At 53.6% G+C, this 279131-nt stretch overlaps 2 protein-coding genes across 4 annotated transcripts; both read left to right on the top strand.

Moving 5' to 3' along the window:
- Positions 1–26082: 26082 nt before the first annotated feature.
- Positions 26083–50887, top strand: LOC137309931 (E3 ubiquitin/ISG15 ligase TRIM25-like). Of its 3 annotated transcripts, none has more exons than XM_067977931.1 (8): positions 26083–26150; positions 32391–32900; positions 33718–33813; positions 34503–34733; positions 35420–35442; positions 38473–38606; positions 46762–46896; positions 47886–50887. In XM_067977931.1, the coding sequence occupies exons 1-8, from the start codon at positions 26139–26141 to the stop codon at positions 48404–48406; spliced, it is 1662 nt and encodes a 553-aa protein (XP_067834032.1). In that variant the 5' UTR covers positions 26083–26138; the 3' UTR covers positions 48407–50887. The 3 variants fall into 3 exon arrangements, with proteins under 3 accessions (XP_067834032.1, XP_067834031.1, XP_067834033.1); XM_067977930.1 differs by having other exon boundaries at positions 26085–26150; positions 32198–32900; XM_067977932.1 differs by lacking the exon at positions 46762–46896 and having other exon boundaries at positions 26085–26150; positions 32198–32900.
- A 73503-nt stretch (positions 50888–124390) lies between these two features.
- Positions 124391–255060, top strand: LOC137309934 (E3 ubiquitin-protein ligase TRIM39-like). Its single transcript, XM_067977936.1, has 6 exons — positions 124391–124714; positions 127213–127308; positions 128384–128614; positions 130153–130175; positions 132994–133127; positions 251706–255060. Exons 1-6 carry the CDS (start codon positions 124391–124393, stop codon positions 252218–252220), a joined length of 1323 nt encoding a protein of 440 aa, XP_067834037.1. The 3' UTR covers positions 252221–255060.
- The last annotated feature ends 24071 nt before the right edge of the window (positions 255061–279131 follow it).

Below are 279131 nucleotides of genomic sequence, written 5' to 3'. Positions count from 1 at the left end.
GCCCTTGCTGTCTTTCTCTTGCCCATCGCTCTCTCTCGGCCGTGCTCTCTCTCTCTCTCCCTCTCCTGTGCTCTCTACCTCACCCGTGCTCTCTTTCTCTCTCTCCTGTGCTCTCTACCTCACCCGTGCTCTCTTTCTCTCTCCTGTGCTCTCTACCTCACCCGTGCTCTCTTTCTCTCTCCTGTGCTCTCTACCTCACCAGTGCTCTCTCTCTCTATCCCGCCCGTGCTCTCTCTCTCACCAATGCTCTCTCTCTCGCCCGCGCTCTGTCTCGCTCACGCTCTCCCTATCTCGCCTGCGCTCTCTCTCTCGCCTGCGCTCTCTCTCACCAATGCTCTCTCTCGCCCGCGCTCTCTCTGTCTCTCACCCGCGCTCTGTCTCGCGCACGCTCTATCTCACCCATTCTCTCTCTCGCCTGCGCTCTCTCTCTCTCGTCTGTGCTCTCTCTCACCCGTTCTCCCTCTTTCGCCTGTGCTTTCTCTCTCCTGCGTGCTCTCTCTCTCACCCGTGCTCTCTCCCTCTCGCCCATGCTCTCTCTCTGCCCCGTGCTCTCTCTCTCTCTCTCACCCATGCTCTCTCCCTCTCGCCTATGCTCTCTCACTCACCGTGTTCCCTCTCTCACCCGTGCTCTCTCCCTCTCGCCCATGCTCTCTCACTCACCGTGATCTCTCTCTCTCGCCCGCCCGATTTCATTTGGCGGGGAGATGGAGTTTGCGCACTGAGTATTTTTAAACTACATCTTCTCATAATGAAGTCCATGTGTTTATTATAATCTTTCCTCTCTCCCACCACCCCCCCACAATTTTTAATGGCTAATTTCCACCCTCTTCCTCCTCAGAAGGCAATAACCCAAAGTCTAGTTCCAGCCCAACAGGCAGTGTTTGCCTCCAGTACCTCACCCTCACGTGGCCAGCATTCATATGTAAACTTGGACATCGAGTACTGACAGGATATTTGACCGTGGAGAGCATCACAGCTCAGCCCGAGCCTGTTTTTTATTTCTCTCTCTCGCTCGTGCTCTCTCTCTCAAAGGAACGGGAGGAGGCCATTCAGCCCCTCGAGCCTGTTCCGCCATTCAATCAGATCATGGCTGATCTGTATCCTAACTCCATTTACCCACCTTGGCAACATATCCCTTAATTATTAATTGAGTGAGTATCTCCTGCTTTTAGTGGGAGAGAGTTCCACACTTCCACCACCCTTTGTGTGAAGAAGTGTTTCCTAACTTCTCTCCTGAATGGCCTGGCTCTGATTTTAAGGTTATGTCCCCTTGTCCTCGACTCCCCCACCAGCGGAAAAAGTTTCTCTCCATCTACCCTATCAATTCCTTTCAAAATCCTAAATCAAATCACCCCTTAACCTTCAATATTCCAGGGAATTCAAGCCTAGTTTATGTAATCTCTCCTCATAATCTAACCCGTGGTCTGTTTTGAAGTGCAGTCAATGTTTTGAGCTGGAAACACAGCAGCCAATTTGTGCACAGCAAGATCCCACAAACAGCAATGTGATAATGAGCAGATAATGTGTTTTGCTGGTGTTGATTGAGGGATAAATAGTATTCAGTCCTGCACTGGAGTGTCAGCCTAGATTTAGTGCTCCAGTCCCTGGAGTGGGACTTGAACCATCACATTGTGACTCCCGAGGCGAGAGTGCTCACACTGAGCCCCGGCTCACACCCACATTCATTACTGAGGGAAACACTTCAACAGATTCAGTTTGTGCTGTTTTATTTATGATCCTTTGTACAAAATGTGGTTCTAAATCCTGTGAGACGGTTGTTTAATAAAAGGTGGTGTTGGTGAAAGTGCCTTTGATTTGCTGCATGAGTCCTGTGTGTAATGACAGTCCCTGGACTATAATACTGGGCCAGGATTGGGGTTTGTTATGTGAGGAAAGAGAATGGGATTTCTCTCCTAATCCTTTCTCCCTGAAGACAAGGTGGACAGAGGCTGGGGTTTGGTTCCCGAGGCCCCGGCAGTCCGACCCCACCTCATCCAAATGAGCGCTGATGGATGAGCCTCGACGGGGAGTGGAGACAGGAGACTTGAGCAGGATGTCTGGGGGAGGGGGGCGAGGCATCATTGCCGGCCTCGGGGAACATCCAGACAGGCCTGGTTTCCGGCAGGAGTCCCTGGATAATAAGAACATAAGAACATAAGAAATTGGAGCAGGAGGAGGCCAATCGGCCCCTCGAGCCTGCTCCGCCATTCAATAAGATCATGGCTGATCTGATCCCAACCACAAATCTAAAGAACACAAGAAGTCGGAGCAGGACCCGGCCACATAGCCCCTGGGCCCTCTCCGCCACCCACAGGGCATTGACCGATCCGAACTCAGCTTCATGTCCAATTTCCTGCCCGCTCCCCATAACCCCTAATTCCCTTTACTTCTAGGAAACTGTCTATTTCTGTTTTAAATTTATCTAATGATGTAGCTTCCACAGCTTCCTGGGGCAGCAAATTCCACAGACCTCCCACCCTCTGAGTGAAGAAGTTTCTCCTCATCTCAGTTTTGAAAGAGCAGCCCCTTATTCTAAGATTATGCCCCCCAGTTCTAGTTTCACCCATCTTTGGGAACATCCTTACTGCATCCACCCGATCAAGACCCTTCACAATCTTATATGTTTCAATAAGATCGCCTCTCATTCTTCTGAACTCCAATGAGTAGAGTCCCAATCTACTCAACCTCTCCTCATATGTCCGCCCCCTCATCCCCGGGATTAACCGAGTGAACCTTCTTTGTGCTGCCTCGAGAGCAAGTATGTCTTTTCTTAAGTATGGAGACCAAAACTGTATGCAGTATTCCAGGTGCGGTCTCACCAATACCTTATATAACTGCAGCAATACCTCCTTGTTTTTATATTCTATCCCCCGAGCAATAAAAGCCAACATTCCGTTGGCCTTCTTGATCACCTGCTGCACCTGCATACCAACTTTTTGATTTTCTTGCACTAGGACCCCCAGATCCCTTTGTACTGCACTACTTTCCAGTCTCTCGCCATTAAGAAAATAACTTGCTCTCTGATTTTTCCTGCCAAAGTGCATAACCTCACATTTTCCAATATTATATTGCATCTGCCAAATCTCCGCCCACTCACCCAGCCTGTCTATATCCCCTTGCAGGTTTTTTATGTCCTCCTCACTCTCTACTTTCCCTCCCATCTTTGTATCATCTGCAAATTTTGATATGTTGCACTCGGTCCCCTCCTCCAAATCGTTAATATAGATTGTAAAGAGTTGGGGACCCAGCACCGACCCCTGTGGAACACCACTGGTTACTGGTTGCCAGTCCGAAAATGAACCATTTATCCCAACTCTCTGCTTCCTGTTCGATAACCAATCCTCCACCCATGCCAGAATATTACCCCCAATCCCGTGATTTTTTTATCTTAAGTAATAATCTTTTATGTGGCACCTTGTCGAATGCCTTCTGGAAGTCTAAATACACTATGTCCACTGGTTCCCCTTTATCCACCCTATACGTTATATCCTCGAAGAACTCAAGCAAATTTGTCAGACATGACTTCCCCTTCATAAAGCCATGCTGACTTTGTCCTATTAAATTATGCTTATCTAAATGTTCCGTTACTGTCTCCTTAATAATAGACTCCAAAATTTTACCCACCACAGATGTTAAGCTAACTGGCCTATAATTTCCAGCCTTCTGCCTACTACCCTTTTTAAATAACGGTGTTACATTAGCAGTTTTCCAATCTGCCGGGACCTCTCCTGAGTCCAGGGAATTTTGGAAAACTATCACCAAAGCATCCACAATCCCTACTGCCACTTCCCTCAAGACCCTAGGATGGAAGCCATCAGGTCCAGGGGATTTATCCGCCTTGAGTCCCATTATTTTACTGAGTACCATCTCCTGAGTGATTTTAATCGTATTTAGCTCCTCCCCCCCGAGAGTCCCCTGTTTGTCCAGTGTTGGGATATTCTTAGTGTCCTCTACTGTAAAGACTGAAACAAAATATTTGTTCAGCATTTTTGCCATCTCCATGTTTCCCACCATTAATTTCCCGGTCTCATCCTCTAAGGGACCTATGTTTGCCTTAGCCACCCTTTTTCTTTTTATATAACTATAGAAACTCTTGCTATCTGTTTTTATATTTTTTGCTAATTTCTTTTCATAATCTAACTTCCCTTTCTTAATCAATCCTTTAGTTACTTTTTGCTGTCTTTTGAAGAATTCCCAATCTTCTATCCTCCCACTAACTTTGGCTACCTTATATGTCCTTGTTTTTAGTCGGATACTATCCTTGATTTCTTTACTTAGCCACGGATGGCTGTCATTTCTTTTACACCCTTTTTTCCTCAGTGGAATATATTTATTTTGAAAGTTGTAAAATAACTCCCTAAATGAACACCACTGCTCATGTACCGTCTTACCCTTTAATCTATTTTCCCAGTCCACTTTAATCAATTCCGCTCTCATACCATCATAGTCTCCTTTATTCAAGCTCAGTACGCTTGTTTGAGAATCAACCTTCTCACCCTCTAATTGGATATGGAATTCAACCATGTTGTGGTCGCTCGTTCCAAGGGGATCCTTAACTAGGACATTATTAATTAATCCTGACTCATTACACAGGACCAGGTCCAAGGTTGCCTGCCCCCTTGTAGGATCAGTTACATACTGCTCAAGAAATCCATCCCTGATGCACTCAATGAACTCGTCCTCAAGGCTGCTCTGCCCAATTTGATTTGTCCAGTTAATATGATAATTAAAATCCCCCATAATTATGGCTGTTCCCTTATTACATGCCCCGACTATCTCCTGATTAATACTTCTTCCAGCAGAGTTGCAACTATTAGGAGGCCTATATACTACGCCCACTAATGTTTTTTTTCCCTTATTATTCCTTATCTCCACCCAAACTGTTTCATTATCTTGATGCTTTGTCCCAATATCATTTCTCTGTATTACAGTGATTCCTTCCTTTATTAACATAGCCACCCCACCTCCCCTTCCTTCCTGCCTGTCCTTCCTGATTGTTAAATACCCTGGCATATTTAATTCCCAGTCGTTGTCACCCTGCAGCCATGTTTCTGTAATGGCCACAAGATCATACCCATACGTAGTTATTTGTGCCGTTAACTCGTCCATTTTATTACGAATGCTACGTGCATTCAGATAAAGAACTTTCAAATCTGTTTTGTGACGCTTAGTTCCTGCTTTTTCCTTTTTTAACACTTTACCTATTACTCCATACCTTCTGTCCCTTCCTGTTACGCTTTCCTCTCTCTCCCTGCTCAGGTTCCCAACCCCCTGCCACTTTAGTTTAAACCCTCCCCAACAGCACTAGCAAACACTCCTCCTAGGACAGCGGTCCCGGCCCTGCCCAGGTGCAGACCGTCCGGTTTGTACTGGTCCCACCTCCCCCAGAACCGTTTCCAGTGTCCCAGGAATTTGAATCCCTCCCCCTTGCACCATTCCTCTAGCCACGTATTCATTTGAAATATCCTCCTATTTCTACTCTGACTAGCACGTGGCACTGGCAGCAATCCTGAGATTACTACCTTTGAGGTCCTATTTTTTAATTTACCTCCTAACTCCCTATATTCTGCTTTTAGGACCTCATCCCCTTTTTTACCTATATCGTTGGTGCCTATGTGCACCACGACAGCTGGCTGTTCGCCCTCCCCCTCCAAAATGTTCTGTAGCCGCTCCGAGACATCCTTGATCCTTGCACAGGTACAGGAGGGAATCTCTGAGACAGTGTCGCAGGTAAGTGTGGGAATGTCTGCGATGGACAGAAGGCGAGCCTCTGTTGAGCTTCAAGCACGGCTCACAAATGAGTCCATTCAGGCCCTGACAACGGGATTGGATATAAACTTGTAAAGGAGAGATTTGCAGGACTCTGAGGAAAGAGCATTGCAGTGGGACTAATTGGGGAGCTCTTTCAAAGAGCCAGCACAGACATGAGGGGCCGAATGGCCTCATTCTGTGCTGTACCATTCTATGATTCTAGGTACGGCAGTCTCAACCGATGATCCTGAGCGAAAAAACTCAAAATTAATTTTCCTCATTGTGATTAGAATAGACCGAACCAGCAGAGTGGGAGAGGATAGAAGTCTTGGAGAGGGAGAGAAGACATTGACAGAGGAAGAGTTGGAGACAGGGAGTGGATACAGAGAAAGAGAAAAGAGAGAAAGACACAGAGAATATGACGAGAGCTCAGAGAGTGAGGTGGGAAAACTTTCACAAGAGACTCTCAGAGGCAACTCTTGCAGCAAATAGGCACTGTACCAATTCCTTCCATTCTTTTGAGCTGCAGGCAATATCTGAAACACCGAAAATACTGCATTCTGGGGGTGAGGGGGAGATAGTGGCTGTTTTAAACAGAAAATGGAAATACTGCTCCTGAAATGTTTTCGATGTGGAACAGTTTATTATTTAATTGAACCCAGTGCATTGACAGGCGGCAGAATGTTGTTCACCCTGAGTCCGAATGACCGTTGTCAGGGCCTGAATGGACTCATTTGTGAGCCGTGCTTGAAGCTCAACAGAGGCTCGCCTTCTGTCCATCGCAGACATTCCCACACTTACCTGCGACACTGTCTCAGAGATTCCCTCCTGTACCTGTGCCACCATTCCACTCATGCAGGAGTTGGACTCCTCCATCCTCTGCACTATTGTGGAGAGTGCTCATGACACCTGTTCTAGTTTCTCGGAAATGTGCTGCCATCCCTCGATCATTTTCCTTTTAAAAGATGGCCCCCAGGGCTCAGCATCTGCGTCCAGCTGAGCAGAGCCTGGAGAGGAGTGCTCCCACCGACACGGACTCTCCACAGCTGCCTCTGCCACCAGTGTCTGCTCGTGCTCACTTGTGTTTGGTGACTCACCAGGTGCCAACCCAACTAACTGAAGACTGGGACCATCGAGGTGTGAGTATCTGTGCTGGTGGATGGCTCACTAAGATGTGACGGTGCACCCTCAGAGGCCGGGAGCTCCTCTGAGGAATCGCCCTCTGCCATCACTGCGGTCTCTGAAGGGCCTGTGAGAGAACAGAAGGCAATATTAAGCATCATCACAGATGTGTCATGTTGCGATGAGCATACTGAGGTGTTCAACATGCCAATCATTGTTAACATCAATTCATGTTGTGTGTGATGAATGTTAAAGTTGTGTCACCAGATGTTTGTGGGGGGCCAGTCTCACCGTCCCCGATGGACAGGCACTCGAGGGTGCGTCTGATCTGCAGGGCCTCCTCCTCCACCTCTGTGAGGACCACTATTAGTTGTGGCCCCCCCTCCAGTCCTCACCCTCTCCCGTGTATTTTGAGCTCTTCTCCGACGAGGGGAGAAAGTACAGACGTGTGAGTGAGTGAGGGTGAAGTGGTCAGCCAATGAATGCATTGCTTTGGGTGAGGCTGACCGTGAAAGAGGTGCATCAGAGGGTGAGTATCAGACAGAGACATCACATTGGATGAGGATTGGGGTGAGTGGTAGTGGTGGGGGGACTAATGGGGAGGTGAGGAAGTGCTGAGGAAGTGAAGGTAAGTTGAGGATGAGCTTTAAGTGGGAGTGAGGAGTGATGTGATGAAGTAGTGTTGACAGTGCAGAATGAGTTGGGGGTGGGGTCGGTGATGTGGAAGACGGAGTGTAGGAGAATCAGTGAGTGTACTCACTTTCGCTGACCCAGTTAGGTCATTGAAGCGCTTCCTCGAGCCAGGCCTTCTTGGTGGCAGAGACAGGGCACTTCCTCCCCTCTGGGGGGTAAAAGACTTCCCTCCTCCTCCTCACCCCGTCCAGTAGCTGCTGCAGTGAGACATCGCTGAATCTCGGAGCAGCCTCGCCCCTGTGCTGCTCCATATTGTGTGTTTTCTGGTCTTTCCTGCAGCAAAACCCATTGGAGGAATGTCCCTTTAAATAGAGCTCCTCCAGCTGACAGCCTGTGATGTGGGTGTGCAGTCCGCCCGCTGCGCAGCTCTCGGACGGCAAACCCGGGCGCCTCGTTAAGTGGCACCGATTCACTTGTGATCGGTGGGAAACGGAGATATTTTATTAGTCGGGTTACCCACACACCCATTCACCCCCGGCTGCCATCCCCCCTCCATTATAAAATCAGGGCCCTGCACTCTAAACCTATCTTAGACCCCCCCCCCCCGCAGAATGTTCTGCACCCTCTCTGTGATGTCCTTTACCCTGACACCAGGGAGGTGACACACCATGCAGAACTCAGGTCGGTGGTCACAGAAACACCTGTCTGTCCCCCTGACTATCGAATTCTCTATGACCACTGCATTTCTACACTTCACTGTGCCCCCCTGTGCAGTCCTTTGCCCCATGGTGCCATGCTCAGGACTGCACTCCTCGAGGTGTCGTCACCCTCTCTGGTATTCAATGCTGAATACCGGTTTGAGAGTGGCACACACCCAGAAGATTCCTGCACTGCCTGCCTCTACTCACCCTCTCGGATGGCCACCCACTTGCTATCCTGAATTGCAGGCACAGAAATGTCTTCACTGCTTTCCTCCCTCAGCCTCTGTACTCTGTGATTTCAACCTCCATCTCAACTCATCGTGCCCTCTCCCCTCTGAGTTCACTGCCCTCCTATCCTCCCTTGATCTCTCCCTCCATATAAACTCCCTGACCCATATTCACGGCCACCCCATCGACCTTACCATCTCACGTGGCCTCCCTACTCCCACCATCTCAATCATGGATCATGCCATTTCTGATCACTTCCTTGTATCCCTCTCCTGCCACATCCCCTTTTCCCCTCCCAATCCTACTTCCTTCCGTGCCCACCCATGGAAAAAACTCTCCCCCAAGTCACAACGGCACTTTCTAATTCCCAACTGTCTATCCTTTGGCCCTCCATTCACCACCACATTTCTGCAGCTATTGATCTGCTGAATCACATCTTCACCTCCCCTTTGATGCCATTGTCCCCATTAAAACCATTACTCTCTCTCACCCTGCCTGGTTGTTCCTCTTGGGACGTCCCTCATCTCTACTCCCTTAAGTCCAAGGGACGTTTATGGTGGACAACTGGTTTAGCCATTCATCGCCAGATCTGGCTGGACCACATAAAGCACTATTGGGTCCTGCTCTCCTCTGCCAAAACTGCTCAATTTCCAGGATCATCCTGGAGTGCAAAGATAACTCCCGGCTTCTCTTCTCCACGACAAACCGTCTTCTTAAACCCCTCTCTCCGCCTCCTCTACCCTCAACTCCAACAACAAGTGCGAGGAGCTCATGGACTTCTTCATCACTAAGACTGAGACCATCCGTTCAGCTGCCTCTGCTGCTTCCCTCCCTCCCCCCAGCCCACCAAGCCAAACTTCCCCTTTGGTTCCCCGTGCCCTCGCCCTGAACTTGCATCAAAAATTTCCTCCAACGAAATATTGGGAAGACTGAAGCCATTGTCTTCGGTCCCTGCCACAAACTCCATTCCCCAGTCACCGACTCCATCCCTCTCCCTGGCCACTGTCTGAGGCTGAACCAGACTGTTCACAACCTTGGCCTCCTATTGACCCTGAGATGAGCTTCTGACCACATATCCTGTAAGGGGTTTTGTTTCTGGGGCTTTTGTCGGTCAGCCAGTTATGTTTTCCTGAGCTGCCCTGCCCGCTGTGCGGTTTCGAATTGCTTTCCCCTTCCTGATTCTGAGCTCAGGACTTATCGAGTGGTAATAAGGACAGACGAACAGCCCAGTGGATTGGTGCAAGGAAAACCAATGTTTATTAATAAGAAAACTAAAACTACAAGGTAAACAGTATTATACAGAAGATAAAAGGAATCGCTCTGGATGCAATACAGTCTTACACTTAACGGGGTGGAAGAAACGGACACATCGAGGGAAAATTCTAAAATCACAATTTTAGCAATACCCCTTTAACTCCCACCCTTACACCTAGCTAGGTTGTCTTGTGACAGCCAGAAAAAAATAATGCTCACCGTGAAACAGAAGAAAAGGCCTGGGCCCTGTGTCCTGCTGCTGCCGCCGACATGTGGTTGCGATGTTTACTGGATGGCCTTCCTTCTTGGTTGCTAGCAGGCAAGCAGGACGTCGGGCCGAGGCGAAGAGAGAGGTTCTGGGATGCCCCCAGTTATACCCAGTTATAATGGGTTAATTTCGCGCCTCATCAGTTTGCTCCATTGTCCGATTTGGGCTGAAAACGTAAGACAAAAGGGGTCCCGATCTTGGCCCATTTACATTAATGACTGGTACCTGTACTGATCTGTTCCATAACTGCTTTCCATTGTTCCGAATGTTCCTTAATGGGTCACCTTAGTCCTGGGATCACTCCTGCTTGAATTTTGATGTGCCGGCCGGCAACGTTGATGGCTTGCCTCAGGGCGTGAATGCAACTGCATCGTTCAAAGAGCCCTGTCTGAAACACGGAGCCTGCCAAGCTGTCAGAGAATCCAATTTCAAATCTGCCGGCCTTTGGCCATGTGTCTGACCGCAGCCATTTTGAAAGACCCTGGATTTTTTAAAACACAGTCACACCAGGGTTTCTTAAATAACTCCAATAAATCTTCGGGGGGGGCGGGGGGACATATGAAATTTTGCGAATCCCTTCAATCCGGTCCATCACTGAGACCGCCTACTTCCACCTCCGTAACATCTCCCGTCTCCGCCCCTGCCTCAGCTCATCTGCTGCTCCTGAAACCCTCATCCATGCCTTTGTTACCTCGAGACTTGACTATTCCAATGCTCTCCTGGCTGGCCTCCCATCTTCAACCCTCAATATACTTGAGCTCACCCAAAACTCTGCTGCCCGTATCCTAACTCGCAGCAAGTCTTGTTCACCCATCGCCCCTGTGCTCACTGACCTACATTGGCTCCCAGTCCAGCAACACCTTGAATTTAAAATTCTCATCCTCATGTTGAAATCCCTCCACGGCCTCACCCCTTCCAATCGGAACTCGGGAGTGTCAGCGTTGTGTGTTCTCTGAACTCGGGAGTGTCAGCGCTGTGCGTTCTCTGAACTCGGGAGTGTCAGCGCTGTGCGTTCTCTGAACTCGGGAGTGTCAGCGCTGTGCGTTCTCTGAACTCGGGAGTGTCAGCGCTGTGCGTTCTCTGAACTCGGGAGTGTCAGCGCTGTGCGTTCTCTGAACTCGGGAGTGTCAGCGCTGTGCGTTCTCTGAACTCGGGAGTGTCAGCGCTGTGCGTTCTCTGAGCTCGGGAGTGTCAGCGCTGTGCGTGCTCTGAACTCGGGAGTGTCAGCGCTGTGTGTTCTCTGAACTCGAGCGTGTCAGCGCTGTGCGTTCTCTGAGCTTGGGAGTGTCAGCGCTGTGCATGCTCTGAACTCGGGAGTGTCAGCGCTGTGCGTTCTCTGAACTCGAGCGTGTCAGCGCTGTGCGTTCTCTGAACTCGGGAGTGTCAGCGCTGTGCGTTCTCTGAGCTCGGGAGTGTCAGCACTGTGCGTGCTCTGAACTCGGGAGTGTCAGCGCTGTGCGTTCTCTGAGCTCGGGAGTGTCAGCGCTGTGCGTTCTCTGAACTCGGGAGTGTCAGCGCTGTGCGTTCTCTGAGCTCGGGAGTGTCAGCGCTGTGCGTTCTCTGAGCTCGGGAGTGTCAGCGCTGTGCGATCCCTGAACTCGGGAGTGTCAGCGCTGTGCGATCCCTGAACTCGGGAGTGTCAGCGCTGTGCGATCCCTGAACTCGGGAGTGTCAGCGCTGTGCGATCCCTGAACTCGGGAGTGTCAGCGCTGTGCGATCCCTGAACTCGGGAGTGTCAGCGCTGTGCGATCCCTGAACTCGGTTGTGTTAACACGGTCTGTTCTCTGAAATCAGTTGTGTTCGCACTGTACCTTGTCTGAACTCTGTCGCCTGCCTGACAATGACTGGATCAAATTACACATTCCAGAGAACTTGGTTGAGAGTCTCCTCCACATCCTCTCGGTGCCATTACAGGAATGTCCCACTGCCATTACCAGTGCCACTCGGTGGAAACACTATGGTCACTAACGGTGCCCCTAAACACAGCCAACATTTATCCCTCATCACTCTTGTGGGATCTTGCTGTGCGCAAATTGGCTGCCGCGTTTCCCCACATTATCAACAGTGACCACACTTCAAAAGCACCTCATGGGCTGTGAAAAGCTTTGGGACATCCTGAGGTGGTAAAAGGAGCTCCATAAATACAAACTCTTTCTTTCCCTCTTTCTCTGGAAAACTGGCCTGATTTCCAATCGACCAGTTTCCAGACCTGTGATCAGCTGCTTTACAGAGAATGGCATTTAAACCCACCCCACAAGGGATTCAGAAATACTGGATGTCAGGGACAAAGGTGGAAATGAAATCCATCTTATGATGGGTGTCCCCATTTACACGGTCCAGTAATCCATTGCCCAGATGTCAGCGGGCATCTTCTGTGCCCACACCCACTTGAACCAGAATGTTTGACTGGTGTAAAAGGGTTGGGACTCGGTATAATGGACTCCTGCTCCAATTCTACACCCTCCTCCCCTGCTCCGTTACATCGGTTTCCTGGTATAAGTCGGCCTTTATACTGTCAGGTAACGGCGAGGGTATTGGACATCTGTCACCAATAAATCAGCAGGGTCAAACCTGCAGCAACTGATGATCCAGACTGCGGGACAAGACCTGCTTTTCCATTATAGCAATGTCGTCAACTCCCAACTCGTGGCTTGTGCTCAGTCAACAGCAACTCCCAAGAGTAAACCGAACTGGTGCGGGCAAATCTCGACACCGGTACAGACTGAGTTTTGACCGGGTCTCCTGATTTGCTGCTGGTTCTCGAAGCTGCCTGATTGTCCCAGTAGACGTGCTGAGCTCTGTCAGTGTCCTCACCTCCCGATACAGAGATACTGAGACACCGTATCAGCTCAGCACATGTCAGCGTGTTAACCAATGGTGCGAGCACCATGCTTCAGATCTTGCAGACCAGTGGTGAACGTGGGCCACAGTGGGTTTGTGTTTGGGAGGAGGCCGACATGGAAACCAGCTCCACTCGAGTAGGGAAACTCAGCAGAGGGGCACACCGAGGGCACCCTCCCGAAATCTGGAACCAAACTGAAGGTAAAAGAGCCTTAAAATGGGAGGAAATCTCACCAGTACTTTTAATACAACCAGCTTGCTTAAATAGTGAGTCTGGAAGCAGGTTGTTGGAGACAGAACTGCCTTTGAGGAGTTACTGAACCGGAAAGCACAAGAGAACTGGATTAATACTCATACAGATTCACACTAACACATTTTTGCCTCACTGAATGTTATCCGTGTTTATTTGGCTCCATCACAGATTGCGTCAGGTTCAGTAACCCCACCAAGACAGTTCCTCTAATCAGGTCATTGACACTCATTGTTCAAACCAAATTAAATCAACACCGGCAGAAATTGATTTGATGTTAAACACTGATTTCTGCATTTAAAAAGCTCCTGTGCAAAGTCCTGCCATTAATAGTTAACAGAGTTTAATTACAAGATTCTCTTTTCCAATTGAGCAGGCGTCTCTAAACTGCAGCCCCGAGCCCTGTATAATCCAATCCACAAAGCCCAAGCCGATTCCTTATTTGCTGCTTTGTCCAATTTGCCTGTTGTGGACCTGGAGGTTTGCAGAGGGCTGTTCTCAGTGCAGTTATAGAGTCATAGAGTCATAGAGTCATACAGCACGGATAGAGGCCCTTCGGCCCATCGTGTCCGCGCCGGCCATCAGCCCTGTCTACTCTAATCCCATATTCCAGCATTTGGTCCGTAGCCTTGTATGCTATGGCATTTCAAGTGCTCATCCAAATGCTTCTTGAATGTTGTGAGGGTTCCTGCCTCCACAACCCTTTCAGGCAGTGAGTTCCAGACTCCAACCACCCTCTGGGTGAAAAAGTTCTTTCTCAAATCCCCTCTAAACCTCCCGCCTTTTACCTTGAATCTATGTCCCCTTGTTATAGAACCCTCAACGAAGGGAAAAAGCTCCTTAGTATCCATCCTATCTGTGCCCCTCATAATTTTGTACACCTCAATCATGTCCCCCCTCAGCCTCCTCTGCTCCAAGGAAAACAAACCCAATCTTCCCAGTCTCTCTTCATAGCTGAAGCGCTCCAGCCCTGGTAACATCCTGGTGAATCTCCTCTACACCCTCTCCAAAGCGATCACATCCTTCCTGTAGTGTGGCGACCAGAACTGCACACAGTACTCCAGCTGTGGCCTAACCAGTGTTTTATACAGCTCCATCATAACCTCCTTGCTCTTATATTCTATGCCTCGGCTAATAAAGGCAAGTATCCCATATGCCTTCTTTACCACCTTATCTACCTGTTCCGCCGCCTTCAGGGATCTGTGAACTTGCACACCAAGATCCCTCTGACCCTCTGTCTTGCCGAGGGTCCTCCCATTCATTGTGTATTCCCTTGCCTTGTTAGTCCCTCCAAAGTGCATCACCTCGCACTTTTCCGGGTTAAATTCCATTTGCCACTGTTCCGCCCATCTGACCAACCCATCTATATCGTCCTGCAGACTGAGGCTATCCTCCTCGCTATTTACCACCATACCAATTTTTGTATCATCAGCGAACTTACTGATCATACCTTTTACATTCATATCCAAGTCATTAATGTCGACCACAAACAGCAAGGGACCCAGCACCGATCCCTGTGGTACCCCACTGGCCACAGGCTTCCAGTCACTGGAGGATAATTCTTCATCAGAACAGCAACTTGAGATGGCTGGGTTAGGTTTCTGGGCTCTTTTATTGGAGACCCTTTTCCTTGTTTGTTTCAGACTGTTCCCGTGGGTGAGCCCGTGGGCCCCACATCCTCAACAATGTTTTCACTTGTCCCGACATTTAGGGCAAGTTCCTGAGCATGCTCGTGATTAATAAACGGAAACTCTTCACATTACTTCAGTCACTGCTTCAATCCTGTGTTTAACATGATCCTCCTCGTCTCTGAAAGGTGCCAATATATAATGCTGCACTAAATCTTAACTGCCCAACAAATTTATTAAACAAATAGCCACACAAGTGAACAATACCATTAACATAACTCTTACAGTAATAACCCTTAGTTCATTCCTTCTAGTAACAGACAATAAACCAATGGTTCACAGCTTTCATGCCAAGCTAAATTTTAACAGGTCCTTGTTATCATCTGATCAATGATGGAACGATCTGACTGGTCAACATTCTTTGGAAGTTTCAGACGGAGTCACTTGAAAGTTTCCAGAAGCTTCTTTGAAAGTTCCAGATCGACGTCTTGATTTGAAAAGTGCAAGTTGATAAATTCCTTTGAAACGATTTCCGGAATCAAGCAGAGTTTAAATAACTGTCTCCCTGAATTGATAGACCTGCCGAACACATATCTGAACAAATCAAACAGCAGATTTGTTTTTAAAATTCAGGGGGCAGGTTCCTCCCACAAGTAACTATCTGGTGAACCAATCAAAAGATTGTCGCAACAATACATCGAGTTAAACTGGGCCATGACTTGTCCTGAGTGAAGCTGGTTTTTAAACTCTTGTCTTCCTCGACAGAAGCCAAAACAAAGGAAGCTTTCAGACCAAAATGCATCTTTTTTGTCATCGTATGTAAATTACTGGGAACAGTGATTTGAGCGGCCCCTGACGTTCCATGGTACGTAGCGATGGAGACCATGGAATACAAAGAGATTGGACACTCCTCATCACCATCCCCGGATATGTCACAGAATCACAGAATCGTTACAGCACAGGAGGCGGCCATTCGGCCCATCGAGCCTGTGCCAGCTCTTTGTAAGAGCAATCCAGTTAGTCCCATTCCCCCGCTCTTTCCCTGTAGCCCTGCAAATTTTTTCCCTTCAAATATTGATCCAATTCCTTTTTGAAAGCCACACTTGAATCTGCTTCCACCGCCCTTTCAGGTGATGCATTCCAGATCATGGCCACTCGCTGAGTAAAAATGTTTTTCCTCACGTCGCCATTGGTTCCATTGGGAACAGTCTCTCATTAATTACTTTATCCAAACCCATCATGATTTTGTCCTATCCCTCCAGCAGGACAGACCCACCAGAGATGGGGATACAGTGGGATAGAGTTGGGTGGGGGAGTCTCTGGGGGTCCTCGACATCGACTCCGGACCCCAAGTAGTCTCACAGTTTCAGGTCAAACAATGTGAAGTGAACCTCCTGCTGATCGCAACCTATTAACCCCGTCCCCCTCAACCGATCAATCAATATTCCTCCATGTTGAACATCACTTGAAGGAAACACTGAGGGAAACGAGGGCACAGAATGGACTCTGGGTGGAGAACTTCAGTGTCCCCAAAGTGTGTCTCGGTAATCCCAACACTAACTGAGCTGGCCCACCTCCAAAAGACACAGCTGCCAGATTGGGCCTGCGTCAGGTGGTGAGGGAACCAACGAGCAAGTAACCGACTTAATCTCATCCTCACCAACCTGTCCATTGGCAAAAAAATGACCACTCCCAGTCCTTGTGAAGAGACATCCATGAGGACATCCTCGATTGTGTAGTTTGGACCACCACTGTGCTAAATGGGACAGACTAAGGACAGAGCGAACACCCCAAAACTGGGCATCCATGAGGACATCCTCGATTGTGTAGTTTGGACCACCACTGTGCTAAATGGGACAGACTAAGGACAGAGCGAACACCCCAAAACTGGGCATCCATGAGGACATCCTTGTTGACCTCCTTCCTTCTCAGGTTCACCACAACACACTTCGAGTAAGTACGAGACCCTCGATAGTGGAGAACACGGAACAGACTTTATTGATATATATTTGCTAACAGCGATCACATTCCAGGACAACCACGATGTCTTGAACTAAATTAGTCTCAGATAACAAAACATCGTTCTCTGATCACAATTAAACAGCAAATACCAAGTAAATTACGGTAAATCTTTCAAATGACTGTAAAAACACCGAATATAACTGAAGGAAAAGTCAGCCTTCACAGTTAAACAAAATCTTTGTAACATTCTTAGTCTTAAAAAAGGGGGCGGAGCCACAGCATCAAAACATTCACACTGGCTTTTTAAAGCGACAGTAACATTGACGTGGGCTTTTTAAAGAGACAGTAACATTCACACTGGCTTTTTAAAGAGACAATAACATTCACGCATGCTTTTTAATGAGATAGTAAACATAAACATAGAAACATAGAAAATAGGAGCAAGAGTAGGCCATTCGGCCCTTCGGGCCTGTTCCGCCATTCAAAATGATCATGGCTGATCGTCTAACTCAGTACCCTGTTCCCGCTTTTTCCCCATATCCCTTGATCCCTTTAGCAGGACTTTGCAGTCCACCATGCAAAGCCCTCCTCACTAACATCTGGGGTCTTGTGCCAAAATTGGGAGAGCTGTCCCACAGACTAGTCCAGCAACAGCCTGACATAGACATACTCTCAGAATCATACCTTTCAGTCAATGTCCCAGACTCTTCCATCACCATTCCCTGGGTATGTCCTGTCCCATCGACAGGACAGACCCCCGAGAGGTGGCGGTACCTTGATATACAGTCAGGAGGGAGTGGCCCTTGGAGTCTTCAACATGGACTCCGGACCTCATGAAATCTAATGGCATCAGGTCAAACATGGGCAAGGAAACCTCCTGCTGATTACCACCTACCGCCCTCCCTCAGCTGATGAATCAGTCCTCCTCCATGTTGAGCACCACTTGGAGGAAGCACTGAGGGTAGCAAGGGCACAGAATGTACTCTGGGTGGGGGACTTCAATGTCCATCACCAAGAGTGGCTCGGTAGCACCACAACTGACCGAGCTGGCCAAGTCCTGAAGGACATAGCTGCAAGACTGGGCCTGCGGCAGGTGGTGAGCGAACCAACACAAGGGAAAAACTGACTTGACCTCGTCCTCACCGATCTACCTGTCGCAAATGCATCTGTCCATGACAGTATTGGTGGGAGTGACCACCGCACAATCCTCGTGGAGACGACGTCCCATCTTCGCACTGAGGACAACATCCAACGTATTGTGTGGCACTACCACCGTGCCAAATGGGATAGATTCAGAACAGATCTAGCAGCTCAAAACTGGGCATTCATGAGGCGCTGTGGGCCATCAGCAGCAGCAGATTTGTATTCCAGCACAATCTATAACCTCATGGCCCGGCATATTCCTCACTCTACCATTACCAACAAGCCAGGGGATCAACCCTGGTTCAATGAGTGTACCAGGCGTACCGAAAAATGAGGTGCCAACCTGGTGAAGCTATAACACAGGACTACGTGCATGCTAAACAGCGGAAGCAACATGCTATAGACAGAGCTAAGCGATTCCACAACCAACAGATCAGATCAAAGCTCTGCAGTCCTGCCACATCCAGTTGTGAATGGTGGTGGACAATTAACAACGGGAGGAGGAGGCTCTATAAACATTCCCATCCTCAATGATGGCAGAGTCCAGCACGAGTGCAAAAGACAAGGCTGAAGCGTTTGCAACCATCTTCAGCCAGAAGTGCCGAGTGGATGATCCATCTCGGCCTCCTCCCAATATCCCCACCATTACAGAAGCCAGTCTTCAGCCAATTCGATTCACTCCACGTGATATCAAGAAATGGCTGAGTGCACTGGATACAGCAAAGGCTATGGGCCCCGACAACATCCCGGCTGTCGTGTGTCTCGAAGGCCGCCTTGGAGAACGCTTACCCGTCGTCCAGTACTTCCCCGGAGCGGAGAAACTACGCCATGTTCTTCGCAGCCTTCAACATGTCATCGATGACGACGAACACCTCGCTAAAGCCATCCCCATGCCTCCACTACTCTCCTTCAAACAGCCACCTAACCTCAAACAGACCATCGTTCGCAGCAAATTACCCAGCTTTCAGGAGAATAGCGTCCACGACACCACACAACCCTGCCACGACAAACTCTGCAAGACATGCCAGATCATCGACACAGATACCACCATCTCACGACAGGACACCACCCACCAGGTATATGGTTCATACTCCTGTGACTCGGCCAACGTTGTCTACCTCATACGTTGCAGGAAAGGATGCCCCGGAGCATGGTACATTGGCGAGACCATGCAGACACTGCGACAACGGATGAACGGACATCGCACAACAAATCGCCAGACAGGAGGGTTCCCTCCCAGTTGGCGAACACTTCAGCAGTCAAGGACATTCAGCCACCGATCTTCGGGAAGCATTTTCCAAGGCGGCCTTCGAGACACACGACAATGCAAAATCGTCGAGCAGAAATTGATAGCCAAGTTCCGCACCCATGAGGACGGCCTCAACCGGGATCTTGGGTTCATGTCACGCTACATGTAACCCCACCATCGAAAAAAAGTTATCTGTTTTTAATACAACTGGACATTCTCTCTCTCTCTCTGCCTTTCGGGTCTCTTTCTCTCTCTGTCTTTGTAATCTGACCCATTGTGTATTCAGTATACTGGGATGTAATGTTTTCCGTGGCGAACCTGTCTTAACACCAACGACACGTTTGATTGCTGTGATCGTCTCCCAGCCGAGATGTGATAGGGGGCAGTTGGAAAGATTATCTGTAATCACCAGGCATTGTTCTCTGACGATATATGCTATGCGTTTTTAGAACCCTTCAATCACCTAACGAAGGAAGAAAGCTCCGAAAGCTTGTGATTTAAAATAAAACTGTTGGACTATAACATGGTGTTGTGCAAGTCCTTACATTTGTCCACCGCAGTCCATCACCGGCATCTCCACATCATGGCTTTTTAAAGAGACAGTAATATTCACACAGGCTTTTTAAAGAGACAGTGATATTCACATGGGCTTTTTAAAGAGACTGTAATATTGACACGGGCTTTTTTAAGAGACTGTAATATTCACACGGGCTTTTTAAAGAGACTGTAATATTGACACGGGCTTTTTAAAGAGACATTAACATTTAAACTGTTTTTTTAAAGAGACAGTAATATTCACATGGTCTTTTTAAAGAGACAGTAAGATTCACACGGGCCTTTTAAACAGACAGTAATATTCGCACAGGCTTTTTAAGGAGACAGTAAGATTAACACAGGCTTTTTAAAGATAGAGAGTCATAGAGTCATAGAGAGAGTCATACAGCACGGATAGAGGCCCTTCGGCCCATCGTGTCCGCGCCGGCCATCAGCCCTGTCTACTCTAATCCCATATTCCAGCATTTGGTCCGTAGCCTTGTATGCTATGGCATTTCAAGTGCTCATCCAAATGCTTCTTGAATGTTGTGAGGGTTCCTGCCTCCACAACCCTTTCAGGCAGTGAGTTCCAGACTCCAACCACCCTCTGGGTGAAAAAGTTCTTTCTCAAATCCCCTCTAAACCTCCCGCCTTTTACCTTGAATCTATGTCCCCTTGTTATAGAACCCTCAACGAAGGGAAAAAGCTCCTTAGTATCCATCCTATCTGTGCCCCTCATAATTTTGTACACCTCAATCATGTCCCCCCTCAGCCTAACCAGTGTTTTATACAGCTCCATCATAACCTCCTTGCTCTTATATTCTATGCCTCGGCTAATAAAGGCAAGTATCCCATATGCCTTTTTTACCACCTTATCTACCTGTTCCGCCGCCTTCAGGGATCTGTGAACTTGCACACCAAGATCCCTCTGACCCTCTGTCTTGCCTAGGGTCCTCCCATTCATTGTGTATTCCCTTGCCTTGTTAGTCCCTCCAAAGTGCATCACCTCGCACTTTTCTGGGTTAAATTCCATTTGCCACTGTTCCGCCCATCTGACCAACCCATCTATATCATCCTGCAGACTGAGGCTATCCTCCTCACTATTTACCACCCTACCAATCTTTGTATCATCAGCGAACTTACTGATCATACCTTTTACATTCATATCCAAGTCATTAATGTAGACCACGAACAGCAAGGGACCCAGCACCGATCCCTGTGGTACCCCACTGGCCACAGGCTTCCAGTCACAAAAACAACCTTCGACCATCACCCTCTGCCTTCTGCCACTAATGTGGAGATGCCGGTGATGGACTGGGGTGGACAAATGTAAGGAATCTTACAACACCAGGTTATAGTCCAACAAACATATAAATTTTTTCCCCCTTTTTTTTGATATGTTTTTTAAAATTCTCTCTCTCTCTCTTTCTGCCATTTTGAGTTTCTTTCTGCCTGCCTGTGTAAAAGACACAATGTATATCGAGTGTACTGGGACGTGCTGTTCTCCGTGACTGGCCTGTTTGAATAACAACGACACCTTTTGATTGGTGTGATGCTGTCCCAACATCGTATAAGATATGCGATTTGAGAACCTTTTCATTCAATCATCTGACGAAGGAGATAATCTCCGAAAGCTTGTGATTTTAAAATAAATTTGTTGGACTATAACCTGGTGTTGTAAGATTCCTTACATTCTGCCACTAAGCCAGTTTTGTATCCAAAGTGCCAAGGCACCCTGGATTCCATGGGCTCGTACCTTCTTGACCAGTCTCCTGTGGGGGACTTTATCGAAGGCCTTACTGAAATCCATGTATACCACATCCACTGCGTTACCCTCATCCACACGCCGAGTCACCCCCTCAAAAAATTCAATCAAATTAGTCAGACATGATCTTCCCTTGACAAAGCCATGTTGACTATCCCTGATTAATCCTTGCTTCTCCAAGTGGAGACTAATTTTGTCCTTCAGAATTTTTTCCAATAATTTTCCTACCACTGATGTTAGGCTCACTGGCCTGTCGTTCCCCGGTTTTTCCCTACTCCCCTTCTTGAATAATGGTATTACATTAGCGGTTCTCCAGTCCTCTGGCACATCCCCTGTGGCCAGAGAGGTTCTGAATATATGTGTCAGAGCCCCCGCAATCTCCTCCTTTGCCTCACACAGTAGCCTGGGATACATTTCGTCCGGGCCTGGGGATTTATCCATTTTTAGGCCTGCTAAAACCGCCAATACCTCCTCCCGCTCGATGTTAATATGTTTGAGTATATCACAGTCCCCCTGCCGTATTTCTATGTCTACATCGTCCTTCTCCATAGTGAAAACAGATGCAAAAAATTCATTTAGAACCCCTCCTACATCTGCCGGCTCCACACACACAGATGATGTGGAGATGCCGGTGATGGACTGGGGTGGACAAATGTAAGGAATCTTACAACACCAGGTTATAGTCCAACAATTTTATTTTAAAATCACAAGCTTTCGGAGCTTTCGTCCTTCGTCAGGTGAGTAGTGAATGAGAGGTTCTCAAATCGCATATCTTATATTAGGCTGGGACACCATCACACCAATCAAAGGTGTCGTTGGTGTTCAGACAGGTTAGCCACGGAAAACAGTGGGTCCCAGTATGCTGAATACACATTGTGTCAAATTCGTAAGAACGGGATATGACGCTCGACTTGTTGATCGACAGTTCCGACGGGCCACACTGAAGAATCGCATAGACCTCCTCAGAAGACAAACACGGGACGCAACCAACAGAGTACCCTTCGTCGTCCAGTACTTCCCCGGAGCGGAGAAACTACGCCATGTTCTCCGCAGCCTTCAACATGTCATCGATGACGACGAACACCTCGCTAAGGCCATCCCCATGCCTCCACTACTCGCCTTCAAACAGCCACCCAACCTCAAACAGACCATCGTTCGCAGCAAATTACCCAGCTTTCAGGAGAACAGCGTCCACGACACCACAGATACCACCATCACACGACAGGACACCACCCACCAGGTACATGGTTCATACTCCTGTGACTCGGCCAACGTTGTCTACCTCATACATTGCAGGAAAGGATGCCCCAGAGCATGGTACATTGGCGAGACCATGCAGACACTGCGACAACGGATGAACGGACACCGCGCAACAATCGCCAGACAGGAGGGTTTCCTCCCAGTCGGGGAACACTTCAGCAGTCAAGGACATTCAGCCACCGATTTTCGGGTAAGCGTTCTCCAAGGCTGCCTTCGAGACACACGACAACGCAAAATCGTCGAGCAGAAATTGATAGCCAAGTTCCGCACCCATGAGGACGGCCTCAACCGGGATCTTGGGTTCATGTCACGCTACACGTGACCCGACCAGCAAGGGGAAAACAAAGTTATCTGTTTTTAATAGAACTGGAAATTTTCTCTCTCTCTCTGCCTTTCGGGTCTCTTTCTGTCTGTTAATTTGACACAATGTGTATTCAGCATACTGGGACCCACTGTTTTCCGTGGCTAACCTGTCTGAACACCAACGACACCTTTGATTGGTGTGATGGTGTCCCAGCCTAATATAAGATATGCGATTTGAGAACCTCTCATTCACTACTCACCTGACGAAGGACGAAAGCTCCGAAAGCTTGTGATTTTAAAATAAAATTGTTGGACTATAACCTGGTGTTGTAAGATTCCTTGCTTTTTAAAGAGACAGTAATATTCACACGGACTTTTTAAAGAGACAGTAACATTCACACAGGCTTTTTAAAGAGACAGTGACATTTAAATGGGCTTTTTAAAGTGACAGTAATAGTCACATATGCTTTTTAAACAGACAGTGACATTCACACGGGCTTTTTAAACAGACAGTAACATTCACACAGGCTTTTTAAAGAGACAGTAACATTCACACAGGCTTTTTAAAGAGACAGTAACATTCACATGGGCTTTTTAAAGAGACAGTAACAGTCACATGGGCTTTTTAAAGAGACAGTAACAGTCACACGGGCTTTTTAAAGAGACAGTAACATTCACACAGGCTTTTGAAAGAGACAGTAACATTCACACAGGCTTTTTAAAGAGACAGTAACAGTCACACGGGCTTTTTAAAGATACAGTAACAGTCACACGAGCTTTTTAAAGATTCATTAACATTTAAACAGGTTTTTTAAAGAGACAGTAATATTCACACAGGCTTTTTAAAGAGACAGTAATATTCACATAGGCTTTTTAAAGAGACAGTAATATTCACAGGGGCTTCTTAAAGAGACAGTAATATTCACAGGGGCTTTTTAAAGAGACAGTAATATTCACAGGGGCTTCTTAAAGAGACAGTAATATTCACAGGGGCTTTTTAAAGAGACAGTAATATTCACACAGGCTTTTGAAAGAGACAGTAATATTCACACGGGCTTTTTAAGGAGACAGTAATATTCACACGGGCTTTTTAAAGAGACAGTAATATTCACACAGGCTTTTGAAAGAGACAGTAATATTCACACAGGCTTTTGAAAGAGACAGTGACATTTAAATGGGCTTTTCAAAGAGACAGTGACATTCACACAGGCTTTTTAAAGAGACAATAATATTCACACGGGCTTTTTAAAGAGACATTAACATTTAAACAGGCTTTTTAAAGAGACAGTAACTTTAACACGGGCTTTTTAAAGAGACTGTAATAGTCACACGGGCTTTTTAAAGAGACATTGACATTTAAACAGGCTTTTTGAAGAGACAGTAACATTCGCACAGGCTTTTTGAAGAGACAGTGACATTCACACAGGCTTTTTAAGGCGACAGTAATAGTCACATGGGCTTTTTAAAGAGACAGTAATATTCAAACGGGCTTTTTAAAGAGACAGTGACATTTAAATGGGCTTTTGAAAGTGACAGTAATATTCACATGGGCTTTTTAAGGAGACAGTAATATTCACACGGGCTTTTTAAGGAGACAGTCATATTCACACGGGCTTTTTAAAGAGACATTAACATTTTAACAGGTTTTTTAAAGAGACAGTAATATTCACACAGGCTTTTTAAAGAGACAGTAATATTCACAGGGGCTTTTTAAAGAGACAGTAATATTCACACGGGCTTCTTAAAGAGACAGTAATATTCACACAGGCTTTTTAAAGAGACAGTAATATTCACAGGGGCTTTTTAAAGAGACAGTAATATTCACACAGGCTTTTTGAAGAGACAGTAATATTCACACGGGCTTTTTAAAGAGACAGTAATATTCACACAGGCTTTTTAAAGCGACAGTAATATTCACACAGACACTGTGCTCATGTTTTCCCAGCCCCAATGGAGGGGATTCACCGGCACACAACACATCCCACCGACTCACAGTTCCAGCCCCACAATCTCAGCACCGGCTGTACTGGGAACACACAGCTCACAGGAGGGAGGATTCAGTGGGGAATTGAGGGGAATCTGATCTCCCTTCTGTACATTCAACTGTTGCTCCCTGTTCACTCTGAATTCACCAACACTCCCTCCGGACCCGGGTCTGAGACTCGGACCAATTCCGAGCTGTGAGGAGGGAAGAGGAGCAGGAACTCGACCCTCGAATCCCTCACACTGAACCCGGACTGAGGAAACAGCACCGGGAAATAAAGGGTCAAATCATCAAATAAAGGCTTAAATCACCAAATAAAGGGTCAAATCAACAAATAAAGGGTTAAATCAACAAATAAAGGGTCAAATCAACAAATAAAGGGTCAAATCATCAAATAAAGGGTCAAATCAACAAATAAAGGGTCAAATCATCAAATAAAGTGTCAAATCATCAAATAAAGGGTCAAATCATCAAATAAAGGCTCAAATCAACAAATAAAGGGTCAAATCATCAAATAAAGGGTCAAATCAACAAATAAAGGGTCAAATCATCAAATAAAGTGTCAAATCATCAAATAAAGGGTCAAATCATCAAATAAAGTGTCAAATCATCAAATAAAGGGTCAAATCATCAAATAAAGGGTCAAATCATCAAATAAAGGGTCAAATCAACAAATAAAGGGTCAAATCATCAAATAAAGGGTCAAATCAACAAATAAAGGGTCAAATCAACAAATAAAGGGTCAAATCAACAAATAAAGGATCAAATCAACAAATAAAGTGTCAAATCAACAAATAAAGTGTCAAATCAACAAATAAAGTGTCAAATCAACAAATAAAGGGTCAAATCAACAAATAAAGGGTCAAATCATCAAATAAAGGGTCAAATCATCAAATAAAGGGTCAAATCAACAAATAAAGGGTCAAATCATCAAATAAAGGGTCAAATCATCAAATAAAGGGTCAAATAGAAATTCCTGATCCCGGTTTAAGATTATGAACAAACCTGGGAATATTCCCGCTCTCCCCCTGATCACAGTCCGCTGCTCGATGGCGGCGCGGGGGGAGCGGGAGCGCGCGGGGGGCGGGGAGCGGGAGCGCGCGGGGGGCGGGGAGCGGGAGCGCGCGGGGGGCGGAGCGGGAGCGCGCGGGGGGGCGGGGCGAGCGGGAGCGCGCGGGGGCGGGCGAGCGGGAGCGCGCGGGGGCGGGGAGCGGGAGCGCGCGGGTGGCGGGCCCGCGCTGAAAGTTGTGCGCTGACGGTTCATGTCGTTAATTGTGAGTAAATAGTTTAATTTGTGATAAAGTGTGAAACTAAACGCTGTTTTTTGAACCTTTCCACTCGCTGAGTTCAGTTCCTCCATTTCTGGAACATCGCCGCTTTCACTCACTTTTGATTCTCACTTTGATTTGAATCTTTATAAATTTCGATCAAAACAAGCGGTGGATTTGCCGGAGGATCAAATGCTGAAATTATCCTCGATCTTCCCAGTCAGTGATGGGGAAACCTGGAGCCCGGCGGCTCTTCAGTCGCTCCGGGCCCAGTGTCGCCCTCGGTTACAGACTCAGACCCAGGATCACCTCACCTGAGCCAAGCTGGCCCCGCAGGACCGGCCCAGGGGAAAGGCTTCTTCTTCACTTCAGTCACAAGGGCCTTGATTTCTTTTAGTGTTTTCGGCCCTCCTTTTATAAGAAGGGGGCTTTAGGGGGTGTTTACGTGCAGAAAAAACAAAAAACCCTAAATAAGTATTAAATTATAATTTTATTATTCTGGTCCAGGATGCCCTCCGGTCCCTGCGGTGCCCACCGGTCGCGGAAAGCCTGGAGCGGACCGGCAGACACCGCGTGCTCCCTCTCCAGGGCCACCCGGGCACAGGGAATTCCGCGGGAGAGAGGCAGACAGTCGGAGCGACCGCCCCCACGGGCCGCGTCTAACCTGGACCCGTGGATAGCCACCTTGGACAGGCCCACGAGGACGTCCACCGACCTCCCCGCCCCCCTCACCGGGCGGCCAGAGATCAGGAGCGTGGGACTGAAGTGCAGCCAGAACTTGAGGAGCAGCCCCCTTAAATAGTGGAACAGGGGCTGCAGCCTCCCACACCCTGTGAACAAATGAAACACGGACTCGTCCAGGCCGCAGAAATTGCAGGCGGCCTGGGAGTCCGTGAAATGGCTTAACCGCCTGTTGGTCGCGACTGCTCCGTGCAAGACTCTCCACCCCAGATCCCCAATGGTACACGGGAGGATCCCCGAGTAGAGAGCCCTCCACTGGGGGCCTCCGCCGGACGGCAGGATGGTACGCCAGGGCGTGTCCGGGCGAGGGACGAGGGCGAGGATGTGGAGAGTGTGCAGGAGCAGCCTGTTCAGGAAATCCCTCCGCACAGAGTGAAATGGCACGGAGGCAATTTCCGAGAGACGGCTCAAGTTGCGAGGCACAGCCCCCCGAGGGAGGTTTCTGGGCCTGACGCCGATGAGGAATTCCGTCCGAACGGGGGTCAGATCGGACAGGATGGCTCCACACGCTTGAGCCTCCTCCACAACCCGAGTGGAGTCAGGGCCGAGTGCCGCTTTCAACGCCCGGATGGTGGCGGCCGCGTGCCGGACACACCGCAAGGACATCCGTGCGGCCAGTGTCCCCGGCGCCATCCAGCCCGCCCCTCCGCCATCCAGGACGTCCCTGACTCTGGTGACCTTACCGGCCAGGGCCCTTCACTCCGTCAGCCGCGAGCCGCCGAAGCCAACACCGCGGAGGAACGGATTCCTGAGCAGTGGCTCCTGCAGGACGGCCGCCACCCTAGGCGAGCAGTGACTTTGGCCTCCAGCTCTTGCCAGTTTACCGGCCAGGCTTCCTCGGCAGGGCTAAGGTAGACTCACAGGTACCGGAGGTACGTGGTGCTCCAGGCAAAAGGCCGTAGCTCCTCCGGCAGGGAGTCCACCTGCCACTGACCCACCAGGAGTCCGGAACATTTCTCCCAGTTGATCCTTGCGGAGGACGCGGCAGAGAACACCTTTTGGCACTCACGCATCCTCCGCAAGTCAACGGGATCCGTGACCACGAGGAGCACGTCGTCGGCGTAAGCTGAAAGGACGACCTCCACGCCCGGCTCGCGCAGAGCCAGTCCCGACAGCCTCTTCCGCAGGAGGCGCAGGAAAGGCTCCACGCAGACGGTGTATAATTGGCCGGACATGGGGCACCCCTGACACACTCCTCTCCCGAAACGAAGGGGCGCCGTCAAGGATCCGTTAACCTTAATCAGACACTCTGCGGCGGCGTACAGAAGTCGGATCCGGGCGACGAAATGCGACCCGAACCCGAAAGCGCGCAGAGTCCCGAATAAGTACTCGTGATCAACCCTGTCGAACGCCTTCTCCTGATCCAGGGAAAGGAAGGTGACCGACAGACCAGCCCTCTGGGAATGGTGGATCAGGTCCTGGACCAGGTGGATGTTATCGTGGATTCTCCGGCCCAGGACCGTGTAGGACTGGTCGGGGTGGATCATGTGGGCCAGCACGGTGCCAAGGCGAGCAGACATCGCCTTGGCGAAGACCTTATAATCCGTGCTGAGGAGGGAGACTGGGCGCCAGTTTTTAAGGTGACAGAGATCCCCCTTCGGCAGCAGGACAACGACTGCCCTGCGCCACGATAGGGGCATCTCCCCGGTCGCCAGACTTTCCCCCAGGACCCGCGTGTAGTCGCCCCCCAGGATGTCCCAGAAGGCCCAGAGGAACTCCACGGTCAGCCCGTCCAGCCCTGGGGATTTCCCCCTCGAGAGCTGGTGGAGGGCGCCGGTCAGCTCCGCCAGACTTAGCGGAGCGTCCAGCCGGTCGGCGCCCTCCAGGCTGACCTTCGGCAGGTCCTCCCACATAACTCTGCGCGCCTCCTCACTGGACAGATCCGGAGAGAACAGAGCCTCGTAGTAGGACCGTGCCCGGGCACTGACCCCCTCCGGGTCCGAGATGAGGGACCCGTCGTCGGCCAGCAGCGTATGGAGCTGCTTACGGGCCCCCCGCCGTGAGTAGAAGAAGGGGGAGCCAAGGTCCAGGTCCCGAAGGAGCTGGAGCCGCGACCTCACGTACGCTCCTCAGGATCCGACCAGTTGCAGGTCCTTCAGAGCGTCCTTCTTCTCTTCCTACGCCCGCCGCAGAGCCGGATCCTCGGCGGCCTGACCGAGACGGGACTCCAGGCCAAGCACCTCCTGCTCCAACCGCCTGACCTTGGACTCCCGCCTCTTGGTCGACCCCCTCGCATACTCTTGACAGAGGAGACAGACGTGAGCCTTGCCCACGTCCCACCATGGCCTCAAGGAGGAGAAGCCTCCCTGCTTCCTTCTCCAGTCGGTCCAGAATCGACAGAATGAGTCCCGGAACCGCGCGTCCTCCAGCAGCCGGTTGTTAAAGTGCCAGTACGCGGACCCCGCCCGAGCACGGAACAGAGCGAGCTCCATCCACACCAGGTGTGGTCTGAGCATGGCACCGGCCGTATGGAGGCTGACGGACGCAGGAGGCGTACGCCCGCGAAACGTACAGGCGGTCAATTCTGGAGCTCTGCCCTCCGGCCCTCACAAAGGTGAATTGGCTGGAGTCGGGATGGAGATTCCACCAGACGTCCACCAAGTCGAAGGACCCGACCAGGTCCCTCAACTTCTCCGCCGCTAACCGGCAGTGCAGGGGACCGTGGCGGTCCCTCGCCTCGAGGGTACGGTTGAAACCCCCCCCCCCCACAAGGACAATGCACTCGCCGGCATCGACGGAGTGCAGGTAAGTGGACACTTCTTCAAAGCAGCTCGCTTGCTCGGCTCCGGAATGGGGGGCGTACACGTCCACCAGGTGAAGCGGCACGTCCCCGCGGCGAAGGGCAACGTGGAGCAAGCGGCCTGGCACCGGCTCCTTGACCCCCAACATCTCCGGCTGAAAAGTCGGGGCCAACAAGATGGCCACCCCGCTCGAAGTGCTGGCGAGGTGACTCAAGTAGAACCCCCCCCCCCATTCCAGGATCCACGTGGCCTCGTCTCCCGGAACGGTGTGGGTTTCTTGCAGAAAGCACACTGCATACTTCCCGTCCCGGAGGACAGAGAACTTGTCAAATCTACGGCGGGCGTTTCTGCCACCGTTAATGTTGAGGCTGGCTATGGCTAACTCCATGACAAGAGCCTAGCGCAACCTACTACCGACCCCTAGCGTGCGAGGGAGCGGGGCCGCTAGTCGACCGCCACTCCCTCAACAACCCAGCGAGGAGATACCTGAGCCAGCGCAGCCCGACCACGCCGCCATCTTTTCCCGCGGCCACGGTTGTGATGGCGGCCCGAACCGAACAGATCAGCAGCGCCGGCTCCGACCAACGGTCGAGGGCCAGCCGGACACCATCGTGACGACGGTGGCAACCGGCCACAAACTCCTGGAGTTCCTCGACGGGGAAGAGGGGAGACTCGGTAGAGGGCACGAGGGCGTCCACCATCTCGCTGGCGATGGACTCCAAATCGTCCCCAGTGCCCACCATCGAGTCCCCGTCCTCCTCTGGGTTGTCGTCGCCCGCGGCCGACCCTCCCCCCGCACACGGTGCGGAGAACGGAACGGCCGCACCGGCCGGCCCCACCTCTGTCCCGATCCTACCCCCAGGATCGACGGCAGAGGAGTCCTCCCCGGGCTCCTCCGGGGGGTCCGGGTCAGAGGGTGGCAGCGGGCGGGGATCCCCCCAGTCTCCGAGCGGTGTAACTCTGGTAAGGGGAAACCGGGGAGTAAGTAAACTCCAGCTCCCCCAACTCACCCGGCACCGTGCCTTTAGACTGGGAGAAGGGGCTCCCCCCACCCACACCGCCACCAACCGACCCGGCAGGTGGGGCGTTTTTATTAAAATCACCCACCAGGTCGAGCAGGTCCTGGGAGATGTCGAGCCGCGGGCGGGCGAACTCAGCCTCATCGGCCTCGCCCACCCCGGCACCCAGGACGCCCGACCCGGTGAACGGTATACCTTCCTCCATGCCCGGATCCGCGACCCCTCCTATAGGCAGGGTCCCCCCATCCCCCCCGGGAGGCACGGGCTCAGTCTTCTCCCCCCGAGAGGTGGACGACTCTCCCCGATGGTGTGAAATGGTTGGGGGGGCCGCAGGATCCGCGACAGGCGCCGACTCCCCTTCCACGGGGGGCCGTCCCTTTGCAGGGTTCCCCTCCGCTTCCAAGGAGTGGTGACTTTTTGTCCCGGAGGGTGGGGGAGCTCCATGTCTGCCGGGCCCCTTCCTCCACTCCCTCCTGATCAGTGATCTGCCCGGGCTCTGACACGGCTGTGGCCACGATCGCAGCCTCGGGCTCACTACATTGTCCAGTGTCCCGGGGAACGGCCTCCAGATGTTTGTGTTTCCTCCGTGCCTTTTTTTCGGGTGAGGGTGTCCCCCTTTCCCCCAGGTGGAGGCCTTGACAGCAACCTCCGCCCGCGCAGTTTCTTCTCCCGAGGCGGGGGCGGGGTTGTGGGGGAAGTGGTGGCAGCACCAGCCTCGGCCGCCTTAGCTGTTTTGACGGCCTGGGAGACGAGGCAGTTCTTTCTTCGGTGCCCCACCTCCTTACAGGCATGGCACTGCCCACCCTCTGCCATCCAAAAGACGTAGTAGGCGGTCGCCTCATACAGGGCATGAAAGCCCCCCTCCGTGACCTCCCACGCTGGCTTCGCGAAGGCCTGGCGCCAGAAGGAGTAAACGTGCCGGAGGCTGTTCTCCCTGAGGCCGAGCGGGAGCGGCGTTACCCCCGACCTCACCTCCCCCAGTTGACGTAGGTGGGGGAGGAGCGGCTCGTCCAACAGGAAGGGCAGTACATGGGACAAAATGAGTCGCTGCGCGGTGGCCTCCAGCGGGTCCACCGGCAGGAAGGTCCCGCCCACTGTGAGCCCCTTACTAAGGGCCAGGGACACTGCCCGCTCGGACCTCAGGAAGAACACTGCCTTCCGGTACATTTTTGAGGCCGCGACGATGGCCGAGGGGCCGCCAACCTCGGCCATGGCCTTAACGCAGGCCTCAATGGTCATGTTGGGGTGAGTGTAACTCTTCACCCCATGCCTCCTCGTGATGAGGCGGAAAGGTGCCGGCCCAGCAGGAGCAGAAGGAACAGCGGGAGCAGCTGCCGAGGCAACGCCTGCATACGTCCTGCTGGGTCCCAGCACCGGCGAAGATGGTATCGCCATTCTCTCGAGAGCTACACCCACCCCAAGTCTCAGGCCCGCCAATAGCAAAGGCCTCACAATAATAAGGAAAACCGTCTCTCCCAAAGATCTCACTGAAAAAAAATTGTAATCTTGTGTTTCTGATTTTGTTTCTGAACTGCTGCTGCATGCCTGAAAGAGTTAATCTTCAGACAGAGTCAATCAGGAAATGAAACGAACATCGTCACTCCCGGCACCGAGTGTTTATAAGAATTTCACTTCCTGCTCTGGTTCCTCGCTCTCTCTTGTGCTGTGTGAAAGCTGCTTCAGGTGCTGTAGGAATGGAGCCCGGAGCTTTCGAGGATGAATTAACCTGTGCTGTGTGTCTCCAGGTGCACCAGGACCCGGTGGTGTTGTCCTGTCAGCACAGTTTCTGTTTGAAATGTATTGAGGGAGTTTGGGCCCAGACACCAGGCCCAGAAGGGTTTGAGTGTCCTCAGTGTCGCCAGAAATTCAATCCCAGGCCCAACCTGAAGAGAAACTTCACGCTGTGTAATATTGTGGAAAAATACAACCAGTCACAGCCTCCTGCTGATTCAGCCCGTGTCTTGTGTGAGTACTGCATCGAGAATCCATCCCCAGCTGTCAAGACATGTCTGAAATGTAAAACATCTCTTTGCTCCCTTCACTTAAAACTACATCTTCTGAACAAGACCTTCAGTGGACACACCCTAATCGAACCTCTGGCTGATCTTACAGAGAGGCAGTGCCTTGATCATAAGAAGGTCCTTGAATTCTACTGTAAAGATGATGCAGAGTGTGTGTGTGTTTCCTGTACAATAACAGGGAAACATAATTCCCACACACTGCTGAGCCTGGATCAGGCACAAGCTGCAATTAAGGTGAGTGACACAATTCCCGATATTAAATACAGTGAGGGAGAGTTTTCCTGTTAATGACCAACATTAATTAGAACTGATTGCAGACAGTGCTGATTTAGCCCAGGGTCTGGGTTTACAGCTGTTTGTTTTTGGTCAGTCAGATTTGCTCCCTCCCCTTTCTCTTACAGTCTGTCTGAGAGAACAGGGTGGGCACTGGGCGGGTGTGAGAGTGGCCCAGGGTGACTGCCCCTCACCCACACTCAGCCCCTCCTGGTGAGGGCACTGTAGAGCTCAGTAATTCACTGTGTGGGCACCTGTGAGAACTGGCACTCCATGGCATAGGGCTGTAGAGCAGAGCATGTTGTAGCCCTGTGTAAAGCTGGGGTATTCTGCCATCTGACCAGCAGGGAGAGGACCATCACCGGTGGGGGGAGTGAGGGACACCCACGGGGGGAGACTCAGGGGCTGGGGGGAGAAACTGTTTCTCACAACAAGAGGGAATTGGTGTTTGAGAAATGCTGGTGTGACTGAGTCTGTCTCCCTTTCCCCTCGGCTGATTCCTGGAAATGGAGGAGCTGAGTCCGTGTGAAAATGCAGCACACGGTGAGTCAGTGTGAAAAGAAGCCGGTGTGTGTGTGGTTCCTCAGTTTATACAGGGCAGGGAGCGCCTCTTTACTGAGAGTCACAGAAGGGAATATTTCTGCTCAGGGCCCAGACACTGAGAATCCCCCAAACCACTTTCTATCCACACCCAGTGGGGTCACTCCTGGAACGGAATCATTTCCCTTTTACATTCCAGTTTGAGTCCCTTTTGAACACTTTCCAATTGCCTTTACAGGAAGAATTGGAGAGAGAAATCGAGAGGCTTCGGAGAGTCCAGCAGAAATGTTCCAGCAAACAGCGAGACTTGGAGAGATCAGAAGCTGAAATAAAGGTGGGTAAAGTGGGACTGGAGCTGGATTTACTCTGGAACCTGCAGACAATTCAGGAAAATCTCTGGGAAATTCCTTCCAAGCTCACTTTCAAGACTCCATACCCCCGACATGTTCAGGGAGTCTGTTCCAGAGATCGAGGACTCTGGGGTCTAACCTAACTCTGTGCCTATGGATTTTATACACAGGCCCTCTAGTCCTACCATCCCAATCCATCTCAAGTACCTCACCCAACGAGTGAGTCCAATAATCCCTCGATCATTTTAAAAACCTCAATCATGTCCCTCTCGGACTGCCTTTCTCTAAATCGCCCTCCCTCTTGGAGCCGATCTTCAGAACTAAAATCCATCAGACTACGTGTCATTCTGGCCACCGTCCCCTCCAGAGTCTCAATCTCCTTCACCAGGTGTGGGCACCAAAAATGGACCCATCACTCCAGTTGTGGATGGACCAGGTGGCAGTGCCATACACAGTCTAAATACAGTGCTCTTTCTATTAAATTCAAGGCTCAAGGCAACACTCGTTAAACTCTGTTTTCTCTCCCAGTAGACCCTCTCCCACTGCTTGTCTATCTTTAATGGTGATCGAGTAGTGATCGAAACAAACTGTCCCGTCCCTGGAAAGTGCCGTGTGCTCAGGGTAAGAGCTGTGTGGAAGGGCCGTTTGTAATGAGAGCTGGTTTGGGTTTCAGACACGAATCAATGAGCTGAAAGGAAAGCTATCGAAGAGCTTCTCTGAATGGAGGAGACAGCTGGAAGAAGATGAAGAATACGCACTGAAACTGATCGATGAGGAGGGGCTCCGAGCTCTCTCTCAGATTAGAAGCTGTTCTGAAGCATTAAACAAGAGGATGGAACAGATTACATTAATAGATGGAGAAATCCAGAATCTGGTACAGAGGGACCATCTCTCCTTTATTCAGGTACATCTTCAATATAAACAGGGCCATGTCTGGGGAATGGGGCGTTTCTGTGAGGCTGGTGAGAGGGCTGAATTGTTTGAAGATTGTTGGTGGGTCCCAGCATTGGCGCTGCCCCCTCGGCCCTGCCCTCGGAGTGTTGGCGCTGCCCCCTCGGCCCTGCCCTCGGAGTGTTGGCGCTGCCCCCTCGGCCCTGCCCTCGGAGTGTTGGCGCTGCCCCCTCGGCCCTGCCCTCGGAGTGTTGGCGCTGCCCCCTCGGCCCTGCCCTCGGAGTGTTGGCGCTGCCCCCTCGGCCCTGCCCTCGGAGTGTTGGCGCTGCCCCCTCGGCCCTGCCCTGGGAGTGTTGGCGCTGCCCCCTCGGCCCTGCCCTGGGAGTGTTGGCGCTGCCCCCTCGGCCCTGCCCTGGGAGTGTTGGCGCTGCCCCCTCGGCCCTGCCCTGGGAGTGTTGGCGCTGCCCCCTCGGCCCTGCCCTGGGAGTGTTGGCGCTGCCCCCTCGGCCCTGCCCTCGGAGTGTTGGCGCTGCCCCAGGATGGAGTGCAGTGAAATGTGGGATTATTGCCCATTCCTGTGACTGGCCCCACCTACTGTTGTACACTGAACTCTTTACTCTCAATCCCAAATTCACCCTTTGGTTCCATTGGGTGTTGATTTGTTCGTTGACTGATTTGATCTCCTCTCTTTATTCACAGAACTCGAAGCAGCTCCTTTCCAGGTAAGTTCCTCTCAGTCATACAGTACCTGCTGCTGATTGGGAACCTTCCCCTGTATCTGGGAGAAGAGTGAAAGTAGAATCACCGCTTGGAAACCTTCCCAGATAAGGTGTTTTCAAATGGTGGGAATATTGAGTGATGTTTAACTGTGGTTTGAGGGGTTATTGGCTCAGGCAGCCTGTGGGAAATGGGAGATTCCACATGTACACTGACGACCCCCAGCTCTACCTCACCACCACCTCTCTCGACCCCTCCACAGCATCTGATTTGTTACGCTGCTTGTCCGACATCCAGTATTGAATGAGCTGAAATTTCCTCCAATTAAATATTGGGAAGTTCGAAGCCATTGTCTTCGGTCCCCACCACAAACTCCGTTCCCTAGTCACCGACTCCATCCCCCTCCCTGGCCACTGTCTGAGTCTGAACCAGACTGTTCCCAACCTCGGCGTTCTATTTGACCCTGAGCTGAGCCTCCGACCCCATTTCCTCTCCATCACCAAGACCTCCTACTTCCACCCCATAATATCACCTGTCTCAGCATCTGCTGCTGAAACCCTCATCCATGCTATTGTTACCTCTGGACTCGACTTTTCCAATCCTCTCCTGGCCGGTCTCCCATCTTCCACCCGCCATGAACTTCAGCTGATCCAAAACTCTGCTACCCGTATCCTAACTCGCACCAAGTCCCGTTCACCCATCACCCTCTGCTCACTGACCGACATTGACTCTTGGTCCAGCAACGCCTCGAATTTAAAATTATTATCCTTGTGTTCAAATTCTCCATGGCCTCGTCCCTCCCAATCCCTGTAACCTCCTCCAGCCCGACAACCCTGCAAGATCTCTGCATCCCCGATTTCCTGTGCCCCACCATTGGCAGCCATGCCTTCAGCTGACGAGGCCCTGAGCTCTTGAATTCCCTCCCCAAACCTTTCCGCCTCTCTCCCTCTCTCTCCTTTAAGACGCTCTTTAAAACCTACCTCTTTGACCAAACTTTTGGTCACCTCTCCTAAAATATGCTTATGTGGCTCGGTGTCAGATTTTGTCTGAAAATGCTCCTGTGAAGCACTTTGGAATATTTTACTACTTTAAAGGCACTGTATAAAATGCAAGTTGTTGTTATTGAGTGACATGGGCTGTTCTTTTTCTTATTCGTTCATGGGATGTGGGCGTCGCTGGGAAGGCCGGCATTTATTGCCCATCCCTAATTGCCCCTTGAGAAGGTGGTGGTGAGCCGCCTTCTTGAACCGCTACAGTCCATGTGGTGAAGGTTCTCCCACAGTGCTGTTTGGAAGGGAGTTCCAGGATTTTGACCCAGCGACGATGAAGGAACGGTGATATATTTCCAAGTCGGAACGGTGTGTGACTTGGAGGGGAACGTGCAGGTGGTGTTGTTCCCATGTGCCTGCTGCCCTTGTCCTTCTAGGTGGTAGAGGTCGCGTGTTTGGGAGGTGCTTGGCGAGTTGCTGCAGTGCATCCTGTAGATGGTACACTCTGCAGCCATGGTGCGCTGGTGGTGAAGGGAGTGAACTTTTAGGGTGGTGGATGGGGTGCCAATCAAGCGGGCTGCTTTGTCCTGGATGGTGTCGAGATTCTTGAGTGTTGTTGGAGCTGCAGTCATCCAGGCAAGTGGAGAGTATTCCATCACACTCCTGACTTGTGTTTTGTCGATGGTGGAAAGGCCTTGGGGAGTTAGGAGGTGAGTCACTCGCCGCAGAATACCCAGCCCCTGACCTGCTCTCGTAGCCACAGTATTTATGTGACTGGTCCAGTTAAGTTTCTGGTCAGTGGTGACCCCCAGGATGTTGATGGTGGGGGATTCGGCGATGGTAGTTCCGTTGAATGTCAAGGGGAGGTGGTTAGACTCTCTCTTGTTGGAGATGATCATTCTCTGGCAATTGTTTAGCGCGAACGTTACTTGCCAGTTATCAGCCTAAGCCTGAATGTTGTCCAGGTCTTGCTGCATGCGGGCACGGACTGCTTCATTATCGGAGGGGTTGCGAGTGGAACTGAACACAGTACAATCATCAGCGAACATCCCCATTTCTGACCTTATGATGGAGGAACGGTCATTGATGAAGCAGCTGAAGATTGTTGGGCCTAGGACACTGCCCTGAGGAACTCCTGCAGCAATGTCCTGGGGCTGAGATGATTGGCCTCCAACAACCACTGCCATCTTCCTTTGTGCTAAGTATGACTCCAACCACTGGAGATTTTTCCCCCTGATTCCCATTGACTTCAATTTTACAAGGGCTCCTTGGTGCCACACTCGGTCAGGTGCTGCCTTGATGTCAAGTGTGTCATGTTTCTGAGGAACCTGTTAGACAGGAAGTGAGAGAGAGAGAAACCTGCAGTGACCTGTATCTAACCGAGGCTTCCTAAAGGCTCCATGTGTGTCAGTGACAGCTTCATTCCATTGGGTCAGTGAGTGCTGTGTGATTGGCTTGTTCTATCAACCAGACCATGGAGAAACGAGGAGAGGGGCAGGTCCCAGTGTCAGATTGACAGTAAAATGTGTTGTGATTGGCTCATTCTATCCACTAACAGAAAAATGAGTGAGTGCTGAAATGTCCCAGTAATGTCAGTGTGACTGGACCCTCTGTGAGGGAATCCCACCGATCCCAGGTCCCTGGGAGGCTGTTCCTTCTCCTCTCCTCACTTCATATGATTGTAGAGAGTGTATTCCTGCAGAGAGGGGGGAGCACAGACTGGAGACCCTCGGGATAATAATTATTAATAATGGAAAGATGAGGGCTCCAGTACAGAGAAACTGGACTGAACACAGACGGCTTTGAAAATCACAAACTGAGCTGAAGTGGCAGCAAACCAGGATCCCACTGCACGTGTGGAGATCAGTGTGAATGCAGGGAGACTGCAAATCCCGGGATTCTGCCATTTTCAGGATGGGTTGCTGCGGGGTCTCAGTACGAGCATTAGAAGGGGTGCAGGTTGTTGCACTGATCACTCGTTCCCCTTTGGGTTTCTGATCTGAAATGTCCCCACTGATAAAAACATTCTCTCCTCTTTTATTCCAGAGTGACTGAGACTCAGAGAGTCACAGACCCAGATGTTCCAGCGCTCACCCTGAACCTGTCCAATATATCTCAACTTATCCAGAAGAGGCTGAATGGATCGGGAAAGTATCACTCAGACATATTGGGAATCATTGGTGAGAACGTGCAGCTTTTCTCCAATATAAGGGACTGAGAGCAGGTCGGGTGAGTTGTGTTCAGACAGCTGGGAATATCCAAAATAATTCAGTAACTTACAAAGACACAGACACACACGCCCCGTCACAGAGACTCACACAGACACACACGCCCTGTCACAGAGACTCACACAGACACACACGCCCTGTCACAGAGACTCACACAGACACACACGCCCTGTCACAGAGACTCACACAGACACACACGCCCTGTCACAGAGACTCACACAGACACACACGCCCTGTCACAGAGACTCACAGACACACACGCCCTGTCACAGAGACTCACACAGACACACACGCCCTGTCACAGAGACTCACACAGACACACACGCCCTGTCACAGAGACTCACACAGACACACACGCCCTGTCACAGAGACTCACACAGACACACACGCCCTGTCACAGAGACTCACACAGACACACACGCCCTGTCACATGGACACAATCAATAAATACACAATCATAAACATAAACAGATCGAGAGAGAGATTGAAATCAATGGAGCTTCTGATACTGACTGATTTAAGGAACATTGACTGTTCCCACAGTTGGCATCAAAAGGATTTATTTATTGAATTGTTCCCATCCCTGCCCTGTCTGTTTCACTCTCTGTATTACTGTGACTCTCTATTCCATTCCCTTTAATACCCGCCCTATCTGTTCCACTCTCTAATACTTGACTGATCTGTTTTTTCCTGTAGGTTTCACCGACTGTAATACCTGCCCCTTCACTTTCACTGTGTTAGGGTCTGTCACACCTGTGCTGTCTGGTCACAGAATCGTTACAGCACAGAAGGAGGCCATTCGGCCCATCGAGCCTGTGCCGGCTCTTTGTCAGAACAATCCTGTTCATCCCATCCCCCGCTCTTTCCCTGTTGCCCTGCAAATTTTTTCCCTTCAAATACTGATCCAATTCTTTTTTGAAAGCCATGATTGAATCTGCCTCCACCACCCCCTCGGGCAGCGCATTCCAGATCATAACTACTCGCTGCATAAAAAAGTTTTTCCTCATATCGCCTTTGGTTCTTTTGCCAATCACCTTAAATCTGTGTCCTCTGGTTTTCGACCCTTCCACCAATGGGGACAGTTTCTCTTTATTTACTTTATCTGAACCCGTCATGATTTTGAACGCTCCTATCAAATCCCCTCTCAACCTTCTCTGCTCTAAGGAGAACAGCCCCAGCTTTTCCAGTCTATCCATGTAACTGAAGTCCCTCATCCCTGGAACCATTCTAGTAAATCTTTTCCGCACCCTTTCCAAGGCCTTCCTAAGGTGCAGTGCCCAGAATTGGACACAATACTCCAATTGTGGCCGAACCAGTGTTTTATAAAAGTTCAACATAACTTTCATGCTTTTGTACTATATGCCTCTATTTATAGAGCCCAGAATCCCAAATGCTTTTTTAACTGCTTTCTCAGCCTGTCCTGCCACCTTCAAAGATTTATGCACATATACCCCCAGGTCTCTCTGTTCCTGCACCCCTTTTAGAGTTGTACCATTTAGTTTATATTACCTCTCCTCGTTCTCCCTCCCAAAATGTATCACTTCACACTTCTCTGCATTAAATTTCATCTAACATGTGTCCGCCCATTCCACCAGCCTGTCTATGTCCTCTTGAATCTATCACTATCCTCCTCACTGTTTACTATACTACCAAGTTCTGTATCATCTGCAAATTTTGAAATTGTGCCCTGTTCATCCAAGTCTAAGTCATTATTATCTATCAAAAAAAGCAGTGGTCCTAGTATCGACTCCTGGAGAACACCACCGAGCATCTCCCTCCAGTCCGAAAAACAACCGTTCACCACTATTCTGCTTCAAATCACTTAGCCAATTTCCTATCCATGCTGCCACTGCCCCTTTTATTCCATGGGCTTCAATTTTGCTGATAAGCCTATTATGTGGCACTCCACACAATACGCATTTGGTCTGTTTTGTTCTCTGTGCAGTGAAAAGCAATAATTAGTATTTATCAAGAAGCAAAACTATACAGAAGCAAGAGCAAATCAGTGGATGAGATGACAAAACAGGACTTAGCTTGCTTCCACACAGTGACTGGCTTCCTGGGTCCAACAGAATAAGTGTTTTAGAATAGAAACTTCGAACCTAGGAACAAGAGTAGGTCATTCGGCCCTTCGGGCCTGCTCCGCCATTCAAAATAATCATGGCTGATCGTCTAACTCAGTACCCTGTTCCAGCTTTTTTCCCGTATCCCTTGATCCCTTTAGCATTAAGGAATGTATCTCCTTCTTGAATACATCTAATGACTTGGCCTCCACTGCCTCCTGTGGTAGAGAATTCCACAGGTTCACCACCCTCTGAGTGAAGAAATTTCTCCTCATCTCGGTTCTAAATGGCATACCCCGTATTCTGAAACTATGACCCCTGGCTCTGGACTCCCCAGCCATCGGGAACATCCTCCCTGCATCTAGTCTGTCCAGTCCTGTTAGAATTTTATATGTTTCGATGAGATCACCTCTCATTCTTCTAACTCGAGTGAATATAGGCCTAGACGACCCAATCTCTCCTCATACGTCAGTCCTGCCATCCCAGGAATCAGTCTGGTAAACCTTCGTTGCACTCCCTCCATGGCAAGGACATCCTTCCTCAGACAAGGAGACCAAAACTGCACACAATACTCCAGATGTGGTCTCAACAAGGCCCTGTATAACGGCAATAAGACATCCCTGCTCCTGTACTCAAATCCTCTTGCAATAAAGGCCAACATACCATTCGCCTTCCTAACTGCTTGCTGCACCTGAATATTTGCTGCCCTTTTCTCCGAGTCCTTATAACTGGTGCTTCAGTCTCCACAGAGCTCAGTGCTGTAACGTGGGGTTAAACAGTACACAGGTGAATTAAAGCAAACAGCAGCAGCTGTCACACTTCCCCCCCAGCTGGGTCGTTACTAGAACTGTCAATCAGAATCAGCACAAACCACACAGTGGCAGCAACCATGTCAATCTGCAATGACACCCAGCACCTGCAATACCAGGAGATGATAATACTGACACATGGGGCATGATTTTAACGGCGGCGGGGGGGGGCGGAATTCCTGATAGGAAACCCGGGGTTCATCGGGGGGGGGGCTCAATCAATATAGGGGGTGAGGGGTTGGTCATCGGCGGGGGTCGGGGTCAGGCGTCACCACGGGGGTTGGAGATCATAGGGGGTTCGGAGATTGTTTGGGGGTGGGGGGCCACAGCAGGTAAGCTTGCTAGGGGAAGCACTCCTGCTCCTCCAGGCCCACAAGCTGTGCTATAAAGGCACTTACCTGTTGATCTGGACCTTCTCGCCTCCTCTCACATGGTGTGAAGTAGAAGACCCGGGAATCCTGGCCCCCAGGGGTTAAATACAAAAAATCTGTCAAAATGGAGGCCCGCAGCCTCCTTGAAAGCTTTTACTGACCGACCCGCCTCCTGAGAGGGGGTGGCTCACCCGCCCCTCGTCCCACCTCCATGAAAACCAGAAGTGGGCAGGTTTTAGATTTTTAAAATTGTTACTGCTGCCCTGCCCCAACCCACCCGTTTTTCCCATTTAAAATCATGCCCAGGGACACTGACCACTCTCTCAAACTCACTATCCTCTGATCTGATTAATTACATAGAAATTACAGCACAGAAACAGGCCATTCAGACCAACAGGTCCAGGCCGGTGTTTATGCTCCACACGAGCCTCCTCCCTCCCCTCTTCATCTCACCTTATCAACATATCCTTCTATCCCTTTCTCCCTCATGTACTTATCTAGCTTCCCATAAATGCATCCATGCTATTTGCCTCAACTACTCCAAATGGTAGCAAGTTCCACATTTTCAAAAGGCCTTCGATAAGGTGCTGCATTGTAGACTCAGGTCTAAGGTCAGAGCATGTGGAGTCAGGGGATAGGTAGCAGAATGGATAGCAAGCTGACTACAGAAGAGAAAACAGAGAATCGGGGTTAAGGGTCGCGACTCAGACTGGGTAAAGTTGGGAAGTGGTGTACCCCGGAGATCGGTGCTGGGACCACCGTTGTTGACTGTTTACTTTAACGATTTGGATTCAGAATCAGAAGTACAATTTCAAAATTTGTGGATGACACCAAATTGGAGGGTATGGATAATACTGAGGAAGAATGTGACAAAATGCAAGAGGGCATTAATAAAGTTGCAGAATGGGCATGTAATTGGCAAATGAATTTCAATGTAGATAAGTGTGAGGTGGTGCATTGAAGAATAAGGAGGCCACATACTGCTTGGATAATAAGAGTCTAAATGGGATAGAGGAGCAGAGGGATCTGGGGATACAGATACACAAATCACTAAAAGTAGCGACACAGGTTAATAAGATCATGAAAAAGGCAAGCCAAGCACTGGGGTTCATTTCTGGAGGGATAGAATTGAAAAGCAAAGAAGTTATGTTAAACTTGTACAGAACCCTGGTTAGGCTGTACTTTCCACTTTTTCCACTTTCCACAAGTGGAAACATTTTCCCGATGTCGACCCTTTCAAACCCTATCATTATTTTAAAGACCTCTATCAGGTCACCCCTCAGCCTTCTCTTTTCGAGAGAAAAGAGCTCCAGCCTGTTCAGCCTTTCCTGATAAGTATATCCTCTCAGTTCTGGTATCATCCTTCTGAATCTTTTTTATCACCACCTCCAGTGCCTCAATATACTTTTTGTAATATGGAGACCAGAACTATTCACAGTATTCCAAGTGTTGTCTAACCAAGGTTCGAGACAAGCTTAACTGCTTTTCAATTTTATTCCTCTAGAAATGAACCCCGGTGCTTGATTTGCATTTTTTACGGCCATACTAACTATACCCCCCAATTTGGTGTCATCCGCAAATTTAGAAATTGTACTTCCAATTCCCGAGTCCAGATCATGTAAATGGTGAACAACAGTGGTCCCAGAACCGATCCTTGTGGAACACCGCTTCCCACCTTTTGCCAGTCTGAGTAACTACCTTTAGCACTACTTTCTGTTTTGTAGATAGCTTGAACATACGAACATATGAATTAAGAGCAGGAGTAGGCCATTTGGCCCCTCGAGCCTGCTGTGCCATTTGATAAGATCATGGCTGATCTGATTGTGACCTCAACTCTACTTTCCCGTCTACCTACTATAACCTTTGACTCTCTTGTTAATCAGGAATCTATCGAACTCAGCCTTAAAAATATTCACTGACCCTGCCTCCACCGCTCTCTGGGGAAGGGAGTTCCACAGACTCACGACCCTCTGAGAGAAAAAGTTTCTCCTCATCTTTGCCTTAAATGGGAGACCCCTTATTTTTAAACTGAAGCCCCTAGTTCTTGTCTCTCCCACAAACATCCTCTTTGCATCTACCCCTTCTAGTCCCCTTAGGATCTTATATGTTTCAATAAGATCACCTCTCATTCTTCTAAACTCCAGTGTATACAGGCCCAACTTGTCCAACCTTTCCTCATAAGATAACCCCCTCATCCCAGGAATCAGTCGAGTGAACCTTCTCTGAACTGCCTCCGAAGCAATTATATCCTTTCTTAAATAAGGAGACCAAAACTGCACACAGTATTCTAGATGTGGTCTCACCAATGCCCTTTACAACTTTAGCAAAACATCTCTACTTTTATATTCCATTCCCCTTGCAATAAATGACAACATTCCATTTGCCTTCCTAATCACTTGCTGTACCTGCATACTAACTTTTTGTGATTCATGTACTAGGACACCCAGATCCCTCTGTACCTCAGAGTTCTGCAATCTCTCTCCATTTAAATAATATACTGCTTTTCTATTCCTCCTGCCAAAGTGGACAAGTTTACATTTTCCCACATTATTCTCCATCTGCCAAATTTTTGCCCACTCACTTAACCTATCTATATTCCTTTGCAGACTCCTTATATCCTCTTCACAACTTACTTTCCTACCTACCTTTGTGTCATCAGCAAATTTAGCAACCATACATTCAGTCCCTTCATCCAAGTCATTGATATAGATTGTAAATAGTTGTGGCCCCAGCACTGATCCCTGTGGCACTCCACTCGTTACATCTTGCCAACCTGAAAATGACCCATTTATGCCTACTCTCTGTTTCCTGTTAGCTAACCAATCCTTTATCCATGCTAATATGTTACCCCCTACACCATGAGCTCTTATTTTGTGTAGTAGCATTTGATGTGGCACCTTGTCAAAAGCCTTCTGGAAATCCAAGTACACCACATCCACAGGATCCCCTTTATCCACGTTGCTTGTAACTTCCTCAAAGAACTCTAATAAATTAGTCAAACACGATTTCCCTTTCACAAAGCCTTGTTGACTCTGCCTGATTGCATTGAGATTTTCTAAGTGCCCTGCTATAACCTCTTTAATAATAGATTCTAGCATTTTCCCGATGACAGATGTTAAGCTAACTGGCCTGTCGTTTCCTGCTTTCTGTCTCCCTCCTTTCTTGAATAGAGGAGTTACATTTGCTATTTTCCAATCTGATGGGACCCTTCCAGAATCTAGGGAATTTTGGAAAATTAATACCAATGCTTCTACTATCTCTGCAGCCATTTCTTTTAAGACCCTGGGATGAAGTCCATCAGGACCTGGGGACTTGTCAGCTTTTAGTTCTAATAATTTTTTCAGAACCCTTTCCCTGGTGATTGTAAATGTTTTAAGTTCCTTCCTCCCTTTCACCTCTTGATTCACAGTTATTTCTGGCATGTTATTTGTATCCTCTACAGTGAAGACGGACGCAAAATATCTGTTCAATTCATCCGTTATTTCCTTATTCTCCATTATTAATTCCCCAGACTCTCTCTCCAGAGGACCAACGCTTACTTTAGTTACTCTTTTCCTTTTTATATTTCTAGGTAGCTTTCTCTCGTACTCTAATTTCTCCCCCCTTATTATTCTTTGTCATTCTTTGCTGTTTTTTATATTCTGTCCAGTCTTCTGACCTGCCACTAATCTTCACGGAATTGTATGCTTTTCTATCAATTTGATACCATCTTACTCTTCTCTCCCTCAAACTGAATGCGAAATTCAACCATATTGTGAGGCTCCTTTACAATGAGGTCAGTAATTAATCCTGTCTCATTACACATTACCAGATCTAGAGTAGCCTGCTCTCTGATTGTGCTGCTCGAAGAAACTGTCCCGAAAGCACTCTGAACTCATCTTCCAGGCTGCCTTTGCCAATCAGATTCTTCCAATCTATATGTAGATAAAAATCACCCAGGATTATCACTGTTCCTTTCTCACAAGCCCCCATTATTTCTTCCTGTATACCCTGTCCTACAGTGTGGTTATTGTTAGGGGGCCTATAACCTACTCCCACAAGTGACTTCTTGCCTTTACTATTTCTTATCTCGACCCAAACTGATTCCTTGCGATCCATTCTGCTGCTTGTCCCCAGACTCCACAAGCTCTGACCTTAATTACGGGCTCAAACAATCCGGTCTGCTTCGAACAGGCAGCAGGTGTCTAGAGAAACAACAGCTTCCAGTGTAACACCAGGCACTTCAGAAACCCACCCACCCATTCCAGAAATACCCAGATATGGGAATCAGTGGGTGGAGATCCCGGCCCTCCTGCTCCTGCTGGAGTTTGCGAGGTCAGCGAGGCTCCGAATTTACACGGGGCCAGTGGGTGCCCAGACCACTCCTGCCTTGCCCGCCCGCCCCTGGGCTGGGGTTGCTCAGGCCGTGGGCCTTTTCTTCAGGGGTACACGTTTGCCCCTCGGGAGACCGGTACACCTTGACTCACTCACTGAACCGGCCTCCGCTGATTGTCTGGGTCCTGGCAGGGCCAAACACAGTGGGATATCCTGGGGTACTGAGTCCCTGTCTCAGGCTCTGCACCCTCGCCATCAGTGGCCTTGTAAGGGGTGGGCAGAGGGAACCCCTGGAAATGGCAGTGACCCTGCGGAACCCCCGAGGAACTTTGACCCCGACGTATGAAAGGGTCAACGCCCGAAGCATGGACTTGTTTGTTCTCTCCACAGATGCTGCCTGGCCCGCTGAGTGTGAGCAATGCCACGGGGGATCTGCTAATATTTAATGACAGAGAAATGTAAAGACTATATAACCCCACCATCCAGTAATATGAAGGAGGCTGGACCTCGCTGGGTCACAATTCCCAATTACCGTGTGCTTTGTTTACAGTGCCAGCTTCCACCGAATACAGTGGCCCATCGAATGTAACTCCTCCCCCACACAGCTCCTCTGGGGCAGCCCCTGTCCCAGGGAATGTCCTCCAGCTGTCGACTGGGATCATGGGAAGAGCGGGAATATCCCAAGGTCTGTTTATAATCTTACACAAGGATCACGGGGGCAGTGATTCATTTCTGTTCAACTCTTTGTTTTTCTCTGGTGTTTCTTCAGTCAGGGTTTAGCTCAGAGGATTCGAGGGTCGAGTTCCTGCACCTCTTTCCTCTCCACAACTCGGAATTGGTCCGAGTCTCAGACACAGGGCTGGAGGGGGGTCCTGGGGAACTCACAGTGAACAGGGACTAACCGAAGGGACATAAGATTCATCCGAATTCTCAGGTGAATCCGCGGTACTGTTTGTAAACTGATGGAGGCTCCAATCAAGCTGTGGGCAGGATGGGACAGTAACAGGAGGGAGAGAGCCCAGGGCACACTCCTGTATTCAGGATGGAACAGTAACAGGAGGGAGAGAGCCCAGGGCACACTCCTGTATTCAGGATGGAACAGTAACAGGAGGGAGAGAGCCCAGGGCACACTCCTGTATTCAGGATGCAACAGTAACAGGAGGGAGAGAGCCCAGGGCACACTCCTGTATTCAGGATGGAACAGTAACAGGAGGGAGAGAGCCCAGGGCACACTCCTGTATTCAGGATGGGACAGTAACAGGAGGGAGAGAGCCCAGGGCACACTCCTGTGAGCTGTGTGTTCCCAGTACAGCCGGTGCTGAGATTGTGGGGCTGTAACTGTGAGTCTGTGGGATGTGTTGTGTGCCGGTGAATCCCCTCCATTGTGTCTGGGAGAACGTGAGCACAGTGCCAGGGGCTTGTGTGATTAAACTGACTGCTACTGTGTGTCTCCACTGCAGTGTTTGCACTGAGTGTACAGCACTGGGACCCACACACTGCTATTTAACAGGGATTCTGATTGAAGGCCATTGATTTAACATGGGATGAATCCAGTCTAAGAGGTAATATGGGGCTGACACTGTCTGGGAAATACTGACTCTCCCACCCTGCAGCTGTCAATCATTGATCTGAGTGGAATAACCCTGTCTGACCAATCTCTTCTCCCCTCTCTAGGGCAAAGGTCACCGATAAGCCTGGCTCCAAGGACAGCAAACTGGAACTTGGTTCTGTCTGATGATCTGAGATCAGTAACATGGACTGAACGGAAACAGCCCTACCCACCTCACCCAGAAAGGTTTAAAGACTATCCCCAAGTCCTCTGCTCCCAGAGTTTCTCCTCAGGATCCCATTCCTGGGATGTGGAGACTAATGGGAATCTCTGGGGAATAGGGATTGTGTGTGGGAGTGTAGAGAGGAAGGGGGGAATCTCTTATCTTGGGAACAGCAGTAAATCCTGGTGTTTATATGTTCATTATGGTTCTCTCACAGCCGGTCACAATTCCCGGGACATTTGCCTCCCACCGATCCCGTCTAACATCAGGATCCGAGTTCAGTTAGACTACGAGGCCGGGACTCTGTCATTTCACGGGGTCACTGACTCACTGAGACATTTACACACATTTCAAACCACATTCACTGAACCCGTGTTTCCAGCATTTTATTGTAGGAACAAATCCCTAAAACTGTTAAATTAATCCTGATATCTGAGACTTGATGACATCACTTTCAGTTTCTGGATCCTGAGGTGATATCATTTCCTGGGTAGCAGGCTGTGATGGTGTCACTACCGGGCCTGCCCCCTCTGATGATGTCACTACCGGGCCTGCCCCCTCTGATGATGTCACTCCCAGGCTTGCCCCCTCTGATTTTGTCACTCCTGGGTCTGCCCCTCTGATGATGTCACTCCTGGGTCTGCCCCTCTGACGATGTCAGGAGCTCAGAGCTTTGCTGCTTTTAAGGATCCGTGGGGCCTTTGTGCTTTTCTTTGTGCGGGTCTGTCACTAACACTAAAAATAGTAACTTTACGTGAGTTTGCTTGTAATTCGTGGTGTTACAATTGATTGTCTACTTCAGTTGTAGAATTTTACTACTTTAGTTCCATATTTGTCGTGAATGATAGTAACGGCAGGTGTGACTGTATTAATCTCAGTAGTGAATTGTAGTAATGGCCAGTGTGACTGTATTAATCTCAGTAGTGAATGATAATAGTGACAGGTGTGACTGCATTAATCTCAGTAGTGAATGATAGTAGTGACAGGTGTGACTGTATTAATCTCAGTAGTGAATGATAGTAGTGACAGATCACCGTCCCTTTAAAGAGCTGCTCTGAAAATCTGAGGCTGGGGTTGAAATTGTTCTTTGGCCGTAGCTCAAAACAGCGATGGTGAATCGACAGCCCGAGTTACACTGACTTCAGTGGAAAGGAAAATCGTGCGGGGTGTAAAATGGGCTGTCCATTCACTATCGCCCGTGTTGCACTAACACCAGAGACTAATTCCACCCCCGGGGTCTCCTGGGCATTGCTGAGAGCTTCTGGGACTGCCCAGGGGGGTAACACATCTGTCCTAAACTAAGTAAATGTATTGCTAGATTGGACCAGACTGGGAACTTTTAATCTATGGTTTATGGGGTAATGATTTTTAGTTTATTGGACAGTAAGGTTCCTCCAGGGCTCACGACCAACATGAAATGGTAATATTATGGGATGTTTAACTTCATTAGACACGAGGAAGTGACTGAGTGTGTGAGGTATAAACAGGAAAATTGCCCCACCAATTGGGGTCTACAATCAGTGTCCCAGGTGACCATGGGTGATAATGGGACATTTTGTGATGACCAAAACCAGCGGGTCGGGAAAAAGATGTGTGAGTGACCGGTGAGAAACAAAGATCACCTGGGAACAACCCCCAAAGGACATCAATCAGGGATCAATGCACAATCCAGTGAAAGTCAGGGAAGGGGAGTTAAGAATAGTTCATTGACAGCTTTCTCTTGGAGATGGTTGTGTCCTTGCTTAAACTGAACAGTGAGAGGAATATTTTATAACCTGGCCACTACCCGAGACATCGGGACCGTGCAGGGGGAGATAAGCAAAGACCTCCAGACACCCCCCGATCTGTTGATAAGACAGACTGAAAGTGCAGGAATGGTTTGTATTTGATGTCACGTTTGGGATGATTTTGGGAAACCGCTGTGTGTAAATGTGATATGTTGCGTGTGAGGCAACTCGTATGTGGAATGCATGATGAAGATGCCCTGAAGAACGGGTCTCAGACACGCTCAGTCACGTTGACAACATCACTACATGAAATGGTTAATATGCTCAGGAGAGTGAGGACATATACTGGGTCACTACTGATCTGAACTTTTTTTAATCAAAGCACTGACACAAACTCCATAAACCGACCAGTTAATGAAACAATCAGGATCGAGTTAAACACACTGGTACCTGTCAGAGGGATTGAAATTAAAGTAAAGAGGGACAGAGAATTTGGATTTCCAGAATTCAGGGTTGGGTTTCTTTGAGTTAACAATGAAATTGGGACAACTGAGGGCCGGGCAGAAATAATACTTAGCCTGAATTATCCACAAGATGGATAATGGGAAAAAGGGGAGCTGGAGGATCTTTGAAGTCCAAGATTTCTTGATAATATGGTAGTATTTGGGGGAGCTGAGTTTCTGTAGTTTTCTGTACAATGTATTATGATTTTCTTTGTCTCTATCATGATGTGTAATATTAACCAAATGAAACTTCGATGAGAAGAGCAAATGGCTGGAGATCGGTCTGTGATGCTAACAAGATGAGGACCTTGGATAAGGCCCCCAGGATCCCACAAAGGAGGGGGAGGGAGGGGCTGTTGAAGATTGAGACTGAGAAGTAAGAAGGGAAACCACTTTCTTAGATTACTTCTGCAGTTTAAAACCCCTAATATTGATAGACTGACAGTGCACATGAAACAACGTAATGCTGAGATTGAAAAGGGGACCTCTCCCCTTGGGAATCATGAATGGTGGGAGGTCGTCTATAATGTGGGACAGCACCCTTGGTTGAAAATCATGTCTATACTTTTTGTTATTATTCAGCTTGTTATGATTGGAACACTTTTCTTTCATTTGTCGTATTTGAATGAACTTTTGTGTCGATGTCACGGTGATTAAACTTCTTGTAACAACAATTCTTAACCTTATGTGTGGTGAGTGCAATTCAGATTCATTGAATGATTTAAAGTCAGTTGTTCGATCGCTCACACTCAGTTGAAGGGAGACTGAAGGATTTTGGGCTTTTCAATCCCAGTTATTAATTACCTGCTAAAGGAGCTGAGTTTGGTTCAAAGTATTAATTCAACAAAGGAACTGTTAAACTGACTGTTCAAGGCAGCATGCTGGGAAGGTTGGTCACATTGGAAAAGTCTTATTCAGCAGACTGTCTAGACGGTTAAAGATAAGACAGCTGTGAGGCCTTGAAAGTCTGTGAGAAGCTGTTGTAAACATCAGATGCTGTCGTATCAACTTGTTTTAAACCACGGGAAAGAGAGAGAGTGGGAAAAGGAACAACAGTGTGTTTTGAGCTGATGTACTGAATAAGCCTAATGCCCTCCATGCTGACCGTGTTACACTGGGTCCTGGTGCTCTGCCTTGCTGATGGTTTCAGATACCAAGTGGGAGGACATTAATCCAATGTCTTATCACCCTCTTAACCAGCTGGGTTTAGGTGAATGGAGAACATACGGTGAAGGGATGGTATCCCAAAATAAAAATGGCTTTTGTTCTGGTCGGATAATCATCTTGATCAAATGGGAAGTGGAAATTCCTACCCAAAACTTTCTTTAAAATCTTTGGAAAATGTGTACAAACTTTTACTCGAATGGTTCCAGGGATGAGGGACTTCAGTTCCGTGGATAGAATGGAGAAGCTGGGGTTGTTCTCCTTCGAGCAGAGAAGGTTAAGAGGAGATTTGATAGAAATGTTCAAAATCATGAAGGGTTTAAATAATGTAAATAAAGAGAAACTGTTTTTGTTGGTGGAAGGGTTGAGAATTGAAGGCACAGATTTAAGGTGATTGGCAAAAGAATCAAAGGCGACATGAGGATAAACTTTTTTACGCAGCGAGTGGTTATGATCTGGAATGCGCTGCCTGAAAGGGTGGTGGGAGCAGATTCAATCATGGCTTTCAAAAAGGAATTGGATAAATGCTTGAAGGGAAAAGATTTGCAGGGTTACAGGGAAAGAGCGGGGGAATGGGACGAACTGGATAGCTCTAACAAAGAGCCGGCACAGGCTCGATGGGCCGAATGGCCTCCTTCTGTGTTGCAAGATTCTATGAATTTGCAGAACTGCATGTGTTTGGCCTCTCTTCAGAACTCCTACTGTACTGTTTGAGCAGTGTTCACCAAATTGTTCCAGTGTGACAATGTCCGTTCTCCCACACCAGCTCGTTGAGGGCAGAGGTGCCCAGGCAGTTGATGCTTGATGTCTTTCACACTCGAGGATTAATGACTGTAATCGAACCACTGCAAATTTATCACGTGATCATCTACGGTGATTACATGAAAATAAGTCTGTGTGTGTTTTTAACATCACATCCTGGGACTGTGAAAACTGAGACTCGAACCATCTCATTGGTTTCAGAAGTGGTTTTCAAAACCCGAGATAAGCCTCCCATCTTCAGGCAGCCTTGCTGATGTCCTTTGTTCTCCCTCTCCCGACCTCGCCCAGCTTTGTTACTCATAATCAGAGCCACTGCTTTACTGTGACTCAAAGTCAGATTCTGTTGTTATTTTGAGATTGTTGGGTTTTCACCTGGTGTTTTGGGGATGGCATTCAGCAGTTCTGTCTGTTTATAATTGGGGTCACTGGTTTACCTTGACTGGAAAAGTCAGTTCCCTGATTATTCCAAGGGGACCTGATGATTTGGGGATTGCACGATTCCATCCACATTTCAATGAATCCCTCAAACTCTTGCCCCTGGTCACAGGAGAAATTGATTTTAAGGCCCCGTTTTTCCAAAGGAAAAAATTAATGTTTGATTTCCCCGAACACATAAAAAAGACAAATTCTTGTCCAGTAAGTCCGTGTGAATTATTGTGACATTCAGGCTTTCAGTGTGCGGGAGTACAGCCAGTAGATATACCGAGATATCTTTATTCAAAGGAAAGTAATGAAATGAGTTTGGGAGTTTGCAGTGCAATTCCTGTTGGGTTCATTGCACAGAAGTCGACCGTTATTCAGCATCCAATTGGCAGCCTCACTGTGCACAAGTACAGTTGGTGTGGGAAATGTAAACTGTCACACAGGGCAGGGGATGGGGGGAGATTTCAGGCCCATTGTTGAAGCAGTGTAGCAGGAGCATTAGAACAGATTGAACCTGAGCTGTAGCCCTCATAGTGCAGGGTCTGTAGAAAAGTGCTGCACATGTTAACTCGGACCTTCACTTAACAGAAGGAAAATCTTGGTGGCCAAACGATGTATTAACCCAGTCCCACCACCAACACAGATTAACTGGCCCTCCATCTCATTACTGTTTGTGGGATCTTGCTGTGTGTAAAATGCCTGCTGGTCATGTAAAATGGTCTTTTCTGGTCCTGTCCATTGCTGTGTTACTAAGGACATTAAAGAGGGTGGGTGAGGAGGGCAGGTTATGTACATGTAGTGATGGGTCATTGGTGACTCCAGTCTCCTGCAGCTTGTCTCATGGAGCGGGGGAGACATTTCTCAGACTTTTTCCCCAAATTGGCCGCAGTTGGTTATTTTTCTAATCCTTTTATCCATGAATGGGATACATAATTATTCAGACACAAACAATTCCAGCAATGATCCTGATTTTTCATCACCAGTTTCCTGCTGCAAATATTCTTATTTTTGAACCAAATTATTGTTTTGTAAAGTATTTTTATTCCCTGTCTGTATGAACAGAGAGAGTGGGCACGGGACCACCTTCCTGCCCATGGTCACTCTCCTGATCAGTTTACGACCCCCCCGACTTCTTCCAGATCAGAGTCTTGGAATAGAATTCCATCAACAGCAGTTAATGTGAACTCCTTTAAAAAGGACTGGACAAATATCTGGTTAAGAAGGTGACTAATATCCCCCCAGTGGTCTTGTGGGTAAAGCCAGCGGATAAGTATATAAGAACATAAGAAATAGGAGCAGGAGTAGGCCATACAGCCCCTCGAGCCTGCTCTGCCATTCAATAAGATCATGGCTGATCTTCAACCTCAACTCCTCTTTCCCACCCGATCCCCATATCCCTTGATCCCCAGAGTCCAAAAATCTAACGATCTCAGCCTTGAATATATTCAACGACTCAGCATCCACAGCCCTCTGGGGTAGAGAATTCCAAAGAATGAAGAAATTCCTCCTCATCTCAGTCCTAAATGGCTGACCCGTTATCCTGAGATTGTGCCCCCTAGTTCTAGACTCTCCAGCCAGGGGAAACAACCTCTCAGCATTTACCTTGTCAAGTGCCCACAGAAACTTACATGTTTCAATGAGATCACCTCTCATTTTTCTAATCTCCAGAGAGTCCAAGACTATTCCACTCAACCTCTCCTCATAGGACAACCCTCTCATCCCAGGAATTATCTAGTGAACCTTTGTTGCACCGCCTCTAAGGCAAGTATATCCTTCCTTAGATAAGGAGACCAAAACTGTACACAGTACTCCAGGTGAGGTCTCACTAAAGCCCTGTACAATTGTAGTAACACTTCCTTACTCTTGTACTTCAACCCACTTGCAATAAAGGCCAACATGCCATTTGCTTTCCTAATTGCCTGCTGTACCTGCATGTTAACTTTTTGTGTTTCTTGTACCAGGACACCCAAGTCTCTCTGAACACCAACATTTAATAGTTTCTCACCGTTTAAAAAATATTCTGGTTTTCTATTCTTCCTACCCCAAAGTGAATAACCTCACATTTCCCCACATTATACTCCATCTGCCACCTTCTTGCCCACTCACTTAACCCGTCCATATCCCTTTGCAGACTCTCTGTGTCCTCCTCACAGCTTACTTTCCCACCCAGCTTTGTTTCATCAGCAAACTTGGATACATTACATTCGGTCCCTTCGTAAATAGCTGAGGCCCAAGCACTGATCCTTGCAGCACCCCACTAGTTACAACCTGCCGACTCGAAAATGACCCGTTTATCCCTACTCTCTGTTTTCTGTCCATTAACCAATCCTCTATCCACGTTAATATATTACCCCCAATCCCATGAGCCCTTATCTCGCGTAACAACCTTTACGTTGCACCTCATCGAATGCCTTTTGAAAATCTAAATACACCACATCCACTGGTTCCCCTTTATCTATCCTGCGAGTTGCATCCTCAAAAAATTCTAATAGATTTATCAAACGCGGTTTCCCTCTCATTAAGCCATGTTGACTCTGCCTTATCACGTTATGATGTTTGAAGTGCCCTGTTACGATCTGAGCTGAGATCCTTTCTCACCACTGTCCTTATGTCACACTTTATTATTAGGGCTACACCCCCTCCTTTTCCATTCTGTCTGTCTTTTCTAAGAGTCTCGTACCCTCGAATATTTACTTCCCAACCGTGGTCACTTTGCAACCACATCTCTGTAATGGCTGTTAGACCAAACCCACCTATCTCTATTTGTGCAACTAATTCATCGATCTTGATCCGAATGCTCCATGTGTTCAGATAAAGAGTCTTTAATCTTGACTTTTTACCATTTTTTCCTGCTTTGACCTTACTTGTTGATGTTCTATTATTGGTAAACTCTCTGTCCCTTCCTGCCACACTCTGCTTATCTTTACCCAAATCACTACACTGCTCTGTTCCCTTGACTTTTCTCATTAGATTTCTAAATTTCCCCTCCCCTGACCCCTCCGCCCCACTTTTAGTTTAAAGCCCTATCTACAGCCCTAGTTATTAAATTCACCAGGACGCTGGTCCCAGCCCGGTTTAAGTGGTAATGGTGGGACAATAAGCCATTTAGTCCAAGGAGGCCCTCGTTTGATCCGTGGGCCCGAGTTTCCCCATTCTCTGGTCACCAACCTGTGGTTTTCTGTCCATTAAAGTCAAGGGGCAGGAAGTCACACGCTGGCGACTGCTTATTTTAACCAGGTCAGAGGTCAGGATGCTGCAATTCACAGTAAAATCAGGCAAGGTCCCCACTTCTGATCACCATCCAGTGTCCCCTCCTGGAATGTGGGATGTGAAGAGAATCCCAGCTCGCCTCTGGTTCTCTTCACAATGGGACAGCCTGTCAGCCCACACTGCTGGAGCTCACACGTGAATGGTGGTGGGACACTCGCACCTGTTGAACTAACCCCAGCAAAGAGTCAGTGCCTTCAGAAGAAAAGAACAAAGCTCAGGGGGAAAGGATGGAAGGTTATAAGCAAGGTCAAACACAACCTGGGCCACTCTCCAGTCCACTGGAGTTTCTGTTTGGTTACTTCAGAGGTTGGAGAAATTTCACAGGGTTTCCTCTGGGGAATTTCCCTTGTGGCTGTTCAACCTCCCTCACAACAGTTTGGGAGATTCCACTGTAGTTCAAACAGCACATGGGTCTTTCAGAAGAAGCAGCTTTGATGGACCAAATGGTCTTTCCCTCCTGTACTCTGGAATCCAAATCTATTAGATTTGGCTCAGATAATGTTGTAACGTTAAAGTTGTTTTTAAAAGAATATTTGGGGATGAGGAGAAATCGAGATGATCGGACGCCATTTGTTTCGAGTTGTGGTTTCAAAGAGTAACTGAGTTCTTTGTTGCAGTTACTGTGCCCGTGCCAGGAACACCGTGTTCGTGTAATTATTGAGCTCGAAATTAGGAGTGCAATGCCTCCTCGCAATACCTCCTGTCTGTTCAGCCCCCCCCATCTCACCCACCCTGTCCGTTACCTCACTCTCTCTACGGGTTTCTACTTTGATTGGAAATGGTCGTCAAAAAGTTTTGCAGAAACAAACCTTATCAACACAGTTTAGTTGCACTAAGTCTCACTGTTTCCCTGCCAGTCATTCCATAGATTTGTGTCAGTTCTCATCGTGAAGTTCAGACATTTTGTTGAGCAGCCAACTTGGCTTCAACTTTGAAATACAGTTTGAGGGAAAATTTTCTGGCAGCTTCCAAGCAAATCAATTCACTGCCCAACACAAAACGTGACGATGGATACGGGAATAGTAAACTTTCATTTCCATCACTTTGCATCATTGACGCGTTTCAGAGCAAAACAAAGGCAAATCCGTGTCTCAGGTAAACTGATTGATCCATGGTGGAACTGAGACTGGAGCACAAATCTACACTGACACTCAGTGCAGTGCTGAGGGAGTGCTGCACTGTCGGAGGGTCAGTACTGAGGGAGCGCTGCACTGTCGGAGGGTCAGTACTGAGGGAGCGCTGCACTGTCGGAGGGTCAGTACTGAGGGAGCGCTGCACTGTCAGAGGGTCAGTACTGAGAGAGCGCTGCACTGTCGGAGGGTCAGTACTGAGGGAGCGCTGCACTGTCGGAGGGTCAGTACTGAGGGAGCGCTGCACTGTCGGAGGGTCAGCGCTGGGGGAGTGCTGCACTGTCGGAGGGTCAGCGCTGAGGGAGCGCTGCACTGTCGGAGGTACCATCTTTTGGATCAGACAGTAAATCGAATCCTTGTCTGCCCTCTCAGCTCGATGTAAAAGATCCCATGCTACTATTCGAAGAAGCAAAAGGGAGTTCTCCCCGGAGTCCTGGACAATATTTAGCCCTCCACCAACATCACTAAAACAGATGACCCGGTCATTTATCTCACTGCTGTTTGTGGGATCTTGCTGTGCATAATTTGGCTGCCGTGTTTCCTACATTACAACAGGGACCACATTTCAAAAGTATTTCATCGACTGTAAAGCGCTTTGGGACGTCCCGAGGATGTGAAAGGCGCTATAGAAATGCAAGTTCTTTCTTTCTTCTTTGCTGGTTGCAGATTCCAAACATGTGAGAGCACAAATAGTGGGAGTGTGTTTCCTGCCTCGGTTTCTCCCAATCCAGCATTTCGCAGCAACACACGTTTCTCTTAAGCCTGTTCGAAAGCCTTTACTGAATTGGCTTGACTCCTGGGACATGCCTGACTGAGCCTGTGGATGACATTCTCCCTCCCGGTACTCAGAGAACCACGGGAGAGGCTGAGGAGAAGATTTAAAGAGCGGCAGCAGCACAACCGTCAGAATCGGCAGAGCGCGGAGAACCAGGGGAGAGAGCGGAGACCCACGGGAGAGAGGGGAGACCCACGGGAGAGAGGGGAGACCCACCGGAGAGAGGGGAGAACCACGGGAGAACGGGGAGAACCACGGGAGAGAGGGGAGAACCACGGGAGAGAGGGGAGAACCACGGGAGAGAGCGGAGACCCACGGGAGAGAGGGGAGAACCACGGGAGAGAGCGGAGAACCACGGGAGAGAGGGGAGAACCACGGGAGAGAGGGGAGACCCACGGGAGAGAGGGGAGAACCAGGGGAGAGAGCGGAGAACCAGGGGAGAGAGCGGAGACCCACGGGAGAGAGGGGAGAACCAGGGGAGAGAGCGGAGAACCAGGGGAGAGAGCGGAGACCCACGGGAGAGAGGGGAGAACCACGGCAGAGCGCGGAGAACCAGGGGAGAGAGCGGAGACCCACGGGAGAGAGGGGAGAACCAGGGGAGAGAGCGGAGACCCACGGGAGAGAGGGGAGAACCAGGGGAGAGAGCGGAGACCCACGGGAGAGAGGGGAGAACCAGGGGAGAGAGCGGAGAACCACAGGAGAGAGGGGAGAACCACGGGAGAGAGGGGAGAATCACGGGAGAGGGCGGAGAACCACGGGAGAGAGGGGAGACCCACGGGAGAGAGGGGAGAACCACGGGAGAGAGGGGAGAATCACGGGAGAGAGGGGAGAACCAGGGGAGAGGGCGGAGAACCACGGGAGAGAGGGGAGAACCACGGGAGAGGGCGGAGAACCACGGGAGAGAGGGGAGAACCACGGGAGAGGGCGGAGAACCACGGGAGAGAGGGGAGAACCACGGGAGAGAGGGGAGAACCACGGGAGAGAGGGGAGAACCACGGGAGAGAGGGGAGACCCACCGGAGAGGGCGGAGAACCACGGGAGAGAGGGGAGAACCACGGGAGAGAGGGGAGAATCACGGGAGAGAGGGGAGAACAACGGGAGAGAGGGGAGAACCACGGGAGAGGGCGGAGAACCACGGGAGAGAGGGGAGACCCACGGGAGAGAGGGGAGAACCACGGGAGAGGGCGGAGAACCACGGGAGAGGGGAGAACCACGGGAGAGAGGAGAACCACGGGAGAGGGGAGAACCACGGGAGAGAGGGGAGAACAACGGGAGAGAGGGGAGAACCACGGGAGAGGGCGGAGAACCACGGGAGAGAGGGGAGACCCACGGGAGAGAGGGGAGAACCACGGGAGAGGGCGGAGAACCACGGGAGAGAGGGGAGAACCACGGGAGAGAGGGGAGAACCACGGGAGAGAGGGGAGAACCACGGGAGAGAGCGGAGAATCACGGGAGAGGGCGGAGAATCACGGGAGAGGGGAGAACCACGGGGGAGAGCGGAGACCCACGAGGGAGAGGGCGGAGACCGACGGGAGATTGTAGTGAACCCCAGGAGAGCGCGGTGAACCACGGGATTATTCGGTGAACCCCGGGATTATTTAGTGAACCACGGGATTATTCGGTGAACCCCGGGATTATTTAGTGAACCACGGGATTATTCGGTGAACCCCGGGATTTTTCGGTGAACCGCGGGATTATTCAGTGAACCATGGGATTATTTGGTGAACCGCGGGATTATTCGGTGAACCCCGGGATTATTCGGTGAACCCCGGGATTATTCGGTGAACCCTGGGATTATTCGGTGAACCGCGGGATTATTTGGTGAATCCCGGGATTATTCGGTGAACCCCGGGATTATTCGGTGACTCGCGGGATTATTCGGTGACCCGCGGGATTATTCGGTGAACCCCGGGATTATTCGGTGACCCGCGGGATTATTCGGTGAACCCCGGGATTATTCGGTGAACCCCGGGATTATTCGGTGAACCCCGGGATTATTCGGTGAACCCCGGGATTATTCGGTGAACCCCGGGATTATTCGGTGAACCCCGGGATTATTCGGTGAACCCCGGGATTATTCGGTGAAATCAAAAACAAAAAACAAACAAAATTAATCAAGGAGTGACGTCACAGAGCAGCAGGCAGGTCATTGGTTGGTGAGTTTTACTGTTTTTTGCTCTCTAAACTCGGTCATTGGTTTAAACTAAGAGTTGGGAAACTCTAACTATTACTTTATTAAACTAATAACTTAAACTAGATCAACTAATTCATTATTAAAGCTAAGAATACTGAGCGAATTAAAAGTTTAACTAATAGAATATATAAAACAAGGTTTGATGGGGTGTCCGGGCAGGTGGTGTGTCGTAGCTGCAGCATGTGGGAGTTGGTGGAGACCAGTGAGATCCCGAGCAATCACATCCGCAGGAAGTGTCTGCAACTCGAGGAACTTCGGCTCAGAGTTGTTGAGCTGGAGTCCGAGTGCAGACATTTTGATGAGACTCTTCAAAAAACAGACAAAATGGAAAAGGAGGGTGTGGGGGAGACACTGATGATAAAGGATGAGATAGGGACAGTGGTGAGAAAGGATCTTGGCTCAGAAGATCAGGAAGTAGAATCGGTCTGGGTGGAGATAAGAAACAACAAGGGGCAGAAAACACTGGTGGGAGTAGTTTATAGGCCCCCTAATAGTAGTTATACTGTTGGACAGAGTATAAATCAAGAAATAAGAAGAGCTTGTAATAAAGGTAATGCAATAATCATGGGGGACTTTAAGTTTCATATAGACTAGGCAAATCAAATTGGCTAAAGTAGTTTGGAGAACGAGTTCAGGGAATGCATTTGAGACAGTTTCTTCGAACAATACATCATGGAACCAACCAGCGAACAGGCCATTTTAGATCTTGCCTTGTGTAATGAGACAGGGTTAATTAGTAATCTCATAGTCAGGGATCCTGTGGGGAAGAGTGATCATAATATGATAGAATTTCACATTGCATTCGAGAGTGATGTACTTAAGTCCAAAACTAGAGTCATAAACTTAAACAAAGCCAATTGCATAGGTATGAGGGGTGAGTTGGCTAAGGTTGATTGGGAAATTAGATTAAAAGGTATGATGGCAGATAAGCAATGGCGAACATTTAAAGAAATATTTCATAACTCTCAATGACTATACATTCCATTGAGGAATAAAAGCCCCACAGGAAAAGTGATCCATCTGTGACTAACTAAAGAAGTTAAGGATTGTATTAGAATAAAAGTAGAGGCTTGCAATATTGCCAAGAAGAGTAGTAAGCCTGAGGATTGGGAGAGGTTTAAGAAACCAGCAAAGGATGACCAAAAAAATGATACAGAGGGAGAAAGTAGAATATGAGAGTAAATTAACAAGAAATATGAAAACAGATTGTAAGACAAGTATGTAAAAAGGAAGAGAGTACCAAAAGTAATGTGGGTCCCTTAGAGGCTGAACTTAACTGGACCAGCCACATAAATACTGTGGCTACAAGAGCAGGTCAGAGGCTGGGTATTCTGCGGCGAGTGACTCACCTCCTGACTCCCCAAAGCCTTTCCACCATCTACACGGCACAAGTCAGGAGTGTGATGGAATACTCTCCACTTGCCTGGATCAGTGCAGCTCCAACAACACTCAAGAAGCTTGACACCATCCAGGACAAAGCAGCCCGCTTGATTGGCACCCCATCCACCACCCTAAACATTCACTCCCTTCACCACTGGCGCACGGTGGCTGCATTGTGTACCATCCACAGGATGCACTGCAACAACTCGCCAAGGCTTCTTCGACAGCACCTCCCAAACCTACGACCTCGACCATCGAGAAGGACAAGAGCAGCAGGCACATGGGAACAACACCACCTGCACGTTCCCCTCCAAGTCACACACCATCCCGATTTGGAAATATATTGCCGTTCCTTCATCGTCGCTGGGTCAAAATCCTGGAACTCCCTACCTAACTGTTGGAGAACCTTCACCATACGGACTGCAGCGGTTCAAGAAGACGGCTCACCACCACCTTCTTAAGGGCAATTAAGGATGGGCAATAAATGCTGGTCCACGTCCCATGAACGAATAAAAAAAAAGGCTGAGACAGGAGAAATGATAATGGGGAATAAGGAAATGGCAGAGACGTTAAACAAGAATTTTGTATCTGTCTTCACAGTAGAAGACACAAAAAGCATCCCAGAAATAGTGGGGGACCAAGGGTCTAATGAGAGTGAGGAACTTAAAGTAATTAGTACTGGTTAAAAAAAAGTACTGGAGAAATTAACGGGAGTAAAAACCAACAAATCCCTTGGACCTGCTGGCCTACATCCTAGGGATCTAAAAGAGGTGGCTGCAGAGATAGTGGATGCATTGGTTGTGATCTTCCAAAATTCCATCGATTCTGAAATGGTCCCTGTGGATTGGAAGGTTGCAAATGTAACCCCGCTATTCAAGAAAGGAGGGAGAGAGAAGACAGGGAACTACAGGCCAGTTAGCCTGACATCAGCAGTTGGGAAAATGCTGGAATCTATTATTAAGGACGTGGTAATGGGGCACTTAGAAAATCATAATATGGTTCGGCAGAGTCAACATGGTTTTACGAAAGGGAAATCGTGTTTGACAAATCTACTGGAGTTTTTTGAGGATGTAACTATCAAGGTAGATAAAGGGGAACCAGTGGATGTAATTATTTGGATTTTCAAAAGGCATTCAATAAGGTGCCACATAAAAGGTTGTTACACAAGATAAGGGCTCGTGGGGTTGGGGATAATATATTAGCATGGAGAGAGGATTGGTGAATGGACAGAAAACAGAGAGTAGGGATAAACGGGTCATTTTCAGGTTGGCAGGTTGTAACTAATGGGGTGCCGCAAGGATCAGTGCTTGGGCCTCAGCTATTTACAATCTATATTAATGACTTAGAAGAAGGGACTGAGTGTAATGTACCCAAGTTTGCTGACAATACAAAGCTAGATGGGAAAGTGAGCTTTGAGGAGGACACAGAGAGTCTGCAAAGGGATATCAACAGGTTAAGTGAGTGGGCAAGAAGGTGGCAGATGGAATATAATGTGGGGAAATGTGAGGTTATTCAATTTGGAAGGAAGAATAGAAAAAGGGAATATTTTTTAAATGGTGAGAAACTATTAAATGTTGGTGTTCAGAGGGATTTGGGTGTCCTCGTCCACGAAACACAGAAAGTTAACCTGCAGGTACAGCAAGCAATTCAGAAGGCAAATGGTATGTTGGCTTTTATTGCAAGGGGGTTGGAGGACAATAGTAAGGAAGTCTTCCTTCAATTGTGCCGGGCTTTGGTGAGACCTCACCTGGAGTACTTTGTACAGTTTTAGTCTCCTTACCCTCCTTAGAGGTGGTGCAACAAAGGTTCACTCGATTGATTCCTGGGATGAGAGTGTTGTTCTAAGAGGAAAGATTGAGTAGAATGGGCCTATACTCTCTGGAGTTTAGAAGAATGAGAGGTGATCTCATTGAAAGACACAAGATTTTGAGGGGGCTTGACAGGGTGGATGCTGAGAGGCTGTTTCCCTGGCTGGAGAGTGTAGAACTAGGGAGCATCGTCTTAGGATAAGGGGTCGGCCATTTAGGACCGAGATGAGGAGGAATTTCTTCACTCAGAGGGTTGTGAATCTTTGGAATTCTCTGCCCCAGAGGGCTGTTGATGCTCAGTCGTTGAGAATATTCAAGGCTGAGATCGACAGATTTTTGGACTCTCGGGGAATCAAGGGATATGGGGATCGGGCAGGAAGGGGGGGGTTGAGGTAGAAGATCAGCCGTGACCTGATTGAATGGCGGAGCAGGCTCGAGGGGCCATGTGGCCTACTCCTGCTCCTATTTCTTATGTTCTGATCTTCTTATGTTGTCACATTTCTTGCCTTTCTCCCCCTCTTTTCCCTTTACACTGTTACTGTCCCAGTCTATATTGTGATAATTGAAAACCCCCATTATCACTACTTTATAGTTTTTGCATCTTTCTGTAATTTGCCAGGGGGCACAGATTTAAGGTGAGAGGGGAGAGATACAAAAGGATCCAGAGGGTCAATTTTTTCACTCAAAGGGTGGTGAGTGTCTGGAACGAGCTGCCAGAGGCAGTAGTAGAGGCGGGTACAATTTTGTCTTTTAAAAAGCATTTGGACAGTTACATGGGGAAGATGGGTATCGAGGGATATGGGCCAAGTGCAGGCAATTGGGACTAGCTTAGTGGTATAAACTGGGCGACATGGACATGTTGGGCCGAAGGGCCTGTTTCCATGTTGTAACTTCTATGATTCTATGATTCTATGAAAATTTGCCCCTCTATCTCCTTCCCACTATTTGGTGCCCTATAGTGTACACCCATTGGTGTAATAGATCCTCTATTGTTCCTTAATTCGAACCAAATAGATTCTCTCTTTGACCCTCAGATACATCATCCATTTCCAGCGCTAGAACGGTTTCCTCGATCAATACTGCCATCACCCACCCGCCTCCCGCCAACTCCTTTCATTCCTTCCCTATCTTTCCTGAATACCTTGTAGCCAGGATATTAAGTCCCCAATCCTCCCCTTCTTTGAGCCTGGTCTCTGTTATTGCCACTGTATCATAGTCCCATGTGGTGACTCGAGCCTGCAGCTCACCAACCTTATTGATCACGATACCTGCATTTACTCACACGCACTCTAAACTCATCTTCGACTGTCTCACATTTACCCCTCTATCTGCTCCCTCCTATTTCTGAACTATTCTTTAGTCTCCCTCCCAGTCCTCTGTGCATCTTGTTTCTCCTCTCTAATGTTTCCTCCTGGTGCCCATCCCCCTGCCAAATTTGTTTAAACCCTCCCCCCAAAGCACTATTTAACCTCCCCGGGGGGACATTGGTCCCAGTTCTGTTGAGGTGCAACCCGTCCATTTTGAACAGATCCCTCCTGCCCCAGAACTGGTCCCAATGCCCCAGGAATCTGATGCTCTGACTCCTGCACCATTTCTCCAGCAACGCATTAACCTGTCTTATCCGACTATTCCAATACTCACTCGTGCCTGGCACTGGGAGTAATCCAGAGATTACTATATTTGAGTTCCTGCTTTTTAACCAGATAGAGAGAAACTATTTCCTCTGGTGCGGTAATCCAGAAGAAGGGGCATAACCTTCAAATTAGTTAATTAGTCAAAGGACAGAACCTTAAAATTAGAGCTCGGTCATTCAGGGGTGATGTCAGGAAGCAGTTCGTCACACAATGGGGAGTGGAAATCTGGAACTCACTCCCCCAAAAAGCTGTTGAGGCTGGGGGTCAATTGAAAATTTCAAACCTGAAATTGGTAGAATTTGTTAGACAAGGTTATTAAGGGTTACGGAACCAAGATGGGTAAATGAAGTTAAGATACAGATTAGCCACGACCAAATTTCATTGTGGAACAGTCTCGAGGGGCTGCGTAGGCTATTCCGTCCCTATGTTCCTGTGACCAGATCTGGACACAGTGGGTCTGACCAGAACTGGACACAGTACTCGAGGTGGGTCTGACCAGAACTGGACACAGTACTCGAGGTGGGTCTGACCAGAACTGGACACAGTACTCGAGGTGGGTCTGACCAGAACTGGACACAGTACTCGAGGTGGGTCTGACCAGAACTGGACACAGTACTCGAGGTGGGTCTGACCAGAACTGGACACAGTACTCGAGGTGGGTCTGACCAGAACTGGACACAGTACTCGAGGTGGGTCTGACCAGAACTGGACACAGTACTCGAGGTGGGTCTGACCAGAGCTGAACACAGTACTCGAGGTGAGTCTGACCAGACCCTGTACAGTCTGATCATGACTTCCTCTGACTGTATTCTCCTGTTTTGGATATGTTCTCCAACATTGTTTTATCTTTGTTGGTCACAGCTCTGTGTTGTTTGGATATGTTTCGTGTTGAGTTTACTGAGACTTGTAGCCTCTGCTGGTTTGCTTTGTTTGAACTCTCTTTGCCCCTCTGATGAACCTTTTAACTTTTTCTGCATATTTTTCTATTCCTCCCAGAGATCTCCTTCACCTTCCTCTCTGCAGGATTTGTAACGTTTATTTTTCCCTCTTTATATCAGTTTTAATTTGTTTCTTAAACCATTTTGGGTCTGGTCTGAGCTGATTAGTTTTCGGCTTGTGTTTACTGAGCCCAGTTTGCTGTATTCTGGCTCCAGATTGTAAAATTGTAATCTTGTGTTTCTGATTTTGGTTCTGACCTGCTACTGCAAGCCTGAAAGGGTTAATCTTCAGACAGAGTGAATCATGAAAGTGAAACTAACATCGTCACTCCCTACACCGGGTGTTTATAAGAATTTCACTTCCTGCTATGGTTCCTCAGTCTCTCTTGTGCTGTGTGAAAGCTGCTTCAGGTGCTGGAGGGATGGAGCCTGGAGCTGATCCAGCCCATGTCGTGTGTGATTACTGTGTCGAGAATCCATCCCCAGCTGTGAAGACATGTCTGAAATGTGAAACATCATTTTGCTCCAGTCATTTAAAACCACATCTGCTGAACAAGGCCTTCAGTGGACACACCCTAATCGAACCTGTGGCTGATCTTACAGACAGGCAGTGCGTTGACCATCAGAAGATCATTGAATACTACTGTGAAGATGATGCAGAGTATGTGTGTGTTTCCTGTACAATAATAGGGAAACATAAATCCCACACACTGCTGAGCCTGGATGAGGCACAAGCTGCAATTAAGGTGAGTGACACAATTCCTGATATTAAATACAGTGAGGGAGAGTTTTTCTGTTAATGACCAACATTAATTAGAACTGATTGCAGACAGTGCTGATTTAGCCCAGTGGTTTCTTGCTGCCCCGGGTCTGGGTTTACAGCTGTTTGTTTTTTGTCAGTCAGATTTGCTCCCTCCCCTTTCTCTTACAGTCTGTCTGAGAGAACAGGGTGGGCACTGGGAGGGTGTGAGAGTGGCCCAGGGTGACTGCCCCTCACCCACACTCAGCCCCTCCTGGTGAGGGCACTGCAGAGCTCAGTAATTCACTGTGTGGGCACCAGTGAGAACTGGCACTCCATGGCATAGGGCTGTAGAGCAGAGCATGTTGTCGCCCTGTGTAACACTGGGGTATTCTGCCATCTGACCAGCAGGGAGAGGACCATCACCGGTGGGGGGAGTGAGGGACACCCACGGGGGGAGACTCAGGGGCTGGGGGGAGAAACTGTTTCTCACAACAAGAGGGAATTGGTGTTTGAGAAATGCTGGTGTGACTGAGTCTGTCTCCCTTTCCCCTCGGCTGATTCCTGGAAATGGAGGAGCTGAGTCCGTGTGAAAATGCAGCACACGGTGAGTCAGTGTGAAAAGAAGCCGGTGTGTGTGTGGTTCCTCAGTTTATACAGGGCAGGGAGCGCCTCTTTACTGAGAGCCACAGAAGGGAATATTTCTGCTCAGGGCCCAGACACTGAGAATCCCCAAAACTACTTTCTATCCACTCCCAGTGGGGTCACTCCTGGAACGGAATCATTTCCCTTTTACATTCCAGTTTGAATCCCTTTTAAACACTTTCCAATTGCCTTTACAGGAAGAATTGGAGAGAGAAATCGAGAGTCTTCGGGGAGTCCAGCAGAATTGTTCCAGCAAACAGCGAGACTTGGAGAGATCAGAAGCTGAAATAAAGGTGGGTAAAGTGGGACTGGATTTAGAAAGGGTTTATCATAGAATCATAGAATCATAGAAGTTACAACATGGAAACAGGCCCTTCGGCCCAACATGTCCATGTCGCCCAGTTTATACCACTAAGCTAGTCCCAATTGCCTGCACTTGGCCCATATCCCTCTATACCCATCTTACCCATGTAACTGTCCAAATGCTTTTTAAAAGACAAAATTGTACCCGCCTCTACTACTGCCTCTGGCAGCTCGTTCCAGACACTCACCACCCTTTGAGTGAAAAAATTGCCCCACTGGACCCTTTTGTATCTCTCCCCTCTCACCTTAAATCTATGCCCCCTCGTTATAGACTCCCCTACCTTTGGGAAAAGATTTTGACTATCTACCTTATCTATGCCCCTCATTATTTTATAGACTTCTATAAGATCACCCCTTAACCTCCTACTCTCCAGGGAAAAAAGTCCCAGTCTGTCTAACCTCTCCCTGTAAGTCAAACCATCAAGTCCCAGTAGCATCCTAGTAAATCTTTTCGACACTCTTTCTAGTTTAATAATATCCTTTCTATAATAGGGTGACCAGAACTGTACACAGTATTCCAAGTGTGGCCTTACTAATGTCTTGTACAACTTCAACAAGACATCCCAACTCCTGTATTCAATGTTCTGACCAATGAAACCAAGCATGCCGAATGCCTTCTTCACCACCCTATCCACCTGTGACTCCACTTTCAAGGAGCTATGAATCTGTACTCCTGGATCTCTTTGTTCTATAACTCTCCCCAATGCCCTACCATTAACGGAGTAGGTCCTGGCCCGATTCGATCTACCAAAATGCATCACCTCACATTTATCTAAATTAAACTCCATCTGCCATTCATCGGCCCACTGGCCCAATTGATCAAGATCCCGTTGCAATCCCAGATAACCTTCTTCACTGTCCACAATGCCACCAATCTTGGTGTCATCTGCAAACTTACTAACCATGCCTCCTAAATTCTCATCCAAATCATTAATATAAATAACAAATAACAGCGGACCCAGCACCGATCCCTGAGGCACACCGCTGGTTACAGGACTCCAGTTTGAAAAACAACCCTCTACAACCACCCTCTGTCTTCTGTCGTCAAGCCAATTTTGTATCCAATTGGCGACCTCACCTTGGATCCCATGAGATTTAACCTTATGTAACAACCTACCATGCGGTACCTTGTCAAATGCTTTGCTGAAGTCCATGTAGACCACGTCTACTGCACAGCCCTCATCTATCTTCTTGGTTACCCCTTCAAAAAACTCAATCAAATTCGTGAGACATGATTTTCCTCTCACAAAACCATGCTGACTGTTCCTAATTAGTCCCTGCCTCTCCACTGAGTCAATGAGCACATCAGAAACAGGCCTTCCAAACCAGGCTGGTTGTGTTGGGACCGAGTCACTGATTACACTGAGTTCCCCGTGTGTTTGATGTGAGGGGGAGCTGCTTAACTCTCCCTGCACCTCCCAGGGAATATTATTACATCACTTGGGCACTGGATTGACTGAAACAGACACAGTCAGAGGCTGGGAGTTGGAGACTTGCCCTGAAGCCTGTATCAGATGAACATCGAAAGGAAGAGGTCGAAAAGAACATTAGCCCCAGCGAGCCTGCCCCATGCAGACAGGGTTCAATCACACACACCACTGATCCACCCCGAACCATGTACTCACCTGGGAAAGGCAAACAAAAGAGAGAAAAAACACCTGCAGACAATTCAGGACAAACTCTGGGAAATTCCTCCCCAGCTCCCTTTTAAAGGGTGGGAGTGACTCCATACCCCCCGACATGTTCAGGGAGACTGTTCCAGAGATCGAGGACTCTGGGGTCTAACCTAACTCTGTGCCGATGGATTTTATACACAGGCCCTCTAGTCCTACCATCCTGATCCATCTCAAGTACCTCACCCAACGAGTGAGTCCAATAATCCCTCGATCATTTTAAAAACCTCAATCATGTCCCTCTCGGCCTGCCTTTCTCTAAATCGCCTTCCCTCTTGGAGCCGATCCTCAGAACTAAAATCCATCAGACTACGTGTCATTCTGGCCACCGTCCTCTCCAGAGTCTCAATCTCCTTCACCAGGTGTGGGCACCAAAACTGGACCCATCACTCCAGGTGTGGATGGACCAGGTGGCAGTGCCATACACAGTCTAAATACAGTGCTCTTTCTATTAAACTCAAGGCTCAAGGCCACACTCGTTAAACTCTGTTTTCTCTCCCAGTAGACCCTCCCCCACTGCTTGTCTATCTTTAACGGGTGATCGAGTAGTGATTGAAACAAACTGTCCCGTCCCTGGAAAGTGCCGTGTGCTCAGGGTAAGAGCTGTGTGGAAGGGCCGTTTGTAATGAGAGTTGGTTTGGGTTTCAGACACGAATCAATGAGCTGAAAGGAAAGCTATCGAAGAGCTTCTCTGAATGGAGGAGACAGCTGGAAGAAGATGAAGAATACGCACTGAAACTGATCGATGAGGAGGGGCTCCGAGCTCTCTCTCAGATTAGAAGCTGTTCTGAAGCATTAAACAAGAGGATGGAACAGATTACATTAATAGATGGAGAAACCCAGAGTCTGGTACAGAGGGACCATCTCTCCTTTATTCAGGTACATCTTCAATATAAACAGGGCCATGTCTGGGGAATGGGGCGTTTCTGTGAGGCTGGTGAGAGGGCTGAATTGTTTGAAGATTGTTGGTTGGGCCCAGCATTGGCGCTGCCCCCTCAGCCCGGCCCTCGGAGTGTTGGCGCTGCCCCCTCAGCACTGCCCTGGGAGTGTTGGCGCTGCCCACTCAGCCCTGCCCTCGGAGTGTTGGTGCTGCCCCCTCAGCCCTGCCCTCGGAGTGTTGGTGCTGCCCCCTCAGCCCTGCCCTGGGAGTGTTGGCACTGCCCACTCTGCCCTGCCCTCGGAGTGTTGGCGCTGCCCCCTCAGCCCTGCCCTCGGAGTGTTGGCGCTGCCCCCTCAGCCCTGCCCTCGGAGTGTTGGCGCTGCCCCCTCAGGCCTGCCCTAGGAGTGTTGGCGCTGCCCCCTCAGCCCTGCCCTCGGAGTGTTGGCACTGCCCCCTCAGCCCTGCCCTCGGAGTGTTGGTGCTGCCCCCTCAGCCCTGCCCTCGGAGTGTTGGCGCTGCCCCCTCGGCCCTGCCCTCGGAGTGTTGGCGCTGCCCCCTCAGCCCTGCCCTCGGAGTGTTGGTGCTGCCCCAGGATGGAGTGCAGTGAAATGTGGGATCATTGCCCATTCCTGTGACTGGCCCCACCTACTGTTATACACTGAACTCTTTACTCTCAATCCCAAATTCACTCTTTGGTTCCATTGGGTGTTGATTTGTTCGTTGACTGATTTGATCTCCTCTCTTTATTCACAGAACTCGAAGCAGCTCCTTTCCAGGTAAGTTCCTCTCAGTCACACAGTACCTGCTGCTGATAGGGAACCTTCCCCTGTATCTGGGAGAAGAGTGAAAGTAGAATCACCGCTTGGAAACCTTCCCAGATAAGGTGCTTTCAAATGGTGGGAATATTGAGTGATGTTTAACTGTGGTTTGAGGGGTTATTGGCTCAGGCAGCCTGTGGGAAATGGGAGATTCCACATGTACACTGACGACCCCCAGCTCTACCTCACCACCACCTCTCTCGACCCCTCCACAGCATCTGATTTGTTACGCTGCTTGTCCGACATCCAGTATTGGATGAGCTGAAATTTCCTCCAATTAAATATTGGGAAGTTCGAAGCCATTGTCTTCGGTCCCCACCACAAACTCCGTTCCCTGGTCACCGACTCCATCCCCCCTCCCTGGCCACTGTCTGAGTCTGAACCAGACTGTTCACAACCTCGGCGTTCTATTTGACCCTGAGCTGAGCCTCCGACCCCAATTCCTCTCCATCACCAAGACCTCCTACTTCCACCCCATAATATCACCTGTTCATCTGCTGCTGAAACCCTCATCCGTGCTATTGTTACCTCTGGACTCGACTTTTCCAATTCTCTCCTGTCCGGCCTCCCATCTTCCACCCGCCATGACCTTCAGCTGATCCAAAACTCTGCTGCCCGTATCCTAACTCGCACCAAGTCCCGTTCACCCATCACCCTCTGCTCACTGACCGACATTGACTCCCGGTCCAGCAACGCCTCGAGTTTAAAATTCTCATCCTTGTTTTAATTCCCTCCATGGCCTCGTCACTCCCTATCTCTGTAACCTCCTCCAGCCCTACAACTCTCCGAGAACTCTGCGTTCCTCTAATTCTGGCCTTTTGTGCATCCCCGATTTGCTTCACCCCACCATCGGCAGCCGTGTTTTCAGCTTTCTCGGCCCTAAGCTCTGGAATTCTCCCCCTAAACATTTCCTTCTCTCTAACTCTACCTCTCCACCTCTCTACGTCTACCTCTCCACCTCTCTACCTCTACCTCTCCACCTCTCTACGTCTACCTCTCCACCTCTCTACCTCTACCTCTCCACCTCTCTACCTCTACCTCTCCACCTCTCCATGTCTACCTCTCCACCTCTCTACGTCTACCTCTCCACCTCTCTACGTCTACCTCTCCACCTCTCTACCTCTACCTCTCCACCTCTCTACGTCTACCTCTCCACCTCTCTACCTCTACCTCTCCACCTCTCTACGTCTACCTCTCCACCTCTCTACCTCTACCTCTCCACCTCTCTACGTCTACCTCTCCACCTCTCTACCTCTACCTCTCCACCTCTCTATGTCTACCTCTCCACCTCTCTACGTCTACCTCTCCTCCTCTCCATGTCTACCTCTCCACCTCTCTACGTCTACCTCTCCACCTCTCTACGTCTACCTCTCCACCTCTCTACGTCTACCTCTCCTCCTCTCTATGTCTACCTCTCCACCTCTCTATGTCTACCTCTCCACCTCTCTACGTCGACCTCTCCACCTCTCTCCGTCTACCTCTCCTCCTCTCTACGTCTACCTCTACCTGGGAGGCTGTTCCTTCTCCTCTTCTCACTTCACATGATTGTCGAGAGTGTGATCCTGCAGAGAGGGGGGAGCACAGCCTGGAGACCCTCGGGATAATAATAATTATTAATAATGGAAAGATGAGGGCTCCAGTACAGAGAAACTGGACTGAACACAGACGGCTTTGAAAATCACAAACTGAGCTGAAGTGGCAGCAAACCAGGATCCCACTGCACGTGTGGAGATCAGTGTGAATGCAGGGAGACTGCAAATCCCGGGATTCTGCCATTTTCAGGATGGGTTGCTGCGGGGTCTCAGTACGAGCATTAGAAGGGGTGCAGGTTGTTGCACTGATCACTCGTTCCCCTTTGGGTTTCTGATCTGAAATGTCCCCACTGATAAAAACATTCTCTCCTCTTTCATTCCAGAGTGACTGAGACTCAGAGAGTCACAGACCCAGATGTTCCAGCGCTCACCCTGAACCTGTCCAATATATCTCAACTTATCCAGAAGAGGCTGAATGGATCGGAAAAGTATCACTCAGACATACTGGGAATCATTGGTAAGAACGTGCAGCTTTTCTCCAATATAAGGGACTGAGAGCAGGTCGGGTTAGTTGTGTTCAGACAGCTGGGAATATCCAAAATAATTCAGGAACTTACAAAGAAACAGACACACACGCCCTGTCACAGAGACTCGCACAGACACACACGCCCTGTCACAGAGACTCACACAGACACACACGCCCTGTCACAGAGACTCGCACAGACACACATGCCCTGTCACAGAGACTCACACAGACACACACGCCCTGTCACAGAGACTCACACAGACACACACGCCCTGTCACAGAGACTCACACAGACACACACGCCCCGTCACAGAGACTCACACAGACACACACGCCCCGTCACAGAGACTCACACAGACACACACGCCCCGTCACAGAGACTCACACAGACACACACGCCCTGTCACAGAGACTCACACAGACACACACGCCCCGTCACAGAGACTCACACAGACACACACGCCCTGTCACAGAGACTGGCACAGACACACACGCCCTGTCACAGAGACTCACACAGACACACACGCCCCGTCACAGAGACTCACACAGACACACACGCCCCGTCACAGAGACTCACACAGACACACACGCCCCGTCACAGAGACTCTCACAGACATACACGCCCTGTCACACAGACACACAGACACACACGCCCCGTCACAGAGACTCACACAGACACACACGCCCTGTCACAGAGACTCTCACAGACACACACGCCCTGTCACACAGACACACAGACACACACGCCCCGTCACAGAGACTCACACAGACACACACGCCCTGTCACAGAGACTCACACAGACACACACGCCCCGTCACAGAGACTCACACAGACACACACGCCCTGTCACAGAGACTCTCACAGACACACACGCCCTGTCACACAGACACACAGACACACACGCCCCGTCACAGAGACTCACGCAGACACACACACCCTGTCACAGAGACTCACACAGACACACACGCCCTGTCACAGAGACTCGCACAGACACACACGCCCTGTCACAGAGACTCGCACAGACACACACGCTCTGTCACAGAGACACACACAGACACACACACCCTGTCACAGAGACTCATACAGACACACACGCCCTGTCACAGAGACTCGCACAGACACACACGCCCCATCACAGAGACTCACACAGACACACACGCCCTGTCACAGAGACTCACACAGACACACACGCCCTGTCACAGAGACACACACAGACACACACGCCCTGTCACAGAGACTCGCACAGACACACACGCCCTGTCACAGAGACTCACACAGACACACACGCCCTGTCACAGAGACTCACACAGACACACACGCCCTGTCACACAGACACACAGACACACACGCCCCGTCACAGAGACTCACACAGACACACGCGCCCTGTCACAGAGACTCTCACAGACACACACGCCCTGTCACACAGACACACAGACACACACGCCCCGTCACAGAGACTCACACAGACACACACGCCCTGTCACAGAGACTCACACAGACACACACGCCCCGTCACAGAGACTCACACAGACACACACGCCCTGTCACAGAGACTCTCACAGACACACACGCCCTGTCACACAGACACACAGACACACACGCCCCGTCACAGAGACTCACACAGACACACACACCCTGTCACAGAGACTCACACAGACACACACGCCCTGTCACAGAGACTCGCACAGACACACACGCCCTGTCACAGAGACTCGCACAGACACACACGCTCTGTCACAGAGACACACACAGACACACACACCCTGTCACAGAGACTCACACAGACACACACGCCCTGTCACAGAGACTCGCACAGACACACACGCTCTGTCACAGAGACACACACAGACACACACGCCCTGTCACAGAGACTCACACAGACACACACGCCCTGTCACAGAGACTCACACAGACACACACGCTCTGTCACAGAGACACACACAGACACACACGCCCTGTCACAGAGACTCACACAGACACACACGCCCTGTCACAGAGACTCACACAGACACACACGCCCTGTCACAGAGACTCACACAGACACACACGCCCTGTCACAGAGACTCGCACAGACACACACGCTCTGTCACAGAGACACACACAGACACACACGCCCTGTCACAGAGACTCACACAGACACACACGCCCTGTCACAGAGACACACACAGACACACACGCCCTGTCACAGAGACTCACACAGACACACACGCCCTGTCACAGAGACTCACACAGACACACACGCCCTGTCACAGAGACTCGCACAGACACACACGCTCTGTCACAGAGACACACACAGACACACACGCCCTGTCACAGAGACTCACACAGACACACACGCCCTGTCACAGAGACTCACACAGACACACACGCCCTGTCACAGAGACACACATAGACTCGGATAGATATAGACACAATCAATAAATACACAAATATAAACAGATAGAGAGAGAGAGAGAGAGATTGAAATCAATGGAAGTCCTGATACTGACTGATTTAAGGAACATTGACTGTTCCCACAGTTGGCATCAAAAGGATTTATTTATTGAATTGTTCCCATCCCTGCCCTGTCTGTTTCACTCTCTGTATTACTGTGACTCTCTATTCCATTCCCTTTAATACCCGCCCTATCTGTTCCACTCTCTAATACTTGACTGATCTGTTTCACTCTGTAATTCACACCCCGTTTTCCTGTCGGTTTCACCGACTGTAATACCTGCCCCGTCAGTTTCACTGTGTTAGGGTCTGTCACACCCGTGCTGTCTGGTTCACTCGACACAATACACAGTCGGTCTGTTTTGTTCTCTGTACGGGTGAAAAATAGTAATTAGTATTTATCATGAAGCAAAACTATACAGAAGCAAGAGCCAATCAGTGGATGAGTTCACAAAACAGGACTTAACTTGTTCCCACACATCGATTGGCTTCCTGGGTCCAACAGAACAAGTGTTTTCGAGTATTTGCTGCCCTTTTCTCCGAGTCCTTATAACTCTGGTGCTTCAGTCTCCACAGAGCTCAGTGCTGTAACGTGGGGTTAAACAGTACACAGGTGAATTAAAGCAAACAGCAGCAGCTGTCACACTTCCCCCCCAGCTGGGTCGTTACTAGAACTGTCAATCAGAATCAGCACAAACCACACAGTGGCAGCAACCATGTCAATCTGCAATGACACCCAGCACCTGCAATACCAGGAGATGATAATACTGACACATGGACACTGGCCACTCACACAGACTCACTGTCGTCTTATCTCATTAATTACAGTGAGGAGTGGGCCATTCAGCCCCTCGAGCCTGTTCCACCATTCAATGTGATCATGGCTGATCTGTATCCTATCTCCATCCACCCACATTGGCTCCTTATCCCTTAATACCCTTGGCGAGCAAAAATCTATCGATCTCAGATTTAAAATGATGAGTTGCTAACTTCTCTCCTGATTGGCCTGGCTCTGATTTTACGGTCATGTCCCCTTTTCCTAGACTCCCCCACCAGTGGAAAAAATTTCCCTCTAACGACCCGATCAATTCCTTTCAAAATCCTAAAATCCTCAATCAAATCACCCCTTAACCTCCAGGGAATACAAGCCTCGTTTATATAATCTCTCCTCATAATCTAACCCTTGGAGCCCTGGTAATATTCTGGTGAATCTACACTGCACTCCTTCCAAGGCCAATATATCCTTTCTCAGTGCGGTGCCCAGAACTGTACCCAGTACTCCAGATGTGGTCTAACCAGGGATTTGTCCAGCTGTAGGAAAACTCCCTCCCCTCGATATTCCAGTCCTCCACTTATAAAGGCTCACATTCCATTCGCCTTTTTGATTATGTTTTGGACCTGACGACTACATTTCAGTGATCTGTTTACACGGACCCCGTCATCTCTTTGGACCTCCACTGCTCCAGCTTTTCACCGTTTAAATATACTCACATCGATCCTGTTTTGGACCAAAATGGATGACCTTATACTCATGAGCATTGAAATCCATCTGCCACAGTTTTGCCCACTCACTTAATCTATCAATGTCTCTTTATAATTTTATGATCCTGTCTCCACTATTTAATATGCCTCCAATCTTTGTGTCATTGGAAAATTTGGATATAAGGCCCTTTATTGTGTTATCAAAGTCATTAATAAAAATAGGGAACATTTATTTTTTATTCGTTCATGGGATGTGGGCGTTGCTGGCGAGGCCGGCATTTATTGCCCATCCCTAATTGCCCTTGAGAAGGTGGTGGTGAGCCGCCTTCTTGAACCGCTGCAGTCCGTGTGGTGAAGGTTCTCCCACAGTGCTGTTAGGGAGGGAGTTCCAGGATTTTGACCCAGCGACGATGAAGGAACGGCGATATATTTCCAAGTCGGGATGGTGTGTGACTTGGAGGGGAACGTGCAGGTGGTGTTGTTCCCATGTGCCTGCTGCTCTTGTCCTTCTAGGTGGTAGAGGTCGTGGGTTTGGGAGGTGCTGTCGAAGAAGCCTTGGCGAGTTGCTGCAGTGCATCCTGTGGATGGTACACACTGCAGCCACTGTGCGCCGGTGGTGGAGGGAGTGAATATTTAGGGTGGTGAAGACTGACACAAAGTAATTATTCAACAAGTCTGCCATTTCCTTATTTTCATTTGCAATATTACCTGCATCTATTTTTAAAGGGCCCACATTCCCCTTGTCTACCCTTTCTCTAATATAATTGTAAAATCTTTTTGTGTTAATCTTGATATCCTTCGTATGTTTGTTTTCATTCTCTCTTTTTGCAGCTCTCACTATCTTTTTTGTCTTCCTTTGCTGTTCTTCAAATCTCTCCCAGTCCCCTGGATCTACACTTTACTCTTCCCTTTAGTTTTATCTTATCTCTCACCTCTTTTGTTGACTGTGACTGTTTTATTTGGTAAGTTGAGCTCTTGCTCCTTAGGGGTTTATACAGATCCTGTATTAAGCTCAAATCTTTTTCTGAACACCTCCCACTGATCATCTGTCGTTTTACCAGATAACAGTTTTGACCAGTGTGCTGTCGTCAGTCTCTCTCATCCCATTAAAGTCAGCCTGATCAAAATCTAGAATCTTAGTAACTGGGTTAAGTTTCTCCTTTTCAAACCTAACATTTATATTATGTAATGTCAACTATCATATTATGATCACTGTTTGATTAATGTTCCCTTACTGTTAGATCATAAACTAGGTCTGGCTCATTACTCATTACTGAATCTAGCATGGCCTGTCCTCTTGATGGTTCTAGAATATATTGTTCCAGAAAACTATCTTGAATGCGCTCAAGAAATTCACCACCTTTCTGAGTTGAGCCACTCTGCTCTTCCCAAGCTGCATTTGAGCCTCTAATTCACTCAATTTAATTCTTGAACTCCGTGCATTAGTAAATAAAACCCTTACTTGGGCAAAAGACCCGAACCTGACCTTCTGCCCTGTTGCTGCCTTTCTCACTTTGTGTAATTTAACATGTTTCTTATTTCTCACTCCTGCTGTAACGACTTTAGTTATTTCAGTGTTCCCTTCACCTGGAGTGTCTCTATCACTATTTATAACCTGAACTCTGCTCTTATCCCTTTTATCAATCATTAACCTATCATTTTACTATTGTTTCTGACTGAGACCTCCCCCCAGTATATTAATTTAAAGCCCTTTTTAAATAAATAAAGGCAGCAGATGCTGTGGTTGAACATTACTTGGCTGTGGCAGGTTTAAGGTCAGCTCTCAAGTCTTCACAATCACTCTTCTTCCGGAGACCTGTAAAAATCATGTTTGTTCCTGGGATATATTTCTTCAGATTCTCCAGGTGCTCTCTGAGTATGTCCTCACCCCAGGTAATACCTTTGTTTTTATTTGCTTCTGTGTAAGAAAATCCTTCAGCCTGGCCAGTCTTGTGTCCAAATAAGTCCGACAGGATTGGCCCAGTCTTGTGTTTGCCTCCAGTTTCAACAGTGTGACATTGTGCACACTTCTGAACAAAGACATCTTCGCACCCTGTTTATCCTTTCCACTCGGACCTTGGTCCCAGCCCGGTTCAGGTGGAGTCCGTCCCAGTGGTACAGCTCCCTCCTGTCCCAGTGGTCCAGCTCCCTCCTGTCCCAGTGGTCCAGCTCCCTCCTGTCCCAGTGGTCCAGCTCCCTCCTGTCCCAGTGGTCCAGCTCCCTCCTGTCCCAGTGGTCCAGCTCCCTCCTGTCCCAGTGGTACAGCTCCCTCCTGTCCCAGTGGTCCAGCTCCCTCCTGTCCCAATGGTCCAGCTCCCTCCTGTCCCAGTGGTCCAGCTCCCTCCTGTCCCAGTGGTCCAGCTCCCTCCTGTCCCAGTGGTACAGCTCCCTCCTGTCCCAGTACTGGTCCCAGTGTCCCATGAAATGGAACCCCTCCTTCCCACACCACTCCTTCAGCCACATGTTCACCTTCCTGATCCGTTTGTCCCGATGCCAATTAGCACGTGGCTCGGCTAATAATCCTGAGGTTACCATTCGAATTACATAGAATTACATAAAACTTACAAATACATAAAACTTACAGCACAGAAACAGGCCATTCGGCCCAACTAGTCTGTGCTGGTGTTTATGCTCCACACGAGCCTCCTCTCACCCTGCTTCGTCTCACCCTATCAGCATATCCTCTATTCCGTTCTCCCTCATGGACTTATTTAGCTTCCCTTTAAAGGCCTCTGTCCTTTTGACCTCAACTACTCCAAGTGGTAGCAAGTTCCACATTCTAATTTTAAGGTGATCGGCAAAAGAATCAAAGGCAACGTGAGGAAAAGCTTTTTTACGCAGCGAGTAGTTCTGATCTGGAATGTGCTGCCTGAAAGGGCGGTGGAAGCAGATTCAATAGTGACTTTCAAAAAGGAATTGGATCAATATTTGAAGGGAAAAAATTTGCAGAGCTACCAGGAAAGAGCGGGGGGATGGGACTAACTAGATTGCTCTTACAAAGAGCTGGCACAGGCTCGATGGGCTGAATGGCCTCTTTCTGTGCTGTAATGATTCTATGATTCTAATTACTCTCTGGGTAAAAACGTTTGTCCTGAATTCTGTGTTGGATTCATTAGTGACTATATTATATTTAGTGGCCCTCGTTTTGGACGACCCCACAAGTGGAAACATCTTCTCCACATCCACCCTATCAACTCACTTCATAATTTTAAAGACCTCAAAAAGGTCACCCTTCAGCCTTCTCTCTTCCAGAGAAAAGAGCCCCAGCCTGTTCAGCCTTTCCTGATAGTGAAAACATCTCGGTTCTGGTGTCATCCTGGTAAATCTTTGTTGCACCTTCTCCAGTGCCTCTCTATCCATTTTGTAATATGGAGGCCCGAACTGTACTGAGTGGTCTAAGCAAGGTTCGATACAAGTTTAACATAACTTCCCTGCTTTTCAATTCTATTCCTCTAGAAATGAACCATGGTGCTTTGTTTGCGATTTTTATGGCCTTGTTAACTTGCATCGTCACTTTGAATGATTTGTGAATTTGTGCACCTGAGTCCCTCTGCTCCTCGACCCCATTCAGACTCTTATTTTCCAAGGAGAATGTGGCCTCCTCATTCCTCCCACCAAAACGCACCACCTCACACTTATCGATATTGAAATTCATTGGCCATTTACACACCCATTCTGCAAGTTTATTAACATCTTCCTGTCCTTAGTCGCAGTCCTCCTCAGTATTAACGATACCCCTGAATTTATTGTCATCCACAAGTTTAGAGATTGTATTTCCAATGAACATCAGTGGTCCCAGCACCGATCCCTGTGGAACACCACTGTCCACTTCCTCCAGTCTGAGTAACGACCTTTATCACTGCTCTCTGTTTTCTGTTCTGTATCCAGCTTGCGATCCATTCTGCTGCTTGTCCCCAGACTCCACAAGCTCTGACCTTAATTACTGGCTCAAACAATCCGGTCTGCTTCGAACAGGCAGCAGGTGTCTAGAGAAACAACAGCTTCCAGTGTAACACCAGGCACTTCAGAAACCCACCCACCCATTCCAGAAATACCCAGATATGGGAATCAGTGGGTGGAGATCCCGGCCCTCCTGCTCCTGCTGGAGTTTGTGAGGTCAGCCAGGCTCCGAATTTACACGGGGCCAGTGGGTGCCCAGACCACTCCTGCCGTGCCCGCCCGCCCCTGGGCTGGGGTTGCTCAGGCCGTGGGCCTTTTCTTCAGGGGTACACGTTTGCCCCTCGGGAGACCGGTACACCTTGACTCACTCACTGAACCGGCCTCCGCTGATTGTCTGGGTCCTGGCAGGGCCAAACACAGTGGGATATCCTGGGGTACTGAGTCCCTGTCTCAGGCTCTGCACCCTCGCCATCAGTGGCCTTGTAAGGGGTGGGCAGAGGGAACCCCTGGAAATGGCAGTGACCCTGCGGAACCCCCGAGGAACTTTGACCCCGACGTATTAAAGGGTCAACGCCCGAAGCATGGACTTGTTTGTTCTCTCCACAGATGCTGCCTGGCCCGCTGAGTGTGAGCAATGCCACGGGGGATCTGCTAATATTTAATGACAGAGAAATGTAAAGACTATATAACCCCACCATCCAGTAATATGAAGGAGGCTGGACCTCGCTGGGTCACAATTCCCAATTACCGTGTGCTTTGTTTACAGTGCCAGCTTCCACCGAATACAGTGGCCCATCGAATGTAACTCCTCCCCCACACAGCTCCTCTGGGGCAGCCCCTGTCCCAGGGAATGTCCTCCAGCTGTCGACTGGGATCACGGGAAGAGCGGGAATATCCCAAGGTCTGTTTATAATCTTACACAAGGATCACGGGGGCAGTGATTCATTTCTGTTTAACTCTTTGTTTTTCTCTGGTGTTTCTTCAGTCAGGGTTTAGCTCAGAGGATTCGAGGGTCGAGTTCCTGCACTTCTTTCCTCTCCACAACTCGGAATTGGTCCGAGTCTCAGACTCAGGGCTGGAGGGGGGTCCTGGGGAACTCACAGTGAACAGGGACTAACGGAAGGGGCATAAGATTCATCCGAATTCTCAGGTGAATCCGCGGTACTGTTTGTAAACTGATGGAGGCTTTAATCAAGCTGTGGGCAGGATGGGACAGTAACAGGAGGGAGAGAGCCCAGGGCACACTCCTGTATTCAGGATGGGACAGTAACAGGAGGGAGAGAGCCCAGGGCACACTCCTGTATTCAGGATGGGACAGTAACAGGAGGGAGAGAGCCCAGGGCACACTCCTGTATTCAGGATGGGACAGTAACAGGAGGGAGAGAGCCCAGGGCACACTCCTGTATTCAGGATGGAACAGTAACAGGAGGGAGAGAGCCCAGGGCACACTCCTGTATTCAGGATGGGACAGTAACAGGAGGGAGAGAGCCCAGGGCACACTCCTGTATTCAGGATGGGACAGTAACAGGAGGGAGAGAGCCCAGGGCACACTCCTGTATTCAGGATGGGACAGTAACAGGAGGGAGAGAGCCCAGGGCACACTCCTGTATTCAGGATGGAACAGTAACAGGAGGGAGAGAGCCCAGGGCACACTCCTGTATTCAGGATGGGACAGTAACAGGAGGGAGAGAGCCCAGGGCACACTCCTGTATTCAGGATGGGACAGTAACAGGAGGGAGAGAGCCCAGGGCACACTCCTGTATTCAGGATGAAACGGTAACAGGAGGGAGAGAGCGCAGGGCACACTCTTGTGAGCTGTGTGTTCCCAGTACAGCCGGTGCTGAGATTGTGGGGCTGGAACTGTGAGTCTGTGGGATGTGTTGTGTGCCGGTGAATCCCCTCCATTGTGTCTGGGAGAAGTGAGCACAGTGCCAGGGGCTTGTGTGATTAAACTGACTGCGACTGTGTGTCTCCACTGCAGTGTTTGCACTGAGTGTCCAGCACTGGGACCCACACACTGCTATTTAACAGGGATTCTGATTGAAGGCCATTGATTTAACATGGGATGAATCCAGTCTAAGAGGTAATATGGGGCTGACACTGTCTGGGAAATACTGACACTCCCACCCTGCAGCTGTCAATCATTGATCTGAGTGGAATAACCCAGTCTGACCAATCTCTTGCGGTGGGGCAGGTTAGGACCCATGAAGGAGATCTTCTGATGGAGGCAGAGGGGATGGCCGAGGGACTCAATGAATACTTTGCATCGGTCTTTACCAAGCAAGAAGATGTTGCCAGAGTCTCAGTCAAGGAAGATATAGTTGAGATGGGCTAAAAATTGATAAGGAAGAGGTACTTGAAAGGCTGTCTGTGTTTAAAGTAGATACGTGACCCTGTCCGGATGGGATGCATCCTAGGATGCTGAGGGAAGTAAGGGTGGAAATTATGGAGGTACTGGCCCTAATCTTCCAAACATCCATAGATACAGGGGTGGTGCCAGAGGGCTGGAGAATTGCAAATGTTACACCCTTGTTCAAAAAAGGGTGTAAGGATAAACCCAGCAACTAAAGGCCAGCCAGTTTAATCTCAGCAGTGGGGAAACTTTTAGAAATGATAATCCGGGACAGAATTAACAGTCACTTGGACGAGGGTGGATTGATTAGGGAAAGCCAGCACGGATTTATTAAAGGCAAATCGTGTTTAATTAACCCGATGGAGTTTTTTGATGAGGTAACAGAGAGGGCAGATGAGGGCAATGCAGTTGATGTGGTTTATATGGACTTTCAAAAGGTGTTTGATAAAGTGCCACATGGTAGGCTTATCATCAAGATTGCGGCCCGTGGAATAAAGGGGGCAGTAGCAACATGGATACAGAATTGGCTAAGTGACAGGAAACAGAGAGCAGTGGTGAACAGTTGTTTTTTGGACTGGAGGGAGGTGTACAGTGGTGTTCCCTAGGGGTTGGTGCTGGGACCACTGCTTTTCTTGATATATATTAATGGCTTGGACCTGGGAGTACAGGGCAAAATTACAAAAGTTTCAGATGACACAAAATTTGGAAGGGTAGTAAACAGTGAGGAGGATAGTGATAGACTTCAAGATGATATAGACAGGCTGGTGGCAAGGGCAGACACGTGGCAGATGAAAATTAACACAGAAAAATGTGAAGTGATACATTTTGTTAGGAAGAACGAGGAGAGGCAATATAATCTAGAGGACACAACTCTAAAATGGGTACAGGAACAGAGAGATCTGGTGGTATGTGTGCACAAATCGTTGAAGGTGGCAGAGCAGGTTGAGAAAGCGGTTAAATAAGCATACGGGATCCTGGGCTTTATAAATAGAGGCATAGAGTACAAAAGTATGGAAGTCATGATGAACCTTTATAAAACACTGGTTCGTCCACAACTGGAGTATTGAGTCCAGTTCTGGGCACTGCACTTCAGGGAAGACGTGAAGGCCTTTGAGAGGGTGCAGAAGAGATTTGCTAGAATGATTCCAGGGATGAGGGACTTTAGTTACTTGGATAAACTGGAGAAGCTGGGCTTGTTCTCCTTGGAACAGAGATGGTTGCGAGGAGATTTGATAGAGGTATTCAAAATCATGAAGGGTCTCGACAGAGTGGATAGAGAGAAACTGTTCCCATTGGCAGGTCGGTCAGGGACCAGAGGACCTAGATTTAAGGTGATTGGCAAAAGAACCAAAGGTGACATGAGGAAAACTTTTTTACACAGCGAGTGGTTAGGATCTGGAATGCACTGCCTGAGGGGGTGGTGGAGGCAGATTCAATCATGGCCTTCAAAAGGGAACTGGATAAGTACTTGAAAGGAAAAAAATTGCAGGGTGGGGGAGTGGGACTCGCTGGATTACCCTTGCATTGAGCCAGCTCGGACTCGATGGGCTGAATGGCCTCCTTTCATACTGTAACCTTTCTATGATTCATGATTCTTTGATTCTTCTCTCCTCTCTAGGGCAAAGGTCACCAATGAGCCTGGATCCAAAGACAGTAAACTGGAACTTGGTTCTGTCTGATGATCTGAGATCAGTAACATGGACTGAATGGGAACAGCCCTACCCACCTCACCCAGAGAGGTTTAAAGACTGGGCCCAAGTCCTCTGCTCCCAGAGTTTCTCCTCAGGATCCCATTCCTGGGATGTGGAGACTGATGGGCAAGGCTGGGAAATAGGGATTGTGTGTGGGAGTGTCGAGAGGGAGGGGGAAGACTCTGTTCTTGGATACAGCAGTAAATCCTGGTGTTTGGGCTTTTTTCTTGGTTCTCTCACAGCCTGGCAAAATAATCGTTTCACTGACCTCCCACCGATCCCGTCCAACATCAGGATCCGAGTTCAGTTAGACTACGAGGCCGGGACTCTGTCATTTCACCAGGTCACTGACTCACTGAGACATTTACACACATTTCAAACCACATTCACTGAACCCGTGCTTCCAGCATTTTATTGTGGGCACAAATCCCTAAAACTGTTAAATTAATCCTGATGTCTGAGACTCGGATGACGTTAATTCCAGTTTCTCAGCCCACTGTGGCTTCACTTACGGGTTGGCTGGATCTGATTGGATCACTCCCGGATCTCCCCCTCTGATGATGTCACTCCCGGATCTCCCCCTCTGATGATGTCACTCGCGGGTGTGCCCCTCTGATGATGTCACTCCCGGGTCTCCCCCTCTGATGATGTCACTCCTGGGTCTGCCCCTCTGATGATGTCACTCCCGGGTCTGACCCTCTGATGATGTCACTCCTGGGTCTGGCCCTCTGATGATGTCACTCGCGGGTCTGCCCCTCTGATGATGTCACTAGTGGGTCTGCCCCCTCTGATGATGTCACTCCCGGTTCTGCCCCCTCTGATGATGTCACTCCCGGGTCTGGCCCTCTGATGATGTCACTCCTGGGTCTGGCCCTCTGATGATGTCACTCCCGGATCTCCCCCTCTGATGATGTCACTCGCGGGTCTGCCCCTCTGATGATGTCACTAGCGGGTCTGCCCCCTCTGATGATGTCACTCCCGGTTCTGCCCCCTCTGATGATGTCACTCCCGGGTCAGCCCTCGGATGATGTCACTCCCGGGTCTGCCCCTCTGATGATGTCAGGAGCGCAGAGCTTTGCTGTTTTTAAGGATCCGTGGGGTCTTTGTGCTTTTCTTTGTCAGGGTCTGTCACTAACGCTAAAAATAGTAACTTTAGGTGAGTTTGCTTGTAATTCGTGGTGTTACAATTGATTGTCCACTTCAGTTGTAGAATTTTACGACTTCAGCTCCAAAACGGTCGTGGTATAAATCTCAGTAGTGAATGATAGTAGTGGCAGGTGTGACTGTATTAATCTCAGTGGTGAATGACAGTAGTGACAGGTGTGACTGAATTAATCTCAGCAGTGAATGATAGTAGTGACAGGTGTGACTGTATTAATCTCAGGAGTGAATGATAGTAGTGACAGGTGTGACTGTATTAATCTCAGTAGTGAATGATAGTAGTGACAGGTGTGACTGTATTAATCTCAGGAGTGAATGATAGCAGTGACAGGTGTGACTGTATTAATCTCAGCAGTGAATGATAGTAGTGACAGGTGTGACTGTATTAATCTCAGCAGTGAATGATAGTAGTGACAGGTGTGACTGTATTAATCTCAGCAGTGAATGATAGTAGTGACAGGTGTGACTGTATTAATCTCAGTAGTGAATGATAGTAGTGACAGGTGTGACTGTATTAATCTCAGTAGTGAATGATAGTAGTGACAGGTGTGACTGTATTAATCTCAGGAGTGAATGATAGTAGTGACAGGTGTGACTGTATTAATCTCAGTAGTGAATGATAGTAGTGACAGGTGTGACTGTATTAATCTCAGCAGTGAATGATAGTAGTGACAGGTGTGACTGTATTAATCTCAGTAGTGAATGATAGTAGTGACAGGTGTGACTGTATTAATCTCAGTCGTGAATGATAGTCGTGACAGGTCACAGTCCCTTTAAAGAGCTTCTCTGAAAATCTGAGGCTGGGGTTGAAATTGTTCTTTGGCCGTTGCTCAAAACAGCGATGGTGAATCGACAGCCCGAGTTACACTGACTTCAGTGGAAAGGGAAATCGTGCGGGGTGTAAAATGGGCTGTCCATTCACTATCGCCCGTGTTGCACTAACACCAGAGACTAATTCCACCCCCGGGGTCTCCTGGGCATCGCTGAGAGCTTCTGGGACTGCCCAGGGGGGTAACACATCTGTCCTAAACTAAGTCAATGTATTGATAGATTGGACCAGACTGGGAACTTTTAATCTATGGTTTATGGGGTAATGATTTTTAGTTTATTGGACAGTAAGGTTCCTCCAGGGCTCCCGACCAACATGAAATGGTAATATTATGGGATGTTGAACTGAATTGGACACGAGGAAGTGACTGAGTGTGTGAGGTATAAACAGGAAAATTGCCCCACCAATTGGGGTCTACAATCAGTGTCCCAGGTGACCATGGGTGATAATGGGACATTTTGTGATGACCAAAACCAGCGGGTCGGGAAAAAGATGTGTGAGTGACCGGTGAGAAACAAAGATCACCTGGGAACAACCCCCAAAGGACATCAATCAGGGATCAATGCACAATCCAGTGAAAGTCAGGGAAGGGCAGTTAAGAATAGTTCATTGACAGCTTTCTCTTGGAGATGGTTGTGTCCTTGCTTATACTGAACAGTGAGAAGAATATTTTATAACCTGGCCACTACCCGAGACACCCCCCGATCTGTTGATAAGACAGACTGAAAGTGCAGGAATGGTTTGTATTTGATGTCACGTTTGGGATGATTTTGGGAAACCGCTGTGTGTAAATGTGATATGTTGCGTGTGAGGCAACTCGTATGTGGAATGCATGATGAAGATGCACTGAAGAACGGGTCTCAGACACGCTCAGTCACGTTGACAACATCACTACATGAAATGGTTAATGTGCTCAGGAGAGTGAGGACATCTCCTGGGTCACTACTGATCTGAACTTTTTTGAATCAAGGCACTGACACAAACTCCATAAACCGAGCAGTTAATGAAACAATCAGGATCGAGTTAAACACACTGGTACCTGTCAGAGGGATTGACATTAAAGTAAAGAGGGACAGAGAATTTGGATTTCCAGAATTCAGGGTTGGGTTTCTTTGAGTTAACAATGAAACTGGGACAACTGAGGGCCGGGGAGAAATAATACTTAGCCTGAATTATCCACAAGATGGATAATGGGAAAAGGGGGAGCTGGAGGATCTTTGAAGTCCAAGATTTCTTGATAACATGGTATTATTTGGGGGAGCCGAGTTTCTGTAGTTTTCTGTACAATGTATTATGATTTTCTTTGTCTCTATCATGATGTGTAATATTAACCAAATGAAACTTCGATTAGAAGAGCAAATGGCTGGAGATCGGTCTGTGATGCGAACAAGATGAGGACCTTGGATAAGGCCCCCAGGATCCCACAAAGGAGGGGGAGGGAGGGGCTGTTGAAGATTGAGACTGAGAAGTAAGAAGGGAAACCACTTTCTTCGATTAATTCTGTAGTTTAAAACCCCTAATATTGATAGACTGACAGTGCACATGAAACAACGTAATGCTGAGATTGAAAAGGGGACCTCTCCCCTTGGGAATCATGAATGGTGGGAGCTCGTCTATAATGTGGGACAGCATCCTTGGGTGAAAATCATGTCTATACTTTTTGTTATTATACAGCTTGTTATGATTGGAACACTTTTCTTTTATTTGTCGTATTTGAATGAACTTTTGTGTCGATGTCACGGTGATTAAACTTCTTGTAACAACAATTCTTAACCTTATCTGTGGTGAGTGCAATTCAGATTCATTGAATGATTTAAAGTCAGTTGTTCAATCGCTCACACTCAGTTGAGGGGAGACTGAAGGATTTTGGACTTTTCAATCCCTGTTATTAATTACCTGCTGAAGGAGCTGAGTTTGGTTAAAAGTATTAATTCAACAAAGGAACTGTTAAACTGACTGTTCAAGGCAGCATGCTGGGAAGGTTGGTCACATTGGAAAAGTCTTATTCAGCAGACTGTCTGGACGGTTAAAGATAAGACAGCGGTGAGGCCTTGAAAGTCTGTGAGAAGCTGTTGTGGACATCAGATGCTGTCGTATCAACTTGTTTTAAACCATGGGAAAGAGAGAGAGTGGGAAAAGGAACAACAGTGTGTTTTGAGCTGATGTACTGAATAAGCCTAATGCCCTCCATGCTGACCGTGTTCCACTGGGTCCTGGTGCTCTGCCTTGCTGATGGTTTCAGATACCAAGTGGGAGGACATTAATCCAATGTCTTATCACCCTCTTAACCAGCTGGGTTTCGGTGAATGGAGAACATACGGTGAAGGGATTGTATCCCAAAATAACAATGGCTTTTGTTCTGGTCGGATAATCATCTTGATCAAATGGGAAGTGGAAATTCCTACCTAAAACTTTCTTTAAAATCTTTGGAAAATGTGTACAAACTTTTACTGGAATGGTTCCAGGGATGAGGGACTTCAGTTCCGTGGATAGAATGGAGAAGCTGGGGTTGTTCTCCTTCGATCAGAGAAGGTTAAGCGGAGATTTGATAGAAATGTTCAAAATCATGAAGGGTTTAAATAATGTAAATAAAGAGAAATTATTTTTGTTGGTGGAATGGTTGAGAATTGAAGGCACAGATTTTAAGGTGATTGGCAAAAGAATCAAAGGCGACGTGAGGATAAACTTTTTTACGCAGCGAGTGGTTATGATCTGGAATGCGCTGCCTGAAAGGGTGGTGGGAGCAGATTCAATCATGGCTTTCAAAAAGGAATTGGATAAATGCTTGAAGGGAAAAGATTTGCAGGGTTACAGGGAAAGAGCGGGGGAATGGGACGAACTGGATAGCTCTAACAAAGAGCCGGCACAGGCTCGATGGGCCGAATGGCCTCCTTCTGTGTTGCAAGATTCTATGAATTTGCAGAACTGCATGTGTTTGGTCTCTCTTCAGAACTCCTACTGTACTGTTTGAGCAGTGTTCACCAAATTGTACCAGTGTGATAATGTCCGTTCTCCCACACCAGCTCGTTGAGGGCAGAGGTGCCCAGGCAGTTGATGCTTGATGTCTTTCACACTCGAGGATTAATGACTGTAATCGAACCACTGCAAATTTATCACGTGATCATCTACGGTGATTACATGAAAATAAGTCTGTGTGTGTTTTTAACATCACATCCTGGGACTGTGAAAACTGAGACTCGAACCATCTCATTGGTTTCAGAAGTGTTTTTCAAAACCCGAGATAAGACTCCCATCTTCAGGCAGCCTTGCTGACGTCCTTTGTTCTCCCTCTCCCGACCTCGCCCAGCTTTGTTACTCATAATCAGAGCCACTGCTTTACTGTGACTCAAAGTCAGATTCTGTTGTTATTTTGAGGTTGTTGGGTTTTCACCTGGTGTTTTGGGGATGGCATTCAGCAGTTCTGTCTGTTTATAATTGGGGTCACTGGTTTACCTTGACTGGAAAAGTCTGTTCCCTGATTATTCCAAGGGGACCTGATGATTTGGGGATTGCACGATTCCATCCACATTTCAATGAATCCCTCAAACTCTTGCCCCTGGTCACAGGAGAAATTGATTTTAAGGCCCCGTTTTTCCAAAGGAAAAAATTAATGTTTGATTTCCCTGAACACATAAAAAAGACATTCTTATCCAGTAAGTCCGTGTGAATTATTGTGACATTCAGGCTTTCAGTGTGCGGGAGTACAGCCAGTAGATATACCGAGATATCTTTATTCAAAGGAAAGTAATGAAATGAGTTTGGGAGTTTGCAGTGCAATTCCTGTTGGGTTCATTGCACAGAAGCCGACCGTTATTCAGCATCCAATTGGCAGCCTCACTGTGCACAAGTCCAGTTGGTGTGGGAAATGTAAACTGTCACACGGGGCAGGGGATGGGGGGAGATTTCAGGCCCATTGTTGAAGCAGTGTAGCAGGAGCATTAGAACAGATTGAACCTGAGCTGTAGCCCTCATAGTGCAGGGTGTGTAGAAAAGTGCTGCACATGTTAACTCGGACCTTCACTTAACAGAAGGAAAATCTTGGTGGCCAAACGATGTTTCACCCAGTCCCACCACCAACACAGATTAACTGGCCCTCCATCTCATTACTGTTTGTGGGATCTTGCTGTGTGTAAAATGCCTGCTAGTCATGTAAAATGGTCTTTTCTGGTCCTGTCCATTGCTGTGTTACTAAGGACATTAAAGAGGGTGGGTGAGGAGGGCAGGTTAAGTCCATGTAGTGATGGGTCATTGGTGACTCCAGTCTCCTGCAGCTTGTCTTGTGGAGCGGGGGAGACATTTCTCAGACTTTTTCCCCAAATTGGCCGCAGTTGGTTATTTTTCTAATCCTTTTATCCATGAATGGGATACATAATTATTCAGACACAAACAATTCCAGCAAAGATCCTCATTTTTCATCACCAGTTTCCTGCTCCAAATATTCTTATTTTTTAACCAAATTATTGTTTTGTAAAGTATTTTCCTTCCCTGTCTGTATGAACAGAGAGAGTGGGCACGGGACCACCTTACTGCCCATGGTCACTCTCCTGATCAGTTTATGACCCCCCCACTTCTTCCAGATCAGTGTCGCGGAATAGAATTCCATCAACAGCAGTTAATGTGAACTCCTTTAAAAAGGACTGGACAAATATCTGGTTAAGAAGGTGACTAATATCTCCCCCAATGGTCTTGTGGGTAAAGCCAGCACATAAGTATATAAGAACATAAGAAATAGGAGCAGGAGTAGGCCATACAGCCCCTCGAGCCTGCTCCGCCATTCACTAAGATCATGGCTGATATTCAACCTCAACTCCACTTTCCCACCCGATCCCCATATCCCTTGATCCCCAGAGTCCAAAAATCTAACGATCTCAGCCTTGAATATATTCAACGACTCAGCATCCACAGCCCTCTGGGGTAGAGAATCCCAAAGATTCACAACCCTCTGAGTGAAGAAATTCCTCCTCATCTCAGTCCTAAATGTGATGTGGAGATGCCGGTGATGGACTGGGGTTAACAATTGTAAACAATTTTACAACACCAAGTTATAGTCCAACGATTTTATTTTTAATCCCACAAGCTTTCGGGGGCTTTCCCCTTCCTCAGGCAGTGTGGAAAAACAGTCCTAATTGGCTGACCCGTTAACCTGAGACTGTGCCCCTCGTTCTAGACTCTCCAGCCAGGGGAAATAACCTCTCAGCATTTACCCTGTCAAGTGCCCACAGAAACTTATATGTTTCAATGAGATCACCTCTCATTTTTCTAATCTCCAGAGAGTCTAAGACCATTCTACTCAACCTCTCCTCAAAGGACAACCCTCTCATCCCAGGAATTAATCTACTCCACCTTTGTTGCACTGCCTCTAAGGCAAGTATATCCTTCCTCAGACAAGGAGACCAAAACTGTACACAGTACTCCAGGTGAGGCCGCACCAAAGCCCTGTACAATTGTAGTAACACTTCCTTACTCTTGTACTCCAACCCCCTTGCAATAAAGGCCAACATGTCATTTGCTTTCCTAATTGCCTGCTGTACCTGCATGTTAACTTTTTGTGTTTCTTGTACCACGACACCCAAGTCTCTCTGAACACCAACATTTAATAGTTTCTCACCATTTAAAAAATATTCTGGTTTTCCATTCTTCCTACCTCAAAGTGAATAACCTCACATTTCCCCACATTACAATCCATCTGCCACCTTCTTGCCCACTCACTTAACCCATCTATATCCCTTTGCAGACTCTTTGTGTCCTCCTCACAGCTTACTTTCCCACCCAGCTTTGTTTCATCAGCAAACTTGGATACATTACATTCGGTCCCTTCGTAAATAGCTGAGGCCCAAGCACTGATCCTTGCAGCACCCCACTAGTTACAACCTGCCAACCCGAAAATGACCCGTTTATCCCTACTCTCTGTTTTCTGTCCATTAACCAATCCTCTATCCACGTTAATATATTACCCCCAATCCCATGAGCCCTTATCTTGTGTAACAACCTTTACGTTGCACCTCATCGAATGCCTTTTGAAAATCTAAATACACCACATCCACTGGTTCCCCTTTATCTATCCTGCGAGTTGCATCCTCAAAAAACTCCAATAGATTTGTCAAACGCGGTTTCCCTCTCATTAAGCCATGTTGACTCTGCCTTATCACGTTATGATGTTCGAAGTGCCCTGTTACGACTTCCTTACGAATCGATTCCAGCATTTTCCTGACGACTGATGTCAGGCTAACTGGCCTGTAGTTCCCTGTTTTCTCTCACCCTCCTTTCTTGAATAGTGGGGTCACATTTGCGACCTTCCAATCCGCTGGGACTATTCTGGAATCTCTGGAATTTTGGAAGATCACAATCAATGCACTCACTATCTCTGCAGCCACCTCCATTAGTACCCTCGGAAGTCGGCCATCAGGTCCAGGGGATTTATTGGCTTTCAGTCCCATTAGTTTCTCATGTACTTTTTCTCCACTGATAAAAATTACTCTCATTAGCCCCTTCATTTCCCACTATTTCTGGTCTGCTTTTTATGTCTTCTACTGTGAAGACAGTTACAAAATATTTGTTTAACGCACCTGCCATTTCCTGATTCCCCATTATAATTTCTCCTGTCTCAGCCCCGAGGGGACCAATGTTTACTTTTGCTACTCTCTCCCTTTTTACATATTTGTAGAAGCTCTTACAATCCATTTTTATATTTCTTCCTAGTTTACTTCCATATTCTATTTTCTCCCTTTTTATCAATTTTTTGGTCGTCCTTTGCTGGTTTCTAAAACTCTCCCAATCCTCAGGCTAACTACTCTTCTTGGCAACATTATAGGCCTCTTCTTTTAATCTAATTCTATCCTTAACTTCTTTAGTTAGCCACAGGTGTGTCACTTTTCCCATGGAGATTTTATTTCTTAATGGAATGTATATTTGTTGAGAAGATTGAAACATTTCTATAAATGTTTGCCATTGCTTTTCAACCGTCACACACTTTAAATTAATTTCCAAATCTACATTAGCCAACTCACCCCTCATACCAATGTAATTGGCTTTGTTTAAGTTTAAGACTCTAGTTTCTAAGTGCATCATTCCCAAACTCAATGTGAAATTCCATCATATTATGATCACTCTTCCCCAGAGGATCCTTTACAATGAGATTACTAATTAACCCTGTCTCATTACACAATACAAGATCTAAAATAGCCTGTTGCCTGGTTGGTTCCATGACGTATTGATCTAGGAAACCATCTCGAGTGCATTCCATAAACTCATCCTCCAAACTACCTTTGCCAATTAGATTTGCCCAGTCTATATGAAGATTAAAGTCCCCCATGACTGCCTTTGTTACAAGCACCTATTATTACATGGTTAATACTCTGTCTAACGGTATAGCTACTATCAGGGGACCTATAAACTACTCCCACCAGTGTTTTCTGCCCCTTGTTATTTCTTATTTCCACCCACACTGATTCTACTTCCTGATCTGAGCTAAGATCCTTTCTCACCACTGTCCTTATGTCACACTTTATTATTAGGGCTACACCCCCTCCTTTTCCATTCTGTCTGTCTTTTCTAAGAGTCTTGTACCCTCGAATATTTACTTCCCAACCTTGGTCACTTTGCAACCACATCTCTGTAATGGCTGTTAGACCAAACCCATCTATCTCTATTTGTGCAACTAATTCATCGATCTTGATCCGAATGCTCCATGTGTTCAGATAAAGAGTCTTTAATCTTGACTTTTTACCATTTTTTCCTGCTTTGACCTTACTTGTTGATGTTCTATTATTGGTAAACTCTCTGTCCCTTCCTGCCACACTCTGCTTATCTTTACCCAAATCACTACACTGCTCTGTTCCCTTGACTTTTCTCATTAGATTTCTAAATTTCCCCTCCCCTGACCCCTCCGCCCCACTTTTAGTTTAAAGCCCTATCTACAGCCCGAGTTATTAAATTCACCAGGACGCTGGTCCCAGCCCGGTTTAAGTGGTAATGGTGGGACAATAAGCCATTTAGTCCAAGGAGGCCCTCGTTTGATCCGTGGGCCCGAGTGTCCCCATTCTCTGGTCACCAACCTGTGGTTTTCTGTCCATTAAAGTCAAGGGGCAGGAAGTCACACGCTGGCGACTGCTTATTTTAACCAGGTCAGAGGTCAGGATGCTGCAATTCACAGTAAAATCAGGCAAGGTCCCCACTTCTGATCACCATCCAGTGTCCCCTCCTGGAATGTGGGATGTGAAGAGAATCCCAGCTCGCCTCTGGTTCTCTTCACAATGGGACAGCCTGTCAGCCCACACTGCTGGAGCTCACACGTGAATGGTGGTGGGACACTCGCACCTGTTGAACTAACCCCAGCAAAGAGTCAGTGCCTGCAGAAGAAAAGAACAAAGCTCAGGGGGAAAGGATGGAAGGTTATAAGCAAGGTCAAACACAACCTGGGCCACTCTCCAGTCCACTGGAGTTTCTGTTTGGTTACTTCAGAGGTTGGAGAAATTTCACAGGGTTTCCTCTGGGGAATTTCCCTTGTGGCTGTTCAACCTCCCTCACAACAGTTTGGGAGATTCCACTGTAGTTCAAACAGCACATGGGTCTTTCAGAAGAAGCAGCTTTGATGGACCAAATGGTCTTTCCCTCCTGTACTCTGGAATCCAAATCTATTAGATTTGGCTCAGATAATGTTGTAACGTTAAAGTTGTTTTTAAAAGAATATTTGGGGATGAGGAGAAATCGAGATGATTGGACGCCATTTGTTTCGAGTTGTGGTTTCAAAGAGTAACTGAGTTCTTTGTTGCAGTTACTGTGCCCGTGCCAGGAACACCGTGTTCGTGTAATTATTGAGCTCAAAATTAGGAGTGCAATGCCTCCTCGCAATACCTCCTGTCTGTTCAGCACCCCCATCTCACCCACCCTGTCCGTTACCTCACTCTCTCTACGGGTTTCTACTTTGATTGGAAATGGTCGTCAAAAAGTTTTGCAGAAACAAACCTTATCAACACAGTTTAGTTGCACTAAGTCTCACTGTTTCCCTGCCAGTCATTCCATAGATTTGTGTCAGTTCTCATCGTGAAGTTCAGACATTTTGTTGAGCAGCCAACTTGGCTTCAACTTTGAAATACAGTTTGAGGGAAAATTTTCTGGCAGCTTCGAAGCAAATCAATTCACTGCCCAACACAAAACGTGACAATGGATACGGGAAGAGTAAACTTTCATTTCCATCACTTTGCATCATTGACGCATCTCAGAGCAAAACAAAGGCAAATCTGTGCCTCAGGTAACCTGACTGATCCATGGTGGAACTGAGACTGGAGCACAAATCTACACTGACACTCAGTGCAGTGCTGAGGGAGCGCTGTACTGTCGGAGGGTCAGTACTGAGGGAGCGCTGCACTGTCGGAGGGTCAGTACTGAGGGAGCGCTGCACTGTCAGAGGGTCAGTACTGAGGGAGTGCTGCACTGTCAGAGGGTCAGTACTGAGGGAGCGCTGCACTGTCAGAGGGTCAGTGCTGAGGGAGTGCTGCACTGTCGGAGGATCAGTGCTGAGGGAGCGCTGCACTGTCGGAGGGTCAGCACTGAGGGAGTGCTGCACTGTCAGAGGGTCAGTGCTGAGGGAGCGCTGCACTGTCGGAGGGTCAGTACTGAGGGAGCGCTGCACTGTCGGAGGGTCAGTACTGAGGGAGCGCTGCACTGTCGGAGGTACCATCTTTTGGATCAGACAGTAAATCGAATCCTTGTCTGCCCTCTCAGCTCGATGTAAAAGATCCCATGCTGCTATTCGAAGAAGCAAAAGGCAGTTCTCCCCGGAGTCCTGGACAATATTTAGCCCTCCACCAACATCACTAAAACAGATGACCCGGTCATTTATCTCACTGCTGTTTGTGGGATCTTGCTGTGCATTATTTGGCTGCCGTGTTTCCTACATTACAACAGGGACTACATTTCAAAAGTATGTCATCGACTGTAAAGCGCTTTGGGACGTCCCGAGGATGTGAAAGGCGCTATAGAAATGCAAGTTCTTTCTTTCTTCCTTGCTGGTTGCAGATTCCAAACATGTGAGAGCACAAATAGTGGGAGTGTGTTTCCTGCCTCGGTTTCTCCCAATCCAGCATTTCGCAGCAACACACGTTTCTCTTAAGCCTGTTCGAAAGCCTTTACTGAATTGGCTTGACTCCTGGGACATGCCTGACTGAGCCTGTGGATGACATTCTCCCTCCCGGTACTCGGAGAACCACGGGAGAGGCTGAGGAGAAGATTTAAAGAGCGGCAGCAGCACAACCGTCAGAATCGGCAGAGCGCGGAGAACCAGGGGAGAGAGCGGAGACCCACGGGAGAGAGGGGAGACCCACGGGAGAGAGGGGGAGAACCAGGGGAGAGAGGGGAGAACCACGGGAGAGGGGAGAACCACGGGAGAGAGGGGAGAACCAGGGGAGAGAGGGGAGAACCACGGGAGAGAGGGGAGAACCACGGGAGAGAGGGGAGAACCACGGGAGAGAGGGGAGACCCACCGGAGAACGGGGAGAACCACGGGAGAACGGGGAGAACCACGGGAGAGGGGAGAACCACGGGAGAGAGCGGAGAACCACGGGAGAGAGGGGAGAACCACGGGAGAGGGGAGAACCAGGGGAGAGAGGGGAGAACCACGGGAGAGGGGGGAGAACCACGGGAGAGGGCGGAGAACCAGGGGAGAGAGGGGAGAACCACGGGAGAGAAAGGAGAACCAGGGGAGAGAGGGGAGAACCACGGGAGAGAGGGGAGAACCACGGGAGAGGGGAGAACCAGGGGAGAGAGGGGAGAACCACGGGAGAGGGGGGAGAACCACGGGAGAGGGCGGAGAACCAGGGGAGGGGGGAGAACCACGGGAGAGAGGGGAGAATCACGGGAGAGAGGGGAGAACCAGGGGAGAGAGGGGAGAACCACGGGAGAGGGGAGAACCAGGGGAGAGAGGGGAGAACCACGGGAGAGGGCGGAGAACCAGGGGAGAGAGGGGAGAACCAGGGGAGAGAGGGGAGAACCACGGGAGAGGGGAGAACCACGGGAGAGGGGAGAACCACGGGAGAGGGCGGAGAACCAGGGGAGAGAGGGGAGAACCACGGGAGAGGGCGGAGAACCAGGGGAGAGAGGGGAGAACCAGGGGAGAGAGCGGAGAATCACGGGAGAGAGGGGAGAACCAGGGGAGAGAGCGGAGAATCACGGGAGAGAGGGGAGAACCAGGGGAGAGAGGGGAGACCCACGGGAGAGAGGGGAGAACCACGGGAGAGAGGGGAGAACCACGGGAGAGGGCGGAGAACCACGGGAGAGAGGGGAGAACCACGGGAGAGGGCGGAGAACCAGGGGAGAGAGCGGAGACCCACGGGAGAGAGGGGAGAACCACGGGAGAGGGCGGAGAACCAGGGGAGAGAGCGGAGACCCACGGGAGAGAGGGGAGAACCACGGGAGAGAGGGGAGAACCAGGGGAGAGAGCGGAGAACCACGGGAGAGAGGGGAGAACCAGGGGAGAGAGCGGAGACCCACGGGAGAGAGGGGAGAACCACGGGAGAGAGGGGAGACCCACGGGAGAGAGGGTAGAACCACGGGAGAGAGGGGAGAACCACGGGAGAGAGCGGAGAACCACGGGAGAGAGTGGAGAACCACGGGAGAGAGGGGAGACCCACGGGAGAGGGCGGAGACCCACGGGAGAGAGTGGAGAACCACGGGAGAGAGGGGAGAACCACGGGAGAGAGGGGAGACCCACGGGAGAGAGGGGAGAACCACGGGAGAGAGGGGAGAACCACGGGAGAGAGGGGAGAACCACGAGAGAGAGGGGAGAACCACGGGAGAGGGCGGAGAACCACGGGAGAGGGCGGAGAACCACGGGAGAGGGCGGAGAACCACGGGAGAGAGGGGAGAACCACGGGAGAACGGGGAGAACCACGGGAGAGAGGGGAGAACCACGGGAGAGAGGGGAGAACCACGGGAGAGAGGGGAGAACCACGGGAGAGAGGGGAGAACCACGGGAGAGGGCGGAGAACCACGGGAGAGAGGGGAGAACCACGGGAGAGAGGGGAGAACCACGGGAGAGAGGGGAGACCCACGGGAGAGGGCGGAGAACCACGGGAGAGAGCGGAGAACCACGGGAGAGAGGGGAGACCCACGGGAGAGGGCGGAGAACCACGGGAGGGAGGGGAGAACCACGGGAGAGAGCGGAGAACCAGGGGAGAGAGGGGAGAACCACGGGAGAGGGCGGAGAACCACGGGAGAGAGGGGAGAACCACGGGAGAGAGCGGAGAACCGCGGGAGAGAGTGGAGAACCACGGGAGAGAGGGGAGACCCACGGGAGAGGGGAGAACCACGGGAGAGAGGGGAGACCCACGGGAGAGAGGGGAGAACCACGGGAGAGAGGGGAGAACCACGGGAGAGAGGGGAGAACCACGGGAGAGGGCGGAGAACCACGGGAGAGAGGGGAGAACCACGGGAGAGAGGGGAGAACCACGGGAGAGAGGGGAGAACCACGGGAGAGGGCGGAGAACCACGGGAGAGAGCGGAGAACCACGGGAGAGAGGGGAGAACCACGGGAGAGAGCGGAGAACCATGGGAGAGAGCGGAGACCCACGGGAGAGAGGGGAGACCCACCGGAGAGAGGGGAGAACCACGGGAGAGAGGGGAGACCCACGGGAGAACGGGGAGAACCACGGGAGAGGGGAGTACCACGGGAGAGAGGGGAGACCCACGGGAGAGAGGGGAGACCCACGGGAGAGAGGGGAGAACCACGGGAGAGAGCGGAGAACCACGGGAGAGGGCGGAGAACCACCGGAGAGGGCGGAGAACCACGGGAGAGGGGAGAACCACGGGAGAGGGGAGAACCACGGGAGAACGGGGAGAACCAGGGGAGAGGGCGGAGACCCACGGGAGAGAGCGGAGAACCGCGGGAGAGAGGGGAGAACCAGGGGAGAGGGCGGAGAACCACGGGAGAGAGGGGAGAACCACGGGAGAGAGGGGAGAACCACGGGAGAGAGGGGAGAACCGCGGGAGAGAGGGGAGAACCAGGGGAGAGAGCGGAGAACCAGGGGAGAGGGCGGAGAACCACGGGAGAGAGCGGAGACCCACGGGAGAGGGCGGAGAACCACGGGAGAGAGGGGAGAACCACGGGAGAGGGCGGAGAACCACGGGAGAGAGGGGAGAACCAGGGGAGAGAGGGGAGAACCAGGGGAGAGAGGGGAGAACCGCGGGAGAGAGGGGAGAACCACGGGAGAGAGCGGAGACCCACGGGAGAGAGGGGAGAACCACGGGAGAGGGGAAAACCACGGGAGAGAGGGGAGACCCACGGGAGAGAGGGGAGAACCAGGGGAGAGAGGGGAGACCCACGGGAGAACGGGGAGAACCACGGGAGAGGGGAGTACCACGGGAGAGAGGGGAGACCCACGGGAGAGAGGGGAGACCCACGGGAGAGAGGGGAGAACCACGGGAGAGAGCGGAGAACCACGGGAGAGGGCGGAGACCCACGGGAGAGAGGGGAGACCCACGGGAGAGAGCGGAGAACCACGGGAGAGGGGAGAACCAGGGGAGAGAGGGGAGAACCACGGGAGAGGGCGGAGACCCACGGGAGAGAGGGGAGAACCACGGGAGAGGGGAGAACCACGGGAGAGGGGAGAACCACGGGAGAGGGCGGAGAACCACGGGAGAGGACGGAGAACCACGGGAGAGGGGGGAGACCCTCGGGAGAGAGGCGAGAACCACGGGAGAGAGGGGAGAACCACGGGAGAGGGGAGACCCACGGGAGAGAGGGGAGAACCACGGGAGAGAGGGGAGACCCACGGGAGAGGGCGGAGACCCACGGGAGAGAGGGGAGAACCACGGGAGAGAGGGGAGAACCACGGGAGAGAGGGGAGAACCACGGGAGAGAGGAGAACCACGGGAGAGAGGAGAACCACGGGAGAGAGGGGAGAACTAGGGGAGAGGGCGGAGACCCACGGGAGAGGGAGGAGAACCACGGGAGAGGGAGGAGAACCACGGGAGAGAGGGGAGAACCACGGGAGAGGGCGGAGAACCACGGGAGAGGGCGGAGAACCACGGGAGAGAGGAGAACCACGGGAGAGGGGAGACCCACGGGAGAGAGGGGAGACCCACGGGAGAGGGCGGAGACCCACGGGAGAGAGGGGAGAACCACGGGAGAGAGGGGAGAACCAGGGGAGAGAGGAGAACCACGGGAGAGAGGGGAGAACCAGGGGAGAGAGGGCGGAGAACCACGGGAGAGAGGGGAGAACCACGGGAGAGGGGAGAACCACGGGAGAGGGGAGAACCACGGGAGAGAGGGGAGAACCACGGGAGAGAGGGGAGAACCACGGGAGAGGGCGGAGAACCACGGGAGAGGGCGGAGAACCAGCGGAGAGAGGGGAGAACCACGGGAGAGAGGGGAGAACCACGGGAGAGAGGGGAGAACCACGGGAGAGAGGGGAGAACCAGGGGAGAGAGCGGAGACCCACGGGAGAGAGGGGAGAACCAGGGGAGAGAGGGGAGAACCAGGGGAGAGAGGGGAGAACCAGGGGAGAGAGGGGAGAACCACGGGAGAGAGGGGAGAACCACGGGAGAGAGTGGAGAACCACTGGAGAGAGGCGAGAACCACGGGAGAACGGGGAGAACCACGGGAGAACGGGGAGAACCACGGGAGAGAGGGGAGAACCACGGGAGAGAGGGGAGAACCAGGGGAGAGAGCGGAGACCCACGGGAGAGAGCGGAGACCCACGGGAGAGAGGGGAGAACCAGGGGAGAGAGGGGAGAACCAGGGGAGAGAGGGGAGAACCACGGGAGAGAGGGGAGAACCACTGGAGAGAGGCGAGAACCACGGGAGAACGGGGAGAACCACGGGAGAACGGGGAGAACCACGGGAGAGAGGGGAGAACCACTGGAGAGAGGGGAGAACCGCGGGAGAGAGGGGAGAACCACGGGAGAGAGGGGAGAACCAGGGGAGAGAGGGGAGAACCAGGGGAGAGAGGGGAGAACCACGGGAGAGAGGGGAGAACCAGGGGAGAGAGGGAGAACCACGGGAGAAAGGGGCGAACCACGAGAGAGAGGGGAGAACCACGGGAGAGAGAGAAGAACCACGGGAGAGGGGAGAACCACGGGAGAGAGGGGAGAACCAGGGGAGAGAGGGGAGAACCAGGGGAGAGAGGGGAGAACCAGGGGAGAGAGGGGAGAACCAGGGGAGAGAGGGGAGAACCACGGGAGAGAGGGGAGAACCACGGGAGAGAGGGGAGAACCACTGGAGAGAGGCGAGAACCACGGGAGAACGGGGAGAACCACGGGAGAACGGGGAGAACCACGGGAGAGAGGGGAGAACCAGGGGAGAGAGCGGAGACCCACGGGAGAGAGGGCAGAAGCAGGGGAGAGAGGGGAGAACCAGGGGAGAGAGGGGAGAATCACGGGAGAGAGGGGAGAACCACTGGAGAGAGACGAGAACCACGGGAGAACGGGGAGAACCACGGGAGAACGGGGAGAACCACGGGAGAGAGGGGAGAACCACTGGAGAGAGGGGAGAACCGCGGGAGAGAGGGGAGAACCACGGGAGAGAGGGGAGAACCAGGGGAGAGAGGGGAGAACCAGGGGAGAGAGGGGAGAACCACGGGAGAGAGGGGAGAACCAGGGGAGAGAGGGAGAACCACGGGAGAGAGGGGCGAACCACGAGAGAGAGGGGAGAACCACGGGAGAGAGGGGAGAACCACGGGAGAGGGGAGAACCACGGGAGAGAGGGGAGAACCAGGGGAGAGAGGGGAGAACCACGGGAGAGAGCGGAGAACCACGGGAGAGGAGAGAACCACGGGAGAGAGGAGAGAGGGGAGAACCACGGGAGAACGGGGAGAACCACGGGAGAGGGCGGAGAACCACGGGAGAGGGGAGAACCACGCGAGAGAGGGGAGAACCAGGGGAGAGAGGGGAGAACCACGGGAGAGAGGGGAGATCCACGGGAGAGAGGGGAGAACCACGGGAGAGAGGGGAGAACCACGGGAGAGGGCGGAGAACCACGGGAGAACGGGGAGAACCACGAGAGAGAGGGGAGAACCAGGGGAGTGTGGGGAGAACCACGGGAGAGAGGGGAGAACCACGGGAGAGAGGGGAGAACCACGGGAGAGAGGGGAGAACCAGGGGAGAGAGGGGAGAACCAGGGGAGAGAGGGGAGAACCACGGGAGAGAGGGGAGAACCAGGGGAGAGAGGGGAGAACCACGGGAGAGAGGGGAGAACCACGGGAGAGAGGGGAGAACCACGGGAGAGGGCGGAGAACCACGGGAGAGCGGAGAACCGCGGGAGAGAGGGGAGAACCAGGGGAGAGAGCGGAGAACCACGGGAGAGGGGAGAACCACGGGAGAGAGGGGAGAACCACGGGAGAGAGGGGAGTACCAGGGGAGAGAGGGGAGAACCACGGGAGAGAGGGGAGAACCACGGGAGAACGGGGAGAACCAGGGGAGAGGGCGGAGAACCAGGGGAGAGAGGGGAGAACCACGGGAGAGAGGGGAGAACCACGGGAGAGAGGGGAGTACCAGGGGAGAGAGGGGAGAACCACGGGAGAGAGGGGAGAACCACGGGAGAACGGGGAGAACCAGGGGAGAGGGCGGAGAACCAGGGGAGAGAGGGGAGAACCACGGGAGAGGGGAGAACCATGGGAGAACGGGGAGAACCACGGGAGAGAGGGGAGAACCACGGGAGAGAGGGGAGAACCACGGGAGAGGGCGGAGAACCAGGGGAGAGAGGGGAGAACGACGGGAGAGAGGGGAGGACCACGGGAGAGGGCGGAGAACCACGGGAGAGAGGGGAGAACCAGGGGAGAGAGCGGAGACCCACGGGAGAGAGGGGAGAACCAGGGGAGAGAGCGGAGACCCACGGGAGAGAGCGGAGAACCACGGGAGAGAGTGGAGAACCAGGGGAGAGAGCGGAGACCCACGGGAGAACGGAGAACCACGGGAGAGAGGGGAGAACCAGGGGAGAGAGCGGAGACCCACGGGAGAGAGCGGAGAACCACGGGAGAGAGGGGAGAACCACGGGAGAGAGCGGAGAACCAGGGGAGAGTGCGGAGACCCACGGGAGAGAGGGGAGAACCACGGGAGAGGGCGGAGAACCAGGGGACAGAGCGGAGAACCACGGGAGAGGGCGGAGAACCACGGGAGAGGGCGGAGAACCAGGGGACAAAGCGGAGAACCACGGGAGAGGGCGGAGAACCAGGGGAGAGTGCGGAGAACCACGGGAGAGGGAGGAGAACCACGGGAGAGAGGGGAGAACCACGGGAGAGGGCGGAGAACCACGGGAGAGGGCGGAGAACCACGGGAGAGAGGAGAACCACGGGAGAGGGGAGACCCACGGGAGAGAGGGGAGACCCACGGGAGAGGGCGGAGACCCACGGGAGAGAGGGGAGAACCACGGGAGAGAGGGGAGAACCAGGGGAGAGAGGAGAACCACGGGAGAGAGGGGAGAACCAGGGGAGAGAGGGCGGAGAACCACGGGAGAGAGGGGAGAACCACGGGAGAGGGGAGAACCACGGGAGAGGGGGAGAACCACGGGAGAGAGGGGAGAACCACGGGAGAGAGGGGAGAACCACGGGAGAGGGCGGAGAACCACGGGAGAGAGGGGAGGACCACGGGAGAGAGGGGAGAACCACGGGAGAGAGGGGAGAACCACGGGAGAGAGGGGAGAACCACGGGAGAGAGGGGAGAACCACGGGAGAGAGGGGAGAACCAGGGGAGAGAGCGGAGACCCACGGGAGAGAGGGGAGAACCAGGGGAGAGAGGGGAGAACCAGGGGAGAGAGGGGAGAACCAGGGGAGAGAGGGGAGAACCACGGGAGAGAGGGGAGAACCACGGGAGAGAGGGGAGAACCACTGGAGAGAGGCGAGAACCACGGGAGAACGGGGAGAACCACGGGAGAACGGGGAGAACCACGGGAGAGAGGGGAGAACCAGGGGAGAGAGCGGAGACCCACGGGAGAGAGGGGAGAACCAGGGGAGAGAGGGGAGAACCAGGGGAGAGAGGGGAGAACCACGGGAGAGAGGGGAGAACCACTGGAGAGAGGCGAGAACCACGGGAGAACGGGGAGAACCACGGGAGAACGGGGAGAACCACGGGAGAGAGGGGAGAACCACTGGAGAGAGGGGAGAACCGCGGGAGAGAGGGGAGAACCACGGGAGAGAGGGGAGAACCAGGGGAGAGAGGGGAGAACCAGGGGAGAGAGGGGAGAACCACGGGAGAGAGGGGAGAACCAGGGGAGAGAGGGAGAACCACGGAGAAAGGGGCGAACCACGAGAGAGAGGGGAGAACCACGGGAGAGAGAGAAGAACCACGGGAGAGGGGAGAACCACGGGAGAGAGGGGAGAACCAGGGGAGAGAGGGGAGAACCAGGGGAGAGAGGGGAGAACCAGGGGAGAGAGGGGAGAACCAGGGGAGAGAGGGGAGAACCACGGGAGAGAGGGGAGAACCACGGGAGAGAGGGGAGAACCACTGGAGAGAGGCGAGAACCACGGGAGAACGGGGGAGAACCACGGGAGAACGGGGAGAACCACGGGAGAGAGGGGAGAACCACTGGAGAGAGACGAGAACCACGGGAGAACGGGGAGAACCACGGGAGAACGGGGAGAACCACGGGAGAGAGGGGAGAACCACTGGAGAGAGGGGAGAACCGCGGGAGAGAGGGGAGAACCACGGGAGAGAGGGGAGAACCAGGGGAGAGAGGGGAGAACCAGGGGAGAGAGGGGAGAAACACGGGAGAGAGGGGAGAACCAGGGGAGAGAGGGAGAACCACGGGAGAGAGGGGCGAACCACGAGAGAGAGGGGAGAACCACGGGAGAGAGGGGAGAACCACGGGAGAGGGGAGAACCACGGGAGAGAGGGGAGAACCAGGGGAGAGAGGGGAGAACCACGGGAGAGAGCGGAGAACCACGGGAGAGGAGAGAACCACGGGAGAGAGGAGAGAGGGGAGAACCACGGGAGAACGGGGAGAACCACGGGAGAGGGCGGAGAACCACGGGAGAGGGGAGAACCACGCGAGAGAGGGGAGAACCAGGGGAGAGAGGGGAGAACCACGGGAGAGAGGGGAGATCCACGGGAGAGAGGGGAGAACCACGGGAGAGAGGGGAGAACCACGGGAGAGGGCGGAGAACCACGGGAGAACGGGGAGAACCACGAGAGAGAGGGGAGAACCAGGGGAGTGTGGGGAGAACCACGGGAGAGAGGGGAGAACCACGGGAGAGAGGGGAGAACCACGGGAGAGAGGGGAGAACCAGGGGAGAGAGGGGAGAACCAGGGGAGAGAGGGGAGAACCACGGGAGAGAGGGGAGAACCAGGGGAGAGAGGGGAGAACCACGGGAGAGAGGGGAGAACCACGGGAGAGAGGGGAGAACCACGGGAGAGGGCGGAGAACCACGGGAGAGCGGAGAACCGCGGGAGAGAGGGGAGAACCAGGGGAGAGAGCGGAGAACCACGGGAGAGGGGAGAACCACGGGAGAGAGGGGAGAACCACGGGAGAGAGGGGAGTACCAGGGGAGAGAGGGGAGAACCACGGGAGAGAGGGGAGAACCACGGGAGAACGGGGAGAACCAGGGGAGAGGGCGGAGAACCAGGGGAGAGAGGGGAGAACTACGGGAGAGAGGGGAGAACCACGGGAGAGAGGGGAGTACCAGGGGAGAGAGGGGAGAACCACGGGAGAGAGGGGAGAACCACGGGAGAACGGGGAGAACCAGGGGAGAGGGCGGAGAACCAGGGGAGAGAGGGGAGAACCACGGGAGAGGGGAGAACCATGGGAGAACGGGGAGAACCACGGGAGAGAGGGGAGAACCACGGGAGAGAGGGGAGAACCACGGGAGAGGGCGGAGAACCAGGGGAGAGAGGGGAGAACGACGGGAGAGAGGGGAGGACCACGGGAGAGGGCGGAGAACCACGGGAGAGAGGGGAGAACCAGGGGAGAGAGCGGAGACCCACGGGAGAGAGGGGAGAACCAGGGGAGAGAGCGGAGACCCACGGGAGAGAGCGGAGAACCACGGGAGAGAGTGGAGAACCAGGGGAGAGAGCGGAGACCCACGGGAGAACGGAGAACCACGGGAGAGAGGGGAGAACCAGGGGAGAGAGCGGAGACCCACGGGAGAGAGCGGAGAACCACGGGAGAGAGGGGAGAACCACGGGAGAGAGCGGAGAACCAGGGGAGAGTGCGGAGACCCACGGGAGAGAGGGGAGAACCACGGGAGAGGGCGGAGAACCAGGGGACAGAGCGGAGAACCACGGGAGAGGGCGGAGAACCACGGGAGAGGGCGGAGAACCAGGGGACAAAGCGGAGAACCACGGGAGAGGGCGGAGAACCAGGGGAGAGTGCGGAGAACCACGGGAGAGGGCGGAGAACCAGGGGAGAGAGGGGAGAACCACGGGAGAGAGGGGAGAACCAGGGGAGAGGGCGGAGAACCAGGGGAGAGAGGGGAGAACCACGGGAGAGGGGAGAACCACGGGAGAGAGGGGAGAACCACGGGAGAGGGCGGAGAACCACGGGAGAGAGCGCAGAACCACGGGAGAACGGGGAGAACCAGGGGAGAGGGCGGAGAACCAGGGGAGAGGGCGGAGAACCGCGGGAGAGAGGGGAGAACCAAGGGAGAGGGCGGAGAACCAGGGGAGAGAGGGGAGAACCAGGGGAGAGAGGGGAGAACCACGGGTGAGGGGGGAGAACCAGGGGAGAGGGGAGACCCACGGGAGAGGGCGGAGAACCACGGGAGAACGGGGAGAACCACGGGAGAGAGGGGAGAACCAGGGGAGAGAGGGGAGAACCACGGGAGAGAGGGGACAACCACGGGAGAGAGGGGAGAACCACGGGAGAACGGGGAGAACCAGGGGAGAGGGCGGAGAACCAGGGGAGAGAGGGGAGAACCACGGGAGAGGGCGGTGAACCACGGGAGAACGGGGAGAAACACGAGAGAGAGGGGAGAACCAGAGGAGAGAGGGGAGAACCACGGGAGAGAGGGGACAACCACGGGAGAGAGGGGAGAACCACGGGAGAGAGGGGAGTACCAGGGGAGAGAGGGGAGAACCACGGGAGAGAGGGGAGAACCACGGGAGAACGGGGAGAACCAGGGGAGAGGGCGGAGAACCAGGGGAGAGAGGGGAGAACCACGGGAGAGGGGAGAACCACGGGAGAACGGGGAGAACCACGGGAGAGAGGGGAGAACCACGGGAGAGAGGGGAGAACCACGGGAGAGGGCGGAGAACCAGGGGAGAGAGGGGAGAACGACGGGAGAGAGGGGAGGACCACGGGAGAGGGCGGAGAACCACGGGAGAGAGGGGAGAACCAGGGGAGAGAGCGGAGACCCACGGGAGAGAGGGGAGAACCAGGGGAGAGAGCGGAGACCCACGGGAGAGAGCGGAGAACCACGGGAGAGAGTGGAGAACCAGGGGAGAGAGCGGAGACCCACGGGAGAACGGAGAACCACGGGAGAGAGGGGAGAACCAGGGGAGAGAGCGGAGACCCACGGGAGAGAGCGGAGAACCACGGGAGAGAGGGGAGAACCACGGGAGAGAGCGGAGAACCAGGGGAGAGTGCGGAGACCCACGGGAGAGAGGGGAGAACCACGGGAGAGAGCGGAGAACCAGGGGAGAGTGCGGAGAACCACGGGAGAGGGCGGAGAACCAGGGGAGAGAGGGGAGAACCAGGGGAGAGAGGGGAGAACCAGGGGAGAGGGCGGAGAACCACGGGAGAGGGCGGAGAACCAGGGGACAGAGCGGAGAACCACGGGAGAGGGCGGAGAACCAGGGGAGTGTGCGGAGAACCACGGGAGAGGGCGGAGAACCAGGAGAGAGAGGGGAGAACCACGGGAGAGAGGGGAGAACCAGGGGAGAGGGCGGAGAACCAGGGGAGAGAGGGGAGAACCACGGGAGAGGGGAGAACCACGGGAGAGGGGAGAACCACGGGAGAACGGGGAGAACCACGGGAGAGAGCGGAGAACCAGGGGAGAGTGCGGAGAACCACGGGAGAGGGCGGAGAACCAGGGGAGAGAGGGGAGAACAAGGGGAGAGAGGGGAGAACCAGGGGAGAGGGCGGAGAACCACGGGAGAGGGCGGAGAACCAGGGGACAGAGCGGAGAACCACGGGAGAGGGCGGAGAACCAGGGGAGAGTGCGGAGAACCACGGGAGAGGGCGGAGAACCAGGGGAGAGAGGGGAGAACCACGGGAGAGAGGGGAGAACCAGGGGAGAGGGCGGAGAACCAGGGGAGAGAGGGGAGAACCACGGGAGAGGGGAGAACCACGGGAGAGGGGAGAACCACGGGAGAACGGGGAGAACCACGGGAGAGAGCGGAGACCCACGGGAGAGAGGGGAGAACCAGGCGAGAGAGCGGAGACCCACGGGAGAGAGGGGAGAACCAGGGAAGAGAGCGGAGACCCACGGGAGAACGGAGAACCACGGGAGAGAGGGGAGAATCAGGGGAAAGAGCGGAGACCCACGGGAGAGAGCGGAGAACCACGGGAGAGAGGGGAGAACCAGGGGAGAGAGCGGAGACCCACGGGAGAGAGGGGAGAACCACGGGAGAGAGCGGAGAACCAGGGGAGAGTGCGGAGAACCACGGGAGAGGGCGGAGAACCAGGGGAGAGAGGGGAGAACCAGGGGAGAGAGGGGAGAACCAGGGGAGAGAGGGGAGAACCACGGGAGAGGGCGGAGAACCACGGGAGAGGGCGGAGAACCAGGGGAGAGTGCGGAGAACCACGGGAGAGGGCGGAGAACCAGGGGAGAGAGGGGAGAACCACGGGAGAGAGGGGAGAACCACGGGAGAGAGGGGAGAACCAGGGGAGAGAGGGGAGAACCACGGGAGAGAGGGCGAACAACGAGAGAGAGGGGAGAACCACGGGAGAGAGGGGAGAACCAGGGGAGAGAGGGGAGAACCACGGGAGAGAGCGGAGAACCACGGGAGAGGGGGAGAACCACGGGAGAGAGGGGAGAACCAGGGGAGAGAGGGGAGAACCACGGGAGAACGGGGAGAACCACGGGAGAGGGCGGAGAACCACGGAGAGGGGAGAACCACGGGAGAGAGCGGAGAACCACGGGAGAGGGGAGAACCACAGGAGAGAGCGGAGAACCACGGGAGAGAGGGGAGAACCAGGGGAGAGAGCGGAGAACCGCGGGAGAGAGGGGAGAACCACGGAAGAGGGCGGAGAACCACGGGAGAGGGCGGAGAACCACGGGAGAGAGGGGAGAACCAAGGGAGAGGGCGGAGAACCACGGTAGAGAGGGGAGAAACACGGGAGAGGGGGGAGAACCACGGGAGAGAGGTTAGAACCAGGGGAGAGAGCGGAGACCACGGGAGAGAGGGGAGGACCAGGGGAGAGAGGGGAGAACCACGGGAGAGAGGGAGAACCACGGGAGAGAGGGGAGAACCACGGAGAGGGCGGAGAACCACGGGAGAGAGGGGAGAACCAGGGGAGAGAGGGGAGAACCACGGAGAGAGGGCAGAACCAGGGGAGAGAGGGGGAGAACCACGGGAGAGAGGGGGCGAACCACGAGAGAGAGGGGAGAACCACGGGAGAGGAGGGAGAACCAGGGGAGAGAGGGGAGAACCACGGGATGAGAGCGGAGAACCACGGAGAGGGGAGAACCACGGGAGAGAGGGGAGAACCCACGGGGAGAGGGCGGAGAACCACGGGAGAGAGCGGAGAACCAGGGGAGAGAGCGGAGAACCACGGGAGAGAGGGGAGAACCACGGGAGAGAGGGGAGAACCACGGGAGGAGGGCGGAGAACCAGGGGAGAGGGCGGAGAACCAGGGGAGAGAGGGGAGAACCAGGGGAGAGAGGGGAGAACCAGGGGAAGAGGGCGGAGAACACGGGAGAGGGCGGAGAACCAGGGGACAGAGCGGAGAACCACGGGAGAGGGCGGAGAACCAGGGGAGTGTGCGGAGAACCACGGGAGAGGGCGGAGAACCAGGAGAGAGAGGGGGAGAACCACGGAAGAGAGGGGAGAACCAGGGGGAGGGCGGAGAACCAGGGGAGAGAGGGAGAACCACGGGAGAGGGGAGAACCACGGGAGAGGGGAGAACCACGGGAGAACGGGGAGAACCACGGGAGAGAGCGGAGAACCAGGGGAGAGTGCGGAGAACCACGGGAGAGGGCGGAGAACCAGGGGAGAGAGGGGAGAACAAGGGGAGAGAGGGGAGAACCAGGGGAGAGGGCGGAGAACCACGGGAGAGGGCGGAGAACCAGGGGACAGAGCGGAGAACCACGGGAAGAGGGCGGAGAACCAGGGGAGAGTGCGGAGAACCACGGAGAGGGCGGAGAACCAGGGGAGAGAGGGGAGAACCACGGGAGAGAGGGGAGAACCAGGGGAGAGGGCGGAGAACCAGGGGAGAGAGGGGAGAACCACGGGAGAGGGGAGACCACGGGAGAGGGGAGAACCACGGGAGAACGGGGAGAACCACGGGAGAGAGCGGAGACCCACGGGAGAGAGGGGAGAACCAGGCGAGAGAGCGGAGACCCACGGGAGAGAGGGGAGAACCAGGGGAGAGAGCGGAGACCCACGGGAGAACGGAGAACCACGGGAGAGAGGGGAGAATCAGGGGAAAGAGCGGAGACCCACGGGAGAGAGCGGAGAACCACGGGAGAGAGGGAGAGAACCAGGGGAGAGAGCGGAGACCCACGGGAGAGAGGGGAGAACCACGGGAGAGAGCGGAGAACCAGGGGAGAGTGCGGAGAACCACGGGAGAGGGCGGAGAACCAGGGGAGAGAGGGGAGAACCAGGGGAGAGAGGGGAGAACCCAGGGGAGAGAGGGGAGAACCACGGGAGAGGGCGGAGAACCACGGGAGAGGGCGGAGAACCAGGGGAGAGTGCGGAGAACCACGGGAGAGGGCGGAGAACAGGGGAGAGAGGGGAGAACCACGGGAGAGAGGGGAGAAACACGGAGAGAGGGGAGAACCAGGGGAGAGAGGGGAGAACCACGGGAGGAGAGGGGCGAACAACGAGAGAGAGGGGAGAACCACGGAGAGAGGGGAGAACCAGGGGAGAGAGGGGAGAACCACGGAGAGAGCGGAGAACCACGGGAGAGGGGAGAACCACGGGAGAGAGGGGAGAACCAGGGGAGAGAGGGGGAGAACCACGGGAGAACGGGGAGAACCACGGGAGAGGGCGGAGAACACGGGAGAGGGGAGAACCACGGGAGAGAGCGGAGAACCACGGGAGAGGGGAGAACCACAGGAGAGAGCGGAGAACCACGGTGAGAGAGGGGAGAACCAGGGGAGAGAGCGGAGAACCGCGGGAGAGAGGGGAGAACCACGGAAGAGGGCGGAGAACCACGGGAGAGGGCGGAGAAGCACGGGAGAGAGGGGAGAACCAAGGGAGAGGGCGGAGAACCACGGTAGAGAGGGGAGAAACACGGGAGAGGGGGAGAACCACGGAGAGAGGTTAGAACCAGGGGAGAGAGCGGAGACCCACGGGAGAGAGGGGAGGACCAGGGGAGAGAGGGGAGAACCACGGGAGAGAGGGGAGAACCACGGGAGAGAGGGGAGAACCACGGGAGAGGGCGGAGAACCACGGGAGAGAGGGAGAACCAGGGGAGAGAGGGGAGAACCACGGGAGAGAGGGCAGAACCAGGGGAGAGAGGGGAGAACCACGGGAGAGAGGGGCGAACCACGAGAGAGAGGGGAGAACCACGGGAGAGAGGGGAGAACCAGGGGAGAGAGGGAGAACCACGGGAGAGAGCGGAGAACCACGGGAGAGGGGGAGAACCACGGGAGAGAGGGGAGAACCACGGGAGAGGGCGGAGAACCACGGGAGAGCGGAGAACCAGGGGAGAGAGCGGAGAACCACGGGAGAGAGGGGAGAACCACGGGAGAGAGGGGAGAACCACGGGAGAGAGGGGAGAACCACGGGAGAGGGCGGAGAACCAGGGGAGAGAGGGGAGAACCACGGGAGAGGGCGGAGAACCAGGGGACAGAGCGGAGAACCACGGGAGAGGGCGGAGAACCAGGGGAGTGTGCGGAGAACCACGGGAGAGGGCGGAGAACCAGGAGAGAGAGGGGAGAACCACGGGAGAGAGGGGAGAACCAGGGGAGAGGGCGGAGAACCAGGGGAGAGAGGGGAGAACCACGGGAGAGGGGAGAACCACGGGAGAGGGGAGAACCACGGGAGAACGGGGAGAACCACGGGAGAGAGCGGAGAACCAGGGGAGAGTGCGGAGAACCACGGGAGAGGGCGGAGAACCAGGGGAGAGAGGGGAGAACAAGGGGAGAGAGGGGAGAACCAGGGGAGAGGGCGGAGAACCACGGGAGAGGGCGGAGAACCAGGGGACAGAGCGGAGAACCACGGGAGAGGGCGGAGAACCAGGGGAGAGTGCGGAGAACCACGGGAGAGGGCGGAGAACCAGGGGAGAGAGGGGAGAACCACGGGAGAGAGGGGAGAACCAGGGGAGAGGGCGGAGAACCAGGGGAGAGAGGGGAGAACCACGGGAGAGGGGAGAACCACGGGAGAGGGGAGAACCACGGGAGAACGGGGAGAACCACGGGAGAGAGCGGAGACCCACGGGAGAGAGGGGAGAACCAGGCGAGAGAGCGGAGACCCACGGGAGAGAGGGGAGAACCAGGGGAGAGAGCGGAGACCCACGGGAGAACGGAGAACCACGGGAGAGAGGGGAGAATCAGGGGAAAGAGCGGAGACCCACGGGAGAGAGCGGAGAACCACGGGAGAGAGGGGAGAACCAGGGGAGAGAGCGGAGACCCACGGGAGAGAGGGGAGAACCACGGGAGAGAGCGGAGAACCAGGGGAGAGTGCGGAGAACCACGGGAGAGGGCGGAGAACCAGGGGAGAGAGGGGAGAACCAGGGGAGAGAGGGGAGAACCAGGGGAGAGAGGGGAGAACCACGGGAGAGGGCGGAGAACCACGGGAGAGGGCGGAGAACCAGGGGAGAGTGCGGAGAACCACGGGAGAGGGCGGAGAACAAGGGGAGAGAGGGGAGAACCACGGGAGAGAGGGGAGAACCACGGGAGAGAGGGGAGAACCAGGGGAGAGAGGGGAGAACCACGGGAGAGAGGGGCGAACAACGAGAGAGAGGGGAGAACCACGGGAGAGAGGGGAGAACCAGGGGAGAGAGGGGAGAACCACGGGAGAGAGCGGAGAACCACGGGAGAGGGGAGAACCACGGGAGAGAGGGGAGAACCAGGGGAGAGAGGGGAGAACCACGGGAGAACGGGGAGAACCACGGGAGAGGGCGGAGAACCACGGGAGAGGGGAGAACCACGGGAGAGAGCGGAGAACCACGGGAGAGGGGAGAACCACAGGAGAGAGCGGAGAACCACGGGAGAGAGGGGAGAACCAGGGGAGAGAGCGGAGAACCGCGGGAGAGAGGGGAGAACCACGGAAGAGGGCGGAGAACCACGGGAGAGGGCGGAGAACCACGGGAGAGAGGGGAGAACCAAGGGAGAGGGCGGAGAACCACGGTAGAGAGGGGAGAAACACGGGAGAGGGGGGAGAACCACGGGAGAGAGGTTAGAACCAGGGGAGAGAGCGGAGACCCACGGGAGAGAGGGGAGGACCAGGGGAGAGAGGGGAGAACCACGGGAGAGAGGGGAGAACCACGGGAGAGAGGGGAGAACCACGGGAGAGGGCGGAGAACCACGGGAGAGAGGGGAGAACCAGGGGAGAGAGGGGAGAACCACGGGAGAGAGGGCAGAACCAGGGGAGAGAGGGGAGAACCACGGGAGAGAGGGGCGAACCACGAGAGAGAGGGGAGAACCACGGGAGAGAGGGGAGAACCAGGGGAGAGAGGGGGAGAACCACGGGAGAGAGCGGAGAACCACGGGAGAGGGGAGAACCACGGGAGAGAGGGGAGAACCACGGGAGAGGGCGGAGAACCACGGAGAGCGGAGAACCAGGGGAGAGAGCGGAGAACCACGGGAGAGAGGGGAGAACCACGGGAGAGAGGGGAGAACCACGGGAGAGAGGGGAGAACCACGGGAGAGAGGGGAGAACCACGGGAGAGGGCGGAGAACCACGGGAGAGGGCGGAGAACCACAGGAGAGAGCGGAGATCCACGGGAGAGCGGAGAACCGCGGGAGAGAGGGGAGAACCACGGGAGAGAGGGGAGAACCACGGGAGAGAGGGGAGAACCACGGGAGAGGGCGGAGAACCACGGGAGAGAGTGGAGATCCACGGGAGAGGGGAGAACCAGGGGAGAGAGGGGAGAACCAGGGGAGAGAGGGGAGAACCAGGGGAGAACGGGGAGAACCACGGGAGAGGGCGGAGAACCACGGGAGAGGGGAGAACCACGGGAGAGAGGGGAGAAGCAGGGGAGAACGGGGAGAACCACGGGAGAGGGCGGAGAACCACGGGAGAGGGGAGAACCACGGGAGAGAGCGGAGAACCACTGGAGAGGGGAGAACCACGGGAGAGAGGGGAGAACCAGGGGAGAGAGGGGAGAACCAGGGGAGAACGGGGAGAACCACGGGAGAGGGCGGAGAACCACGGGAGAGGGGAGAACCACGGGAGAGAGGGGAGAACCACGGGAGAGGGCGGAGAACCACGGGAGAGGGGAGAACCACGGGAGAGAGCGGAGAACCACGGGAGAGGGGAGAACCACGGGAGAGAGCGGAGAACCACGGGAGAGAGGGGAGAACCAGGGGAGAGAGCGGAGAACCGCGGGAGAGAGGGGAGAACCACGGGAGAGGGCGGAGAACCACGGGAGAGAGCGGAGAACCACGGGAGAGGGCGGAGAACCACGGGAGAGAGGGGAGAACCAAGGGAGAGGGCGGAGAACCACGGTAGAGAGGGGAGAACCAGGGGAGAGAGGGGAGAAACACGGGAGAGGGGGGAGAACCACGGGAGAGAGGGTAGAACCACGGGAGAGAGGGGAGAACCAGGGGAGAGAGCGGAGACCCACGGGAGAGAGGGGAGGACCAGGGGAGAGAGGGGAGAACCACGGGAGAGAGGGGAGAACCACGGGAGAGAGGGGAGAACCACGGGAGAGGGCGGAGAACCACGGGAGAACGGGGAGAACCACGAGAGAGAGGGGAGAATCAGGGGTGAGTGGAGAGAACCACGGGAGAGAGGGGAGAACCACGGGAGAGAGGGGAGAACCAGGGGAGAGAGGGGAGAACCAGGGGAGAGAGGGGAGAACCACGGGAGAGAGGGGCGAACCACGAGAGAGAGGGGAGAACCAGGGGAGAGAGGGGAGAACCAGGGGAGAGAGGGGAGAACCACGGGAAAGAGCGGAGAACCACGGGAGAGGGGAGAACCACGGGAGAGAGGGGAGAACCACGGGAGAGGGCGGAGAACCACGGGAGAGCGGAGAACCGCGGGAGAGAGGGGAGAACCAGGGGAGAGAGCGGAGAACCACGGGAGAGCGGAGAACCGCGGGAGAGGGCGGAGAACCACGGGAGAGGGCGGAGAACCACGGGAGAGGGCGGAGAACCACGGGAGAGAGCGGAGAACCACGGGAGAACGGGGAGAACCAGGGGAGAGGGCGGAGAACCAGGGGAGAGGGCGGAGAACCGCGGGAGAGAGGGGAGAACCAAGGGAGAGGGCGGAGAACCACGGGAGAGAGGGGAGAACCAGGGGAGAGAGGGGAGAACCACGGGTGAGGGGGGAGAACCAGGGGAGAGGGGAGACCCACGGGAGAGGCCGGAGAACCACGGGAGAACGGGGAGAACCACGGGAGAGGGCGGAGAACCACGGGAGAGGGGAGAACCACGGGAGAGAGGGGAGAACCACGAGAGAGGGCGGAGAACCAGGGGAGAGAGGGGAGAACCAGGGGAGAGAGGGGAGAACCAGGGGAGAGAGGGGAGAACCACGGGAGAACGGGGAGAACCAGGGGAGAGGGCGGAGAACCAGGGGAGAGAGGGGAGAACCACGGGAGAGGGGAGAACCACGGGAGAACGGGGAGAACCACGGGAGAGAGGGGAGAACCACGGGAGAGGGCGGAGAACCAGGGGAGAGAGGGGAGGACCACGGGAGAGGGCGGAGACCGACGGGAGAGAGGGGAGAACCACGGGAGAACGGGGAGAACCACGGGAGAGAGCGGAGAACCACGGGAGAGAGGGGAGAACCAGGGGAGAGAGCGGAGACCCACGGGAGAGAGGGGAGAACCAGGGGAGAGAGCGGAGACCCACGGGAGAGAGCGGAGAACCACGGGAGAGAGTGGAGAACCAGGGGAGAGAGCGGAGACCCACGGGAGAACGGAGAACCACGGGAGAGAGGGGAGAACCAGGGGAGAGAGCGGAGACCCACGGGAGAGAGCGGAGAACCACGGGAGAGAGGGGAGAACCAGGGGAGGGAGCGGAGACCCACGGGAGAGAGGGGAGAACCACGGGAGAGAGCGGAGAACCAGGGAGAGTGCGGAGAACCACGGGAGAGGGCGGAGAACCAGGGGAGAGAGGGGAGAACCACGGGAGAGAGGGGAGAAGCACGGGAGAGAGGGGAGAATCAGGGGAGAGAGCGGAGACCCACGGGAGAGAGGGGAGAACCAGGGGAGAGGGCGGAGAACCACGGGAGAGGGCGGAGAACCAGGGGACAGAGCGGAGAACCACGGGAGAGGGCGGAGAACCAGGGGAGAGTGCGGAGAACCACGGGAGAGGGCGGAGAACCAGGGGAGAGAGGGGAGAACCACGGGAGAGAGGGGAGAAGCACGGGAGAGAGGGGAGAACCAGGGGAGAGAGGGGAGAACCACGGGAGAGAGGGGCGAACAACGAGAGAGAGGGGAGAACCACGGGAGAGAGGGGAGAACCACGGGAGAGAGCGGAGAACCACGGGAGAGAGGGGAGAACCACGGGAGAGAGGGGAGAACCAGGGGAGAGAGCGGAGAACCGCGGGAGAGAGGGGAGAACCACGGAAGAGGGCGGAGAACCACGGGAGAGAGCGGAGAACCACGGGAGAGGGCGGAGAACCACGGGAGAGAGGGGAGAACCAAGGGAGAGGGCGGAGAACCACGGTAGAGAGGGTAGAACCACGGGAGAGGGTGGAGAACCACGGGAGAGAGGGTAGAACCACGGGAGAGGGTGGAGAACCACGGGACAACGGGGAGAACCACGGGAGAGAGGGGAGAACCACGGGAGAGAGGGGAGAACCACGGGAGAGAGGGGAGAACCACGGGAGAGAGGGGAGAACCACGGGAGAGAGGGGAGAACCAGGGGAGAGAGGGGAGAACCAGGGGAGAGAGGGGAGAACCACGGGAGAGGGCGGAGAACCAGCGGAGAGAGGGGAGAACCACGGGAGAGGGCGGAGAACCACGGGAGAACGGCGAGAACCACGGGAGAGAGGGGAGAACCTGGGGAGAGAGGGGAGAACCACGGGAGAGAGGGGAGAACCAGGGGAGAGAGGGGAGAACCACGGGAGAGGGCGGAGAACCAGGGGACAGAGCGGAGAACCACGGGAGAGAGGGGAGAACCACGGGAGAGGGCGGAGAACCAGGGGAGAGAGGGGAGAACCACGGGAGAGGGCGGAGAACCAGGGGAGAGAGGGGAGAACCACGGGAGAGAGGGGAGAACCACGGGAGAGGGGGGAGACCCACGGGAGAGAGGGGAGACGCACGGGAGAGGGCGGAGACCCACGGGAGAGAGGGGAGAACCACGGGAGAGAGGGGAGAACCACGGGAGAGAGCGGAGAACCACGGGAGAGAGGGGAGAACCACGGGAGAACGGGGAGAACCACGGGAGAGAGCGGAGAACCACGGGAGAGAGGGGAGAACCACGGGAGAGGGCGGAGAACCAGGGGAGAGAGCGGAGACCCACGGGAGAGAGGGGAGAACCAGGGGAGAGACCGGAGACCCACGGGAGAGAGTGGAGAACCCGGGGAGAGAGGGGAGACCCACGGGAGAGAGGGGAGACCCACGGGAGAGAGGGGAGAACCACGGGAGAGAGGGGAGCACCAGGGGAGAGAGCAGAGACCCACGGGAGAGAGGGGAGAACCAGGGGAGAGAGCGGAGACCCACGGGAGAGAGGGGAGAACCACGGGAGAGAGGGGAGAACCAGGGGAGAGAGCGGAGACCCACGGGAGAGAGGGGAGAACCAGGGGAGAGAGCGGAGACCCACGGGAGAGAGGGGAGAACCAGGGGAGAGAGCGGAGACCCACGGGAGAGAGCGGAGAACCACGGGAGAGTGTGGAGACCCACCGGAGAGAGCGGAGAACCACGGGAGAGGGCGGAGACCCACCGGAGAGAGCGGAGAACCACGGGAGAGAGCGGAGAACCACGGGAGAGAGGGGAGAACCACGGGAGAGGGCGGAGACCCACGGGAGAGAGGGGAGAACCACGGGAGAGGGCGGAGAACCACGGGAGAGGGGAGAACCACGGGAGAGGGCGGAGACCCACGGGAGAGAGGGGAGAACCACGGGAGAGAGGGGAGAACCACGGGAGAGAGGGGAGAACCACGGGAGAGGGCGGAGACCCACGGGAGAGAGGGGAGAACCACGGGAGAGAGGGGAGAACCACGGGAGAGAGGGGAGAACCACGGGAGAGGGCGGAGAACCACGGGAGAGGGGAGAACCACGGGAGAGGGCGGAGAACCAGGGGAGAGAGGGGAGAACCACGGGAGAGGGGAGACCCACGGGAGAGGCTGAGGAGAAGAGTTAAAGAGCAGCGGCAGCACAACCGTCAGAATTGGCAGAGCGCGGAGACCCACGGGAGAGGGCGGTGAAACACAGGAGAGAGGGGAGACCCAGGGGAGAGGGTGGTGAACGACGAGAGAGAGGGCGGTGAACCACGAGATTATTCGGTGAACCGCGGGATTATTCGGTGAACCGCGGGATTATTCGGTGAACCGCGGGATTATTCATTGAGGAATAAAAGCCCCACAGGAAAAGTGATCCATCTGTGACTAACTAAAGAAGTTAAGGATTGTATTAGAATAAAAGAAGAGGCTTGCAATATTGCCACGAAGAGTAGTAAGCCTGAGGATTGGGAGAGGTTAAAGAAACCAGCAAAGGATGACCAAAAAAATGATGAAGAGGGAGAAAGTAGAATATGAGAGTAAATTAACAAGAAATATGAAAGCAGATTGTAAGACAAGTATGTAAAAAGGAAGAGAGTACCAAAAGTAAATGTGGGTCCCTCAGAGGCTGAACTTAACTGGACCAGCCACATAAATACTGTGGCAACAAGAGCAGGTCAGAGGCTGGGTATTCTGCGGTGAGTGACTCACCTCCTGACTCCCCAAAGCCTTTCCACCATCTACAAGGCACAAGTCAGGAGTGTGATGGAATACTCTCCACTTGCCTGGAGCCTGCAGCTCCAACAACACTCAAGAAGCTCGACACCATCCAGGACAAAGCAGCCCGCTTGATTGGCACCCCATCCACCACACTAAACATTCACTCCCTTCACCACCGGCGCACAGTGGCTGCAGTGTGTACCATCCATAGGATGCACTGCAGCAACTCGCCAAGGCTTCTTCGACAGCACCTCCTAAACCCGCGACCTCTACCACCTAGAAGGACAAGAGCAGCAGGCACATGGGAACAACACCACCTGCACGTTCCCCTCCAAGTCACACACCATCCCGATTTGGAAATATATCGCCGTTCCTTCATCGTCGCTGGGTCAAAATCCTGGAACTCCCTACCTAACTGTTGGAGAACCTTCACCATACGGACTGCAGCGGTTCAAGAAGACGGCTCACCACCACCTTCTTAAGGGCAATTAAGGATGGGCAATAAATGCTGGCCCACATCCCATGAACGAAAAAAAAAGGCTGAGACAGGAGAAATGATAATGGGGAATAAGGAAATGGCAGAGACGTTAAACAAGAATTTTGTATCTGTCTTCACAGTAGAAGACGAAAAAATCATACCAGAAATAGTGGGGAACCAAGGGTCGAATGAGAGTGAGGAACTTAAAGTAATTAGTACTGGTTAAAAAAAAGTACTGGAGAAATTAATGGGAGTAAAAACCAACAAATCCCCTGGACCTGCTGGCCAACATCCTAGGGATCTAAAAGAGGTGGCTGCAGAGATAGTGGATGCATTGGTTGTGATCTTCCAAAATTCCCTAGATTCTAGAATGGTCCCTGTGGATTGGAAGGTTGCAAATGTAACCCCGCTATTCAAGAAAGGAGGGAGAGAGAAGACAGGGAACTACAGGCCAGTTAGCCTGACATCAGTCGTTGGGAAAATGCTGGAATCTATTGTTAAGGACGTGGTAATGGGGCACTTAGAAAATCATAATATGATTCGGCAGAGTCAACATGGTTTTACGAAAGGGAAATCGTGTTTGACAAATCGACTAGAGTTTTTTGAGGATCTAACTGGCAAGTTAGATAAAGGGGAACCAGTGGATGTAGTTTATTTGGATTTTCAAAAGGCATTCAATAAGGTGCCACATAAAAGGTTGTTACACAAGATAAGGGCTCATGGGGTTGGGGATAATATATTAGCATGGAGAGAGGATTGGTGAATGGACAGAAAACAGAGAGTAGGGATAAACGGGTCATTTTCAGGTTGGCAGGTTGTAACTCGTGGGGTGCCGCAAGGATCAGTGCTTGGGCCTCAGCTATTTACAATCTATATTAATGACTTAGAAGAAGGGACCGAGTGTAATGTACCCAAGTTTGCTGACGATACAAAGCTAGATGGGAAAGTGAGCTTTGAGGAGGACACAGAGAGTCTGCAAAGGGATATCAACAGGTTAAGTGAGTGGGCAAGAAGGTGGCAGATGGAATATAATGTGGGGAAATGTGAGGTTATTCACTTTGGAAGGATGGATAGAAAAAGGGAATATTTTTTAAATGATGAGAAACTATTAAATGTTGGTGTTCAGAGGGATTTGGGTGTCCTCGTCCACGAAACACAGAAAGTTAACCTGCAGGTACAGCAAGCAATTCGGAAGGCAAATGGTATGTTCGCTTTTATTGCAAGGGGGTTGGAGGACAAGAGTAAGGAAGTCTTCCTTCAATTGTGCCAGGCTTTGGTGAGACCTCACCTGGAGTACTTTGTACAATTTTAGTCTCCTTACCCTCCTTAGAGGCGGTGCAACAAAGGTTCACTAGATTGATTCCTGGGATGAGAGTGTTGTCCTATGAGGAGAGATTGAGTAGAATGGGCCTATACTCTCTGGAGTTTAGAAGAATGAGAGGTGATCTCATTGAAACATACAAGATTTTGAGGGGGCTTGACAGGGTGGATGCTGAGAGGCTGTTTCCCTGGCTGGAGAGTGTAGAACTAGGGAGCATCGTCTTAGGATAAGGGGTCAGCCATTTAGGACCGAGATGAGGAGGAATTTCTTCACTCAGAGGGATGTGAATCTTTGGAATTCTCTGCCCCAGAGGGCTGTTGATGCTCAGTCGTTGAATATATTCAAGGCTGAGATCGACAGATTTTTGGACTCTCGGGGAATCAAGGGATATGGGGATCGGGCAGGAAGGTGGAGTTGAGGTCAAAGATCAGCCATGATCTGATTGAATGGCGGAGCAGGCTCGAGGGGCCATGTGGCCTACTCCTGCTCCTATTTCTTATGTTCTTATCTTCTTATGTTGTCACATTTCTTGCCTTTCTCCCCCTCTTTTCCCTTTACACTGTTACTATCCCAGTCTATATTGTGATAATTGAAAACCCCCATTATCACTACTCGATAGTTTTTGCATCTTTCTGTAATTTGCCAGAAAATTTGCCCCTCTATCTCCTTCCCACTATTTGGTGCCCTATAGTGTACACCCATTGGTGTAATAGATCCTCTATTGTTCCTTAATTCGAACCAAATAGATTCTCTCTTTGACCCTCAGATACATCATCCATTTCCAGTGCTAGAACGGTTTCCTCGATCAATACTGCCACCACCCACCCGCCTCCCGCCAACTCCTTTCATTCCTTCCCTATCTTTCCTGAATACCTTGTAGCCAGGATATTAAGTCCCCAATCCTCCCCTTCTTTGAGCCTGGTCTCTGTTATTGCCTCTATATCATAGTCCCATGTGGTGACTCGAGCCTGCAGCTCACCAACCTTATTGATCACGATACCTGCATTTATTCACACGCATTCTAAACTCATCTTCAACTGCCTCGCATTTACCCCTCTATCTGCTCCCTCCTATTTCTGAACTATTCTTTAGTCTCCCTCCCAGTCCTCTGTGCACCTTGTTTCTCCTCTCTAATGTTTCCTCCTGGTGCCCATCCCCCTGCCAAATTTGTTTAAACCCTCCCCCCACAGCACTCTTTAACCTGCCCGGGGGGACATTGGTCCCAGCTCTGTTGAGGTGCAACCCGTCCATTTTGAACAGATCCCTCCTGCCCCAGAACTGGTCCCAATGCCCCAGGAATCTGACGCTCTGACTCCTGCACCATTTCTCCAGCAACGCATTAACCTGTCTTATCCGACTATTCCAATACTCACTCGTGCGTGGCACTGGGAGTAATCCAGAGATTACTATATTTGAGTTCCTGCTTTTTAACCAGATCGAGAGAAACTATTTCCTCTGGTGCAGTAATCCATAAGAAGGGGCATAACCTTCAAATTAGTTCATTAGTCTAGGGACAGAACCTTAAAATGAGAGCTCGGTCATTCAGGGGTGATGTCAGGAAGCAGTTCGTCACACAATGGGGAGTGGAAATCTGGAACTCACTCCCCCAAAAAGCTGTTGAGGCTGGGGGTCAATTGAAAATTTCAAAACTGAAATTTGTAGAATTTGTTAGACAAGGTTATTAAGGGTTACAGAACCAAGATGGGTAAATGGAGTTAAGATACAGATTAGCCAGGACCAAATTTCATTGTGGAACAGTCTCGAGGGGCTGCAGAGGCTATTCCGTCCCTATGTTCCTGTGACCAGAACTGGATACAGTGGGTCTGACCAGAACTGGACACAGTACTTGAGGTGGGTCTGACCAGAACTGGACACAGTACTCGAGGTGGGACTGACCACAACTGGACACAGTACTCGAGGTGAGTCTGACCAGAACTGAACACAGGACTCGAGGTGGGTCTGACCAGAACTGGACACAGTACTCGAGGTGGGTCTGACCAGAACTGGACACAGTACTCGAGGTGGGTCTGACCAGAACTGGACACAGTACTCGAGGTGGGTCTGACCAGAACTGGACACAGTACTCGAGGTGGGTCTGACCAGAACTGGACACAGTACTCGAGGTGGGGCTGACCAGAACTGGACACAGTGCTTGAGGTGGGTCTGACCAGAACTGGACACAGTACTCGTGGTGGGTCTGACCAGACCCTGTACAGTCTGATCGTGACTTCCTCTGACTGTATTCTCCTGTTTTGGATTTGTTGTCCAACATTATTTTATCTTTGTTGGTCACAGCTCTGTGTTGTTTGGATATGTTTCGTGTTGAGTTTCCTGAGACTTGTAGCCTCTGCTGGTTTGCATTGTTTGAACTCTCTTTGCCCCTCTGATGAACCTTTTAACTTTTTCTGTATATTTTTCTATTCCTCCCAGAGATCTCCTTCACCTTCCTCTCTGCAGGATTTGTAAAGGTTATTTTTTCCTCTTTATATCAGTTTTAATTTGTTTCTTAAACCATTTTGGGTCTGGTCTGAGCTGATTAGTTTTCGGTTTGTGTTTACTGAGCCCAGTTTGCTGTATTCTGGCTCCAGATTGTAAAATTGTAATCATGTTTTACTGATTTTGGTTCTGACCTGCTACTGCAGGACTGAAAGGGTTAATCTTCAGACAGAGTGAATCATGAAAGTGAAACTAACATCGTCACTCCCTGCACCGGGTGTTTATAAGAATTTCACTTCCTGCTCTGGTTCCTCAGTCTCTCTTGTGCTGTGTGAAAGCTGCTTCAGGTGCTGGAGGGATGGAGCCTGGAGCTGATCCAGCCGATGTCGTGTGTGATTACTGTGTCGAGAATCCATCCCCAGCTGTGAAGACGTGTCTGAAATGTGAAACATCTTTTTGCTCCAGTCATTTAAAACCACATCTGCTGAACAAGGCCTTCAGTGGACACACCCTAATCGAACCTGTGGCTGATGTTGCAGACAGGCAGTGCGTTGACCATAAGAAGGTCCTTGAATTCTATTGTGAAGATGATGCAGAGTGTGTGTGTGTTTCCTGTGCAACAACAGGGAAACATAAATCCCACACACTGCTGAGCCTGGATCAGGCACAAGCTGCAATTAAGGTGAGTGACACAATTCCTGATATTAAATACAGTGAGGGAGAGTTTTCCTGTTAATGACCAACATTAATCGAACTGATTGCAGACAGTGCTGATTTAGCCCAGTGTTTTCTTGCTGCCCTGGGTCTGGGTTTACGGCTGTTTGTTTTTCATCAGTCAGATTTGCTCCGTCCCCTTTCTCTTACAGTCTGTCTGAGAGAACAGGGTGGGCAATGGGATGGGTATGAGAGTGGCCCAGGGTGACTGCCCCTCACCCACACTCAGCCCCTCCTGATGAGGGCACTGTTGAGCTCAGTAATTCACTGTGTGGGCACCTGTGAGAACTGGCCCTCCATGGCATAGGGCTGTAGAGCAGAGCATGTTGTAGCCCTGTGTAACGCTGGGGTATTCTGCCATCTGACCAGCAGGGAGAGGACCATCACCGGTGGGGGGAGTGAGGGACACCCACGGGGGGAGACTCAGGGGCTGGGGGGAGAAACTGTTTCTCACAACAAGAGGGAATTGGTGTTTGAGCAATGCTGGTGTGACTGAGTCTGTCTCCCTTTCCCCTCGGCTGATTCCTGGAAATGGAGGAGCTGAGTCCGTGTGAAAATGCAGCACACGGTGAGTCAGTGTGAAAAGAAGCCGGTGTGTGTGTGGTTCCTCAGTTTATACAGGGCAGGGAGCACCTCTTTACTGAGAGTCACAGAAGGGAATATTTCTGCTCAGGGCCCAGACACTGAGAATCCCCCAAACCACTTTCTATCCACACCCAGTGGGGTCACTCCTGGAACGGAATCATTTCCCTTTTACATTCCAGTTTCAATCCCTTTTATTCCTCCTCTGTCAAAACTGCTCACTACTCCAGGATTATCCTGGAATGTAAGATAATCACCGGCTTCTGTTCTCCACTATCAGCAAGACCCCTCTCTCCTGCCCCTCCACCCTCACCTCCAACAACAAGTGCAAGGAGCTCATGATCTTCTTTATCAGGTAGATTGAGACAATCCGTTCAGCTGCCTCTGCTGCTTCCCTCCCTTCCCATCGCCGACCAAACCAATCTTCTCCCAAGTTTCCCCCCTGTCCTTGCCCTGAACTCACATCTCCATTTTCTCTCCTAACTCCCCTCCTGCAATCTCCGTGCTCATCTTGTCCATGAGACCCACTTTCTGCTCCCTCCACCCAATCCCACTATTCTGCCGACCACCCAACTTCCCTTCCTGGCCCCCATGGTCGCTGATATTACAAATAGTTCCCTCTCCTCTGGTACTGTCCAGCTCCCTTTCAGATCTCCCATCATCACCCCCTCCTCAACAAACATACCTTTGACCCCTCTGTCCTCGCAAACTATCGCTCCATCTCCAACCTCCTTTTGCTCTCCAAAGATTTTGAACGTGTTGTCGCCTCCAAAATATGAGCCCATCTTTCCCACAACTCCACGTTTGAACCCCTCCAATCAGATTTCGATCTGTGCCACGGCACTGAAACGGTCCTTATCAAAGTCACAAATGAGATCCTATGTGACTGTGGCCGTTGTGCACAATCCCTCCTCGTCCATCTCGATCTGTCTGCTGCCTTTGACATGGTTGACCAACCATCCTCCTTCAAAGCCTCTCCTCCGTTGTCCAGCTGAGTGGGACTGCCCTCGCCTGGTTCCACTCTCACCTCTCCAGTCATAGACAGAGAATTTCCTGCAATGGCTTCTATTCCCACTCCCGCACTGTTACCTGTGGAGTCCCCCAAGGATCTATCCTTGGCCCCCTCCTATTTCTCACTTACATGCTGCCCCTTGGCGACATCATTTAGAAAACAGAATGTCAGGTACCTCATGTACGCTGACATCACCCAGCTCGACCTCACCACGAACTCTCTCGACCTCTCCACTGCCTTTGATTGGTCACGCTGCTTATCCAACATCCAGTCTGAGATGAGCAGAAATTTCATCCACTGAAACATGAGGAACATCGAAGACATTGTCTGAGACCCCCTCCGTCACAAACTCTGTTCCCTCGTTACTGATTCCATCCCCCTCCCCGGCCACTGTCTCAGGCTGAACCAGACTTACAGCAATCTCACCATCCTATTCGACCCGGAGCTGAGCTTCTGTCCCCATGTCCTCTCCATCACTAAGGCTGGCTACTTCCATCCCCGTAATATCACCCATCTCTGCCCCAGCCTCAGTCCATCTGCTGCTGAAACCCTCATCCATGTGTTACCTGGAGACTCGACTATTCCAATGCTCCCTGGTCGGCCTCCCATCCTCCACCCTCCGTAAACTTGAGCTCATCCAAAATCTCTCCGCCTCTCCATCTCTCTCTCTCCTCCATTAATTTCCTCCTTAAAATCAATCTCTTTTACCAATCATTTTGTCACCTGTCCGAATGTCCCCTTCTTTGGCTCGGTGTCAATTTTTGTCTGATTACCTTCCTGTGAAGGGCCTTGGGAGGTTTTACTGTGTTAAAAGCACAATATAAATGCAGGCTGTTGTTATTGTTTTAAACACTTTCCAATCACCTTTACAGGAAGAATTGGAGAGAGAAATCGAGAGGCTTCGGGGAGTCCAGCAGAATTGTTCCAGCAAACAGCGAGACTTGGAGAGATCAGAAGCTGAAATAAAGGTGGGTAAAGTGGGACTGGATTTAGAAAGGGTTTCTCTCCCCGCTGAGTCAATGAGCACATCAGAAACAGGCCTTCCAAACCAGGCTGGTTGTGTTGGGGCCGAGTCACTGATTACACTGAGTTCCCCGTGTGTTTGATGTGAGGGGGAGCTGCTTAACTCTCCCTGCACCTCCCAGGGAATATTATTACATCACTTGGGCACTGGATTGACTGAAACAGACACAGTCAGAGGCTGGGAGTTGGAGACTTGCCCTGAAGCCTGTATCAGATGAACATAGAAAGGAAGAGGAAGAAAAGACCATTAGCCCCAGCGAGCCTGCCCCATGCAGACAGGGTTCAATCACACACACCACTGATCCACCCCGAACCATGTACTCACCTGGGAAAGGCAAACAGAAGAGAGAAAAAACACCTGCAGACAATTGAGGACAAACTCTGGGAAATTCCTCCCCAGCTCCCTTTCAAAGGGTGGGAGTGACTCCATACCCCCCACGTGTTCAGGGAGTTTGTTCCAGAGATCGAGGACTCTGGGGTCTAACCTAACTCTGTGCCTATGGATTTTACACACAGGCCCTCTAGTCCTACCATCCCGATCCATCTCAAGTACCTCACCCAACGAGTGAGTCCAATAATCCCTCGATCATTTTAAAAACCTCAATCATGTCCCTCTCGGCCTGCCTTTCTCTAAATCGCCCTCCCTCTTGGAGCTGATCCTCAGAACTAAAATCCATCAGACTACGTGTCATTCTGGCCACCGTCCTCTCCAGAGTCTCAATCTCCTTCACCAGGTGTGGGCACCAAAACTGGACCCATCACTCCAGGTGTGGATGGACCAGGTGGCAGTGCCATACACAGTCTAAATACAGTGCTCTTTCTATTAAACTCAAGGCTCAAGGCAACACTCGTTAAACTCTGTTTTCTCTCCCAGTAGACCCTCCCCCACTGCTTGTCCATCTTTAACGGGTGATTGAGTAGTGATCGAAACAAACTGTCCCGTCCCTGGAAAGTGCCGTGTGCTCAGGGTAAGAGCTGTGTGGAAGGGCCGTTTGTAATGAGAGTTGGTTTGGGTTTCAGACACGAATCAATGAGCTGAAAGGAAAGCTATCGAAGAGCTTCTCTGAATGGAGGAGACAGCTGGAAGAAGATGAAGAATACGCACTGAAACTGATCGATGAGGAGGGGCTCCGAGCTCTCTCTCAGATTAGAAGCTGTTCTGAAGCATTAAACAAGAGGATGGAACAGATTACATTAATAGATGGAGAAACCCAGAGTCTGGTACAGAGGGACCATCTCTCCTTTATTCAGGTACATCTTCAATATAAACAGGGCCATGTCTGGGGAATGGGGCGTTTCTGTGAGGCTGGTGAGAGGGCTGAATTGTTTGAAGATTGTTGGTGGATCCCAGCATTGGCGCTGCCCCCTCAGCCCTGCCCTCGGAGTGTTGGCGCTGCCCTCTCAGCCCTGCCCTCAGTGTGTTGGCGCTGCCCCCTCTGCCCTGCCCTCGGAGTGTTGGCGCTGCCCCCTCAGCCCTGCCCTCCGAGTGTTGGCGCTGCCCCCCAGCCCTGCCCTCAAAGTGTTGGCGCTGCCCCCTCAGCCCTGCCCTCGGAGTGTTGGCGCTGCCCCCTCAGCCCTGCCCTGGGAGTGTTGGCGCTGCCCCATCAGCCCTGCCCTCGGAGTGTTGGCACTGCCCCCTCAGCCCTGCCCTCGGAGTGTTGGCGCTGCCCCCTCAGCCCTGCCCTGGGAGTGTTGGCACTGCCCCCTCAGCCCTGCCCTCGGAGTGTTGGTGCTGCCCCCTCAGACCTGCCCTCGGAGTGTTGGTGCTGCCCCCTCAGCCCTGCCCTCGGAGTGTTGGTGCTGCCCCCTCAGCCCTGCCCTCGGAGTGTTGGCGCTGCCCCCTCAGCCCTGCCCTCGGAGTGTTGGTGCTGCCCTCCTCAGCCCTGCCCTCGGAGTGTTGGTGCTGCCCCCTCAGCCCTGCCCTGGGAGTGTTGGCGCTGCCCCATCAGCCCTGCCCTCGGAGTGTTGGCACTGCCCCCTCAGCCCTGCCCTCGGAGTGTTGGCGCTGCCCCCTCAGCCCTGCCCTGGGAGTGTTGGCACTGCCCCCTCAGCCCTGCCCTCGGAGTGTTGGTGCTGCCCCCTCAGACCTGCCCTCGGAGTGTTGGTGCTGCCCCCTCAGCCCTGCCCTCGGAGTGTTGGTGCTGCCCCCTCAGCCCTGCCCTCGGAGTGTTGGTGATGCCCCCTCAGCCCTGCCCTGGGAGTGTTGGCGCTGTTCCCTCAGCCCTGCCCTCGGAGTGTTGGTGCTGCCCCCCTCAGCCCTGCCCTCGCAGTGTTGGTGTTGCCCCCTCAGCCCTGCCCAGGGAGTGTTGGCGTTGCCCCCTCAGCCCTGCCCAGGGAGTGTTGGCGCTGCCCCCTCAGCCCTTCCCTGGGAGTGTTGGCGCTGCCCCCTCAGCCCTGCCCTCAGAGTGTTGGCGCTGCCCCCTCAGCCCTGCCCTCGGAGTGTTGGTGCTGCCCTCCTCAGCCCTGCCCTCGGAGTGTTGGTGCTGCCCCCTCAGCCCTGCCCTGGGAGTGTTGGCGCTGCCCCCTCAGCCCTGCCCTCGGAGTGTTGGTGCTGCTCCCTCAGCCCTGCCCTGGGAGTGTTGGCGCTGCCCCCTCAGCCCTGCCCTCGGAGTGTTGGCGCTGCCCCAGGATGGAGTGCAGTGAAATGTGGGATTATTGCCCATTCCTGTGACTGGCCCCACCTACTGTTATACACTGAACTCTTTACTCTCAATCCCAAATTCACTCTTTGGTTCCATTGGGTGTTGATTTGTTCGTTGACTGATTTGATCTCCTCTCTTTATTCACAGATCTTGAAGCAGCTCCTTTCCAGGTAAGTTCCTCTCAGTCATACAGTACCTGCTGCTGATAGGGAACCTTCCCCTGTATCTGGGAGAGGAGTGAAAGTAGAAGCACCGCTTGGAAACCTTCCCAGATAAGGTGCTTTCAAACGGTGGGAATATTGAGTGATGTTTAACTGTGGTTTGAGGGGTTATTGGCTCAGGCAGCCTGTGGGAAATGGGAGATTCCACATGTACACTGACGACCCCCAGCTCTACCTCACCACCACCTCTCTCGACCCCTCCACAGCATCTGATTTGTTACGCTGCTTGTCCAACATCCAGTATTGGATGAGGTGAAATTTCCTCCAATTAAATATTGGGAAGTTCGAAGCCATTGTCTTCGGTCCCCACCACAAACTCCGTTCCCTAGTCACCGACTCCATCCCCCTCCCTGGCCACTGTCTGAGTCTGAACCAGACTGTTCCCAACCTCGACGTTCTATTTGACCCTGAGCTGAGCCTCCGACCCCATTTCCTCTCCATCACCAAGACCTCCTACTTCCACCCCATAATATCACCTGTCTCAGCATCTGCTGCTGAAACCCTCATCCATGCTATTGTTACCTCTGGACTCGACTTTTCCAATTCTCTCCTGGCCGGCCTCCCATCTTCCACCCGCCATGACCTTCAGCTGATCCAAAACTCTGCTGCCCGTATCCTAACTCGCACCAAGTCCCGTTCACCCATCACCCTCTGCTCACTGACCCACATTGACTCCCGGTCCAGCAACGCCTGGAATTTAAAATTCTCATCCTTGTTTTAAATCCCTCCATGGCCTCGTCACTCCCTATCTCTGTAACCTCCTCCAGCCCGACAACTCTCCGAGAACTCTGCGTTCCTCTAATTCTGGCCTTTTGTGGATCCCCGATATGCTTCACCCCACCATCGGCAGTCGTGTTTTCAGCTTTCTAGGCCCTAAGCTCTGGAATTCTCCCCCTAAACATCTCCTTCTGTCTACCTCTACCTCTCCACCTCTCTATGTCTACCTCTCCACCTCTCTACCTCTACCTCTCCACCTCTCTACCTCTACCTCTCCACCTCTCTACCTCTACCTCTCCACCTCTCTACTTCTACCTCTCCACCTCTCTACCTCTACCTCTCCACCTCTCTACCTCTACCTCTCCACCTCTCTACCTCTACCTCTCCACCTCTCTACCTCTACCTCTCCACCTCTCTACCTCTACCTCTCCACCTCTCTACCTCTACCTCTCCACCTCTCTACCTCTACCTCTCCACCTCTCTACTTCTACCTCTCCACCTCTCTACCTCTACCTCTCCACCTCTCTACTTCTACCTCTCCACCTCTCTACCTCTACCTCTCCTCCTCTCTACCTCTACCTCTCCACCTCTCTGCGTCTACCTCTCCTCCTCTCCATGTCTACCTCTCCACCTCTCTACGTCTACCTCTCCACCTCTCTACCTCTACCTCTCCACCTCTCTACGTCTACCTCTCCACCTCTCTACGTCTACCTCTCCTCCTCTCTACCTCTACCTCTCCACCTCTCTACGTCTACCTCTCCACCTCTCTACGTCTACCTCTCCTCCTCTCTACATCTACCTCTCCACCTCTCTATGTCTACCTCTCCACCTCTCTACATCTAACTCTCCACCTCTCTACATCTAACTCTCCACCTCTCTACGTCTACCTCTCCACCTCTCTACGTCTACCTCTCCACCTCTCTACGTCTACCTCTCCTCCTCTCTACCTCTACCTCTCCACCTCTCTACCACTACCTCTCCTCCTCTCTACCTCTACCTCTCCACCTCTCTACGTCTACCTCTCCTCCTCTCTATGTCTACCTCTCCACCTCTCTACGTCTACCTCTCCTCCTCTCTACCTCTACCTCTCCACCTCTCTACCACTACCTCTCCTCCTCTCTACCTCTACCTCTCCACCTCTCTATGTCTACCTCTCCTCCTCTCTACGTCTACCTCTCCTCCTCTCTATGTCTACCTCTCCTCCTCTCTATGTCTACCTCTCCACCTCTCTACGTCTACGTCTCCACCTCTCTATGTCTACCTCTCCTCCTCTCTATGTCTACATCTCCACTTCTCTACGTCTACCTCTCCTCCTCTCTACGTCTACCTCTCCTCCTCTCTACCTCGACCTCTCCACCTCTCTACGTCTACCTCTCCACCTCTCTACATCTACCTCTCCACCTCTCTACGTCTACCTCTCCACCTCTCCACGTCTACCTCTCCACCTCTCTACCTCTACCTCTCCACCTCTCTACGTCTACCTCTCCACCTCTCTACGTCTACCTCTCCACCTCTCTACATCTACCTCTCCACCTCTCTACGTCTACCTCTCCACCTCTCCACGTCTACCTCTCCACCTCTCTACGTCTACCTCTCCACCTCTCCACGTCTACCTCTCCACCTCTCTACCTCTACCTCTACCTGGGAGGCTGTTCCTTCTCCTCTCCTCACTTCACATGATTGTAGAGAGTGTGATCCTGCAGAGAGGGGGGAGCACAGACTGGAGACGCTCGGGATAATAATAATTATTAATAATGGAAAGATGAGGGCTCCAGTGCAGAGAAACTGGACTGAACTCAGTCGGCTTTGAAAATCACAAACTGAGCTGAAGTGGCAGCAAACCAGGATCCCACTGCATGTGTGGAGATCAGTGTGAATGCAGGGAGACTGCAAATCCCGGGATTCTGCCATTTTTAGGATGGGTTGCTGCGGGGTCTCAGTACGAGCATTAGAAGGGGTGCAGGTTGTTGCACTGATCACTCGTTCCCCTTTGGGTTTCTGATCTGAAATGTCCCCACTGATAAAAACATTCTCTCCTCTTTCATTCCAGAGTGACTGAGACTCGGAGAGTCACAGACCCAGATGTTCCAGCGCTCACCCTGAACCTGTCCAATATATCTCAACTTATCCAGAAGAGGCTGAATGGATTGGAAAAGTATCACTCAGACATACTGGGAATCATTGGTAAGAACGTGCAGCTTTTCTCCAATATAAGGGACTGAGAGCAGGTCGGGTTAGTTGTGTTCAGACAGCTGGGAATATCCAAAATAATTCAGGAACTTACAAAGACACAGACACACACGCCCTGTCACAGAGACTCACACAGACACACACGCCCTGTCACAGAGACTCACACAGACACACACGCCCCGTCACAGAGACTCACACAGACACACACGCCCTGTCACAGAGACTCACACAGACACACACGTCCTGTCACAGAGACTCACACAGACACACACGCCCCTTCAGAGACTCACACAGACACACACGCCCTGTCACAGAGACTCACACAGACACACACGCACTGTCACAGAGACTCACACAGACACACACGCCCCGTCACAGAGACTCACACAGATACACACGCCCTGTCACAGAGACTCACACAGACACACACGCCCCGTCACAGAGACTCACACAGACACACACGCCCCGTCACAGAGACTCACACAGACACACACGCCCTGTCACAGAGACTCACACAGACACACACGCCCCGTCACAGAGACTCACACAGACACACACGCCCAGTCACAGAGACTCACACAGACACACACGCCCTGTCACAGAGACTCACACAGACACACACGCCCTGTCACAGAGACTCACACAGACACACACGCCCTGTCACAGAGACTCACACAGACACACATGCCCTGTCACATAGACTCACACAGACACACACACCCTGTCACAGAGACTCACACAGACACACACGCCCTGTCACAGAGACTCACACAGACACACACGCCCTGTCACAGAGACTCACACAGACACACACGCCCTGTCACAGAGACTCACACAGACACACACACCCTGTCACAGAGACTCACACAGACACACACGCCCTGTCACAGAGACTCTCACAGACACACACGCCCTGTCACAGAGACTCACACAGACACACACGCCCTGTCACAGAGACTCACACAGACACACACGCCCTGTCACAGAGACTCACGCAGACAAACACGCCCTGTCACAGAGACTCACACAGACACACACGCCCTGTCACAGAGACTCACACAGACACACACGCCCAGTCACAGAGACTCACACAGACACACACGCCCTGTCACAGAGACTCACACAGACACACACGCCCTGTCACAGAGCCTCACAGACACACACGCCCTGTCACAGAGACTCACACAGACACATACGCCCCGTCACAGAGACTCATACAGACACACATAAGAACATAAGAACATAAGAAATTGGAGCAGGAGTAGGCCAATCGGCCCCTCGAGCCTGCTCCGCCATTCAATAAGATCATGGCTGATCTGATCCCAACCACAAATCTAAAGAACACAAGAAGTCGGAGCAGGACCCGGCCACATAGCCCCTGGGCCCTCTCCGCCACCCACAGGGCATTGACCGATCCGAACTCAGCTTCATGTCCAATTTCCTGCCCGCTCCCCATAACCCCTAATTCCCTTTACTTCTAGGAAACTGTCTATTTCTGTTTTAAATTTATCTGATGATGTAGCTTCCACAGCTTCCTGGGGCAGCAAATTCCACAGACCTACCACCCTCTGAGTGAAGAAGTTTCTCCTCATCTCAGTTTTGAAAGAGCAGCCCCTTATTCTAAGATTATGCCCCCTAGTTCTAGTTTCACCCATCTTTGGGAACATCCTTACCGCATCCACCCGATCAAGACCCTTCACAATCTTACATGTTTCAATAAGATCGCCTCTCATTCTTCTGAACTCCAATGAGTAGAGTCCCAATCTACTCAACCTCTCCTCATATGTCCGCCCCCTCATCCCCGGGATTAACCGAGTGAACCTTCTTTGTACTGCCTCGAGAGCAAGTATGTCTTTTCTTAAGTATGGAGACCAAAACTGTATGCAGTATTCCAGGTGCGGTCTCACCAATACCTTATATAACTGCAGCAATACCTCCTTGTTTTTATATTCTATCCCCCTAGCAATAAAAGCCAACATTCCGTTGGCCTTCTTGATCACCTGCTGCACCTGCATACCAACTTTTTGATTTTCTTGCACTAGGACCCCCAGATCCCTTTGTACTGCAGTACTTTCCAGTCTCTCGCCATTAAGAAAATAACTTGCTCTCTGATTTTTCCTGCCAAAGTGCATAACCTCACATTTTCCAATATTATATTGCATCTGCCAAATCTCCGCCCACTCACCCAGCCTGTCTATATCCCCTTGCAGGTTTTTTATGTCCTCCTCACTCTCTACTTTCCCTCCCATCTTTGTATCATCTGCAAATTTTGATATGTTGCACTCGGTCCCCTCCTCCAAATCGTTAATATAGATTGTAAAGAGTTGGGGACCCAGCACCGACCCCTGTGGAACACCACTGGTTACTGGTTGCCAGTCCGAAAATGAACCATTTATCCCAACTCTCTGCTTCCTGTTTGATAACCAATCCTCCACCCATGCCAGAATATTACCCCCAATCCCGTGATTTTTTATCTTAAGTAATAATCTTTTATGTGGCACCTTGTCGAATGCCTTCTGGAAGTCTAAATACACTACGTCCACTGGTTCCCCTTTATCCACCCTATACGTTATATCCTCGAAGAACTCAAGCAAATTTGTCAGACATGACTTCCCCTTCATAAAGCCATGCTGACTTTGTCCTATTAAATTATGCTTATCTAAATGTTCCGTTACTGTCTCCTTAATAATAGACTCCAAAATTTTACCCACCACAGATGTTAAGCTAACTGGCCTATAATTTCCAGCCTTCTGCCTACTACCCTTTTTAAATAACGGTGTTACATTAGCAGTTTTCCAATCTGCCGGGACCTCTCCTGAGTCCAGGGAATTTTGGAAAACTATCACCAAAGCATCCACAATCCCTACTGCCACTTCCCTCAAGACCCTAGGATGGAAGCCATCAGGTCCAGGGGATTTATCCGCTTTGAGTCCCATTATTTTACTGAGTACCATCTCCTGAGTGATTTTAATCGTATTTCGCACCTCCCCCTCCCAGAGCCCCCTGTTTGTCCAGTGTTGGGATATTCTTAGTGTCCTCTACTGTAAAGACTGAAACAAAATATTTGTTCAGCATTTTTGCCATCTCCATGTTTCCCACCATTAATTTCCCGGTCTCATCCTCTAAGGGACCTATGTTTGCCTTAGCCACCCTTTTTCTTTTTATATAACTATAGAAACTCTTGCTATCTGTTTTTATATTTTTTGCTAATTTCTTTTCATAATCTAACTTCCCTTTCTTAATCAATCCTTTAGTTACTTTTTGCTGTCTTTTGAAGAATTCCCAATCTTCTATCCTCCCACTAAGTTTGGCTACCTTATATGTCCTTGTTTTTAGTCGGATACTATCCTTGATTTCTTTACTTAGCCACGGCTGGCTGTCATTTCTTTTACACCCTTTTTTCCTCAGTGGAATATATTTATTTTGAAAGTTGTAAAATAACTCCCTAAATGAACACCACTGCTCATGTACCGTCTTACCCTTTAATCTATTTTCCCAGTCCACTTTAATCAATTCCGCTCTCATACCATCATAGTCTCCTTTATTCAAGCTCAGTACGCTTGTTTGAGAATCAACCTTCTCACCCTCTAATTGGATATGGAATTCAACCATGTTGTGGTCGCTCGTTCCAAGGGGATCCTTAACTAGGACATTATTAATTAATCCTGACTCATTACACAGGACCAGGTCCAAGGTTGCCTGCCCCCTTGTAGGATCAGTTACATACTGCTCAAGAAATCCATCCCTGATGCACTCAATGAACTCGTCCTCAAGGCTGCTCTGCCCAATTTGATTTGTCCAGTTAATATGATAATTAAAATCCCCCATAATTATGGCTGTTCCCTTATTACATGCCCCGACTATCTCCTGATTAATACTTCTTCCAGCAGAGTTGCAACTATTAGGAGGCCTATATACTACGCCCACTAATATTTTTTTTCCCTTATTATTCCTTATCTCCACCCAAACTGTTTCATTATCTTGATGCTTTGTCCCAATATCATTTCTCTGTATTACAGTGATTCCTTCCTTTATTAACATAGCCACCCCACCTCCCCTTCCTTCCTGCCTGTCCTTCCTGATCGTTAAATACCCTGGCATATTTAATTCCCAGTCGTTGTCACTCTGCAGCCATGTTTCTGTAATGGCCACAAGATCATACCCATACGTAGTTATTTGTGCCGTTAACTCGTCCATTTTATTACGAATGCTACGTGCATTCAGATAAAGAACTTTCAAATCTGTTTTGTGACGCTTAGTTCCTGCTTTTTCCTTTTTTAACACTTTACCTATTACTCCATACCTTCTGTCCCTTCCTGTTACGCTTTCCTCTCTCTCCCTGCTCAGGTTCCCAACCCCCTGCCACATGCCCTGTCACAGAGACTCACACAGACACACACGCCCCGTCACAGAGACTCACACAGACACACACGCCCTGTCACAGAGACTCACACAGACACACATGCCCTGTCACATAGACTCACACAGACACACACGCCCTGTCACAGAGACTCACACAGACACACACGCCCCGTCACAGAGACTCACACAGACACACACGCCCTGTCACAGAGACTCACACAGACACACACGCCCTGTCACAGAGACTCACACAGACACACACGCCCCGTCACAGAGACTCACACAGACACACACGCCCTGTCACAGAGACTCACACAGACACACACGCCCTGTCACAGAGACTCACACAGACACACATGCCCTGTCACATAGACTCACACAGACACACACGCCCTGTCACAGAGACTCACACAGACACACACGCCCCGTCACAGAGACTCACACAGACACACACGCCCTGTCACAGAGACTCACACAGACACACACGCCCTGTCACAGAGACTCACACAGACACACACGACCCGTCACAGAGAATCACACAGACACACACGCCCTGTCACAGAGACTCACACAGACACACACGCCCTGTCACAGAGACTCACACAGACGCACACGCCCTGTCACAGAGACTCACACAGACACACACGCCCTGTCACAGAGACTCACACAGACACACACGCCCCGTCACAGAGACTCACACAGACACACACGCCCTGTCACAGAGACTCACACAGACACACACGCCCTGTCACAGAGACTCACACAGACACACATGCCCTGTCACATAGACTCACACAGACACACACGCCCTGTCACAGAGACTCACACAGACACACACGCCCCGTCACAGAGACTCACACAGACACACACGCCCTGTCACAGAGACTCACACAGACACACACGCCCTGTCACAGAGACTCACACAGACACACACGACCCGTCACAGAGAATCACACAGACACACACGCCCTGTCACAGAGACTCACACAGACACACACGCCCTGTCACAGAGACTCACACAGACGCACACGCCCTGTCACAGAGACTCACACAGACACACACGCCCTGTCACAGAGACTCACACAGACACACACGCCCTGTCACAGAGACTCACACAGACACACACTCCCCGTCACAGAGACTCACACAGACACACACGCCCTGTCACAGAGACTCACACAGACACACATGCCCCGTCACAGAGACTCACACAGACACACACGCCCTGTCACAGAGACTCACACAGACACACACGCCCTGTCACAGAGACTCACACAGACACACACGCCCTGTCACAGAGACTCATACAGACACACACGCCATGTCAGAGTCTCACACAGACACACACGCCCTGTCACAGAGACTCACACAGACACACACGCCCTGTCACAGAGACTCATACAGACACACACGCCATGTCAGAGTCTCACACAGACACACACGCCCTGTCAGAGTCTCACACAGACACACACGCCCTGTCACAGAGACTCACACAGACACACACGCCCTGTCACAGAGACTCACACAGACACACACGCCCTGTCACAGAGTCTCACACAGACACACACGCCCTGTCACAGAGACTCACACAGACACACACGCCCTGTCACAGAGACTCACACAGACACACACGCCCTGTCACAGAGACTCACACAGACACACACGCCCCGTCACAGAGACTCACACAGACACACACGCCCCGTCACAGAGACTCACACAGACACACACGCCCCGTCACAGAGACTCACACAGACACACACGCCCCGTCACAGAGACTCACACAGACACACACGCCCTGTCACAGAGACTCATACAGACACACACGCCATGTCAGAGTCTCACACAGACACACACGCCCTGTCACAGAGACTCACAGAGACACATACGCCCTGTCACAGAGACTCACACAGACACACTCGCCCCGTCACAGAGACTCACACAGACACACACGCCCTGTCAGAGTCTCACACAGACACACACGCCCTGTCACAGAGACTCACACAGACACACACGCCCTGTCACAGAGACTCACACAGACACACACGCCCTGTCACAGAGTCTCACACAGACACACACGCCCCGTCACAGAGACTCACACAGACACACACGCCCTGTCACAGAGACTCACACAGACACACACGCCCCGTCACAGAGACTCACACAGACACACACGCCCCGTCACAGAGACTCACACAGACACACACGCCCTGTCACAGAGACTCACACAGACACACACGCCCCGTCACAGAGACTCACACAGACACACACGCCCCGTCACAGAGACTCACACAGACACACACGCCCTGTCACAGAGATACACACAGACACACATGCCCCGTCACAGAGACTCACACAGACACACACGCCCTGTCACAGAGACTCACACAGACACACACGCCCTGTCACAGAGACTCACACAGACACACACGCCCCGTCACAGAGACTCACACAGACAGACACGCCCTGTCACAGAGACTCACACAGATACACACGCCCTGTCACAGAGACTCACACAGACACACACGCCCTGTTACAGAGACTCACACAGACACACACGCCCTGTCACAGAGACTCACACAGACACACACGCCCTGTCACAGAGACTCACACAGACACACACGCCCTGTCACAGAGACTCACACAGACACACACGCCCAGTCACAGAGACTCACACAGACACACACGCCCTGTCACAGAGAATCACACAGACACACACGCCCTGTCACAGAGACTCACACAGACACACACGCCCAGTCACAGAGACTCACACAGACACACACGCCCTGTCACAGAGACTCACACAGACACACACGCCCCGTCACAGAGACTCACACAGACACGCACGCCCAGTCACAGAGACTCACACAGACACGCACGCCCTGTCACAGAGACTCACACAGACACGCACGCCCTGTCACAGAGACTCACACAGACACACACGCCCTGTCACAGAGACTCACACAGACACACACGCCCTGTCACAGAGACTCACACAGACACACACGCCCCGTCACAGAGACTCACACAGACACACACGCCCTGTCACAGAGACTCACACAGACACACACGCCCAGTCACAGAGACGCACACGGACACACACGCCCTGTCACAGAGACTCACACAGACACACACGCCCCGTCACAGAGACTCACACAGACACACACGCCCTGTCACAGAGACTCACACAGACACACACGCCCCGTCACAGAGACTCACACAGACACACACGCCCTGTCACAGAGACTCACACAGACACACACGCCCAGTCACAGAGACGCACACAGACACACACGCCCTGTCACAGAGACTCACACAGACACACACGCCCTGTCACAGAGACTCACACAGACACACACGCCCTGTCACAGAGCCTCACAGACACACACGCCCCGTCACAGAGACTCACACAGACACACACGCCCCGTCACAGAGACTCTCACAGATACACTCGCCCTGTCACAGAGACTCACACAGACACACACGCCCTGTTACAGAGCCTCACAGACACACACTCCCCGTCACAGAGACTCACACAGACACACACGCCCTGTCACAGAGACTCACACAGACACACACGCCCTGTCACAGAGACTCACACAGACACACACGCCCCGTCACAGGGACTCACACAGACACACACGCCCCGTCACAGAGTCTCACACAGACACACACGCCCCGTCACAGAGACTCACACAGACGCACACGCCCTGTCACAGAGACTCACACAGACACACACGCCCCGTCACAGAGACTCACACAGACACACACGCCCTGTCACAGAGACTCACACAGACACACACGCCCCGTCACAGAGACTCACACAGACACACACGCCCCGTCACAGAGACTCACACAGACACACACGCCCTGTCACAGAGACTCACACAGACACACACGCCCCGTCACAGAGACTCACACAGACACACACGCCCCGTCACAGAGACTCACACAGACACACATGCCCTGTCACAGAGACACACACAGACACACATGCCCCGTCACAGAGACTCACACAGACACACACGCCCTGTCACAGAGACTCACACAGACACACACGCCCTGTCACAGAGACTCACACAGACACACACGCCCCGTCACAGAGACTCACACAGACAGACACGCCCTGTCACATAGACTCACACAGATACACACGCCCTGTCACAGAGACTCACACAGACACACACGCCCTGTTACAGAGACTCACACAGACACACACGCCCTGTCACGGAGACTCACACAGACACACACGCCCTGTCACAGAGACTCACACAGACACACACGCCCTGTCACGGAGACTCACACAGACACACACGCCCAGTCACAGAGACTCACACAGACACACACGCCCTGTCACAGAGAATCACACAGACACACACGCCCTGTCACAGAGACTCACACAGACACACATGCCCAGTCACAGAGACTCACACAGACACACACGCCCTGTCACAGAGACTCACACAGACACACACGCCCCGTCACAGAGACTCACACAGACACGCACGCCCAGTCACAGAGACTCACACAGACACGCACGCCCTGTCACAGAGACTCACACAGACACGCACGCCCTGTCACAGAGACTCACACAGACACGCACGCCCTGTCACAGAGACTCACACAGACACACACGCCCTGTCACAGAGACTCACACAGACACACACGCCCCGTCACAGAGACTCACACAGACACACACGCCCTGTCACAGAGACTCACACAGACACACACGCCCAGTCACAGAGACGCACACAGACACACACGCCCTGTCACAGAGACTCACACAGACACACACGCCCCGTCACAGAGACTCACACAGACACACACGCCCTGTCACAGAGACTCACACAGACACACACGCCCCGTCACAGAGACTCACACAGACACACACGCCCTGTCACAGAGACTCACACAGACACACACGCCCAGTCACAGAGACGCACACAGACACACACGCCCTGTCACAGAGACTCACACAGACACACACGCCCCGTCACAGAGACTCACACAGACACACACGCCCTGTCACAGAGACTCACACAGACACACACGCCCTGTCACAGAGACTCACACAGACACACACGCCCTGTCACAGAGACTCACACAGACACACACGCCCTGTCACAGAGCCTCACAGACACACACGCCCCGTCACAGAGACTCACACAGACACACACGCCCCGTCACAGAGACTCTCACAGATACACTCGCCCTGTCACAGAGACTCACACAGACACACACGCCCTGTTACAGAGCCTCACAGACACACACGCCCCGTCACAGAGACTCACACAGACACACACGCCCTGTCACAGAGACTCACACAGACACACACGCCCTGTCACAGAGACTCACACAGACACACACGCCCCGTCACAGGGACTCACACAGACACACACGCCCCGTCACAGAGTCTCACACAGACACACACGCCCCGTCACAGAGACTCACACAGACGCACACGCCCTGTCACAGAGACTCACACAGACACACACGCCCCGTCACAGAGACTCACACAGACACACACGCCCTGTCACAGAGACTCACACAGACACACACGCCCAGTCACAGGGACGCACACAGACACACACGCCCTGTCACAGAGACTCACACAGACACACACGCCCCGTCACAGAGACTCACACAGACACACACGCCCTGTCACAGAGACTCACACAGACACACACGCCCCGTCACAGAGACTCACACAGACACACACGCCCTGTCATAGAGACTCACACAGACACACACGCCCAGTCACAGAGACGCACACAGACACACACGCCCTGTCACAGAGACTCACACAGACACACACGCCCCGTCACAGAGACTCACACAGACACACACGCCCTGTCACAGAGACTCACACAGACACACACGCCCTGTCACAGAGACTCAGACAGACACACACGCCCTGTCACAGAGACTCACACAGACACACACGCCCTGTCACAGAGACTCACACAGACACACACGCCCTGTCACAGAGCCTCACAGACACACACGCCCCGTCACAGAGACTCACACAGACACACACGCCCCGTCACAGAGACTCTCACAGATACACTCGCCCTGTCACAGAGACTCACACAGACACACACGCCCTGTTACAGAGCCTCACAGACACACACGCCCAGTCACAGAGACTCACACAGACACACACGCCCTGTCACAGAGACTCACACAGACACACACGCCCTGTCACAGAGACTCACACAGACACACACGCCCCGTCACAGGGACTCACACAGACACACACGCCCCGTCACAGAGACTCACACAGACACACACGCCCCGTCACAGAGACTCACACAGACGCACACGCCCTGTCACAGAGACTCACACAGACACACACGCCCTGTCACAGAGACTCACACAGACACACACGCCGTGTCACAGAGACTCACACAGACACACACGCCATGTCACAGAGACTCACACAGACACACACGCCCTGTCACAGAGACACACACAGACACACACGCCCTGTCACAGAGACTCACACAGACACACACGCCCTGTCACAGAGACTCACACAGACACACACGCCCTGTCACAGAGACGCACACAGACACACACGCCCTGTCACAGAGACTCACACAGACACACACGCCCTGTCACAGAGACTCACACAGACACACACGCCCTGTCAGAGTCTCACACAGACACACACGCCCTGTCACAGAGACTCACAGAGACACATACGCCCTGTCACAGAGACTCACACAGACACACACGCCCTGTCACAGAGACTCACACAGACACACACGCCCTGTCAGAGTCTCACACAGACACACACGCCCTGTCACAGAGACTCACAGAGACACATACGCCCTGTCACAGAGACTCACACAGACACACACGCCCCGTCACAGAGACTCACACAGACACACACGCCCTGTCACAGAGAATCACACAGACACACACGCCCTGTCAGAGTCTCACACAGACACACACGCCCTGTCACAGAGACTCACACAGACACACACGCCCTGTCACAGAGACTCACACAGACACACACGCCCCGTCACAGGGACTCACACAGACACACACGCCCCGTCACAGAGACTCACACAGACACACACGCCCCGTCACAGAGACTCACACAGACGCACACGCCCTGTCACAGAGACTCACACAGACACACACGCCCTGTCACAGAGACTCACACAGACACACACGCCGTGTCACAGAGACTCACACAGACACACACGCCATGTCACAGAGACTCACACAGACACACACGCCCTGTCACAGAGACACACACAGACACACACGCCCTGTCACAGAGACTCACACAGACACACACGCCCTGTCACAGAGACTCACACAGACACACACGCCCTGTCACAGAGACGCACACAGACACACACGCCCTGTCACAGAGACTCACACAGACACACACGCCCTGTCACAGAGACTCACACAGACACACACGCCCTGTCAGAGTCTCACACAGACACACACGCCCTGTCACAGAGACTCACAGAGACACATACGCCCTGTCACAGAGACTCACACAGACACACACGCCCTGTCACAGAGACTCACACAGACACACACGCCCTGTCAGAGTCTCACACAGACACACACGCCCTGTCACAGAGACTCACAGAGACACATACGCCCTGTCACAGAGACTCACACAGACACACACGCCCCGTCACAGAGACTCACACAGACACACACGCCCTGTCACAGAGAATCACACAGACACACACGCCCTGTCAGAGTCTCACACAGACACACACGCCCTGTCACAGAGACTCACACAGACACACACGCCCTGTCACAGAGACTCACACAGACACACACGCCCAGTCACAGAGACGCACACAGACACACACGCCCTGTCACAGAGACTCACACAGACACACACGCCCCGTCACAGAGACTCACACAGACACACACGCCCTGTCACAGAGACTCACACAGACACACACGCCCTGTCACAGAGACTCACACAGACACACACGCCCTGTCACAGAGACTCACACAGACACACACGCCCTGTCACAGAGCCTCACAGACACACACGCCCCGTCACAGAGACTCACACAGACACACACGCCCCGTCACAGAGACTCTCACAGATACACTCGCCCTGTCACAGAGACTCACACAGACACACACGCCCTGTTACAGAGCCTCACAGACACACACGCCCCGTCACAGAGACTCACACAGACACACACGCCCTGTCACAGAGACTCACACAGACACACACGCCCTGTCACAGAGACTCACACAGACACACACGCCCCGTCACAGGGACTCACACAGACACACACGCCCCGTCACAGAGTCTCACACAGACACACACGCCCCGTCACAGAGACTCACACAGACGCACACGCCCTGTCACAGAGACTCACACAGACACACACGCCCCGTCACAGAGACTCACACAGACACACACGCCCTGTCACAGAGACTCACACAGACACACACGCCCAGTCACAGAGACGCACACAGACACACACGCCCTGTCACAGAGACTCACACAGACACACACGCCCCGTCACAGAGACTCACACAGACACACACGCCCTGTCACAGAGACTCACACAGACACACACGCCCCGTCACAGAGACTCACACAGACACACACGCCCTGTCATAGAGACTCACACAGACACACACGCCCAGTCACAGAGACGCACACAGACACACACGCCCTGTCACAGAGACTCACACAGACACACACGCCCCGTCACAGAGACTCACACAGACACACACGCCCTGTCACAGAGACTCACACAGACACACACGCCCTGTCACAGAGACTCAGACAGACACACACGCCCTGTCACAGAGACTCACACAGACACACACGCCCTGTCACAGAGACTCACACAGACACACACGCCCTGTCACAGAGCCTCACAGACACACACGCCCCGTCACAGAGACTCACACAGACACACACGCCCCGTCACAGAGACTCTCACAGATACACTCGCCCTGTCACAGAGACTCACACAGACACACACGCCCTGTTACAGAGCCTCACAGACACACACGCCCAGTCACAGAGACTCACACAGACACACACGCCCTGTCACAGAGACTCACACAGACACACACGCCCTGTCACAGAGACTCACACAGACACACACGCCCCGTCACAGGGACTCACACAGACACACACGCCCCGTCACAGAGACTCACACAGACACACACGCCCCGTCACAGAGACTCACACAGACGCACACGCCCTGTCACAGAGACTCACACAGACACACACGCCCTGTCACAGAGACTCACACAGACACACACGCCGTGTCACAGAGACTCACACAGACACACACGCCATGTCACAGAGACTCACACAGACACACACGCCCTGTCACAGAGACACACACAGACACACACGCCCTGTCACAGAGACTCACACAGACACACACGCCCTGTCACAGAGACTCACACAGACACACACGCCCTGTCACAGAGACGCACACAGACACACACGCCCTGTCACAGAGACTCACACAGACACACACGCCCTGTCACAGAGACTCACACAGACACACACGCCCTGTCAGAGTCTCACACAGACACACACGCCCTGTCACAGAGACTCACAGAGACACATACGCCCTGTCACAGAGACTCACACAGACACACACGCCCTGTCACAGAGACTCACACAGACACACACGCCCTGTCAGAGTCTCACACAGACACACACGCCCTGTCACAGAGACTCACAGAGACACATACGCCCTGTCACAGAGACTCACACAGACACACACGCCCCGTCACAGAGACTCACACAGACACACACGCCCTGTCACAGAGAATCACACAGACACACACGCCCTGTCAGAGTCTCACACAGACACACACGCCCTGTCACAGAGACTCACACAGACACACACGCCCTGTCACAGAGACTCACACAGACACACACGCCCCGTCACAGGGACTCACACAGACACACATGCCCCGTCACAGAGACTCACACAGACACACACGCCCCGTCACAGAGACTCACACAGACGCACACGCCCTGTCACAGAGACTCACACAGACACACACGCCCTGTCACAGAGACTCACACAGACACACACGCCGTGTCACAGAGACTCACACAGACACACACGCCATGTCACAGAGACTCACACAGACACACACGCCCTGTCACAGAGACACACACAGACACACACGCCCTGTCACAGAGACTCACACAGACACACACGCCCTGTCACAGAGACTCACACAGACACACACGCCCTGTCACAGAGACGCACACAGACACACACGCCCTGTCACAGAGACTCACACAGACACACACGCCCTGTCACAGAGACTCACACAGACACACACGCCCTGTCAGAGTCTCACACAGACACACACGCCCTGTCACAGAGACTCACAGAGACACATACGCCCTGTCACAGAGACACACACAGACACACACGCCCTGTCACAGAGACTCACACAGACACACACGCCCTGTCACAGAGACTCACACAGACACACACGCCCTGTCACAGAGACGCACACAGACACACACGCCCTGTCACAGAGACTCACACAGACACACACGCCCTGTCACAGAGACTCACACAGACACACACGCCCTGTCAGAGTCTCACACAGACACACACGCCCTGTCACAGAGACTCACAGAGACACATACGCCCTGTCACAGAGACTCACACAGACACACACGCCCTGTCACAGAGACTCACACAGACACACACGCCCTGTCAGAGTCTCACACAGACACACACGCCCTGTCACAGAGACTCACAGAGACACATACGCCCTGTCACAGAGACTCACACAGACACACACGCCCCGTCACAGAGACTCACACAGACACACACGCCCTGTCACAGAGAATCACACAGACACACACGCCCTGTCAGAGTCTCACACAGACACACACGCCCTGTCACAGAGACTCACACAGACACACACGCCCTGTCACAGAGACTCATACAGACACACACGCCCCGTCACAGAGACTCTCACAGATACACTCGCCCTGTCACAGAGACTCACACAGACACACACGCCCTGTCACAGAGACTCACACAGACACACACGCCCTGTCACAGAGACTCACACAGACACACACGCCCCGTCACAGAGACTCAAACAGACACACACGCCCTGTCACAGAGACTCACACAGACACACACGCCCCGTCACAGAGACTCATACAGACACACACGCCCTGTCACAGAGACTCACACAGACACACACGCCCCGTCACAGAGACTCATACAGACACACACGCCCCGTCACAGGGACTCACACAGACACACACGCCCCGTCACAGAGACTCACACAGACAGACACGCCCTGTCACAGAGACTCACACAGATACACACGCCCTGTCACAGAGACTCACACAGACACACACGCCCTGTTACAGAGACTCACACAGACACACACGCCCTGTCACAGAGACTCACACAGACACACACGCCCTGTCACAGAGACTCACACAGACACACACGCCCTGTCACAGAGACTCACACAGACACACACGCCCAGTCACAGAGACTCACACAGACACACACGCCCTGTCAGAGTCTCACACAGACACACACGCCCTGTCACAGAGACTCACAGAGACACATACGCCCTGTCACAGAGACTCACACAGACACACACGCCCCGTCACAGAGACTCACACAGACACACACGCCCTGTCACAGAGAATCACACAGACACACACGCCCTGTCAGAGTCTCACACAGACACACACGCCCTGTCACAGAGACTCACACAGACACACACGCCCCGTCACAGAGACTCACACAGACACACACGCCCTGTCACAGAGACTCATACAGACACACACGCCCCGTCACAGAGACTCTCACAGATACACTCGCCCTGTCACAGAGACTCACACAGACACACACGCCCTGTCACAGAGACTCACACAGACACACACGCCCTGTCACAGAGACTCACACAGACACACACGCCCCGTCACAGAGACTCACACAGACACACACGCCCTGTCACAGAGACTCACACAGACACACACGCCCCGTCACAGAGACACACACAGACACACACGCCCTGTCACAGAGACTCACACAGACACACACGCCCTGTCACAGAGCCTCACACAGACAAACACGCCCTGTCACAGAGACTCACACAGACACACACGCCCAGTCACAGAGACTCATACAGACACACACGCCCTGTCACAGAGACTCACACAGACACACACGCCCCGTCACAGAGACTCATACAGACACACACGCCCTGTCACAGAGCTCACACAGACACACACGCCCCGTCACAGAGACTCATACAGACACACACGCCCTGTCACAGAGACTCACACAGACACACACGCCCCGTCACAGAGACTCACACAGACAGACACGCCCTGTCACAGAGACTCACACAGATACACACGCCCTGTCACAGACTCACACAGACACACACGCCCTGTTACAGAGACTCACACAGACACACACGCCCTGTCACAGAGACTCACACAGACACACACGCCCTGTCACAGAGACTCACACAGACACACACGCCCTGTCACAGAGACTCACACAGACACACACGCCCAGTCACAGAGACTCACACAGACACACACGCCCTGTCACAGAGACTCACACAGACACACACGCCCCGTCACAGAGACTCACACAGACACACACGCCCTGTCACAGAGACTCACACAGACACACACGCCCTGTCACAGAGACTCACACAGACACACACGCCCTGTCACAGAGACTCACACAGACACACACGCCCTGTCACAGAGACTCACACAGACACACACGCCCCGTCACAGAGACTCACACAGACACACACGCCCTGTCACAGAGAATCACACAGACACACACGCCCTGTCACAGAGACTCACACAGACACACACGCCCAGTCACAGAGACTCACACAGACACACACGCCCTGTCACAGAGACTCACACAGACACACACGCCCCGTCACAGAGACTCACACAGACACGCACGCCCAGTCACAGAGACTCACACAGACACGCACGCCCTGTCACAGAGACTCACACAGACACGCACGCCCTGTCACAGAGACTCACACAGACACACACGCCCTGTCACAGAGACTCACACAGACACACACGCCCTGTTACAGAGCCTCACAGACACACACGCCCCGTCACAGAGACTCACACAGACACACACGCCCTGTCACAGAGACTCACACAGACACACACGCCCTGTCACAGAGACTCACACAGACACACACGCCCCGTCACAGGGACTCACACAGACACACACGCCCCGTCACAAAGTCTCACACAGACACACACGCCCCGTCACAGAGACTCACACAGACGCACACGCCCTGTCACAGAGACTCACACAGACACACACGCCCCGTCACAGAGACTCACACAGACACACACGCCCTGTCACAGAGACTCACACAGACACACACGCCCCGTCACAGAGACTCACACAGACACACACGCCCCGTCACAGAGACTCACACAGACACACACGCCCTGTCACAGAGACTCACACAGACACACACGCCCCATCACAGAGACTCACACAGACACACACGCCCCGTCACAGAGACTCACACAGACACACACGCCCTGTCACAGAGACACACACAGACACACATGCCCCGTCACAGAGACTCACACAGACACACACGCCCTGTCACAGAGACTCACACAGACACACACGCCCTGTCACAGAGACTCACACAGACACACACGCCCCGTCACAGAGACTCACACAGACAGACACGCCCTGTCACAGAGACTCACACAGATACACACGCCCTGTCACAGAGACTCACACAGACACACACGCCCTGTTACAGAGACTCACACAGACACACACGCCCTGTCACGGAGACTCACACAGACACACACGCCCTGTCACAGAGACTCACACAGACACACACGCCCTGTCACAGAGACTCACACAGACACACACGCCCAGTCACAGAGACTCACACAGACACACACGCCCTGTCACAGAGAATCACACAGACACACACGCCCTGTCACAGAGACTCACACAGACACACATGCCCAGTCACAGAGACTCACACAGACACACACGCCCTGTCACAGAGACTCACACAGACACACACGCCCCGTCACAGAGACTCACACAGACACGCACGCCCAGTCACAGAGACTCACACAGACACGCACGCCCTGTCACAGAGACTCACACAGACACGCACGCCCTGTCACAGAGACTCACACAGACACACACGCCCTGTCACAGAGACTCACACAGACACACACGCCCTGTCACAGAGACTCACACAGACACACACGCCCCGTCACAGAGACTCACACAGACACACACGCCCTGTCACAGAGACTCACACAGACACACACGCCCAGTCACAGAGACGCACACAGACACACACGCCCTGTCACAGAGACTCACACAGACACACACGCCCCGTCACAGAGACTCACACAGACACACACGCCCTGTCACAGAGACTCACACAGACACACACGCCCCGTCACAGAGACTCACACAGACACACACGCCCTGTCACAGAGACTCACACAGACACACACGCCCAGTCACAGAGACGCACACAGACACACACGCCCTGTCACAGAGACTCACACAGACACACACGCCCCGTCACAGAGACTCACACAGACACACACGCCCTGTCACAGAGACTCACACAGACACACACGCCCTGTCACAGAGACTCACACAGACACACACGCCCTGTCACAGAGACTCACACAGACACACACGCCCTGTCACAGAGCCTCACAGACACACACGCCCCGTCACAGAGACTCACACAGACACACACGCCCCCTCACAGAGACTCTCACAGATACACTCGCCCTGTCACAGAGACTCACACAGACACACACGCCCTGTTACAGAGCCTCACAGACACACACGCCCCGTCACAGAGACTCACACAGACACACACGCCATGTCACAGAGACTCACACAGACACACACGCCCTGTCACAGAGACTCACACAGACACACACGCCCCGTCACAGGGACTCACACAGACACACACGCCCCGTCACAGAGTCTCACACAGACACACACGCCCCAAAACAGAGACTCACACAGACACACACGCCCCGTCACAGAGACTCACACAGACACACACGCCCTGTCACAGAGACTCACACAGACACACACGCCCAGTCACAGAGACGCACACAGACACACACGCCCTGTCACAGAGACTCACACAGACACACACGCCCCGTCACAGAGACTCACACAGACACACACGCCCTGTCACAGAGACTCACACAGACACACACGCCCTGTCACAGAGACTCACACAGACACACACGCCCTGTCACAGAGACTCACACAGACACACACGCCCTGTCACAGAGCCTCACAGACACACACGCCCCGTCACAGAGACTCACACAGACACACACGCCCCGTCACAGAGACTCTCACAGATACACTCGCCCTGTCACAGAGACTCACACAGACACACACGCCCTGTCACAGAGACTCACACAGACACACACGCCCTGTCACAGAGACTCACACAGACACACACGCCCCGTCACAGGGACTCACACAGACACACACGCCCCGTCACAGAGACTCACACAGACACACACGCCCCGTCACAGAGACTCACACAGACGCACACGCCCTGTCACAGAGACTCACACAGACACACACGCCCTGTCACAGAGACTCACACAGACACACACGCCGTGTCACAGAGACTCACACAGACACACACGCCATGTCACCGAGACTCACACAGACACACACGCCCTGTCACAGAGACACACACAGACACACACGCCCTGTCACAGAGACTCACAAAGACACACACGCCCTGTCACAGAGACTCACACAGACACACACGCCCTGTCACAGAGACGCACACAGACACACACGCCCTGTCACAGAGACTCACACAGACACACACGCCCTGTCACAGAGACTCACACAGACACACACGCCCTGTCAGAGTCTCACACAGACACACACGCCCTGTCACAGAGACTCACAGAGACACATACGCCCTGTCACAGAGACTCACACAGACACACACGCCCTGTCACAGAGACTCACACAGACACACACGCCCTGTCAGAGTCTCACACAGACACACACGCCCTGTCACAGAGACTCACAGAGACACATACGCCCTGTCACAGAGACTCACACAGACACACACGCCCCGTCACAGAGACTCACACAGACACACACGCCCTGTCACAGAGAATCACACAGACACACACGCCCTGTCAGAGTCTCACACAGACACACACGCCCTGTCACAGAGACTCACACAGACACACACGCCCCGTCACAGAGACTCACACAGACACACACGCCCTGTCACAGAGACTCATACAGACACACACGCCCCGTCACAGAGACTCTCACAGATACACTCGCCCTGTCACAGAGACTCACACAGACACACACGCCCTGTCACAGAGACTCACACAGACACACACGCCCTGTCACAGAGACTCACACAGACACACACGCCCCGTCACAGAGACTCACACAGACACACACGCCCTGTCACAGAGACTCACACAGACACACACGCCCCGTCACAGAGACTCATACAGACACACACGCCCTGTCACAGAGACTCACACAGACACACACGCCCCGTCACAGAGACTCATACAGACACACACGCCCCGTCACAGGGACTCACACAGACAGACACGCCCTGTCACAGAGACTCACACAGACACACACGCCCTGTTACAGAGACTCACACAGACACACACGCCCTGTCACAGAGACTCACACAGACACACACGCCCCGTCACAGAGACTCACACAGACACGCACGCCCAGTCACAGAGACTCACACAGACACGCACGCCCTGTCACAGAGACTCACACAGACACACACGCCCAGTCACAGAGACGCACACAGACACTCACGCCCTGTCACAGAGACTCACACAGACACACACGCCCCGTCACAGAGACTCACACAGACACACACGCCCTGTCACAGAGACTCACACAGACACACACGCCCCGTCACAGAGACTCACACAGACACACACGCCCTGTCACAGAGACTCACACAGACACACACGCCCAGTCACAGAGACGCACACAGACACACACGCCCTGTCACAGAGACTCACACAGACACACACGCCCCGTCACAGAGACTCACACAGACACACACGCCCTGTCACAGAGACTCACACAGACACACACGCCCTGTCACAGAGACTCACACAGACACACACGCCCTGTCACAGAGACTCACACAGACACACACGCCCTGTCACAGAGACTCACACAGACACACACGCCCTGTCACAGAGCCTCACAGACACACACGCCCCGTCACAGAGACTCACACAGACACACACGCCCCGTCACAGAGACTCTCACAGATACACTCGCCCTGTCACAGAGACTCACACAGACACACACGCCCTGTTACAGAGCCTCACAGACACACACGCCCCGGAACAGAGACTCACACAGACACACACGCCCTGTCACAGAGACTCACACAGACACACACGCCCTGTCACAGAGACTCACACAGACACACACGCCCCGTCACAGGGACTCACACAGACACACACGCCCCGTCACAGAGTCTCACACAGACACACACGCCCCGTCACAGAGACTCACACAGACGCACACGCCCTGTCACAGAGACTCACACAGACACACACGCCCCGTCACAGAGACTCACACAGACACACACGCCCCATCACAGAGACTCACACAGACACACACGCCCCGTCACAGAGACTCACACAGACACACACGCCCCATCACAGAGACTCACACAGACACACACGCCCCGTCACAGAGACTCACACAGACACACACGCCCTGTCACAGAGACACACACAGACACACATGCCCCGTCACAGAGACTCACACAGACACACACGCCCTGTCACAGAGACTCACACAGACACACACGCCCCGTCACAGAGACTCACACAGACAGACACGCCCTGTCACAGAGACTCACACAGATACACACGCCCTGTCACAGAGACTCACACAGACACACACGCCCTGTTACAGAGACTCACACAGACACACACGCCCTGTCACGGAGACTCACACAGACACACACGCCCTGTCACAGAGACTCACACAGACACACACGCCCTGTCACCGAGACTCACATAGACACACACGCCCAGTCACAGAGACTCACACAGACACACACGCCCTGTCACAGAGAATCACACAGACACACACGCCCTGTCACAGAGACTCACACAGACACACATGCCCAGTCACAGAGACTCACACAGACACACACGCCCTGTCACAGAGACTCACACAGACACACACGCCCCGTCACAGAGACTCACACAGACACACACGCCCCGTCACAGAGACTCACACAGACACACACGCCCTGTCACAGAGACTCACACAGACACGCACGCCCTGTCACAGAGACTCACACAGACACACACGCCCTGTCACAGAGACTCACACAGACACACACGCCCTGTCACAGAGACTCACACAGACACACACGCCCCGTCACAGAGACTCACACAGACACACACGCCCTGTCACAGAGACTCACACAGACACACACGCCCAGTCACAGAGACGCACACAGACACACACGCCCTGTCACAGAGACTCACACAGACACACACGCCCCGTCACAGAGACTCATACAGACACACACGCCCCGTCACAGGGACTCACACAGACACACACGCCCCGTCACAGAGACTCACACAGACAGACACGCCCTGTCACAGAGACTCACACAGATACACACGCCCTGTCACAGAGACTCACACAGACACACACGCCCTGTTACAGAGACTCACACAGACACACACGCCCTGTCACAGAGACTCACACAGACACACACGCCCCGTCACAGAGACTCACACAGACACGCACGCCCAGTCACAGAGACTCACACAGACACGCACGCCCTGTCACAGAGACTCACACAGACACGCACGCCCTGTCACAGAGACTCACACAGACACACACGCCCTGTTAAAGAGACTCACACAGACACACACGCCCTGTCACGGAGACTCACACAGACACACACGCCCTGTCACAGAGACTCACACAGACACACACGCCCTGTCACCGAGACTCACACAGACACACACGCCCAGTCACAGAGACTCACACAGACACACACGCCCTGTCACAGAGAATCACACAGACACACACGCCCTGTCACAGAGACTCACACAGACACACATGCCCAGTCACAGAGACTCACACAGACACACACGCCCTGTCACAGAGACTCACACAGACACACACGCCCTGTCACAGAGACTCACACAGACACACACGCCCCGTCACAGAGACTCACACAGACACACACGCCCTGTCACAGAGACTCACACAGACACACACGCCCTGTCACAGAGACTCACACAGACACACACGCCCTGTCACAGAGACTCACACAGACACACACGCCCTGTCACAGAGACTCACACAGACACACACGCCCTGTCACAGAGCCTCACAGACACACACGCCCCGTCACAGAGACTCACACAGACACACACGCCCCGTCACAGAGACTCTCACAGATACACTCGCCCTGTCACAGAGACTCACACAGACACACACGCCCTGTTACAGAGCCTCACAGACACACACGCCCCGTCACAGAGACTCACACAGACACACACGCCCTGTCACAGAGACTCACACAGACACACACGCCCAGTCACAGAGACTCACACAGACACACACGCCCTGTCACAGAGAATCACACAGACACACACGCCCTGTCACAGAGACTCACACAGACACACATGCCCAGTCACAGAGACTCACACAGACACACACGCCCTGTCACAGAGACTCACACAGACACACACGCCCCGTCACAGAGACTCACACAGACACGCACGCCCAGTCACAGAGACTCACACAGACACGCACGCCCTGTCACAGAGACTCACACAGACACGCACGCCCTGTCACAGAGACTCACACAGACACACACGCCCTGTCACAGAGACTCACACAGACACACACGCCCTGTCACAGAGACTCACACAGACACACACGCCCCGTCACAGAGACTCACACAGACACACACGCCCTGTCACAGAGACTCACACAGACACACACGCCCAGTCACAGAGACGCACACAGACACACACGCCCTGTCACAGAGACTCACACAGACACACACGCCCCGTCACAGAGACTCATACAGACACACACGCCCCGTCACAGGGACTCACACAGACACACACGCCCCGTCACAGAGACTCACACAGACAGACACGCCCTGTCACAGAGACTCACACAGATACACACGCCCTGTCACAGAGACTCACACAGACACACACGCCCTGTTACAGAGACTCACACAGACACACACGCCCTGTCACAGAGACTCACACAGACACACACGCCCCGTCACAGAGACTCACAGAGACACGCACGCCCAGTCACAGAGACTCACACAGACACGCACGCCCTGTCACAGAGACTCACACAGACACGCACGCCCTGTCACAGAGACTCACACAGACACACACGCCCTGTCACAGAGACTCACACAGACACACACGCCCTGTCACAGAGACTCACACAGACACACACGCCCCGTCACAGAGACTCACACAGACACACACGCCCAGTCACAGAGACGCACACAGACACACACGCCCTGTCACAGAGACTCACACAGACACACACGCCCCGTCACAGAGACTCACACAGACACACACGCCCTGTCACAGAGACTCACACAGACACACATGCCCCGTCACAGGGACTCACACAGACACACACGCCCTGTCACAGAGACTCACACAGACACACACGCCCTGTCACAGAGACTCACACAGACACACACGCCCTGTCACAGAGCCTCACAGACACACACGCCCCGTCACAGAGACTCACACAGACACACACGCCCCGTCACAGAGACTCTCACAGATACACTCGCCCTGTCACAGAGACTCACACAGACACACACGCCCTGTTACAGAGCCTCACAGACACACACGCCCTTCACAGAGACTCACACAGACACACACGCCCTGTCACAGAGAATCACACAGACACACACGCCCTGTCACAGAGACTCACACAGACACACACGCCCCGTCACAGGGACTCACACAGACACACACGCCCTGTCACAGAGACTCACACAGACACACACGCCCCGTCACAGAGACTCACACAGACACGCACGCCCAGTCACAGAGACTCACACAGACACGCACGCCCTGTCACAGAGACTCACACAGACACGCACGCCCTGTCACAGAGACTCACACAGACACACACGCCCTGTCACAGAGACTCACACAGACACACACGCCCTGTCACAGAGACTCACACAGACACACACGCCCCGTCACAGAGACTCACACAGACACACACGCCCTGTCACAGAGACTCACACAGACACACACGCCCAGTCACAGAGACGCACACAGACACACACGCCCTGTCACAGAGACTCACACAGACACACACGCCCCGTCACAGAGACTCACACAGACACACACGCCCTGTCACAGAGACTCACACAGACACACACGCCCTGTCACAGAGACTCACACAGACACACACGCCCTGTCACAGAGACTCACACAGACACACACGCCCTGTCACAGAGACTCACACAGACACACACGCCCTGTCACAGAGACTCACACAGACACACACGCCCTGTCACAGAGCCTCACAGACACACACGCCCCGTCACAGAGACTCACACAGACACACACGCCCTGTCACAGAGACACACACAGACACACATGCCCCGTCACAGAGACTCACACAGACACACTCGCCCTGTCACAGAGACTCACACAGACACACACGCCCTGTTACAGAGCCTCACAGACACACACGCCCCGTCACAGAGACTCACACAGACACACACGCCCTGTCACAGAGACTCACACAGACACACACGCCCTGTCACAGAGACTCACACAGACACACACGCCCCGTCACAGGGACTCACACAGACACACACGCCCCGTCACAGAGTCTCACACAGACACACACGCCCCGTCACAGAGACTCACACAGACACACACGCCCTGTCACAGAGACTCACACAGACACACACGCCCCGTCACAGAGACTCACACAGACACACACGCCCTGTCACAGAGACTCACACAGACACACACGCCCCGTCACAGAGACTCACACAGACACACACGCCCCGTCACAGAGACTCACACAGACACACACGCCCTGTCACAGAGACTCACACAGACACACACGCCCCGTCACAGAGACTCACACAGACACACACGCCCCGTCACAGAGACTCACACAGACACACACGCCCTGTCACAGAGACACACACAGACACACATGCCCCGTCACAGAGACTCACACAGACACACACGCCCTGTCACAGAGACTCACACAGACACACACGCCCTGTCACAGAGACTCACACAGACACACACTCCCTGTCACAGAGACTCACACAGACAGACACGCCCTGTCACAGAGACTCACACAGATGCACACGCCCTGTCACAGAGACTCACACAGACACACACGCCCTGTTACAGAGACTCACACAGACACACACGCCCTGTCACGGAGACTCACACAGACACACACGCCCTGTCACAGAGACTCACACAGACACACACGCCCTGTCACAGAGACTCACACAGACACACACGCCCAGTCACAGAGTCTCACACAGACACACACGCCCTGTCACAGAGAATCACACAGACACACACGCCCTGTCACAGAGACTCACACAGACACACATGCCCAGTCACAGAGACTCACACAGACACACACGCCCTGTCACAGAGACTCACACAGACACACACGCCCCGTCACAGAGACTCACACAGACACGCACGCCCAGTCACAGAGACTCACACAGACACGCACGCCCTGTCACAGAGACTCACACAGACACGCACGCCCTGTCACAGAGACTCACACAGACACACACGCCCTGTCACAGAGACTCACACAGACACACACGCCCTGTCACAGAGACTCACACAGACACACACGCCCCGTCACAGAGACTCACACAGACACACACGCCCTGTCACAGAGACTCACACAGACACACACGCCCAGTCACAGAGACGCACACAGACACACACGCCCTGTCACAGAGACTCACACAGACACACACGCCCAGTCACAGAGACTCACACAGACACACACGCCCTGTCACAGAGAATCACACAGACACACACGCCCTGTCACAGAGACTCACACAGACACACATGCCCAGTCACAGAGACTCACACAGACACACACGCCCCGTCACAGAGACTCACACAGACACACACGCCCCGTCACAGAGACTCACACAGACACGCACGCCCAGTCACAGAGACTCACACAGACACGCACGCCCTGTCACAGAGACTCACACAGACACGCACGCCCTGTCACAGAGACTCACACAGACACACACGCCCTGTCACAGAGACTCACACAGACACACACGCCCTGTCACAGAGACTCACACAGACACACACGCCCCGTCACAGAGACTCACACAGACACACACGCCCTGTCACAGAGACTCACACAGACACACACGCCCAGTCACAGAGACGCACACAGACACACACGCCCTGTCACAGAGACTCACACAGACACACACGCCCCGTCACAGAGACTCACACAGACACACACGCCCTGTCACAGAGACTCACACAGACACACACGCCCCGTCACAGAGACTCACACAGACACACACGCCCTGTCACAGAGACTCACACAGACACACACGCCCAGTCACAGAGACGCACACAGACACACACGCCCTGTCACAGAGACTCACACAGACACACACGCCCCGTCACAGAGACTCACACAGACACACACGCCCTGTCACAGAGACTCACACAGACACACACGCCCTGTCACAGAGACTCACACAGACACACACGCCCTGTCACAGAGACTCACACAGACACACACGCCCTGTCACAGAGCCTCACAGACACACACGCCCCGTCACAGAGACTCACACAGACACACACGCCCCGTCACAGAGACTCTCACAGATACACTCGCCCTGTCACAGAGACTCACACAGACACACACGCCCTGTTACAGAGCCTCACAGACACACACGCCCCGTCACAGAGACTCACACAGACACACACGCCATGTCACAGAGACTCACACAGACACACACGCCCTGTCACAGAGACTCACACAGACACACACGACCCGTCACAGGGACTCACACAGACACACACGCCCCGTCACAGAGTCTCACACAGACACACACGCCCCGTCACAGAGACTCACACAGACGCACACGCCCTGTCACAGAGACTCACACAGACACACACGCCCCGTCACAGAGACTCACACAGACACACACGCCCTGTCACAGAGACTCACACAGACACACACGCCCAGTCACAGAGACGCACACAGACACACACGCCCTGTCACAGAGACTCACACAGACACACACGCCCCGTCACAGAGACTCACACAGACACACACGCCCTGTCACAGAGACTCACACAGACACACACGCCCCGTCACAGAGACTCACACAGACACACACGCCCTGTCACAGAGACTCACACAGACACACACGCCCCGTCACAGAGACTCACACAGACACACACGCCCTGTCACAGAGACTCACACAGACACACACGCCCCGTCACAGAGACTCACACAGACACACACGCCCTGTCACAGAGACTCACACAGACACACACGCCCTGTCACAGAGACTCACACAGACACACACGCCCTGTCACAGAGACTCACACAGACACACACGCCCTGTCACAGAGCCTCACAGACACACACGCCCCGTCACAGAGACTCACACAGACACACACGCCCTGTCACAGAGACTCACACAGACTCACACGCCCCGTCACAGAGACTCTCACAGATACACTCGCCCTGTCACAGAGACTCACACAGACACACACGCCCTGTTACAGAGCCTCACAGACACACACGCCCAGTCACAGAGACTCACACAGACACACACGCCCTGTCACAGAGACTCACACAGACACACACGCCCTGTCACAGAGACTCACACAGACACACACGCCCCGTCACAGGGACTCACACAGACACACACGCCCCGTCACAGAGACTCACACAGACACACACGCCCCGTCACAGAGACTCACACAGACGCACACGCCCTGTCACAGAGACTCACACAGACACACACGCCCTGTCACAGAGACTCACACAGACGCACACGCCCTGTCACAGAGACTCACACAGACACACACGCCCCGTCACAGAGACTCACACAGACACACACGCCCTGTCACAGAGACTCACACAGACACACACGCCCCGTCACAGAGACTCACACAGACACACACGCCCCGTCACAGAGACTCACACAGACACACACGCCCCGTCACAGAGACTCACACAGACACACACGCCCCGTCACAGAGACTCACACAGACACACACGCCCCGTCACAGAGACTCACACAGACACACACGCCCTGTCACAGAGACACACACAGACACACATGCCCCGTCACAGAGACTCACACAGACACACACGCCCTTTCACAGAGACTCACACAGACACACACGCCCTGTCACAGAGACTCACACAGACACACACGCCCCGTCACAGAGACTCACACAGACAGACACGCCCTGTCACAGAGACTCACACAGATACACACGCCCTGTCACAGAGACTCACACAGACACACACGCCCTGTTACAGAGACTCACACAGACACACACGCCCTGTCACGGAGACTCACACAGACACACACGCCCTGTCACAGAGACTCACACAGACACACACGCCCTGTCACAGAGACTCACACAGACACACACGCCCAGTCACAGAGACTCACACAGACACACACGCCCTGTCACAGAGAATCACACAGACACACACGCCCTGTCACAGAGACTCACACAGACACACATGCCCAGTCACAGAGACTCACACAGACACACACGCCCTTTCACAGAGACTCACACAGACACACACGCCCCGTCACAGAGACTCACACAGACACGCACGCCCAGTCTCAGAGACTCACACAGACACGCACGCCCTGTCACAGAGACTCACACAGACACGCACGCCCTGTCACAGAGACTCACACAGACACACACGCCCTGTCACAGAGACTCACACAGACACACACGCCCCGTCACAGAGACTCTCACAGACACACACGCCCCGTCACAGAGACTCACACAGACACACACGCCCTGTCACAGAGACTCACACAGACACACACGCCCAGTCACAGAGACGCACACAGACACACACGCCCTGTCACAGAGACTCACACAGACACACACGCCCAGTCACAGAGACTCACACAGACACACACGCCCTGTCACAGAGAATCACACAGACACACACGCCCTGTCACAGAGACTCACACAGACACACATGCCCAGTCACAGAGACTCACACAGACACACACGCCCTGTCACAGAGACTCACACAGACACACACGCCCCGTCACAGAGACTCACACAGACACGCACGCCCAGTCACAGAGACTCACACAGACACGCACGCCCTGTCACAGAGACTCACACAGACACGCACGCCCTGTCACAGAGACTCACACAGACACACACGCCCTGTCACAGAGACTCACACAGACACACACGCCCTGTCACAGAGACTCACACAGACACACACGCCCCGTCACAGAGACTCACACAGACACACACGCCCTGTCACAGAGACTCACACAGACACACACGCCCAGTCACAGAGACGCACACAGACACACACGCCCTGTCACAGAGACTCACACAGACACACACGCCCCGTCACAGAGACTCACACAGACACACACGCCCTGTCACAGAGACTCACACAGACACACACGCCCCGTCACAGAGACTCACACAGACACACACGCCCTGTCACAGAGACTCACACAGACACACACGCCCAGTCACAGAGACGCACACAGACACACACGCCCTGTCACAGAGACTCACACAGACACACACGCCCCGTCACAGAGACTCACACAGACACACACGCCCTGTCACAGAGACTCACACAGACACACACGCCCTGTCACAGAGACTCACACAGACACACACGCCCTGTCACAGAGACTCACACAGACACACACGCCCTGTCACAGAGCCTCACAGACAAACACGCCCCGTCACAGAGACTCACACAGACACACACGCCCCGTCACAGAGACTCTCACAGATACACTCGCCCTGTCACAGAGACTCACACAGACACACACGCCCTGTTACAGAGCCTCACAGACACACACGCCCCGTCACAGAGACTCACACAGACACACACGCCATGTCACAGAGACTCACACAGACACACACGCCCTGTCACAGAGACTCACACAGACACACACGCCCCGTCACAGGGACTCACACAGACACACACGCCCCGTCACAGAGTCTCACACAGACACACACGCCCCGTCACAGAGACTCACACAGACGCACACGCCCTGTCACAGAGACTCACACAGACACACACGCCCCGTCACAGAGACTCACACAGACACACACGCCCTGTCACAGAGACTCACACAGACACACACGCCCAGTCACAGAGACGCACACAGACACACACGCCCTGTCACAGAGACTCACACAGACACACACGCCCCGTCACAGAGACTCACACAGACACACACGCCCTGTCACAGAGACTCACACAGACACACACGCCCCGTCACAGAGACTCACACAGACACACACGCCCTGTCACAGAGACTCACACAGACACACACGCCCAGTCACAGAGACGCACACAGACACACACGCCCTGTCACAGAGACTCACACAGACACACACGCCCCGTCACAGAGACTCACACAGACACACACGCCCTGTCACAGAGACTCACACAGACACACACGCCCTGTCACAGAGACTCACACAGACACACACGCCCTGTCACAGAGACTCACACAGACACACACGCCCTGTCACAGAGACTCACACAGACACACACGCCCTGTCACAGAGCCTCACAGACACACACGCCCCGTCACAGAGACTCACACAGACACACACGCCCCGTCACAGAGACTCTCACAGATACACTCGCCCTGTCACAGAGACTCACACAGACACACACGCCCTGTTACAGAGCCTCACAGACACACACGCCCAGTCACAGAGACTCACACAGACACACACGCCCTGTCACAGAGACTCACACAGACACACACGCCCTGTCACAGAGACTCACACAGACACACACGCCCCGTCACAGGGACTCACACAGACACACACGCCCCGTCACAGAGACTCACACAGACACACACGCCCCGTCACAGAGACTCACACAGACGCACACGCCCTGTCACAGAGACTCACACAGACACACACGCCCTGTCACAGAGACTCACACAGACACACACGCCGTGTCACAGAGACTCACACAGACACACACGCCATGTCACCGAGACTCACACAGACACACACGCCCTGTCACAGAGACACACACAGACACACACGCCCTGTCACAGAGACTCACACAGACACACACGCCCTGTCACAGAGACTCACACAGACACACACGCCCTGTCACAGAGACGCACACAGACACACACGCCCTGTCACAGAGACTCACACAGACACACACGCCCTGTCACAGAGACTCACACAGACACACACGCCCTGTCAGAGTCTCACACAGACACACACGCCCTGTCACAGAGACTCACAGAGACACATACGCCCTGTCACAGAGACTCACACAGACACACACGCCCTGTCACAGAGACTCACACAGACACACACGCCCTGTCAGAGTCTCACACAGACACACACGCCCTGTCACAGAGACTCACAGAGACACATACGCCCTGTCACAGAGACTCACACAGACACACACGCCCCGTCACAGAGACTCACACAGACACACACGCCCTGTCACAGAGAATCACACAGACACACACGCCCTGTCAGAGTCTCACACAGACACACACGCCCTGTCACAGAGACTCACACAGACACACACGCCCCGTCACAGAGACTCACACAGACACACACGCCCTGTCACAGAGACTCATACAGACACACACGCCCCGTCACAGAGACTCTCACAGATACACTCGCCCTGTCACAGAGACTCACACAGACACACACGCCCTGTCACAGAGACTCACACAGACAAACACGCCCTGTCACAGAGACTCACACAGACACACACGCCCCGTCACAGAGACTCACACAGACACACACGCCCTGTCACAGAGACTCACACAGACACACACGCCCCGTCACAGAGACTCATACAGACACACACGCCCTGTCACAGAGACTCACACAGACACACACGCCCCGTCACAGAGACTCATACAGACACACACGCCCCGTCACAGGGACTCACACAGACACACACGCCCCGTCACAGAGACTCACACAGACACACACGCCCTGTCACAGAGACTCACACAGACACACACGCCCAGTCACAGAGACGCACACAGACACACACGCCCTGTCACAGAGACTCACACAGACACACACGCCCCGTCACAGAGACTCACACAGACACACACGCCCTGTCACAGAGACTCACACAGACACACACGCCCCGTCACAGAGACTCACACAGACACACACGCCCTGTCACAGAGACTCACACAGACACACACGCCCAGTCACAGAGACGCACACAGACACACACGCCCTGTCACAGAGACTCACACAGACACACACGCCCCGTCACAGAGACTCACACAGACACACACGCCCTGTCACAGAGACTCACACAGACACACACGCCCTGTCACAGAGACTCACACAGACACACACGCCCTGTCACAGAGACTCACACAGACACACACGCCCTGTCACAGAGCCTCACAGACAAACACGCCCCGTCACAGAGACTCACACAGACACACACGCCCCGTCACAGAGACTCTCACAGATACACTCGCCCTGTCACAGAGACTCACACAGACACACACGCCCTGTTACAGAGCCTCACAGACACACACGCCCCGTCACAGAGACTCACACAGACACACACGCCATGTCACAGAGACTCACACAGACACACACGCCCTGTCACAGAGACTCACACAGACACACACGCCCCGTCACAGGGACTCACACAGACACACACGCCCCGTCACAGAGTCTCACACAGACACACACGCCCCGTCACAGAGACTCACACAGACGCACACGCCCTGTCACAGAGACTCACACAGACACACACGCCCCGTCACAGAGACTCACACAGACACACACGCCCTGTCACAGAGACTCACACAGACACACACGCCCAGTCACAGAGACGCACACAGACACACACGCCCTGTCACAGAGACTCACACAGACACACACGCCCCGTCACAGAGACTCACACAGACACACACGCCCTGTCACAGAGACTCACACAGACACACACGCCCCGTCACAGAGACTCACACAGACACACACGCCCTGTCACAGAGACTCACACAGACACACACGCCCAGTCACAGAGACGCACACAGACACACACGCCCTGTCACAGAGACTCACACAGACACACACGCCCCGTCACAGAGACTCACACAGACACACACGCCCTGTCACAGAGACTCACACAGACACACACGCCCTGTCACAGAGACTCACACAGACACACACGCCCTGTCACAGAGACTCACACAGACACACACGCCCTGTCACAGAGACTCACACAGACACACACGCCCTGTCACAGAGCCTCACAGACACACACGCCCCGTCACAGAGACTCACACAGACACACACGCCCCGTCACAGAGACTCTCACAGATACACTCGCCCTGTCACAGAGACTCACACAGACACACACGCCCTGTTACAGAGCCTCACAGACACACACGCCCAGTCACAGAGACTCACACAGACACACACGCCCTGTCACAGAGACTCACACAGACACACACGCCCTGTCACAGAGACTCACACAGACACACACGCCCCGTCACAGGGACTCACACAGACACACACGCCCCGTCACAGAGACTCACACAGACACACACGCCCCGTCACAGAGACTCACACAGACGCACACGCCCTGTCACAGAGACTCACACAGACACACACGCCCTGTCACAGAGACTCACACAGACACACACGCCGTGTCACAGAGACTCACACAGACACACACGCCATGTCACCGAGACTCACACAGACACACACGCCCTGTCACAGAGACACACACAGACACACACGCCCTGTCACAGAGACTCACACAGACACACACGCCCTGTCACAGAGACTCACACAGACACACACGCCCTGTCACAGAGACGCACACAGACACACACGCCCTGTCACAGAGACTCACACAGACACACACGCCCTGTCACAGAGACTCACACAGACACACACGCCCTGTCAGAGTCTCACACAGACACACACGCCCTGTCACAGAGACTCACAGAGACACATACGCCCTGTCACAGAGACTCACACAGACACACACGCCCTGTCACAGAGACTCACACAGACACACACGCCCTGTCAGAGTCTCACACAGACACACACGCCCTGTCACAGAGACTCACAGAGACACATACGCCCTGTCACAGAGACTCACACAGACACACACGCCCCGTCACAGAGACTCACACAGACACACACGCCCTGTCACAGAGAATCACACAGACACACACGCCCTGTCAGAGTCTCACACAGACACACACGCCCTGTCACAGAGACTCACACAGACACACACGCCCCGTCACAGAGACTCACACAGACACACACGCCCTGTCACAGAGACTCATACAGACACACACGCCCCGTCACAGAGACTCTCACAGATACACTCGCCCTGTCACAGAGACTCACACAGACACACACGCCCTGTCACAGAGACTCACACAGACACACACGCCCTGTCACAGAGACTCACACAGACACACACGCCCCGTCACAGAGACTCACACAGACACACACGCCCTGTCACAGAGACTCACACAGACACACACGCCCCGTCACAGAGACTCATACAGACACACACGCCCTGTCACAGAGACTCACACAGACACACACGCCCCTTCACAGAGACTCATACAGACACACACGCCCCGTCACAGGGACTCACACAGACACACACGCCCCGTCACAGAGACTCACACAGACAGACACGCCCTGTCACAGAGACTCACACAGATACACACGCCCTGTCACAGAGACTCACACAGACACACACGCCCTGTTACAGAGACTCACACAGACACACACGCCCTGTCACAGAGACTCACACAGACACACACGCCCCGTCACAGAGACTCACACAGACACGCACGCCCAGTCACAGAGACTCACACAGACACGCACGCCCTGTCACAGAGACTCACACAGACACGCACGCCCTGTCACAGAGACTCACACAGACACACACGCCCTGTCACAGAGACTCACACAGACACACACGCCCTGTCACAGAGACTCACACAGACACACACGCCCCGTCACAGAGACTCACACAGACACACACGCCCTGTCACAGAGACTCACACAGACACACACGCCCAGTCACAGAGACGCACACAGACACACACGCCCTGTCACAGAGACTCACACAGACACACACGCCCCGTCACAGAGACTCACACAGACACACACGCCCTGTCACAGAGACTCACACAGACACACACGCCCCGTCACAGAGACTCACACAGACACACACGCCCTGTCACAGAGACTCACACAGACACACACGCCCAGTCACAGAGACGCACACAGACACACACGCCCTGTCACAGAGACTCACACAGACACACACGCCCCGTCACAGAGACTCACACAGACACACACGCCCTGTCACAGAGACTCACACAGACACACACGCCCTGTCACAGAGACTCACACAGACACACACGCCCTGTCACAGAGACTCACACAGACACACACGCCCTGTCACAGAGACTCACACAGACACACACGCCCTGTCACAGAGCCTCACAGACACACACGCCCCGTCACAGAGACTCACACAGACACACACGCCCCGTCACAGAGACTCTCACAGATACACTCGCCCTGTCACAGAGACTCACACAGACACACACGCCCTGTTACAGAGCCTCACAGACACACACGCCCCGTCACAGAGACTCACACAGACACACACGCCCTGTCACAGAGACTCACACAGACACACACGCCCTGTCACAGAGACTCACACAGACACACACGCCCCGTCACAGGGACTCACACAGACACACACGCCCCGTCACAGAGTCTCACACAGACACACACGCCCCGTCACAGAGACTCACACAGACGCACACGCCCCGTCACAGAGACTCACACAGACACACACGCCCCGTCACAGAGACTCACACAGACGCACACGCCCTGTCACAGAGACTCACACAGACACACACGCCCCGTCACAGAGACTCACACAGACACACACGCCCCGTCACAGAGACTCACACAGACACACACGCCCTGTCACAGAGACTCACACAGACACACACGCCCCGTCACAGAGACTCACACAGACACACACGCCCCGTCACAGAGACTCACACAGACACACACGCCCTGTCACAGAGACACACACAGACACACATGCCCCGTCACAGAGACTCACACAGACACACACGCCCTGTCACAGAGACTCACACAGACACACACGCCCTGTCACAGAGACTCACACAGACACACACGCCCCGTCACAGAGACTCACACAGACAGACACGCCCTGTCACAGAGACTCACACAGATACACACGCCCTGTCACAGAGACTCACACAGACACACACGCCCTGTTACAGAGACTCACACAGACACACACGCCCTGTCACGGAGACTCACACAGACACACACGCCCTGTCACAGAGACTCACACAGACACACACGCCCTGTCACAGAGACTCACACAGACACACACGCCCAGTCACAGAGACTCACACAGACACACACGCCCTGTCACAGAGAATCACACAGACACACACGCCCTGTCACAGAGACTCACACAGACACACATGCCCAGTCACAGAGACTCACACAGACACACACGCCCTGTCACAGAGACTCACACAGACACACACGCCCCGTCACAGAGACTCACACAGACACGCACGCCCAGTCACAGAGACTCACACAGACACGCACGCCCTGTCACAGAGACTCACACAGACACGCACGCCCTGTCACAGAGACTCACACAGACACACACGCCCTGTCACAGAGACTCACACAGACACACACGCCCTGTCACGGAGACTCACACAGACACACACGCCCCGTCACAGAGACTCACACAGACACACACGCCCGTCACAGAGACTCACACAGACACACACGCCCAGTCACAGAGACGCACACAGACACACACGCCCTGTCACAGAGACTCACACAGACACACACGCCCCGTCACAGAGACTCACACAGACACACACGCCCTGTCACAGAGACTCACACAGACACACACGCCCCGTCACAGAGACTCATACAGACACACACGCCCTGTCACAGAGACTCACACAGACACACACGCCCCGTCACAGAGACTCATACAGACACACACGCCCCGTCACAGGGACTCACACAGACACACACGCCCCGTCACAGAGACTCACACAGACAGACACGCCCTGTCACAGAGACTCACACAGATACACACGCCCTGTCACAGAGACTCACACAGACACACACGCCCTGTTACAGAGACTCACACAGACACACACGCCCTGTCACAGAGACTCACACAGACACACACGCCCCGTCACAGAGACTCACACAGACACGCACGCCCAGTCACAGAGACTCACACAGACACGCACGCCCTGTCACAGAGACTCACACAGACACGCACGCCCTGTCACAGAGACTCACACAGACACACACGCCCTGTCACAGAGACTCACACAGACACACACGCCCTGTCACAGAGACTCACACAGACACACACGCCCCGTCACAGAGACTCACACAGACACACACGCCCAGTCACAGAGACGCACACAGACACACACGCCCTGTCACAGAGACTCACACAGACACACACGCCCCGTCACAGAGACTCACACAGACACACACGCCCTGTCACAGAGACTCACACAGACACACACGCCCCGTCACAGGGACTCACACAGACACACACGCCCTGTCACAGAGACTCACACAGACACACACGCCCAGTCACAGAGACGCACACAGACACACACGCCCTGTCACAGAGACTCACACAGACACACACGCCCCGTCACAGAGACTCACACAGACACACATGCCCTGTCACAGAGACTCACACAGACACACACGCCCTGTCACAGAGACTCACACAGACACACACGCCCTGTGACAGAGACTCACACAGACACACACGCCCTGTCACAGAGACTCACACAGACACACACGCCCTGTCACAGAGCCTCACAGACACACACGCCCCGTCACAGAGACTCACACAGACACACACGCCCCGTCACAGAGACTCTCACAGATACACTCGCCCTGTCACAGAGACTCACACAGACACACACGCCCTGTTACAGAGCCTCACAGACACACACGCCCCGTCACAGAGACTCACACAGACACACACGCCCTGTCACAGAGACTCACACAGACACACACGCCCTGTCACAGAGACTCACACAGACACACACGCCCCGTCACAGGGACTCACACAGACACACACGCCCCGTCACAGAGTCTCACACAGACACACACGCCCCGTCACAGAGACTCACACAGACGCACACGCCCTGTCACAGAGACTCACACAGACACACACGCCCCGTCACAGAGACTCACACAGACACACACGCCCTGTCACAGAGACTCACACAGACACACACGCCCCGTCACAGAGACTCACACAGACACACACGCCCCGTCACAGAGACTCACACAGACACACACGCCCTGTCACAGAGACTCACACAGACACACACGCCCCGTCACAGAGACTCACACAGACACACACGCCCCGTCACAGAGACTCACACAGACACACACGCCCTGTCACAGAGACACACACAGACACACACGCCCCGTCACAGAGACTCACACAGACACACACGCCCTGTCACAGAGACTCACACAGACACACACGCCCTGTCACAGAGACTCACACAGACACACACGCCCCGTCACAGAGACTCACACAGACAGACACGCCCTGTCACAGAGACTCACACAGATACACACGCCCTGTCACAGAGACTCACACAGACACACACGCCCTGTTACAGAGACTCACACAGACACACACGCCCTGTCACGGAGACTCACACAGACACACACGCCCTGTCACAGAGACTCACACAGACACACACGCCCTGTCACAGAGACTCACACAGACACACACGCCCAGTCACAGAGACTCACACAGACACACACGCCCTGTCACAGAGAATCACACAGACACACACGCCCTGTCACAGAGACTCACACAGACACACATGCCCAGTCACAGAGACTCACACAGACACACACGCCCTGTCACAGAGACTCACACAGACACACACGCCCCGTCACAGAGACTCACACAGACACACACGCCCTGTCACAGAGACTCACACAGACACACACGCCCCGTCACAGAGACTCACACAGACACGCACGCCCAGTCACAGAGACTCACACAGACACGCACGCCCTGTCACAGAGACTCACACAGACACGCACGCCCTGTCACAGAGACTCACACAGGCACACACGCCCTGTCACAGAGACTCACACAGACACACACGCCCTGTCACAGAGACTCACACAGACACACACGCCCCGTCACAGAGACTCACACAGACACACACGCCCTGTCACAGAGACTCACACAGACACACACGCCCAGTCACAGAGACGCACACAGACACACACGCCCTGTCACAGAGACTCACACAGACACACACGCCCCGTCACAGAGACTCACACAGACACACACGCCCTGTCACAGAGACTCACACAGACAAACACGCCCTGTCACAGAGACTCACACAGACACACACGCCCTGTCACAGAGACTCACACAGACACACACGCCCTGTCACAGAGACTCACACAGACACACACGCCCTGTCACAGAGCCTCACAGACACACACGCCCCGTCACAGAGACTCACACAGACACACACGCCCAGTCACAGAGACGCACACAGACACACACGCCCTGTCACAGAGACTCACACAGACACACACGCCCCGTCACAGAGACTCACACAGACACACACGCCCTGTCACAGAGACTCACACAGACACACACGCCCTGTCACAGAGACTCACACAGACACACACGCCCTGTCACAGAGACTCACACAGACACACACGCCCTGTCACAGAGCCTCACAGACACACACGCCCCGTCACAGAGACTCACACAGACACACACGCCCCGTCACAGAGACTCTCACAGATACACTCGCCCTGTCACAGAGACTCACACAGACACACACGCCCTGTTACAGAGCCTCACAGACACACACGCCCTGTCACAGAGACTCACACAGACACACACGCCCTGTCACAGAGACTCACACAGACACACACGCCCCGTCACAGGGACTCACACAGACACACACGCCCCGTCACAGAGTCTCACACAGACACACACGCCCCGTCACAGTGACTCACACAGACGCACACGCCCTGTCACAGAGACTCACACAGACACACACGCCCCGTCACAGAGACTCACACAGACACACACGCCCTGTCACAGAGACTCACACAGACACACACGCCCAGTCACAGAGACGCACTCAGACACACACGCCCTGTCACAGAGACTCACACAGACACACACGCCCCGTCACAGAGACTCACACAGACACACACGCCCTGTCACAGAGACTCACACAGACACACACGCCCCGTCACAGAGTCTCACACAGACACACACGCCCTGTCACAGAGACTCACACAGACACACACGCCCAGTCACAGTGACGCACACAGACACACACGCCCTGTCACAGAGACTCACACAGACACACACGCCCCGTCACAGAGACTCACACAGACACACACGCCCTGTCACAGAGACTCACACAGACACACACGCCCTGTCACAGAGACTCACACAGACACACACGCCCTGTCACAGAGACTCACACAGACACACACGCCCTGTCACAGAGACTCACATAGACACACACGCCCTGTCACAGAGCCTCACAGACACACACGCCCCGTCACAGAGACTCACACAGACACACACGCCCCGTCACAGAGACTCTCACAGATACACTCGCCCTGTCACAGAGACTCACACAGACACACACGCCCTGTTACAGAGCCTCACAGACACACACGCCCAGTCACAGAGACTCACACAGACACACACGCCCTGTCACAGAGACTCACACAGACACACACGCCCTGTCACAGAGACTCACACAGACACACACGCCCCGTCACAGAGACTCACACAGACACACACGCACTGTCACAGAGACTCACACAGACACACACGCCCTGTCACAGAGACTCACACAGACACACACGCCCCGTCACAGAGACTCACACAGACACACACGCCCTGTCACAGAGACTCACACAGACACACACGCCCCGTCACAGGGACTCACACAGACACACACGCCCCGTCACAGAGACTCACACAGACACACACGCCCCGTCACAGAGACTCACACAGACGCACACGCCCTGTCACAGAGACTCACACAGACACGCACGCCCTGTCACAGTGACTCACACAGACACACACGCCCTGTCACAGAGACTCACACAGACACACACGCCCTGTCACAGAGACTCACACAGACACACACGCCCTGTCACAGAGACTCACACAGACACACACGCCCTGTCACAGAGACTCACACAGACACACACGCCCTGTCACAGAGCCTCACAGACACACACGCCCCGTCACAGAGACTCACACAGACACACACGCCCCGTCACAGAGACTCTCACAGATACACTCGCCCTGTCACAGAGACTCACGCAGACACACACGCCCTGTTACAGAGCCTCACAGACACACAGGCCCAGTCACAGAGACTCACACAGACACACACGCCCTGTCACAGAGACTCACACAGACACACACGCCCTGTCACAGAGACTCACACAGACACACACGCCCCGTCACAGGGACTCACACAGACACACACGCCCCGTCACAGAGACTCACACAGACACACACGCCCCGTCACAGAGACTCACACAGACGCACACGCCCTGTCACAGAGACTCACACAGACACACACGCCCTGTCACAGAGACTCACACAGACACACACGCCGTGTCACAGAGACTCACACAGACACACACGCCATGTCACAGAGACTCACACAGACACACACGCCCTGTCACAGAGACACACACAGACACACACGCCCTGTCACAGAGACTCACACAGACACACACGCCCTGTCACAGAGACTCACACAGACACACACGCCCTGTCACAGAGACGCACACAGACACACACGCCCTGTCACAGAGACTCACACAGACACACACGCCCTGTCACAGAGACTCACACAGACACACACGCCCTGTCAGAGTCTCACACAGACACACACGCCCTGTCACAGAGACTCACAGAGACACATACGCCCTGTCACAGAGACTCACACAGACACACACGCCCTGTCACAGAGACTCACACAGACACACACACCCTGTCAGAGTCTCACACAGACACACACGCCCTGTCACAGAGACTCACAGAGACACATACGCCCTGTCACAGAGACTCACACAGACACACACGCCCCGTCACAGAGACTCACACAGACACACACGCCCTGTCACAGAGAATCACACAGACACACACGCCCTGTCAGAGTCTCACACAGACACACACGCCCTGTCACAGAGACTCACACAGACACACACGCCCCGTCACAGAGACTCACACAGACACACACGCCCTGTCACAGAGACTCATACAGACACACACGCCCCGTCACAGAGACTCTCACAGATACACTCGCCCTGTCACAGAGACTCACACAGACACACACGCCCTGTCACAGAGACTCACACAGACACACACGCCCTGTCACAGAGACTCACACAGACACACACGCCCCGTCACAGAGACTCACACAGACACACACGCCCTGTCACAGAGACTCACACAGACACACACGCCCCGTCACAGAGACTCATACAGACACAAACGCCCTGTCACAGAGACTCACACAGACACACACGGCCCGTCACAGAGACTCATACAGACACACACGCCCCGTCACAGGGACTCACACAGACACACACGCCCCGTCACAGAGACTCACACAGACACACACGCCCCTCACAGAGACTCACACAGACGCACACGCCCCGTCACAGAGACTCACACAGACACACACGCCCTGTCACAGAGACACACACAGACACACACGCCCTGTCACAGAGACTCACACAGACACACACGCCCTGTCACAGAGACTCACACAGACACACACGCCCTGTCACAGAGACTCACACAGACACAAACACCCCGTCACAGAGACTCACACAGACACACACGCCCTGTCACAGAGACTCACACAGACACACACGCCCCGTCACAGAGACTCACACAGACACACACGCCCTGTCACAGAGACTCACACAGACACACACGCCCTGTCACAGAGTCTCACACAGACACACACGCCCTGTCACAGAGACTCACACAGACACACACGCCCTGTCACAGAGACTCACACAGACACACACGCCCTGTCACAGAGCCTCACAGACACACACGCCCCGTCACAGAGACTCACACAGACACACACGCCCCGTCACAGAGACTCTCACAGATACACTCGCCCTGTCACAGAGACTCACACGGACACACACGCCCTGTTACAGAGCCTCACAGACACACACGCCCCGTCACAGAGACTCACACAGACACACATGCCCTGTCACAGAGACTCACACAGACACACACGCCCTGTCACAGAGACTCACACAGACACACACGCCCCGTCACAGGGACTCACACAGACACACACGCCCCGTCACAGAGACTCACACAGACACACACGCCCCGTCACAGAGACTCACACAGACGCACACGCCCTGTCACAGAGACTCACACAGACACACACGCCCTGTCACAGAGACTCACACAGACGCACACGCCCTGTCAGAGTCTCACACAGACACACACGCCCTGTCACAGAGACTCACAGAGACACATACGCCCTGTCACAGAGACTCACACAGACACACACGCCCTGTCACAGAGACTCACACAGACACACACGCCCTGTCAGAGTCTCACACAGACACACACGCCCTGTCACAGAGTCTCACACAGACACACACGCCCTGTCACAGAGACTCACACAGACACACACGCCCTGTCACAGAGACTCACAGAGACACATACGCCCTGTCACAGAGACTCACACAGACACACACGCCCCGTCACAGAGACTCACGCAGACACACACGCCCTGTCACAGAGAATCACACAGACACACACGCCCTGTCAGTGTCTCACACAGACACACACGCCCTGTCACAGAGACTCACACAGACACACACGCCCCGTCACAGAGACTCACACAGACACACACGCCCTGTCACAGAGACTCATACAGACACACACGCCCCTTCACAGGGACTCACACAGACACACACGCCCCGTCACAGAGACTCACACAGACACACACGCCCCTCACAGAGACTCACACAGACGCACACGCCCTGTCACAGAGACTCACACAGACACACACGCCCTGTCACAGTGAGTCACACAGACACACACGCCCTGTCACAGAGTCTCACACAGACACACACGCCCAGTCACAGAGACTCACACAGACACACACGCCCCGTCACAGAGACTCACACAGACACACACGCCCTGTCACAGAGACTCACACAGACACACACGCCCCGTCACAGAGACTCACACAGACACACACGCCCCGTCACAGAGACTCACACAGACACACACGCCCTGTCACAGAGACACACACAGACACACACGCCCCGTCACAGAGACTCACACAGACACACACGCCCTGTCACAGAGACTCACACAGACACACACGCCCTGTCACAGAGACTCACACAGACACACACGCCCCGTCACAGAGACTCACACAGACAGACACGCCCTGTCACAGAGACTCACACAGATACACACGCCCTGTCACAGAGACTCACACAGACACACACGCCCTGTCACAGAGACTCACACAGACACACACGCCCTGTCACAGAGACTCACACAGACACACACGCCCTGTCACAGAGACTCACACAGACAGACACGCCCTGTCACAGAGACTCACACAGACACACACGCCCAGTCACAGAGACTCACACAGACACACACGCCCTGTCACAGAGACTCACACAGACACACACGCCCTGTCACAGAGACTCACACAGACACACATGCCCAGTCACAGAGACTCACACAGACACACACGCCCTGTCACAGAGACTCACACAGACACACACGCCCCGTCACAGAGACTCACACAGACACGCACGCCCAGTCACAGAGACTCACACAGACACGCACGCCCTGTCACAGAGACTCACACAGACACGCACGCCCTGTCACAGTGACTCACACAGACACACACGCCCTGTCACAGAGACTCACACAGACACACACGCCCTGTCACAGAGACTCACACAGACACACACGCCCCGTCACAGAGACTCACACAGACACACACGCCCTGTCACAGAGACTCACACAGACACACACGCCCTGTCACAGAGAATCACACAGACACACACGCCCTGTCAGAGTCTCACACAGACACACACGCCCTGTCACAGAGACTCACACAGACACACACGCCCCGTCACAGAGACTCACACAGACACACACGCCCTGTCACAGAGACTCATAAAGACACACACGCCCCGTCACAGAGACTCTCACAGATACACTCGCCCTGTCACAGAGACTCACACAGACACACACGCCCTGTCACAGAGACTCACACAGACACACACGCCCTGTCACAGAGACTCACACAGACACACACGCCCCGTCACAGAGACTCTCACAGACACACACGCCCTGTCACAGAGACTCACACAGACACACACGCCCCGTCACAGAGACTCATACAGACACACACGCCCTGTCACAGAGACTCACACAGACACACACGCCCTGTCACAGAGACTCACACAGACACACACGCCCTGTCACAGAGACTCACACAGACACACACGCCCTGTCACAGAGACTCACACAGACACACACGCCCCGTCACAGAGACTCATACAGACACACACGCCCCGTCACAGGGACTCACACAGACACACACGCCCCGTCACAGAGACTCACACAGACACACACGCCCCTCACAGAGACTCACACAGACGCACACGCCCCGTCACAGAGACTCACACAGACACACACGCCCCGTCACAGAGACTCACACAGACACACACGCCCTGTCACAGAGACTCACACAGACACACACGCCCAGTCACAGAGACTCACACAGACACACACGCCCAGTCACAGAGACTCACACAGACACACACGCCCTGTCACAGAGACTCACACAGACACACACGCCCTGTCAGAGTCTCACACAGACACACACGCCCTGTCACAGAGACTCACAGAGACACATACGCCCTGTCACAGAGACTCACACAGACACACACGCCCTGTCACAGAGACTCACACAGACACACACGCCCTGTCAGAGTCTCACACAGACACACACGCCCTGTCACAGAGACTCACAGAGACTCATACGCCCTGTCACAGAGACTCACACAGACACACACGCCCTGTCACAGAGACTCACAGAGACACATACGCCCTGTCACAGAGACTCACACAGACGCACACGCCCTGTCACAGAGACTCACACAGACACACACGCCCTGTCACAGAGAGTCACACAGACACACACGCCCTGTCACAGAGTCTCACACAGACACACACGCCCCGTCACAGAGACTCACACAGACGCACACGCCCTGTCACAGAGACTCACACAGACACACACGCCCTGTCACAGAGACTCACACAGACACACACGCCGTGTCACAGAGACTCACACAGACACACACGCCATGTCACAGAGACTCACACAGACACACACGCCCTGTCACAGAGACTCACACAGACACACACGCCCTGTCACAGAGACTCACACAGACACACACGCCCTGTCACAGAGACTCACACAGACACACACGCCCTGTCACAGAGACTCACACAGACACACACGCCCTGTCACAGAGACGCACACAGACACACACGCCCTGTCACAGAGACTCACACAGACACACACGCCCTGTCACAGAGACTCACACAGACACACACGCCCTGTCAGAGTCTCACACAGACACACACGCCCTGTCACAGAGACTCACAGAGACACATACGCCCTGTCACAGAGACTCACACAGACACACACGCCCTGTCACAGAGACTCACACAGACACACACGCCCTGTCAGAGTCTCACACAGACACACACGCCCTGTCACAGAGACTCACAGAGACACATACGCCCTGTCACAGAGACTCACACAGACACACACGCCCCGTCACAGAGACTCACACAGACACACACGCCCTGTCACAGAGAATCACACAGACACACACGCCCTGTCAGAGTCTCACACAGACACACACGCCCTGTCACAGAGACTCACACAGACACACACGCCCCGTCACAGAGACTCACACAGACACACACGCCCTGTCACAGAGACTCATACAGACACACACGCCCCGTCACAGAGACTCTCACAGATACACTCGCCCTGTCACAGAGACTCACACAGACACACACGCCCTGTCACAGAGACTCACACAGACACACACGCCCTGTCACAGAGACTCACACAGACACACACGCCCCGTCACAGAGACTCAAACAGACACACACGCCCTGTCACAGAGACTCACACAGACACACACGCCCCGTCACAGAGACTCATACAGACACACACGCCCTGTCACAGAGACTCACACAGACACACACGCCCCGTCACAGAGACTCATACAGACACACACGCCCCGTCACAGGGACTCACACAGACACACACGCCCCGTCACAGAGACTCACACAGACAGACACGCCCTGTCACAGAGACTCACACAGATACACACGCCCTGTCACAGAGACTCACACAGACACACACGCCCTGTTACAGAGACTCACACAGACACACACGCCCTGTCACAGAGACTCACACAGACACACACGCCCTGTCACAGAGACTCACACAGACACACACGCCCTGTCACAGAGACTCACACAGACACACACGCCCAGTCACAGAGACTCACACAGACACACACGCCCTGTCAGAGTCTCACACAGACACACACGCCCTGTCACAGAGACTCACAGAGACACATACGCCCTGTCACAGAGACTCACACAGACACACACGCCCCGTCACAGAGACTCACACAGACACACACGCCCTGTCACAGAGAATCACACAGACACACACGCCCTGTCAGAGTCTCACACAGACACACACGCCCTGTCACAGAGACTCACACAGACACACACGCCCCGTCACAGAGACTCACACAGACACACACGCCCTGTCACAGAGACTCATACAGACACACACGCCCCGTCACAGAGACTCTCACAGATACACTCGCCCTGTCACAGAGACTCACACAGACACACACGCCCTGTCACAGAGACTCACACAGACACACACGCCCTGTCACAGAGACTCACACAGACACACACGCCCCGTCACAGAGACTCACACAGACACACACGCCCTGTCACAGAGACTCACACAGACACACACGCCCCGTCACAGAGACTCATACAGACACACACGCCCTGTCACAGAGACTCACACAGACACACACGCCCTGTCACAGAGACTCACACAGACAGACACGCCCTGTCACAGAGACTCACACAGATACACACGCCCTGTCACAGACTCACACAGACACACACGCCCTGTTACAGAGACTCACACAGACACACACGCCCTGTCACAGAGACTCACACAGACACACACGCCCTGTCACAGAGACTCACACAGACACACACGCCCTGTCACAGAGACTCACACAGACACACACGCCCAGTCACAGAGACTCACACAGACACACACGCCCTGTCACAGAGACTCACACAGACACACACGCCCCGTCACAGAGACTCACACAGACACACACGCCCTGTCACAGAGACTCACACAGACACACACGCCCTGTCACAGAGACTCACACAGACACACACGCCCTGTCACAGAGACTCACACAGACACACACGCCCTGTCACAGAGACTCACACAGACACACACGCCCCGTCACAGAGACTCACACAGACACACACGCCCTGTCACAGAGAATCACACAGACACACACGCCCTGTCACAGAGACTCACACAGACACACACGCCCAGTCACAGAGACTCACACAGACACACACGCCCTGTCACAGAGACTCACACAGACACACACGCCCCGTCACAGAGACTCACACAGACACGCACGCCCAGTCACAGAGACTCACACAGACACGCACGCCCTGTCACAGAGACTCACACAGACACGCACGCCCTGTCACAGAGACTCACACAGACACACACGCCCTGTCACAGAGACTCACACAGACACACACGCCCTGTTACAGAGCCTCACAGACACACACGCCCCGTCACAGAGACTCACACAGACACACACGCCCTGTCACAGAGACTCACACAGACACACACGCCCTGTCACAGAGACTCACACAGACACACACGCCCCGTCACAGGGACTCACACAGACACACACGCCCCGTCACAAAGTCTCACACAGACACACACGCCCCGTCACAGAGACTCACACAGACGCACACGCCCTGTCACAGAGACTCACACAGACACACACGCCCCGTCACAGAGACTCACACAGACACACACGCCCTGTCACAGAGACTCACACAGACACACACGCCCCGTCACAGAGACTCACACAGACACACACGCCCCGTCACAGAGACTCACACAGACACACACGCCCTGTCACAGAGACTCACACAGACACACACGCCCCGTCACAGAGACTCACACAGACACACACGCCCCGTCACAGAGACTCACACAGACACACACGCCCTGTCACAGAGACACACACAGACACACATGCCCCGTCACAGAGACTCACACAGACACACACGCCCTGTCACAGAGACTCACACAGACACACACGCCCTGTCACAGAGACTCACACAGACACACACGCCCCGTCACAGAGACTCACACAGACAGACACGCCCTGTCACAGAGACTCACACAGATACACACGCCCTGTCACAGAGACTCACACAGACACACACGCCCTGTTACAGAGACTCACACAGACACACACGCCCTGTCACGGAGACTCACACAGACACACACGCCCTGTCACAGAGACTCACACAGACACACACGCCCTGTCACAGAGACTCACACAGACACACACGCCCAGTCACAGAGACTCACACAGACACACACGCCCTGTCACAGAGAATCACACAGACACACACGCCCTGTCACAGAGACTCACACAGACACACATGCCCAGTCACAGAGACTCACACAGACACACACGCCCTGTCACAGAGACTCACACAGACACACACGCCCCGTCACAGAGACTCACACAGACACGCACGCCCAGTCACAGAGACTCACACAGACACGCACGCCCTGTCACAGAGACTCACACAGACACGCACGCCCTGTCACAGAGACTCACACAGACACACACGCCCTGTCACAGAGACTCACACAGACACACACGCCCTGTCACAGAGACTCACACAGACACACACGCCCCGTCACAGAGACTCACACAGACACACACGCCCTGTCACAGAGACTCACACAGACACACACGCCCAGTCACAGAGACGCACACAGACACACACGCCCTGTCACAGAGACTCACACAGACACACACGCCCCGTCACAGAGACTCACACAGACACACACGCCCTGTCACAGAGACTCACACAGACACACACGCCCCGTCACAGAGACTCACACAGACACACACGCCCAGTCACAGAGACGCACACAGACACACACGCCCTGTCACAGAGACTCACACAGACACACACGCCCCGTCACAGAGACTCACACAGACACACACGCCCTGTCACAGAGACTCACACAGACACACACGCCCTGTCACAGAGACTCACACAGACACACACGCCCTGTCACAGAGACTCACACAGACACACACGCCCTGTCACAGAGCCTCACAGACACACACGCCCCGTCACAGAGACTCACACAGACACACACGCCCCGTCACAGAGACTCTCACAGATACACTCGCCCTGTCACAGAGACTCACACAGACACACACGCCCTGTTACAGAGCCTCACAGACACACACGCCCCGTCACAGAGACTCACACAGACACACACGCCATGTCACAGAGACTCACACAGACACACACGCCCTGTCACAGAGACTCACACAGACACACACGCCCCGTCACAGGGACTCACACAGACACACACGCCCCGTCACAGAGTCTCACACAGACACACACGCCCCGTCACAGAGACTCACACAGACGCACACGCCCTGTCACAGAGACTCACACAGACACACACGCCCCGTCACAGAGACTCACACAGACACACACGCCCCGTCACAGAGACTCACACAGACACACACGCCCTGTCACAGAGACTCACACAGACACACACGCCCAGTCACAGAGACGCACACAGACACACACGCCCTGTCACAGAGACTCACACAGACACACACGCCCCGTCACAGAGACTCACACAGACACACACGCCCTGTCACAGAGACTCACACAGACACACACGCCCTGTCACAGAGACTCACACAGACACACACGCCCTGTCACAGAGACTCACACAGACACACACGCCCTGTCACAGAGCCTCACAGACACACACGCCCCGTCACAGAGACTCACACAGACACACACGCCCCGTCACAGAGACTCTCACAGATACACTCGCCCTGTCACAGAGACTCACACAGACACACACGCCCTGTCACAGAGACTCACACAGACACACACGCCCTGTCACAGAGACTCACACAGACACACACGCCCCGTCACAGGGACTCACACAGACACACACGCCCCGTCACAGAGACTCACACAGACACACACGCCCCGTCACAGAGACTCACACAGACGCACACGCCCTGTCACAGAGACTCACACAGACACACACGCCCTGTCACAGAGACTCACACAGACACACACGCCGTGTCACAGAGACTCACACAGACACACACGCCATGTCACCGAGACTCACACAGACACACACGCCCTGTCACAGAGACACACACAGACACACACGCCCTGTCACAGAGACTCACAAAGACACACACGCCCTGTCACAGAGACTCACACAGACACACACGCCCTGTCACAGAGACGCACACAGACACACACGCCCTGTCACAGAGACTCACACAGACACACACGCCCTGTCACAGAGACTCACACAGACACATACGCCCTGTCACAGAGACTCACACAGACACACACGCCCTGTCACAGAGACTCACACAGACACACACGCCCTGTCAGAGTCTCACACAGACACACACGCCCTGTCACAGAGACTCACAGAGACACATACGCCCTGTCACAGAGACTCACACAGACACACACGCCCCGTCACAGAGACTCACACAGACACACACGCCCTGTCACAGAGAATCACACAGACACACACGCCCTGTCAGAGTCTCACACAGACACACACGCCCTGTCACAGAGACTCACACAGACACACACGCCCCGTCACAGAGACTCACACAGACACACACGCCCTGTCACAGAGACTCATACAGACACACACGCCCCGTCACAGAGACTCTCACAGATACACTCGCCCTGTCACAGAGACTCACACAGACACACACGCCCTGTCACAGAGACTCACACAGACACACACGCCCTGTCACAGAGACTCACACAGACACACACGCCCCGTCACAGAGACTCACACAGACACACACGCCCTGTCACAGAGACTCACACAGACACACACGCCCCGTCACAGAGACTCATACAGACACACACGCCCTGTCACAGAGACTCACACAGACACACACGCCCCGTCACAGAGACTCATACAGACACACACGCCCCGTCACAGGGACTCACACAGACACACACGCCCCGTCACAGAGACTCACACAGACAGACACGCCCTGTCACAGAGACTCACACAGACACACACGCCCTGTTACAGAGACTCACACAGACACACACGCCCTGTCACAGAGACTCACACAGACACACACGCCCCGTCACAGAGACTCACACAGACACGCACGCCCAGTCACAGAGACTCACACAGACACGCACGCCCTGTCACAGAGACTCACACAGACACGCACGCCCTGTCACAGAGACTCACACAGACACACACGCCCTGTGACAGAGACTCACACAGACACACACGCCCTGTCACAGAGACTCACACAGACACACACGCCCCGTCACAGAGACTCACACAGACACACACGCCCTGTCACAGAGACTCACACAGACACACACGCCCAGTCACAGAGACGCACACAGACACACACGCCCTGTCACAGAGACTCACACAGACACACACGCCCCGTCACAGAGACTCACACAGACACACACGCCCTGTCACAGAGACTCACACAGACACACACGCCCCGTCACAGAGACTCACACAGACACACACGCCCTGTCACAGAGACTCACACAGACACACACGCCCAGTCACAGAGACGCACACAGACACACACGCCCTGTCACAGAGACTCACACAGACACACACGCCCCGTCACAGAGACTCACACAGACACACACGCCCTGTCACAGAGACTCACACAGACACACACGCCCTGTCACAGAGACTCACACAGACACACACGCCCTGTCACAGAGACTCACACAGACACACACGCCCTGTCACAGAGACTCACACAGACACACACGCCCTGTCACAGAGCCTCACAGACACACACGCCCCGTCACAGAGACTCACACAGACACACACGCCCCGTCACAGAGACTCTCACAGATACACTCGCCCTGTCACAGAGACTCACACAGACACACACGCCCTGTTACAGAGCCTCACAGACACACACGCCCCGTCACAGAGACTCACACAGACACACACGCCCTGTCACAGAGACTCACACAGACACACACGCCCTGTCACAGAGACTCACACAGACACACACGCCCCGTCACAGGGACTCACACAGACACACACGCCCCGTCACAGAGTCTCACACAGACACACACGCCCCGTCACAGAGACTCACACAGACGCACACGCCCTGTCACAGAGACTCACACAGACACACACGCCCCGTCACAGAGACTCACACAGACACACACGCCCCATCACAGAGACTCACACAGACACACACGCCCCGTCACAGAGACTCACACAGACACACACGCCCCATCACAGAGACTCACACAGACACACACGCCCCGTCACAGAGACTCACACAGACACACACGCCCTGTCACAGAGACACACACAGACACACATGCCCCGTCACAGAGACTCACACAGACACACACGCCCTGTCACAGAGACTCACACAGACACACACGCCCTGTCACAGAGACTCACACAGACACACACGCCCCGTCACAGAGACTCACACAGACAGACACGCCCTGTCACAGAGACTCACACAGATACACACGCCCTGTCACAGAGACTCACACAGACACACACGCCCTGTTACAGAGACTCACACAGACACACACGCCCTGTCACGGAGACTCACACAGACACACACGCCCTGTCACAGAGACTCACACAGACACACACGCCCTGTCACCGAGACTCACACAGACACACACGCCCAGTCACAGAGACTCACACAGACACACACGCCCTGTCACAGAGAATCACACAGACACACACGCCCTGTCACAGAGACTCACACAGACACACATGCCCAGTCACAGAGACTCACACAGACACACACGCCCTGTCACAGAGACTCACACAGACACACACGCCCCGTCACAGAGACTCACACAGACACACACGCCCCGTCACAGAGACTCACACAGACACACACGCCCTGTCACAGAGACTCACACAGACACGCACGCCCTGTCACAGAGACTCACACAGACACACACGCCCTGTCACAGAGACTCACACAGACACACACGCCCTGTCACAGAGACTCACACAGACACACACGCCCCGTCACAGAGACTCACACAGACACACACGCCCTGTCACAGAGACTCACACAGACACACACGCCCAGTCACAGAGACGCACACAGACACACACGCCCTGTCACAGAGACTCACACAGACACACACGCCCCGTCACAGAGACTCATACAGACACACACGCCCCGTCACAGGGACTCACACAGACACACACGCCCCGTCACAGAGACTCACACAGACAGACACGCCCTGTCACAGAGACTCACACAGATACACACGCCCTGTCACAGAGACTCACACAGACACACACGCCCTGTTACAGAGACTCACACAGACACACACGCCCTGTCACAGAGACTCACACAGACACACACGCCCCGTCACAGAGACTCACACAGACACGCACGCCCAGTCACAGAGACTCACACAGACACGCACGCCCTGTCACAGAGACTCACACAGACACGCACGCCCTGTCACAGAGACTCACACAGACACACACGCCCTGTTACAGAGACTCACACAGACACACACGCCCTGTCACGGAGACTCACACAGACACACACGCCCTGTCACAGAGACTCACACAGACACACACGCCCTGTCACCGAGACTCACACAGACACACACGCCCAGTCACAGAGACTCACACAGACACACACGCCCTGTCACAGAGAATCACACAGACACACACGCCCTGTCACAGAGACTCACACAGACACACATGCCCAGTCACAGAGACTCACACAGACACACACGCCCTGTCACAGAGACTCACACAGACACACACGCCCTGTCACAGAGACTCACACAGACACACACGCCCCGTCACAGAGACTCACACAGACACACACGCCCTGTCACAGAGACTCACACAGACACACACGCCCTGTCACAGAGACTCACACAGACACACACGCCCTGTCACAGAGACTCACACAGACACACACGCCCTGTCACAGAGACTCACACAGACACACACGCCCTGTCACAGAGCCTCACAGACACACACGCCCCGTCACAGAGACTCACACAGACACACACGCCCCGTCACAGAGACTCTCACAGATACACTCGCCCTGTCACAGAGACTCACACAGACACACACGCCCTGTTACAGAGCCTCACAGACACACACGCCCCGTCACAGAGACTCACACAGACACACACGCCCTGTCACAGAGACTCACACAGACACACACGCCCAGTCACAGAGACTCACACAGACACACACGCCCTGTCACAGAGAATCACACAGACACACACGCCCTGTCACAGAGACTCACACAGACACACATGCCCAGTCACAGAGACTCACACAGACACACACGCCCTGTCACAGAGACTCACACAGACACACACGCCCAGTCACAGAGACTCACACAGACACACACGCCCTGTCACAGAGAATCACACAGACACACACGCCCCTCACAGAGACTCACACAGACACACATGCCCAGTCACAGAGACTCACACAGACACACACGCCCTGTCACAGAGACTCACACAGACACACACGCCCCGTCACAGAGACTCACACAGACACGCACGCCCAGTCACAGAGACTCACACAGACACGCACGCCCTGTCACAGAGACTCACACAGACACGCACGCCCTGTCACAGAGACTCACACAGACACACACGCCCTGTCACAGAGACTCACACAGACACACACGCCCTGTCACAGAGACTCACACAGACACACACGCCCCGTCACAGAGACTCACACAGACACACACGCCCTGTCACAGAGACTCACACAGACACACACGCCCAGTCACAGAGACGCACACAGACACACACGCCCTGTCACAGAGACTCACACAGACACACACGCCCCGTCACAGAGACTCATACAGACACACACGCCCCGTCACAGGGACTCACACAGACACACACGCCCCGTCACAGAGACTCACACAGACAGACACGCCTTGTCACAGAGACTCACACAGATACACACGCCCTGTCACAGAGACTCACACAGACACACACGCCCTGTTACAGAGACTCACACAGACACACACGCCCTGTCACAGAGACTCACACAGACACACACGCCCCGTCACAGAGACTCACACAGACACGCACGCCCAGTCACAGAGACTCACACAGACACGCACGCCCTGTCACAGAGACTCACACAGACACGCACGCCCTGTCACAGAGACTCACACAGACACACACGCCCTGTCACAGAGACTCACACAGACACACACGCCCTGTCACAGAGACTCACACAGACACACACGCCCCGTCACAGAGACTCACACAGACACACACGCCCAGTCACAGAGACGCACACAGACACACACGCCCTGTCACAGAGACTCACACAGACACACACGCCCCGTCACAGAGACTCACACAGACACACACGCCCTGTCACAGAGACTCACACAGACACACATGCCCCGTCACAGGGACTCACACAGACACACACGCCCTGTCACAGAGACTCACACAGACACACACGCCCTGTCACAGAGACTCACACAGACACACACGCCCTGTCACAGAGCCTCACAGACACACACGCCCCGTCACAGAGACTCACACAGACACACACGCCCCGTCACAGAGACTCTCACAGATACACTCGCCCTGTCACAGAGACTCACACAGACACACACGCCCTGTTACAGAGCCTCACAGACACACACGCCCTTCACAGAGACTCACACAGACACACACGCCCTGTCACAGAGAATCACACAGACACACACGCCCTGTCACAGAGACTCACACAGACACACACGCCCCGTCACAGGGACTCACACAGACACACACGCCCTGTCACAGAGACTCACACAGACACACACGCCCCGTCACAGAGACTCACACAGACACGCACGCCCAGTCACAGAGACTCACACAGACACGCACGCCCTGTCACAGAGACTCACACAGACACGCACGCCCTGTCACAGAGACTCACACAGACACACACGCCCTGTCACAGAGACTCACACAGACACACACGCCCCGTCACAGAGACTCACACAGACACACACGCCCCGTCACAGAGACTCACACAGACACACACGCCCTGTCACAGAGACTCACACAGACACACACGCCCAGTCACAGAGACGCACACAGACACACACGCCCCGTCACAGAGACTCTCACAGATACACTCGCCCTGTCACAGAGACTCACACAGACACACACGCCCTGTTACAGAGCCTCACAGACACACACGCCCTTCACAGAGACTCACACAGACACACACGCCCTGTCACAGAGAATCACACAGACACACACGCCCTGTCACAGAGACTCACACAGACACACACGCCCCGTCACAGGGACTCACACAGACACACACGCCCTGTCACAGAGACTCACACAGACACACACGCCCCGTCACAGAGACTCACACAGACACGCACGCCCAGTCACAGAGACTCACACAGACACGCACGCCCTGTCACAGAGACTCACACAGACACGCACGCCCTGTCACAGAGACTCACACAGACACACACGCCCTGTCACAGAGACTCACACAGACACACACGCCCTGTCACAGAGACTCACACAGACACACACGCCCCGTCACAGAGACTCACACAGACACACACGCCCTGTCACAGAGACTCACACAGACACACACGCCCAGTCACAGAGACGCACACAGACACACACGCCCTGTCACAGAGACTCACACAGACACACACGCCCCGTCACAGAGACTCACACAGACACACACGCCCTGTCACAGAGACTCACACAGACACACACGCCCCGTCACAGAGACTCATACAGACACACACGCCCTGTCACAGAGACTCACACAGACACACACGCCCCGTCACAGAGACTCAGACAGACACACACGCCCCGTCACAGGGACTCACACAGACACACACGCCCTGTCACAGAGACTCACACAGACACACACGCCCCGTCACAGGGACTCACACAGACACACACGCCCTGTCACAGAGACTCACACAGACACACACGCCCAGTCACAGAGACGCACACAGACACACACGCCCTGTCACAGAGACTCACACAGACACACACGCCCCGTCACAGAGACTCACACAGACACACACGCCCTGTCACAGAGACTCACACAGACACACACGCCCTGTCACAGAGACTCACACAGACACACACGCCCTGTCACAGAGACTCACACAGACACACACGCCCTGTCACAGAGACTCACACAGACACACACGCCCTGTCACAGAGCCTCACAGACACACACGCCCCGTCACAGAGACTCACACAGACACACACGCCCTGTCACAGAGACACACACAGACACACATGCCCCGTCACAGAGACTCACACAGACACACTCGCCCTGTCACAGAGACTCACACAGACACACACGCCCTGTTACAGAGCCTCACAGACACACACGCCCCGTCACAGAGACTCACACAGACACACACGCCCTGTCACAGAGACTCACACAGACACACACGCCCTGTCACAGAGACTCACACAGACACACACGCCCCGTCACAGGGACTCACACAGACACACACGCCCCGTCACAGAGTCTCACACAGACACACACGCCCCGTCACAGAGACTCACACAGACACACACGCCCTGTCACAGAGACTCACACAGACACACACGCCCCGTCACAGAGACTCACACAGACACACACGCCCTGTCACAGAGACTCACACAGACACACACGCCCCGTCACAGAGACTCACACAGACACACACGCCCCGTCACAGAGACTCACACAGACACACACGCCCTGTCACAGAGACTCACACAGACACACACGCCCCGTCACAGAGACTCACACAGACACACACGCCCCGTCACAGAGACTCACACAGACACACACGCCCTGTCACAGAGACACACACAGACACACACGCCCCGTCACAGAGACTCACACAGACACACACGCCCTGTCACAGAGACTCACACAGACACACACGCCCTGTCACAGAGACTCACACAGACACACACTCCCTGTCACAGAGACTCACACAGACAGACACGCCCTGTCACAGAGACTCACACAGATGCACACGCCCTGTCACAGAGACTCACACAGACACACACGCCCTGTTACAGAGACTCACACAGACACACACGCCCTGTCACGGAGACTCACACAGACACACACGCCCTGTCACAGAGACTCACACAGACACACACGCCCTGTCACAGAGACTCACACAGACACACACGCCCAGTCACAGAGACTCACACAGACACACACGCCCTGTCACAGAGAATCACACAGACACACACGCCCAGTCACAGAGACTCACACAGACACACATGCCCAGTCACAGAGACTCACACAGACACACACGCCCTGTCACAGAGACTCACACAGACACACACGCCCCGTCACAGAGACTCACACAGACACGCACGCCCAGTCACAGAGACTCACACAGACACGCACGCCCTGTCACAGAGACTCACACAGACACGCACGCCCTGTCACAGAGACTCACACAGACACACACGCCCTGTCACAGAGACTCACACAGACACACACGCCCTGTCACAGAGACTCACACAGACACACACGCCCCGTCACAGAGACTCACACAGACACACACGCCCTGTCACAGAGACTCACACAGACACACACGCCCAGTCACAGAGACGCACACAGACACACACGCCCTGTCACAGAGACTCACACAGACACACACGCCCAGTCACAGAGACTCACACAGACACACACGCCCTGTCACAGAGAATCACACAGACACACACGCCCTGTCACAGAGACTCACACAGACACACATGCCCAGTCACAGAGACTCACACAGACACACACGCCCCGTCACAGAGACTCACACAGACACACACGCCCCGTCACAGAGACTCACACAGACACACACGCCCAGTCACAGAGACTCACACAGACACACACGCCCTGTCACAGAGAATCACACAGACACACACGCCCCGTCACAGAGACTCACACAGACACACACGCCCCGTCACAGAGACTCACACAGACACACACGCCCCGTCACAGAGACTCACACAGACACACACGCCCTGTCACAGAGACTCACACAGACACACACGCCCAGTCACAGAGACGCACACAGACACACACGCCCTGTCACAGAGACTCACACAGACACACACGCCCCGTCACAGAGACTCACACAGACACACACGCCCTGTCACAGAGACTCACACAGACACACACGCCCCGTCACAGAGACTCACACAGACACACACGCCCTGTCACAGAGACTCACACAGACACACACGCCCAGTCACAGAGACGCACACAGACACACACGCCCTGTCACAGAGACTCACACAGACACACACGCCCCGTCACAGAGACTCACACAGACACACACGCCCTGTCACAGAGACTCACACAGACACACACGCCCTGTCACAGAGACTCACACAGACACACACGCCCTGTCACAGAGACTCACACAGACACACACGCCCTGTCACAGAGCCTCACAGACACACACGCCCCGTCACAGAGACTCACACAGACACACACGCCCCGTCACAGAGACTCTCACAGATACACTCGCCCTGTCACAGAGACTCACACAGACACACACGCCCTGTTACAGAGCCTCACAGACACACACGCCCCGTCACAGAGACTCACACAGACACACACGCCATGTCACAGAGACTCACACAGACACACACGCCCTGTCACAGAGACTCACACAGACACACACGCCCCGTCACAGGGACTCACACAGACACACACGCCCCGTCACAGAGTCTCACACAGACACACACGCCCCGTCACAGAGACTCACACAGACGCACACGCCCTGTCACAGAGACTCACACAGACACACACGCCCCGTCACAGAGACTCACACAGACACACACGCCCTGTCACAGAGACTCACACAGACACACACGCCCAGTCACAGAGACGCACACAGACACACACGCCCTGTCACAGAGACTCACACAGACACACACGCCCCGTCACAGAGACTCACACAGACACACACGCCCTGTCACAGAGACTCACACAGACACACACGCCCCGTCACAGAGACTCACACAGACACACACGCCCTGTCACAGAGACTCACACAGACACACACGCCCAGTCACAGAGACGCACACAGACACACACGCCCTGTCACAGAGACTCACACAGACACACACGCCCCGTCACAGAGACTCACACAGACACACACGCCCTGTCACAGAGACTCACACAGACACACACGCCCTGTCACAGAGACTCACACAGACACACACGCCCTGTCACAGAGACTCACACAGACACACACGCCCTGTCACAGAGACTCACACAGACACACACGCCCTGTCACAGAGCCTCACAGACACACACGCCCCGTCACAGAGACTCACACAGACACACACGCCCCGTCACAGAGACTCTCACAGATACACTCGCCCTGTCACAGAGACTCACACAGACACACACGCCCTGTTACAGAGCCTCACAGACACACACGCCCAGTCACAGAGACTCACACAGACACACACGCCCTGTCACAGAGACTCACACAGACACACACGCCCTGTCACAGAGACTCACACAGACACACACGCCCCGTCACAGGGACTCACACAGACACACACGCCCCGTCACAGAGACTCACACAGACACACACGCCCCGTCACAGAGACTCACACAGACGCACACGCCCTGTCACAGAGACTCAAACAGACACACACGCCCTGTCACAGAGACTCACACAGACGCACACGCCCTGTCACAGAGACTCACACAGACACACACGCCCCGTCACAGAGACTCACACAGACACACACGCCCTGTCACAGAGACTCACACAGACACACACGCCCCGTCACAGAGACTCACACAGACACACACGCCCCGTCACAGAGACTCACACAGACACACACGCCCTGTCACAGAGACTCACACAGACACACACGCCCCGTCACAGAGACTCACACAGACACACACGCCCCGTCACAGAGACTCACACAGACACACACGCCCTGTCACAGAGACACACACAGACACACATGCCCCGTCACAGAGACTCACACAGACACACACGCCCTTTCACAGAGACTCACACAGACACACACGCCCTGTCACAGAGACTCACACAGACACACACGCCCCGTCACAGAGACTCACACAGACAGACACGCCCTGTCACAGAGACTCACACAGATACACACGCCCTGTCACAGAGACTCACACAGACACACACGCCCTGTTACAGAGACTCACACAGACACACACGCCCTGTCACGGAGACTCACACAGACACACACGCCCTGTCACAGAGACTCACACAGACACACACGCCCTGTCACAGAGACTCACACAGACACACACGCCCAGTCACAGAGACTCACACAGACACACACGCCCTGTCACAGAGAATCACACAGACACACACGCCCTGTCACAGAGACTCACACAGACACACATGCCCAGTCACAGAGACTCACACAGACACACACGCCCTGTCACAGAGACTCACACAGACACACACGCCCCGTCACAGAGACTCACACAGACACGCACGCCCAGTCTCAGAGACTCACACAGACACGCACGCCCTGTCACAGAGACTCACACAGACACGCACGCCCTGTCACAGAGACTCACACAGACACACACGCCCTGTCACAGAGACTCACACAGACACACACGCCCTGTCACAGAGACTCACACAGACACACACGCCCCGTCACAGAGACTCACACAGACACACACGCCCTGTCACAGAGACTCACACAGACACACACGCCCAGTCACAGAGACGCACACAGACACACACGCCCTGTCACAGAGACTCACACAGACACACACGCCCTGTCACAGAGACTCACACAGACACACACGCCCTGTCACAGAGACTCACACAGACACACACGCCCAGTCACAGAGACTCACACAGACACACACGCCCTGTCACAGAGAATCACACAGACACACACGCCCTGTCACAGAGACTCACACAGACACACATGCCCAGTCACAGAGACTCACACAGACACACACGCCCTGTCACAGAGACTCACACAGACACACACGCCCCGTCACAGAGACTCACACAGACACGCACGCCCAGTCACAGAGACTCACACAGACACGCACGCCCTGTCACAGAGACTCACACAGACACGCACGCCCTGTCACAGAGACTCACACAGACACACACGCCCTGTCACAGAGACTCACACAGACACACACGCCCTGTCACAGAGACTCACACAGACACACACGCCCCGTCACAGAGACTCACACAGACACACACGCCCTGTCACAGAGACTCACACAGACACACACGCCCAGTCACAGAGACGCACACAGACACACACGCCCTGTCACAGAGACTCACACAGACACACACGCCCTGTCACAGAGACTCACACAGACACACACGCCCTGTCACAGAGACTCACACAGACACACACGCCCAGTCACAGAGACTCACACAGACACACACGCCCTGTCACAGAGAATCACACAGACACACACGCCCTGTCACAGAGACTCACACAGACACACATGCCCAGTCACAGAGACTCACACAGACACACACGCCCTGTCACAGAGACTCACACAGACACACACGCCCCGTCACAGAGACTCACACAGACACGCACGCCCAGTCACAGAGACTCACACAGACACGCACGCCCTGTCACAGAGACTCACACAGACACGCACGCCCTGTCACAGAGACTCACACAGACACACACGCCCTGTCACAGAGACTCACACAGACACACACGCCCTGTCACAGAGACTCACACAGACACACACGCCCCGTCACAGAGACTCACACAGACACACACGCCCTGTCACAGAGACTCACACAGACACACACGCCCAGTCACAGAGACGCACACAGACACACACGCCCTGTCACAGAGACTCACACAGACACACACGCCCCGTCACAGAGACTCACACAGACACACACGCCCTGTCACAGAGACTCACACAGACACACACGCCCTGTCACAGAGACTCACACAGACACACACGCCCCGTCACAGAGACTCACACAGACACACACGCCCCGTCACAGAGACTCACACAGACACACACGCCCTGTCACAGAGACTCACACAGACACACACGCCCAGTCACAGAGACGCACACAGACACACACGCCCTGTCACAGAGACTCACACAGACACACACGCCCCGTCACAGAGACTCACACAGACACACACGCCCTGTCACAGAGACTCACACAGACACACACGCCCTGTCACAGAGACTCACACAGACACACACGCCCTGTCACAGAGACTCACACAGACACACACGCCCTGTCACAGAGCCTCACAGACAAACACGCCCCGTCACAGAGACTCACACAGACACACACGCCCCGTCACAGAGACTCTCACAGATACACTCGCCCTGTCACAGAGACTCACACAGACACACACGCCCTGTTACAGAGCCTCACAGACACACACGCCCCGTCACAGAGACTCACACAGACACACACGCCATGTCACAGAGACTCACACAGACACACACGCCCTGTCACAGAGACTCACACAGACACACACGCCCCGTCACAGGGACTCACACAGACACACACGCCCCGTCACAGAGTCTCACACAGACACACACGCCCCGTCACAGAGACTCACACAGACGCACACGCCCTGTCACAGAGACTCACACAGACACACACGCCCCGTCATAGAGACTCACACAGACACACACGCCCTGTCACAGAGACTCACACAGACACACACGCCCAGTCACAGAGACGCACACAGACACACACGCCCTGTCACAGAGACTCACACAGACACACACGCCCCGTCACAGAGACTCACACAGACACACACGCCCTGTCACAGAGACTCACACAGACACACACGCCCCGTCACAGAGACTCACACAGACACACACGCCCTGTCACAGAGACTCACACAGACACACACGCCCAGTCACAGAGACGCACACAGACACACACGCCCTGTCACAGAGACTCACACAGACACACACGCCCCGTCACAGAGACTCACACAGACACACACGCCCTGTCACAGAGACTCACACAGACACACACGCCCTGTCACAGAGACTCACACAGACACACACGCCCTGTCACAGAGACTCACACAGACACACACGCCCTGTCACAGAGACTCACACAGACACACACGCCCTGTCACAGAGCCTCACAGACACACACGCCCCGTCACAGAGACTCACACAGACACACACGCCCCGTCACAGAGACTCTCACAGATACACTCGCCCTGTCACAGAGACTCACACAGACACACACGCCCTGTTACAGAGCCTCACAGACACACACGCCCAGTCACAGAGACTCACACAGACACACACGCCCTGTCACAGAGACTCACACAGACACACACGCCCTGTCACAGAGACTCACACAGACACACACGCCCCGTCACAGGGACTCACACAGACACACACGCCCCGTCACAGAGACTCACACAGACACACACGCCCCGTCACAGAGACTCACACAGACGCACACGCCCTGTCACAGAGACTCACACAGACACACACGCCCTGTCACAGAGACTCACACAGACACACACGCCGTGTCACAGAGACTCACACAGACACACACGCCATGTCACCGAGACTCACACAGACACACACGCCCTGTCACAGAGACACACACAGACACACACGCCCTGTCACAGAGACTCACACAGACACACACGCCCTGTCACAGAGACTCACACAGACACACACGCCCTGTCACAGAGACGCACACAGACACACACGCCCTGTCACATAGACTCACACAGACACACATGCCCTGTCACAGAGACTCACACAGACACACACGCCCTGTCAGAGTCTCACACAGACACACACGCCCTGTCACAGAGACTCACAGAGACACATACGCCCTGTCACAGAGACTCACACAGACACACACGCCCTGTCACAGAGACTCACACAGACACACACGCCCTGTCAGAGTCTCACACAGACACACACGCCCTGTCACAGAGACTCACAGAGACACATACGCCCTGTCACAGAGACTCACACAGACACACACGCCCCGTCACAGAGACTCACACAGACACACACGCCCTGTCACAGAGAATCACACAGACACACACGCCCTGTCAGAGTCTCACACAGACACACACGCCCTGTCACAGAGACTCACACAGACACACACGCCCCGTCACAGAGACTCACACAGACACACACGCCCTGTCACAGAGACTCATACAGACACACACGCCCCGTCACAGAGACTCTCACAGATACACTCGCCCTGTCACAGAGACTCACACAGACACACACGCCCTGTCACAGAGACTCACACAGACACACACGCCCTGTCACAGAGACTCACACAGACACACACGCCCCGTCACAGAGACTCACACAGACACACACGCCCCGTCACAGGGACTCACACAGACACACACGCCCCGTCACAGAGACTCACACAGACACACACGCCCTGTCACAGAGACTCACACAGACACACACGCCCAGTCACAGAGACGCACACAGACACACACGCCCTGTCACAGAGACTCACACAGACACACACGCCCCGTCACAGAGACTCACACAGACACACACGCCCTGTCACAGAGACTCACACAGACACACACGCCCCGTCACAGAGACTCACACAGACACACACGCCCTGTCACAGAGACTCACACAGACACACACGCCCAGTCACAGAGACGCACACAGACACACACGCCCTGTCACAGAGACTCACACAGACACACACGCCCCGTCACAGAGACTCACACAGACACACACGCCCTGTCACAGAGACTCACACAGACACACACGCCCTGTCACAGAGACTCACACAGACACACACGCCCTGTCACAGAGACTCACACAGACACACACGCCCTGTCACAGAGCCTCACAGACAAACACGCCCCGTCACAGAGACTCACACAGACACACACGCCCCGTCACAGAGACTCTCACAGATACACTCGCCCTGTCACAGAGACTCACACAGACACACACGCCCTGTTACAGAGCCTCACAGACACACACGCCCCGTCACAGAGACTCACACAGACACACACGCCATGTCACAGAGACTCACACAGACACACACGCCCTGTCACAGAGACTCACACAGACACACACGCCCCGTCACAGGGACTCACACAGACACACACGCCCCGTCACAGAGTCTCACACAGACACACACGCCCCGTCACAGAGACTCACACAGACGCACACGCCCTGTCACAGAGACTCACACAGACACACACGCCCCGTCACAGAGACTCACACAGACACACACGCCCTGTCACAGAGACTCACACAGACACACACGCCCAGTCACAGAGACGCACACAGACACACACGCCCTGTCACAGAGACTCACACAGACACACACGCCCCGTCACAGAGACTCACACAGACACACACGCCCTGTCACAGAGACGCACACAGACACACACGCCCCGTCACAGAGACTCACACAGACACACACGCCCTGTCACAGAGACTCACACAGACACACACGCCCAGTCACAGAGACGCACACAGACACACACGCCCTGTCACAGAGACTCACACAGACACACACGCCCCGTCACAGAGACTCACACAGACACACATGCCCTGTCACAGAGACTCACACAGACACACACGCCCTGTCACAGAGACTCACACAGGCACACACGCCCTGTCACAGAGACTCACACAGACACACACGCCCTGTCACAGAGACTCACACAGACACACACGCCCTGTCACAGAGCCTCACAGACACACACGCCCCGTCACAGAGACTCACACAGACACACACGCCCCGTCACAGAGACTCTCACAGATACACTCGCCCTGTCACAGAGACTCACACAGACACACACGCCCTGTTACAGAGCCTCACAGACACACACGCCCAGTCACAGAGACTCACACAGACACACACGCCCTGTCACAGAGACTCACACAGACACACACGCCCTGTCACAGAGACTCACACAGACACACACGCCCCGTCACAGGGACTCACACAGACACACACGCCCCGTCACAGAGACTCACACAGACACACACGCCCCGTCACAGAGACTCACACAGACGCACACGCCCTGTCACAGAGACTCACACAGACACACACGCCCTGTCACAGAGACTCACACAGACACACACGCCGTGTCACAGAGACTCACACAGACACACACGCCATGTCACCGAGACTCACACAGACACACACGCCCTGTCACAGAGACACACACAGACACACACGCCCTGTCACAGAGACTCACACAGACACACACGCCCTGTCACAGAGACTCACACAGACACACACGCCCTGTCACAGAGACGCACACAGACACACACGCCCTGTCACAGAGACTCACACAGACACACACGCCCTGTCACAGAGACTCACACAGACACACACGCCCTGTCAGAGTCTCACACAGACACACACGCCCTGTCACAGAGACTCACAGAGACACATACGCCCTGTCACAGAGACTCACACAGACACACACGCCCTGTCACAGAGACTCACACAGACACACACGCCCTGTCAGAGTCTCACACAGACACACACGCCCTGTCACAGAGACTCACAGAGACACATACGCCCTGTCACAGAGACTCACACAGACACACACGCCCCGTCACAGAGACTCACACAGACACACACGCCCTGTCACAGAGAATCACACAGACACACACGCCCTGTCAGAGTCTCACACAGACACACACGCCCTGTCACAGAGACTCACACAGACACACACGCCCCGTCACAGAGACTCACACAGACACACACGCCCTGTCACAGAGACTCACACAGACACACACGCCCTGTCACAGAGACTCACACAGACACACACGCCCTGTCACAGAGCCTCACAAACACACACGCCCCGTCACAGAGACTCACACAGACACACACGCCCCGTCACAGAGACTCTCACAGATACACTCGCCCTGTCACAGAGACTCACACAGACACACACGCCCTGTTACAGAGCCTCACAGACACACACGCCCAGTCACAGAGACTCACACAGACACACACGCCCTGTCACAGAGACTCACACAGACACACACGCCCTGTCACAGAGACTCACACAGACACACACGCCCCGTCACAGGGACTCACACAGACACACACGCCCCGTCACAGAGACTCACACAGACACACACGCCCCGTCACAGAGACTCACACAGACGCACACGCCCTGTCACAGAGACTCACACAGACACACACGCCCTGTCACAGAGACTCACACAGACACACACGCCGTGTCACAGAGACTCACACAGACACACACGCCATGTCACCGAGACTCACACAGACACACACGCCCTGTCACAGAGACACACACAGACACACACGCCCTGTCACAGAGACTCACACAGACACACACGCCCTGTCACAGAGACTCACACAGACACACACGCCCTGTCACAGAGACGCACACAGACACACACGCCCTGTCACAGAGACTCACACAGACACACACGCCCTGTCACAGAGACTCACACAGACACACACGCCCTGTCAGAGTCTCACACAGACACACACGCCCTGTCACAGAGACTCACAGAGACACATACGCCCTGTCACAGAGACTCACACAGACACACACGCCCTGTCACAGAGACTCACACAGACACACACGCCCTGTCAGAGTCTCACACAGACACACACGCCCTGTCACAGAGACTCACAGAGACACATACGCCCTGTCACAGAGACTCACACAGACACACACGCCCCGTCACAGAGACTCACACAGACACACACGCCCTGTCACAGAGAATCACACAGACACACACGCCCTGTCAGAGTCTCACACAGACACACACGCCCTGTCACAGAGACTCACACAGACACACACGCCCCGTCACAGAGACTCACACAGACACACACGCCCTGTCACAGAGACTCACACAGACACACACGCCCCGTCACAGAGACTCACACAGACACACACGCCCTGTCACAGAGACTCATACAGACACACACGCCCCGTCACAGAGACTCTCACAGATACACTCGCCCTGTCACAGAGACTCACACAGACACACACGCCCTGTCACAGAGACTCACACAGACACACACGCCCTGTCACAGAGACTCACACAGACACACACGCCCTGTCACAGAGACTCACACAGACACACACGCCCTGTCACAGAGACTCACACAGACACACACGCCCCGTCACAGAGACTCATACAGACACACACGCCCTGTCACAGAGACTCACACAGACACACACGCCCCGTCACAGAGACTCATACAGACACACACGCCCCGTCACAGGGACTCACACAGACACACACGCCCCGTCACAGAGACTCACACAGACAGACACGCCCTGTCACAGAGACTCACACAGATACACACGCCCTGTCACAGAGACTCACACAGACACACACGCCCTGTTACAGAGACTCACACAGACACACACGCCCTGTCACAGAGACTCACACAGACACACACGCCCCGTCACAGAGACTCACACAGACACGCACGCCCAATCACAGAGACTCACACAGACACGCACGCCCTGTCACAGAGACTCACACAGACACGCACGCCCTGTCACAGAGACTCACACAGACACACACGCCCTGTCACAGAGACTCACACAGACACACACGCCCTGTCACAGAGACTCACACAGACACACACGCCCCGTCACAGAGACTCACACAGACACACACGCCCTGTCACAGAGACTCACACAGACACACACGCCCAGTCACAGAGACGCACACAGACACACACGCCCTGTCACAGAGACTCACACAGACACACACGCCCCGTCACAGAGACTCACACAGACACACACGCCCTGTCACAGAGACTCACACAGACACACACGCCCCGTCACAGAGACTCACACAGACACACACGCCCTGTCACAGAGACTCACACAGACACACACGCCCAGTCACAGAGACGCACACAGACACACACGCCCTGTCACAGAGACTCACACAGACACACACGCCCCGTCACAGAGACTCACACAGACACACACGCCCTGTCACAGAGACTCACACAGACACACACGCCCTGTCACAGAGACTCACACAGACACACACGCCCTGTCACAGAGACTCACACAGACACACACGCCCTGTCACAGAGACTCACACAGACACACACGCCCTGTCACAGAGCCTCACAGACACACACGCCCCGTCACAGAGACTCACACAGACACACACGCCCCGTCACAGAGACTCTCACAGATACACTCGCCCTGTCACAGAGACTCACACAGACACACACGCCCTGTTACAGAGCCTCACAGACACACACGCCCCGTCACAGAGACTCACACAGACACACACGCCCTGTCACAGAGACTCACACAGACACACACGCCCTGTCACAGAGACTCACACAGACACACACGCCCCGTCACAGGGACTCACACAGACACACACGCCCCGTCACAGAGTCTCACACAGACACACACGCCCCGTCACAGAGACTCACACAGACGCACACGCCCTGTCACAGAGACTCACACAGACACACACGCCCCGTCACAGAGACTCACACAGACACACACGCCCTGTCACAGAGACTCACACAGACACACACGCCCCGTCACAGAGACTCACACAGACACACACGCCCCGTCACAGAGACTCACACAGACACACACGCCCTGTCACAGAGACTCACACAGACACACACGCCCCGTCACAGAGACTCACACAGACACACACGCCCCGTCACAGAGACTCACACAGACACACACGCCCTGTCACAGAGACACATACAGACACACATGCCCCGTCACAGAGACTCACACAGACACACACGCCCTGTCACAGAGACTCACACAGACACACACGCCCTGTCACAGAGACTCACACAGACACACACGCCCCGTCACAGAGACTCACACAGACAGACACGCCCTGTCACAGAGACTCACACAGATACACACGCCCTGTCACAGAGACTCACACAGACACACACGCCCTGTTACAGAGACTCACACAGACACACACGCCCTGTCACGGAGACTCACACAGACACACACGCCCTGTCACAGAGACTCACACAGACACACACGCCCTGTCACAGAGACTCACACAGACACACACGCCCAGTCACAGAGACTCACACAGACACACACGCCCTGTCACAGAGAATCACACAGACACACACGCCCTGTCACAGAGACTCACACAGACACACATGCCCAGTCACAGAGACTCACACAGACTCACACGCCCTGTCACAGAGACTCACACAGACACACACGCCCCGTCACAGAGACTCACACAGACACGCACGCCCAGTCACAGAGACTCACACAGACACGCACGCCCTGTCACAGAGACTCACACAGACACGCACGCCCTGTCACAGAGACTCACACAGACACACACGCCCTGTCACAGAGACTCACACAGACACACACGCCCTGTCACAGAGACTCACACAGACACACACGCCCCGTCACAGAGACTCACACAGACACACACGCCCTGTCACAGAGACTCACACAGACACACACGCCCAGTCACAGAGACGCACACAGACACACACGCCCTGTCACAGAGACTCACACAGACACACACGCCCCGTCACAGAGACTCACACAGACACACACGCCCTGTCACAGAGACTCACACAGACACACACGCCCCGTCACAGAGACTCATACAGACACACACGCCCTGTCACAGAGACTCACACAGACACACACGCCCCGTCACAGAGACTCATACAGACACACACGCCCCGTCACAGGGACTCACACAGACACACACGCCCCGTCACAGAGACTCACACAGACAGACACGCCCTGTCACAGAGACTCACACAGATACACACGCCCTGTCACAGAGACTCACACAGACACACACGCCCTGTTACAGAGACTCACACAGACACACACGCCCTGTCACAGAGACTCACACAGACACACACGACCCGTCACAGAGACTCACACAGACACGCACGCCCAGTCACAGAGACTCACACAGACACGCACGCCCTGTCACAGAGACTCACACAGACACGCACGCCCTGTCACAGAGACTCACACAGACACACACGCCCTGTCACAGAGACTCACACAGACACACACGCCCTGTCACAGAGACTCACACAGACACACACGCCCCGTCACAGAGACTCACACAGACACACACGCCCAGTCACAGAGACGCACACAGACACACACGCCCTGTCACAGAGACTCACACAGACACACACGCCCCGTCACAGAGACTCACACAGACACACACGCCCTGTCACAGAGACTCACACAGACACACACGCCCCGTCACAGGGACTCACACAGACACACACGCCCTGTCACAGAGACTCACACAGACACACACGCCCAGTCACAGAGACGCACACAGACACACACGCCCTGTCACAGAGACTCACACAGACACACACGCCCCGTCACAGAGACTCACACAGACACACATGCCCTGTCACAGAGACTCACACAGACACACACGCCCTGTCACAGAGACTCACACAGACACACACGCCCTGTCACAGAGACTCACACAGACACACACGCCCTGTCACAGAGACTCACACAGACACACACGCCCTGTCACAGAGCCTCACAGACACACACGCCCCGTCACAGAGACTCACACAGACACACACGCCCCGTCACAGAGACTCTCACAGATACACTCGCCCTGTCACAGAGACTCACACAGACACACACGCCCTGTTACAGAGCCTCACAGACACACACGCCCCGTCACAGAGACTCACACAGACACACACGCCCTGTCACAGAGACTCACACAGACACACACGCCCTGTCACAGAGACTCACACAGACACACACGCCCCGTCACAGGGACTCACACAGACACACACGCCCCGTCACAGAGTCTCACACAGACACACACGCCCCGTCACAGAGACTCACACAGACGCACACGCCCTGTCACAGAGACTCACACAGACACACACGCCCCGTCACAGAGACTCACACAGACACACACGCCCTGTCACAGAGACTCACACAGACACACACGCCCCGTCACAGAGACTCACACAGAAACACACGCCCCGTCACAGAGACTCACACAGACACACACGCCCTGTCACAGAGACTCACACAGACACACACGCCCCGTCACAGAGACTCACACAGACACACACGCCCCGTCACAGAGACTCACACAGACACACACGCCCTGTCACAGAGACACACACAGACACACATGCCCCGTCACAGAGACTCACACAGACACACACGCCCTGTCACAGAGACTCACACAGACACACACGCCCTGTCACAGAGACTCACACAGACACACACGCCCCGTCACAGAGACTCACACAGACAGACACGCCCTGTCACAGAGACTCACACAGATACACACGCCCTGTCACAGAGACTCACACAGACACACACGCCCTGTTACAGAGACTCACACAGACACACACGCCCTGTCACGGAGAATCACACAGACACACACGCCCTGTCACAGAGACTCACACAGACACACACGCCCTGTCACAGAGACTCACACAGACACACACGCCCAGTCACAGAGACTCACACAGACACACACGCCCTGTCACAGAGAATCACACAGACACACACGCCCTGTCACAGAGACTCACACAGACACACATGCCCAGTCACAGAGACTCACACAGACACACACGCCCTGTCACAGAGACTCACACAGACACACACGCCCCGTCACAGAGACTCACACAGACACACACGCCCTGTCACAGAGACTCACACAGACACACACGCCCCGTCACAGAGACTCACACAGACACGCACGCCCAGTCACAGAGACTCACACAGACACGCACGCCCTGTCACAGAGACTCACACAGACACGCACGCCCTGTCACAGAGACTCACACAGACACACACGCCCTGTCACAGAGACTCACACAGACACACACGCCCTGTCACAGAGACTCACACAGACACACACGCCCCGTCACAGAGACTCACACAGACACACACGCCCTGTCACAGAGACTCACACAGACACACACGCCCAGTCACAGAGACGCACACAGACACACACGCCCTGTCACAGAGACTCACACAGACACACACGCCCCGTCACAGAGACTCACACAGACACACACGCCCTGTCACAGAGACTCACACAGACAAACACGCCCTGTCACAGAGACTCACACAGACACACACGCCCTGTCACAGAGACTCACACAGACACACACGCCCTGTCACAGAGACTCACACAGACACACACGCCCTGTCACAGAGCCTCACAGACACACACGCCCCGTCACAGAGACTCACACAGACACACACGCCCAGTCACAGAGACGCACACAGACACACACGCCCTGTCACAGAGACTCACACAGACACACACGCCCCGTCACAGAGACTCACACAGACACACACGCCCTGTCACAGAGACTCACACAGACACACACGCCCTGTCACAGAGACTCACACAGACACACACGCCCTGTCACAGAGACTCACACAGACACACACGCCCTGTCACAGAGCCTCACAGACACACACGCCCCGTCACAGAGACTCACACAGACACACACGCCCCGTCACAGAGACTCTCACAGATACACTCGCCCTGTCACAGAGACTCACACAGACACACACGCCCTGTTACAGAGCCTCACAGACACACACGCCCCGTCACAGAGACTCACACAGACACACACGCCCTGTCACAGAGACTCACACAGACACACACGCCCTGTCACAGAGACTCACACAGACACACACGCCCCGTCACAGGGACTCACACAGACACACACGCCCCGTCACAGAGTCTCACACAGACACACACGCCCCGTCACAGTGACTCACACAGACGCACACGCCCTGTCACAGAGACTCACACAGACACACACGCCCCGTCACAGAGACTCACACAGACACACACGCCCTGTCACAGAGACTCACACAGACACACACGCCCAGTCACAGAGACGCACACAGACACACACGCCCTGTCACAGAGACTCACACAGACACACACGCCCCGTCACAGAGACTCACACAGACACACACGCCCTGTCACAGAGACTCACACAGACACACACGCCCCGTCACAGAGTCTCACACAGACACACACGCCCTGTCACAGAGACTCACACAGACACACACGCCCAGTCACAGTGACGCACACAGACACACACGCCCTGTCACAGAGACTCACACAGACACACACGCCCCGTCACAGAGACTCACACAGACACACACGCCCTGTCACAGAGACTCACACAGACACACACGCCCTGTCACAGAGACTCACACAGACACACACGCCCTGTCACAGAGACTCACACAGACACACACGCCCTGTCACAGAGACTCACATAGACACACACGCCCTGTCACAGAGCCTCACAGACACACACGCCCCGTCACAGAGACTCACACAGACACACACGCCCCGTCACAGAGACTCTCACAGATACACTCGCCCTGTCACAGAGACTCACACAGACACACACGCCCTGTTACAGAGCCTCACAGACACACACGCCCAGTCACAGAGACTCACACAGACACACACGCCCTGTCACAGAGACTCACACAGACACACACGCCCTGTCACAGAGACTCACACAGACACACACGCCCCGTCACAGGGACTCACACAGACACACACGCCCCGTCACAGAGACTCACACAGACACACACGCCCCGTCACAGAGACTCACACAGACGCACACGCCCTGTCACAGAGTCTCACACAGACACGCACGCCCTGTCACAGTGCCTCACACAGACACACACGCCCTGTCACAGAGACTCACACAGACACACACGCCCTGTCACAGAGACTCACACAGACACACACGCCCTGTCACAGAGACTCACACAGACACACACGCCCTGTCACAGAGACTCACACAGACACACACGCCCTGTCACAGAGCCTCACAGACACACACGCCCCGTCACAGAGACTCACACAGACACACACGCCCCGTCACAGAGACTCTCACAGATACACTCGCCCTGTCACAGAGACTCACACAGACACACACGCCCTGTTACAGAGCCTCACAGACACACACGCCCAGTCACAGAGACTCACACAGACACACACGCCCTGTCACAGAGACTCACACAGACACACACGCCCTGTCACAGAGACTCACACAGACACACACGCCCCGTCACAGGGACTCACACAGACACACACGCCCCGTCACAGAGACTCACACAGACACACACGCCCCGTCACAGAGACTCACACAGACGCACACGCCCTGTCACAGAGACTCACACAGACACACACGCCCTGTCACAGAGACTCACACAGACACACACGCCGTGTCACAGAGATTCACACAGACACACACGCCATGTCACAGAGACTCACACAGACACACACGCCCTGTCACAGAGACACACACAGACACACACGCCCTGTCACAGAGACTCACACAGACACACACGCCCTGTCACAGAGACTCACACAGACACACACGCCCTGTCACAGAGACGCACACAGACACACACGCCCTGTCACAGAGACTCACACAGACACACACGCCCTGTCACAGAGACTCACACAGACACACACGCCCTGTCAGAGTCTCACACAGACACACACGCCCTGTCACAGAGACTCACAGAGACACATACGCCCTGTCACAGAGACTCACACAGACACACACGCCCTGTCACAGAGACTCACACAGACACACACACCCTGTCAGAGTCTCACACAGACACACACGCCCTGTCACAGAGACTCACAGAGACACATACGCCCTGTCACAGAGACTCACACAGACACACACGCCCCGTCACAGAGACTCACACAGACACACACGCCCTGTCACAGAGAATCACACAGACACACACGCCCTGTCAGAGTCTCACACAGACACACACGCCCTGTCACAGAGACTCACACAGACACACACGCCCCGTCACAGAGACTCACACAGACACACACGCCCTGTCACAGAGACTCATACAGACACACACGCCCCGTCACAGAGACTCTCACAGATACACTCGCCCTGTCACAGAGACTCACACAGACACACACGCCCTGTCACAGAGACTCACACAGACACACACGCCCTGTCACAGAGACTCACACAGACACACACGCCCCGTCACAGAGACTCACACAGACACACACGCCCTGTCACAGAGACTCACACAGACACACACGCCCCGTCACAGAGACTCATACAGACACAAACGCCCTGTCACAGAGACTCACACAGACACACACGCCCCGTCACAGAGACTCATACAGACACACACGCCCCGTCACAGGGACTCACACAGACACACACGCCCCGTCACAGAGACTCACACAGACACACACGCCCCTCACAGAGACTCACACAGACGCACACGCCCCGTCACAGAGACTCACACAGACACACACGCCCTGTCACAGAGACACACACAGACACACACGCCCTGTCACAGAGACTCACACAGACACACACGCCCTGTCACAGAGACTCACACAGACACACACGCCCTGTCACAGAGACTCACACAGACACAAACACCCCGTCACAGAGACTCACACAGACACACACGCCCTGTCACAGAGACTCACACAGACACACACGCCCCGTCACAGAGACTCACACAGACACACACGCCCTGTCACAGAGACTCACACAGACACACACGCCCTGTCACAGAGTCTCACACAGACACACACGCCCTGTCACAGAGACTCACACAGACACACATGCCCTGTCACAGAGACTCACACAGACACACACGCCCTGTCACAGAGACTCACACAGACACACACGCCCCGTCACAGGGACTCACACAGACACACACGCCCCGTCACAGAGACTCACACAGACACACACGCCCCGTCACAGAGACTCACACAGACGCACACGCCCTGTCACAGAGACTCACACAGACACACACGCCCTGTCACAGAGACTCACACAGACGCACACGCCCTGTCAGAGTCTCACACAGACACACACGCCCTGTCACAGAGACTCACAGAGACACATACGCCCTGTCACAGAGACTCACACAGACACACACGCCCTGTCACAGAGACTCACACAGACACACACGCCCTGTCAGAGTCTCACACAGACACACACGCCCTGTCACAGAGTCTCACACAGACACACACGCCCTGTCACAGAGACTCACACAGACACACACGCCCTGTCACAGAGACTCACAGAGACACATACGCCCTGTCACAGAGACTCACACAGACACACACGCCCCGTCACAGAGACTCACGCAGACACACACGCCCTGTCACAGAGAATCACACAGACACACACGCCCTGTCAGTGTCTCACACAGACACACACGCCCTGTCACAGAGACTCACACAGACACACACGCCCCGTCACAGAGACTCACACAGACACACACGCCCTGTCACAGAGACTCATACAGACACACACGCCCCTTCACAGGGACTCACACAGACACACACGCCCCGTCACAGAGACTCACACAGACACACACGCCCCTCACAGAGACTCACACAGACGCACACGCCCTGTCACAGAGACTCACACAGACACACACGCCCTGTCACAGTGAGTCACACAGACACACACGCCCTGTCACAGAGTCTCACACAGACACACACGCCCAGTCACAGAGACTCACACAGACACACACGCCCCGTCACAGAGACTCACACAGACACACACGCCCTGTCACAGAGACTCACACAGACACACACGCCCCGTCACAGAGACTCACACAGACACACACGCCCCGTCACAGAGACTCACACAGACACACACGCCCTGTCACAGAGACACACACAGACACACACGCCCCGTCACAGAGACTCACACAGACACACACGCCCTGTCACAGAGACTCACACAGACACACACGCCCTGTCACAGAGACTCACACAGACACACACGCCCCGTCACAGAGACTCACACAGACAGACACGCCCTGTCACAGAGACTCACACAGATACACACGCCCTGTCACAGAGACTCACACAGACACACACGCCCTGTCACAGAGACTCACACAGACACACACGCCCTGTCACAGAGACTCACACAGACACACACGCCCTGTCACAGAGACTCACACAGACACACATGCCCAGTCACAGAGACTCACACAGACACACACGCCCTGTCACAGAGACTCACACAGACACACACGCCCTGTCACAGAGACTCACACAGACACACACGCCCTGTCACAGAGACTCACACAGACACACACGCCCTGTCACAGAGACTCACACAGACACACATGCCCAGTCACAGAGACTCACACAGACACACACGCCCTGTCACAGAGACTCACACAGACACACACGCCCCGTCACAGAGACTCACACAGACACGCACGCCCAGTCACAGAGACTCACACAGACACGCACGCCCTGTCACAGAGACTCACACAGACACGCACGCCCTGTCACAGTGACTCACACAGACACACACGCCCTGTCACAGAGACTCACACAGACACACACGCCCTGTCACAGGGACTCACACAGACACACACGCCCCGTCACAGAGACTCACACAGACACACACGCCCTGTCACAGAGACTCACACAGACACACACGACCTGTCACAGAGAATCACACAGACACACACGCCCTGTCAGAGTCTCACACAGACACACACGCCCTGTCACAGAGACTCACACAGACACACACGCCCCGTCACAGAGACTCACACAGACACACACGCCCTGTCACAGAGACTCATAAAGACACACACGCCCCGTCACAGAGACTCTCACAGATACACTCGCCCTGTCACAGAGACTCACACAGACACACACGCCCTGTCACAGAGACTCACACAGACACACACGCCCTGTCACAGAGACTCACACAGACACACACGCCCCGTCACAGAGACTCTCACAGACACACACGCCCTGTCACAGAGACTCACACAGACACACACGCCCCGTCACAGAGACTCATACAGACACACACGCCCTGTCACAGAGACTCACACAGACACACACGCCCTGTCACAGAGACTCACACAGACACACACGCCCTGTCACAGAGACTCACACAGACACACACGCCCTGTCACAGAGACTCACACAGACACACACGCCCCGTCACAGAGACTCATACAGACACACACGCCCCGTCACAGGGACTCACACAGACACACACGCCCCGTCACAGAGACTCACACAGACACACACGCCCCTCACAGAGACTCACACAGACGCACACGCCCCGTCACAGAGACTCACACAGACACACACGCCCTGTCACAGAGACTCACACAGACACACACGCCCTGTCACAGAGACTCACACAGACACACACGCCCTGTCAGAGTCTCACACAGACACACACGCCCTGTCACAGAGACTCACAGAGACACATACGCCCTGTCACAGAGACTCACACAGACACACACGCCCTGTCACAGAGACTCACACAGACACACACGCCCTGTCAGAGTCTCACACAGACACACACGCCCTGTCACAGAGACTCACAGAGACTCATACGCCCTGTCACAGAGACTCACACAGACACACACGCCCTGTCACAGAGACTCACAGAGACACATACGCCCTGTCACAGAGACTCACACAGACGCACACGCCCTGTCACAGAGACTCACACAGACACACACGCCCTGTCACAGAGAGTCACACAGACACACACGCCCTGTCACAGAGTCTCACACAGACACACACGCCCAGTCACAGAGACTCACACAGACACACACGCCCTGTCACAGAGACTCACACAGACACACATGCCCAGTCACAGAGACTCACACAGACACACACGCCCTGTCACAGAGACTCACACAGACACACACGCCCTGTCACAGAGACTCACACAGACACACACGCCCCGTCACAGAGACTCACACAGACACACACGCCCTGTCACAGAGACTCACACAGACACACACGCCCCGTCACAGAGACTCATACAGACACACACGCCCTGTCACAGAGACTCACACAGACACACACGCCCCGTCACAGAGACTCATACAGACACACACGCCCCGTCACAGGGACTCACACAGACACACACGCCCCGTCACAGAGACTCACACAGACATACACGCCCCTCACAGAGACTCACACAGACGCACACGCCCTGTCACAGAGACTCACACAGACACACACGCCCTGTCACAGAGAGTCACACAGACACACACGCCCTGTCACAGAGACTCACACAGACACACACGCCCTGTCACAGAGACTCACACAGACACACACGCCCCGTCACAGAGACTCACACAGACACACACGCCCAGTCACAGAGACTCACACAGACACACACGCCCTGTCACAGAGACTCACACAGACACACACGCCCTGTCACAGAGACTCACACAGACACACACGCCCCGTCACAGAGACTCACACAGACACACGCCCTGTCACAGAGACTCACACAGACACACACGCCCTGTCACAGAGACTCACACAGACACACACGCCCTGTCACAGAGACTCACACAGACACACATGCCCAGTCACAGAGACTCATACAGACACACACGCCCTGTCACAGAGACTCACACAGACACACACGCCCCGTCACAGAGACTCACACAGACACACACGCCCTGTCACAGAGACTCACACAGACACACACGCCCAGTCACAGAGACTCACACAGACACACACGCTCTATCACAGAGACTCACACAGACACACACGCCCAGTCACAGAGACTCACACAGACACACACGCCCTGTCACAGAGACTCACACAGACACACACGCCCTGTCACAGAGACTCACACAGACACACATGCCCAGTCACAGAGACTCATACAGACACACACGCCCTGTCACAGAGACTCACACAGACACACACGCCCTGTCACAGAGACTCACACAGACACACACGCCCTGTCACAGAGACTCACACAGACACACACGCCCTGTCACAGAGACTCACACAGACACACACGCCCCGTCACAGAGACTCATACAGACACACACGCCCCGTCACAGGGACTCACACAGACACACACGCCCCGTCACAGAGACTCACACAGACACACACGCCCCTCACAGAGACTCACACAGACGCACACGCCCCGTCACAGAGACTCACACAGACACACACGCCCTGTCACAGAGACTCACACAGACACACACGCCCTGTCACAGAGACTCACACAGACACACACGCCCTGTCAGAGTCTCACACAGACACACACGCCCTGTCACAGAGACTCACAGAGACACATACGCCCTGTCACAGAGACTCACACAGACACACACGCCCTGTCACAGAGACTCACACAGACACACACGCCCTGTCAGAGTCTCACACAGACACACACGCCCTGTCACAGAGACTCACAGAGACTCATACGCCCTGTCACAGAGACTCACACAGACACACACGCCCTGTCACAGAGACTCACAGAGACACATACGCCCTGTCACAGAGACTCACACAGACGCACACGCCCTGTCACAGAGACTCACACAGACACACACGCCCTGTCACAGAGAGTCACACAGACACACACGCCCTGTCACAGAGTCTCACACAGACACACACGCCCAGTCACAGAGACTCACACAGACACACACGCCCTGTCACAGAGACTCACACAGACACACACGCCCTGTCACAGAGACTCACACAGACACACATGCCCAGTCACAGAGACTCACACAGACACACACGCCCTGTCACAGAGACTCACACAGACACACACGCCCTGTCACAGAGACTCACACAGACACACACGCCCCGTCACAGAGACTCACACAGACACACACGCCCTGTCACAGAGACTCACACAGACACACACGCCCCGTCACAGAGACTCATACAGACACACACGCCCTGTCACAGAGACTCACACAGACACACACGCCCCGTCACAGAGACTCATACAGACACACACGCCCCGTCACAGGGACTCACACAGACACACACGCCCCGTCACAGAGACTCACACAGACATACACGCCCCTCACAGAGACTCACACAGACGCACACGCCCTGTCACAGAGACTCACACAGACACACACGCCCTGTCACAGAGAGTCACACAGACACACACGCCCTGTCACAGAGACTCACACAGACACACACGCCCTGTCACAGAGACTCACACAGACACACACGCCCCGTCACAGAGACTCACACAGACACACACGCCCAGTCACAGAGACTCACACAGACACACACGCCCTGTCACAGAGACTCACACAGACACACACGCCCTGTCACAGAGACTCACACAGACACACACGCCCCGTCACAGAGACTCACACAGACACACGCCCTGTCACAGAGACTCACACAGACACACACGCCCTGTCACAGAGACTCACACAGACACACACGCCCTGTCACAGAGACTCACACAGACACACATGCCCAGTCACAGAGACTCATACAGACACACACGCCCTGTCACAGAGACTCACACAGACACACACGCCCCGTCACAGAGACTCACACAGACACACACGCCCTGTCACAGAGACTCACACAGACACACACGCCCAGTCACAGAGACTCACACAGACACACACGCTCTATCACAGAGACTCACACAGACACACACGCCCAGTCACAGAGACTCACACAGACACACACGCCCTGTCACAGAGACTCACACAGACACACACGCCCTGTCACAGAGACTCACACAGACACACATGCCCAGTCACAGAGACTCACACAGACACACACGCCCTGTCACAGAGACTCACACAGACACACACGCCCCGTCACAGAGACTCACACAGACACGCACGCCCAGTCACAGAGACTCACACAGACACGCACGCCCTGTCACAGAGACTCACACAGACACGCACGCCCTGTCACAGAGACTCACACAGACACACACGCCCTGTCACAGAGACTCACACAGACACACACGCCCTGTCACAGAGACTCACACAGACACACACGCCCCGTCACAGAGACTCACACAGACACACACGCCCTGTCACAGAGACTCACACAGACACACACGCCCAGTAACAGAGACTCACACAGACACACACGCCCTGTCACAGAGACTCACACAGACACACACGCCCTGTCACAGAGACTCACACAGACACACATGCCCAGTCACAGAGACTCACACAGACACACACGCCCTGTCACAGAGACTCACACAGACACACACGCCCCGTCACAGAGACTCACACAGACACGCACGCCCAGTCACAGAGACTCACACAGACACGCACGCCCTGTCACAGAGACTCACACAGACACACACGCCCTGTCACAGAGACTCACACAGACACACACGCCCTGTCACAGAGACTCACACAGACAAACACGCCCTGTCACGGAGACTCACACAGACACACACGCCCTGTCACAGAGACTCACACAGACACACACGCCCTGTCACAGAGACTCACACAGACACACACGCCCTGTCACAGAGACTCACACAGACACACACGCCCTGTCCCAGAGACTCACACAGACACACACGCCCCGTCACAGAGACTCACACAGACACACACGCCCCGTCACAGAGACTCACACAGACACACACGCCCCGTCACAGAGACTCACACAGACACACACGCCCTGTCACAGAGACTCACACAGACACGCACGCCCTGTCACAGAGACTCACACAGACACACACGCCCTGTCACAGAGACTCACACAGACACACACGCCCTGTCACAGAGACTCACACAGACACACACGCCCCGTCACAGAGACTCACACAGACACACACGCCCTGTCACAGAGACTCACACAGACACACACGCCCCGTCACAGAGACTCACACAGACACGCACGCCCTGTCACAGAGACTCACACAGACACGCACGCCCTGTCACAGAGACTCACACAGACACACACGCCCTGTCACAGAGACTCACACAGACACACACGCCCTGTCACAGAGACTCACACAGACACACACGCCCCGTCACAGAGACTCACACAGACACACACGCCCTGTCACAGAGGCTCACACAGACACACACGCCCAGTAACAGAGACTCACACAGACACACACGCCCTGTCACAGAGACTCACACAGACACACACGCCATGTCACAGAGACTCACACAGACACACATGCCCAGTCACAGAGACTCACACAGACACACACGCCCTGTCACAGAGACTCACACAGACACACACGCCCCGTCACAGAGACTCACACAGACACGCACGCCCAGTCACAGAGACTCACACAGACACGCACGCCCTGTCACAGAGACTCACACAGACACACACGCCCTGTCACAGAGAATCACACAGACACACACGCCCTGTCACAGAGACTCACACAGACAAACACGCCCTGTCACAGAGACTCACACAGACACACACGCTCTGTCACAGAGACTCACACAGACACACACGCCCTGTCACAGAGACTCACACAGACACACACGCCCAGTCACAGAGACTCACACAGACACACACGCCCTGTTACAGAGACTCACACAGACACACACGCCCCGTCACAGAGACTCACACAGACACGCACGCCCATTCACAGAGACTCACACGGACACTCACGCCCTGTCACAGAGACTCACACAGACACACACGCCCCGTCACAGAGACTCACACAGACACGCACGCCCCGTCACAGAGTCTCACACAGACACACACGCCCTGTCACAGAGACTCACACAGACACACACGCCCTGTCACATAGACTCTCACAGACACACACGCCCTGTCACAGAGACTCACACAGACACACACGCCCTGTCACAGAGACTCACACAGACACACACGCCCTGTCACAGAGACTCACACAGACACACACGCCCTTTCACAGAGACTCACACAGACAAACACGCCCTGTCACAGAGACTCACACAGACACACACGCCCAGTCACAGAGACTCACACAGACACACACGCCCTGTCACAGAGACTCACACAGACACACACGCCCTGTCACAGAGCCTCACAGACACACACGCCCTGTCACAGATTCTCACACAGACACACACGCCCCGTCACAGAGACTCACACAGACACACACGCCCTGTCACAGAGACTCACACAGACACACACGACCCGTCACAGAGACTCACACAGACACACACGCCCTGTCACAGAGACTCACACAGACACACACGCCCTGTCACAGAGACTCACACAGACGCACACGCCCTGTCACAGAGACTCACACAGACACACACGCCCTGTCACAGGGACTCATACAGACACACACGCCCTGTCACAGAGACTCATACAGACACACACGCCCTGTCACAGAGACTCACACAGACACACACGACCTGTCACAGAGACTCACACAGACACACACGCCCTGTCACAGAGACTCACACAGACGCACACGCCCTGTCACAGAGACTCACACAGACACACACGCCCTGCCACAGAGACTCTCACAGACACACACGCCCTGTCACAGAGACTCACACAGACACACACGCCCTGTCACAGAGACTCACACAGACACACACGCCCTGTCACAGAGACTCACACAGACTCACACGCCCTGTCACAGAGACTCACACAGACACACACGCCCTGTCACAGAGACTCACACAGACTCACACGCCCTGTCACAGAGACTCACACAGACTCACACGCCCTGTCACAGAGACTCACACAGACACACACGCCCTGTCACAGAGACTCACACAGACACACACGCCCAGTCACAGAGACTCTCACAGACGCACACGCCCCGTCACAGAGACTCACACAGACGCACACGCCCTGTCACCGAGACACACACAGACACACACGCCCTGTCACAGAGACTCACACAGACACACACGCCCTGTCACAGAGACTCACACAGACACACACGCCCTGTCACAGAGACTCACACAGACACACACGCCCTGTCACAGAGACTCACACAGACACACACGCCCTGTCACAGAGACTCACACAGACACACACGCCCTGTCACAGAGACTCACACAGACACACACGCCCTGTCACAGAGACTCACACAGACTCACACGCCCTGTCACAGAGACTCACACAGACACACACGCCCTGTCACAGAGACTCACACAGACACACACGCCCAGTCACAGAGACTCACACAGACACACACGCCCTGTCACAGAGACTCACACAGACACAAACGCCCTGCCACAGAGACTCTCACAGACACACACGCCCTGTCACAGAGACTCACACAGACACACGCGCCCCGTCACAGAGACTCACACAGACACACACGCCCGGTCACAGAGACTCACACAGACACACACGCCCCGTCACCGAGACTCACACAGACACATACGCCCCGTCACAGAGACTCACACAGACACACACGCCCTGTCACAGAGACTCATACAGACACACACGCCCGGTCACAGAGACTCACACAGACACACACGCCCCGTCACCGAGACTCACACAGACACACACGCCCTGTCACAGAGACTCACACAGACACACACGCCCTGTCACAGAGACTCACACAGACACACGCGCCCCGTCACAGAGACTCACATAGACACACGCGCCCTGTCACAGAGACTCACACAGACACACACGCCCTGTCACAGAGACTCACACAGACACACGCGCCCTGTCACAGAGACTCACACAGACACACGCGCCCTGTCACAGAGACTCACACAGACACACGCGCCCTGTCACAGAGACTCACACAGACACACGCGCCCTGTCACAGAGACTCACACAGACACACACGCCCTGTCCCAGAGACTCACAGACACACACGCCCTGTCACAGAGACTCACACAGACACACACGCCCTGTCACAGAGACTCACACAGACACACACGCCCTGTCACAGAGACTCACACAGACACACACGCCCTGTCACAGTGACTCACACAGACACACACGCCCCGTCACAGACACTCACACAGACACACACGCCCCGTCACAGAGACTCACACAGACGCACACGCCCCGTCACAGAGACTCACACAGACACACACGCCCTGTCACAGAGACTCACACAGACACACGCGCCCTGTCACAGAGACTCACACAGACACACGCGCCCTGTCACAGAGACTCACACAGACACACACGCTCTGTCACAGAGACTCACACAGACACACACGCCCTGTCACAGCGACTCACAGACACACACGCCCTGTCACAGAGACTCACACAGACTCACACGCCCTGTCACAGAGACTCACACAGACACACACGCCCTGTCACAGAGACTCACACAGACACACACGCCCTGTCACAGAGACTCACACAGACACACACGCCCTGTCACAGAGACTCACACAGACACACACGCCCTGTCACAGAGACTCACACAGACACACGCGCCCTGTCACAGAGACTCACACAGACACACACGCCCAGTCACAGAGACTCACACAGACACACACGCCCTGTCACAGAGACTCACACAGACACAAACGCCCTGCCACAGAGACTCTCACAGACACACACGCCCTGTCACAGAGACTCACACAGACACACGCGCCCCGTCACAGAGACTCACACAGACACACACGCCCGGTCACAGAGACTCACACAGACACACACGCCCCGTCACCGAGACTCACACAGACACACACGCCCCGTCACAGAGACTCACACAGACACACACGCCCTGTCACAGAGACTCACACAGACACACACGCCCTGTCACAGAGACTCACACAGACACACACGCCCTGTCACAGAGACTCACACAGACACACACGCCCCATCACAGAGACTCACACAGACACACACGCCCTGTCACAGAGACTCACACAGACACACGCGCCCCGTCACAGAGACTCACATAGACACACGCGCCCTGTCACAGAGACTCACACAGACACACACGCCCTGTCACAGAGACTCACACAGACACACGCGCCCTGTCACAGAGACTCACACAGACACACGCGCCCTGTCACAGAGACTCACACAGACACACGCGCCCTGTCACAGAGACTCACACAGACACACGCGCCCTGTCACAGAGACTCACACAGACACACACGCCCTGTCCCAGAGACTCACAGACACACACGCCCTGTCACAGAGACTCACACAGACACACACGCCCTGTCACAGAGACTCACACAGACACACACGCCCTGTCACAGAGACTCACACAGACACACACGCTCTGTCACAGTGACTCACACAGACACACACGCCCCGTCACAGACACTCACACAGACACACACGCCCCGTCACAGAGACTCACACAGACGCACACGCCCCGTCACAGAGACTCACACAGACACACACGCCCTGTCACAGAGACTCACACAGACACACGCGCCCTGTCACAGAGACTCACACAGACACACGCGCCCTGTCACAGAGACTCACACAGACACACACGCCCCGTCACAGCGACTCACAGACACACACGCTCTGTCACAGAGACTCACACAGACACACACGCTCTGTCACAGAGACTCACACAGACACACACGCCCTGTCACAGCGACTCACAGACACACACGCCCTGTCACAGAGACTCACACAGACTCACACGCCCTGTCACAGAGACTCACACAGACACACACGGCCCGTCACAGAGACTCACACAGACACACACGCCCGGTCACAGAGACTCACACAGACACACACGCCCCGTCACCGAGACTCACACAGACACACACGCCCTGTCACAGAGACTCACACAGACACACGCGCCGTGTCACAGAGACTCACACAGACACAGACGCCCTGTCACAGAGACTCACACAGACTCACACGCTCTGTCACAGAGACTCACACAGACACACACGCCCTGTCACAGCGACTCACAGACACACACGCCCTGTCACAGAGACTCACACAGACACACACGCTCTGTCACAGAGACTCACACAGACACACACGCCCTGTCACAGCGACTCACAGACACACACGCCCTGTCACAGAGACTCACACAGACTCACACGCCCTGTCACAGAGACTCACACAGACACACACGGCCCGTCACAGAGACTCACACAGACACACACGCCCGGTCACAGAGACTCACACAGACACACACGCCCCGTCACCGAGACTCACACAGACACACACGCCCTGTCACAGAGACTCACACAGACACACGCGCCGTGTCACAGAGACTCACACAGACACAGACGCCCTGTCACAGAGACTCACACAGACTCACACGCCCTGTCACAGAGACTCACACAGACACACACGCCCTGTCACAGAGACTCACACAGACACACACGCCCTGTCACAGAGACTCACACAGACACACACGCCCTGTCACAGAGACTCACACAGACACACACGCCCTGTCACAGAGACTCACACAGACACACGCGCCCTGTCACAGAGACTCACACAGACACACACGCCCAGTCACAGAGACTCACACAGACACACACGCCCTGTCACAGAGACTCACACAGACACAAACGCCCTGCCACAGAGACTCTCACAGACACACACGCCCTGTCACAGAGACTCACACAGACACACGCGCCCCGTCACAGAGACTCACACAGACACACACGCCCGGTCACAGAGACTCACACAGACACACACGCCCCGTCACCGAGACTCACACAGACACACACGCCCCGTCACAGAGACTCACACAGACACACACGCCCTGTCACAGAGACTCACACAGACACACACGCCCTGTCACAGAGACTCACACAGACACACACGCCCTGTCACAGAGACTCACACAGACACACACGCCCCATCACAGAGACTCACACAGACACACACGCCCTGTCACAGAGACTCACACAGACACACGCGCCCCGTCACAGAGACTCACATAGACACACGCGCCCTGTCACAGAGACTCACACAGACACACACGCCCTGTCACAGAGACTCACACAGACACACGCGCCCTGTCACAGAGACTCACACAGACACACGCGCCCTGTCACAGAGACTCACACAGACACACGCGCCCTGTCACAGAGACTCACACAGACACACGCGCCCTGTCACAGAGACTCACACAGACACACACGCCCTGTCCCAGAGACTCACAGACACACACGCCCTGTCACAGAGACTCACACAGACACACACGCCCTGTCACAGAGACTCACACAGACACACACGCCCTGTCACAGAGACTCACACAGACACACACGCTCTGTCACAGTGACTCACACAGACACACACGCCCCGTCACAGACACTCACACAGACACACACGCCCCGTCACAGAGACTCACACAGACGCACACGCCCCGTCACAGAGACTCACACAGACACACACGCCCTGTCACAGAGACTCACACAGACACACGCGCCCTGTCACAGAGACTCACACAGACACACGCGCCCTGTCACAGAGACTCACACAGACACACACGCTCTGTCACAGAGACTCACACAGACACACACGCCCTGTCACAGCGACTCACAGACACACACGCCCTGTCACAGAGACTCACACAGACTCACACGCCCTGTCACAGAGACTCACACAGACACACACGGCCCGTCACAGAGACTCACACAGACACACACGCCCGGTCACAGAGACTCACACAGACACACACGCCCTGTCACAGAGACTCACACAGACACACACGCCCCGTCACAGAGACTCACACAGACACACACGCCCCGTCACAGAGACTCACACAGACACACACGCCCGGTCACAGAGACTCACAGAGACACACACGCCCCGTCACCGAGACTCACACAGACACACACGCCCCGTCACAGAGACTCACACAGACACACACGCCCCGTCACAGAGACTCACACAGACACACACGCCCCGTCACAGAGACTCACACAGACACACGCGCCCTGTCACAGAGACTCACACAGACACACACGCCCCGTCACAGAGACTCACACAGAAACACGCGCCCTGTCACAGAGACTCACACAGACACACGCGCCGTGTCACAGAGACTCACACAGACACAGACGCCCTGTCACAGAGACTCACACAGACACACGCGCCCTGTCACAGAGACTCACACAGACACACACGACCAGTCACAGAGACTCACACAGACGCACACGCCCTGTCACAGAGACTCTCACAGACGCACACGCCCCGTCACAGAGACTCACAGAGACACACACGCCCTGTCACAGAGACTCACACAGACACACACGCCCTGTCACAGAGACTCACACAGACACACGCGCCCTGTCAAAGAGACTCACACAGACACACGCGCCCTGTCACAGAGACTCACACAGACACACACGCCCTGTCACAGAGACTCACACGGACACACACGCCCTGTCACAGAGACTCACACAGACACACACGCCCAGTCAAAGAGACTCACACAGACACACACGGCCAGTCACAGAGACTCACACAGACGCACACGCCCTGTCACAGAGACTCTCACAGACGCACACGCCCCGTCACAGAGACTCACAGAATCACACACGCCCTGTCACAGAGACTCACACAGACACACACGCCCTGTCACAGAGACTCACACAGACACACACGCCCTGTCACAGAGACTCACACAGACACACACACCCAGTCACAGAGACTCACACAGACACACACGCCCTGTCACAGAGACTCACACAGACACGCACGCCCCGTTACAGAGACTCACACAGACACGCACGCCCAGTCATAGAGACTCACACAGACACACACGCCCAGTCACAGAGACTCACACAGACACACACGCCCTGTCACAGAGACTCACACAGACACACACGCCCCGTCACAGATACTCACACAGACACACACACCCCGTCACAGAGACTCACACAGACACACACGCCCCGTCACAGAGACTCACACAGACACACACGCCCCGTCACAGAGACTCACACAGACACACACGCCCCGTCACAGAGACTCACACAGACACACACGCCCCGTCACAGAGACTCACACAGACACACACGCCCAGTCACAGAGACTCACACAGACACACACGCCCCGTCACAGAGACTCACACAGACACTCACGCCCCGTCACAGAGACTCACACAGACACACACGCCCTGTCACAGAGACTCACACAGACGCACACGCCCAGTCACAGAGACTCACACAGACACACACGCCCCGTCACAGAGACTCACACAGACGCACACGCCCCGTCACAGAGACTCACACAGACACACACGCCCCGTCACAGAGACTCACACAGACGCACACGCCCCGTCACAGAGACTCACACAGACACACACGCCCTGTCACAGAGACTCACACAGACACACGCGCCCTGTCACAGAGACTCACACAGACACACGCGCCCTGTCACAGAGACTCACACAGACACACACGCTCTGTCACAGAGACTCACACAGACACACACGCCCTGTCACAGCGACTCACAGACACACACGCCCTGTCACAGAGACTCACACAGACTCACACGCCCTGTCACAGAGACTCACACAGACACACACGCCCTGTCACAGAGACTCACACAGACACACACGCCCTGTCACAGAGACTCACACAGACACACACGCCCTGTCACAGAGACTCACACAGACACACACGCCCTGTCACAGAGACTCACACAGACACACGCGCCCTGTCACAGAGACTCACACAGACACACACGCCCAGTCACAGAGACTCACACAGACACACACGCCCTGTCACAGAGACTCACACAGACACAAACGCCCTGCCACAGAGACTCTCACAGACACACACGCCCTGTCACAGAGACTCACACAGACACACGCGCCCCGTCACAGAGACTCACACAGACACACACGCCCGGTCACAGAGACTCACACAGACACACACGCCCCGTCACCGAGACTCACACAGACACACACGCCCCGTCACAGAGACTCACACAGACACACACGCCCTGTCACAGAGACTCACACAGACACACACGCCCTGTCACAGAGACTCACACAGACACACACGCCCTGTCACAGAGACTCACACAGACACACACGCCCCATCACAGAGACTCACACAGACACACACGCCCTGTCACAGAGACTCACACAGACACACGCGCCCCGTCACAGAGACTCACATAGACACACGCGCCCTGTCACAGAGACTCACACAGACACACACGCCCTGTCACAGAGACTCACACAGACACACGCGCCCTGTCACAGAGACTCACACAGACACACGCGCCCTGTCACAGAGACTCACACAGACACACGCGCCCTGTCACAGAGACTCACACAGACACACGCGCCCTGTCACAGAGACTCACACAGACACACACGCCCTGTCCCAGAGACTCACAGACACACACGCCCTGTCACAGAGACTCACACAGACACACACGCCCTGTCACAGAGACTCACACAGACACACACGCCCTGTCACAGAGACTCACACAGACACACACGCTCTGTCACAGTGACTCACACAGACACACACGCCCCGTCACAGACACTCACACAGACACACACGCCCCGTCACAGAGACTCACACAGACGCACACGCCCCGTCACAGAGACTCACACAGACACACACGCCCTGTCACAGAGACTCACACAGACACACGCGCCCTGTCACAGAGACTCACACAGACACACGCGCCCTGTCACAGAGACTCACACAGACACACACGCTCTGTCACAGAGACTCACACAGACACACACGCCCTGTCACAGCGACTCACAGACACACACGCCCTGTCACAGAGACTCACACAGACTCACACGCCCTGTCACAGAGACTCACACAGACACACACGGCCCGTCACAGAGACTCACACAGACACACACGCCCGGTCACAGAGACTCACACAGACACACACGCCCTGTCACAGAGACTCACACAGACACACACGCCCCGTCACAGAGACTCACACAGACACACACGCCCCGTCACAGAGACTCACACAGACACACACGCCCGGTCACAGAGACTCACAGAGACACACACGCCCCGTCACCGAGACTCACACAGACACACACGCCCCGTCACAGAGACTCACACAGACACACACGCCCCGTCACAGAGACTCACACAGACACACGCGCCCTGTCACAGAGACTCACACAGACACACACGCCCCGTCACAGAGACTCACACAGACACACGCGCCCTGTCACAGAGACTCACACAGACACACGCGCCGTGTCACAGAGACTCACACAGACACAGACGCCCTGTCACAGAGACTCACACAGACACACACGCCCTGTCACAGAGACTCACACAGACACACACGCCCAGTCACAGAGACTCACACAGACACACACGCCCTGTCACAGAGACTCACACAGACACACGCGCCCTGTCACAGAGACTCACACAGACACACACGCCCAGTCACAGAGACTCACACAGACGCACACGCCCTGTCACAGAGACTCTCACAGACGCACACGCCCCGTCACAGAGACTCACAGAGACACACACGCCCTGTCACAGAGACTCACACAGACACACGCGCCCTGTCACAGAGACTCACACAGACACACGCGCCCTGTCACAGAGACTCACACAGACACACGCGCCCTGTCACAGAGACTCACACAGACACACACGCCCTGTCACAGAGACTCACACAGACACACGCGCCGTGTCACAGAGACTCACACAGACACAGACGCCCTGTCACAGAGACTCACACAGACACACGCGCCCTGTCACAGAGACTCACACAGACACACACGCCCAGTCACAGAGACTCACACAGACGCACACGCCCTGTCACAGAGACTCTCACAGACGCACACGCCCCGTCACAGAGACTCACAGAGACACACACGCCCTGTCACAGAGACTCACACAGACACACGCGCCCTGTCACAGAGACTCACACAGACACACGCGCCCTGTCACAGAGACTCACACAGACACACGCGCCCTGTCACAGAGACTCACACAGACACACACGCCCTGTCCCAGAGACTCACAGACACACACGCCCTGTCACAGAGACTCACACAGACACACACGCCCTGTCACAGAGACTCACACAGACACACACGCCCTGTCACAGAGACTCACACAGACACACACGCTCTGTCACAGTGACTCACACAGACACACACGCCCCGTCACAGACACTCACACAGACACACACGCCCCGTCACAGAGACTCACACAGACGCACACGCCCCGTCACAGAGACTCACACAGACACACACGCCCTGTCACAGAGACTCACACAGACACACGCGCCCTGTCACAGAGACTCACACAGACACACGCCCCCTGTCACAGAGACTCACACAGACACACACGCTCTGTCACAGAGACTCACACAGACACACACGCCCTGTCACAGCGACTCACAGACACACACGCCCTGTCACAGAGACTCACACAGACTCACACGCCCTGTCACAGAGACTCACACAGACACACACGGCCCGTCACAGAGACTCACACAGACACACACGCCCGGTCACAGAGACTCACACAGACACACACGCCCTGTCACAGAGACTCACACAGACACACACGCCCCGTCACAGAGACTCACACAGACACACACGCCCCGTCACAGAGACTCACACAGACACACACGCCCGGTCACAGAGACTCACAGAGACACACACGCCCCGTCACCGAGACTCACACAGACACACACGCCCCGTCACAGAGACTCACACAGACACACACGCCCCGTCACAGAGACTCACACAGACACACGCGCCCTGTCACAGAGACTCACACAGACACACACGCCCCGTCACAGAGACTCACACAGACACACGCGCCCTGTCACAGAGACTCACACAGACACACGCGCCGTGTCACAGAGACTCACACAGACACAGACGCCCTGTCACAGAGACTCACACAGACACACGCGCCCTGTCACAGAGACTCACACAGACACACACGCCCAGTCACAGAGACTCACACAGACGCACACGCCCTGTCACAGAGACTCTCACAGACGCACACGCCCCGTCACAGAGACTCACAGAGACACACACGCCCTGTCACAGAGACTCACACAGACACACACGCCCTGTCACAGAGACTCACACAGACACACGCGCCCTGTCACAGAGACTCACACAGACACACGCGCCCTGTCACAGAGACTCACACAGACACACACGCCCTGTCACAGAGACTCACACGGACACACACGCCCTGTCACAGAGACTCACACAGACACACACGCCCAGTCACAGAGACTCACACAGACACACACGGCCAGTCACAGAGACTCACACAGACGCACACGCCCTGTCACAGAGACTCTCACAGACGCACACGCCCCGTCACAGAGACTCACAGAATCACACACGCCCTGTCACAGAGACTCACACAGACACACACGCCCTGTCACAGAGACTCACACAGACACACACGCCCTGTCACAGAGACTCACACAGACACACACACCCAGTCACAGAGACTCACACAGACACACACGCCCTGTCACAGAGACTCACACAGACACGCACGCCCCGTTACAGAGACTCACACAGACACGCACGCCCAGTCATAGAGACTCACACAGACACACACGCCCAGTCACAGAGACTCACACAGACACACACGCCCTGTCACAGAGACGCACACAGACACACACACCCCGTCACAGATACTCACACAGACACACACACCCCGTCACAGAGACTCACACAGACACACACGCCCCGTCACAGAGACTCACACAGACACACACGCCCCGTCACAGAGACTCACACAGACACACACGCCCCGTCACAGAGACTCACACAGACACACACGCCCCGTCACAGAGACTCACACAGACACACACGCCCAGTCACAGAGACTCACACAGACACACACGCCCCGTCACAGAGACTCACACAGACACACACGCCCCGTCACAGAGACTCACACAGACACACACGCCCCGTCACAGAGACTCACACAGACACACACGCCCTGTCACAGAGACTTACACAGACACACGCGCCCCGTCACAGAGACTCACACAGACACACACGCCCTGTCACAGAGACTCACACAGACACACGCGCCCCGTCACAGAGACTCACACAGACACACACGCCCTGTCACAGAGACTCACACAGACACACACGCCCTGTCACAGAGACTCACACAGACGCACAGGCCCTGTCACAGAGACTCACACAGACACACACGCCCTGTCACAGAGACTCACACAGACACACACGCCCCGTCACAGAGACTCACACAGACACACACGCCCTGTCACAGAGACTCACACAGACACACACGCCCTGTCACAGAGACTCACACAGACACACACGCCCCGTCACAGAGACTCACACAGACACACACGCCCCGTCACAGAGACTCACACAGATACACACGCCCCGTCACAGAGACTCACACAGATACACACGCCCTGTCACAGATACTCACAGAGACACACACGCCCTGTCACAGAGACTCACACAGACACACACGCCCCGTCACAGAGACTCACACAGACACACACGCCCTGTCACAGAGCCTCACAGAGACACACACGCCCCGTCACAGAGACTCACACAGACACACACGCCCCATCACAGAGACTCACACAGACACACACGCCCCGTCACAGAGACTCACACAGATACACACGCCCCGTCACAGAGACTCACACAGATACACACGCCCTGTCACAGATACTCACAGAGACACACACGCCCTGTCACAGAGACTCACAAAGACACACACGCCCTGTCACAGAGACTCACACAGACACACACGCCCAGTCACAGAGACTCACACAGACGCACACGCCCTGTCACAGAGACTCTCACAGACGCACACGCCCCGTCACAGAGACTCACAGAGACACACACGCCCTGTCACAGAGACTCACACAGACACACACGCCCTGTCACAGAGACTCACACAGACACACACGCCCTGTCACAGAGACTCACACAGACACACACGCCCTGTCACAGAGACTCACACAGACACACACGCCCTGTCACAGAAACTCACACAGACACACACGCCCTGCCACAGAGAAACTCACAGACACACACGCCCTGTCACAGAGACTCACACAGACACACACGCCCTGTCACAGAGACTCACACAGACACACACGCCCTGTCACAGAGTCTCACACAGACACACACGCCCTGTCACCGTGACTCACACAGACACACACGCCCCGTCACAGAGACTCACACAGACACACACGCCCGGTCACAGAGACTCACAGAGACACACACGCCCCGTCACCGAGACTCACACAGACACACACGCCCCGTCACAGAGACTCACACAGACACACACGCCCCGTCAGAGAGACTCACACAGACACACACGCCCCGTCACAGAGACTCACACAGACACACGCGCCCTGTCACAGAGACTCACACAGACACACACGCCCCGTCACAGAGACTCACACAGACACACGCGCCCTGTCACAGAGACTCACACAGACACACACGCCCTGTCACAGAGACTCACACAGACACACGCGCCGTGTCACAGAGACTCACACAGACGCCCTGTCACAGAGACTCACACAGACACACGCGCCCTGTCACAGAGACTCACACAGACACACACGCCCAGTCACAGAGACTCACACAGACGCACACGCCCTGTCACAGAGACTCTCACAGACGCACACGCCCCGTCACAGAGACTCACAGAGACACACACGCCCTGTCACAGAGACTCACACAGACACACACGCCCTGTCACAGAGACTCACACAGACACACGCGCCCTGTCACAGAGACTCACACAGACACACGCGCCCTGTCACAGAGACTCACACAGACACACACGCCCAGTCACAGAGACTCACACGGACACACACGCCCTGTCACAGAGACTCACACAGACACACACGCCCAGTGATAGAGACTCACACAGACACACACGGCCAGTCACAGAGACTCACACAGACGCACACGCCCTGTCACAGAGACTCTCACAGACGCACACGCCCCGTCACAGAGACTCACAGAATCACACACGCCCTGTCACAGAGACTCACACAGACACACACGCCCTGTCACAGAGACTCACACAGACACACACGCCCTGTCACAGAGACTCACACAGACACACACACCCAGTCACAGAGACTCACACAGACACACACGCCCTGTCACAGAGACTCACACAGACACGCACGCCCCGTTACAGAGACTCACACAGACACGCACGCCGAGTCATAGAGACTCACACAGACACACACGCCCAGTCACAGAGACTCACACAGACACACACGCCCAGTCACAGAGACTCACACAGACACACACGCCCTGTCACAGAGACTCACACAGACACGCACGCCCCGTTACAGAGACTCACACAGACACGCACGCCGAGTCATAGAGACTCACACAGACACACACGCCCAGTCACAGAGACTCACACAGACACACACGCCCCGTCACAGATACTCACACAGACACACACGCCCCGTCACAGAGACTCACACAGACACACACGCCCCGTCACAGAGACTCACACAGACACACACGCCCCGTCACAGAGACTCACACAGACACACACGCCCCGTCACAGAGACTCACACAGACACACACGCCCCGTCACAGAGACTCACACAGACACACACGCCCAGTCACAGAGACTCACACAGACACACACGCCCCGACACAGAGACTCACACAGACACACACGCCCCGTCACAGAGACTCACACAGACACACACGCCCTGTCACAGAGACTCACACAGACGCACACGCCCAGTCACAGAGACTCACACAGACGCACACGCCCCGTCACAGAGACTCACACAGACACACACGCCCCGTCACAGAGACTCACACAGACACACACGCCCCGTCACAGAGACTCACACAGACACTCACGCCCTGTCACAGAGACTTACACAGACACACACGCCCTGTCACAGAGACTCACACAGACACACGCGCCCCGTCACAGAGACTCACACAGACACACGCGCCCTGTCACAGAGACTCACACAGACACACACGCCCTGTCACAGAGACTCACACAGACACACACGGCCAGTCACAGAGACTCACACAGACACACACGCCCAGTCACAGAGACTCACACAGACACACACGGCCAGTCACAGAGACTCACACAGACGCACACGCCCTGTCACAGAGACTCTCACAGACGCACACGCCCCGTCACAGAGACTCACAGAATCACACACGCCCTGTCACAGAGACTCACACAGACACACACGCCCTGTCACAGAGACTCACACAGACACACACGCCCTGTCACAGAGACTCACACAGACACACACACCCAGTCACAGAGACTCACACAGACACACACGCCCTGTCACAGAGACTCACACAGACACGCACGCCCCGTTACAGAGACTCACACAGACACGCACGCCCAGTCATAGAGACTCACACAGACACACACGCCCCGTCACAGATACTCACACAGACACACACACCCCGTCACAGAGACTCACACAGACACACACGCCCCGTCACAGAGACTCACACAGACACACACGCCCCGTCACAGAGACTCACACAGACACACACGCCCCGTCACAGAGACTCACACAGACACACACGCCCAGTCACAGAGACTCACACAGACACACACGCCCCGTCACAGAGACTCACACAGACACACACGCCCCGTCACAGAGACTCACACAGACACACACGCCCTGTCACAGAGACTCACACAGACGCACACGCCCAGTCACAGAGACTCACACAGACACACACGCCCCGTCACAGAGACTCACACAGACACACACGCCCCGTCACAGAGACTCACACAGACACACACGCCCCGTCACAGAGACTCACACAGACACTCACGCCCTGTCACAGAGACTTACACAGACACTCACGCCCTGTCACAGAGACTTACACAGACACACACGCCCTGTCACAGAGACTCACACAGACACACACGCCCCGTCACAGAGACTCACACAGACACACACGCCCCGTCACAGAGACTCACACAGACACACACGCCCCGTCACAGAGACTCACACAGACACTCACGCCCTGTCACAGAGACTTACACAGACACACACGCCCCGTCACAGAGACTCACACAGACACACACGCCCTGTCACAGAGACTCACACAGACACACACGCCCTGTCACAGAGCTCACACAGACGCACAGGCCCTGTCACAGAGACTCACACAGACACACATGCCCTGTCACAGAGACTCACACAGACACACACGCCCCGTCACAGAGACTCACACAGACACACACGCCCTGTCACAGAGACTCACACAGACACACACGCCCTGTCACAGAGACTCACACAGACACACACGCCCCGTCACAGAGACTCACACAGACACACACGCCCCGTCACAGAGACTCACACAGATACACACGCCCCGTCACAGAGACTCACACAGATACACACGCCCTGTCACAGATACTCACAGAGACACACACGCCCTGTCACAGAGACTCACACAGACACACACGCCCCGTCACAGAGACTCACACAGACACACACGCCCCGTCACAGAGACTCACACAGACACACACGCCCCGTCACAGAGACTCACACAGATACAATCGCCCCGTCACAGAGACTCACACAGATACACACGCCCTGTCACAGATACTCACAGAGACACACACGCCCTGTCACAGAGACTCACACAGACACACACGCCCTGTCACAGAGACTCACACAGACACACACGCCCAGTCACAGAGACTCACACAGACGCACACGCCCTGTCACAGAGACTCTCACAGACGCACACGCCCCGTCACAGAGACTCACAGAGACACACACGCCCTGTCACAGAGACTCACACAGACACACACGCCCTGTCACAGAGACTCACACAGACACACACGCCCTGTCACAGAGACTCACACAGACACACACGCCCTGCCACAGAGAAACTCACAGACACACACGCCCTGTCACAGAGACTCACACAGACACACACGCCCTGTCACAGAGACTCACACAGACACACACGCCCTGTCACAGAGTCTCACACAGACACACACGCCCTGTCACCGTGACTCACACAGACACACACGCCCTGTCACAGAGACTCACACAGACACACACGCCCTGTCACAGAGTCTCACAAAGACACACACGCCCTGTCACCGAGACTCACACAGACACACACGCCCCGTCACAGAGACTCACACAGACACACACGCCCTGTCACCGTGACTCACACAGACGCACAGGCCCTGTCACAGAGACTCACACAGACACACACGCCCTGTCACAGAGCCTCACACAGACACACACGCCCCGTCACAGAGACTCACACAGACACACACGCCCTGTCTCAGAGACTCACACAGACACACACGCCCCGTCACAGAGACTCACACAGACACACGCGCCCTGTCACAGAGACTCACACAGACACACGCGCCCTGTCACAGAGACTCACACAGACAAACACGCCCTGTCACAGAGACTCACACAGACACACGCGCCCCGTCACAGAGACTCACACAGACACACACGCCCCGTCACAGAGACTCACACAGACACACACGCCCCGTCACAGAGACTCACACAGACACACACGCCCCGTCACAGAGACTCACACAGACACACACGCCCAGTCACAGAGACTCACACAGACACACACGCCCCGTCACAGAGACTCACACAGACACACACGCCCCGTCACAGAGACTCACACAGACACACACGCCCTGTCACAGAGACTCACACAGACGCACACGCCCAGTCACAGAGACTCACACAGACACACACGCCCCGTCACAGAGACTCACACAGACACACACGCCCCGTCACAGAGACTCACACAGACACACACGCCCCGTCACAGAGACTCACACAGACACTCACGCCCTGTCACAGAGACTTACACAGTCACTCACGCCCTGTCACAGAGACTTACACAGACACACACGCCCTGTCACAGAGACTCACACAGACACACACGCCCCGTCACAGAGACTCACACAGACACACACGCCCCGTCACAGAGACTCACACAGACACACACGCCCCGTCACAGAGACTCACACAGACACTCACGCCCTGTCACAGAGACTTACACAGACACACACGCCCCGTCACAGAGACTCACACAGACACACACGCCCTGTCACAGAGACTCACACAGACACACACGCCCTGTCACAGAGCTAACACAGACGCACAGGCCCTGTCACAGAGACTCACACAGACACACACGCCCTGTCACAGAGACTCACACAGACACACACGCCCCGTCACAGAGACTCACACAGACACACACGCCCTGTCACAGAGACTCACACAGACACACACGCCCTGTCACAGAGACTCACACAGACACACACGCCCCGTCACAGAGACTCACACAGACACACACGCCCCGTCACAGAGACTCACACAGATACACACGCCCCGTCACAGAGACTCACACAGATACACACGCCCTGTCACAGATACTCACAGAGACACACACGCCCTGTCACAGAGACTCACACAGACACACACGCCCCGTCACAGAGACTCACACAGACACACACGCCCCATCACAGAGACTCACACAGACACACACGCCCCGTCACAGAGACTCACACAGATACAATCGCCCCGTCACAGAGACTCACACAGATACACACGCCCTGTCACAGATACTCACAGAGACACACACGCCCTGTCACAGAGACTCACACAGACACACACGCCCTGTCACAGAGACTCACACAGACACACACGCCCAGTCACAGAGACTCACACAGACGCACACGCCCTGTCACAGAGACTCTCACAGACGCACACGCCCCGTCACAGAGACTCACAGAGACACACACGCCCTGTCACAGAGACTCACACAGACACACACGCCCTGTCACAGAGACTCACACAGACACACACGCCCTGTCACAGAGACTCACACAGACACACACGCCCTGCCACAGAGAAACTCACAGACACACACGCCCTGTCACAGAGACTCACACAGACACACACGCCCTGTCACAGAGACTCACACAGACACACACGCCCTGTCACAGAGTCTCACACAGACACACACGCCCTGTCACCGTGACTCACACAGACACACACGCCCTGTCACAGAGACTCACACAGACACACACGCCCTGTCACAGAGTCTCACAAAGACACACACGCCCTGTCACCGAGACTCACACAGACACACACGCCCCGTCACAGAGACTCACACAGACACACACGCCCTGTCACCGTGACTCACACAGACGCACAGGCCCTGTCACAGAGACTCACACAGACACACACGCCCTGTCACAGAGCCTCACACAGACACACACGCCCCGTCACAGAGACTCACACAGACACACACGCCCTGTCTCAGAGACTCACACAGACACACACGCCCCGTCACAGAGACTCACACAGACACACGCGCCCTGTCACAGAGACTCACACAGACACACGCGCCCTGTCACAGAGACTCACACAGACAAACACGCCCTGTCACAGAGACTCACACAGACACACGCGCCCTGTCACAGAGACTCACACAGACACATGCGCCCTGTCGCAGAGACTCACACAGACGCACACGCCCTGTCACAGAGACACACACAGACACACACGCCCTGTCACAGAGACTCACACAGACACACACGCCCTGTCACAGAGACTCACACAGACACACACGCCCTGTCACAGAGACTCACACAGACACACACGCCCTGTCACAGAGACTCACACAGACACACGCGCCCCGTCACAGAGACTCACACAGACACACACGCCCTGTCACAGAGACTCACACAGACACACACGCCCTGTCACAGAGACTCACACAGACACACACGGCCAGTCACAGAGACTCACACAGACACACACGCCCAGTCACAGAGACTCACACAGACACACACGGCCAGTCACAGAGACTCACACAGACGCACACGCCCTGTCACAGAGACTCTCACAGACGCACACGCCCCGTCACAGAGACTCACAGAATCACACACGCCCTGTCACAGAGACTCACACAGACACACACGCCCTGTCACAGAGACTCACACAGACACACACGCCCTGTCACAGAGACTCACACAGACACACACACCCAGTCACAGAGACTCACACAGACACACACGCCCTGTCACAGAGACTCACACAGACACGCACGCCCCGTTACAGAGACTCACACAGACACGCACGCCCAGTCATAGAGACTCACACAGACACACACGCCCAGTCACAGAGACTCACACAGACACACACGCCCTGTCACAGAGACTCACACAGACACACACGCCCCGTCACAGATACTCACACAGACACACACACCCCGTCACAGAGACTCACACAGACACACACGCCCCGTCACAGAGACTCACACAGACACACACGCCCCGTCACAGAGACTCACACAGACACACACGCCCCGTCACAGAGACTCACACAGACACACACGCCCCGTCACAGAGACTCACACAGACACACACGCCCAGTCACAGAGACTCACACAGACACACACGCCCCGTCACAGAGACTCACACAGACACACACGCCCCGTCACAGAGACTCACACAGACACACACGCCCTGTCACAGAGACTCACACAGACGCACACGCCCAGTCACAGAGACTCACACAGACACACACGCCCCGTCACAGAGACTCACACAGACACACACGCCCCGTCACAGAGACTCACACAGACACACACGCCCCGTCACAGAGACTCACACAGACACTCACGCCCTGTCACAGAGACTTACACAGACACACACGCCCTGTCACAGAGACTCACACAGACACACGCGCCCCGTCACAGAGACTCACACAGACACACACGCCCTGTCAACAGAGACTCACACAGACACACACGCCCTGTCACAGAGCTCACACAGACGCACAGGCCCTGTCACAGAGACTCACACAGACACACACGCCCTGTCACAGAGACTCACACAGACACACACGCCCCGTCACAGAGACTCACACAGACACACACGCCCTGTCACAGAGACTCACACAGACACACACGCCCTGTCACAGAGACTCACACAGACACACACGCCCCGTCACAGAGACTCACACAGACACACACGCCCCGTCACAGAGACTCACACAGATACACACGCCCCGTCACAGAGACTCACACAGATACACACGCCCTGTCACAGATACTCACAGAGACACACACGCCCTGTCACAGAGACTCACACAGACACACACGCCCCGTCACAGAGACTCACACAGACACACACGCCCCGTCACAGAGACTCACACAGACACACACGCCCCGTCACAGAGACTCACACAGATACAATCGCCCCGTCACAGAGACTCACACAGATACACACGCCCTGTCACAGATACTCACAGAGACACACACGCCCTGTCACAGAGACTCACACAGACACACACGCCCTGTCACAGAGACTCACACAGACACACACGCCCAGTCACAGAGACTCACACAGACGCACACGCCCTGTCACAGAGACTCTCACAGACGCACACGCCCCGTCACAGAGACTCACAGAGACACACACGCCCTGTCACAGAGACTCACACAGACACACACGCCCTGTCACAGAGACTCACACAGACACACACGCCCTGTCACAGAGACTCACACAGACACACACGCCCTGCCACAGAGAAACTCACAGACACACACGCCCTGTCACAGAGACTCACACAGACACACACGCCCTGTCACAGAGACTCACACAGACACACACGCCCTGTCACAGAGTCTCACACAGACACACACGCCCTGTCACCGTGACTCACACAGACACACACGCCCTGTCACAGAGACTCACACAGACACACACGCCCTGTCACAGAGTCTCACAAAGACACACACGCCCTGTCACCGAGACTCACACAGACACACACGCCCCGTCACAGAGACTCACACAGACACACACGCCCTGTCACCGTGACTCACACAGACGCACAGGCCCTGTCACAGAGACTCACACAGGCACACACGCCCTGTCACAGAGCCTCACACAGACACACACGCCCCGTCACAGAGACTCACACAGACACACACGCCCTGTCTCAGAGACTCACACAGACACACACGCCCCGTCACAGAGACTCACACAGACACACGCGCCCTGTCACAGAGACTCACACAGACACACGCGCCCTGTCACAGAGACTCACACAGACAAACACGCCCTGTCACAGAGACTCACACAGACACACGCGCCCTGTCACAGAGACTCACACAGACACATGCGCCCTGTCGCAGAGACTCACACAGACGCACACGCCCTGTCACAGAGACACACACAGACACACACGCCCTGTCACAGAGACTCACACAGACACACACGCCCTGTCACAGAGACTCACACAGACACACACGCCCTGTCACAGAGACTCACACAGACACACACGCCCTGTCACAGAGACTCACACAGACACACGCGCCCTGTCACAGAGACTCACACAGACACAAACGCCCTGCCACAGAGACTCTCACAGACACACGCGCCCTGTCACAGAGACTCACACAGACACACTCGCCCCGTCACAGAGACTCACACAGACACACACGCCCGGTCACAGAGACTCACACAGACACACACGCCCCGTCACCGAGACTCACACAGACACACACGCCCCGTCACAGAGACTCACACAGACAAACAGGCCCTGTCACAGAGACTCACACAGACACACACGCCCGGTCACAGAGACTCACACAGACACACACGCCCCGTCACCGAGACTCACACAGACACACACGCCCCGTCACAGAGACTCACACAGACACACACGCCCTGTCACAGAGACTCACACAGACACACACGCCCCGTCACAGAGACTCACACAGACACACACGCCCTGTCACAGAGACTCACACAGACACACGCGCCCCGTCACAGAGACTCACATAGACACACGCGCCCTGTCACAGAGACTCACACAGACACACACGCCCTGTCACAGAGACTCACACAGACACACGCGCCCTGTCACAGAGACTCACACAGACACAAACGCCCTGCCACAGAGACTCTCACAGACACACACGCCCTGTCACAGAGACTCACACAGACACACGCGCCCCGTCACAGAGACTCACACAGACACACACGCCCGGTCACAGAGACTCACACAGACACACACGCCCCGTCACCGAGACTCACACAGACACACACGCCCCGTCACAGAGACTCACACAGACACACACGCCCTGTCACAGAGACTCATACAGACACACACGCCCGGTCACAGAGACTCACACAGACACACACGCCCCGTCACCGAGACTCACACAGACACACACGCCCTGTCACAGAGACTCACACAGACACACACGCCCTGTCACAGAGACTCACACAGACACACACGCCCCTTCACAGAGACTCACACAGACACACACGCCCTGTCACAGAGACTCACACAGACACACGCGCCCCGTCACAGAGACTCACATAGACACACGCGCCCTGTCACAGAGACTCACACAGACACACACGCCCTGTCACAGAGACTCACACAGACACACGCGCCCTGTCACAGAGACTCACACAGACACACGCGCCCTGTCACAGAGACTCACACAGACACACGCGCCCTGTCACAGAGACTCACACAGACACACGCGCCCTGTCACAGAGACTCACACAGACACACACGCCCTGTCCCAGAGACTCACAGACACACACGCCCTGTCACAGAGACTCACACAGACACATACGCCCTGTCACAGAGACTCACACAGACACACACGCCCTGTCACAGAGACTCACACAGACACACACGCCCTGTCACAGTGACTCACACAGACACACACGCCCCGTCACAGACACTCACACAGACACACACGCCCCGTCACAGAGACTCACACAGACGCACACGCCCCGTCACAGAGACTCACACAGACACACACGCCCTGTCACAGAGACTCACACAGACACACGCGCCCTGTCACAGAGACTCACACAGACACACGTGCCCTGTCACAGAGACTCACACAGACACACACGCTCTGTCACAGAGACTCACACAGACACACACGCCCTGTCACAGCGACTCACAGACACACACGCCCTGTCACAGAGACTCACACAGACTCACACGCCCTGTCACAGAGACTCACACAGACACACACGCCCCGTCACAGAGACTCACACAGACACACACGCCCGGTCACAGAGACTCACACAGACACACACGCCCTGTCACAGAGACTCACACAGACACACACGCCCCGTCACAGAGACTCACACAGACACACACGCCCCGTCACAGAGACTCACACAGACACACACGCCCGGTCACAGAGACTCACAGAGACACACACGCCCCGTCACCGAGACTCACACAGACACACACGCCCCGTCACAGAGACTCACACAGACACACACGCCCCGTCACAGAGACTCACACAGACACACACGCCCCGTCACAGAGAGTCACACAGACACACGCGCCCTGTCACAGAGACTCACACAGACACACACGCCCTGTCACAGAGACTCACACAGACACACACGCCCTGTCACAGAGTCTCACACAGACACACACGCCCTGTCACCGTGACTCACACAGACACACACGCCCTGTCACAGAGACTCACACAGACACACACGCCCTGTCACAGAGTCTCACAAAGACACACACGCCCTGTCACCGAGACTCACACAGACACACACGCCCCGTCACAGAGACTCACACAGACACACACGCCCTGTCACCGTGACTCACACAGACGCACAGGCCCTGTCACAGAGACTCACACAGACACACACGCCCTGTCACAGAGCCTCACACAGACACACACGCCCCGTCACAGAGACTCACACAGACACACACGCCCTGTCTCAGAGACTCACACAGACACACACGCCCCGTCACAGAGACTCACACAGACACACGCGCCCTGTCACAGAGACTCACACAGACACACGCGCCCTGTCACAGAGACTCACACAGACAAACACGCCCTGTCACAGAGACTCACACAGACACACGCGCCCTGTCACAGAGACTCACACAGACACATGCGCCCTGTCGCAGAGACTCACACAGACGCACACGCCCTGTCACAGAGACACACACAGACACACACGCCCTGTCACAGAGACTCACACAGACACACACGCCCTGTCACAGAGACTCACACAGACACACACGCCCTGTCACAGAGACTCACACAGACACACTCGCCCCGTCACAGAGACTCACACAGACACACACGCCCGGTCACAGAGACTCACACAGACACACACGCCCCGTCACCGAGACTCACACAGACACACACGCCCCGTCACAGAGACTCACACAGACACACAGGCCCTGTCACAGAGACTCACACAGACACACACGCCCGGTCACAGAGACTCACACAGACACACACGCCCCGTCACCGAGACTCACACAGACACACACGCCCCGTCACAGAGACTCACACAGACACACACGCCCTGTCACAGAGACTCACACAGACACACACGCCCCGTCACAGAGACTCACACAGACACACACGCCCTGTCACAGAGACTCACACAGACACACGCGCCCCGTCACAGAGACTCACATAGACACACGCGCCCTGTCACAGAGACTCACACAGACACACACGCCCTGTCACAGAGACTCACACAGACACACGCGCCCTGTCACAGAGACTCACACAGACACAAACGCCCTGCCACAGAGACTCTCACAGACACACACGCCCTGTCACAGAGACTCACACAGACACACGCGCCCCGTCACAGAGACTCACACAGACACACACGCCCGGTCACAGAGACTCACACAGACACACACGCCCCGTCACCGAGACTCACACAGACACACACGCCCCGTCACAGAGACTCACACAGACACACACGCCCTGTCACAGAGACTCATACAGACACACACGCCCGGTCACAGAGACTCACACAGACACACACGCCCCGTCACCGAGACTCACACAGACACACACGCCCTGTCACAGAGACTCACACAGACACACACGCCCTGTCACAGAGACTCACACAGACACACACGCCCCATCACAGAGACTCACACAGACACACACGCCCTGTCACAGAGACTCACACAGACACACGCGCCCCGTCACAGAGACTCACATAGACACACGCGCCCTGTCACAGAGACTCACACAGACACACACGCCCTGTCACAGAGACTCACACAGACACACGCGCCCTGTCACAGAGACTCACACAGACACACGCGCCCTGTCACAGAGACTCACACAGACACACGCGCCCTGTCACAGACACTCACACAGACACACACGCCCCGTCACAGAGACTCACACAGACACACACGCCCTCTCCCAGAGACTCACACAGACACACACGCCCTGTCACAGAGACTCACACAGACACACGCGCCCTGTCACAGAGACTCACACAGACACACGCGCCCTGTCACAGAGACTCACACAGACACACACGCCCTGTCACAGCGACTCACAGACACACACGCCCTGTCACAGAGACTCACACAGACTCACACGCCCTGTCACAGAGACTCACACAGACACACACGCCCCGTCACAGAGACTCACACAGACACACACGCCCGGTCACAGAGACTCACACAGACACACACGCCCTGTCACAGAGACTCACACAGACACACACGCCCCGTCACAGAGACTCACACAGACACACACGCCCCGTCACAGAGACTCACACAGACACACACGCCCGGTCACAGAGACTCACAGAGACACACGCGCCCTGTCACAGAGACTCACACAGACACACACGCCCTGTCACAGAGACTCACACAGACACACGCGCCGTGTCACAGAGACTCACACAGACACAGACGCCCTGTCACAGAGACTCACACAGACACACGCGCCCTGTCACAGAGACTCACACAGACACACACGCCCAGTCACAGAGACTCACACAGACGCACACGCCCTGTCACAGAGACTCTCACAGACGCACACGCCCCGTCACAGAGACTCACAGAGACACACACGCCCTGTCACAGAGACTCACACAGACACACGCGCCCTGTCACAGAGACTCACACAGACACACGCGCCCTGTCACAGAGACTCACACAGACACACGCGCCCTGTCACAGAGACTCACACAGACACACACGCCCTGTCACAGAGACTCACACGGACACACACGCCCTGTCACAGAGACTCACACAGACACACACGCCCAGTCACAGAGACTCACACAGACACACACGGCCAGTCACAGAGACTCACACAGACGCACAAGCCCTGTCACAGAGACTCTCACAGACGCACACGCCCCGTCACAGAGACTCACAGAATCACACACGCCCTGTCACAGAGACTCACACAGACACACACGCCCTGTCACAGAGACTCACACAGACACACACGTCCTGTCACAGAGACTCACACAGACACACACACCCAGTCACAGAGACTCACACAGACACACACGCCCTGTCACAGAGACTCACACAGACACGCACGCCCCGTTACAGAGACTCACACAGACACGCACGCCCAGTCATAGAGACTCACACAGACACACACGCCCAGTCACAGAGACTCACACAGACACACACGACCTGTCACAGAGCCTCACAGACACACACGCCCTGTCACAGAGACTCACACAGACACACACGCCCTGTCACAGAGACTCACACAGACACACACGCCCTGTCACAGAGACTCACACAGACACACACGCCCTGTCACAGAGACTCACACAGACACACACGCCCTGTCACAGAGACTTACACAGACACACACGCCCTGTCACAGAGACTCACACAGACACACACGCCCTGTCACGGAGACTCACACAGACACACACGCCCCGTCACAGAGACTCACACAGACACGCACGCCCAGTCACAGAGACTCACACAGATACACACGCCCTGTCACAGAGACTCACACAGACACACACGCCCTGTCACAGAGACTCACACACACACACACGCCCCGTCACAGAGACTCACACAGACAGACACGCCCCGTCACAGAGACTCACACAGACACAAACGCCCTGTCACAGAGACTCACACAGACACACACGCCCTGTCACAGAGACTCACACAGACACAAACGCCCCGTCACAGAGACTCACACAGACACAAACACCCTGTCACAGAGACAAAGATAGACAGAGACACAGTAAGTGATCAACACAATCAATCAATGCACAAACATGAACAGATACTGGGATCACGGGAAGAGCAGGAATATCCCAAGGTCTGTTTATAATCTTACACAAGGATCACGGGGGCAGTGATTCATTTCTGTTTAACTCTTTGTTTTTCTCTGGTGTTTCTTCAGTCAGGGTTTAGCTCCGAGGATTTGAGGGTCGAGTTCCTGCACCTCTTTCCTCTCCACAACTCGGAATTGGTCCGAGTCTCAGATTCAGGGCTGGAGGGGGGTCCTGGGGAACTCACAGTGAACATTAACCGAAGGGACATAAGATTCATCCGAATTCTCAGGTCAATCCGCGGTACTGTTTGCAAACGGATGGAGGCTTTAATCAAGCTGTGGGCAGGATGGGACAGTAACAGGAGGGAGAGAGCCCAGGGCACACTCCTGTATTCAGGATGGGACAGTAACAGGAGGGAGAGAGCCCAGGGCACACTCCTGTATTCAGGATGGAACAGTAACAGGAGGGAGAGAGCCCAGGGCACACTCCTGTATTCAGGATGGAACAGTAACAGGAGGGAGAGAGCCCAGGGCACACTCCTGTATTCAGGATGGGACAGTAACAGGAGGGAGAGAGCTCAGGGCACACTCCTGTATTCAGGATGGAACAGTAACAGGAGGGAGAGAGCCCAGGGCACACTCCTGTATTCAGGATGGGACAGTAACAGGAGGGAGAGAGCTCAGGGCACACTCCTGTATTCAGGATGAGACAGTAACAGGAGGGAGAGAGCTCAGGGCACACTCCTGTATTCAGGATGGGACAGTAACAGGAGGGAGAGAGCCCAGGGCACACTCCTGTATTCAGGATGGAACAGTAACAGGAGGGAGAGAGCCCAGGGCACACTTCTGTATTCAGGATGGGACAGCAACAGGAGGGAGAGAGCCCAGGGCACACTCCTGTATTCAGGATGGGACAGTAACAGGAGAGAGAGCCCAGGGCACACTCCTGTATTCAGGATAGGACAGTAACAGGAGGGAGAGAGCCCAGGGCACACTCCTGTGAGCTGTGTGTTCCCAGTACAGCCGGTGCTGAGATTGTGGGGCTGGAACTGTGAGTCTGTGGGATGTGTTGTGTGTCGGTGAATCCCCTCCATTGTGTCTGGGAGAACGTGTGCACAGTGCCAGGGGCTTGTGTGATTAAACTGACTGCTACTGTGTGTCTCCACTGCAGTGTTTGCACTGAGTGTACAGCACTGGGACCCACACACTGCTATTTAACAGGGATTCTGATTGAAGGCCATTGATTTAACATGGGATGAATCCAGTCTAAGAGGTAATATGGGGCTGACACTGTCTGGGAAATACTGACACTCCCACCCTGCAGCTGTCAATCATTGATCTGAGTGGAATAACCCTGTCTGACCAATCTCTTCTCTCCTCTCCAGGGCAAAGGTCACCGATGAGCCTGGATCCAAAGACAGTAAACTGGAACTTGGTTCTGTCTGATGATCTGAGATCAGTAACATGGACTGAACAGGAACAGCCCTACCCACCTCACCCAGAGAGGTTTAAAGACCATCCCCAAGTCCTCTGCTCCCAGAGTTTGTCCTCAGGATCCCATTCCTGGGATGTGGAGACTTATGGAAATCGCTGGAGGATAGGGATTGTGTGTGGGAGTGCAGAGAGGGAGAGGAGAGGCTCTTTTCTTGGGAACAGCAGTAAATCCTGGTGTTTATATTTTCATTCTGGTTCTCTCACAGCCGGTCACAATTCCCAGTTCACTGCCCTCCCACTGACCCCATCTAACATCAGGATCCGAGTTCAGTTGGACTACGAGGCCGGGACTCTGTCATTTCACCGGGTCACTGACTCACTGAGACATTTACACACATTTCAAACCACATTCACTGAACCCGTGTTTCCAGCATTTTATTGTCGCAATAAATCCCTAAAACTGTGAAATTAATCCTCACAACTGAGACTCTGATGATGTCATTTCCAGATGTGACACTGTGTTGTGACAATTGATTGTTTTCTTCAGTTGTATAATTTTACTTTAGTTCCATAATTCCCTGGGATTAATCTCAGTAATGAATCGTAGTAACGGCAGGTGTGACTGTATTAATCTCAGTAATGAGTCGTAGCAACGGCCGGTGTGACTGTATTAATCTCAGTAATGAATCGTAGCAACGGCAGGTGTGACTGTATTAATCTCAGTAGTGAATGATAGTAGTGACAGTTGTGACTGTATTAATCTCAGTCGTGAATGATAGGAGTGACAGGTGTGACTGTATTAATCTCAGTAGTGAATGATAGTAGTGACAGGTGTTACTGTATTAATCTCAGTCGTGAATGATAGTAGTGACAGGTGTGACTGTATTATTCTCAGTCGTGAATGATAGCAGTGACAGGTGTGACTGTATTAACCTCAGTAGTGAATGATAGTAGTGACATGTGTGACTGTATTAACCTCAGTAGTGAATGATAGTTGTGACAGGTGTGACCATTATTCTCAGTAGTGAATGATAGTAGTGACAGGTGTGACTGTATTAATCTCAGTAGTGAATGATAGTCGTGACAGGTGTGACTGTATTAATCTCAGTAGTGAATGATAGTAGTGACAGGTGTGACTGTATTATTCTCAGGAGTGAATGATAGTAGTGACAGGTGTGACTGTATTAATCTCAGTAGTGAATGATAGTAGTGACAGGTGTGACTGTATTAATCTCAGTAGTGAGTGATAGTAGTGACAGGTGTGACTGTATTATTCTCAGTAGTGAATGATAGTAGTGAGAGGTGTGACTGTATTAACCTCAGTCGTGAATGATAGTAGTGACAGGTGTGACTGTATTAACCTCACTAGTGAATGATAGTAGTGACAGGTGTGACTGTATTAATCTCAGTCGTGAATGATAGTAGTGACAGGTCACGGTCCCTTTAAAGAGCTGCTCTGAAAATCTGAGGCTGGGGTTGAAATTCTTCTTTGGCCGTAGCTCAAAACAGCGATGGTGAATCGACAGCCCGAGTTACACTGACTTCAGTGGAAAGGAAAATCGTGCGGGGTGTAAAATGGGCTGTCCATTCACTATCGCCCGTGTTGCACGAACACCAGAGACTAATTCCACCCCCGGGGTCTCCTGGGCATCGCTGAGAGCTTCTGGGACTGCCCAGGGGGGTAACACATCTGTCCTAAACTAAGTCAATGTATTGATAGATTGGACCAGACTGGGAACTTTTAATCTATGGTTTATGGGGTAATGATTTTTAGTTTATTGGACAGTAAGGTTCCTCCAGGGCTCACGACCAACATGAAATGGTAATATTATGGGATGTTTAACTGAATTGGACACGAGGAAGTGACTGAGTGTGTGAGGTATAAACAGGAAAATTGCCCCACCAATTGGGGTCTACAATCAGTGTCCCAGGTGACCATGGGTGATAATGGGACATTTTGTGATGACCAAAACCAGCGGGTCGGGAAAAAGATGTGTGAGTGACCGGTGAGAAACAAAGATCACCTGGGAACAACCCCCAAAGGACATCAATCAGGGATCAATGCACAATCCAGTGAAAGTCAGGGAAGGGCAGTTAAGAATAGTTCATTGACAGCTTTCTCTTGGAGATGGTTGTGTCCTTGCTTAAACTGAACAGTGAGAGGAATATTTAATAACCTGGCCACTACCCGAGACATCGGGACCGTGCAGGGGGAGATAAGCAAAGACCTCCAGACACCCCCCGATCTGTTGATAAGACAGACTGAAAGTGCAGGAATGGTTTGTATTTGATGTCACGTTTGGGATGATTTTGGGAAACCGCTGTGTGTAAATGTGATATGTTGCGTGTGAGGCAACTCGTATGTGGAATGCATGATGAAGATGCACTGAAGAACGGGTCTCAGACACGCTCAGTCACGTTAACAACATCACTACATGAAATGGTTAATGTGCTCAGGAGAGTGAGGACATCTACTGGGTCACTACTGATCTGAACTTATTTTAATCAAGGCACTGACACAAACTCCATAAACCGACCAATTAATGAAACAATCAGGATCGAGTTAAACACACTGGTACCTGTCAGAGGGATTGAAATTAAAGTAAAGAGGGACAGAGAATTTGGATTTCCAGAATTCAGGGTTGGGTTTCTTTGAGTTAACAATGAAATTGGGACAACTGAGGGCCGGGGAGAAATAATACTTAGCCTGAATTATCCACAAGATGGATAATGGGAAAAAGGGGAGCTGGAGGATCTTTGAAATCCAAGATTTCTTGATAATATGGGAGTATTTGGGGGAGCCGAGTTTCTGTAGTTTTCTGTACAATGTATTATGATTTTCTTTGTCTCTATCATGATGTGTAATATTAACCAAATGAAACTTAGATTAGAAGAGCAAATGGCTGGAGATCGGTCTGTGATGCTAACAAGATGAGGACCTTGGATAAGGCCCCCAGGATCCCACAAAGGAGGGGGAGGGAGGGGCTGTTGAAGATTGAGACTGAGAAGTAAGAAGGAAAGCCACTTTCTTCGATTAATTCTGTAGTTTAAAACCCCTAATATTGATAGAGTGACAGTGCACATGAAACAACGTAATGCTGAGATTGAAAAGGGGACCTCTCCCCTTGGGAATCATGAATGGTGGGAGGTCGTCTATAATGTGGGACAGCACCCTTGGGTGAAAATCATGTCTATACTTTTTGTTATTGTGCAGCTTGTTATGATTGTAACACTTTTCTTTCATTTGTTGTATTTGAATGAACTTTTGTGTCGATGTCACGGTGATTAAACTTCTTGTAACAACAATTCTTAACCTTATCTGTGGTGAGTGCAATTCAGATTCATTGAATGATTTAAAGTCAGTTGTTCGATCGCTCACATTGAGTTGAGGGGCGATTGAAGGATTTTGGACTTTTCAATCCCAGTTATTAATTCCCTGCTAAAGGAGCTGAGTTTGGTTCAAAGTATTAATTCAACAAAGGAACTGTTAAACTGACTGTTCAAGGCAGCATGCTGGGAAGGTTGGTCACATTGGAAAAGTCTTATTCAGCAGACTGTCGAGACGGTTAAAGATAAGACAGCGGTGAGGCCTTGAAAGTCTGTGAGAAGCTGTTGTAAACATCAGATGCTGTCGTATCAACTTGTTTTAAACCACGGGAAAGAGAGAGAGTGGGAAAAGGAACAACAGTGTGTTTTGAGCTGATGTACTGAATAAGCCTAATGCCCTCCATGCTGACCGTGTTCCACTGGGTCCTGGTGCTCTGCCTTGCTGATGGTTTCAGATACCAAGTGGGAGGACATTAATCCAATGTCTTATCACCCTCTTAACCAGCTGGGTTTAGGTGAATGGAGAACATACGGTGAAGGGATGGTATCCCAAAATAAAAATGGCTTTTGTTCTGGTCGGATAATATTCTTGATCAAATGGGAAGTGGAAATTCCTACCTCAAACTTTCTTTAAAATCTTTGGACAATGTGTACAAACTTTTACTGGAATGGTTCCAGGGATGAGGGACTTCAGTTCCGTGGATCGAATGGAGAAGCTGGGGTTGTTCTCCTTCGAGCAGAGAAGGTTAAGAGGATATTTGATAGAAATGTTCAAAATCATGAAGGGTTTAAATAATGTAAATAAAGAGAAACTGTTTTTGTTGGTGGAAGGGTTGAGAATTGAAGGCACAGATTTAAGGTGATTGGCAAAAGAATCAAAGGCGACATGAGGATAAACTTTTTTACGCAGCGAGTGGTTATGATCTGGAATGCACTGCCTGAAAGGGTGGTGGGAGCAGATTCAATCATGGCTTTCAAAAAGGAATTGGATAAATGCTTGAAGGGAAAAGATTTGCAGGGTTACAGGGAAAGAGCGGGGGAATGGGACGAACTGGATAGCTCTAACAAAGAGCTGGCACAGGCTCGATGGGCTGAATGGCCTCCTTCTGTGTTGTAAGATTCTTTGAATTTGCAGAACTGCATGTGTTTGGTCTCTCTTCAGAACTCCTACTGTACTGTTTGAGCAGTGTTCACCAAATTGTACCAGTGTGATAATGTCCGTTCTCCCACACCAGCTCGTTGAGGGCAGAGGTGCCCAGGCAGTTGATGCTTGATGTCTTTCACACCTGAGGATTAATGAATGATAGCTAACCACTGCAAATTTATCACGTGATCATCTACGGTGATTACATGAAAATAAGTCTGTGTGTGTTTTTAACATCACATCCTGGGACTGTGAAAACTGAGACTCGAACCATCTCATTGGTTTCAGAAGTGGTTTTCAAAACCCGAGATAAGACTCCCATCTTCAGGCAGCCTTGCTGACGTCCTTTGTTCTCCCTCTCCCGACCTCGCCCAGCTTTGTTACTCATAATCAGAGCCACTGCTTTACTGTGACTCAAAGTCAGATTCTGTTGTTATTTTGAGGTTGTTGGGTTTTCACCTGGTGTTTTGGGGATGGCATTCAGCAGTTCTGTCTGTTTATAATTGGGGTCACTGGTTTACCTTGACTGGAAAAGTCAGTTCCCTGTTTATTCCAAGGGGACCTGATGATTTGGGGATTGCACGATTCCATCCACATTTCAATGAATCCCTCAAACTCTTGTCCTTGGTCACAGGAGAAATTGATTTTAAGGCCCCGTTTTTCCCAAAGGAAAAAATTAATGTTTGATTTCCCTGAACACATAAAAATGACAAATTCTTATCCAGTAAGTCCGTGTGCATTATTGTGACATTCAGGCTTTCAGTGTGCGGGAGTACAGCCAGTAGATATACCGAGATATCTTTATTCAAAGGAAAGTAATGAAATGAGTTTGGGAGTTTGCAGTGCAATTCCTGTTGGGTTCATTGCACAGAAGTCGACCGTTATTCAGCATCCAATTGGCAGCCTCACTGTGCACAAGTCCAGTTGGTGTGGGAAATGTAAACTGTCACACAGGGCAGGGGATGGGGGGAGATTTCAGGCCCATTGTTGAAGCAGTGTAGCAGGAGCATTAGAACAGATTGAACCTGAGCTGTAGCCCTCATAGTGCAGGGTGTGTAGAAAAGTGCTGCACATGTTAACTCGGACCTTCACTTAACAGAAGGAAAATCTTGGTGGCCAAACGATGTTTCACCCAGTCCCACCACCAACACAGATTAACTGGCCCTCCATCTCATTACTGTTTGTGGGATCTTGCTGTGTGTAAAATGCCTGCTAGTCATGTAAAATGGTCTTTTCTGGTCCTGTCCATTGCTGTGTTACTAAGGACATTAAAGAGGGTGGGTGAGGAGGGCAGGTTAAGTCCATGTAGTGATGGGTCATTGGTGACTCCAGTCTCCTGCAGCTTGTCTTGTGGAGCGGGGGAGACATTTCCCAGACTTTTTCCCCAAATTGGCTGCAGTTGGTTATTTTTCTAATCCTTTTATCCATGATGGGATACATAATTATTCAGACACAAACAATTCCAGCAAAGATCCTGATTTTTCATCACCAGTTTCCTGCCACAAATATTCTTATTTTTTAACCAAATTATTGTTTTGTAAAGTATTTTTATTCCCTGTCTGTATGAACAGAGAGAGTGGGCACGGGACCACCTTACTGCCCATGGTCACTCTCCTGATCAGTTTACGACCCCCCCCGACTTCTTCCAGATCAGAGTCTTGGAATAGAATTCCATCAACAGCAGTTAATGTGAACTCCTTTAAAAAGGACTGGACAAATATTTGGTTAAGAAGGTGACTAATATCCCCCCCAGTGGTCTTGTGGGTAAAGCCAGCACATAAGTATATCAGAACATAAGAAATAGGAGCAGGAGTAGGCCATACAGCCCCTCGAGCCTGCTCCGCCATTCAATAAGATCATGGCTGATCTTCAACCTCAACTCCTCTTTCCCACCCGATCCCCATATCCCTTGATCCCCAGAGTCCAAAAATCTAACGATCTCAGCCTTGAATATATTCAACGACTCAGCATCCACAGCCCTCTGGGGTAGAGAATCCCAAAGATTCACAACCCTCTGAGTGAAGAAATTCCTCCTCATCTCAGTCCCAAATGGCTGACCTGTTATCCTGAGACTGTGCTCCCTCGTTCGAGACTCTCCAGCCAGGGGAAACAACCGCTCAGCATTTGCCCTGTCAAGTGCCCACAGAAACTTATGTTTCAATGAGATCATCTCTCATTTTTCTAATCTCCAGAGAGTCTAAGACTATTCCACTCAACCTCTCCTCATAGGACAACCCTCTCATCCCAGGAATTAATCGAGTGAACCTTTGTTGCACCGCCTCTAAGGCAAGTATATCCTTCCTTAGATAAGGAGACCAAAACTGTACACAGTACTCCAGGTGAGGTCTCACCAAAGCCCTGTACAATTGTAGTAAGGGTTCCTTACTCTTGTACTCCAACCCCCTTGCAATAAAGGCCAACATGCCATTTGCTTTCCTAATTGCCTGCTGTACCTGCATGTTAACTTTTTGTGTTTCTTGTACCAGGACACCCAAGTCTCTGAACACCAACAATTAATAGTTTCTCACCATTTAAAAAATATTCTGGTTTTCTATTCTTCCCACCCCAAAGTGAATAACCTCACATTTCCCCACATTATACTCTATCTGCCACCTTCTTGCCCACTCACTTACCCTGTCTATATCCCTTTGCAGACTCTTTGTGTTCTCCTCACAGCTTACTTTCCCAACCAGCTTTGTTTCATCAGCAAACTTGGATACATTACATTCGGTCCCTTCATTAAGTCATTAATATAGATTGTAAATAGCTGAGGCCCAAGCACTGATCCTTGCGGCACCCCACTAGTTACAACCTGCCAACCCGAAAATGACCCGTTTATCCCTACTCTCTGTTTTCTGTCCATTAACCAATCCTCTATCCACGTTAATATATTACCCCCAATCCCATGAGACCTTATCTCGCGTAACAACCTTTACGTTGCACCTCATCGAATGCCTTTTGAAAATCTAAATACACCACATCCACTGGTTCCCCTTTATCTATCCTGCGAGTTGCATCCTCAAAAAACTCTAATAGATTTGTCAAACGCGGTTTCCCTCTCATTAAGCCATGTTGACTCTGCCTTATCACGTTATGATGTTCGAAGTGCCTTGTTACGACTTCCTTACCAATGGATTCCAGCATTTTCCTGACGACTGATGTCAGGCTAACTGGCCTGTCGTTCCCTGTTTTCTCTCCCCCTCCTTTCTTGAATAGTGGGGTCACATTTGCGACCTTCCAATCCGCTGGGACCGTTCGAGAATCTAGGGAATTTTGGAAGATCACAATCAATGCATCCACTATCTCTGCAGCCACCTCCATTAGTACCCTCGGAAGTTGGTCATCAGGTCCAGGGGATTTATCGGCTTTTAGTCCCATTAGTTTCTCAAGTACTTTTTCTCTACTGATAAAAATTACTTTAAGTTCCTCACTCTCATTAGCCCCTTTGCTGGTTTCTACAACTCTCCCAATCCTCAGGCTTACTACTCTTCTTGGCAACATTATAGGCCTCTCCTTTTAATCTAATTCTATCCTTAACTTCTTTAGTTAGCCACAGGTGTGTCACTTTTCCCATGGAGATTTTATTTCTTAATGGAATGTATATTTGTTGAGAAGATTGAAATATTTCTATAAATGTTTGCCATTGCTTTTCAACCGTCACACACTTTAAATTAATTTCCAAATCTACATTAGCCAACTCACCCCTCGTACCTATGTAATTGGCTTTGTTTAAGTTTAAGACTCTAGTTTCTAAGTACATCATTCCCAAACTCAATGTGAAATTCTATCATATTATGATCACTCTTCCCCAGAGGATCCTTTACAGTGAGATTGCTAATTAACCCTGTCTCATTACACAATACAAGATCTAAAATAGCCTGTTGCCTGGTTGGTTCCATGACGTATTGCTCTCGGAAACCATCTCGAGTGCATTCCATGAACTCATCCTCCAAACTACCTTTGCCAATTAGATTTGCCCAGTCGATATGAAGATTAAAGTCCCCCACGATTATCTTTGTTACAAGCACCTATTATTACATGGTTAATACTCTGTCCAACGGTATAGCTACTATGAGGGGGCCTATAAACTACTCCCACCAGTGTTTTCTGCCCCTTGTTATTTCTTATTTCCACCCACACTGATTCTACTTCCTGATCTGAGCTGAGATCCTTTCTCACCACTGTCCTTATGTCCTTTATTATTAGGGCTACACCCCCTCCTTTTCCATTCTGTCTGTCTTTTCTAAGAGTCTCGTACCCTCGAATATTTACTTCCCAACCGTGGTCACTTTGCAACCACATCTCTGTAATGGCTGTTAGACCAAACCCATCTATCTCTATTTGTGCAACTAATTCATCGATCTTGATCCGAATGCTCCATGTGTTCAGATAAAGAGTCTTTAATCTTGACTTTTTACCATTTTTTCCTGCTTTGACCTTACTTGTTGATGTTCTATTATTGGTAAACTCTCTGTCCCTTCCTGCCACACTCTGCTTATCTTTACCCAAATCACTGCACTGCTCTGTTCCCTTGACTTTTCTCATTAGATTTCTAAATTTCCCCTCCCCTGACCCCTCCGCCCCACTTTTAGTTTAAAGCCCTATCTACAGCCCGAGTTATTAAATTCACCAGGACGCTGGTCCCAGCCCGGTTTAAGTGGTAATGGTGGGACAATAAGCCATTTAGTCCAAGGAGGCCCTCGTTTGATCCGTGGGCCCGAGTTTCCCCATTCTCTGGTCACCAACCTGTGGTTTTCTGTCCATTAAAGTCAAGGGGCAGGAAGTCACACGCTGGCGACTGCTTATTTTAACCAGGTCAGAGGTCAGGATGCTGCAATTCACAGTAAAATCAGGCAAGGTCCCCACTTCTGATCACCATCCAGTGTCCCCTCCTGGAATGTGGGATGTGAAGAGAATCCCAGCTCGCCTCTGGTTCTCTTCACAATGGGACAGCCTGTCAGCCCACACTGCTGGAGCTCACACGTGAATGGTGGTGGGACACTCGCACCTGTTGAACTAACCCCAGCAAAGAGTCAGTGCCTTCAGAAGAAAAGAACAAAGCTCAGGGGGAAAGGATGGAAGGTTATAAGCAAGGTCAAACACAACCTGGGCCACTCTCCAGTCCACTGGAGTTTCTGTTTGGTTACTTCAGAGGTTGGAGAAATTTCACAGGGTTTCCTCTGGGGAATTTCCCTTGTGGCTGTTCAACCTCCCTCACAACAGTTTGGGAGATTCCACTGTAGTTCAAACAGCACATGGGTCTTTCAGAAGAAGCAGCTTTGATGGACCAAATGGTCTTTCCCTCCTGTACTCTGGAATCCAAATCTATTAGATTTGGCTCAGATAATGTTGTAACGTTAAAGTTGTTTTTAAAAGAATATTTGGGGATGAGGAGAAATCGAGATGATCGGACGCCATTTGTTTCGAGTTGTGGTTTCAAAGAGTAACTGAGTTCTTTGTTGCAGTTACTGTGCCCGTGCCAGGAACACCGTGTTCGTGTAATTATTGAGCTCGAAATTAGGAGTGCAATGCCTCCTCGCAATACCTCCTGTCTGTTCAGCCCCCCCATCTCACCCACCCTGTCCGTTACCTCACTCTCTCTACGGGTTTCTATTTTGATTGGAAATGGTCGTCAAAAAGTTTTGCAGAAACAAACCTTATCAACACAGTTTAGTTGCACGAAGTCTCACTGTTTCCCTGCCAGTCATTCCATAGATTTGTGTCAGTTCTCATCGTGAAGTTCAGACATTTTGTTGAGCAGCCAACTTGGCTTCAACTTTGAAATACAGTTTGAGGGAAAATTTTCTGGCAGCTTCCAAGCAAATCAATTCACTGCCAAACACAAAACGTGACGATGGATACGGGAATAGTAAACTTTCATTTCCATCACTTTGCATCATTGACGAGTTTCAGAGCAAAACAAAGGCAAATCCGTGTCTCAGGTAAACTGACTGATCCATGGTGGAACTGAGACTGGAGCACAAATCTACACTGACACTCAGTGCAGTGCTGAGGGAGTGCTGCACTGTCAGAGGGTCAGTACTGAGGGAGAGCTGCACTGTCAGAGGGTCAGTACTGAGGGAGCGCTGCACTGTCAGAGGGTCAGTACTGAGGGAGTGCTGCACTGTCAGAGGGTCAGTACTGAGGGAGCGCTGCACTGTCAGAGGGTCAGTACTGAGGGAGTGCTGCACTGTCAGAGGGTCAGTACTGAGGGAGCGCTGCACTGTCGGAGGGTCAGTACTGATGGAGTGCTGCACTGTCGGAGGGTCAGTACTGAGGGAGCGCTGCACTGTCAGAGGGTCAGTACTGAGGGAGTGCTGCACTGTCAGAGGGTCAGTACTGAGGGAGTGCTGCACTGTCAGAGGGTCAGTACTGAGGGAGCGCTGCACTGTCAGAGGGTCAGTACTGAGGGAGCGCTGCACTGTTGGAGGGTCAGTACTGAGGGAGTGCTGCACTGTCGGAGGGTCAATACCGAGGGAGCGCTGCACTGTCGGAGGGTCAATACCGAGGGAGCGCTGCACTGTCGGAGGGTCAATACCGAGGGAGCGCCGCACTGTCGGAGGGTCAGTACCGAGGGAGCGCCGCACTGTCGGAGGGTCAGTACCGAGGGAGTGCTGCACTGTCGGAGGGTCAGTACCGAGGGAGCGCTGCACTGTCGGAGGGTCAATACCGAGGGAGCGCTGCACTGTCGGAGGGTCAGTACTGAGGGAGCGCTGCACTGTCGGAGGGTCAGTACTGAGGGAGTGCTGCACTGTCGGAGGGTCAGTACTGAGGGAGCGCTGCACTGTCGGAGGTACCATCTTTTGGATCAGACAGTAAATCGAATCCTTGTCTGCCCTCTCAGCTCGATGTAAAAGATCCCATGCTGCTATTCGAAGAAGCAAAAGGGAGTTCTCCCCGGAGTCCTGGACAATATTTAGCCCTCCACCAACATCACTAAAACAGATGACCCGGTCATTTATCTCACTGCTGTTTATGGGATCTTGCTGTGCATTATTTGGCTGCCGTGTTTCCTACATTACAACAGGGACTACATTTCAAAAGCGCTTTGGGACGTCCCGAGGATGTGAAAGGCGCTATAGAAATGCAAGTTCTTTCTTTCTTCCTTGCTGGTTGCAGATTCCAAACATGTGAGAGCACAAATAGTGGGAGTGTGTTTCCTGCCTCGGTTTCTCCCAATCCAGCATTTCGCAGCAACACACGTTTCTCTTAAGCCTGTTCGAAAGCCTTTACTGAATTGGCTTCACTCCTGGGACATGCCTGAGGGAGCCTGTGGATGACGTTCTCCCTCCCGGTACTCGGAGAACCACGGGAGAGGCTGAGGAGAAGATTTAAAGAGCGGCAGCAGCACAACCGTCAGAATCGGCAGAGCGCGGAGAACCAGGGGAGAGAGCGGAGACCCACGGGAGAGAGGGGAGAACCACGGGAGAACGGGGAGAACCACGGGAGAACGGGGAGAACCACGGGAGAGGGCGGAGAACCACGGGAGAGAGGGGAGAACCACGGGAGAGAGGGGAGAACCACGGGAGAGGGGAGAACCACGGGAGAACGGGGAGAACCACGGGAGAGGGCGGAGAACCGCGGGAGAGGGCGGAGAACCACAGGAGAACGGGAGAACCACGGGAGAGGGGAGAACCACGGGAGAGGGCGGAGAACCGCGGGAGAGGGCGGAGAACCACGGGAGAACGGGAGAACCACGGGAGAGAGCGGAGACCCACGGGAGAGAGGGGAGAACCACGGGAGAGCGCGGAGACCCACAGGGGAGAACCACGGGAGAGGGCGGAGAACCGCGGGAGAGAGGGGAGAACCACGGGAGAGGGGAGAACCACGGGAGAGAGCGGAGAACCACGGGAGAGGGGAGAACCACGGGAGAGAGCGGAGAACCACGGGAGAGGGGAGAACCACGGGAGAGGGCGGAGACCCACGGGAGAGGGCGGAGAACCACAGGGGAGAGGGGAGAACCAAGGGAGAGAGCGGAGAACCACGGGAGAGAGGGGAGAACCACGGGAGAGAGCGGAGAACCACGGGAGAGAGGGGAGAACCACGGGAGAGAGGGGAGAACCACGGGAGAGAGCGGAGACCCACAGGGGAGAGGGGAGAACCACGGGAGAGGGTAGAACCACTGGAGAGAGCGGAGACCCACGGGAGAGAGGGGAGAACCACGGGAGAGCGCGGAGACCCACAGGGGAGAACCACGGGAGAGAGCGGAGACCCACGGGAGAGGGCGGAGACACACGGGAGAGAGGGGAGAACCGCGGGAGAACGGGGAGAACCACGGGAGAGGGGAGAACCACGGGAGAGAGCGGTAAACCACGGGAGAGGGGAGAACCACGGGAGAGGGCGGAGACCCACGGGAGAGGGGAGAACCACGGGAGAGAGCGGAGAACCACGGGAGAGGGCGGAGACCCATGGGAGAGAGGGGAGAACCACGGGAGAGAGGGGAGAACCACGGGAGAGAGGGGAGAACCACTGGAGAGAGCGGAGACCCACGGGAGAGAGGGGAGAACCACTGGAGAGAGCGGAGACCCACGGGAGAGAGGGGAGAACCACGGGAGAGAGCGGAGACCCACGGGAGAGGGCGGAGACACACGGGAGAGAGGGGAGAACCGCGGGAGAACGGGGAGAACCACGGGAGAGGGCGGAGAGCCGCGGGAGAGAGGGGAGTACCACGGGAGAGGGGAGAACCACGGGAGAGAGCGGAGAACCACGGGAGAGGGGAGAACCACGGGAGAGAGCGGAGAACCACGGGAGAGGGGAGAACCACGGGAGAGGGCGGAGACCCACGGGAGAGAGGGGAGAACCACGGGAGAGGGGAGAACCACTGGAGAGAGCGGAGACCCACGGGAGAGGGCGGAGACCCACGGGAGAGGGGAGAACCACGGGAGAGAGGGGAGAACCACGGGAGAAGGCGGAGACCCATGGGAGAGAGGGGAGAACCACGGGAGAGAGGGGAGAAACACGGGAGAGAGCGGAGAACCACGGGAGAAGGGAGAACCACGGGAGAGGGCGGAGACCCACGGGAGAGCGGAGAACCACGGGAGAGGGGAGAACCACGGGAGAGAGCGGAGACCCACGGGAGAGAGGGGAGAACCACGGGAAGAGAGCGGAGACCCACAGGAGAGAGGGGAGAACCACGGGAGAGAGCGGAGACCCACAGGAGAGGGCAGAGACACACGGGAGAGGGCGGAGACCCACGGGAGAGGGCAGAGACACACGGGAGAGAGGGGAGAACCGCGGGAGAGAGGGGAGAACCACGGGAGAGGGCGGAGACCCACCGGAGAGGGCGGAGACCCATGGGAGAGGGCGGAGAACCACGGGAGAGGGCGGAGACCCACGGGAGAGAGGGGAGAACCAGGGGAGAGAGCGGAGAACCACGGGAGAGGGGAGAACCACGGGAGAGAGGGGAGAACCACGGGAGAGAGGGGAGAACCGCGGGAGAGAGCGGAGAACCACGGGAGAGGGGAGAACCACGGGAGAGAGCGGAGAACCACGGGAGAGGGCGGAGAACCACGGGAGAGGGCGGAGAACCACGGGAGAGAGGGGAGAACCAGGGGAGAGAGCGGAGAACCACGGGAGAGGGGAGAACCACGGGAGAGAGGGGAGAACAACGGGAGAGGGGAGAACCACGAGAGAGAGGGGAGAACCAGGGGAGAGGGGAGAACCACGGGAGAGAGGGGAGAACCACGGGAGAGGGCGGAGACCCACGGGAGAGGGCAGAGACCCACAGGAGAGGGCGGAGAACCAGGGGAGAGGGCGGAGAACCACGGGAGAGGGCGGAGATCCACGGGAGAGGGCGGAGAACCACGGGAGAGAGGGGAGACCCACGGGAGAGGGCGGGGAACCAGGGGAGAGGGCGGAGAACCACGGGAGAGGGCAGAGAACCACGGGAGAGGGCGGAGAACCACAGGAGAGAGCGGAGAAACACGGGAGAGAGCGGAGACCCACGGGAGAGAGCGGAGAAACACGGGAGAGAGCGGAGACCCACGGGAGAGAGGGGAGACGCACGGGAGAGCGCGGAGAAACACGGGAGAGAGCGGAGACCCACGGGAGAGAGGGGAGACGCACGGGAGAGCGCGGAGAAACACGGGAGAGAGCGGTGACCCACGGGACAGAGGGGAGACCCACGGAGAGAGTGGACAAACACGGGAGAGAGCGGTGACCCACGGGATAGAGGGGAGAACCATGGGACAGGCTGAGGAGAAGATTTAAAGAGCAGCGGCAGCACAACCGTCAGAATTGGCAGAGCGCGGAGACCCACGGGAGAGAGCGGTGAAACACAGGAGAGAGGGGAGACCCACGGGAGAGGGTGGTGAAACACAGGAGAGAGGGGAGACCCACGGGAGAGGGTGGTGAACGACGAGAGAGAGGGCGGTGAACCACGGGATTATTCGGTGAACCACGAGATTATTCGGTGAACCACGGGATTATTCGGTGACCCGCGGGATTATTCATTGAGGAATAAAAGCCCCACAGGAAAAGTGATCCATCTGTGACTAACTGAAGAAGTTAAGGATTGTATTAGAATAAAAGAAGAGGCTTGCAATATTGCCAAGAAGAGTAGTAAGCCTGAGGATTGGGAGAGGTTAAAGAAACCAGCAAAGGATGACCAAAAAAATGATAAAGAGGGAGAAAGTAGAATATGAGAGTAAATTAACAAGAAATATGAAAGCAGATTGTAAGACAAGTATGTAAAAAGGAAGAGAGTACCAAAAGTAAATGTGGGTCCCTTAGAGGCTGAACTTAACTGGACCAGCCACATAAATACTGTGGCTACAAGAGCAGGTCAGAGGCTGGGTATTCTGCGGTGAGTGACTCACCTCCTGACTCCCCAAAGCCTTTCCATCATCGACAAGACACAAGTCAGGAGTGTGATGGAATACTCTCCACTTGCCTGGATCAGTGCAGCTCCAACAACACTCAAGAAGCTCGACACCATCCAGGACAAAGCAGCCCGCTTGATTGGCACCCCATCCACCACACTAAACATTCACTCCCTTCACCACCGGCGCACAGTGGCTGCAGTGTGTACCATCCATAGGATGCACTGCAGCAACTCGCCAAGGCTTCTTCGACAGCACCTCCCAAACCCGCGACCTCTACCACCTAGAAGGACAAGAGCAGCAGGCACATGGGAACAACACCACCTGCACGTTCCCCTCCAAGTCACACACCATCCCGATTTGGAAATATATTGCCGTTCCTTCATCGTCGCTGGGTCAAAATCCTGGAACTCCCTACCTAACTGTTGGAGAACCTTCACCATAAGGACTGCAGCGGTTCAAGAAGACGGCTCACCACCACCTTCTTAAGGGCAATTAAGGATGGGCAATAAATGCTGGTCCACGTCCCATGAACGAAAAAAAAAGGCTGAGACAGGAGAAATGATAATGGGGAATAAGGAAATGGCAGAGACATTAAACAAGAATTTTGTATCTGTCTTCACAGTAGAAGACACAAAAAGCATCCCAGAAATAGTGGGGAACCAAGGGTCCAATGAGAGTGAGGAACTTAAAGTAATTAGTACTGGTTAAAAAAAAGTACTGGAGAAATTAATGGGAGTAAAAACCAACAAATCCCCTGGACCTGCTGGCCAACATCCCAGGGATCTGAAAGAGGTGGCTGCAGAGATAGTGGGTGCATTGGTTGTGATCTTCCAAAATTCCACAGATTCTGGAATGGTCCCTGTGGATTGGAAGGTTGCAAATGTAACCCCGCTATTCAAGAAAGGAGGGAGAGAGAAGACTGGGAACTACAGGCCAGTTAGCCTGACATCAGTCGTTGGGAAAATGCTGGAATCTATTATTGAGGACGTGGTAATGGGGCACTTAGAAAATCATAATATGATTCGGCAGAGTCAACATGGTTTTACGAAAGGGAAATCGTGTTTGACAAATCTACTGGAGTTTTTTGAGGATCTAACTGGCAAGGTAGATAAAGGGGAACCAGTGGATGTAGTTTATTTGGATTTTCAAAAGGCATTCAATAAGGTGCCACATAAAAGGTTGTTACACAAGATAAGGGCTCATGGGGTTGGGGATAATATATTAGCATGGAGAGAGGATTGGTGAATGGACAGAAAACAGAGAGTAGGGATAAACGGGTCATTTTCAGGTTGGCAGGTTGTAACTCGTGGGGTGCCGCAAGGATCAGTGCTTGGGCCTCAGCTATTTACAATCTATATTAATGACTTAGAAGAAGGGACCGAGTGTAATGTACCCAAGTTTGCTGATGATACAAAGCTAGATGGGAAAGTGAGCTTTGAGGAGGACACAGAGAGTCTGCAAAGGGATATCAACAGGTTAAGTGAATGGGCAAGAAGGTGGCAGATGGAATATAATGTGGGGAAATGTGAGGTTATTCACTTTGGAAGGAAGGATAGAAAAAGGGAATATTTTTTAAATGATGAGAAACTATTAAATGTTGGTGTTCAGAGGGATTTGGGTGTCCTCGTCCACGAAACACAGAAAGTTAACCTGCAGGTACAGCAAGCAATTCAGAAGGCAAATGGTATGTTGGCTTTTATTGCAAGGGGGTTGGAGGACAATAGTAAGGAAGTCTTCCTTCAATTGTGCCAGGCTTTGGTGAGACCTCACCTGGAGTAATTTGTACAGTTTTAGTCTCCTTACCCTCTTTAGAGGCGGTGCAACAAAGGTTCACTCGATTGATTCCTGGGATGAGAGTGTTGTCCTATGAGGAGAGATTGAGTAGAATGGGCCTATACTCTCCGGAGTTTAGAAGAATGAGAGGTGATCTCATTGAAACACACAAGATTTTGAGGGGGCTTGACAGGGTGGATGCTGAGAGGCTGTTTCCCTGCTGGAGAGTGTAGAACTAGGGAGCATCGTCTTAGGATAAGGGGTCGGCCATTTAGGACCGAGATGAGGAGGAATTTCTTCACTCAGAGGGTTGTGAATCTTTGGAATTCTCTGCCCCAGAGGGCTGTTGATGCTCAGTTGTTGAGTATATTCAAGGCTGAGATCGACAGATTTTTGGACTCTCGGGGAATCAAGGGATATGGGGATCGGGCAGGAAGGTGGAGTTGAGGTCGAAGATCAGCCTTGATCTGATTGAATGGCGGAGCAGGCTCGAGGGGCCATGTGGCCTACTCCTGCTCCTATTTCTTATGTTCTGATCTTCTTCTGTTGTCACATTTTTTGCCTTTCTCCCCCTCTTTTCCCTTTGCACTGTTACTGTCCCAGTCTATATTGTGATAATTGAAAACCCCCATTTTCACGACTCTATAGTTTTTGCATCTTTCTGTAATTTGCCCGAAAATTTGCCCCTCCATCTCCTTCCCACTATTTGGTGCCCTATAGTGTACACCCATTGGTGTAATAGATCCTCTATTGTTCCTTAATTCGAACCAAATAGATTCTCTCTTTGACCCTCAGATACATCATCCATTTCCAGTGCTATAACGGTTTCCTCGATCAATACTGCCATCACCCACCCGCCTCCCGCCAACTCCTTTCATTCCTTCCCTATCTTTCCTGAATACCTTGTAGCCAGGATATTAAGTCCCCAATCCTCCCCTTCTTTGAGCCTGGTCTCTGTTATTGCCACTGTATCATAGTCCCATGTGGTGACTCGAGCCTGCAGCTCACCAACCTTATTGATCACGATACCTGCATTTATTCACACGCACTCTAAACTCATCTTCGACTGCCTCGCATTTACCCCCCTATCTGCTCCCTCCTATTTCTGAACTATTCTTCAGTCTCCCTCCCAGTCCTCTGTGCACCTTGTTTCTCCTCTCTAATGTTTCATCCTGGTGCCCATCCCCCTGCCAAATTTGTTTAAACCCTCCCCCCACAGCACTATTTAACCTGCCCGGGGGGACATTGGTCCCAGCTCTGTTGAGGTGCAACCCATCCATTTTGAACAGATCCCTCCTGCCACAGAACTGGTCCCAATGCCCCAGGAATCTGACGCTCTGACTCCTGCACCATTTCTCCAGCAACGCATTAACCTGTCTTATCCGACTATTCCAATACTCACTCGTGCGTGGCACTGGGAGTAATCCAGAGATTACTATATTTGAGTTCCTGCTTTTTAACCAGATAGAGAGAAACTATTTCCTCTGGTGCGGTAATCCAGAAGAAGGGGCATAACCTTCAAATTAGTTAATTAGTCAAGGGACAGAACCTTAAAATTAGAGCTCGGTCATTCAGGGGTGATGTCAGGAAGCAGTTCGTCACACAATGGGGAGTGGAAATCTGGAACTCACTCCCCCAAAAAGCTGTTGAGGCTGGGGGTCAATTGAAAATTTCAAACCTGAAATTGGTAGAATTTGTTAGGCAAGGTTATTAAGGGTTACGGAACCAAGATGGGTAAATGAAGTTAAGATACAGATTAGCCAGGACCAAATTTCATTGTGGAACAGTCTCGAGGGGCTGCGTAGGCTATTCCGTCCCTATGTTCCTGTGACCAGATCTGGACACAGTGGGTCTGACCAGAACTGGACACAGTACTCGAGGTGGGTCTGACCAGAACTGGACACAGTACTCGAGGTGGGTCTGACCAGAACTGGACACAGTACTCGAGGTGGGTCTGACCAGAACTGGACACAGTACTCGAGGTGGGTCTGACCAGAACTGGACACAGTACTCGAGGTGGGTCTGACCAGAACTGGACACAGTACTCGAGGTGGGTCTGACCAGAACTGGACACAGTACTCGAGGTGGGTCTGACCAGAACTGGACACAGTACTCGAGGTGGGTCTGACCAGAGCTGAACACAGTACTCGAGGTGAGTCTGACCAGACCCTGTACAGTCTGATCATGACTTCCTCTGACTGTATTCTCCTGTTTTGGATATGTTCTCCAACATTGTTTTATCTTTGTTGGTCACAGCTCTGTGTTGTTTGGATATGTTTCGTGTTGAGTTTACTGAGACTTGTAGCCTCTGCTGGTTTGCTTTGTTTGAACTCTCTTTGCCCCTCTGATGAACCTTTTAACTTTTTCTGCATATTTTTCTATTCCTCCCAGAGATCTCCTTCACCTTCCTCTCTGCAGGATTTGTAACGTTTATTTTTCCCTCTTTATATCAGTTTTAATTTGTTTCTTAAACCATTTTGGGTCTGGTCTGAGCTGATTAGTTTTCGGCTTGTGTTTACTGAGCCCAGTTTGCTGTATTCTGGCTCCAGATTGTAAAATTGTAATCTTGTGTTTCTGATTTTGGTTCTGACCTGCTACTGCAAGCCTGAAAGGGTTAATCTTCAGACAGAGTGAATCATGAAAGTGAAACTAACATCGTCACTCCCTACACCGGGTGTTTATAAGAATTTCACTTCCTGCTATGGTTCCTCAGTCTCTCTTGTGCTGTGTGAAAGCTGCTTCAGGTGCTGGAGGGATGGAGCCTGGAGCTGATCCAGCCCATGTCGTGTGTGATTACTGTGTCGAGAATCCATCCCCAGCTGTGAAGACATGTCTGAAATGTGAAACATCATTTTGCTCCAGTCATTTAAAACCACATCTGCTGAACAAGGCCTTCAGTGGACACACCCTAATCGAACCTGTGGCTGATCTTACAGACAGGCAGTGCGTTGACCATCAGAAGATCATTGAATACTACTGTGAAGATGATGCAGAGTATGTGTGTGTTTCCTGTACAATAATAGGGAAACATAAATCCCACACACTGCTGAGCCTGGATGAGGCACAAGCTGCAATTAAGGTGAGTGACACAATTCCTGATATTAAATACAGTGAGGGAGAGTTTTCCTGTCGAGCTCAGTAATTCACTGTGTGGGCACCAGTGAGAACTGGCACTCCATGGCATAGGGCTGGAGAGCAGAGCATGTTGTCGCCCTGTGTAACACTGGGGTATTCTGCCATCTGACCAGCAGGGAGAGGACCATCACCGGTGGGGGGAGTGAGGGACACCCACGGGGGGAGACTCAGGGGCTGGGGGGAGAAACTGTTTCTCACAACAAGAGGGAATTGGTGTTTGAGAAATGCTGGTGTGACTGAGTCTGTCTCCCTTTCCCCTCGGCTGATTCCTGGAAATGGAGGAGCTGAGTCCGTGTGAAAATGCAGCACACGGTGAGTCAGTGTGAAAAGAAGCCGGTGTGTGTGTGGTTCCTCAGTTTATACAGGGCAGGGAGCGCCTCTTTACTGAGAGCCACAGAAGGGAATATTTCTGCTCAGGGCCCAGACACTGAGAATCCCCAAAACTACTTTCTATCCACTCCCAGTGGGGTCACTCCTGGAACGGAATCATTTCCCTTTTACATTCCAGTTTGAATCCCTTTTAAACACTTTCCAATTGCCTTTACAGGAAGAATTGGAGAGAGAAATCGAGAGTCTTCGGGGAGTCCAGCAGAATTGTTCCAGCAAACAGCGAGACTTGGAGAGATCAGAAGCTGAAATAAAGGTGGGTAAAGTGGGACTGGATTTAGAAAGGGTTTATCATAGAATCATAGAATCATAGAAGTTACAACATGGAAACAGGCCCTTCGGCCCAACATGTCCATGTCGCCCAGTTTATACCACTAAGCTAGTCCCAATTGCCTGCACTTGGCCCATATCCCTCTATACCCATCTTACCCATGTAACTGTCCAAATGCTTTTTAAAAGACAAAATTGTACCCGCCTCTACTACTGCCTCTGGCAGCTCGTTCCAGACACTCACCACCCTTTGAGTGAAAAAATTGCCCCACTGGACCCTTTTGTATCTCTCCCCTCTCACCTTAAATCTATGCCCCCTCGTTATAGACTCCCCTACCTTTGGGAAAAGATTTTGACTATCTACCTTATCTATGCCCCTCATTATTTTATAGACTTCTATAAGATCACCCCTTAACCTCCTACTCTCCAGGGAAAAAAGTCCCAGTCTGTCTAACCTCTCCCTGTAAGTCAAACCATCAAGTCCCAGTAGCATCCTAGTAAATCTTTTTGACACTCTTTCTAGTTTAATAATATCCTTTCTATAATAGGGTGACCAGAACTGTACACAGTATTCCAAGTGTGGCCTTACTAATGTCTTGTACAACTTCAACAAGACATCCCAACTCCTGTATTCAATGTTCTGACCAATGAAACCAAGCATGCCGAATGCCTTCTTCACCACCCTATCCACCTGTGACTCCACTTTCAAGGAGCTATGAATCTGTACTCCTGGATCTCTTTGTTCTATAACTCTCCCCAATGCCCTACCATTAACGGAGTAGGTCCTGGCCCGATTCGATCTACCAAAATGCATCACCTCACATTTATCTAAATTAAACTCCATCTGCCATTCATCGGCCCACTGGCCCAATTGATCAAGATCCCGTTGCAATCCCAGATAACCTTCTTCACTGTCCACAATGCCACCAATCTTGGTGTCATCTGCAAACTTACTAACCATGCCTCCTAAATTCTCATCCAAATCATTAATATAAATAACAAATAACAGCGGACCCAGCACCGATCCCTGAGGCACACCGCTGGTTACAGGACTCCAGTTTGAAAAACAACCCTCTACAACCACCCTCTGTCTTCTGTCGTCAAGCCAATTTTGTATCCAATTGGCGACCTCACCTTGGATCCCATGAGATTTAACCTTATGTAACAACCTACCATGCGGTACCTTGTCAAATGCTTTGCTGAAGTCCATGTAGACCACGTCTACTGCACAGCCCTCATCTATCTTCTTGGTTACCCCTTCAAAAAACTCAATCAAATTCGTGAGACATGATTTTCCTCTCACAAAACCATGCTGACTGTTCCTAATTAGTCCCTGCCTCTCCACTGAGTCAATGAGCACATCAGAAACAGGCCTTCCAAACCAGGCTGGTTGTGTTGGGGCCGAGTCACTGATTACACTGAGTTCCCCGTGTGTTTGATGTGAGGGGGAGCTGCTTAACTCTCCCTGCACCTCCCAGGGAATATTATTACATCACTTGGGCACTGGATTGACTGAAACAGACACAGTCAGAGGCTGGGAGTTGGAGACTTGCCCTGAAGCCTGTATCAGATGAACATCGAAAGGAAGAGGTCGAAAAGAACATTAGCCCCAGCGAGCCTGCCCCATGCAGACAGGGTTCAATCACACACACCACTGATCCACCCCGAACCATGTACTCACCTGGGAAAGGCAAACAAAAGAGAGAAAAAACACCTGCAGACAATTCAGGACAAACTCTGGGAAATTCCTCCCCAGCTCCCTTTTAAAGGGTGGGAGTGACTCCATACCCCCCGACATGTTCAGGGAGACTGTTCCAGAGATCGAGGACTCTGGGGTCTAACCTAACTCTGTGCCGATGGATTTTATACACAGGCCCTCTAGTCCTACCATCCTGATCCATCTCAAGTACCTCACCCAACGAGTGAGTCCAATAATCCCTCGATCATTTTAAAAACCTCAATCATGTCCCTCTCGGCCTGCCTTTCTCTAAATCGCCTTCCCTCTTGGAGCCGATCCTCAGAACTAAAATCCATCAGACTACGTGTCATTCTGGCCACCGTCCTCTCCAGAGTCTCAATCTCCTTCACCAGGTGTGGGCACCAAAACTGGACCCATCACTCCAGGTGTGGATGGACCAGGTGGCAGTGCCATACACAGTCTAAATACAGTGCTCTTTCTATTAAACTCAAGGCTCAAGGCAACACTCGTTAAACTCTGTTTTCTCTCCCAGTAGACCCTCCCCCACTGCTTGTCTATCTTTAACGGGTGATCGAGTAGTGATTGAAACAAACTGTCCCGTCCCTGGAAAGTGCCGTGTGCTCAGGGTAAGAGCTGTGTGGAAGGGCCGTTTGTAATGAGAGTTGGTTTGGGTTTCAGACACGAATCAATGAGCTGAAAGGAAAGCTATCGAAGAGCTTCTCTGAATGGAGGAGACAGCTGGAAGAAGATGAAGAATACGCACTGAAACTGATCGATGAGGAGGGGCTCCGAGCTCTCTCTCAGATTAGAAGCTGTTCTGAAGCATTAAACAAGAGGATGGAACAGATTACATTAATAGATGGAGAAACCCAGAGTCTGGTACAGAGGGACCATCTCTCCTTTATTCAGGTACATCTTCAATATAAACAGGGCCATGTCTGGGGAATGGGGCGTTTCTGTGAGGCTGGTGAGAGGGCTGAATTGTTTGAAGATTGTTGGTTGGGCCCAGCATTGGCGCTGCCCCCTCAGCCCGGCCCTCGGAGTGTTGGCGCTGCCCCCTCAGCACTGCCCTGGGAGTGTTGGCGCTGCCCACTCAGCCCTGCCCTCGGAGTGTTGGTGCTGCCCCCTCAGCCCTGCCCTCGGAGTGTTGGTGCTGCCCCCTCAGCCCTGCCCTGGGAGTGTTGGCACTGCCCACTCTGCCCTGCCCTCGGAGTGTTGGCGCTGCCCCCTCAGCCCTGCCCTCGGAGTGTTGGCGCTGCCCCCTCAGCCCTGCCCTCGGAGTGTTGGCGCTGCCCCCTCAGGCCTGCCCTAGGAGTGTTGGCGCTGCCCCCTCAGCCCTGCCCTCGGAGTGTTGGCACTGCCCCCTCAGCCCTGCCCTCGGAGTGTTGGTGCTGCCCCCTCAGCCCTGCCCTCGGAGTGTTGGCGCTGCCCCCTCGGCCCTGCCCTCGGAGTGTTGGCGCTGCCCCCTCAGCCCTGCCCTCGGAGTGTTGGTGCTGCCCCAGGATGGAGTGCAGTGAAATGTGGGATCATTGCCCATTCCTGTGACTGGCCCCACCTACTGTTATACACTGAACTCTTTACTCTCAATCCCAAATTCACTCTTTGGTTCCATTGGGTGTTGATTTGTTCGTTGACTGATTTGATCTCCTCTCTTTATTCACAGAACTCGAAGCAGCTCCTTTCCAGGTAAGTTCCTCTCAGTCACACAGTACCTGCTGCTGATAGGGAACCTTCCCCTGTATCTGGGAGAAGAGTGAAAGTAGAATCACCGCTTGGAAACCTTCCCAGATAAGGTGCTTTCAAATGGTGGGAATATTGAGTGATGTTTAACTGTGGTTTGAGGGGTTATTGGCTCAGGCAGCCTGTGGGAAATGGGAGATTCCACATGTACACTGACGACCCCCAGCTCTACCTCACCACCACCTCTCTCGACCCCTCCACAGCATCTGATTTGTTACGCTGCTTGTCCGACATCCAGTATTGGATGAGCTGAAATTTCCTCCAATTAAATATTGGGAAGTTCGAAGCCATTGTCTTCGGTCCCCACCACAAACTCCGTTCCCTAGTCACCGACTCCATCCCCCTCCCTGGCCACTGTCTGAGTCTGAACCAGACTGTTCACAACCTCGGCGTTCTATTTGACCCTGAGCTGAGCCTCCGACCCCAATTCCTCTCCATCACCAAGACCTCCTACTTCCACCCCATAATATCACCTGTTCATCTGCTGCTGAAACCCTCATCCGTGCTATTGTTACCTCTCGACTCGACTTTTCCAATTCTCTCCTGTCCGGCCTCCCATCTTCCACCCGCCATGACCTTCAGCTGATCCAAAACTCTGCTGCCCGTATCCTAACTCGCACCAAGTCCCGTTCACCCATCACCCTCTGCTCACTGACCGACATTGACTCCCGGTCCAGCAACGCCTCGAGTTTAAAATTCTCATCCTTGTTTTAATTCCCTCCATGGCCTTGTCACTCCCTGTCTCTGTAACCTCCTCCAGCCCTACAACTCTCCGAGAACTCTGCGTTCCTCTAATTCTGGCCTTTTGTGCATCCCCGATTTGCTTCACCCCACCATCGGCAGCCGTGTTTTCAGCTTTCTCGGCCCTAAGCTCTGGAATTCTCCCCCTAAACATTTCCTTCTCTCTAACTCTACCTCTCCACCTCTCTACGTCTACCTCTCCACCTCTCTACCTCTACCTCTCCACCTCTCTACGTCTACCTCTCCACCTCTCTACCTCTACCTCTCCACCTCTCTACCTCTACCTCTCCACCTCTCCATGTCTACCTCTCCACCTCTCTACGTCTACCTCTCCACCTCTCTACGTCTACCTCTCCACCTCTCTACCTCTACCTCTCCACCTCTCTACGTCTACCTCTCCACCTCTCTACCTCTACCTCTCCACCTCTCTACGTCTACCTCTCCACCTCTCTACCTCTACCTCTCCACCTCTCTACGTCTACCTCTCCACCTCTCTACCTCTACCTCTCCACCTCTCTATGTCTACCTCTCCACCTCTCTACGTCTACCTCTCCTCCTCTCCATGTCTACCTCTCCACCTCTCTACGTCTACCTCTCCACCTCTCTACGTCTACCTCTCCACCTCTCTACGTCTACCTCTCCTCCTCTCTATGTCTACCTCTCCACCTCTCTATGTCTACCTCTCCACCTCTCTACGTCGACCTCTCCACCTCTCTCCGTCTACCTCTCCTCCTCTCTACGTCTACCTCTACCTGGGAGGCTGTTCCTTCTCCTCTTCTCACTTCACATGATTGTCGAGAGTGTGATCCTGCAGAGAGGGGGGAGCACAGCCTGGAGACCCTCGGGATAATAATAATTATTAATAATGGAAAGATGAGGGCTCCAGTACAGAGAAACTGGACTGAACACAGACGGCTTTGAAAATCACAAACTGAGCTGAAGTGGCAGCAAACCAGGATCCCACTGCACGTGTGGAGATCAGTGTGAATGCAGGGAGACTGCAAATCCCGGGATTCTGCCATTTTCAGGATGGGTTGCTGCGGGGTCTCAGTACGAGCATTAGAAGGGGTGCAGGTTGTTGCACTGATCACTCGTTCCCCTTTGGGTTTCTGATCTGAAATGTCCCCACTGATAAAAACATTCTCTCCTCTTTCATTCCAGAGTGACTGAGACTCAGAGAGTCACAGACCCAGATGTTCCAGCGCTCACCCTGAACCTGTCCAATATATCTCAACTTATCCAGAAGAGGCTGAATGGATCGGAAAAGTATCACTCAGACATACTGGGAATCATTGGTAAGAACGTGCAGCTTTTCTCCAATATAAGGGACTGAGAGCAGGTCGGGTTAGTTGTGTTCAGACAGCTGGGAATATCCAAAATAATTCAGGAACTTACAAAGAAACAGACACACACGCCCTGTCACAGAGACTCGCACAGACACACACGCCCTGTCACAGAGACTCACACAGACACACACGCCCTGTCACAGAGACTCACACAGACACACACGCCCTGTCACAGAGACTCACACAGACACACACGCCCCGTCACAGAGACTCACACAGACACACACGCCCCGTCACAGAGACTCACACAGACACACACGCCCCGTCACAGAGACTCACACAGACACACACGCCCTGTCACAGAGACTCACACAGACACACACGCCCCGTCACAGAGACTCACACAGACACACACGCCCTGTCACAGAGACTGGCACAGACACACACGCCCTGTCACAGAGACTCACACAGACACACACGCCCCGTCACAGAGACTCACACAGACACACACGCCCCGTCACAGAGACTCACACAGACACACACGCCCCGTCACAGAGACTCTCACAGACATACACGCCCTGTCACACAGACACACAGACACACACGCCCCGTCACAGAGACTCACACAGACACACACGCCCTGTCACAGAGACTCTCACAGACACACACGCCCTGTCACACAGACACACAGACACACACGCCCCGTCACAGAGACTCACACAGACACACACGCCCTGTCACAGAGACTCACACAGACACACACGCCCCGTCACAGAGACTCACACAGACACACACGCCCTGTCACAGAGACTCTCACAGACACACACGCCCTGTCACACAGACACACAGACACACACGCCCCGTCACAGAGACTCACGCAGACACACACACCCTGTCACAGAGACTCACACAGACACACACGCCCTGTCACAGAGACTCGCACAGACACACACGCCCTGTCACAGAGACTCGCACAGACACACACGCTCTGTCACAGAGACACACACAGACACACACACCCTGTCACAGAGACTCACACAGACACACACGCC

This window comes from Heptranchias perlo, unplaced genomic scaffold (genome assembly GCF_035084215.1).
Source record: "Heptranchias perlo isolate sHepPer1 unplaced genomic scaffold, sHepPer1.hap1 HAP1_SCAFFOLD_192, whole genome shotgun sequence".
In the NCBI taxonomy this organism is placed as follows: domain Eukaryota; kingdom Metazoa; phylum Chordata; class Chondrichthyes; order Hexanchiformes; family Hexanchidae; genus Heptranchias; species Heptranchias perlo.
The sequence above is the reverse complement of the archived record's forward strand: the minus strand, read 5'-3'. Positions and strand labels throughout refer to the sequence as shown.

What these genes read in the sequence shown, in the direction of transcription:
- LOC137309931 (XM_067977930.1), top strand. Translation starts at nt 32,340, where the DNA reads ATGGAGCCCGGAGCTTTCGAGGATGAATTAACCTGTGCTGTGTGTCTC. An exon ending in AGACATATTGGGAATCATTG is followed by an intron (nt 38,607 to 46,761) that starts GTGAGAACGTGC and finishes CTTTGTTTACAG; the next exon opens with TGCCAGCTTCCACCGAATAC. An exon ending in AAGAGCGGGAATATCCCAAG is followed by an intron (nt 46,897 to 47,885) that starts GTCTGTTTATAA and finishes TCCCCTCTCTAG; the next exon opens with GGCAAAGGTCACCGATAAGC.
- LOC137309934 (XM_067977936.1), top strand. Translation starts at nt 124,391, where the DNA reads ATGGAGCCTGGAGCTGATCCAGCCGATGTCGTGTGTGATTACTGTGTC. An exon ending in AGGCACAAGCTGCAATTAAG is followed by an intron (nt 124,715 to 127,212) that starts GTGAGTGACACA and finishes TCACCTTTACAG; the next exon opens with GAAGAATTGGAGAGAGAAAT. An exon ending in ACCATCTCTCCTTTATTCAG is followed by an intron (nt 128,615 to 130,152) that starts GTACATCTTCAA and finishes CTTTATTCACAG; the next exon opens with ATCTTGAAGCAGCTCCTTTC.